General features: G+C 39.7%; 2 protein-coding genes across 2 annotated transcripts; one reads left to right on the top strand and one right to left on the bottom strand.

Annotated features, from left to right (window-relative positions):
* Positions 1 to 5,465: 5,465 nt before the first annotated feature.
* On the top strand, positions 5,466 to 31,844 carry LOC117473013 (neuropeptide FF receptor 2-like). The gene is given in 5 exon segments (XM_034118481.1): positions 5,466 to 5,684; positions 12,336 to 12,670; positions 22,008 to 22,036; positions 22,038 to 22,114; positions 30,998 to 31,844. Coding segments are annotated over 4 exon segments (1,281 nt in total). The 5' UTR covers positions 5,466 to 5,684; positions 12,336 to 12,342.
* A 31,975-nt stretch (positions 31,845 to 63,819) lies between these two features.
* adamts3 (ADAM metallopeptidase with thrombospondin type 1 motif, 3) lies at positions 63,820 to 246,256 on the bottom strand. The gene is made up of 22 exons (XM_034117646.1): positions 246,190 to 246,256; positions 245,812 to 245,833; positions 236,978 to 237,399; positions 214,998 to 215,157; positions 182,932 to 183,119; positions 156,250 to 156,333; positions 154,491 to 154,647; positions 126,967 to 127,072; positions 121,959 to 122,102; positions 118,718 to 118,850; positions 113,006 to 113,119; positions 110,434 to 110,579; positions 108,308 to 108,483; positions 105,542 to 105,675; positions 104,096 to 104,219; positions 100,970 to 101,050; positions 94,480 to 94,643; positions 89,799 to 89,955; positions 89,322 to 89,454; positions 73,328 to 73,535; positions 68,993 to 69,110; positions 63,820 to 65,660 (listed from the first exon to the last, which is right to left on the bottom strand). Exons 1-22 carry the CDS (start codon positions 246,247 to 246,249, stop codon positions 65,182 to 65,184), a joined length of 3,510 nt encoding a protein of 1,169 aa, XP_033973537.1. The 5' UTR covers positions 246,250 to 246,256; the 3' UTR covers positions 63,820 to 65,181.
* Positions 246,257 to 288,358: the final 42,102 nt, after the last annotated feature.

The following is a 288,358-nucleotide window of genomic DNA, read 5'->3' as shown; positions in this document are numbered from 1 at the left end:
TGGTGCCTTGCCTCTGTTGCATTCACTGAACACGGGAAATTACAATCCTGCCGTCCTCTCTAGTGTCATGATGAGGTTCAGGTAAAGCACGGTTAATGTATTATGATTGACTCAATAATATAATACATGACTTTGAGAGTAGGCAATCTAGGCATATTAACAAAATTAATTAAACATACTTATGGTCGACGGTGTACTGAGATAAAAAACGGTATACTGAGAAATTATTATTATTCTTTTTTTTTTTCATTTTTTGCTAGGGGGCCCTTAGTGGCTGCGGGGCCCTAAGCGGCCGCTTATGTCGTTTAATGGGTCGGGCCGGCTCTGACCAACATCAAATCAGTACATCATTAAGTCCAATTGGAGCCAGACATTTCCTCCTGGTGTTTCTGAGATATTGCATAAAAAAAAAAACATTATGCCTGTCACTGATGCAAAGGCATAAAAAGATGGAAGGCGATAGAAAATAGTGCATGGGTGGGTATGACAGAAAGGAAATAAATCATGATGGGAAAAGCAGGGAAAGGACAATGAATAGATATGAAAGATTAAAGTTGACAATGTTGAGGTAGATGAAGTTAAGCGTGAAGTTGGATCTGAACCAAACCTAAAGTTGTCTTTTTTTTGATGGGCCTAATTCTGCTTTATTCTTCACACCATCTTCATTAAACTAGACGAAAGAAGTGTGAGAACAAATAAAGGTGCGCTCACATTTGTATTCAAATTCAAAGAAAAGTTTGAAATCTCAGTCTTTGAATAACCTGCAGGCACATCACATCCTTTCTTCAAAATCAAACAACACAAGACAGTCTATTGTAAGTGCGTCATCTTTTCAACAATCACAGCTGCATAATGACCAAGCTAAAAAATAGCCATAACTTTAGATGTTTCCTTTACTTGCGAAACGTAAACCGGAGTTCTTGTATAATCGTTTTATAACTATGCACTTGACTTGACTCCTCCAGGTAAAGGTGCCATTCACAGTTCAGAGAACACGTTTAATAACTTGTTTTGTCCTGCTCCCTGTGCAATACTGTGGCACTGGAATTCGTTTTCAGACTCTATTCAGGTGTGAAAAAACAAAAATCGAATAAAGACAGGCCACAGATCCCCTTCTACACTTGAGACTCAGAGGTCCACACAAGGTTTTCTTCAAGACGTCAACTGATCAGAGGAGATACATATGAGTCACCTAAAACCGTTTGATGATGTACTTCCAAGTTTTTCCAAAGTTTAAACTGTCATAAAAGTATAACCTTCACAAAACTCTTATCATTTCGACATGGTTCTAGACACTCATGCTTTTAGTGTGGTTGCATCATATTTCCCATTTAAAGAAATTCCCGCCTTCACAACAACGTTGAGTCCAATTATTATTTTCAGATCTCTGTTACTCTGACAGTGCTTATTAGTTTTTGTTGCTGTTCCCTCTGGTGTTCCCTCCATTATGGAGTGGTGCAGTGATGAGTCCAGGACCCGGAAAAGACTTAACATTACACCACTTATGGTTCCCTTGACATAAAATCAACATCTTTGAACTTGTTTTTGGTTAGAAGCCTGAAATAAGGTATGCGGTTGACACAAGCTGAAGAGATTTTGTTTCACAACATAAAATAAGTCAATACCCCACTCTAGATGTCACAAGCTTCTATGTGTGATAAAAACGTTCTAGCAAATGACTAACTAAAACTACAGAACGTCATCTTCCTGACAGGAGTCCAGCTTTAGCTTAGTGGTGGTGTTGCGCAGCCAAGCAACCATGATGTTGTTTGTTTAGAGTTACGTTATCTTCCTATTTCTGCCAATTGCAAAAATACATCATCACTGCAACACTCTATTGTAAATTATAATAATCGATAATATCTGTTATATATAGCAGTTACAACAATTGTGTGCAAACGCTGGCCTCTCATAACAAGAATAACTATTCTTTTGAAATCATATCTTTCGCCAAAAGTTAAGTGATTGGTCCAACGAAAAAAGTTTTTATTTAACCAACTAATAAAAGACATATCTTCACAGGTTAAATCTGACAGAAGATTATTTACAAAAGATTGATGAAAATTCCCTTTCGGTGGGTAACAGAAATAATGGTACATATAATTAGGAAGAGTACTAAGGAGTAAACCTAAAGGGTTATTGATTTAAAGGTTCAAGGTTCTTTGATAATAAACAAGTTGTTTATTGTTTATTGTTTATGTTTTTTATATGTTTTTTACCTGTACGTATTCTACAGTTTGCAGTGGTTGATAATGAAAAATGTTTTCACCAAGTTTTCAAATCAACTCCAGAAACACTGAAAATCATTTGATAGAAAAACAAGTTGCTTGTCTCACATCAACAGAATACACAAATTATGTACTGACAGTAAGAATAATGTATTGTAAAAATCAATGGTTGATTTAGCTTTCTCGTGTCTCATATACATGTAAAGATAACACACATGTTTTTCATTTCATAAAACTTTTTCAACATGTTTTGATTGATCACGATTCATAAACAGTTTAAACTAAACAATATAAATAATAATATATACAAATATATACAAAGAGGCTCTATTATGCTTTTTGTGGTTCTCCATTTCCTGTAGTGTGTTATATAGGTTTTGTGCATGTAAATGATCTACAAAGACTACAATCCCAAAGTTCCCTCCAGAGGGAGTTTCTCTCCCAGACCCCCTGCATGCACCTCGTGTTTCAGGAAAAAGACATAGACGTTTTTTATTTATTAACTCCTTTTCGTTTTCTTCCTTTCTGATCCTTGCCACAGGCTGATTTGCTCCCAGCATGCTGCTGGCAAGCTAAGACCTACTATTAAGAACCCCCATTAATAATGCACTCAGCTGTACCCAAGTTAAACATAATGTGTTCAACATTTAATTCAGCTAAACCTCAGCAGAGTTATATTGAAGGATACGGTGTAACTGCAGAAGTAGTGTTCATTTTGGGTGCTGCTGAGGCCATATGTTAATCCAACCTCTCATCTGCCAGTTCAAAGCTGCAGTCCATGACAAAATGTCAAGGGCTTGGACCTCGGAGCTCAGTCATGGATTCTTTTGAAAAATTAAATACAACGATATAAACACTCCTCAAATGAAAGCACACAGTGTTCTTAAAGAGCCTGGGGCCATACGTGTTGAAAAAAGGAGCAAAGTCTATTAAACCCATCTATCATCGTTTACTGCATGTGGAGCAAAACTGAACTGAATGGAGTTTATTTTCCAACCAAACAAACCAAACTATCTTTTAGTTGGCAAAACCTGACGTGAACGTGGATTGATGCCATGTCATTAATATCAGAATTAGGAGGATTTTTTCAATCTTTAGTATCCTCTGACATTTCCCTCTAGCACGATTATCAGGTAAAATGTTTAATATATCGAACACTTTATTTATGAACAAACACAAGACAAATGTAAGCAGCAAGCAGCAATGAGCAGATTCTCGCACATCGACAACCTTTTGGGGTTCTGGCGGGGCACTGGCTGATGCTGCAGTGCATTGACGTCACCGTTGGATACCAGGCGGACAGCAAACACTATGTCTTGCAGGAGTGTTAAGCACTACAAATATCATATTGCAAATCTTGCACCACTTTCTGTGTCCACTATGCCACTTGAGAACACATGCTTAACAAACATCATGTTGCTCTATATCATGTGTGGTCCACTGGATGTAATTATCATGTAAATCAGATGATGTTCGACACATATGGCTGGTGTCATTCAGTTCTCGGGTAACAACTACATAACACAATAACCATATGAGTTAACTACTTTGTTAGTGTTGTTCATGGACTCTCATCAGCCATAAGAAACGTGTAGTATTTTGAACAATCTACACTTGAGTTACAACAACCTCTTGTTTTAAGGCAAAAGGTCCTTTTACACCACCAAATTTCATTGCCACGTACAAATCTTGATAAGAACCACATTAAGGCCCTCAAAACTCAATTTATTTCAGAGAATCATAATTCCTACAGTTTCTGGTAGGCCTCTGACGGGGCTATAGGACCCTAAAAGCTGTTTAACAAGATAGTTCCAAATATTAAAAAATAGTTTAATATATAGTTCCATATATTAAAAAAAACCTTAAAATAATTTTATGGGCCACATTATTAATGTAGAAGATTAACAAATTAAACTTTAATGAGAATAAGTTATTTAAGAAAATAAAGTACACAATATATCCGGATGTTCTTCCTTCCTTTTTCTTTTGTTCATATCATTTGTAAGTATGGTTTTTTCACCATCGATCCAATTTATTAATTTGATTTATTCACAGATTTTTTGTAAACATTTTTGTATTAAATCTTTCAGTGTTTACACAATCAGCATCTGAATCCTGTAAACCACCAGGATGCTCTTATTATTACAATTTCCATCAGCTTCAGAACCTCTACTTTGTGACTATGCTCGTAGATTTAAATCTGACATCAGGTGTCCTTTTCAAGTTTTCTTTTTGAAATGTTAATTAAAGTTATTTTCATTGAGCCATTTCATAAATCTAGGGTCTGGGGAGCCATATAAAACCCCTCTATGAGACAGCAACCAGAAAGATGAAGCCAAAAGCAGTAAAAGCAGAGTGAGGTTATCTTCAAATTAGAAGTTCACTGCAACACGCTGCTGCCTGCATGTGGCCAATTATCATCGGAACTTTTACACCCTTCAAACTTCCCAGCTACTGCCCACTTCTCTCTGTTCAGCTTCATTCGAAAGTGTTAAGTCCTCTGCTGCGTTTTAACCAGGACGAGCAGTAAATAAAATGACAGCTGCAGCAGATAAAACTTTGTGTTGAAGAGGAAGAAGACTAGTCACTTAATGCATCACTTAAAATTCAGATAGACTGATCGAGATCATCATGATGTTCAGTTAAGAATGTTTTATCAAAAACAATGGGGAAATGCATTCAATGCATGACAAATCAAATCAATGTTACATGAACATTTGTGCGTTTCACTTGCATTAGGTTACATTTCATATTAATGTTTTTTTTTCGTTCAGTAGCTCAATACTATAGAGAAAGAATATTGTCACACAGGTTTGACCCTCACATGTACATTTGATAATGTAATAATGTCTCTCTGTGTGTGTGTGTGTGTGTGTGTGTGTGTGTGTGTGTGTGTGTGTGTGTGTGTGTGTGTGTGTGTGTGTGTGTGTGTGTGTGTTTCTGGTGTTATAGTCAGTAAAATGCAGCAGCAGTGCTCCAGTGGCCCTGCCCCTCTCACAATCATCACATTAGACTATTTTGATGGCAGACTCTTGACATTTTAGGAGACAGATGGAAGTGATCAGGGTGTGTGTGTTTGTGTGAGTGGGGGGGGGGGGGGTAGTATCATTCAACCATTAGTCTGTTCATCTAGCTCTCATCCCACCCCTTTCACTCCCGACGTCACGGCATCTAAATCGGACGTCTCCGGCTGAAAATCCTCCACTCGCGCTCTGAGCGGCTGGCTGAGCGCATCCTGTAACACATCCATGAAGCGCTTCGCAGCGACGCACGCGACACCGAACTCATACTGAACACAGCGGGAAGCGGAGCTTGAATCTATCTTTTTTCAAATGCTCTGTCTGCGTGTTTCTTTCCCTTTCATCCACGTATGTTTCATTCAGAGGGAAGTAGACATCTTTTACTTTTCTTTTCCTCGGAGTGCGCAGCCTGTCTCCAGATTTGAAACCAACCAAGGTAAGACGAGTTAGTTCAACAGTATTTTGTGTTAAAACTGTGGATATTTGTAGTTGAAGATTCCATTTTTGTTCCTAAAGTTTGAACGGTACTCATTGTACAATCGTCGTGAAGTGATTGTTATAGGTTATCGAGGTGCACGGCTTTCAGGTCACATACAGTAGCGTCCTGTTCTCCATCCTGACAGTTTTCTCCGCTTCGGTGCACAGATCATTTGGACACAGGAACCTCTTTGTCCAGAAGTGGTCAGTCGTGTGAGTTATCTTTTGCGCACAGTCAGCTTCTCATGTTTGCATCCTTTGCAAATTTACACGCAAAGTTGACAGCAGAGGAGAACTAACAGGAACAACAGCCCTGGGTACCGTTATTTTCCCAAGGGCGCATGAGAAGTGCAGCGACTGTTAGACGCGCAATGTTGGCACATAGTGTGGTCCTGTCTGCCGGAGCAGGTTGATGTGAAGAGGGCATAGCTGCAGCACATGTCGGTCACTGGGGGCTGGAGGCTAAGAGTTGAGGCCGTGATGAACAGGAATATTGTCACCTTGTGGTGTGTTTTTTTTTATCGTGTGACTTGACCTGTTTAGACATTGCAATGTATATTTTATACATTTATCCTGTAAACGTCAACTGGCATTTGACCATTTTCATTGTGAGAGATGCAGGTTGTTCAACTGGAAACTGAGGAGAGGCTCGCTGAAAACACGCGCACACCACATTTTGTCCATGCATGCTGCAAGGGAAGGAGATTGTCTGAGATATTAAATAAAACGACACTGTAACAAAGAAAATATTTATTCAAAGTGGAAAAATATGGGTTTGTAGACCTTATTCTAGCAGTTTCCTGCAGTCTAGATGTTCCCCTGATATGTTAATTGAGGTTTATTTAAATCAATTATTGATAGGTCAAATACATAATTGGTAATGAAAAATATCGATTGTTGCATCCCTAGGTTATTCTTGGTTTGTGTCCCTTTAAAGTCTATCGTGCTTATACATCTCGTAAGAGAAAAACTGCACATCCAAAAAAGGTAAAATGTCATATTTGTGATATTTTGCAGAACATGTTTTCGGTGGACCGTTGTGAACCAGCACTGTTTGCAATTTTAGATAGCTGGGTCAACTTCAGTGCAATCATTGTTCAGCAAGTATCTCCCCAGATAGTATTTGGATATTAAACACTATTTCTAAACACATTTTGCCTCAGTGGTTATGATGCCATTTAACATGTTCAGTTTACATGGCTCTTCCACTATTTCATTCCAGATTTTTGCTACAAATCAAGATTATCATCGAAATCTTGATAATTCTGCTGAAGATTAAACATTTCCATTTAGATTAACTAGCATCTGTCCCCTGAGAATGTAATTTCCCTCATGCCTCTCACCACCTTCAGACCTTTATTACTAATGACTTCCATTCAAACCTCAAAATGACTCAAGTTAGCTGCAGGGGCAAAAACGCTATACGACCACAATTACTATCCGGCTAAACAAATAATACAAACACACTGAGCGAAACAACAACATCCATCAGGGGAGGGTGATGCCCTTCTCTTGTTATTAATGGATACTAAGAAAGAAGTCATTACTCATCCATTTACAGATTGCATAATCAAAATGTGCCAGACTGTGCGTTACACACGTACAGGACGTTAAATCAATGTTTAGTGAGACGGAAAGCAGTGGTGGAAAGTAATTAAGTATTTTATTTTCTGCTAGTTTTACTTGTACTCCACTATAATTACAAGGGAAATATTCTACTAAAAACTACATTTATTTGACAGTTGAAGTTACTAGCTTCTTTTTCACATAAATAACATGTGTTTTTACGATATATATATCGTATGTGTGTATATATATACACACACTAATTTACCCCAGGGGCGGTTCTAGGGGGGGGGGGGGCAACAGGGGCCAAAAAGTATTCAATATATGTTCTACATTGACACATTTTAACATAACAAAACCTTACATTTATTTGTTTGTGATAAAAACAGGTTATGTAATATTCTATAATAATATAACACTTTCAAAAGAGCCATTCGGCTTAATGAGTAATTATTCTTAAGTAAACGATAGAGTTGCCTAATGCATACAAATACACAACAAGAGTTTATAGAGACAAAGATAGAGATTTTAAATTTGATGTAAGGACAGATGTTCATTTCTGATGTGAACATGTCATCTGGAACTATCCGTCACACCAGGTTCATTGCAGGGCTCAGGTATCAAGATTTGGGAAAAAGGTAATGGGAAGTAGGTGAAATGTGATTAAACCGCACAATTTCTCACTCATCACGTACTGAACAAATTGAATACTGAGCGCTCCACATCCTCGAGGTAGTCACACATTTACTCTCTGAAATAAGAAAAAAAATCTCATGCATCATATTGGAAAAATGGTAGTCTCTGCTGGAAACCAACACAGCATAACATCTTTTTTTGAGTGTTTTTCTATAAAGGCATTCAGTTACATACAAACCTTTTGTCATTCTCATGAATACTAAAAACATATTTTTCAGGGTCTTTGGAGATTTTAGCCTTAGGCATATATATGTCCATTTTATAGGTTCTCTCTTGCTGCTTGATGCTTACACATTCAAAGTCTCCTTAAAAAAGCAAGGAGAAAATCATTGACACAGAAAAACACCACAAATTCGTGTCCACAGGATGCAGCAAGCTTATTTTGTAGTCTCAAAGAAAACAACCTGTGATCAAATTTCTCAGTAATAGTTGTTGTCCTAAAAACCTTCCTTTCAGCGTGCTTACTTCCTTTCAGCGTGCTTACTTACTTGTATACAAAGTGTGTCTCAGATACACAACCTCACACACGCCCGCATCTGACATTCCATAATAAGCCATTTAATAAGGCGGGTGAGCACATTTTAGAGCTCTGAAAATCTTCACTGCCTTTAATTAGCCCCGGCCTTTGTCCATTGATTCTTCATAGTTCAGCTCCTCCACACAAAAGGAAGCAGCAGTAAGCTTAAAGAACGATTTTCCTACTGTGAGATGTATTGCCGTGGGTGATTAAATTGTCAGAAAAAGTGACAGAGCAATAAAATAATTAGTCTACCCAGAAGGTCAGCATGACAGGTAACACACAAACTTTGTTCCATCTAGCTTCTGCTATTGTCCTCAATCATCCCCATAATTCAATGGAGATCACACACATTTATAATCAGACATAATGAGCAGGATTCATAATCACAACAGTTACACTTACGCTGATGCAGATCAACTTCACAACATCCCCTAATTCCACTTCAAAAACACTTGTACACCACAGACACAGCTGTTAGGGACGGAGATGGTGTTTGCATTTCTGGACCCATTTTGTTCTCCACTTGCAAACAACAGCCATTTACTTTTTTCTGGTATGTGTCACTTTCGAATGGTGCTAGAAGGGAGTCAGACAGCAGATGGTGTTTACAAGGACTACTGACAATACTGTCAAAAAATAAATGGTCATGTAAACAGCCTTTTGGGATTCCTGAAGAAGATTTCATGTTGATTAATTTTACTGTAGTCGCCCTTTGTTGATTTACAGTAAGTGAGAGATGGTAATGGTTGATTTTTCCACACATGTGACAACTGCAGACTAATGCAAGTGATCAAAAAGCAACCCAATGAATTCAAACTCACAGGAGAATGTAGGAGGTCTGTCTTAAGGCACTTAAATGGTTCTGAATCATAGTATTTTATGAGGAATATGAATATTTAATAATCTAAAAAAGAAGTAAGAAAATACCTGATTTAAGATGAATGTGTGAAATAAGTTAAACCAAAAATTGGACGAGAATCCAATGATTCCCAATTATTACAATAAACCATAGAAAACAGAACAACCTTCACAAGTATTGTTAATAAATAGCCTAAAAGATTATTCAATGATACAAAAAAACCTTTTCAACTAATGGTTTTACCAAAAAATATGTTTCATCGATTTATTGTCAACCAAGTCTTTTTTTCGAGGGAAGATGCCAAAGATTCTCTTTTCAATTTATCAAAATGTCTCAATTGTAATGAGTTGGTACTTTTTCATATTACATTTTCAAAGACTCAATATCTTGTTGTCACCTTATGCTTTGGACATTTTGTAACTCAGGCAACAAATAAAAAAAAACAAGGCAGATCAATATATTATAAAAATCATAGTTTCAGCCCTTTATTTGAACATTCATTAAAACTCAATCCAAAAACAGAATAAGGCACTGGTTCCTGAAGAGAGAGAAAACAGATGCAAATGCGTCACTGCCTTCTTGTTTGAGGATCTGTCATTGACTTTGATATTGCTCTCTCTGAGTTCACAGTAATCTCTCGAGACCAAACAACCTCACTCTGCTGTTAACTCTGCTCTCTTCACCTGCAAGTAGCTAAAGCCCCTACTCTGAGGGCTGTCTAACATCATTTTGGGGAGTTTAGAAAACCAAAAACCAAATTAGAAGTAGATGAGGACAGCTGAGGGTAAGTAGGCCCGTCATATGTCCCGTCACGTCCCCTTCTCCTTATAAAGCAGCCAGTGCAGTCGGATTAGCTGAATAGCCCTTTTTTATGTGCTCTACCAATTGGCTTTGCCTTACATTAATTAAGATTAACATGTCAGATTGTCAGGGAGTTTATTGGGTACTTGATAACTTTACTTTTGGCATTATCTTGTCAATGTGCTGAGGTGTACGATATTTTTTTCATTATGAAACACGAAAGAGCTGATGTGCCTGGTTTCCATACAAGCGCTGGTGATATGATGAATTATGCACACTCTACATATTAATGGAAACGATGGGACTATGTCATATAAGTGCAACTAAAATTAGCTGCACTACTCAATATTTTAGAGATTTTAATTGTAATATTAGCAATGGATCAAATGACTACACGCAACGTCATCTTTGGACTCTGCAGTTTGCCTCAGCAGAGCAAGGGTAGTCCCAACCAAAGCTGCAGGAAAGCGACTATTTGAGTTGAAATCCATCAGGTGGTCAATGTTATTAGTAATGGGGCTGCTCTAGCTGTGTGAAAGATGCACTTACACATTTACCAAATGAAACGTACAAAAGGTGATTCAAGGCCTTGCTCACTTCTGAGTTTGTACATCCTCCCTTCCTAGATGGATGCAAAAAGCATTAAACCAAACGAGACATCTTTATCTCGGAGGCGTTGTTTTAAAGTAACATTAATTAAATATGTTTGTCAAAGCTGCTTCGGCCGTTCATTGAATTGTTTTACCGCTGTTTGTTATGATCTGTCACATTAGCATAACAGCGTTTATGACAACTTATATGTTTACTTATAATTCAATTCACAAAGTAGCATAGATGTGGCAAGAATTTACGGATGCCATATTTTTTTTAATTTATTATTTTAATGACACATATGCACGCACACACACTTTAATCACACACATTATTTAATATATTCTTTAAGGTAAAGCACTACAACAAAATACTATACAATTAAAAGACATATTTAAAGTGGACCTATCATGCTATATTTGAATAATATATTGTAGGGCCATACCTATATAAGGTATATTTATACGTTTTCTTTTTCAAAATACCAAACAGATCATGCATTTTAGCCATGCCTCATTTCGCTCTATTTTGCTCTCCTCCACCCCTGTCTTTGCATGCGCTGCAGCTGACCACGCCCCCCTGCAAAGGAGGGGGCCGAGTTACGAGCGTTGTGTTACCATGCTGTTACCATGCCACGGCAACCTCTCATTCCCCTGATAGGTGGAGAGTTGGCCATATAGGCGGAGCTCCTCCGTCCTGACGTCAGAGAAATTTTCAAATCTGGATCAGTCTGTATCAGATCCGTTGCAGCCCCGTCTTTAGAGATTTGGGTATGGAAGAAAATAGAGAGGGTTGTGTTTTCTGACACTTGGTGAGTTCCCTGGAACACCGGGGACACATATTCATGTATAAAAGACGTACAAAAGTGCATTTTGCATGATAGGTCCCCTTTAAATTGATGAGTGATTTATAATATACATTGCTATCTTTATGACAACATGAAGAAGAGCAAATGAGTGCTGAGTGCAAAGCAATGTTCCTATTAATATTTTAACTGCACTTTAGCAGCCATTTGCACTTGTAAACATCATGTCAAGAAAATCTGTTGAATTGGGTGTAGCAGCATTCAACAGCTTTAGTAATATCCAGTTGGAATGTTACGGAATTGGGTCAGAATAGCGCTGACAGTAAAGGTAAGTGTTTGATCCCACATTTAAATAAATATACATCTTGAATGCAGGTGCCAAAAACACTTAGATCCCTCGATCATATCTGCTCCTGGGAGCCTTCTTGCTCCTCTCTCCTTGAGATAGATTTTAAGAATTGGGACGTCCTTGATAATAGTGATGAGATTATAAAGCAGAACAAAAGCCGGAGGAGCTAGGAGGCACATCATTGAGAAATCAAAAATCCCATATGTGAGTGACTCTGATGCCTCAAGTGTTGAAAAGAAACTAAAACGTTTACATATACATATTTATGCACAGAAGCATGATTACAGAAAAATGTATTGGTGTTCCATTTTATGGTTTTGTCTTTTTCTTCATTCTTTAAAGCTGACTTAAATACTCTAATAGTCTTCAATATGGCCTCAGAAAATAAAGTGATTGACCATAAAGCCATCCCTCATTTCTTAGGTTTAAAATGAACAAAGGACTTGAGGACAACTTGACTCAACTCTATGACAACTGGACATTTTACAACTCCTCGGTGGAGTCCTTCATACCGAGGAACAACGTCACCTATGTTAGATTTTACCTGCACCAGCCGTCCACCGCATCCATCTTCATCGTGTCCTACCTGCTGATCTTCCTCGTGTGCATGGTGGGAAATGGAGTGGTGTGCTTCATTGTGCTGAGGAGCAAAAACATGCGGACTGTCACCAACTTGTTCATCTTGAACCTTGCTGTGAGCGACCTCCTGGTTGGGATTTTCTGCATGCCCACAACACTTCTTGACAACATAATTACAGGTGAGCAGAACCCTAATTTGAAGCTTTCACTGTGTTGTTGTTTTTGACGTGTTTAACTTTTCTCAAAGCAAGGAATATTAGCCAAGCTGGCTGTTTCATTGTCAGTTGGCCGTTTCTACACAGATTGAAATGTGCTAACAAATAAAGGTAGGGAGGCTGTGAAATTGGAACAAGCATTCATGGTCTTCGAAGGAAAAATCGATCGCCTGAATGTTTGTCTCATTACAACAACAGGTCCAATTTTCCACTTGTCGAATACTTAATCCCATGACAGACTTAAAAAATAAGTGCCATTAACTATGTTTAAGACATTCATGGTACCATGAAGGATGCATAAATTAAGTATTAATCTTCCCTCGTCAAATACTTTCGCTTCATAACAAGATAAACTTACAAGCTAATTGCCTAATTACTGTCAGTCTCAGTTGAAGCGTAATGCAAAGACGTACGCTAACATTATAGAAAATCCTATCCACAAACATCTGTAATTAGCAGATATTTTGTGCTCTAATTACGTTCAGGACCAGAACTCACCCACACTCGCAAATAAAGGATTTATCAGCTCCAATATCTTGCAATCTGAGCATTAGTGTATGCATGTAAACACTGTAACCATGGCTGTGTATCGCTACTGATTTCAGGAAACAATATTTCAGTAGTAATTGCTTGGATATGAAAGAGATTCTGAGTGAACTCATGCTGTAAAGTTTGCAGAGAACCATGTGAGCTAGTGCATAAATACAAATATATATGTTTACATTGAGAGTTGAGCACCAAGCAGTTGGAAATGTACTTCAATAAAATAGCATACTAGTGTTACATGACGAATCACAGAGCTGCTAGCTTTGTTAATCCTTTGATTACCTTGTTCCCTAATCCCCAACTACTGATGGTATTTGTCCTCTTCAGGACTGCTTTGTGATCAGTTGAGACTTAAATTATTATGGAGTACCATTTCCACTACTAAAAGACATACTTGCTGGCCATCCCACGCAACATGAACCTTGAGACGTTGGTAGAATGATCTATTGTTTGCCTGCAGTTATCAGAAGTGAGGAAGGCTCAGAGGAGTTGAAATTGTGATCGCCGCATGCATAAATAAGAGCAGGGCTTTTTACACGTTGCGATGATTGGAGTTGACAGTTGGCTCTCAACAATACAAATCTCACAGTAGCGTTTCTCAAGGCGAGAGAGATAGTTGCTGAGAGTAGGCTACTGTCTACAGAAACAGCACTTACTTCAACTTTTCTGTTCAATAAAAACAAGGCAATAATGATTTAGGATGAACCAAGTCCGCCCTCAACTGACTAAAATGAAGCCATCATTTTTTTCAGCTTCAATCTCCAGTGCAGTCAGCTGGAAAATACTCACAAAATAAAGCCTGCGACCATGTCTCTTTTGTTATGTAAGAATGTCAATTGAATGACAAATGAATTAGCTGCGATTACAGTGAGTGTACATCCACTAAATGGCATCATTAGTCAACATTTTGCATATTGGGTGCCAAGCCTAAACAGGTATTACTACAACATATTTTACACCTATTGCCTTTTAAAAAGAGAAGCATTAAAAACAGCAGTGTAATCAGTCTGAATCTGGAACAGACCCTGGACATGGAGTTAGCTGAAATCCATCTGGCACAGTGCTTTGTGTAATTTAATCCCTCCAACAATTAAATAATTTAGAATTAAATCCCACAAATATTATGACTAGCTTACAGCTATCAAAAATAAATAAAAGATTTGCATCAGATTTCCATATTAAAAAGGATGTAATGGTTTATTAAATTAAAAAATCTCTCCGGAAGTAAACAAGAAGAAATCTTTTTTTTTAAATAACCAGCAAACAGGTCTGTCTGATGTCTTTTGAGGCTTGGAATCAGTATACTTCAGCAGTGTAAAAATCTAAATATCTTAAGTAAACCTACAGTAGAGTAGTGTCAAGTTTTTTCACATCTGACTATTTTAAGTAATTAGCGAGCTCTGAAATCTGTACCTACTGTTCACAAAATAAAATGTACTTTAATAGAAAAGAACATCAATCATGCATACTAATGAAACGGAGTAGAGTTACTTATTATACACATGCCCTAACATTTGGGGTGACATCAAATTGTATTTCGCATTCAGTGTACATTAAAGGTGGGGTAGGTAAGTTTGAGAAACCAGCTCGAGATCGCTAGAATTTGAAAATACACAACCGGAGAAAATCTGCCACTTCCTTACAGAGCCCCTCCTCCAACACACACGAACGCGCACATGACCAATGAGGGCACGAGATAAGTTTGTGCCCCGATGGAAGGCTGACAGGCAGGTAGGCCATCCAGTTATTTTAGCCGGGCCGGCTAAAATGATTGGTCGTACTTTTTACAGTATTACGGCTTCCACAGATGACATTTTTTAATGGATTTTTTGTCAAAGCACTTAAGATATTCATTGCTATCGGGATGTTAAGAGCATTCCATGGAATATAACAAAAAGTGTATTTCGAGCCGGTTTCTCAAACTTACCTACCCCACCTTTAAGTACATTATTTGAAAATTCAAATGTTCTCAAATGTTCTTGATGCAAACACATACAAAATACTACAGCTTTCACCATTTTAAAGCCAATATATGTGCTACAGAAAGCCTATGGGGTCTGCTCTAGGAAGGTCGTGGGGCCATTTAAAACCAAAGAGCTCCTTCCTTTAGGCGTATGTATATGTCAAGTTTATTTTCAAAATGTAGCCTTTTTGTGAACAAAGTTGACATTGTTATAAAGTTCGCTGAGTATTTAGCATGAGTCATCCCTTGTAGAGCATTATAATTGTAATGTGATGTGCCTTTTAGATTCAGCCTGACAGTAAAGGATGGATGCAGCGAGGCCAGCGAAACATTAGGCTTGGTCAAGGGTGCGAGCATGGAAATGTTGTTGATCTTTGTCCTGATATGCCGATTGAATCTACATAATACAAGACTAAAGTCAATGTTGTTGGTTTTCTATTGTGTCAAAATCATGATTTTAACTTTCAATCAACACAGCTATACATCTGTTTACCAAATGTTGACATGTGTTGATTTCTTTTAGTAGCATGACGCATGCCTAAGCAAAAACACAGTAAGTGCAGCTCCTGACCAGTGAATGAGGTGGGATGCAGAACAACACTACAGACATGCACACAGTTGTCAAAGTCAGCCAAAAACAAGGAGGTTTTTTTTTATTCCTTCCAAGAAAATGAAACTTTGACGTTTTTGAATATCTATCTTTGCACAAAGTTTTCAGACTGCGTCCTGAATGTGGAACTAGCATCAGCTAAGAAAATCTTTCTGATTGCATCTTTTTCTATTGGATTGTCCTTACTGGCTGCAGGCAACAACTGGGGAAGAAACTTTGTCAGTCGCCATGTTTCTGTTTATTCTGCATTTAGGAACCGCTGATATGTGAAGTTGTAAGGAGCTGTTTTTTGTAATACCTACTTATTTCACTATTTAAACCCAAATAGGTTTGGCAGCTGGATGAAGATAACCAGAACGTTTTTTAACTGTCTTACGCCAGCCTACGTGCCGGGTTGTAACAACCTGCTGCTGGCTATATTTCCAGTAAGTCTCAAAGTGCAAATGCAGGAGGAAAGCCTGCGATAGGCGTCTAGAAAGCATTATTGCTCAACTCCCTGTTAACATTTGAATGAATATCCACCTGGGATTCAAGTGTCCTGTGCCTTCAACACAGGAAACGACACCCTGCTTCCTATAAATAAAACATTAAACATCATGTTTTTCCTTCAAAAACACAATCTTTCCATCAAACAACTTGAGTTTTTTAACGGGATGTTAAGGAGAATAAATTGGTGCTTGTGAAAGGCTCAGCTGTAAAAAATGCTGTGGTTTGTTATGTCCCAAATCAAACCACAGCATGTAATCTGTTTATAGTCTAACAGGCCACATCCTGTCAGTGCAGAAACTGATCAGAAAGGCATCGATCTGGAGAGAACTGAAGCAGAGGGATTTCATGAAAGCACTGTAAGCTTCATCAGGGAGACATTTTTTACTATTTGATTTATTGCTGATTTTGAATGATTGAGTTGAATATATTTTAGTAGAAGGGTTAATGGCTGCCAAACAAAAGGGCAAAATTGTTTACAATAATGGAAAGTTTTTCAATGATGCTGGGCATTGTAGTTGCACTTTAGTACTCTACACTCCATCAAATTACAAAAAATGCAATGAAAGTGCACTTAAGAGGTAATCCAACAGTTAAGTAAGCACTGCTCACTTCAAATGATGGTAACTCAAAGTTGATTCACTGTTGGGAGGCAATTGGACAAAAGCTTCTACAAAATGAATGTAATCATTTCTTATTGTAATGCACGTGACAATAATAGCAAAGAGTAAACCAGAAACTTTTCAATAAATCCGCTCCATGGTCAAATGTGGATGTGTAGCTTAATTGAACATTACATTTACAAAATGATTTATTTGTAGTTTAAAGGTTTTCATATTCATTTGCCGAAGATCCTCTTATCCCACCTTAAATCGCAGTTTTTTGCGTGCACGCATTTAAAAAAAAAAAAGTAAAACGTTTCGCATTCACACAGAGAATAAAGATATGAAATGTCCAGTAGTCAAACTTTTGCAATAACATATTGTGCATATTCATACATAATGGTTTTTTCGATGAGTGAGAAAATGTGCACTTTAGAACTTTAGACTTTAGAACTAGCAGCTTCTATTGTGTGTATACATATTTACAAAGTAACAATAAGAGCTGTACCGATTTGCTATTAAATGCAGTCCTTTGAAAGGTAATTTGTTCACCCAAGTATGTCATGTGACATATAGTAGAGATATGACAGGAGGGGGAGGGGAAAGCAACAGTAATCATTCCAGTTGACTGGCATTTGCAAACTTGTCCTACAGCTGATCATCCGACCAAACTGAGCTTCAAGGAAAGAAGGGTCTCCTTCAGGGAGTTGAGCAAGATATAAAGGAAAATATGTAGTTTTAAAAAAAATAAGCAACGTTGCTATCTTGAAATGGAGTTCCTGCCAGAAGCACAGCAGTCAGGGAAGCACTTCTCAAATGTAGCAGAGGGGGAATAACAGAAAAAGTGATGCCTGCTAAAAAGAAAGGGGATGGCAAGTCAGGCTCTGCAGAAAGGCACAGACTTGGTATCACACAATGTAAATTGAACTCAGTGGGCTGTGCTATAAAGCACTGTGTCAATCAGTGTGGGAAGAGCTCTTGAAGTCTACCAGCATTCCCACCAGGAAGCTTTGTGGTGACAGCCTGATGCATTTCAGCGCTAGGGAGTGGACATTCAGACAGCCAATGACATTTGCCCGGGTTATGAATCACAGTCTGACAGGACAGTGTTGCCGAGTGTACGGCTCAAAAGTGCACACCAGTCAGAACGACAAGCGTCAAAATAGAAGAAAAGGAAAGACTTAAATATCCTCTGGGTGACATGTTTATCAAGGACGTGACGTGTTTGGCCGCGTATTGGCTCAAAATAGAAAAATAAGTGATGTCAGAGAAGATTTAAAAGTTCTCTGAATGGCATGTCTTTCAGGGATGTGACACATTGGTTCCTCCTTCTATGTTTACGGCCTATGTTGTTGATGAAGATGAGAGATCAGAATAATTATGTGTGGCCTTTTGTCTCTGTCTGTCTGGCTGCAGTGATCTGAGCCTCTTGCTGGACCTCAGACTGGACACCCAACAATCTGCTTTTGTCTCTCAAAGAAAGCATTTATCTTGAGCAACATTAGGATATTTAATGTGCTTAATGCTCTAATGGATCTGAATCACTGCTTAGTGATCTCTTGCAATTTGGGAACCCCATGAAAGAAGCATCACAAGGAAGACATGAAAGGGACACTGTTTATGATATGATGGTTAATGGGCCTGCATGATCACACTTGCATCACTTCTGCAGCTTAGTAGACAACATGTGACTTTTTATTATAGTTAATGTATTAGCTAAATTCATTGAAAGGACATCAAAGTAATCACTGTGAAATTAATTGTTTTCTGTCAATGTTTTACTATTATACATATACTGTATACATGACGATTCTAGCTTTTTTAATAGTTTTTCTAGCTTAAGACATCTTCATGGGCTTTGCAAATTCTAAAGCTAGAAAAACTATTCAGAAAAAAATCAAACATTAGTACATCATTGTTTTTCACTTGACAGTTAGGGGATACAAAAAATGGCAATCTGGAAAATAGACAAATGTACTTTTACCTGTAAGTATTAAAACAAGTTCACATTTGATGTGTACATAAATAGTACAGGTGAATTGTTTTTAGAAAAGGTTTTGAAACAATTTAAATTCAACTTACTTAAAACAACCAAGAATCATAAGTGCTATGTTTGTAACAGTTATCGTGTTAGTGGGCGGTTGCAGAGAGATTAGTGTTTTCTCCCGAGAAGACATTTTTGGAAAGAATTATGGCTCAGCTGTAAGTGAAGGTTTCTCATTTGACTATTTGCAGTATGTTCCCCACAACAACAAAAAAGAAGGTAAATATAAGTAAAAGATACAGGAGAATTGTGATCTTGTTGTGATAATAAATACATTGTGTATATTTATCATCTCTAATTAACTGGGCATGCTTTGAAAGGTCAGCAATGATTAGGGTAAATGTCCAAATATTTTCTATATGAATGCAGAGCCCGGACGTGTAAAATCGAGGCAATGGAAACAAGTGGTAAAAACAACTGTCAGCGTCATAACTTTACGTTTTTCCTTGTACGATGTGAGGGTCTAAGGACAGAGGGTGTCGTTTTTCTCATACTGATATTCTGAACAAACTGTGCTGTTGTATTTGCTGTAAAGTGTCTTTACTGTAGGGTATTTTATTATATGTCCAGCACTTTGGCTCGACCAAAAATCGTTTAAAAATGTGCTATATAAATAAAACTTGATTTGATTTGATTTGATCTGTCACAAAGCAATTCTTCCACAGATCATGTGATGGTAACCTTGCACAGATGGATTATCAATTTAAAACAGTTTTTAAAAAACCACGTTTATCTTCTCAAGGGGATTAACACTAGAACTGCCAACATTCCATTACTCCTAGAACCGCAGAGGGGGGTAATTTTTTACCCCCTATCGCAATAGCTTCTGCACTCGCAGAGATGTGATTTTTGTGTTTGTTGGTTTTCATAATTTCCTTGTATACTCAGTAAGACCAAAAAACTATCAAAATCTCAGTTAATGTGGTACACTTTTGCATTGCTTCAGTTTATAATCAAAACAAATTGAAATGTCATTAAGTGCTCCTCTTTCTCTCTCTCCCTCTGACAGCCCTCTGACATGTATCAGTCTCATGCAGCTCGCTGATACAGTTATAAGGGACCAGACAGAAAAAATAAACATATTTATAACTAGTTTAGCTTGATCCAGTGGTAGATAAAATAGCTAAATGTGATAGATCTAACTTGAAACGTGGGTTTTGCTCCGCTCACCGGTCAGGTCACGGCAATTTATATTAACAGATTAACACATATTTCAAAACACAAGGGGGACAAATTATCCATTTGGCGGTTCAAGTGTTAAACGTTTTGTTCAAATCTTACCAGTGCAAGTTCCTTAAAGATCTCCTATCATGATATTTTTAGGCATATATTAGTTGTCCATGTGTTTTGCTCAAAATACCAAACAGATCGTGCATTTTAGACATCCCTCATATCCCTCTATTTCAGCCCTTTTAGAGAAACGCAGATTTTGTGTCCTTAGCTTGAAAAAAGAAAAAAAGAGGAGGCGGAGCTAATGCCTGATCAGAATTCTACCGTGATTAAATGCCATATCATGTTCCAAACCACATCAAGGATTATTTCTGAAACAGTATGGAGCTCAAATGCTTTTCCTATTGCGGGTTTCCCACAAGGTGAGTTCCTTTTTTTACACATACTCCAGTACAGGTTAGCTCTGAGTGTTAGCGATGCTTGCTAATGTAAACAAAGACCACATTACGGCCAAAACACATCGTGCATTGTTTCTGATAGCACTGTTTCTCATAGGGCCGTGGGTGTAAAGCCAGCCCATATTTCCAATATTACGTCATATCGGACGCAAATCTGGATCAGCTCCGTTGTGAGAGATTTGGGTACGGAGGAAAAGAGAGAGGGTTTTGTTTTCTGACACGTTGTGAGTCTCCTTACCCACCGGGGACATTATTTATGTATAAAGGACATTAAAAAGTGCATTTTGCGTGATAGGAGACCTTTACATGATTATAATGACCTGTTTACTGACTAGGGATGTCAGAAATCCATAAATGCATTATTTTGTAGCAATACCAGTGAAATTCCACGTTTCGATAACAAATTGTTAACACAGAATTTGTTTTAAAGAAAAATATAAATCCTGTGCTTTAACATCCCACATCCCTTTTTCTTTACCCGTTGCATACTTTTTTTCATAAAAAAATGTTTTACAAGTGTCATGGCCTGGCTCTTAGCCATAACAAATGCGTGGAGAAGGACGAGTATATATAGGAAAAAGGTATTTCATATATATATTATAAAGCTCAATGTGGCCGAAGCCAAACAAAAAAGACAAGCAAAGAAAGAATAGGCAATGTGGCTGCTCTCCCAAATCCGGTCCCTCTGCAGGGGAGAGATCAAGAAGCTGGCTCCGGCCTCTTAAACTCCGTTGCCATCGGCAGGTGTGTCCTCAATCAGTGCAAGCAGAGGTGATCCTCCGGTGCCATCCGTCAGGTGTCCTCAATCAGTGCAAGCAGAGGAAGAATGTTAAAGCGCCATACACACCACAGGACCTTAAAGCAGGGGTCGTCACACAAGACAACATTGAATACATCATGGTCATGCTATAATTAACCATTGCCTAAAGTTCTTATCACTGAATAGAAACCTGAACACAACAAAGTGCAACTCTTTTGAACCTCGCTCCACAGGCTGCTACAAGTACCATTATCAATAATCCTTCGGCACCTGTCGACCACCAAACCCCTACCCCTAAAAAAAGGGATACTTCAGAAATGATGTATTGCTCTTCATAAATCTGTGGGACTCACAAGAGACAGATTCAATGATCAAAGATGGAGCAGCAATGTCCTAACCCTCAGTATTAGTGAAGCTCTGAACACATTTGGAAGTCTCTGTTACTTTTGAGTCAGCCACAATAAGGACACAAACACTGTCAGCATCTCAGGCCCTGATAAAGTAGGCTAAACACGTTTTAGACTTTTCCCCCCTCAGACAGCTTAATTATATATTGTTGCAAAAGCCTCCAACTACTCTAATGTTCTTATGTGAATGTGCTCGAGGCAGTCTGAATTTGTTGCACTGATGTTTTGTTGCAAACGTGTTATTCTTGCCAACAGGATGGCCTTTCGGAAGCCTGGTCTGCAAGAATGAGCGGCATGATCCAGGGGATCTCCGTGTCAGCATCCGTCTTCACTCTGGTTGCTATTGCTGTAGACAGGGTACAGTGGCTGTATTTCACTTTACTGCTACATGTAATATGACAGTACATTTCCTCTACCCAGCATCTTTTCACACTTGAATTGCCCAAGTGCTTTATGTGCAAAAGTAAACGGATTACAGCAGCAACCCACTCCGAGAACACGAACCTTCACAAAGGCGTCACAACCCGATTCATTTTCTGACTAAGTATTCTAATCTCAATTTTCAGTGACTGCCTTTCTGGAGCTTTCTGTATTTATCTTTTTTTGTGATAGGAAGATAGGTAAAAATGCTCCAGAATTGTTTTTTTATTTGATTTGGCTGAGAGGAAGCTAACAGCCTTTATCAATTTTTTTGGGTGTTAAATCCAAAATGAGTCCTAACATTTCTTCTTGGTAAAGTGAAGTGACAGTTTGATGGCATCATATTTGTGAAAAAAAATTCCCATTTTGGAACAATGTTTAAAAAGAAAATCTTCATTGGTGAACCTTGAGTTCAGAATATTTAAAAACGGATATGTGTTCCCCAAGGTTCCGGCTCACCTTAGATACATATATGTTTAAACCTTCAATTCACAAATAAAGATATATTTTAAGTGAGTTTAAAACAAAATCAGCACCACATCGTCTTTTTTGTCCCTTTACATCATTTTCCATCCCCTTATAAAGACAGCCCAATGAGGATGTTTGTACAGCCTTCTCATCTTTATGTGCTTGTCCTCTTTTCAACCATTGTGCTGAATTGCCTAATTGCTGTTCATGCAGATGACACCAGCTGGCTCTAAATCTTGCTTAATCACTTTTTAAACCATTGGAGGAGGCTGCAGTATAGGGAAATGTAAACCCCTCACATCCGGTGGTGTTTATATTGGCATCCAAGCTGTAAAATTGGCAGAGCTGTATTATTTGTATCGCCCAGTACTCAAACATTAAGCACTGTCAGCTGTCACCAATTGCAATTACCTGAGGGTGGTCTGTGGCCTCTAGAAAGGAAAATGATTTGAAATGCTTTGACACAAAAGGTCAAAGTCACCGTCCATCAGGCAGAAGATTAGAGTTAGATTTGAATGGATGAGTGGATAAAGGGCATTTTGTCTGCCCTATTGGCCGTTGTATTAATGCACGGAAAAGCCAGATCCTAACAACTGAATCTATTCATATGTGAGCTTATTGCTATCATACCATCATACCTAACAGAATCCCCTTTTCCTCTTAATCTTTAACATCAACACCATGTATTGAAATTGATATCAGCCCAGATGTCTCATGCATGCGTGTGCTCTTAAACTACAAATCAAAAGATCCTTTCACAGTGAGAGCTCCAAGCAATAAACCTTCTCTCTAACATGGTAGTCATCAGTTCTGTCTACTGTCAGTTTCTAATCTAGTCTGAGAACAGACGCATGCAGCTGCCAATAATTACACCATGCTTCACGCAATATCTGATGATGTCAACTTTTTGAAAGCTTCCTGTCCTCTTTCCTCCGAACATGGATGTGTAATATAGAAATGGATACAGCATTGGAGGCGGGATCAATTGATTCCCAATAAAGACACTCAGCTAGAGCTCTCTTAATGGCTAAGAAGTTTAAAGATGAATACATGTTGTATTTAGGCCCCGTCCACACGGAGACGAAATGAAAACGAACCTTAGGTCGTTTTCAAAAAGTCTTCCGTCCACACGGAAACGGCTCAAGAAATGTGTCCGTCCATGTTATGACCGGCTCGTAGGCCACAACGGAAAGAGAGAGAGAGACGTTCAGGGGTTTCCAAAAAACCACGGCACATTTATTGTGGCAACACCAAAAACAGGGTGGGCGAGGGGAAAGGATTCCGGCGAGGGTCTCCCCACAGGAGTCTTGGAGAGAGTGGCGAAGGCCCCCGTGACTCCGGGCAGCTGGGCTTAAGTAGAACCTGGCTCCGGCCAGGTGTCCCCAGTTATGCTGATTGTCTCCTCAGCTCCACCCCCATCAAAGGACCTGCAACACTAACGCACACCACTAACAGGCCACAGGCTCTGGGGCCGTCACAGCCCCCCCCATAAAGTCAGGGTCCCCCATACGGAAACCCTAGGCACCTAAATTAAACATTCTTATGCCACCTACACATAAACGATCATATTCATACAGACAAACATCGATGAGACAGTTAATTAATGTACTTATTGCAGCAGCCTGCATATATTTGGCACCCCTGCTGGTCTAAGAGTGAAACAAACTCATTCAGTTATTGTTCAGTTAAAATTCATTCAATTATGTCTGCCACCTTATATATCTGAAGAACCAGCACCTTACCGTGGTAGAGAGGTTGTGTGCCCTGTTGAACCTGGGGGCTGTGTTGTCTGGAACCTTGTGTTCCTGGTAGGGGTCTCCCATGGCAAATTGGTCTCAGACAAGGGCCAGACTGAGATTGGTTCAAAAGACCTCATGAAAGACGACACACGAAGTGAGGATACCCGTCCCCGGTCCAGCCAGGAAGGACCTCCGAAGCCCGGTCCCCTTCTGGAGCCAGGCCCAGAAGGAGGACTCGTCGGCGAGCGTCTGGTGGCCGGGCTTGCCACGGAGCCCGGCCGGGCACAGCCTGAAAAGGCAACGTGGGCAACACCTCTGCTTCTCCGTCCCGCGGGCCCACCACCTACGGGAAACAGCGATGGGGTCGGGTGCGCTGCCAGAAGGGTGGCAGTGAAAGCAGAGGGTCTCTCGGACCAGACCGGGCGACAGAAGCTGGCTTTGGGGACGTGGAACGTACCTCTCTGGGGGGGAAGGAGCCGGAGCTTGTGCGGGAGGTGGAGCGTTACCAGTTGGATCTGGTTGGGCTCACCTCTACGCACAGCATCGGCTCTGGAACCTTACTTCTGGATAGGGGTTGGACTCTATTCTTCTCCGGAGTTGCCCAAGGTGTGAGGCCCGGGCGGGTGTGGGGATACTCACAAGCGCCCTGGTTGGGTTGCCTTCATTGTTGGAGTTTTACTCCCAGTGGACGAGAGGGTCGGCCTCCCCCTACGGCCTGACGGGTTATAGGGGGGAAAACTCTGACTGTGTGTGTTGCTTTATGCCCTAACAGGCAGTTCAGAGTAGTACGGCCTTCTTGGAGACCCTGAAAGAGTCCCTGTTATGGGGCTTCCTGAAGGGGACTAATCTTATATCTGTGCTGGGAGACTATTCACGCACATGTGGGCCAATGATGGAGACACTTGGAGGGCGTGATTGGGAGGAACGGCCCCCCTGATCTGAACCGGAGTGGTGGTTTGTTTACTGGACTTCTGGCTAGTCATGGATTGGCCATAACAAACACCATGTTCGAACATAAGGATGCTCATAAGTGTACTGGTACCCAGAGCACCCTAGGCAGAAGGTCCATGATCGATTTCGTTATCGTATCATCGGACCTGAGGCCGTATGTTTTGGGACACCTCGGGTAAAGAGAGGGGGGAGTTTGTCAACTGATCACCATCTGGTGGTGAGTTGGGTCGAGTGGCGGGGGAAGCCTCTGGACAGACCTGGTAAGCCCAAACGTGTAGTTCGGGTGAACTGGAACGTCTGGAGGAGGCCCAAGTTCAGGAGGCCTTCAACTCACACCTCCGGCGGAGCTTTTCGGGCATTCCTGTGCAGGTTGGGGACATTGAACCAGAGTGGGCGGGTGTTTCAAAGCCTCTATTGCTGAAGCCGCTGAGGGGAGCTGTGGTCTCAAGGTCTTAGGTGCCTCAAGGGGCGGTAACCCTCAAACCTCCTGGTGGACACCGGTGGTCAGGGAAGCCGTCCGACTGAAGAAGGAGGCCTTCAGGGATTTGTTATCCCGGAGGACTCCCGAGGCCGTGGCCGAGGCAAAGCAGCGGGTGTGGGAGAAGTTCGGAGAAGACATGGAAAAGGACTTTCGGGCGGCACCAAAGTTGTTCTGGAAAACTGTCCGACACCTCAGGAGGGGGAAGCAGGGAACCATCTACATGTAATGTGTACAGTAAGGATGGGACGTTGTTGACCTCAACTGATGGAGTCATAGGGCGTTGGAAGGAACACTTTGAGGAACTCCTGAACCCGACAACTCCACCCTCTATGGTAGAGGCAGAGCTGGAGTATGATGGGGGGATCAACACCAATCTTCCCGGGGGGAGGTCACTGAGGTCGTCAACAACTCCACAGTGGCAAAGCCCCGGGGGTGGATGAGATCCGCACAGAAATGCTGAAGGCTCTGGGTGTTGAGGGACTGTCATGGTTGACACGTCTCATCAACGTTGCGTGGAATTCGGAAAACAGTACCGAAGGAGTGGCAGACCCTCTGATCCCCCTTTTCAAAAAGGGGGATCAGAGGGTGTGTGCCAATTACAGAGGCATCACACTACTCAGCCTCCCCGGGAAAGTTTACTCTAAGGTACTCGAAAGGAGGGTCAGGCCGATTGTTGAACCTCAGATTGAGGAGGAACAATGCGGATTCCGTCCTGGTCGTGGAATCAGCTTTTTACTCTCGCAAGGATCCTGGAGGGGGCCTTATCCGGTCTACATGTGTTTTGTAGACTTGGAGAAGGTGTATGACCGGGTTCCCAGGGAGTTACTGTGGGAGGTGCTGCAGGAGTTAGGGGGTCTCTACTCAGGGCCATCCAATCTCTGTACTCCCAAAGCGAGAGCTGTGTCCGGGTCCTCGGCAGTAAGTCAGACCAATTTCCGGTGAGGGTTGGCCTCCGCCAATCCTGTTTGTAATATAATAATAATAATAATAATAATAATAATAATAAATGGAATTTATAAAGCGCCTTTCACGGGACCCAAGGTCGCTGTACATGGTGGACAGACAAAACAAAACAGACAATGAGGAGTGAACAAAACAAGAAAATAAATAAATAAAGGAAGCCAGGGGACCAGGAAAGGACTAGGGTCCGAAGGCCATAGTGAACAGGTGCGTTTTTAGTGAGGATTTGAAGATGTCCAGTGAGGCAGCGTTCCGGATCTCGGGAGGAAGTGCATTCCAGAGGGTGGGGGCCGCAACACTGAACACCCTGTCACCCACAGTACGAAGGCGAGAGCGGGGGATGGAGAGCAGGCCCGTGTCTGAGGACCGCAGACTCCGAGAGGGGGTGTAGGGATGTAGGAGGTCTGTTAAGTACTGGGGGGGCGAGGGTATGGAGGGACTTGTACGTGAGGAGGAGTGTTTTATAGTGAATCCGGGACTTGACCGGCAGCCAGTGAAGGTGGATGAGGGTGGGGGGGATATGTTGCCATGGCTTAGTGCGGGTGAGAAGCCTGGCGGCAGAGTTCTGGACATATTGGAGCCTGGCCAGGTTTTTGCTGGGAACCCCGGACAGGACTCCATTGCAGTAGTCCAGACGGGATGTGATGAAGGCGTGTATGAGTGTTTCTGCCACAGAGTCAGAGAGTGAGGGGCGGAGTCTGGCAATGTTTTTGAGATGGTAGAAGGCGGATTTGGTCATGGATTTGATATGCGCCTGGAAAGAGAGAGTGGAGTCCAGGATGACTCCCAGGTTGCGGACTTCAGTGGACGGGGAGATGGAGCAGTCGTCAATGGTGAGAAGCAGGTCACCAACCTTCTGGAGCTGCACCTTGGGAGCCACAATGATGAGCTCAGTTTTGTTGCTGTTTATTTTTAGCAGGTTTGATGACATCCAGTTTTTGATGTCCTGGAGGCAGTTGACAAGGGAAAGAGGTGGGAGCTGTGTGGACGGTTTGGTGCAGAAATAGAGCTGTGTGTCATCGGCATACGAGTGAAAGCTGAGACCATGTTGGCGGATGATTTGACCAAGTGGGAGCATGTAGATGGTGAATAGGAGGGGTCCCAGCACAGAGCCTTGAGGTACACCTTGGTTAACTGGGGCCGGAGGGGAGCTGCAGTCACTGATGGTAACAAAGTGAGTCCTGTTAGAGAGGTAGGACTCGAACCAGGCAAGAGCTGTGTGACTGAGGCCAAGGTAGTGTGACAGGCGGCTGAGGAGGATGCTATGGGATATTGTGTCAAAGGCAGCGGTGTGGTTCTAATGGCTTCATCGGTCTGCGACCTTCAGCACTCACTGGATCGGTTCGCAACCAAGTGTGAAGAGGCTGGGATGAGGATCAGCACCTCCAAATCTGAGGCCATGGTTCTCAGCAGGACACCGATGGACTGTCCACTCCAAGTAGGGAATGAGTCCTTACCCCAAGTGAAGGAGTTCAAGTATCTCTGGGTCTTGTTCACGAGTGAGGGAACAATGGAGCATGAGATGGGCCGGAGAATCGGAGCAGCGGGAGCGGTACTGCAGTCACTTTACCGCACCGTTGTGACGAAAAGAGAGCTGTCTACCGGTCAGTCAATGGAGAGAGAAAGATTATCTTTCGATCCCGTTTGAATTGTGCCACGAATTACACATATGATGTTTGTCAATTTAAAAGATAATTTTACAAGTCAAAAAAATAAAAATGTGTCGTAAAACTGTGAAGTAACATCTTTTTTGTGTGAAACCGCTCAATGAACTACATCCCCCGTCTCGCACCACACACCAAGACGGCCGTCACGTTGGCACATTTCACTTCTTTCTTTCAGAATCAGGCGAAAAGTATTAAAAGAGGTGAAAATCACTACAAGTCTGGGCATGTTGAGAGCTGTACATACACAAAAGGGGAGTTAGTCGGTTCCGTAAGAGCCAGCATGCGGGACCGGGATTCTGGGATTTGAAGTCTTTCAAGTTGCGTATTTTTCATAGTCTTATATTTCAACAGTTTTACGACAAATTGTGACTTTTTCGACATGGAAATTATTATTTAAGATTAACAAACATCATATGTGTAATTAGTGGCACAATTCAAACGGGATCGAAAGATAATCTTTCTCTCTCCATTGACTTCAATACAAACTTTTTCCGAAATAAGGTCCCATGAGTCCCACCGGAAGGGGAGGGACTTCGCCTCTCTATTGAGTTAAAATATCAATAGTGTGGCTTTCCAAGTTAACATCAATTGATATGACTGCGATTAAATCAGCATATACTTCTGCCAGGGGATGCCAACCCTCAAAATCTCCTGCCACCCTCTTGCCACCCCATGAATATTTTTCTAGATCCGCCCCTGGGTGAGTGTAATAAGGAGGCAAAGTTCAGTGTGTTGCCGGGAGCATATAAGGCTTTATCCACGATGTTGAAAATGTAACAAAAAAAAACTAGTTAAAAATAACTACATGCCGTTCTTAAGTACAGAAGTCACGAGGAAATCATAAATCAATAATGAATTCTGGTTTCAGACGAAAAATAACACCAATTTCTTGAAGGAAAGTCTGTTGTAAAATACAATTTTAATTTGGTGGGACACATCCAAATTAGAGTGCATTCTTTTTTGTAAGTATAGCTACAAAAAATTGCCTCATTTTCCAACGTATCTGGTAAGTATCTTCTCTCAGATGTCTCAGAAAAGGGCTTGTGGGAAAAAACCCTAAAGAGGTTTTCAGCAAAGCACTAAAAAAATGTGGAAGATTGGCCATAGGTTCACGGATGTAGTTAGTCATACCTCTATTCAGCTCTTCAAAGTGCCAGAAATAAAGAAAGATGGGTCTGACAAAAAAAAGGGCAAAGAGCGTATTAGCTACACAGAGCGGTTCCATCTCACAGAGGAGTACGGAGTCAACAGACTCTCACTTGATTGTGGCTTTCAACCTCAGACTTACATTGCTGCTGGCAGGGATGTCACATACTGCAGGGACACACTGCTGACACTTCAGAAGGAAACATACAGACAGCACACCGTATGAGCTGCTCATTTATACCAAATTGAACAGTAGACCTCTGTTCTAATTTAAATATAATTTTAGGTTAATCAGAGCTTAAATTCCTCAAAAATATATAGAAAGCAGTTAAAAGAAAGAAGGAAAAATGGTCCTTAAAAATCTCAAAGGTTCTCTGAGATATTCATCACCATTTAGTAAAAACAGCATGGTGTGCTTTTGTGCTCTTTCAAAAAGCACCACTTCACCCTTTTGCACAGTTTGCTGCAGATATTATTTACCTTTTAATAACATTCAACACAACCAATATAAAGTAGTCATGGATCACAATGGCGATAATAAGAGAGGCTTGGATAATTATGCCCAAATTGTTTTGAAATGAGTCTAAAGTAAATATTGCGCTTTGCAGCGATGAAAAGGGGAATCAAGCAGAAACAGTCACGTCAATGTTCTCTATTGAAACCTGACCCCAGAGTTATCGCAAATACAAATGAATTTTGTCTATGTATGTGCTTTCACCTTGTTGATCTTTTTATTTATTTAAATATTGTATGTCTCAGCTAATTATTCTAAATATACACGTGGTAAGCAACAGTCATAATTTTAGGAGGTGAAAGACAACTCAAAACAAAAATATGATATATATATATATATCCCATATCTGTGTACTCTATGTGTTTCTATGAACAAAGTGTATTTTTTAAGATTAGAAGGGCACAGTTGACGAAACATGCTGCTGTATTCCCAGGAAAATGAAAACACCGTATTTGTACAAATACAATTCCATTTAGTATCAAGGATTTTTGCAAAAAATATAAATATTACATCAAATTACACAAATCAGGAAACCGATCTCTGATGCAATATTGACAGGACTCATGAGGTTTGGCTCAAACGTTGACAGTTTAACAGTGTTTCTGCATTTTTATTGTTATATGCATTGAACTATGGAGATATAGTTAGTCAAGTGTTGTCTGTTTACTCAATAATATGGAAAGGGTTGCTTCATAAAAAAAGGTGAATAACCACTGCTTTATACATATGACCTAGAGGTTTTGGATAACATCCCTTTGAATACTTATCATTTTTGAAGTAAATGTTCTTTGCTGTCACTCAACATTTGTGGAAAACATATTTTTATAAACAGGTTAAATGTCTACTTGAATCTTCCTGATCCCGTCCTTTTTTCCCTTATTTTCTTTTTGCAGATTCAGATGCATTGTCTACCCATTCAAGCAAAAGCTGACTATATCCACAGCCTCCTTGATAATAGTCATTATCTGGGTTCTGGCCATATCCATCATGTGTCCATCTGGGGTGATGCTACAAGTTACCAAGGAGCACACCATTCGGATTTTACTGGGTTATGACAACAAAACAAGCCCGTTTTATTGGTGCAGAGAGAACTGGCCAAACCAGGAGATGAGGAAGGTTTACACCACGGTTCTGTTTGCAAACATCTATCTAGCTCCACTTTCCCTCATAGTGATCATGTACTCCCGGATTGGCATCACACTTTTCAAAACTTCAGTTCCGACAGCAGGAAAGCCGGGTCATGAAAACCGGCGCACTGTTTCAAAGAAAAAGCAAAGGGTGATTAAAATGCTTCTAATAGTTGCTTTGCTTTTCACCCTTTCCTGGTTACCTCTGTGGACCCTCATGATGTTGAGCGACTACGCCAGCCTGACTGAGCAGCAGTACAGAATCATCAACATTTACATTTACCCCTTTGCCCACTGGCTAGCCTTCTTCAACAGCAGCGTCAATCCCATCATTTATGGTTTCTTCAACGAGAATTTCCGCAGAGGATTTCAAGCTGTGTTCAAATTCAGCCTGTGCACGGCGGACGGACAGCGGAGGAACACCTACTCACACAGGCTGCAGGGAAACTCTGTGCTCCCAGCTAACAACGCACAGACGTCCCTGGAGCCTATTTCTCTCAACAGTCTAGATAAGAACACTTCCAGGCGACTCAATCATGTCACTGAACAGGACTTGGTAATGGAGGACCTGGAGAAGGCTTCTTGCAGCAGCGGGGGGGTGACTGCAGTTTCCATTTGATAAAACGTTATCAAAGGTGTTCACATTTCTGAAAATGACCTGTATCATTGAAACATTATTCATCCAGAACCGCTTAGTAGTAGTTTGTCCAAGGCAATGAAGATACTTATCCTTGAAATGACATATAAAGCATTCATTTATTATTTGGTTTGTCTTGAAGCGGGCTACCTCACAGTGTTTGCTTCTGGGATAAATATGTCTCCAAAACAGACACCTAAATAACCAATCAAAAAAAATAGAACACTAATTTTGTTGAACACAGTTCCTTATCACCTGGAAGCCACACGACGTATGTTGCACATATTGTGCCATGTAAAAAATGGACGCAGGTTGTGCTGTATGTTGGAATTGTTATTTTCAAAAAGGGGGACAAATCTTGTTGGATAGTGCATCCTTTTTCAATTTGGATTGGTAATAAGTGCATTGATAACAGGCTACAGTTCTGCTCCATGACATGCAAAACAAAAAACCTGTATACATGTATAAAAATGCATTAAACGTGTATGTACTATGATGTATGCAGAGCAGATTTCAAAAGTCAAGTCACTTCAACAAAAATAATTCAACGTTTTTATAAGATGCACACTGGATGAATTTGTTTACTATTCACTGTTATTGATCATGAAAACCTGAGTGGTACTGTGGTCTGTAAACCTGCTTTTCAAGCTTTTGAACAAGGCTTAGAAATCAAGGGCTAAAACATGAACTCAAGCACTTGCACACGGTGACAGAAGTTGAAGTAACAATCTTCAGACTATTCAGACTAAAACAGGGCATACACTAATACTTAATTAGTGTAAAGCTTTTCTCCTGGAATTGCTAAACTGCAAATATATTATCGACTTTTGCATTTTACATGGCTATTTTGTATACATTTGTAACAGTCTGCTTTGCCAGCTGCTCTCTTCTACAGCCTGTGGTTTTAATCATTTGTCTTTTCAGTCTTTCTGAAACATGTCCCTGTGTTTCCTATCCGTAATATGGGATAAAAATGGCATCTGGCTAGTAAATGTGAACATCTTGCCATTTTAACCAGGATTGCTCATTAGCATTTACCAACTACAGGCTGCAACTTTGACAGCATGCCGTTGGCTAACACACATTATACTGAGAACAAGTAATCATACGTTCATATAATTACTGTAATGTTGGACACCTCTGTCAGCCTCTCATGTCAGTGGCAATGTTGTTTCTCAAAATTCCACCTACATATCTCAGAAACCAATGAGAAAGAAAATGTCTTTCAATTACGTTTTTTCTTTCAATTAACTTCATTTCACTGAAGGGTTTTTTCCTTTGATAACAACATTTGTAATTTAAGTGATTTATTTGAGTTTACTCATCTCATCCACCATGTTTCTGTTGATTGTGTTTTTAGACAGGTAAAACAGCCATCAATATTTGGTACGATAGTCTTTTTTGAATCACTGAGAAAGGAAGGTTTACAGGGTTTGGAGATAATCCAGCAGATATCATTTCAAACCAATAGCACACAATGGAAATGTATATTCTGACAGAAACTGCGAATTGTCACACCATTTAACAATGGAGATTGTTGTTAATATACAAAACATATAATATAAATTCATAATTCTGACTATATGTGAGCCATCTGTTTCAATTTCAATTTGTATTCTGAAATCTGCTCTGTAAACATGTACATTGGGTTTTATAATGCTGAATATAGTATTGATTATTCATGAATATCTCATGAGCCTCTTATGAATGTGCCATGTAAATCTCAGATAAAGTGTTTGCTGTTATTTTATTTTGTATCTCTCTGTCTTGTACAGTAAATGGGAAAAACGGTGGGCCTGCATTGGCCCCCAAATATGTATCGTCTGCTGTAAGTATATGTTACTAAGTCTAAAGCTGAAATTACAAGTGATATCTGTCTGTGTGAACTGGCTATAGTATTCTTGCAGGGTAGTGTACTGAACAACCTTTGTCTCCAGGCTGTTTTACATTATTTACATTTCTACAGTTGTTGGCGTCAGTAAAATGTTCTCAAAAAGGGGCCCATTTTGAAAAAATTGTGTAGGAAAGACATAACAATTGTAAAGTAAAACCAACCTTAAGGGACATGGTAAACTTCGGTGGTCATTGGATGTCCTTAGCTCTTCAATCTGTACGATGGTAGTGTAGTAGTGATCCTGCCCTGTTCATAAGAATCTTAACAGCTCGGTTCGATCAACCTCTCTCAGCTTGTTGTAGCAACACCTTGTATGAGAAAACGAAAAAAAGATCTGCACTAAAGGTTAATTCAAGGAAACATAATATTGATTGTTCAGAGTGAGGCCGTGTTTAGCCAAACAGCTAAGAAAAAGCTAAGGACAAAGGGGAGTTTTAGTGGAAACCTGCTTTCTGAGGAGGAAGTAGTCTGAGAGTAAAAACTCAGACAACAAAGACACACCGATTGTGGTGGAGACTGGGCACTTTAAAATACATTTTGTCTGATTCTCCTAATTTAGTCGCCTTCCTCTAATCAGTTTTCATCACTGCAAATTGTGCAACTACCAACCGAGTCGCAAATCAGTGCTTAATCAGAGAGAAGTTCCCAAAAGCATTGACATTAGCAGTGTGACAATGATGCCACATTTGACTGGCACCAAGTTGTTAAATTATTTTCTACTGTAAAATCTAATAGCTCTTTTGTGACAGTGTGCTATACAATATATATTTTTTACAAGTCGATAAAATAATTCAATTTGAAGGTTGTAATGCAGAGTTGAAACTAAGACCCTTCAAATCTATTTTCTCAGGCCAAATGTCTTCAGTATCTGGCTGCGCTCCATTTAAAATGTCGACTGGAAATGTGTCACATGTGGAGCATCTGTTGTTAAGCCACGTTTTCTAGACATCTTCATTTTGCACCACAGTTATATAGCGGCTCATTTAGGTGCGTAAATGCTGTACTTAGTCATGACAAGCTTTAGTAGTTTCCATATTTTTCCGTCATTACTTATTTTATATTTCAAAACAGCCAATTGCACAGCAAAGCTGCTGACATTAACTTGTAGTTGTTTAAATGTGGTGATTATAAAGTTATAATTTGTTTTCTAAGTGCAGCTCAGCAGCTTTGTATTGTTTGCAGAACAATACGGTATTTATGAGACGCCATCAATGTTTAATCTCGCTGTACTATCTGACAACAGCGACGATAAAAGATGTACACTCTTACTAAATAAAAACCAGAGAACTAAATAGTATAGTACATGTGTGAAGATGTCATCTACTAGTGAAATGCATCATTAATAATTCATTTCTAGTAACCTGCCAGTAATACAGTCATCTCTATACGTTCACGAGGGAATTTCACGCTTCACAGATGGCAGCTGTGATGAAGCCAGATGTTGTGTACATTGGCTGGTAGTCTGCTTGTGTGAGGCGTGAAAGGCGGGTACAAGTGATGCCTTAGCCAGCATTTTAAAATATATTTGACACTTGTCATAAGCAGAAACCTTCAATCTTGAAGATAATCATCCCGTTCATTGAACAGCAATAGGAAACCTGGGGAAAGCTTTTTACCACCTGATGGCTGCAAGTTATGAATTGTTAGACTAAATTAGTCTCAATCAATGTTAATTTGTGAAGAATAAAAAAATAGGACTTGCCATGTTCATCTATGACGTCAATAAATTGTTTTAATTGGCAGAAAAAAGGAGACCGTATATTTTAGAATGTAATTCCCATATCAGGTATAATGCGGCAGATTACAACTAGGAGGATTAGATTAATTTACTCTAATTAAAGTTAACAATTAAAAAAACAGGGCTCGGGAGACAAAATGATTGAAATGTCCAATATAACCTGACGAAAAAATGTTTTATTGGCTAAACTAGTTCAAATGTAAGATAAAACCAAAATGCCCAGACTTTAAGTCAACCAAAACAAGATGGACAGGGTAAAGTTGACGATACATTATAAAATAAAAAATGACATTTTACAAAGGCTGATTAAAATAATAGCTGACGAAATGAACACAAATCTCAATGCGTTCAAAAAAAATCCTACAGGGATCAGGAAACAAACTGCCATTTCTTCAAGGGACCTCTTATGGCACCAGACATGGCTGCTAAGAGTTTCCTAACACCAGTCAGCCTCCGTACTGAACTCGCACCCATGTTCTTCATGCTCATAACTCATTCTGCCGCGGTTTTGTTACTGTCTTCAGCAGTCAGACCTCCAGTGAGAGCCCAGTTGAAAGGTTTCATGCCTCCCTTTTGGGTATGGCTTTGTGATGCGTTAACACATGCAATGGTGACCCTGATCTGACCCTCCTTTTGAACAGCCAGTACAGCCATACACCGCTGCTCACCTGGGGCAGAGTGCTATTATTTATTATACATTCTGACTTCCTCTGATATTCTGCCGTACCGACCATCTGGAAACCTGGTTCATAAATCCAGATTTGAATTAGATGCCATTTTTGGCTACTAAAGAGTGCATTTGTGTGTGTTAACTGTACGCTACAATGGATTGTGGGCGAAATGCCATGGTAAAGTGTAATTGCATTTAATTTAATTTTTCAGAATCTATTCAATGTAGTGTGATTTAGCTTCTTGAAATGTAATTAAGATTTAGAAATACCAGCTCAGAAGTTGTACCACTAACCTGAAATCCATCCTCATTCACAAGCCTCACAGTCACAGCTTAAAAACATCAGGAAGCCATGTTAGTTTGTTCCCATTTTAGCTCACAGTTCCCAAAATATACCTTTTATAATAATGTTGGTTATGATTGGGAATCATTGCCAACACTACTGTATCCCCGAGTTTTGGTACAGATGTTTTAACTAAATAAGCAGGAACTGCTCCATGCAGTTAACTTTGCCTATATATAAAGTCTTACGTTTCATATTTACAGTAAATCCGGAAAATATACAGAAAATAACTACTCATTGTATTGAAATGAGCTTTCCACTTTCTACACAAACGCCAACTTCTAACACCTGATTCAAAAAAAGAAAAAATGTCATAAAAATGAAAGGAAAAAAAAAAAATGTTGTATTTGTTTTCTAACAGCTGTGTTTCTGGCTTTTAAGCAGCAACCTTCAGAGGTAGGCTATTTACAATACTTTTGAATACCTCCAGACTCTTGATGGAGTTCAAAGCATTGCTTGTTGGGAATCATTCTGGCACAAACAAGATGTTGAGTATTGAATGTAATGAGTTTGTACTTTTTGGTGCCTGTGGTGAAAAAAAAAAACGTCTCTCTGCTTCAAAGTATGGACTTATTATTGTGATCTTCTTTTTGGGGGATCTAGAGCCTCATGTAAATATCTTGTGCACTAGCACGTGTGTTTCTTTGTGTGTCTGCACCGACATGTTCTCAAAATAATGCTAGAAAAACAATGTTAAAGATGTATTTGTTAGGACACTATTGCTGATTGCTGTTTTTATAGGAAGCGATAAAGAAGATTTGTATAGAAAGTAAGAAAGTAAGTGGTGTCCTATTAATATAATTGTGAAGGGCTATTCATCACATTATAAATAACTTCTGTGATTGTCAGGAACAAATATAACTGCAATTGTCGAGGTTCTGAATATCAAATTACAATTTTTGTATATAAAGAGATTGAGGATTTAATGAATAGAAGATTTAACTGATGTGCCTCTGGTAAAAATAAACTCCTACAATGAAATCCAATTGCAAACTGGCAATGTGACAACATTTACATACATGGATAATAAATATTATATTTGCCTGACAGTAATGAAGGCGGGTACGCCTGAGGCATTACAGTGAATGTGGAATGAGTAAAAAATGTTATTCCCTGATTACATTTCTGTAGGTTAATGTTATGCACATAGCAAGCAAACTGCTTGACAACATGCCTTAACGTTGTTAGATACTGGAGAGACTATTTATCATGAAGCAGGTGTTTAAAGGCTCATCATAGACCTGAACACTACACAACGATTTCTTATTGCATTACTGCGACGTTAACAATAAAGTGTTTGAGAAACAGGCTCCATTCAAAGGAATGAGGGCTGTTTTTTCCATACAGGTCTCACATAGGTGTGAACTTTGCCTTACAGTGGTTGCTAACTTAAACCTCATACGTCAAGGAAAACTAACTTCAGCGACAAAGAAAGAGCATTTGAGTTCAAGTACGAGAGGTTAATACATTTGGAATGATTTGTAGAGGGTGCATTAAGTAAGCAACGCATATTAAGTTGTTCTGATTCATATGAAAACAACATACAGGGTGGAGATGAAGAACATTCACTCCACCAGGCCTGGTATGTCCATGTGTCAGAATAGCTCAGTGTATTATCACTCTTACAACATAGCCAGAGACCAAAGAAAAAGGTAGGTAACCTGCTTTATTTCAAGTGCGTTAATAGTTGGTTTGATGTTCATTTCACCAGTGAGATTTACGATATATATTTGCAGTTTAATTTGTTTTGCACACTGATAACACCAGTGGCTTATCTGTGATCCAGTATCATGAAACGACTTAAAATGACACAACTATCGATAATGAGAATTTACTGTTATGGTAACAACTTTTGTGAATCAGGCGAAACCTAATTAACATTTCATTAATCTAGTATGTATAATTCAACAGGCAGCCGACAAAAACTGAAGCATCAAAAGAAAAATATATTCAGAATAAGGTCAATACTCATTTATTATCATGTAAATGTCAGTGTATAATTCACCCGAGTCATTTGCCTACCAGAATAGAATAAAACAAGAGTCATTCAAGCTAAATCCTCTTCAACACCCAGCAGGGACAAAACTATGGAAATCTGGGATTTATTAATACATAGCCACAACAAATATATAAAGCCATTTGTATGGTAACCAGCTTTACATTCAAATTCCTCTTCTTAAAATGATCTTTTGACCATTTACAAAACTCAATTTGAGGATTCATTTTAAAACTCTTTTATTTACTTTTAAAGCCCTCAATGGCCTGGCCTCGCCCTACCTCTCTGAGCTGTTACACAGCTACACGCCCACTCGCACTCTCAGGTCAGCTGATCAATTGCTCCTGAGGGTGCCAAAAACAAAGTCAAATCCCGTCTTAAAACCCACCTCTTCTCCTTAGCATTCGTAAACAAGTAGATTGTTGCTTTTGTTTGCTTTCAGTGGTCTATTGTTTTTACTATATGGCTGTTTTTATTTTTATTTTGTAATTGTTACGTTTATTCTGGTTTGTTTTGTGTTCATACCTTTTATGTGATTTTATACTTATTTTTGTGTTTTGTGAGCTGAGCTGTGTGATTTGATATGTTATGTATCTCTCTGTACAGCACTTTGGTCTGGTGGTTTTAAAGTGCTTTATAAATAAAGTTGGATTGGATTGGATTGGAAAAGCTAAAACCCACATATTTTTGACAGTGTTAGTAATAAATGTATAAATGACAATGATAGGGACAATTGACATAATCATTGTCAATGTGCTGAATTCCCCCTCAAACGGTAACTGATCCATCTTATAATTCATACTTGATGTTTTATTTATTTCCAACAAATACAGGGTTCCCCTTAACATTGAATTATTTTGTCTATGAGAAACGATTATCTCCAGTGGAACAAAGAGTAATTGTGTTGTAAAAGTTGTTCCTTATAATGTTTGCAATTTGTACTTTAGTTGTATCCTGTTGTGCAGTGAGAGTTCGTATATCTTTTGTGTGCTCGAACAATCACAGCAAGATATTTGGATGACGTTCTCCAGAGCCATGAACAAAATAATGTCTGATATTGTCCTATAAAGTTGCGTACCAAGAGTCTGTATTTTGAGCGATTTCTGACACAATCTTTTTACTCTTTTTAAGTTCTTTGCTGCCTTGTTGTCAATAGCTGAAATGCTTGCTTGTTTGCTTTTTGTTTTCTACATACGCTCAGTAACCAGAAAAACAAACCCCTGTTAAGTGCGACCTTGGTTTGAACCACTTTTCCACACGATATTATGTGGTAAGACATGATGGGATGAAAGAGGTATTGTCTCTTTCCTCACATGATGATGGCTGAATGTCAAACATGCTTTAACCCTCAGTGTCCCATTAATGCCACTCTGATCTCGTCTACTATGTTTTTTAATGTGTGTGTTCTAAAGGCCAATCATGCAATATTCCCATAAAGGCAATACAAGTTTGAGTCACTCCTTCCTTTGGGGAAACATAATATCCATGATCAGATGAAGCTGGGCTGTTTCTGAACAGAAAATTAATGAATGGTCCTCTTCAGGGACAGAGTGTCTATTTCTCTGGTCACTGAGTATATGCCAACTTTTGTTGTTGTTTTGATAACATGTAGAGAATATTGAATCAATGGAAATAATAATTGTGGTTGTGTTTACGCTTGAAACTAAATTGTCAATCTAATTTCTGTCTTGCCTTTGTACCAAGAGATATTTCAATGTGCCCACACTGTGCGAGGGTCTTTAATGTCCAAATGGTCATTAATAAAGATATTTGTCTTAACTCACAACAATAAAGTACTAAAATCTCTCTTCTGCACATTATTTGATTCAGTGAAAACAGAAGAATAATCCTAAAAAGCTGTGCAACACATTGCGGTTTATAGTATTAAGTCTGATTCATTGGGAAAGAAAAGCCTTCAGTGCATGCAGTGAGTGCATGCATATGCAATATGCACATTTGGAGCGTGCAGTCTTCCACAACTGCTGTGCCCTAATACGAAGGGACGATCGTTCCAGTTAGCTAGCGAACAGGGTACTCATAGTGCAGTATCTGGTTCTTATGGGACGTTTTGCCATACTTTGCATTGGGACATACTCAAAACAACATATATAAGTCAGAAGTATGAGAGTTGAGACACGATATTGGCCCAAATCTTCAGGTAGGACTGTCTGTTAAACCTGATGTAATTGTATTGAATTCTAATGAAATACGTTTATTTTCACATAATCTGATGAATCATTACTTAGCTTTAAGGTTAAAAAGGAAGACCGTTAATGTAAAAAACAAAAGGTGTATCCTAAACAGAATAAAAGTTTAAATTGGTCAGTAAATAATCATACCATGTTTATCACCATTGCTAAGGTTTTCAAATGAAATGTAACCTTATGTTTGTCATGAGATGAAGCTGGTACAGTACTGCTGTTAAACTGCTTCCTCTGTTAGTAGGACTTTACAAATAGAGAATAATATTATGTTGCAATTGACATGCTCACCTGCAGTTTATACAGGCAACATGTCAAGCGTTGACACGGAGATTATAGCTAATCACCACCTAACAAATAACAGAATAGGTTTGAAATATTGTGCGTAAAGTGTGCAAAAAGCAAGTCAAGATGAATCATATAAAAAGGAAGAGAGGAGGAAGGAGAGGTTGAGAACACTTCTCTAGAAAAGAGGCTTAACTGTAGAGGAATTCAAAAAGAGTACGGCAGCTGCTGCATAATGGTGAGCAAATGCAAAATACAGCCGGTGCACACAGAAATGTAAAGACTGTGAAAAAACAAGTCACGTGAGCTAAATGATCATGTGAGTCATGTTCTGATTAATTTCCTACTCCTATAGTATAATTATTTTGTACATTTCCAAATCCTTATCCGAAATGGTTTCCAATCACAATGGAATGTTAGCACATGGATATAATCTGTGAATAAATGGAAGAAGCCATTTCTATTTCATAATTTCAAATGAAAACCAATGCCGTTTTCAAAGCATTTCTTCCATTTCTCTGCTGCCTAAAGGAGGATTTAGCAAAAGCATTAAGCTCAATTGGAACCAACGGTTTAGTTTTAGTATAATGCCATTAAAGTCATATTGTCATATGGATTCAATAAACCTAATAATGTGACAATGTTCAAGACTAGATTAAAAAAAGGAAAGGAGGAATAGTCCTAAATTGTGAAATAATCTAAATGTATATCCTGGCAGCCAAAGATAACACCAACACATCAATTTCTCTAACAGGATTACAGTAGGTACCTTACAAATTACTTCCTTTGATAAAAAATAAATAAATGTTCATATCACTTTATTATTTACACTTACTTTAACATCACCTCACCCAGATTGTTCAAAACATTAATTATAATGTGAATAAAGCTTTTCTCTATGGGAAGTCAAGATAATACGGTCACTTGTTTTGTGGACTGAGTCAACTACTGTAGGACCTTAAATTGTATAACTGATATCAGAATGAGAGAAGATGTTTGTAATTTTTTTCAGGTTCTCTTAAATAAATGTCATGACAGAGCAAAGACGTAAAATCATTCATACCAGCCACGCGAGCTGATGATCAGCTGGTCTCCCAAGTGACGTTATGTCACATCCACAGCCCTGAGGCTCCACTTTGAGACCAAAGCTACACTTACATCAGCATGCTAACATGTTCACAATGCATGCAATTGCTAATTAGAGCTAAACAAAAAATATTATGCGCAAATGCGGCGCAATTATGCGCGCCACAGTTTCCCACGCTGTAAGGCTCCGGCGCTAACAGTACACGACGACCCCCCCCCCCCCCTGCTTGGGGCAACAAGTTGGCCAGGGGCAGCCCTGGGGACTAGTTCTGCAGGTATTTACCATGGATGTATTAGCAAAGCTTGTTATGGCGATGACAATCAGTCATTTGTGCTGACATGTGTGCACCAAATGATAAAAGTCATTCTTCCAACAGTTTCACCCAAAAAACTAAAAGCAGCCGACTTAATGGGGAGTCATTCGGGTAAATTATCTCAAAAATATGAATGCATACAAGGCAATTCATACTATTGCTGTTCAGATATTATGTTGACAATGAAGTGAAGGGCCAAGAACCAAGATTCAGAGAGACACGGCACTAGCATGGTAAGAAACAGCAAACATTTTCGGGTATGAGCCGTTAAAATGCGAGAATGTGTAGCTTTTTTTCTGTTTGATAACAACAGCCATGTTATACTCAAAAGGCAGACAATACTGGGTCACACACAGTCCACACATCCCTTTACACGGACCATGTCATTTATGTCCTGTCTAATACCCCAAGAGGAATTATAAAAAACATTGTGTGTATAAATAAGTGGGTAGCAAAGGATTATATAACATCCCTATGAATCAAGTATCTACATTGTTTTTTGTGTATACTGTATATACTTGTACAGTACAAGTGGGACTGTACAATAATAATGTAATGTTCTGTGATTTCTTTTTTTTTACCCACCTCCGTCTGAACTCTTATTCACATAATCAGCTGATGAAATAAAAAGAAATTAGATCAAATGTGGCTTAAAATGCATATTTGTGAGCAATATAAAGATGTAACCTTGCGCTCTGATCATTTGTAAATAAGATATTTTTTAAGGTTAACAAATAAATTCCTAAAAAATGTATTGAAAAATTAATTGAAAATTAAGAACATATTTTACTGTTGCCCTTTTAGTCACATGCAAACACAACACAAATCAACAGCATTGAGCCATGATGGCCAACAGGGACTTTAGTCTGCCCTTCCCTCATGTGAAATCTCTTTCTGTCTCTGGGTTGAAGCTTTGTTGAATCATCACACTCAAATTACCATAAAAGTCTGACTGAAATAACATCATTCTGCATAGGTGGTTTTAAAATCCCATGATGCAGAGGATCCAGCGGTGTGGCCTTTGACCACATGGTGCCTCAGTGATAAAAACAGCTGTCATTTGTCAGGAGAACAAGGACAGAATCGGATGTTTTTTTATGTGAAGCATGTTTTCTGCCTGCATAGGTTTATTCTGGATGCTCAATTTCCTTCCATATTCCAAAGAGATAAAAGGTAAGGACTGAAATCTTTGAATCATCCAAACCTCCAAGGGTAAGTATGGCCAAGAGGTCAACTGTGACAGAATGGTTCATTTTCCAGAGCCTGCTTCTTGCTAAACGCCGGCTGGAATAGGTTTCAGCCTCCAGTGACCCTGAACATGAAAAGATGATAAATAGAGACTCAGGAGGTAGAGCTTCATCACAGGGTTAGAAAGGTACAAAAAAAGACGCTATATAAAAAAGGCAATCCATTAACTATTTACTCAAGTGGCCTCAGGAATCTGTGTTTGCTCATAATGAAAATGAAAACATGCCAATGATTTGGTGGTATCAGGTGGTAAACTATCTTATTTTGCCATCCAACAGCTGAGGATTATGGGCATTTAATTTAAACTTGGGTAAATCAAAGGGGCTATGTGGAAAATTAATTGAACAGTTGTTAAAACATTTCACAGAAAACTATGGATGTTTATATTATGGCGGCACAAGAAGAACAAGTCAGGATTCATCCTCTGGAAACAATGAATGTGTAAAAAATGTGTGGCAATCCACTATCTGTGAAAAATATTTTTTTTCTAGTGGTGGACTATCACTGTTGTCTCTAGAGTACAGAGTACAGATGTATTTTTTTTGGATAAGATGAAACAGAAATGGTTGCTTTCCTATTTATTTATTTAGATGTTTATGAAAGACTACAGGGCTATTTTGTGTAACGACACTGGTGATTAATACAGCTGATGAGTGCTGCCCTATGCGGTTAATTAAGACTTGGATAAACAAAGCAATGCAGCAGAGAAGCATTCATCCAATTGGCAGTTCGTTAGGCTGACCTTGAGGAGGCTGTGCAACCAAATGGAAATGAAAAACTGTGGGGGAAATTCTCTTTGTTGGCTCATCATCAACATATCCCACTTTTTAAGGGATATGTTTGCATGAGACCACTCTGTCTAAGACACCGCTGTCAACAGCATTTAACCACATTCCATTAGAGTCAGCTATACCCTCGGTGCTACATAAACCAAACCACAGTGCAGTAGTGGAAAGAAAGCTGCTGCCATGAGTAAACCAGCCTCCCCGGGGGAAAAGTGCCAGGACAGATGGAGGAGCAGCAAACCGAACTGGATGTAGAGATTAGCCCAGCCATCCTTGCTGATAATTTACTGAGATGCCATAACAAATGGATAAAGTACAGCTTTAACATGCACTGAAAGAAAGAAATCATTGTTTGACTCAAAAAGAGCATTTTGGAAACATTAAAAAAACAACTTTTCATAAATCTAAATAAAGCCCCACTTTTTAACCCTAATTCTTACAATTGGCTGCAAGAAAAGGTCCAATCTGTGTTCCAACATATGTAGTGTCTGTAATTTGGTGCATTTGCATAAATACAAGAGCTCAGTTACAACTCATCTTTACCTTGCTGTCGGACAACCCTTTCCAAGGGGAAATTGAAACTAATCAAAACTAACTAACGTAACACAATTACACAAACAAACTAACCCATTTAGGCAGCAGTGTCACGAGTTTTGCAAGCCATAATTACTGTTTTTGTCAATGAAGTCTGGTGGATAAGTCGAAAGCAAAGTAAAGCATTTTGCTGCTGCCCCTCTCCACAGCAGTTCATTTATTGGCTTTCGTGCTAGTCCTCTCATCTGATTCTCCAAACAGGAGGCATGCTGCCGTCGACTCTAGGTAATACACCAATTATAGATAAGTACCTCATACAACCCCACTTAAAAACATACAAACTATCCATTTAAGCAGAATCATCTGGATGTCTAAATACAAGTTACAAATTACCCTTCATCATCATATCAAAGTATTTAAATAAGTCAAAAATGATTATGAAAATAATGGTTGGTTTTGATGATTTTTCTGTTATCAGTGTTCACATAAAATAAATAATGACTTAAGCCAGTGATAAAGAGAGTTAGTCTGAGTTACAGTACAACCGCCATGCTACTGTAAGTCTTTGTTCCTAAGGGGATGAATTCAGCAACACATTTAGCTTCAGTTGCCGTGTAATTATCTCCTCCAACATGTCCCTCAACAATTAACTGTTACAACATTTTCTTCAGGCTAAGATTAGAGGCTCACTTTCAGTCATGGGAGGACACACATTAGTTGGCTTAGATTACATACTGTAGATATCAAGTCACAGTGAACTGGCAGTAAGAGGTGACATCACCGTCCCAGCAGGCATACAGTATACATAAACATCATACAGTAATTATGACCAATATCCTCACTTACAAACCCCAGTGTGAATTAATAATGAACTTTCCATTCATATACTGTATAATGAATGTAGTTGTTCAAGAGGCTGGTTGCTTAAATATCACAGGAAGTTTGTTCCCTATTCCCCTATTTGGGCAAAAAACATTGGGGCCAAGGGAGAACTATGTGAGAAATAACATTTTAGAACTTGAGAAAGAACAAAGAAAGTCCAGTTCTCAAAAATGTCTTCTGCAAATATGCCAAATATTCCTGACCCTCACTGTTGTCCTTTTCAAAAGATGAGCCACCTACTTTTTGCCTGAAGTTGCCATAAGCACAATGGAGTTCTCTCCACTGTGAATTGTTAATAATCTACATTATGATCTATTAACCTTTACGAGGATTTAGAGCCACCTTGACCTGTTCTCTGTTACGGTTTTGTATTTATGTTTTCATTTTCCACCTTTTGTTTTGAAATGTTTTCCTCCTTGTGTCTTCTCTGTTCCTTCTTCCTGTGTTTGCCTTCCTGTCGTTAGTTTCCCTGGTGTGTCTGATTGTCTGATTGTGTTCACCTGTTGCCCTTGTGTTTCTGCCTCCCTTACCCCAGCTGTGTCTTGTCTTGTGATTACCCCTCTCTGTATTTAGTCTTGTCTTCCCCTGTGTGCCTGGTCGGTTCATTGTTGGTTTTTCCTGTCTCCCTCCATGTCAGTCACGGTCAGTTTTTGTGCTACCTATGTGTTTCATGCCATGTTTTTGTTCAGCTTTTAAAATAAAGCTCGCTTTTTGTTTATAGACCTTTTTCCTTTTTGAAGTCTGCATTTGGGTCCTACCTTTGCCCAACCCTAACATTCTCAGATTGTGTTTTTTAGAGTCCATGACTGCCTCAAGTTCAACGGACTGTGAAGATGTTCAAATGTTCTGCAAAACTGTGTGCTATGACAGCTCTATTCTGTCCTGATGTTTAACAATTTTAGTTAAAACCAACGCAATATTGAAATTTCACACAGCTCTATACATTTTCCATTATCTTAAGACATCTCATCAGCTGTATAGAAGAAGATTTTTGTAATGCTCTGCAGGGCTCTATATGTGCAACTTTTCCCATACTGCATCTCATAAAAAAATAAAATACATTTTCTTGTTTGACAACCTGGGTAATATATGTCATGTTAGAGGAAACACTGCCTTAGATAACGTAATAAACAGTAAATGCTCATTAATTTTACAACAGCTAAGCAACGAGACAATGATTAAGTTGGATAATCGTGCAAAAAAATGGCAGCGAAACATAATGGGCTGTAATGTGCCCAGATGTTTGCATCACCATAAACACAGCGAATGAGATTTACAGCAAATGATTAGATATTAGGAAACTGAGTCAGAAAAAAGGTCTATGTGTGCAGTGATGGATGACATCCAGATGCCCCAAGATATCATTTAACCTTTTTCCTTCAAGCTATTGCAATATTAAAAAGTATTTGTCATATTTCCGAGATCTGCAGGAGCAGGGCCCTTTGTTGCACAGTACATTAATAATGTGAACGTTAACACCTTTTCCACCAGAGCAAATATTAATAAAAACTCAGACACACAGGGAATTACATTGCTGGCTAATCTACATAGATATTGTGAAATCTTTGCTGGGGCGGGGGGGTTATTCTTGTTGGCTAATGTGACCTTTACTTTACATCTCCTGGTAGACTTTTAGAATAAATGAGAGGTTTTGTGGGAAGAGGGTGGGGAAATACCAACAGACAAACAATCAGCTTCATTGGACGACAGCTTAAAACTAGTCACTCGTCGCAAAGCGCGCTAATTCACGGCCCCATTATGTTTTTTCTTCCATTTATCTCACAACTTAGAACAGACAATACCACGCACAGCGTTTACTGTTTTGTATATTACTATTTTTGTATCCAGCAAGAAGGAGTTCTCCATGTGAAGACTTAACACATCAAATAAAACACAAAATAATCAGAGTAAACCCAACACAACTCAATATACCCAAACTAAGTTAGGACAATAATAAACAACAGATCAGAGGTCATTCCAAAAGCATTCCTAAGGCTCTCCAGAACCACTGCTAGACAATTGTAATGAACATTATGCATTTTATAGCATGAACTGATGTTATCCTGTACTAATGATGCAAAGTAAAACAAAGAGAAGCCATATCTCACAGGTCAACACACTCTCACTCCCTAAACGTCAAGGAGCGACGCTTGGTCAGGGTCCTTTGGCGTGCAGTTGGGACGCGCCAAGGCTCCTTCAGTTTCATAAACGGACGCAAAGAGCTTTCAGAATCCCCAGCTATCGTTTAGGACTACACCATGTGCTCTGTTTGACAAACCCCGTGATTAGTTCTCAAGCTTGATATTTGTTTCTCCGAATCGAAAGGGAAAAATACAAAAGCATTGCACACAATTTAAACCAATCAATGTTGTGTAATTAACAAGGATAATCTGGTGTTTTTGAGTTGATGAGTAGTGCAGATATCACTGTCAAATCAATCGACAGTAAGGGGAATACTTACTTCCGGGTGTACAATTCTCCGTTATCCAATGGGAATGGACGCTCACATTGCCTTTAACAAACGCCGACACAAACGAATGCCGTGCTTCCATGAGCGTCAAATCCCGCCCTGGACGTTTATGGAGTGAGAGTGTGTTGGAAAAACAGGCTTAGGGCTTAACAGGTTAAGGGGCCCTATTATGCTCTTTTTCAGGCTCATATACTGACCATTTACATACACCAAAACCTATATAACACACTACAGAAACCTGTTTGCAACAGCAGATAAACAAAAAAAATAAGCAGAAGGTGAAGACGCTTTATACTACTCTGAATATTCTGCTCTTAATGCTTTTAGTGACAAATGTACATTCATACAATCAATTTAAATACAAAAAGCAAGCACTAATTAATTGAAGTGCTTACATTATTCCTTGAGGGATTTAATAGAAGGAAAGTGGTGCATCGTATGAAGTGCAAGTGTAATGTAACATCATGTATCACTGTAAGAATCTGGGTGTGACCTAAATAACAACCTGTCCTTCACTGCAAACATCACTGCTACAACCCTCTGCTGCAGATACACTCTTTAAAACATCAGGAGGATACGTCCCCTCCTGACCCAGAAAGCGACGCAACTTCTGGTCCAGGCTCTCGTCCTCTCACGCCTAGACTACTGCAACTCCCTCCTGGCTGGTCTACCTGCATGTGCCATCCCACCTCTGCAGCTCATCCAGAATGCAGCGGCTAGTCTGGTCTTCAACCTTCCAAAATGTTCCCACGCCGCTCCTCCGCTCCCTTCACTGGCTTCCAGTAACTGCTAGAATCCACTTCAAGACACTGGTACTTGCATACCATGCTGCGAATGGATCTGGCCCTTCCTACATCCAGGACATGGTTAAACTGTACACCCCAGCACGTGCACTCCGCTCTGCATCGGCCAAACGGCTCGCTGCACCCGCACTGCGAGGGGGACCCAAGTCCCCATCAGCAAAAACACATCGGTTTGCTATCCTGGCTCCAACATGGTGGAATGAGCTCCCCATTGAAATCAGGACAGCAGAAAGCTTACACATCTTCCGGAGCAGACTGAAAACTCATCTCTTTCGACTCCACTTCGAGCAATACAATGACTAACAAAGCACTTATATACTAACTAAGCACTAACAAAGCACTAAAGGCCTGGCTTATCTCAAGTAGTTGAGTAGCACTTGAAATGTTTTGGCTCTATGAAACCTGATGTAATTATATGATTCTGTTTTCTTCAAGTTTGTATCTACTTGGTCGAATGCACTTATTGTAAGTCGCTTTGGATAAAAGCGTCAGCTAAATGCAAGGTAATGTAATGTAACAGGACCTACAATAACCACACTTGTGTTAGCCCTGGGTCCGAACACCCTGTATGTAATGTAAATGTGTAGGGGGGGGGGGGGCTGTCATTGAAAATGTGTTCTGATATGTAATTCACAGAAAATGAGCCAAGGCCATTGAGTGTGGGTTTGAAAAAACAATTTATCATATCATTTTTCTTTAGCTAAATAATGAAAACGGGTCCCACAGACCCGAATACCATACAAGGGTGAATGAGTACAATTTCTGTGGATTTTGATATTGATCATTTTGTTATCACATCTTCGGTTTCATCATGTATGTTCACATTAGATCAATGGACCTCTAACTACAGACAAGATGCAGTTAAGGGTTTGGCAGGGTTGTGTATGATAACTGTGAGAGTGGTTCGTAACAAATTTCAGTTATATGTTTTTCTGCATGCCTCTGATTATTGTGTAGCATGTAATAGGCAAGGCTTTGGTTTTTTATCGCCATATCCTGCTTGACCACATCAAAGCCCAAAATACATTACAAATGCAACCTTAATCCGACTAATTTGACTCATTACATGTGAAACCTCGGGAATTCCTGCTATTTGATCAATTTGTCGGCAGTGCTAATGCATAATGGATTCATGGCCATTCAATTAAGAGCAATATTTGGAAATGTTATTGGATTATATTGTGTATTTTGTTCATGCCAGAACTCTTTTTTGAAGTCGGCAACTCTTGTCTTTATTTGTAACGTAAAAACATGCATGAAACATTTTCTCATAAAAGTGCTAGAAGGCCTTGCATCTGAAAAGATTCACTAGCCAACTCCATCACGCCCCCCCCCCCCCCCCCCCCCCCTTTAAAAAACAAACTCTGGCGCCTCTGATAGCACTGCTTCCCCGGAATAACTCCTACTGGAAGAGCATAATAACACACTTAGATACAGTGGCACGGCGCATCACAGCTCAGCTAATAAGGCAGATTAAAGAGAAGCGTTGCTGCGGGGAACAGTGAGGGGAGCAGTGAGGCTGAATTAATAAACTGCATGGAAAAGCACCAGCTCTAGTGGTGTGGAGTCATGCACACAGAGTTCACAACAATACTGATACTCCATTATAGATTGAGTCATTCATGTGAAGTTTACATCCACACGTCACTATTCAGCTGCGATGAAGCACGGATGGCAGTGAGAAAAGTGCAGAGTGAAAGATCACAGCACTGGTTGTTAACACATCAAGGGGAATATAAGGTTAAGTTAATAGTATAATATAAAAATATAATAATTGAAATGTATCCTAATTTGTTGTCTGTTGTACCTTATCATGCCCCATTTTTAACCTGGATAGAAATACATTATTTGCCTATTTTTTCCATTTATTTGACATTTGACAATGCAGAGGCAGACTGGAAAAGAAGGGAAGAAAGAGATGTGTTGGCCTGCCCCAAAGATCCTCTTCTGAAACCAGAACAGTACTGTGGCATAAGCTGTAAACAAAACCTGGTGAAGACAGGCTTAAATGACAATGAGTTGCAAGCAAAACAAGAAAGATAAAAAAATATGTGCTACATACTGTAACCAGAAAAACCCACACATATGATTATAAAATCCTGTTCCTGTGTAACATTTCCAAAGGCGGATTTCATTCTGAAAAAAAACCATTGGGAAGTGCAACATAAATCCTCCCAGTACCCAATGATACAACTGTGCTCCATCGTGAGTGAACACAGCTCTACAGTAAACCTTTACTACTAGAGCTGACGCCAACCTCGCAGAGGAGCTAAACCACTTCTTTGCCCGCTTTGAGGCCAGCAGACCCCCCCACTTTTCTACTCTGCCTCTGTCCCTGCAAACTACCAGCTCCATACCACCTCCCACTCTCCAAGAACATCAGGTGAAGCAGACGCTGAGGTCTGTGAATCCTGGAAAAGCCGCAGGACCCGATGGAGTACTCGGCAAAGTACTCAAAACTTGTGCTGACCAGCTCTCAGGGGTCCTGACCAGGATATTCAACCTGTCCCTGTCACAAGCTTGCATCCCATCCTGTCTGAAAACGGCTACCATCATTCCTGTCCCTAAAAAGACACCAGTCACAGAGCTCAACGACTACAGGCCCATAGCCCTAACATCGGCGGTGATGAAATGTTTCGAAAGACTGATAGCCGACTACATCAAAGCCAGCCTGCCACCCTCCCTCGACCCTCATCAGTTTGCCTATAGAGCCAACAGATCCACGGATGATGCCATCGCCACGGTCCTTCACACAGCTGTGAGCCACCTAGAAGGCCCAGGCAACTATATAAGGATGCTGTTTGTCGATTTTAGCTCAGCTTTTAACACCATCATACCTGACATACTAGTGGAAAAACTGTCAAGCCTAGGTTTCCCCTCCATCGTATGCGCCTGGCTTAATAATTTCCTAACAGACCGTCCTCAGACAGTGAAAATAGGCCCTTATCGCTCCTCCACCCGCACCCTCAGCACTGGCTCCCCGCAGGGCTGCGTGCTGAGCCCGCTACTCTACACGATCTACACACACGACTGCTCTCCCACCCACCCCTCCAACTCCATTATAACATTTGCAGATGACACCACGGTGGTCGGCCAAATATACAAGGGAGCCGACGAGTCGGCATAGAGAGACGAGATCCTGAAGCTGTCTGCGTGGTGTTCAGCTAACAACCTATATCTGAACACAAGCAAAACAAAATAAATCATCATAGACTTCAGAAAGCACCGTCCAGAACACGCCCCCCTTCACCTCAACAGAGAGAGAGTGGAGAGGGTCTCCACCTTTAAGTTCCTGGGGTTCACATTTCGGAGAGCCTCAGCTGGACAGCACACACCACTGCAGCAGTTAAGAAGGCCCAGCAGCGACTACACTTCCTGAGGGTGCTTCGGAGAAACCGACTGAACAAGAAGCTGCTGGTGTCCTTCTACCGGGCGACCATCGAGAGCGTGCTGTCATACTCCATTTCTGGGTGGTATGCAGGATGCTCAGCTGCGGACAAGAAAGCCCTGCAGAGAGTGATCAGGATGGCAGAGAAAACCATCGGCTGCCCCCTGCCCTCTCTGGAACACATCTCCACCTCCCGCTGCCGCAACAGAGCTAACAAAATAATAAAGGACAGCTCTCACCCAGGTCACAGACTGTTCTCTCTCCTGCCTTCTGGGAGAAGATACAGGAGCTTCGACTCACGGACAAACAGACTCAAAAACAGTTTCTACCCCTGGGCCGTCAGGCTGCTTAACCACCACACATAATGCAATAACCATAACCAGTCTCACACATACACACACTTTTAATGCACTTTTTATACTATTTTTATATCAATATTTTTAACTATTTATTCCCCCGTATGATGTCCTATGGCCTGTTTTTTAGTGTTCTTTATGTGTTTGTATTTTTTGCACACCAGGACAGAGTTGCACTCTGAATCTCGTTGTACTCTGTGTACAATGACAATAAACGGCTTTAACTTTAACATGAGGATTTATCAGTCTGAGTTACACAAGGCAAGAGCAAGTCATCCAAGGTTTATCGGTTTTCATACAGAATGCCCTTTTGTGTCACTTTTCCTCCACTTCCGCTCAGCATGGAAACACTGTCTGGGGGAAACTAAAAGAGGGAATTTCATACAAAAAAGTTATTTTACATTTGGAAGTTACCCTCTGACACAAGAAGATAATGCTTGGAAGGTTTTCTTCGCACAGAGAGAAGATTCTGTCCCCAATATCCTTGAATAAGCGACCCTTAAAGTTCACATGGACACATCTTTTTAAGACATCCTTTTTCATTTGAGTCACATTAAGTGAAACACCGCAACAACACGCCTGAGTGGAAACCAAAGTGCAGCCTACAAGCCTTTTGATTTTGTTAAGTGAAACACTTTGTTTTGATGATGAAAATCCATATCCATGTGCTTGGAAGGTTAAGCTTGTAATGAGAAACTGTAATTCATCTTCATGGGCCCATAACTGCTTCTATATCAGTAACTGATTCCCCACATTGATCTCCCTAAATACACATTTGTTACCTGCCACAGAAGAAAATGAATGGTCGGTTATTTTACAATGTTGATGCACGAGGATATAAAAAAAATAAAAGGAACACATTTGCGTTTGCAGCTGCACCTTACAGTATTTACATTGCATAATGGTCCACCGAGGCTACTCTCTCTGTGGAGAAATGGATATCTGCCACTTGCATGAAGAATTTCTCCCTAATTCCCTTTGCTCATGTCAGAAATGGTTGCAAAATGGTGAACGGATGACATGTTAACCACTGGATCCACTCCAATGTGTTTTTTGTTATCATGTCGGGAGCCCAAGTGAAATAAAGTGTATGAGCTGAATTGGTCTGTGTGCTTTTTATATTTTTGTTCAAAGTTCATCTGAGTTTAGAGGGCATGTCATCCAGTGGAAAAGGCCATCCCATAAAGGAGAGCTTATGAGGGAAGATTTAAGTGCAAGACATTGGGATTGGGAACAAGAATTCATGCCCAGATTCTGAATCTCTAAATTGGTTTAAGAAGATTTGTAAAGGGGACGAGTTATGTTTATTCTTAACATTCATATTTCATACATATTTTTTATTCTGTTTTTTACTAGAACATGGTTACATGATTTAATAGCCCTCTTCCCAAAAAGCCCAGTCTGCTCTGATTTAAGAAAAAAACTCTTCTCAAGCTATACGTGGAGAAGTTCAGATCCGGGGTGATGTATTGTATATAATATGATGTAACATTGAAAGGTCAATCAATCAATTAATCAACCAATCAAAATACTTTATTTATCCTAAAGTAAAATTAGGTTTGGTGAAAGTTGCATCATGTTCGAATATAAAATAAATACATGTTCATATACTGTAAACACAAGTTGAAGTAAAATATGCAACAAAAGTCATGGCCACAGTGTACGCAGGAACGAGGCTGGACGTCCCACACAGCCCAGGGACCATCATGATGAAGACTCAGGCTCATGATGAAGACATTGTGCAGCTCTCGATGCAATCCTTGTGGGCCCAAACTGTCCAGAAGCCATCGAAGGAAACGCTGGATATCCTGGTGCAGCTATGTTTCTGTAAAACATATTTAACTACACTCCAGATATTCGGTCTGACAGCTAGCTAACGGCGTTAGCCAGGAGTTAACATCAAATAAGAAAAGTTCAAAATTGAGCTTAAAGTTCAAAATAGTACATATGTAGCAACTCCAGAAATAACCAAGCACTGAAAAGGCGAGTTTTTCATGAAATGTCCTCTTTAAATGAAATGAAAAGAGTTTTATTACGCCATCATTGGTCATACATAAAGAGACATTATTGTTTTAGGAGATTGGGTCTCTCTCCCTCTACTGATTGAGTACCACTTGCAGAGCAAACAGGAGCTGCCAGTTTGTTCAGCTAACAAAAGGACAAACAGTAATCAGTCAAATCACAGTTTCTAACCAAACCCTCATGTTCAGCCAGGAGTTCATCAAAAGATCTTGCATGAGTTATCTCTTGGAAACCTTTGGGCGAGCTCCCCCCACATTTGCAGGCACTGACAAAATCATAGACACAGACTGTCATGCAAATGTTCACAGAGGCTGAGCCCACTTGGCCTCCTGCCAATGGGGTGGATTGCTGCTATGGCTGTTCACGCTGCAAAATCAGTCAATACGAAAACATTCATCCGTTCCCGGACTGGATGAATGCAGTTACCACAGCAACAATGAAGTCACTGTACATTTTTTTTTCTGTGAGGTGACGCAGCTCTTGCTGGTTTTTCAGGTGTATGATGTGAATCCCCAAACTCCTTTGACGAAATCCTTTCATTTTCAGAGCAGTATGGAAATGCTGTTCATGCTTTTTAAATTGTTCAACACATTAGCAGACGAACATGTTCCCAACCCAACTTAATTTGTATTTGTTAGATGTGAGGCTGAAATGAAAACAATTATATAAATGTCATGCATTACTTATTGGTAGATCATCTTAATGTACCTTGCAGTGTAGAATTATACAGAAAATGTGTACTTCAGGGTACTTTGCATTAAAAATAACGGCATTTGAAGGCCCAGACAACTTTTGTTTTCTCAAGCAGCCTTATAACACTTCTATATATTCTGTAGCCTAGTGAGACTGTATATTGATATATGTCTTTTCTATTGTATACATAGGTGCTTATTTTGTATTCTTACTCCACTTACTTGCCACTATTTTCTCGTGTAATGCTTTGACACTGCTGCTGGAACAAAAATGATTTCCCAATTTCTTGTTGGTTCTGGCTTTTTGGTTGAGATCAGTAAGAAGAAGGCCTGTCATTTTGTCGCTGTCAATCAAATCAGATCTAGTTTCTGAGGTTCTAAAGGGGACCTACGATGCTCATTTTCAGGCTTCATATCTGTATTTTGTGCCTCTACTATGACATGCTTAAATGTTCAAAAGGTCTTTATTTTTCTCATACTGCCTGTGCTGCAGCACTTTTTTTCACCCTCTGTTTGAAAACAGAGCCCAGTCTGCTCTGATTGGCTGGCCGGCTCTGTTGTGTTTGGTCAACGGCTTAGAGATATCAACTTAGGCTATCAGTTACAATTATTCAGCGCGCTAGCCAATAGAAGCGCGAGTGTTACATAGTTATATTTCTCTGTTAGGCATTTCCAGCAGGGGGGTTGTTGGGGTGGGGGTGAGGATGAGGAAGTAGCTCCCTTTGGTGGGAACTTTGGTATTTTAGCCTTTGCAGGCCGTTTATATTACACCATTTGATGTAAAGATTTTTTTTATTCTTTATTTTTTTTATTCATGAGGACATATACTTTAGATTTTACACTTTTAATAAGAGTTTAAACGTCAAAGTAAAATATTAAATATGGAAAGATGGATTACATGGCTAAAGATTATGTGGATGAAATATTAATGTTGGTTTAATATGTGAAAAACACCTCTCTCATGATCTTGACTGTGGTAGTTTAAACCGATGGTGAATGCAGCTGACATGCGAATGTGACAGCCAATGAGAAGAGGCGATCTAAAAGCTCCTATGATGTCAAACATTGGGCACAGGCTTCTGACTTTCTTTTTTACAGTAGGCTTACGTGACGTTTTTGCCACATTGCCAAAAGCAGCCACCCAAGTGCAAAGTAGTTTATAGTGTGTCAGCTCGGAGGATAAGCCCTCATCAGTCATGCAGGATCCTGGCTCAGTGTCAGACGCCTGGGCTCTGAATGCCACGGGAAAAAACCCCACAATGAAGCAAGTCGTACCTTGGTTTGCTGGTTACACATGCAATAACACAAGGACACAATAAGAAAAGGTTGAACAAGGCACTTCTTGAATTGGTTTCTTTAGCCCCCCTTGGACTAATTAGCTTCTTTGAGGCTATAATAAAAGTCGACATCGTGTTCTCACTTATAATCTGCCTCCCCCCGCCCCCATGCTGACCTGTCTTTCCTGAATTTGTCACACAGCATGGTGGCAAACAGTTGCATTCGCCACTGTGTCATCCTCCTTTCTTTTGCTCTATGTTTGTCTCATCCCATTTCTCAAGAGAGCGCAGAGGCTTACATGCTCTGATGCCTCCAGATGTGGCATTCTTCTGGGATTTCATTATTATTGAAGGGAGAAGTACCATTGATGTTTTCAGCCGTAGTACTTTAGTGATTTTGTTATTTTGTTTTTTACAGAAGGCCATTTTAATCTGAAAGGGTTTGTTAATACGTCCTATTTAACCCTAATCCTTTTTAACATGTAAACATTGAATTGCCGAGATCTAATGGTTATTACTCAATGTGAAAAAAGTTAATAATTTTATGCTATTTTGGGGGTTTCCCTTTCCTGTAGTGTGTTATATAGGTTTTTGAGAATGTAAATCAATCAATCAATGTTTATTTATACAGCCCAATATCACAAATGTTACATTTGTCTCAGTGGACTTCACAGTTTGTACAGAATATCAGTATGACAATGCGACACCCTCTGTCCTTAGACCCTCACATCGTACAAGGAAAAACTTAAAAAAAAAAAAAGAAAAAAGATGCCTGAATCACCTCGTTTGGAGTCCTTTGTTTACTTATGTAAGATAACGACGTCACTATGTAACACTTGCGATGCTATTGGATAGCGCTCAAACACATTGTATGTGATAGGCTAAGGGGCGGGACATCTCCAAGCGGTTGACAAATCACATCAGAGCAGACTGGGCTCTGGTTTCAGACAGAGGGTGAAAAGAGGTGCTGCAGCACAGGCAGTATGAGAAAAATAAAGAGCTTTTTGAACATTAAAGCATGGAGACATGTCCCAGTAGAGCCATAAAACACAGTTATGAAACCTGAACCCCTTTAAACAATTTCACAATTGTCCTACATTAACATTTTAACTATAGTAAAAGTGTAATTTCCACATGAATTGAAATGTCATATGAAAAACTAACAAACTAAATCTCGACTTTTCATCCACACTTAAAGGTAGGGTAGGTCATTTTGGAGAAACCAGCTCGAGATTGCTAGAATTTGAAAATACACAACCGGAAAAAATCTGCCACTTCCTTACAGAGCCCCTCCTCCAACACACACGAATGCGCACAGACCAATGAGGGCACGAGATAAGTTTGTGCACAGATGGAAGGCTGACAGGCAGGTAGGCCATCCAGTTATTTTAGCCGGGCCGGCTAAAATTATTGGTCGTGCTTTTTACAGTATTACGGCTTCCACAGATGATATTTTTTTATGGATTTTTTGTCAAAGCACTTAAGATATTCATCGCTATCGGGATGTTAAGAGCATTCCATGGAATATAACAACAAGTGCATCTCGAGCCGGTTTCTCAAACTTACCTACCCCACCTTTAATAAATGCGAATAATGGCTGGCCGTGGTTACACTGATGCCTCAAGCAGGGTACTTCTTTTAGTATATTATTATTGGCTATTGAATGAGCAGGGCATGGAGTGATACTTTTAGAATGGTTACCGTTACAATTACTAATTATCAGTAACTAATCTAAGTATCATAGTATAACAGTAATGTAACCTTATTATTTTCAGTTTCTTTTGGATAACCTCAATATCAAATGCAATGCAAATATATACAAAAGAAAATAAATATGAATAAGATCCAGTTGTATATTGTAGGACAACCAAACAATGAAGAAACCAATTTTGTTGGTGTCCTCCTTTTACAAGAAACAGAATGCGCTCCAATTTAGTTTCAAACTGTATTTGGATTAAGAACACCCACATCATTTTTAACAAATCAGGTGACCACCTACTGAAATGTCAAAAAAAAATAAATAACCTGGAGCAACAAAGCTAACCATTGATGTGTTGGGATTTATTGTTGTTGTGATTTGCCAAAATATGGAGAAGTTTGATCAACAGACAAATCCACTGAATGACTATTTTATAAGAAAACAATATAATCAATGTCATAAATAACGAAAGGATATTACAGTCATTTTCAATTGCTAAAACACACGTTTTTTTTAAAACACTAAACATAATTCACAAAACCACACACCCAAAGTCCAAACACCTCATATACTGCAGAATGAAGCACTGCACTCAAAACTACATAAACACTTACCAAAACTGTTGGTAAACTGTTGAAAGAAAGGCAGGTAATTATTGCAATTATGTGTAATAATCCATTGTTCAATATCATGCGTGTGATGAAAGGCACAGAATCTGTGATTTTATTCATTTGTTTGCACTCAAACTATCATTAAATAATATCCTGCACAGAAACAGAGAGCAGTGTAGTGTTATTTATACTTAATGACTAGATTTTTTAATTCATTTCCCCAGAAATCCGGGCCCAACTGTTTATAGTCCAACAGGAAATTAGGTTTAAGTTTGCAACCAAGTGCTATAATGCTGTAAGTGAGGATGTCATTCATTTAGCATTTTCAGACAAAACAGTGTGTTATAGAGTCTGTCACAATAAATTAATCGGATATCTCTAAGGACTACTGATAAACATATATATATTTTTTTATGTTTGGTCCGCACAACATTTATTTAACGTTAAACTCATGTTTTAAGTCACATTTTTTTGACAATTGTACATCGTCAGGGAGTTTTTCCTATTTATTTGAACCTGATGAAGGATTGTAGTGATTGGACGTCTGTATCTTAAATTATGAAAGAAGCTTTAAAATGTAGCCCTTATCTCCTAGCCCCTCCATCCTGTCCTACTTAAACAAGACAGATTTTTGACGTGAAACTGCTTTATTCAGTGTTTTTAACAGTTTAACTCACAGTAACCCTAACCAGGAGAATCTGACAGAAATGGTGTTGAAGACATCCTCCCCCATGATCCCACACTACTTCACAACGCCACCAAATTATAAATTGTGATTGTTTGGATAAAAAGATCCCTAGTGGCAGAAGATTACATACATTCATTGATATACTTGTAATTTTAAATGATAATAAATTATTGTGATTTACAAGATTAATTTCTTAAAAACTTCAGTACTGGTCCTCACTGATGCAGAAATGGTGGTGATTTCACAGCAAGCAATCAGAGAAGTTAATCATGTATTTTATTGCTATGTGCTCCCCAATACAACAAACAGCATCAGTAGTGTACACTTCAATCTACACAAATACAGAGAAAAGCAAATAGAGCAGAGAGTGACTGACAGTCATGACAATCGTAGGCTAATACTTCAATGCACAGGTAGCACAGGGGCTATCGTTACAGTACATGGAGAATCCTATGCAGTAACTGTCTGAGGCTCAGGGATTGTCAATGTAAAATCTACAACTATTTATCATTACAAGCTCTGCATAACATTAGCAGCAATGTTGTATAGGCAGCAATCGAAAGAACAAGGGGGCAAAATGTCAAATGGTTAGACAATACTGACAACTACAAACAGCATACAAAAGACTTTACTGGTTACTGGTACTACACTATTAATGTTTTATTGGTTCAAATAAAGCATTTGTCTGGTCAGTACATGTTGCTGTGATGTAACAGCTCTGTTAACAACTTCAACAAAACAGCTGTGAAAAGACAGCTTTCTGACAACAAGTAAAACATCTCAAAATTGAGCATGTATATTTACATCTAATTGTTTGCAAAAAACAATGTAATTTCTATTCTATCATGTTTAAAAAAAAAGTTGAAATCCATTGAAATCCATGAAAATGCGGATGAAAAATTGTCATTAGAAGTGATTCAATGGTTTATCTGCTGCAGCTTATTGACCAGCCGGCACTGCACATATTGTAAAAACAAAGCAGAGCCCTTTTACTTTCAATAAATACTTACGTACTGAATGCTATATACATGTACTATACATTGGCACACAGGAGTGAGTGTGAATAGTTGTTCATTTGCTGAAAACACAACTGTGTCTTTGCTATTGCAGTCAGATGCATTGTGGTTGTAAAGAAATCCTTTTTTTTTTTTTTTTTAAATAAATAGCTTCTTCTCTCCTGAACCATTTTTCACCATAAAAAAGCCATTCTGTAAATAAGTTGGGGGAGGGGGGAGGGGGGGGCCATGTTCCACATACAGCAAACATTTTTTTAGCATATTGTGCTTACAATGAGGCTTTGTTCATGCAAACACAACATGTGAAATAAACCTTGTTTTGACTAATTGGTTGTGACGATCTTAAAGCTCCATTAAGCACGTTTTTTTATATTCAATTATATAAAAATTGATCAAATGATTGTGTCATGTGTGTAAAGAGATGAAACAGCTGAGAATGAAGACCTGCAGACCCCACGGTTTATAGAATGATAGTTCTTTAACAACTCCCCCAGATAAAAAAAATATGTGTTTGTTAGCACCAAACGTGAACAATCGGTCAAGAAGCAGATTTCACTTGGGAGTTGGTCGAGACCAAAACAGAGCAAGTACTGAAGAGTGAGTTTTGGATTTGAATTCATCAGAGGCCTGTACTACGAAGCTGGTTCAACCTAACCTGGATATGTTTGAGTTAGCCGGTTGGCCCAATCCAAAACATACGCGCTCTCGCTAAACTGTACTACGACGCTGGTTATCAAGTGGATCGCTCAAGCCAGCCGTGTCCTATCTAGTTAGGTGCGCGTGCAAGGTGAATACAGCTGGTAAAAGAAAAAGCGTTTGAATGCGTACATTAACAGGTTTATGAAATCACTGCCCAGTCTAAGACACGAGTGGATCTGACTTTAATTAGAAGAATTTGACTCGAGTGTTTCATCAACTTAATGTGTTGCTTAAAATAATACTTCTGCATACAGTATGTGACACTGTGAGTGTTGCACGGCCAGATACGGCTCAAGAAGCTGACTCAAATAAGGAAATATATGATACATTATGATGTGATATGATATGAATGATAATGGGACACATCGACGTCTGCACTCACAGTGCCGCGGACTGTACTTAATGTTACTCTGATCCGGTTACTTATGTTGTGGCAGATATTTAAGTAAGCTTTCTTAACGCTAATATTATAATAGTCAGATTGCTCTGAAGATGGGAGGGGATATTCTATTAATTTTCACGTTCACACAGTCAGTTGATTTTGGCCGGCCGTCTTTCCTGCAACGGCAGTTTTTCTGTATTTCCTCTATCCTGTAATATGAATTGATCGCTTTAAACTCCGCACACGGAGCTCTGATTGGTCAGCAGGCGGTGCTTTCACTGAGTTGATCTCTTAGCCTGCCACCTAACCTCCTCCCGAGGAGGTTAGCCGCTCAGCATAAGTTACCATGGAAATCTAGCCTGCTAAAAAGAGAACCAGCGTCGTAGGACCGGAAAGCCCGAGATTTCCCTGAAGTTAGCCGGCTAAGCGAAAATCCAGCTTCGTAGTACAGGCCTCAGGTGAACAAAGATGTTTCAATGTGTTGCTAATCAAGCTAACTCTGCTGGATGTGTAAATATGCTAACTGGTAGTTTGTTTGGGGGGCTTTATGCCCCCTAGTGGTCAAAACACGCTTAATGTAGCTTTAAGGGAATACAAAATCAACAGTTTATGTCACTGGATAAAATAATCCAAAAAAAGCCAAAACCAATTATCAAGTCAAGTTGTGTGTTTGCTTTTCCATTGTCCCATCTTCTCAGTTGCATGGTGTTGTTTTTTTTGCCTCCATTTTCAATCTGTTCTGGCTGAACAAGACACTGCTGTATTGAACATACATTATTGAGAACACGTGTTAAATATGTTCCCTTCTTTGATATGTCTGAGCACAAACTTTCACAAGGAGGGCAAAACAGAGAGTCGAAAAGGGTCTATGGCTAGCAGTAAACAAACTTCTAATTTAGAGAAAAGGTAAAATCCGGGATGGATTGAAACATTTGATATTCTGAGAAATGTAGTTATTTGCTTTCTCACCAAAAAGAAGAGGAGAAGTTCATACCACACTTGTGTCTGCACAGTTAAGATGAACTGGCAGCCAGAAGATGATTAGCTTAGTCTAGCCTAGCAAAGACGAGAAACAAATAGAAAACAGCCTGGCTCAATGTTAACCAAAATCCTTTTCTTTTGTTTTCTACACTTTATCTGATTAATTAAAGGGGACCTATCATGCAAAATGCACTTTTGTACGTCTTTTATACATGAATATGTGTCCCCGGTGTTCCAGGAAACTCACCAAGTGTCAGAAAACACAACCCTCTCTATTTTCCTCCATACCCAAATCTCTAAAAAAGGGGCTGCAACGGATCTGATAAAAACTGATCCAGATTTGAACACTGTCCTGACGTCAGGACAGTGGCGCTACGGCTATTGGGCCAACTCCACCAATCAGGAGGAGACAGCCACGGCCATTGCCGTTCGAAAGCGCTGGAGACGCTGTAGTACATATGCCAGGCCTGTAGATGGTGCTGTTCTCACTGAATCTGCCCTTGCTAAAACAGGGATAAAAAATGTCAAATTGAGCGAAATGAGGCATGGCTAAAATGCATTATCTGTTTGGTATTTTGAAAAAAAAATATGCCTTATATAGGTATGGTCCTACACTATATTATTCAAATATAGCATGATAGGTCCACTTTAAGCAAAGATAGGACATGTCAGAATTGAGCTTTAGAAGTTTTGAAGCAGAACTAGCTGTTTCCCCATGCTTCCATTGGTTACGCTAAGCTAAGATAAGCTAAAATAAGCTAAGCTAAGCTAAGAGTTTTGTTGAACTATTGTCATAGAAACATTCCCCCCAGAGAACTTGGCATTCACATACAGGGTCAAATAGTTGTTTATGTCCTTGTAACACTGTTGCTGTAACATAAATGCTTTTATAATTGATTAAAATGTTTTTTGAAAGTGTTCTCAGCTTCTTAAAATAATACTGATATTTTCATACACAGTATTTACAGCATCCTTTATAAATACCCATTTCAATAGAAACTGTAGAGCCCCATTTAACTGACATTGCTGGATCTATATAAAAAAAAATCTATACAACTTCAACCATTTCCACTGGTTGTGCCACTTTGCATTTGTGGCCATATAAAGACTAGTGTTTAATTTTATAAAATGCAGTGACTTCTCACATACTAGGACATGTGGGTTCTCCGTAAGTCAAGCTTCACACTTACATTTTTTGGCAAGAAATTGGTAGTTTGTAACGTTCAAGTACATTTTCAGCTGCATCAGAATTACCGTTTTACATCTCTGTTTCCATCAACTACAACTTTCAATTACATTACATTACATGTCATTTGTTAGATTAATTAATAGCAAATAAAACCTCCCATCCAAGGTGAGAGATCAGAGATTTGAAATGGTGGCGTTTCATTAGTCGAAACTTGCTGTAATGCAATGTTAATCAAACGAAAAGCATCTGGGGTAAACTTTACGAATAACAAAATGGTGAATGTAACAATTTGCACTCGAGCCGTGTTGTTTTTTTTTGTAACAAGTGCAACATGTATTTCTGTTTTATTCCTGTACTGAGTTGTCTTTCTGCAGTGTGCATACATCTTCACAAATTGAATCAGCTGTAATTATTGCACCTGTTGACATTTTCTCTCTCGCTGTCTGCTGAAGATTTTCTGGAGGCTGCGAGGCTCTGCAGACACAGCCTCCATTTCTCTTAAATGACCAGAGAAAAGAGCAACCAGAGGGGGAATATGGACACCTTTGTCCATACCTTTCACCTGACTTTAAATAAAAGCTTCAATACTCAGATGGGTAAAAGGGTTCAATTGGAATTAAACCACAATTTCTTTGTTATATATACTGTTAGTCTGGAGTAAATTAAATGAATAATAATATATCCTTTGGCTATTTTGTATCCCTGAAATTATTCACTATTAACTACCAACACTTTGTTTCCTTAATCTTTTCACATGGGATGAAATTTCCCTTGCGGCCCCTTTAATTTGAATTAATTGTATTATTTACTCCTCTCAATTAAATGAATGAAATCAAAGAAACTCAATTTAAGTAATAATATACTCTGGGAGCTACCTGGAAGATTATACATTAAAAGTCAATACGAGGGGCATAGAGGAATGGAAATTCTTAACAACAAAGTGAACCAGCACTTTTTCTTTCTTTCTCTGCGTTTCTCTCTGTGGTGTTTTTGGCGTGAGAAGACTCAGGTTGAAGCTGGATAATCTGCAGTACATTATTGAAAGTCCTGACGGGAAAGGGGCGTTTCTTTCATCTCTCCACTTCAGAATACGCTGTAGGCCACCCGCTATCTGTCACGCTGCCCGACCTTTGACCCTGTGTGGAATCAGCCAGGGGAGATGGTGCCATAGCGGGCAGCTTCCTGCCAGTGAGAGCCATGTGTGGTGGTACCCGCCGTGCTGTGGTAGCGATCTTCGACAGGGTTTTCTTAAGTGGGGCAGGGGTGATGGCGTGTTTCACAGCATTGACTGAGGCGCTGGATCCCTTGCCTGGTCCTTGTTTTCCTCGCCGAGTGCCGTTGGCCGCTGCAGAGGCCGTTAATGTCTCCAGCAGCTGGGAGGCTGAGCCGAAGCGGACATGATCCTCCATCTCAGCCGCTTCCGGGAACAGAGCTCCACCGCGTCTGGTGCACGAGTCGCAGCACAGTTTGTTGTAGCCTGGAATAGAGCAGTAGCGTGCTAGGACCTCCATTTGGCAGAAGATGGATTTGTCTCCATTACATGGCTCATCTGAAGGAAGCAAAAAGCAAACAGTGTGGGCACAGAGCACTTCACACAGCCCCGAGAAGCTGTGAGAGATGGCCATGGAAAGAGATCAAACAGGCTGAGAGTAAGTGGGTGCATTACAGGTCACTTATTCATTGTTTTCAACTATCAGAGTCTGACAGATAAGTGTTAATGCCATGACACAACCGTAGAACATTTCATCAACAGTATGATGCTCATTCTAATGAAGTCTGATTCACAGCAGCTGCCTCTCAGATACACACCACCAAGGGCGGACTGGGACTAAAAATCAGCCCGGGAAACTTGACCGACCCGGTATTCCCAATGGCCAGTCCGCCCCTGCACACCACCATACATTAGTCATCAGAATGAGGGTGTGCTCCATTTCAGGTTCAATGTTGGGTGACAAACAGGTGTATTTTTAAGCTTGACATTTTTTTAGGGTTTCGATATGTTCACAGTATTCATACAGCACCAATACCTACTTTATTATATAAAAGGCATACAAATCTTGCTTTCACATATTATGTTACATTGTTTGTTCTTCTAACTGTTGTATCATCTTTTTTTATTTAATTTTGTATTTTAGTAAAGCTTTTTTGACCTTTGCACTGATTAAGGGGTTACACTTAATTAAGCATACAACAAATAAATACCTGATGCTGTTACTTATATGCTTATTGGTTTTGTAAGATATTTCCAGAATCCTCAAAGACTTTTCTAACGGTCTGAATAAAATGAAGACATTTTATCACCTGTAATGATGGCTTATTATCCGCAATCAACTGGTAGGGGATTACTAAAATCATTTATTCTTGTTTGATTTTAAGGGTAATTCAAATGTAAAGCTGACTGAGTTAGAGGCACAAATCGGACACTGCTGTATGAATGCAAAACACAAAAGAAGTAGAGGAGATATTTACCGCATCAAATATTCAATGAAATTAAAAACATTGCCGAAAGAGCTCAGAGAATATCTTGGAGAGCACTTTGAAAAATCAAAAGACTTCATTATTCCCTCAAGGGAGCGTCTGAGGTAAACTTTTTTGCAGACATAAAAACACAAAGATACTCTTACTTTCATTTTGCTGCAAAGGTTTAATACGCAGTGGATGATATTTTGCTTTTTTGTTAGAAAACTGTAAACTATGAAAATGTTTTTAGTGAGCATATTGAAACATCTTCCTGACCTTTTCTCACTCAATCTTCTTTTTAGCTGTCCCCCATTTCATTATATACCTTTATATTTGTGTGGGCATACAAATACTATAGGATACTAAGTAAGGGAGAGGGGGTTTTATCAAAAAATAATCTGAACACAGCACGTTTGAAGGAGCCTGTGTTATTTGTATCTTCATCCCGGTTTACCTTTATCTCTGCTGAAAATCCACTAGGCAATGGATGTTTACAGGAAAGAGTTTTAAAAAGTGATTTTCATAGGTTTGAAAATACGGACATACTCGACTATCGACGAAAGATGCTCTTTTTCAAAAATAAATGCCAGTAAAGGTTGTAGAATAATGATAAAGCAAGACTATGTTATTTTTACTAAACAGTAACCCAAGTTGCACTTAAAGCAAAATGCCATATTTAATTCCATTTTGGGATTCCTGTGTGTGTTTACTCCCTCTATTGTGCTGGACTCCAACATCAACAATTTACCAAGCCGACATAAATGTCCTCACCAGAAGTTGGAAGGAACTAAGTACATTTACTCAAGTACTGTACTTTTACTCCACTACATTTATTTAATCCCTTTAGTTACTTAACAGATTTGGATTAATGATGTGAAATATAATGAACCCTTAATTAAGACTTTAGTCAAACCTGGAGTTAATTCACAAGCTACAGTATACAAAGTCATTAAAACTAGATGCACCTTTACCAGCTTTGAGAACACTTTAATGACCAATAATTATAATAAAAACATATCATTTATATTATTCTGAAATGGGCCAATCTGCATAATGAGTAGTTTACATTTTTTATTTTTTGTGTCTAAGTGTGTTGTGTTTGTGTGGCTAGATGGACATTTGTGTTTGACTGTGTAGGCCCCTAGGACGAATAGCCAATGTTCATGCTAGTGCTATCGGGGATCCTAATATAGAAAAAGACCATTTCAGTCCACTCACTACAAGTATGTACTGTAATAATGACTATTCTGCAAACCAGGCTGTTTTTAAATTGAAGTGTTATGTTCCTTTCTTCCAGGCAGCAGTTTTTCTATTCATATCTAATAGAAATATTTGACTCTTTAAACCTGCTAGAGTTGAGAAATTCAGCAGTTTTGTTATGGCGCATTTCCACCATGGCGCCACTTTTTCACCTCTTTTCTGGCCCGACAAAATTGTGGTTCTATCGGGGCCAACAAACAGGGCTGAGTCGGGCTGAGTATGCTAAACTAGAGAGAGAATCGCTGGCAAGGAGGCTACAACTACAACAAGATGAACATATTTGACCGTGATTTAATTGTAATACACGTTTCAAAATGATGCTGAAGTAACAACATACTGATACCGGTTAGTAAAAACCATGAATTAATGCTTTGTCAAGTCTGCAGACAGACGGCAGGTGAAAAACCTTTTAAAATGCGTGTTGTCTAATGGAGATTGGCTAAGCTAACTCAATATATGCTCCGACCGTCCACACTCACAACAACGGCCTATACAGACATAAATAAAGCAGCGACTGTATTCACCATGACACAGGCAGTCTGTGGTTTGTACTTGTTTAACTTTTGTCGCGTTTCTGAACATATATAAGGAGCTGTGAGCTCTGAGTGCTAACAGCTAACGGCTGTGTTGTTTTTCTGGGGTTCTCATTGAAGATGACGTCACGGCTCCGCCTACACTGCGTTACTATAGTAACTACCCCAGTTCCTAAACTGTAATGGAAGCGCAGCATGAAGTGAGCCGGCCCTGTTAAGGCCCAACGCGGCCAAGCAGTACCGAGCGTGGCCGAGGCCGACCGTGTGGTGGAAATGCGCCATTAGTGTTGTGGGGTGAAGGGCAGACATTTTCAAAACTGTATTTACCACCCGACAATAATGGCACATTAAAATAAATAAATACACACTTAACGTTCATTGACATGAATTGCATTACTTGTTATCGGGTACCAACGGCTGCCTGGAAGGTTGTGACAAAAAATAGCTTTAGGAAGGAAATGACATGTAGATTATTTTTGAGGACTTTTGAGGACTTGCTGGAAGGATTTGTTATTTAAGAACGCAAAAGGTGCAGAAATGTTGAACCATAACATTGAAATAGTGTTGTGGGGGTTTGTCTTGAGTAGGTATTTGTTTTCCTTTAGTTTTTTATGAAAAACATGCTTACCGTGGCAGGGTCCTGGTCTGCAAGTTCTCACATTTTCAGGTCTTTCTCCGTTACATTGATCTCCGATCCGGCAAGAGACCAGACGCCTCTCCAACCCCTCCCCACAGGTCACAGAGCACTGTGGAAGATGGCAAACACACTCAGAGACATTGCAGCAAAAGGACTCCACTTTTGTAGTTGAGGCAGAAGTAAATGTTAGGATAACTGGCTGGGTAACAAGCCCACTCGAAGTTCAATATCCACCTAGAGTACAAACTATATGTGCCGCTGCCCAGCTGAGCCGGCAGAAAATATCAGCATGGACACATTTCCTCTATCCCCCTTTTCAATCTGGTTTTCACAGGTGAATCTGCAGGAAATACAATCTATCACGGTTTCTGTGTCTGGATGGTTTTTCCGAACTTGGCTGAAGAGTTTGTGTAAGAAGCAAGGGGAAGCTCAACTTTACTTTGATTATTTTCCTCTACATTTGACGAAAGATCAAATTGGATTAGAGCCTCTAATTTGTATTGCATTTTTGAGGGATGCACTAATGTCATATTTCTCAGCTTATTCTAATATTTAGAGTTACAATTGCTGTTTTGTCGTTGTTTTTTCTCCTTTGTTGCCAGGAATAAAAATAGTTTAAAAAATATATTAAACTTAGCCATCAATTACACTATCTTTGAATGTGCACCAGCTCTTCAAAAATACTTTTTACAACATTTCTTACAACTCTGCTGTACTATTATCCACTCTGAGGAGATTAGAAGTTCCAACAGACAGTGTTGCGTTGATTTCCTTTGTCCATCATAATCCATTATTACTCATTTTTGGATGATGATAAATACAAAAAGGATTAGCATAAAGTTGGTGACTGCTAATGTTTAAATCAGCTGAAAGATGATCAGGATTCAGGATCATGAGGGATTTGTATCCAACATAAATTATTTTAACATACTTAGTCATGATTTTTGGAGAATAGCAAAAATCCTGTCTTGTAAAACTTGAGCTGCCATACATTTTAGGAGACAGCGTAATGACCAATGAGACATGCCCATTAGTTATCATTATGCCTTAGTGCCACTTCAAGTTGATCTCAAGCAGGCTACACTTACAAGGATTTGTCTTCCAACAATAGAAAAACACTCAAAAAATGTCTTAAAGGAGAGGTGTCATGCTTTTCTGGTTATTACCCGTCCCCTTGTGTGTTATGAAGGTTTTTATGCATGTAAACAGTGTGCAGAGTCAAAACCCTCAAAGTACACCCTGTAGCGAGTAAAACTCTAACACAGAAAATACCTCCCCAAAACGCCTCGTTGGAGATACGTCATTGTCCATTTGATTCTTCCGGGTACGGCATGATGTCAACCCGTACCTGGAACGAAATGGACCAATCCGTGGAGCTGTTACGTTACGTCCGCGGAGCCGTTACGTTAAGCCCCCGCTGATTGGTCCAAATTGACCAATCCACGGACTTCCTCACACACACATCTGTGTGCAGGGAGCAGGCAGCTCAGCTGATTTCTCCTTCCTGGCTGCAGGCTGATAACAGACAGTTGGGATCGCGGCAAAATTCTCTCTGCAGACCCATTCTCACAGCGTTTATCAACCTTTTTCTTACTCAATATCAAGCCACACTTATTGTTTTTACTTCGGATGTGAGTTTGTGTGTGCTCAGGATGAGTTTGGCTGTGTTTCGCTGTGTATCTAAACAAGGAAACAACACCTCCACGGAGCTCAGCGCGATTCACAACGTCCCGACCAATCAGAGCACACTGTGCTCACAGGGAGGGTGGGGGCTGGAGCTATTGGAGCTACAACGAGCCGTTAAAGGCAGAGAGTGAAATTCAGTGAATACACGTAGTTTACAGAGATGCTGTATGAGAAACCAATGTGAGTTTGGAAAAATGCACAGTATAAATCTATTCTAGTATACCTCAACAATGGAATTATGATCAGTGGAAATGGCCATGACACGTCTCCTTTAACAAATATAAATTGTATTTGTAGGAAGTGATGTGTCAACACGCTGTACAAACTAGTTTATTACAAGCACTTTGTGAACTTAATAAGATAACAATATGTTTTTTACTTAATCAAAAAAAGTCACTATCAATCTCCAAAATGAGGAGACAGAATTGTTATATATGCTATTACAAGTATTGTAATATTCACTCATATATCATATATTCATAAGCAGTTTTATAATTTGGGTGACTTGGCAACATTGCCAGAAAATATGCAAACATTTCTTACTGCTGCAGCTTCGCATTAAATGCATTTAACCGGTTAAAGTTGATGTTTTAGGATCTAATCATAGAAATGTAAGGTTTGTCAGTAAGCTTGAAAATGTTTCCCCGCATATTTTAAAACAATAATAGTTTGTCTTGCTACTCGCAGTTTTTGCTGTTGCTATCAGTAATTAGTTGCCAATCAAACATTGAAACGTTAAGAATTACCACTTTAAATAAAGCAGGCATTTAGTACTGTGTAAACCATCAACTGAATCTTAGATCGTTGGAAAGATGAAAGCTTTAGTTTTTTATTAGTAATGTGGCTGTTTTTAGACTGATTTCCTGCTGTGGTCACCAACTGTGGGTGAATCTAAATGTCAGGGACACAATTAGTCTGTTTATTCCTCACAGCTGTAGCCCAAATGAGTCTTTGTGATTATTGACTGATTTCACAAGCATCTAATTGTAACTCATAGATAAATAAAAATACAATTAAACATAATTATAATAATTATATTTACAATACTGCTAGCTCAGTGCATACAGTAATTACATGCATGCATATAAAGAGCTCTCTCCCAATATGGGGACAAACCATGATTTTAAAAAAGAAAAAAAGATCTGAACCCACACAAATCCGCTGCTAGCATGGCATGTTTCCAGATGAGACATTGCTTTAAATTAAATATCATACGCATCATGCTTCATTTTTTAACTTTAGAATGACCTGCCATTATCAGTCAAGCTGCTACTGCATCAACACAAATACACACACAAATGTATTAGTCATTAAAAACAAAATCAATCCGACAGATTGATGATAAATTAGGTAGTAGCTAAATTATACAAGCCCAGACGACAGAATAACAGCGCTCAGCTTCCAGAGATGTGAACGGCTGCCCAAATCAAGCCCTATGCTATAAAGTCATAAGACATTTTCTCCTTTAAAGCTCACCACAATATATTATAGGGCCATATCGATCCAAAACATGTCTCTGAAGTGTTTTGCTCAAAATACCAAACAGATCACCCATTGTAGCCATGCCTCACACGCCTCTATTTCAGCCGTGTTACAAAAGTGCTGATTCTGGGTCAGTAGCTACGGGGCCACGCCCCCCTTTGGAGCGCACATGCAGCAGAGCTGCAGACAGAATCAGATTCCCAGCTAAATGCTGCTGTGATTAAACACCATATCATCTTCCAAACCACATCAAGGATTATTTCTGTAAAAGTATGGAGCTCAAACTCTTTTTCTCTCGCGGGTGAGTACCTTTTTATATCCTGCTTCTTTACACATACTCTCTCCAGTACAGGTTGGGTCTGAGTGTTAGCGATGCTTGCTAATGTAAACACAGACCATATTACTTCCAAAACGTTGCGCATTGTTTCTGCCAGCCCACATTTCCGATATTACGTCATATTGGCAGCAAATCTGGATCAACTCTGTTGTACCCCCGTTTTTAGAGATTTGGGTACGGAGGAAAAGAGAGAGGGTTTTCTTTTCTGACACTTTGTGAGTCTCCTTACACACCGGGGACACATTTATGTATTAAAGACATTAAAAAGTGCCTTTTGCATAATCGGGGACCTTTAAAATAATCATATGTGTGTGAGAAAATACAACCACATCACACCCGTTCTTCATTCCCTCCACTGGCTTCCTGTCTCATTCAGGATCGAATACAAGATCGCACTACTGACCCATCAATGCATCCACTGGAACGCTCCTCCATACCTGAAGGAACTTCTCACATCTCAAACCTCCACACGCAACCTCCGCTCCACAACTAACCATCGGCTTCGCCCCCCCGAGGACCAAACTCCGCACAATGGGGGATCGGGCTTTCTGTGCAGCTGCTCCTCGCCTGTGGAATTCCCTCCCAGACCACCTGAGGACTCCACAGACCACCTGAGGACTCCACAGACCACTGACGCCTTCAAGAAAGGCTTAAAAACCTTTCTTTTAAAAAAAGCTTTTGATTAAACTTTTGTTTATTTTGTTTGTTTTTATTATGCCTCCTGTAGCACCTTGGGATTGCTGTGAGCAATGAAAGGTGCTTTATAAATCGAATTTATTATTATTATTATTATTATTATTATTATTATATGGATACTGCACCTCTGACCAGGCTCCGGTCCTCCACTGGGCCGGACAGGAGACCCTGTTGCAGGGCCTCCGGCTCTCCGGCTTCTCCCCGCTGCAGTACTTGCTGTGGACGGAGCGGTTGGTGCCCTCGTGGAGGAACTGCACACATCGGACCGTCCGGATCTGGAAGCCCAGGCTGCCGCAGGTTTTGGTGCAATGCTCCCATTCCTCTGAGATCCATCTGGATGAATCAAAAAGAGGAGTATACTGAAGTTATACAACAGGTTTCGCTGGTTATAACGTTACCAAAAGGTACGCATTTAGTTAGAAAACAGCAGCAAAATAAATACTCAAATGTAACCGATTAAAGACTGCAAAAAAAAGTCCGTCATTTATAATCCCACTTCAATACTCTGTTAAATGAAAATATCACAAGTTCTCAGTTCTGCGAATGGTGTATCTTTAAACATGACATTATATAACTGCTTTTTATAGAACGGACAAGTCAAATCAAGCAATCTGATTGGTTCTTAGCCGTGAAATAATGAGCGTATACCACGGGTAGAATTGTAGTTACTTTTCACAACAAGTCAGTATCCCTCCGCGTCTGAGAAAAGCTACAACCGTTACAACTGTTACATTACTTCCGTTACGAAACTAACTAACTAACAAAGCTTAAGATGGAAACATGTAAGGGATAATGTGCAGCAAGGACTTATTGACCGCTGTTAAAGGACGCTCACATCTGCAGAAAGAAGTCCGGTCGATTTAACTGTAGCGGAGAAGTAACGGGGCAGAAACCCTCCTTTTTACGCAATGGTCCAGACATAGACATCAAACGGCAAAACATATTCAGTTGCCAGTTACTTTGGCATTAAGACAGGGATATCTAGATACTTTCCAAGGTTTGACAAAATGAATTGTGCTACTTTTAAAGCAAGCAACGATGTTTTCAAATCTGTAATCAAAAAGGTCCGCAAAAACGCTATCGACCAATCAGATTGCTTGATTTGACTTGTCCGTTTTATAAATATATTTACATTTCGTCCGTTACGAAACAAACTTACAAAGCTTAAGATGGAAACATTTAAGGTTAACTTCGACCTCCGGGGTGGCCTTACTATGGAGGAGTGGATTGAGGAGTGCCTATCTCCAGAAAGAAAAGCACCTAAACGACGACATGCAGAGCTACGTGAAGAGCAGGTAGACCAACTGGAAAAGTATCACCATTCAAAAGCTTTCTGATGCGGGTCTTGAAACAAAGCAGAGAAATTATGACCGTTAGTGGCCACAGGTGCGAAAGCTCTCTCCAGAGCTACTGGAAGCCGAATCTCGGGGACCGGAGAAAGTGGAGCAATATTCTCGCCACGCCAAGCAACAGCCTAGAACAACCTCAGCCTATAACCACGTAAGCCATTCTACTGATGCTGGACAGTTTTTCAGTGGGTGCACAATAAACGGCAACATACACATTAATGTAAATAAATAGCCAAATAATGGATCAACGCTCTCTGTCTAATATGTTCGATAGCTGTTAGTGTTGTTGCATAGCAACCACCTCACACTATGTTTCGTGCAGAAGGCAACGGAGGGACTGTTTATTTTGAACATCATTATTTACTAATAAAAACTATTTAAATTAGAGTGTGTATTTTTCTTTCATATTGCCACACTTGGTAACCGTTTTATAAAAGCAATAGCTCACTTCAGGCTGTGGTATATGCTCATTATATCACAGCTAAGGGGCGTGGTTCGGCCCGACGCGAAGCTATTGCTTGAATATACAGTGAGTCAATGGCTCTCGATCGAGGGGTCGGATATGTTAATTTAAGTGTGTTGGAAGGGGATGTACGGGTGAGGAAATAATAAGATTCTGCATCACAACTCTGCACACATATTTACATATGTTTATGTATGTCTATATTTGGAACTTTAATCTTTGCATTTCTGTCACTAATTGTAATTCATAGACATCTGAGAGGTGATAAGGACAGACTTTAGTGTCTTTCATTTCAAATGTTATAAGCCAAAAAAGAGTGATCATTGGTTATTGAAAACATCACGCTGTTGGTTTTACGGGTGACCTTTATACTGCTGATAAACTAGTAAACACAAGTTAAATTAAAAGTGTAAAACTACAAGACTTTTACAGTTTTTCTCGATTGCTAACACACATTTTTTTTTTAATTGCTCAGTTTCTCAGAACACTAAACACAATTCACAAAACCACACACCCAAAGTGCAAAACACCTAATTTCTCCTGCTAAATTAAGAACTGCACTCAAAACTACATAAACACTTTACTACATAAACCAAATGCGAACTTTTGCACACTTCATTCATAATACCACCCAATTTGACCACCCAACTACACACTGCTGAGCATAATCTAAAGCAGTGGTTCTCAACTGGTGGGTCGCGGACCCGTTTCGAGTGGGTAGCAGACAGAGATGGGGTCGTTACTCAAAAAAAGTAATATATTACATATTACTTATTACTTTAAAAAAAAGTAATATATTACTTTACTTCGTTACTCTCTACATAAAGTAGAGACGCGTTACTTTACTCGTTACTTTACTCGTTACTTTACTCGTTACTTTACTCGCAGGGCCGCCCCTCCCTACAGGCAGATCACGCAGACTGCGGAGGGTGCTTCATTTTGCGGAGGGAGCCTCATCTGAAGCGCAAATGCGGCCACCTACAGTGTCGTTACTTTACTCGACATCCTCACTCTGGATTCGGAGGTCCTCCTTAGCTATTAGCTTCACGTTAGCATGTTGTCTTTGCAGGTGCTTGTTGAGGTTTGACGTTGTGTTTGCAGCAGTGGATAAAAGCTTCTGGCCTGGACACATGCAGTTTGCACCTCACCGTCACATTCCTGTCCTTTCTTCGGACGAACTCAAAATAATGGGCAGACCTCCACCCCTCGAAAGTTATCGCTGTTGACTCAGCCATGTTTATGCACTGCATGTGGACGCGCAAGTCGCGCAAATGTTACGTAAATATAAACCTGCGGCGGAAATCCCTCTTGTCTGTCAAAGGGAGAATCTAGTAATTCTGTATGTTAGTAGGCTAACTGTAGTGTGTGATTACTGATTTTATAAAAGTAACAAAGTAACGCGTGTCGGGCAATGTTAGTAACTGTGGTGTGATTACTGAATTATAAAAGTAACGCATTACATTACTCCGTTACCGACAAAAGTAATATTATTACAGTAACGTGTTACACCCAACTCTGGTCGCAGATGTGTGAGTGAAGAATTCTTTTTTGAAAAAAAAGAATTTCTTTTTTTTTTTTTTTGGGAAAAAAGTCAAACTTTTATTTTGAAAGCCCGATTTTCTAACGCTGTGCATGCAGGCGTTGGACTGGAAGTACCGGAGACCATAAACGGTTTTGAAAACTTCACGTAGTGATCATCTTCTCAATAAAACATCTTTGCTGATGTTTTTTCGAGTCTTCTGGCCAATCAGAATCAAGATTGTTGCCGGAAGTCCCCACGGAGAATAACTTTGCGGTAGAACTATTCTTTATACATCCATGGGTACAACTTCAGATACAAATGAACACATAATGAAATATGACCCCCGGTTTGATGATTGACAGGTCACAGAACAATGGGAGCTCTCTACCCTTACCCACAATTTAAAGTAATTCACACAGACTATCTCCTCTTTACTCTTCTCTCTGTGAGGAGCAGCAAGTTCAGCTGTCAGAACTAAGTGACAAACAAACAATGGCATAACATATTATTAATATGTCGGGTAGTAATAGATTTATTTATTTTCTTCTCAGAGTGTACCAGAATGCGTAGTTTATATGTTGTTCTAAAAATCTCCTGGGAGAGAATCCCCCCAGACCCCCTTCTGGGGTTGGGTTTTCAGCATGTGTGCCTTTTTATGTTATACAGTTCAGCTTTGATTCCATCATCTCATTAAACCTTTTTTAAAAGCATACTTCAGTTCTGTGAAGGGATATAAGGGATATATGCACTGTACTTCACTTTAGTCATGTATTTCGAAAAGCGTATATATTACAGCACGATTTTTTGTTGAATAGATTTGAGTGGTTCAAAATTTCGGGTTGCGATTTATTGACAAAGGACAAAGTGGGTCCTGAGGCCTGACCAGTTGAGAACCACTGATCTAAAGCACTTGGTTGATAATATTTCATTTCATTAGAGAGTATTCTTCTTTGTCCACGTCCTCTCCCTCCAGCTCTACCTCTACCTCTCATTCTTCCTCCTCTCACTCTCACCCCACCTCTTCCTCCTCCTCTCACTCTCACCCCACCTCTTCCTCCTCCTCTTGCTTCCATGTTGGCTTCCATTGTTGCTGTAAGAAAGTACTCACCTGTGGTCTTTTTATAGTGCTAACATCCTGATTGATGAGCCAACAATTATGCTATCAGGTGTTTGGTCAGCTGGAACGTGTTTCTTGATCATTGGTCCATGTGTGAGGCATTTTGAATATCAGTGTTTTAAACCAGCTAACACGTGACTTTATGTCAGATTCCTGTGTCTTACGTGGAGAAACGTGTGCAGTGGTTTGCAAAAAGTGCCATGTTGATTTGCAAATTGTGTGAAAAGCTGAAAACGTGTTTAGAGTTTTGGAGATTTGAGCCGATGTTTTGCTCTTTGAGTGGCAGTTAAAATAATTGTGCTTTATGTATAATTTTAGTGTGTTAGCAATCGAGAAAAACTGTAAGGTTGGAAACAGCAGTTTGTAGCTGTCAAATAAAGGCAGAGGAAAAACAATGACAAATTCCCTCTGAACTGTATTGGAATGGAAGTAAAAATAAAGTCATAAAATGTCTTCCCCATATCCAAACATTTTACTTTTTTACACAACTTTAACTTAGCAAATGTTACATATTTCTCTAGCTAACAAACAAATAATAGTTGATCATTCGCAAATGTGGGAGCACTTGCTGCAAATGAGTTATAAATGTTACCCTGTAAACTGAATTTGTTGAAGACGGTTGCCATTTCCCACTCTTTAGAATCTTTCATAATGTACCGAAAATGTTAAAGACAAGACCAGAAACAAGAATCGTGGCTTCTAACTCTGTATTTTCTAAATACAATTTTGCGGCTTTTAATCTTTTACATTCAAAATCTACATATAAGCATCTTACATGAAAGAAGAATACTAACAGAGACATCCGGAAGCATCTCTGTGTGCTTATTTGCTGAGTGTACGTGTTATGAACTGCAGGGATCAATCAGGCATCTGAACGTTGAAATGCTTCATTAAGGCTAAATGAGCCCTGAACACAGTTACAATCAGCAATGGTAACAAGAGCTTAGTTAATCAATTTGAGTGAAATACATCTTCCATACAAAGGACTAAAAAGAGCCTCTGCTTTGGTCTCTGCAGTCCTCAAAATCAAGCGATTTCCACTCAGTGCTGCATAGCGTTTAAACATCTTAGATAAATACACTCTGTCCACCAGCCTGCAATACTTCATCTAACATCAAATGACTTGTGATGCTGCCCATGACAGTTATATAATTATTGTTGTTAACTTGTACACTTTACTGCTGTCAGTGTGATGTGGTCATATTGATCGACTTTCCACTATGTTTCACTGCGCTTTTCTCAGATTTCCCAGCAGCATGTTATTATATATATATATATAAGTTATATAAGAGTTCTGTGACAATAACAACTGTACCATCCAATCAATAATGAAAAACCCCAATGACAGATGGAGACCTATTGTTGCATGGAGTGCAGCAGGACCCACGACTTTAGTGCAGACATTTATGGTTCCCAGTCGATGGATCCTACTCACTTTAGTGATCCCTTGGCTTTTCCCCCACCATGAGGTTGAAATTTGTGGTTATGAGTGACATTTTTCAGCATCCATTGATGGATTGCTATGATATTTGTTCCAGAAAATCATGTCCCCCTCAGGTTCAAGTTATTGTGAGCTGTAATGAATTTATGACAATTTTCTAAAATGTCAGACTTTATGGCAGTCAAAAGTCAGTTGTTGGTTCCTACACCTTGAAGGCCAGCACACATGTTTATTTGTGCCAGTTGGGTCAAACTGGACATATTTACATGCTTTAGGGTCTTTATTTTACTATATTCTAAATAAAATTGAACGGCAAACAACATGCTTGTTTTCAATGGTTAAGCCAAACAATCTCTTAAGCATTAAAGAGGACAGATGATGCTCCTTTAAGGTTCATATTTGTATTTTGTGCCTCTTCTGTGACATGTTTACATGCTTTAATGTTCAAAAAGTTCAAAAAATTTATTTTTCTTATAATGTCTGTGTTGCAGAACCTCTTTTCACCCTGGACACAATGGAGACGTTATTGTTGTGATCATTTTCTTGACTATGAATCGTGTGGTCTCTTACAGTAAATGGCCATCACCACTTCCCAGAACCCAAGTTGATGTCACAAATGTCTATTTTTATTCCAAACCACAAAGCTATTCAACAGAATTTTTGAATAAAAACAGCACATTCTTACACTATTGAACTAGTTATTGCAGATGTAGCGATCATTAGAATTTGTTGTTGTGTTGTAACATAAACCTGCCTTTAAATCAATACACACTGATCTACCTTTTTGACAAGATTGAGTAGAAGCACCTTACAACTCCCCCTTTAGTGTGAGCAATCTCAGTGAAACAACCAGAGCCTTTAAGGTTGACCCCAGACTTATCTCACTTTCCCAGTATACTCGCGGTGTTGCTGTGTAATGACAGGCAGATTGATTAAAGTGTAAATCTGTAAAGCCCTCTCACTAACCGCAAGTTAATCTTTTCCACCACACTTCTGACCTCCTTCCTTCTATTTGAGCGCCTAATACTGATTTGGGTCCTGTAAACACCGGGGCATACCCCATGCAATCAGCTACCTGGATCAGCCTCATGCAGCTTTTATATATTATCTATAGGGCCCTTCTTCTTTCTTTTTTTTAAAGGAACAAAGAGCAGAATAGACAAATAAAACATGTTTAGACTTATAAGTTAAAGCTCAAGGGCTTTTTGCTTTCAATTTCAAAGGTTCATTGAAGATATACAAGATACACCTATACACATACACTCAGAAGTACTCTTGGGCTTAATCCTTTCTTTCGGGTGAACCTTCAATTGAATGGTTTCAAAAAGCTTTTCAAAAGACTTGTGAGAAATAACTTGGGGTAAATAAGCGATACAATCCCTTATTTATAGGCATGCAATCACATACAGGCTGTTGAGATGGCGAATTACGCGGGTCTTCTGAAAGGAGGGAAAAACTGGCAAAATACTAAGTGATGCGATTCAGGCTCCTTTGCAAGGGAGCGCTGTATCCAGTAAATTCTGGAGCAGTTGCAAATAGCTTTGAAAACACCATGCATTGTGATTGGGAAATTAATTTCAGGGGTGAAATGTTGACTAAACATCAAGCTTGAATGCTCTGAATGCAGAGACTCTTTCCAAACTTCTCAGATAAGTTGGAAATCTGCTGACGCCTCTTCCATAAAATCCAGATGTAGTGCATCTAGCCGTACAAATATTGGTTTATTTGTGAAGGAATTTCAGAAGCAGCCACTTTATTTTTGTTTCTTCTAGAGAATTCTTCATAAGTTTTTTATTTGTAGTTTTTGTTTGCTTTGAGTGCCATGAATGGCAATGCATTGTCTCACGTTGGAGGCACAAATCCCTGCAATAGATACAACAAACTCGATAGATCGGGGGAACATATAGTTCATTTTGTGATATGGGGGAAATTACCCCTTTAAAGAAAATAACGTTTTCCGAGAGTGGAACAAACACAGTCAGATATACAGTTTTTTTTTTTAACAAGACAGCAATTTATTCAGATTGTCTGAATTTACATATTTAGAGGCCAAACTGAAAGTAAGTGCTTCTGAAATATCGATAACAATCCCCATTTTACAGAAACCTGTGTGCATGCACAACTAGGGTGATTGTTGTGGGTCAAAGTGGAACCAACTGAGTCTACAAACTGTGTTGGAGGTTTACATTGGACCACTTGGATAATCATTTAACAGTTTATCAATGCGTTCTGTGAAGTTTGGCTTAGCTGAGGGGTTTGTTCATCTGATCTGATTGAGTTTCTTATTCTTCAGACTTATTTTTGGAAATATTGCCTTTGATTTGTTGAAAGGTTCTGTGAAATTGGATTTGCTGTTTTAAAAAAAAATGGTGATATGATTTGACATCTGCTGTGTGTGCACACTCATTTAACTATTAGAGGCTGCAGTAATTTATAAGTAGAAGAATAATATAAAGAGTTATTCTCCTATGGGATGCTGACATACATGTCAGCATTTTGCATTCAGCTCTGCTCACAAAGGATGTGAGCTAGGAGTGTGTTGTCAGGAAATCCTTTGAACTTTGAAGTACACAGAGGATTATACATGTTTGTACTCCAGTTAGTGATTCATCGAATTACACTGACAAGCAATTAATGTATTACACAGTAATTAAATAATTTCTTCCCACAGGGATTGAACAGTTACGCTGTGTCCAAGTATATCAAGTTTACATTCTACCTCGCTGCCTTTGTGCAGAGTCTCAGAACAGGAGAGAGCAGTTTGTCAGATGAAATAAATGAGACAAATGCATTTATTTCCACAACTCTTCTTTACATTCAGCCGCAGCCCCAATTTTTTCTCCATTGTTACGACCGAGGGAAAGGTGAGTGAGGCGCAGCGGCTGCTAACCAGAAAGCCGGTCAGAGACAGTGAGATGGAACAGTGTTGTTGTGGGTAGATAAAATCATGAATGGACAACCACAGTTCTTACAATAAATCCTAAATGAACACGTCTTTCTGTAAAATATGCTATAGAATCCACGGTTCATTCTCTGGAAACCAATGTGACACATTTGCCAATCCATCCACTCCATGTTGATATATTTCACAGAAGAACCAAAAAGGATTTATATGCCACTGAGGTCAGTAGAATTGAACCTCTAAGGGTCATGAAAATCAGCACAGCATTGGCAATCCAACATAATAGTTGTTGGGATATTTCAGTCTGGATCAAACAGACCAGTGTTGTCCTCAGAGCCCTGAAGCTAACACTGCTAACAGGCTAAAAGTCTCATGAACACTTTGAAGTGGACAAAGTTCAGATAAGATCCACAAGACATGGTTGTTTTGATATAAAGTGTGTCCTACAGCCTCAAAAGAGAGGTTGAAACACAAAGTGTTCAGTCTCTGAGATTGCTTTCTTTTGTGGTTCAAATGGAGTCCATCCAGAAGAGAAGTCAATCCATACTAAGAGCAATACATGACACAGAATGAGTGAATAATTTTCTTCAGTGTCAGAAAACAGCAGGATTTGAGCTCTCGGCTCTCTATTTCGTTTGGTTTAATATTCGACAGAACAGCGAGGTCTTCAGCCTCACGTTGCGTAATCTCACAGTTTGAGATTTGGATGGAGACTTCCGGCTTCAGCTTTTTAAAGTGTCTTGGGGTTTTACAGCCTTGACCACTAACCAGCTTATGCATCCGTTTCTTTTACCTGCTGGCCTTTTCTGTCAGGGCCCTGCATTTCGACTCCTCGGATTTTGTTATTTTACTTTCACACCCCTGCTAGAGTTCCGAGCGTATAGCTGCTACACACAGTGTGTTTTCACCCAGAGAAGCAGCTTTTCCCTCCCGTTATCTCATCTCTAAACCAACTGTCACTGCTTTTAAAACGAGACTGCTATGATGGATCTCTCTGGACACACCTCATTGCTCTCCTGACAAGTCCAACTGGAGGGATGTATTGATAAAAGAGTAGACCTGTCCTGGTTCTTGGTGCAGCAGATTTAGGGCAACAAATTGTAAAATCATCCCTGCGTTTAGGATTAATCGGCTTTGGCTCAGTCTCTGTGGGTTTGAACCTGGGGAATGTGAACTACTGAATAATTGACTTCATTAAGTGAAGACCTTTTCACACCGCATTACATTCCTGGAGTGTGAAGTTCAGCTATATATTTTCCTATCATATGTGTTGAAAATCCTCAAAGCACTTCACATGGATTTCTATTTTCATCTTTTTTTAAAACACTTAATTCAGTTTTAAATTATATTTTCGAAATGTAATCATAATTAAAGGTCCATTGTTCATTTCAAGATTAAAAGCTTCTCCACTTCTTGATACCAATGTCTACTTAATCATTCTAATTAAGAAGGTTAGACCTTTATAATATACATTAAACAAATTGAAATGTGGACACATCCTCTAATTTTGTTGAACTACAAGGAACTAACAATGAACCATGTTATTAAAACACAAAGAATCCCAAGATGTGTTTTCTTTCTATGGTTTCTCATGTAATTTGGGCTGGTTTTCTCTCAAAAACCCACGTTGCCATTGAACTTTGGGATTGTAGCCTTTGCAGACCAATTACATGCACATAGCCTACATAACACACTACAGGAAAGGGAAAACCCAAAAAAGGGTCCCCAGAGACCAAATTACAAAAGATGAGTCATGTTATGCCACCTTTAAATCTATCAATGCGCCAACCATCGTCGAGACCTAACAGATATATACAGACCAATCTGGATATCATCCATATTATATAATGAGAAAACAGCTTGAGAGATCGCATGATGTAGTATTATTAGATGTGCCAAGAGCAAGGACTGTCTTAGGTAAGACAGCTTTTATGTGCGCAGCTCCACTTGCTTGGAACAATCTTCAGCAAGAATTGAAACTGAGCAATCTCATTCCTCTGCATGTTTTTAAAGCTAGGCTAAATGAAATGCTCGTTGATACTATGGGTACTTGTAAATGTCTATAACTATGTAAATGTATCCTGTAAATATAATGTATGATGTCCTTTATTGTTTTATGTTTCATGTGGAACCTATATGCTGCAGGTCTCCCTTGAAAAAGAGATCTATGATCTCAATGGGACCATCTGGTTAAATAAAGGTTTGAAATGAAATGAAATGAGAGGCTTGTGATTATAACATGGTTTATCAGTCAAAGATGAAAAATGCAATTTAATTGCATTATGGGTTCTCAACCCAGTCTACTTGGATAACGCCCCTCAAACATTAGTAAAGTGACACGCTGCCATTTATTGTCAACGTTACCTCCAGATAACACCATGGTGCCTGCCTCCTCATGAGTCCTGACTCTGGAGAGAGAGGTTCAACTTTATGCAAATGTCCTTTCATGTAACAGGAGCGACAAGTCTGAGACAGCAATCCCGCTCTCTCTTACCTCATTCACACCAACGCAACTCCGGTTCAAGCTCCGTGCTAGAGCTTTTCAGGTTCAGAACCGGTTCTTCGGTTTAGCTCCGGCTCTTTTCCCAGAGTCCGACTGGTGCTGCGTCATTGCGTCATTGTTTGCGTCATGACGTAACCGTTTGCGTGCCTGCTTCATAAAGCCAAACCGCGCGGAAACCCCTCACAGCTCACACCGACAACAACAACAATGGCCGATTGTGTTGAAGCGCTACTCGTTTTGGTTTTGCTCTGTCGAAACGAAATGGAAGAAATGGGACGACTTTACTACCAACTTTACAGTCGTTACATACTACATTCAAAACTGCTTTACAATCGTAATCATCAACTTCAACGACGATTCCGATCCCCCCTGCCCCCGTCTCGACGTAAGCGTGACGTATGCGGTGCTTTTGCTCTAGCGGGACCATTTTTTGGTGCTTGAAACAAACCGGATTCCGGAGCTAAGAGGCTGCTCCGCTGCGGTGTGAACAGGAAAACCTGGTGCTTTTCAAGCTCCAGCTCCGAACCGGCCCTGAAACACCGTTGGTGTGAATGAGGTATTTGATTCCTCTGGAGAAGCCCAGCTCTTAGCAGCTAAGCTCTAACTTCACTATGTAGTAACACTTCAAATAAAAAGAGGGAAAACATCATCATGGCTGTAAGTTGGTTTCCTATTTGATATAATTGAATTACCTGCTTAGCAGAGTTCTACTTTGAGGATGTATGTGTGAACAGAGTGTAAAAGTGTTATTCTACTCATTCTACCTAATCCTTCTAACTAGCCTCACACCTTTATGGAAGTGTAATACTGAAACGCTTTATAGGGGCCCTGTTATGCTTTTATGTTTTCCCTTTCCTGTAGTGTATTATATAGGGTTTTGTTAATGTTAATGGTCTGCAAAGGCTAAAACCCAAAGTCCGTCCAACACTGCCCCTGCCTCAAACACCCCCATTGGACTCCTTCGTTTTCTTCGGTAACTTATGGCGCGTTTCCACTACAGCGCGGAGCACGGTTTAAGAGGGCTGTGACGTTTTGGTTGCGTTTCCACTAGGGGTGTTGAAAATAATCGTTTCTACGATGCATTGCGATGCGGACGTGGACGATTCGGTATCGATGCAGTGACGGAAGATAACCGATTATAGCGTATTAACGTTGCTTCCTGATTTTCCGGCCGCGGCTTTACTATGTTTTTTTTTCGGTCACTTTAATATCAAATCGGTCGGTGACGCAGAGATCAGGGAACAGACGTGACAGCGGCACAGCAACACCAAACACGGAGCAGTCTGCTTTATCCACCAACACAAGAACACCAGTCCAGAACCAACAGCAGAAGGACCCGCTCTGAATCACTCCGTGTCGCTGCGGCTCAGAGACACAGGGATTTATGTTTTTCAAAAATAATCGCGTTACAATCATATCAGGTTTTTGGTGGATTTAATTAAGTCTTGGATTGCAGAGTATGAATGTCCTCTAGCAATTTTCAGACGATATTATTATATACGTGTGTAAAGTTTGTGAAGGCAGCAGGAAAAAAGCTTCCGCGATCACCGTCTCCTCTCCGTTCCTCCAAACCCCGCCCCCTCCCTGAAAATAATGAGTGACAGGCTGATAGTGACCCGATAGAAACTTTATTATTCACTTAATCACTGATTGAGATATAATGAAGCTAACTTAATCTCATACATTCATGGGATTTATGTAACAGTAAGACAGAGAATGTAAGTGTGCACCCACATGCACTATTTTTGTTTGTATATGCTATTGTAAATACTCCTGTTGTCTGCTGTGTTCAGACTCAAGTCCTGTGTGTGATGCCACATTCAGGACATTCAGTGTCCTTTTTTTAACAGAAGACCGTTGCTAGAAGCTGCAGCTAGACTGCAGAAGCATTAGTTTTTTGTTTTTGAGGATGGAACAACTTCACACACAGATATAGGGAGGCTAGACCCAGGGGCGTCGCCTGGACCTGAAAACATTCGGGGCTTAGCCCACAGTGGCGGCGGCACTACAGTGGCATTTTTTACTGCAACACTCCCCACAAGCACACACACAGTACACCCGCGACTGTTACAATGAAGGCTCGATAATCAGCTCACGGCATAGGCAGGGGTAAAGTGGTATTTTTTATGAGTGGGTGGCTCACCTCCTCTAGGGGGGTCCGGGGGATGCTCCCCCGGGAAGATTTTTTTTTAAATATTGAAGTTAAATGCATCAATCTGGTGCACTTTGAGAGCAAAATGAAGAGATCTATGGATACCTCTCTCAACACCCATATGAAGCAGAACTGTAAACAGATGTACTTTTTCTTAATGGATATTTTACTAATCACTCCCCTTTTAAACTCTATTCTTGTTTTACTGCCATATAGTATTTCATAACTGTTTTTCCTTTATTCTCTTTTTTATAATAATAATCTTTTGAATAATTTGTGACCAAACCGTTTGAGACCCACTGAGATAACTTAGACTAAAGTTAAATCTAAACACTCAGAGAGTCCTTTAGCTCACCTGAGTCTCTCAGTCTGAGAGGAGAGGACTCTCCTCCAGCAGCTTCTTGTGGAACAAACAGCTCCTTATGTCCGTTAGTGCAGCTAGCTAACCAGATGCTCACAACACGGTCCATGCTGACACCGGACCCTCCCTCCCTCTCTCTCTCTCTATCACACAATGCGCTATTGCCACACACACACAGAGCCGAGCTTGAATGAAACAAGCACACGTTTATTTCCATGCAACTCTCTGATTGGTCTGGTGTCATGCCTCTGTTGCATTCACTGAACACGGGAAATTACAGTGCTGCCGTCCTCTCTTGTGTCATGATGAGGTTCACGTAAAGCACGGTTAATGTATTATATTATTGAGGGAGAATTGTCCGGGGCTACAGAAAAAACATTCGGGGCTACAGCCCCGGATGCCCAGGCCAGGCGACGCCACTGGCTAGACCTATACAATTAATTTATTTTGGTTTATAAATTAATGTCAAGACATTTATGTTATTGATTTCTGAAGCACTTTCTAAATAATAAAAAGAGAGTTCATATGTATTTACTGCATGTATGCATTGATGAAAAATAAGCCATGTGCAGTAATATAGAAAATTGAGGATGCAGCGCATTGGTATGAATCGTGATGCATCGGGATATCGAATTGAATCGAATCGTTAACAGGATAATCGTAATCGAATCGAATCGTGAGACCAGTGAAGATGCACAGCCCTAGTTTCCACTTGGCCTAGTACCGGCCGGCGGGTCCTAATTCACAGTTTTTCTGGCCTCATAAAATCGTGGGTCTAGGGCCAGAGACAACGAGGCTGAGTCGGGCTGAGTATGCTAAACTAGAGAGAGCATCGCTGGCAAGGAGGCTACAACTACAACAAGATGGACATATTTGACCGTGATTTAATTGTAATACACGTTTCAAAATGATGCCGAAGTAACAACATACTGATACCGGTTAGTAAAAACCATGAATTAATGCTTTGACAAGTCTGCAGACAGACGGCAGGCGAAAAACCTTTTAAAATGCGTGTTTTCTAAATGGAGATTGGCTAACGCAGTATATGCTCCGACCGTCCACACTCACAACAACGGCCTATACAGACATAAATAAAGCAGCGACTGTATTCGCCATGACACAGGCAGTCTGTGGTTTGTACTTGTTTAACTTTTGTCTAGTTTCTGAACAGATATGAGGAGCTGTGAGCTCTGAGTGCTAACAGCTAACGGCTGTGTTGTTTTTCTGGGGTTCTCATTGAAGATGACGTCACGGCTCCGCCTACACTGCGTTACTATAGATACTACCCCAGTTCCTAAACTGTAATGGAAATGCGGCCTAGCCATACCGAGCGAGGCCGAGCGAGGCCGTGTAGTGGAAACGCGCCAATAGTGACATCACTAAGTAAAACTCACCCTTCTCGCCTTGCGCTCCAAAACATTGTACGCGATATGCTAAGGGAGGGACATCTCTAAGCAGTTGACCATTCACAACAGAGCTGACCCGCTAACCAATCAGAGCAGACTGGGCTCTGGTTTCAGACAGAGGGTGAAAAGAGGTGCTGCAGCAGAGGCAGTATGAGAACAATAAAGAACTTTTTGAACATTAAAGCATGGAAACATGTAGCAATAGAAGCACAACATACAATATCATCTTTAAAAATATGAAAACTAATTGGAATCAAAATACTAATCTTTACGAGTGGTGAAGAGCTTTCATTTCAAGACTGTACGCAAGAGTGTATTGCAAAAAGACTAAGAGTCTAAAGCAGGTGTGTTTCAGGGGAAAATGTCTATGAATTGGGTAGTCAATGGTTTGATGCCCAGGCCCTGCATTCAACTTGTCAAAGTGTTTCTCCTTTGCTCCTCCTTTACAGTCATTTTCATATAAGTTCTCATCTATATAATGTAGTAATTTGTTTGAGCCAAAACACACATTCTTACCTTATTGAGGATAGATGATTTAACTGTATACTACTTAACTATTTAGGTGTCACCTACATTAATAGATCTATAAAGAGCAAAGAAATCCAGGACAAAAAATTGAGCAAAGTGCTTTGACAAGCTGAAAATAAAACCCAAAACATGGAAGTTAAATCACAAATGAAACATCGTTCATCTTGAAAAAACCAAAGAGATATGTTCTCTCCATTCCCACACTACACATTATAGTTTTAGAGGCTTGTTCAAATTCAACTCATGCTGACAGAAGCTACTTGAACATTGTTATCTTAATAGACTACAGCTAAGTCCCACTTTGAATCTAATCAGCAATTTCCCAAATGCCTCAGTATCTTTTCCTATGAGGGAAGCAGAGGCAGCGGTACTCACTGAGGCTGGGTGCAGTCCTGAAGATTACACATTCTGCGGATCGGTTTCGGCTTCTTGCTGGCGTCGCAGTACCCCCGATGGACCATTTTGGTGTCTCCTTTCTTTCGACATCCATACTTGGTGTACTGAAACCCTGTGAAAGAAGTGAGGACCATTTTGTTTTTTAGTAGGAAAGCGTTCTGTTTGTCCATGGAAAAAGGTATTTCATTTAGTTATTAACCGGAACTTTAAACAACAAACCACCACCAAAGAAGCTCCTTTAATAAAAACAAAAAGTAATATGAAAAAAAAAACATGTTAAATAGCTTCAGCTTAAGAGAATAGGAACCAAAGTAGAGAACATAAATGACACAATCAAATGCTGCCTAATTACAGCAAGAGCAGTGAGCCCATTCATCAGATAATCACATTTATAAAAGAAGGAACCAATTTATTCCTCTCAGGTCCTTTTTAATTTGGTGGTAATTTTTCCTTTACCTCCGGCACAAGGCTTGGAACACGGAGACCAGCTCTTCAGAGCCCACTCAAACGTCTCCTCCTGGATCACGTTGTTGTTGTTGATGGGCACCGAATCTTCATGGATGATGTACTTGTACATTAAAGTAGACCGTGTTTCATTATCTTTGGGTATAATCTGCAAACAATGGAAAGAACGAAAATCAAACAAAACACATGACCAAGGGAGCATCGTGCTGCAGCGTATTTGCATGAAACTACTCTAAGTGTAAATGTGTGCAAATTATTTGATTGGATTTCAGGAAACGAGAGTAATTGAAGAAGCCGTTTCCATAATTTCGTAAACACAAGGTGTAATCGGTTGAAGACTGGAATTATCGGACAATAGGGGAGTCTGTGCTTGAGATAAGACTGAAGCCACTAGGGCATCCACTACGGAAACATATTCTCTCTGATCTGTTTTTCTCTGGATCCGATGTGTTTTACAGAGTTTCTGGAGACTGGAACACAAGGGAGTTCATTTCCAAATGGAAACTTTTGGCAGTATGATATACCCTGCACGAGTATAGAGGCAAAGAACCTCCTTTAAAACTTACTTCAATAACAAAACCTTCAATGTATGCTGGACAGACATACTTTTTATATCGAATAATCCAATAATTCATGGTGAACTTTGTGAGCTTTTGCCAGGATGTGAGATCAAAGTGAGCATGGAAAATAACCGAGCAGACTCACAGTTCAGATGATACCACATTTAGTCATTCCCTTTCTTTTTTTAAGACAAAATGAATGACAAAGGGATGATAATTGTTGTTATTAGAGTTGCGATATGGCCAATAAACTACATAATGAAGATCATAAGATAGCAGTGTTATTTGAACCCGCTCTCAGATTTTCAGTTCTTTGATCGTAACTTTGTGTATTCTTGCGTCACTGTTTGTTCGTATTTCTTTTTCTATACCACAAGATTGTAAATTAAGATTTTAAGGATTAGGTGGTAGAGTTCCAACCATGACCCCTTTGTTCTTGGCACATGTGGGCTCATGATACAAATTGCATATTCAATGTTTTTTCATTTTTACCAACCGAAACATCAATGTGTAACTCCTTCTCCTGTGTCTTTTCCTAAAAGAGGCCCTATTATGCTTTAGATAGATAGATAGATAGATAGATAGATAGATAGATAGATAGATAGATAGATCGTACTTTATTGATCCCACATTGGGAAATTGTTGTTGTTACAGCAGCATAAAAGGCATTTTACAATAAAACAAAACTACAAAATATACAAGAATAGAAAGAAAAATAAAATAAAATAAAATATAAAATATACATGTTGAAATAGAAAATATACATGCAGATATTATATATATATATTCAAAATATATGACATTATGGAATATGGAGTATAAATATTGAACAGATTATAGAGTAAAATGTACAAGGTGGTTTTATTCCAAGAGAAGCTATGGAGCAGAGAGTTCTCTTCCAGCCAGAGGTGATTTGTTGTACAGTGTTATTGCAGTGGGCAGGAATGTTTTCCAGTATCTGTCCTTGTGACAGGGGAGCTGCAGCAGTCTGTTGGAGAAGGAGCTCCGTTGACTGTCCAGCTGCAGGTGGAGAGGATGGGTTAGGTTATCCATGATGGACAACAGCCTGTTCAGTGTCCTCCTCTCCACCACAGCTTCAAAGGGGTCCAGCTTGAGGCCGATGACTGACCCAGCTTTCCTGATCAGTTTATTGATCCTGCTGGTGTCACCGTCTCTGATGCTGCCCCCCCAGCAGACCGCAGCAAAGAAGAGTGCACTAGCCACCACAGACTGATAGAAGATCTCCAGCATCTTACTGCATACGTTGAAGGATCTCAGCTTCCTCAGAAAATAGAGTCGGCTCATCCCCTTCTTGTACACAGCGTCAGTGTTGATCCTCCAGTTCAGCCCATTGTCTAAGTGCACTCCCAGGTACTTGTAGACCTCCACAACTGCCACATCCTCTCCTAGAATTCACAGGGGCAGAGGAGGAGATGTCCTCTTCCTCCTGAAATCAATGACCATCTCTCTGGTCTTGGCCACATTCAGAAGCAGATGATTTCCACCAGTCCACTCAACAAAATAAATATTTACCTTTATGGGGTTTTCCCTTTCCTGTAGTGTGTTATATAGATTTGTGTGCATGTAAATGGTCTGCAAAGGCTAAAATCCCAGGCAGTATGAGAAAAATAAACATTAAAGTTTGAACATTAAAGCATGTAAACATGTCACAGTAGGGGAACAAAATACAAATATGAACCTGAAAATGAGCATATGTCCTGTTTAAAGTGAATAACTCAAATATTTAATGTTGAACAAACTGTTTCTATAACAAAATAATCTATCTATCTATCTATCTATCTATCTATTCCATCATTTTCACCCTACAAATTAAAAACACATCAGTTGCACGGTCTATAAAACAGCCGTCATTACAAGACTTTGAAACTAGACATACATTTAGTAAATATTGATAGGATAATAACAGATGTATGAGATAAGGAGGGAGAATTTAGCAGGAAAGGGAATCTGGGCTGTTCAAAGGCTGTGCCTCTGTGTTGATATAATCATAAAGTAGATCTTTTTGATAGCATTTATATGGAGTTTGCAGCAGATTAATTTCACATAAAACTATTTACTCTGAGTTACATCACTCACTAGAAAAAACACAAAAGCTACATTTTTCCTAAGCATTTAATGGCTTGTCATTATCTGTGAAAGCAGACATTTAATTGCTTGTGTGTAATGGGACATTACCAGTTGGGACGACTCACTAAATACCAATGCTGTGCTTCATCATTTATGAATGAGGAATCATGAATGCATTACACATGAATATAACGTTGCATCCAATTTGTGAAACTGATCTGTTTTGACCTGCAACAATGTATTTATATACTCCACTTACTGCCAAATTAAATATGAATAATTATCTGAATGATTTACCCTCCTTTCTAAGATTGCTTCTAAGAAAAATATGCTGTTAGTGAGAAAACTGTAAATTAACTTCTGTAAAATGGCCTGTTCTCCTCAGTGTTCCAATACATATGTCTGCAATCATTGTTTGTAATCATGTGTTATAATATGGAGCGCACATAAAAGGTAATTTATTTAATCCTGCTACATGTGAGTCGTAGGAAAGTAGAGTCGGTATCCCTGGGGGAAAAAACAATAATGTGTAATGAGAAGGAAACACAAGGTGAGATTACGAGGGTGAGTGTGTGTGAGCACTACACATCTCTAATCAAATGTAAACTATAATAAAGACGTTAATCAATAATGGCACCTAAAGCCCTGAGGAATAGAAATGAGAGATCACTAAACAGAAACAAGACAAAAACACATTTCTAATCCCATCAAAGCTCCTTTTGTCAGCTACATATCAATTCATTTCTTCTGGAGCGAAACAGACAGAACACTTGAAACCTTTGAAGTCTGTCAAGACACTCCTTGCATCATCATATTGCAATGGCTTCCAGAAATTATTTTATAATTCTTTTACTAAGTTCTTAATGGTTTGGCACCCTCATATATCACTTATATCATTCTCTGTTTCCTTATGTCCCTGGTCGAGCCCTAAGGTCTCCTCAGCTGCTTTTGAACATTTCCTAAAGTCACCCAAAATAAAATGGGCGAAGCAGCTTTATGTACGCACTTACACGGTCAAATTCAGTGGACAGCTGAAACATATATTTTTATTTTAGCTTTTTATTAGCAATACCCCCCTTTTGATTGGTCCTTTAATTATTCTTATAATAGTTTTTTTTATAATGTTTTATTTAGTTATTTATTTTATAGTTTTTATATTTCTTTGTATTTATTCATTTTGTCTAATGTCCTCCTTTGTTTTACTGAGAAGGTTATGCTTTGTTTTTGGGTTGTGTTTTTACGCTGCCTACAGTGAGTTTCTTTCTGTTTTAATTTGTGATGTGTGCCATGTAGTTAAAGCACTTTGAGCTGTACGAGAAATGGTACACAAATAAAGCATGATTATTATTATTATTAGTTTGATCTATTTGTTAAAGTGCTCATTATCCTTTAGATGTGTATTGTGTAATATCCTTATTCAGACCTGACATGTTCGTTAAACAAAGAGTACCTTCGATAACAACGATAGGGTAAGAATTAAAGGCATAAAGAACGTTTGTTTTCTGTTTCTTCAAATGCTGCAACACTTTTCATGTACTGAGCCAAAAGTGACTTACTGCTCCAATTATGCAAATGCTATTACATTTTAATCCTGCTTAACCTTGGCTGTTGAAAGAGTGGAGCAACTTAATATAGAAAAACAATGTTGCTTAACCAACTCATTTAGTCAACCAACAGCACTTTTACAGCAAGTATTTTAAAAGTCCATTAATTCAACATTTTATTCAAAATGGGCATTCAGGGTTTCAGCTGCTGAGAATTAAGTTTTCTCTGTTTAATGATTGGAATATGAGGGTTTTTTTGGACTAAGACTCTTGGTTTGACCAAAATAAGGCTTCGAATGGTGTCAACTCAAACACTAGGAAATAGTTGTAAGCAAGAAAAAAATCATCAAGCTGAATAATTTCAATATTCTTCTTTCAAGATTCTTGAAAGTCTCCTCTCTTTCACAGGGCTCATTTTCAAGCAAAGAGGATCTTAGAAAATGGAAGTACAAGCAGTAATAGAGAAGGAGTTGTAATTACCAGAACCACCACAGGGTCGTGAAGAGGTCCGTCAGTGTGCAGAGTCTCCACCTCGTCCTCAATGATGTAGTGCCACTCCACGCCCAAGTCAATGAAGCTTCTGGACTTTACTTCCTCTCCTTTCCCGTTGAGGATGTAATGCCCCGTTGCCTGGTTCTTGATTGCTGCAATCATTCGTTTGGTTATGACCCAGTGACAAAGAAACCTGGCACTTGCTTGGAATGATTATGGCTGAAAGTTATAATGGGTTATTCATGCAGTACATTTATGGAGAACAAGCGCCTGAACTTCTTATATAATACAACTTCTACGACCTGAGGCTGAAATGAGGATTGGCATGTTACCTAACTGCTTTAAATATATCTGATGTAAATCAGTTGCAATTAAAAGATGTCAAAACAACCCGAATTGTGTCTGCTAAAGATCCTTCCCTCCTGCTCCAGTGCAGATTATAACAGATTAGTCCATCGAGTGAATAAAACAACAACAATGCTTCAACTTCTCTTCAACTTTCACATAAATGCAGAGTTGACAGCAGGAAATAAGAAGCCACTAGTTCTTGAAATAAAGCAAGTAAGAAATATCTTCAAATTGATCCATCAGCACATGTCATTTCAAAGTGAATGACAGTGACAGGAAAGATGGATGCGATAGAGAAACTACAGAAAAGGAATAATTGTAATGCTGCAGCTAAATATTTCATTAAGAGTTAGATGTTCACCCTAGATGAAATCTTAATAAACACATTTCATTTTGTCACTTTTTTCTTCTATTCTGCTCCAGCAACCACATCTCACGGAGTTCACAGTCGATGTATGGGGACAAAACATTGGATTTCCTAATTATATATAGAAAGTCAACTTTAGGGTGACTGTATCTGCGAGGGAGTGCGGTCGTCTTTCAACAAGAGGATTGCGGGTTCGATCCCAGCCGTTGCAGTCAATAATGTCTATGTAACCTTGCGCAATATATTTCACCCTGAGTTGCTACCGCCTACGGCTGTGTAACAAAATGAGTTAAGTGCTCTTTACAAGAACGTTAATGGTGAGTGATGAGGAAGAATCAAATATGAAGCAGTGCCCTGGACAGCTCCCTCAATCAGCCTTGTTTGACACATTTGAATTGGTACATTTAAAAAATGTACATAACACAATTTACTCAATAATCTGTGTCGAGTTTTCTTTTGTAAGTTTGACATGTTGAGTATCCTCCATATGAAATAATGAAAAGTATGCCTTCACTGTGCTGAAAGAAAGGGGCCTATTCAGGGTGTACTGCAGGGGGACTTACGTGTTTGTTACTGTACTGATGTAGTTACTGCTTTACGCATGTCACATACGTGGTAGTTAACCCCCGCCCTGACCTCCTACCTATGCAGTCATTGTCACTCTTTTTATTACTGTACCTTAATTCCTCCTTTGATCCCTTTCATTATCTTTGTATTTGCTGTGAATGACCTGTGGGTGTGTTTCCAAGGATCCTCACTCGCCTGCCTTTGTTCCTGCTTGTCTCCTTCCTACCTGCCATCCTCCAACCTCACACCACGCCCCTTTCTTCCCTGCTGCCACTAGATTCCCATTCCCCCTCATCCCCTGATCCAGATCCCCCTCTAGAATGATAGTACCGGTAATACTTTCTTACCACCACGACCCATTTAACAGACGACTCTGCTTTGTGATGACAGAGGCCATTTCCTCTGGCACAGTCCAGCTCTCTCCTGAAGCACACAGCCAATATTGCTTCTACAGGAGCAGCTGACCGCTCTCTGGGCCTTTCAGCTTCATGATAACAAAGGAGAATGCTCCATCAAAGGCCATTAAAGCTAGCGCCAGAAAGTGTGTGAACTGTTATTGTTATACTTTTTAAGGATTATAGATTAAGGGAGTTTGTGTGTTAAGTGGAGGGGTTCCAAATCTGTGGGCCTTACAGCAGCTGATGAAGTGATGGTAACAATGTAGGAAGTGAATCATGTTGTTATTGGGCAACAAAATTGCATATCAACGTACTGCTTACTTAATAGTTACTCTAGACTCTATGAAAACCTAAAAAAAGTAGAATATTAAAAGTGTTTAGAATGGCCCAAAATCTCATACGACTGATGGCATCCTTTGGGTCCACAAAATCCGTGTGGGAGACAAACTCCCTCTGGAGGGAACTTTGGTATTATAGCTTTTTTAGACCACTTACATGCACAACATCCTATATAACACACTACAGGAAAAGGGAAAACCCAAAAAGCATAATAGGGACTCTTTAACATACAAGTGTTTTGGTTACAGTCAGAAGATGGAAATTGTAATTGTAATTAGAAATTGACTAATTAATGGTTGGAAGAATACCACCAGTCAAAAAGTTAAAATCTACCTCAGAGACCTGTATTCTCTCTCAGACATGCTGTAGCTGAGGCTCATGAATTCACTAATGAGATAACTATTGCTATTATACTGCAATCCAATACACATCAACCTCTTGACACCACTATTGGAGTGAATGAGGCTGGAGGTTTTTTTAATAGAACTAAATAAGGTGGGGTTTAAAAGCTTCTATTAACACTAGATTGCAATTTAAAGCGGAAATAGACCCAATTTAGTTTTTAAGTTATTACTTTGAAGTAAATGTTTCTGGCACAATGTAATTACCTATTTGCCACACTTTCACTAAGCAATTTGTATGCCTAGCAGTGGTTGTGTTGGTAGCAGCAAAATATGGATTACTTCGAACAGCATTGGGAATGAATTAGTAAATAATGTATCTGTATATATTACTAGCTTTCTCACTAATCGTCTGAATAAGTCGCTAAGTAGAATGATCCGAGGAGATGGCAGCACCAACACTAATACCACTTGGAACTACAAGGGGAAAGTTGTCCTCATTGCTACTTAAAGGATGAGGTTCAAACTTGGTTTGTACAGAATTTAAGCTTCTATGCGTATTTGAAAAACACAAATTAGCAACAGCGTTTCAGTTGTAACAGCTGAGCAGTTTTTGAAAGTAGTTTGCTTCCTCTCAGTTGCTTAAAGAGGCCCTATTATGCAAATGTATACAATTAATAATTGTATTTTGTGCATCTACCGTCACATGTTTATATGCAATGTTCAAAAACTGCTTTAGTTTTTAGAGAGCCCAGAGCCAAGTCTGCTCTGATTGGAAAGCTGGCCAGCTTGTGATTGGTCAACCGCTTAGAGATGTCCCTCCCCTTAGCTTATCCCGTTCAATATGTTGGAGCGCTAGTAGCGCTAGCCAATGGAAGCGCAAGTGTTAGGTAATGATGTCACTTTGTTACGGAAGTAAACAAAGGACTACAATCAAGGTGTTTCAGGCAGGGGGGGGGGGGGATTTGGGATTTAAGGATTTGCACACTATTTACAAATAAAACTAAAAAGTTGTGACTGTCTTAAAACCATCCTTCTCATTATATAGAAACAACAATCAGTGTCTTTCCAGTACCAGGCCATCCTAACAATACTTGCTTGATTGTCAGTGATCTGATCTGATTGGTCATTAAGCTGGCAAAGATAGCTCTGCCTGTCAAAGCTTTTCAAGGAACCCACTGACACACGCGAGGAACATTACGGGCATGACCAATTACTCTAAGCTACTGACTCATTCATTTTCATCCTTATCAGGGGGGGCCAAGACCTTGACTACGGCTTTGAGACGCCTCATACTGAACTCAGAGTTTTAAGAAATAGAAGGTGACTGTCAATATATCTTGGTGTTGGTTCAGCAGACATAGTGAACACTGGCTCCTCTAACGTCTTTATATCAGATAGTAATACCAAAGCAGGAAATAAAAAAAGATGAACTTGATGGCTGGAGACGGACAAACTCAACTCAATATCACTTCAATGCATGCAGAACAAAAAGTGACTGTTTGGCTATTTTCTACTGAGACAAGGCTCACTTTTCTTTAAGTCCGCTGAAGCAAATGTCTGATACGTTGGCTATATAAATAAGACTGGCTTGACTTGAATGACATTTAAACTCAGCGAGGGGAAACATTTCTCCCTTCGAAGAATGACTAATGTGACAAGCTCCTTTTATAAAGGACACGATTCACAGTTTTTTGTCCTCTGCAGGGACACGATCTTCCAATCATAGCTTAGCAACTGTCACTAGGCAGCATGACAGTCGAGCTTTGAAAGTCACCGAAAGTTGAACGGCCATTATTAGGTGTCACGATTCTTGGGAGATAAGACAGAATTCCCTGTGGAGGAATGTAACTAAAGTTTATTCTACTCAACGGTAACTACTGTATAGGGTATTTTTCAACCAGAGCTATCACAATATCTTACCAGCATCAACACTTGTACCTACCCTCAACGATTGATACTTTGATTCAGAAGACAGTGGTTTGGTCAGGTAAGGTTTACCTACAACAACTACTTAATTAGGGTTAGGACAATAATGTTGTTTAAGTTGAAATGGTGACTATGATAAGATATAAATAATAACTACTTAGTTTAGCTGCTCTTTTGATGATAGGTAAAGAGCAGCTAAATACATGTTTTACTTATTAGACCCTTATACCCAAAGCGACTTACATACGCTCAATTCGGTGGACAGTCCCCACAGGAACAATTTCGGATAAAGTGTCTTGCCCAGGGACAATGCAACATGCTGACTGCTGTGGGGGTCCAGGTGGAATTGAACCAGTGTCAGCGCACTAATCCACTGAGCCTCCTGTGGCTCAGATAGCTAAACTATCACTACGGCTAGCAATCTAATTTGCTAGCGTGTTTGATGACCCTTACTGGTTGTACGAGCTATTACAATGTTATCTGTTCCATCACACTGGCTATTGACTTAACAACAGTATAAAACATTTCAATAGAAAAATGGTATGATAAATACATTCAGGCTGATTTTATTATTAGAAAAAAAATAATGTTCATTTATATTTTCCCTGCATCAATTGTTGTAAAGGATTATTTTTTCAGGGTATCATTACATGTGGTTTTCAAAATCTTCATTGGGAGATATGTTTTTATGACAATTCATCCTAGATATAATGTATTATTTTGGAGCAGTAGGTTTTTCTTGAGTCTCTAGTTTTAGTTTTGGTATCATTATCTCTGAGCTGCACTTGACAGCGTTCTTTTACAAGAACAGTTGTCTTTTTCACCTTTTTTAGTTTGACCTTTGTTTCCGCTTCAATTTGACAAGTTAACAAGGCTACAGAAAAATAGCCCTTCAATGCTATCGTCTGTCTCTGTTGGTCACTTGAGCCGGTCCAAATCAAGAGTATGGATGAGAGCAGCGCTCCGTCACTGCCTGGCGAAATGGCGGCCACACCCACTTTCCAGTAAAAACAACGGTCAGCAATATCATGCCTAAAAGCTGCTGTGAAAAATATATATCAGTGCCTGCAGTCCTCCACGGAGAGAAGGAAAAGCACAATCAATGGGACACGGTCAGTCAATATATGTACGCCTGTGGCATACACTTCATCACGGCTGAACTATGATGCCAATGAGTTTAAAGTCAATTGTCAGAGTCAGAACATTACATCAGTTGTAATGTTAAAAGTCAAAGTAGTAAATATACATAACACTGATTAGCTGTCCACTGGCACTGACCGGACATCAATCCCCTATTGATTTATATTAAACTATAAACCTATGGTGATCATCTCCAAAGACATTATGTAAAGTTGTCTTTTTGACCATTGTAATTGGGCTCTTTGCAGATTAGACTTTGGACGGTATTCGTAATGTTTTAATGTAATTGGCGAACTCTTCAGAATTGGTATTTTCTGCCAGTCAAATGACAGCAAATGTTTTCACTGAAAAAGGGGCGATGACTTACAGTAGAGGGAAAGTAACCGGATTGGCTGCTCTCATCTATAGTTTTGTTGAAACGTGTATCCACCCTGGACTTTGTGGCTCGATAATAAAGCTGTGGCCTTATTCCTCCTCTGCTCTCAAAGTTCAGTTACAGTATAACTCCTTTAGACACTGCAGGGTTTATAACTTCAACATGAACAGAGGTCAAAATAATGCATTTAACATAGCCGTTTCTACAAAACACATAGATCACAGTTCCTCTCCTCTGAGTCTGTTCAAAAGATCCCAGGCACAATCCTGCAGCTTTAATATGAATATTAAGATATTCCACTCTGACTAATGCCATGTTTCTATTGGCGTGGTCATGAACAAAGCGAATGTACTAGATTATAAATGTGAATTCCCCTTAACATAGTAGAGAAAATAGTAATGCTTAAACAAAACTGCAGTGCCATTCTTCTGGCAGTGAGAGAACCCACTTATCTATTGATCTCTCTATAATATATAATAAATTATGAATGAGCAATACGAAGACTGATTCTCTCTGCCTGAGAGGTGACATGGAATAAATTATGCAAAGCCTCACATCTATTATTCTACATTATGTGTTCCCATTAGTCTTCCTGGAAAACAAGAAGAGGATGTTGACATGTCCTCTCTGATTTCATACAGTACATGTGTTGGTGTTAGGAAGGCACACTTACCAAGAATTTGAGGGGAGGCCTCATGTTCTTGGATCATCACATGTCTAGCTCCAGGAGGAATGAGAAACATCTTAAGGTAACCTTTGCCAAGTTTGTAGCGGCAGCAGAAGCAGATGAGGGAGGGTTAGGAAAGAAAAGACACACACAGGTAAGTTAAGCAGATACAGAGAAAATATTTGTTTGCAGTGGTGGACATCACGCATGTTTCAGAAGTGTTGCTCGACAGAGAAGAAAATGGTAAAATGTCTCCTTCAATAGAAGCCTACAGGTATTTGTTTTTATTGAAACAGGCTGTTCATTCACATCTATCTTTTGCGTCATCAAAGGACTCTTAGCAATGTCAACATATTATTTTGTTACTATTACATAACTCAAGATATCCCTTAAAAAAACTCTCCATTCCTTTATTTTGAATATACGCAGACAGGATGGGAATGCCTCAAGCCATGTTTCAATAAAGCGTGAAGAACAGGGTATTTTCGGACTACAGGGCAGCAAAGTGGCCTTCTGTCAGGGATGTCCACCGCCTGCAAACCTACCATGACTCACCGAGTACATTTCTAGAGTCTTCCGTCTCATTTAAATACACATTTCGGGCTCCTTTGGGCAAAGAGAAGGCTCCTCTGGTCTTCCCTTCAAAATGAAATGAATCAGTTAGTGAGTCTCGCAGTGTTTCCTCCCGTATCCAATTTGATCATTTCTCTGCAACATCACCTACAGTGGAGGCACATTTAATTAGCATAGCAGGGAGCAGAGCATTTCACATCGGATGAGGCGGCAACCTATTTTTTTTCCCTGGCAGACTAACACTTGACAATCACCAGGACTGAATTGCCGTGCTGTAATTACTCGCCCTTGGATTTGACAATGGACGCCTCCTGACGCAGACGATGATGATTATGAATGCGCTGGCACACTGTCGCAGTGTTCACACGGGGTCACAACAGGTGGCAGACCAGGGGAAGCTGCTCACTCTGCTGTGTGTTTGAGAAAATAAATGGCAATGTACCTTTCGGAAAATGGCAAAAGATGCCCTCTTCGCTGAGAGAACATTTTGTAATAGCAGCCAATTTCAGAAACCTCAAGCCACTCAATAGAAATAACAATTTGATCACATGGCTTTTTGTGGACTGATTGGAAAAACTGCACACAAGCGAGCTTTCTAAAAAAGACCACTTTGGATGTGAGGGGTTGAATGGAGCATCAGCATGCCAGTTGAGGCTCAATCAATCAACGTTTAAATAGCCAACAACATCCCAGATTACCTCCAAAAGTCTGTCAGTTTGTTTGATGACTTTTTTTGTCTGCACAAAGACCTCTAAAGTTAGTTTGTTAGGCTGTTGAAGCAATTTACATTAAGTGATAATACATACAAAAACAACATCTCTGGATAATGAACCTGTCACAGTTCCCACAGTCAGACCTAAACAGACGCTTGATTAGTAACAAGGAACAGAAGAAACAGCAGATTACATCACTCTTGTCTCTAAGTCACTACAGTGTTAGGCATCCATCTGCTCTACAAGCTGCACAGTAAATGCTATAGGACAGCAGTAATGGAGTATTCAGTAACACTGGATACTTGCATATTGTGTTTTCCAACAAAGGGCTTTCTTTTTGGGCTCTCTTGCTTAAGTGTTTCCCTGTTAAAAAAGGTGAGGGGTTAAAAGAGAGAGTGATGTGAAGAAACAAATTATGAAATGGATTGATAACAGTTTCAACAATTCTGAAACGGTTTAATAATGAAGCCGTCACGTCAAATCCCTCACAACGTCAATTTTCATTTGATTGACTTTATGACATCACGTCACATGGATAATGGTGTAATGGTAATATAGTGATGACAGATGAGGCTGGCATCAGAGGTGGTTACTAGAAGGCATCATGAAAACGTTAAATTAAATGCACGTGTCGTTTGTTATTTTCTCATGCTGGAGGTTAATGTGAAAACACATTTTTCACAAAGAAAATGAATCACTTACTCACACTCATTCAGCTTAACAACGCAAAGTAAGTTTTGTTACAGACAAAACACCCATGTGTGAGTGTGTGTGTGTGTGTGTGTGTGTGTGTGTGTGTGTGTGTGTGTGTGTGTGTGTGTGTGTGTGTGTGTGTGTGTGTGTGTGTGTGTGTGCGCGCCCTGTATGGCTGCAGAGGGGAGATAACCTAAAGGAAGCAGCCTCAATTGAAGAAGTTTGTACGAAGAGAAGGCACACTGTCTGAACTAACAAACTCAATAATAAGAAGAGAAACTAATATGTGAAATGAATAAAAAGGGGCATAATTATTTTTCTGCTAATTAATAAGGTTCTTAATCCAAAACAAAAACAAATGTGACAGCTGACAGATACTGTGGCTTTTCCCGCTCCCTGTAGATTTATTTATTAGCTTTGAATGCAATATTCTGCACATTAACAAAGATAAATGACATAGCGATCTGTAGAGTGTGGACGCCATAGTGTCGTGCAGTGATTACATATTTGTGTAGGCCGACCCGGAAGTTAGCGCCACAAGGGCTCATTTGACAAAAAGGAATGGTCTTTTTCCTTTTGTTTTTGGAGTATTGCAGGAAGCAAGATCTATGGCAAACACACGTTTATAATACTTACACATTTTGTTCAGCAGGATAGTCCGCGCATTTCAACACCTTTATGGTGTATAGCGTAAATGCAATCGGCAGTAGTAAAAAGCTAATGTTTGGCTTGAAACAAACAACATCACGATTCCATGGCTGTGCATCACTACCGCTAAGCTAAAGCCGGCTAATGTTTGGTGTGATGACGTTTAGTATTTAGTACTTTAGTACTCAATCAGCCACTTTTTTGCAAACGCCATTTTTAAAAGACATGGAAGATTTGAACACTCACCAGTGTGGTATTTACTTAAGGATTTTATGTCTTAGAACAAAAAGTGGAAATCTCCTAAGCTTGTGTTAACCACAGATCTTATTTCACATGTTGAAAAAAACATTGATTTTGAGACTTTTTCAGAAATCATACTGGGATTAGGTTTCACATGTTAAAAGGAGTAAAACAAGAGTGCCACTGAAAAAAGATTACTAAAGTGCAGCATGGACAAAGCTGCACTCCACTCACAGGCATGTGTACTGGTTTCATGTTTTCTTACCAGGTTTCTTTGGTGTTCGGGTGAAGGATCCTTTCACGGTGCGGCAGTGGGAGTTGTCCCCACCACAAACACCACATTTGTCTTCAACTTTGGTGGAGCCAATCTCTCTGTCGCAGCCGACATTCTGCAGACCACGAACATAACCAGACAGATGAGTTGAGATTCGTTTTGGACTTGTTAAATATACAAAGTGGTTTTACAACAAGGCTTCGTAATGAGATTATCAGTGCTAAATGGAGACGGAGTTGTGTAAATCTGATTGTGTTTTGAATACATATGTTATACAGATCCAGCAGAGCATTCCAAAGCATACTCTTTTTGGTGGAAAGTACTTTGAACATTTACTCAAGTACTATACTTAATAACCATTTTAAAGAACTACTTATGTATTTCTATATTATGCTACTTCATACTGTACTTATAATTAAATACATTACTGCGGAAGATTTGCTTTTACCTCGACACATGTATCTGATAGCTTTATAAACTTTGCATGGTCTGATTATTAATAAAATAAAATAATAAAATAAATGTTGATGCATTAATAAAGATTAAGCTAACCAGCAATATATAAAGTAATTGAGGCAACAGCAGATGGACATTTACCATCAGCAATTTTAAAGTGATAGAAACACAAATTGCATCAATTATTTTACAATTATAAAATAACAAAAATAATTTAAAAAGTGTTATTATGCATAATGAGGACTTTTCCTTTTTACACTCTTGGTATATAATTTCGTACTTTTCTTATATACAATTGTATTGCAACACCTGTACGTGTACACGGTTGTATTGTTACTTTAACTAAATGTAATATATTTGTATACTTACTCACAACTCTTTCTCCATGAGATGCAAGGCAGACACAGGGGCAAGGCAGGGCCCTATTATGCTTGTTTTTCAGGTTCATATTGTTTTTTTTGTGCCTCTACTGTGACTTGTTTACAAGCTTCAGTGTTCCTCTGGGGGGAACTTGGTATTAAAGCCTTTGCAGACCATTTACATCCATCACATATATGAGACAACAGGAAAGAGAAAATCCCCAAAAGCACAATAGGGCCCCTCTAAATGTTTCACTGCTCCTACAAAGTGCATCTAATTTTCTCCAAATGTGTTATTAAACACAGTTTTACCAAGCAAATAATTTGTAAGCATTTGTGGTTTTATGACTATTAGTTGCCAAATTCTTGTTGCTGTGACATACGTATTTCCGTGACCAAGACTTGTATCTTCGTATGTACTTATGTGTACATTGACATTCTGCTTTGATTAATTTCAGTAAGGAGGGAAATGTCAGATTTTAGACTCCTGGTTCTACGCAGCATGTGCAAAGTTAAACCTGTTACTGATCGGTTTTCCAACATCACACTTTGTCTACATTTTTATAGATTTAAAATACAACTTTTACAACGTCAACATCATGTAGTTTAACCACATGCTTACCACACATTCTCCCCGTACGCAGATGCTGTAGGCGTCTTTGTAAGAGCATCGTGTCCCATCATGCACCAGCAGCTTCATGTAGGCCACGTCTGATGTCTCCTTTGACTGGCAGTACAGGTGGCATCTCTTGTTAGCTACAGGAAAACACATTATAAAAATGTTGTGGAAAGCAAAATCCAACTTAGAGAAAGATTGATATTTTGAAAGACTTTCAAAGATGAATGTGTTGTATTTACATAATGTCTAAACACTTAAAAACATAAAATATGCACAATTAGATCCAGACTTTCAAAGGGTAAAAGGGAAAAATGAATCTCATTAAATATACATCTCTTTATGTTGGATAGTTTAATAGCTTGTTTTTCAATTGGCTGGATTGACCTACATTCTTTATTATTTTGCCGAAGAACTGACACAATGTCCCACTGCTTTTGCTGCGGAGATTACATCTATCTTGCAATTTACACCCACCAACATGTCAATTCTGACAGGCATCGACAGGCATCCTCTCAGAGCAATAATGGCCAATTCGAAGTGGCATATTATATGCAAAACTTCCTCTACAGTATGTAACCTTTACACAGCGAGATATGCGCTCCAACTTGGCTAGAGTAAAAAAACATCTTCAAAGGTTGTGATGATTAATCACAGGCATTGCTCTCTCAGTTGCTGAACTTCTAAAACACAATGGGAGTTTCACAAAAAGAAAAACAAACCGCTATAAATAAATCAACTCCTGAGCTCCGTGCCTTCACAACTTCATACCATTCATCCGTTTGCATCTCATATATTTATCCATTATTACAATAAGCAATATTTAATTTCACTGTACAGCATTTAATCTTCTTTTTCTATCTTAATCTATTTTACTTGCATATAGTTTACTTCTCCTGCATTAATTGAACATAAGTCTTGAAACATTCTCTTGCAATATTTTATTTCTACTCTGATTTTGTTTTATGTCGTATATATGTTTATGTTGCATTGAAGGAGGAGCCTCTGACTTAAGTGTTTTCATTGCATATCTACACTGTAGCTGTGGATATGACAATAAAGCCCTTTCAACCTTTGAACACAATAGGAGTTTTGTAAATCCATCACCACTGAAACTCTCTCTACCCTGACCAACTGCCTGATTGAAACAAAATCCTGGATGCAATGCTACTACCTCAAACTCAACTATAAGACATTTGGCATGCTCATCATTGGTCCCAAATCCCTCAACAAAACCAATAATAACTTCTGCTTCACCATTGAGGACTCCATTCTTTCTCCCTCCATACACATCCGCAACCCTGGAGTCATTTTCGACAGCAACCCGACTTTTGAAAACCATATCAACCACATCACCAAAACCGCCTTAAAAATATAGACCAACAAAACGAACCTAATTAAACTAAAGTATATTCAGAACTCAACTGACCATCCCCTCAAACCCGCTCCCATGACCACATCACCACTCATCTGCAGAAACTCCACCATTTGTCCTCATTTTAAAACATTAATCAAAACTCACCTCTTCAGAGCTGCTTTTAATGTGCAATTCATTTTGTGTATCTTATGACTTAGGTCTTATATTTATAATTTATTTATGAATTTGAATATGTATCTGTAAGGATATCCTGTCTTTGAGTCTTTTTAAAAGCACTGGGGTGGTGCTTTTAAAAGAAACTCTTTATATAGGTTTGCACACAAACCTATATAAGACACTACAGGAAAAAAAAAGCCCAAAGCATTATAGGGCCCCTTTTCCAAATTGTATCAGGTGTTTATGTACTTTTATTGAATTTAGATTCTGAGTTGTAGTGAAGAGCAGGAGCAGAAGACACCAAGTGTTATCCTTATCCATTGGATTTTTGCTATAATGGTGATATTGAACAATGTTAGACATACAAGAAAATAAAAGCCCTTTTTCCTTCATTACGTCTCCATTTTCTCTGGATTGGTAATATAAATAGATTCCTATTCCTAACCTTTTTACCTTTCAAAGTAGACAAAAGAAATGCATATACTGTTAGCTATATGGTTCAAAAACTATCCCCGATTCATTTATGCTTTATTATTAAAGTAAATTACCCTTAGGGCAAAGGCCAGAATAACCTCACTCTACACTAATTAATATAATCTTGTACAAAAGGCCTTTTTTATTTATTTTTTTTTTATTTCTATTGAACGTAATAACTGGGTCTAAATGTAAAAATACTCTCAACTATGCAGGATAGCTCGTTAGCTTCCATAGAACAACGTGCTCCCACTTTACATTCTGGCAGCCTTCATAGGGTTTTCTTACTTCTTTTCCACATGACTGACTGGGGGAACACAAAACAATTGAAGTGCAGGAGGTTGGAAACTGCTCCATGGAGTGAAGCCAGAAAAAGCTAATTCTGATAAAGAAATTAAAAAAAGATGAACGTTTTATATCTGCACTATAAACACCCATCATCTTTACAAAAAGGGGCGATTTTGAGCGTGGATGGCTTTAAACGCTGCATGCTGGCATAGTTATAGGAAGATGAACAAATGTAAAACAATAGAAGAAAGAAAATACAAAAAAACTGTTAAAAAAGTTCAGAAAAGGGTCTGTTTGATAATGTCCCTTAAACGGCTGGGAAATGTTTCGAATGTACAATATGTTTCTTTCAGTTCTTGCTGTCAGAATGCAGATGCCCTTTCCTTGTAGACTTTCTTTGTTCTTTCTTGGCCTAGAAAAACCTTGAGAAGTCTCGCGTTAAAACAAAATTATCTTTTGAAATGTTTCTGGCTTACTGTCAGGATGTTCGTAGGGCAGCCAATGGTGTTTGGCATTTTGGAATTCAAAGTGGGAGTTGCGGAGCTGGCACTGCTGAGCTCTGAAATCCTCGAAGTGCTTTGGGCAGTCGTCAGAGTTGCAGAGCTGATACTCGAAGTTCACTCCTGGGCAGTCCTGGCCGCCGTTGGAGGGCCTGCAGGGGGGGAATAGTAAGCAGTACTTTGAGACCACAATGTGACAACAAATCCTGCTTAACCCTAAAATGGACAATCACATATAGATATTATGAAAAATGTATTGATTGCTTTGTTCTACATTACACTCATATTACGATGTTACGTCACCCATATATTGTATTGATATATTAATACATAGACACAACCTGTCAAATGACTGTTTCCCACACAATATAGAAATCATTTTATGGTTAATGTGTGATGAGAAAACATGCATAAAAGATTGGCGTTACGTTTAACATTGCACCTGTAATGCTCTGTCAGAGTTTCCTATTTTATTTTGAATGGGGTTTTGCACCCCGTGTGTGTTTTTACTTCATGCCTGTTTTCCCGCCTGTTTGATTACAAGCTCAATTTCACCTGCTGCCTTTTTCTAGAAGTTGCTTACATTGTTTATTTGAACCCCAGTGTTATTTGTATATGTCATTAATAATGATTGACTGCCAAGCCTACAAAGAACAATTAAATCTGACAATAAAAGTTTGTCTTTCTAAAGCTGTTAAGCAATTACAACAGAATAGTGTGCACATTACACTTTAAAGACTTAAGGGTTGATCAGTGAACAGGAGCAATTTCTCGTTGAGTTAATGAGTAGTGTCTAGCTTTAGGTCTCCTTCATGAAGGTGTGATTTATTATATGCCCATACTGTACGTAGTTGTAACAGTAGTGTTAATCACTCTGCAAGAAAGTCAATAATTCTATTTTCAAAAATGTCAAACGATTCCTTTAATATAAGGAGACTAATGGGGCATTTCCACCATGGCGCGGAGCGCGGTTTAAGCGTGCCGTGTCGTGCCGGGCCCGTTTTTGGTTGCGCTTCCACTAGGCCTAGTTCCGGCCCGGGGGTACTTTTTCACCTCTTTTCTGGCCCGACAAAATCGTGGTTCTATCGGGGCCAACAAACAGGGCTGAGTCGGGCTGAGTTTGCTAAACTAGAGAGAGAATCGCTGGCAAGGAGGCTACAACTACAACAAGATGAACATATTTGACCGTGATTTAATTGTAATACACGTTTCAAAATGATGCCGAAGTAACAACATACTGATACCGGTTAGTAAAAACCATGAATTAATGCTTTGGCAAGTTTGCAGACAGACGGCAGGCGAAAAACCTTTTAAAATGCGTGTTTTCTAGATGGAGATTGGCTAAGCTAACTCAATATATGCTCCGACCGTCCACACTCACAACAACGGCCTATACAGACATAAATAAAGCAGCGACTGTATTCGCCATGACACAGGCAGTCTGTGGTTTGTACTTGTTTAACTTTTGTCTAGTTTCTGAGCCGATATGAGGAGCTGTGAGCTCTGAGTGCTAACAGCTAACGGCTGTGTTGTTTTTCTGGGGTTCTCATTGAAGATGACGTCACGGCTCCGCCTACACTGCGTTACTATAGTAACTACCCCAGTTCCTAAACTGTAATGGAAGCGCAGCATGAAGTGAGCCGGCCCTAACAAGGCCCAACGCGGCCTAGCAGTACCGAGCGAGGCCGAGGCCGACCGTGTGGTGGAAATGCGCCATAAAACTCCTTGGTTATCGTAGCCACGAGTCAAGTTAAAGAAACTGTCATGGTGAGAATAAAACACAGGGGACTAGTATTACTAGATGTGATGTGGACTTTAAAACCAACATTGGGCCCGATTTCTCTTCCTTTGACATTTTGCATTTTACATAAAAATCAACTAGAGAGAATATGCGTAGTTTGAGGTGTTTGACGAATCAATGCTGTCTTTTTTCTGGTTAGGATAGCCTGAATAATACCCATACTCCCTGTAGCTCAGTAGGCAGGGTACATTTAAGGTTACAAAAAAGGACATCTACCCACTTCAATTATCCAACAATACCTGCCAGCTAGGATCAACCTCCTCCTTTAGGTCAACATTTTGTAATAATGCCTGTCACTCACGCTGGGCTGGTGCACTGACGCGTCCGGAAGCGAACTCCAGTACCACAAGAGCGGGAGCAGGAGCCATACTTGCTCCAGGAGCCCCAGGCGCCATCTTGCTTGATCTGATTAGGATTCTTCCACATGCAGTGACCTTTGTAGCACCACTACAGAGGATGACAGGAGACAGGGAAACATAAAAGACTCAAATAACATCTATTTAGAGCAGAATTGATGCAAAATAATGTATTTTGTGACATCTTTGTAATTGCTAGAGGATTGATGTGTCATGGGAATATATAATAGGTAATGAGGTGGGTGCTGATAGGTTAAGGTATGAGTGTTTATCAAATAAATCAATACAAATAATAAAGGAAACACTCATTACAGAGCATGAGCAACATATATAACCATTTAATGAATGATGGTTAGTTCAATAGATAAATATAACATTTTGTGAAAAAAAGACATGACCAATAACACAAATAGTAGTGTTACAAATAATAACAAATACTAGGTACTTGCTACATCAACAAGTATAATGCTAAAGCAAACCACAATATGCAACATTTGTGTAATTGATAGGGGATTGGTGTGTTATGGGATATGGTGTCAAGTTGTGAGTGCTGTTACCTTTAGGCATGACTGTATATCCATTTAATCATTCATGAGAATGTCACAACAATTACATAATACTAAAATAAATAACCCTAAAAGTAAAAATGGTGAAATGTATTGAAAGGGGAAAATTAAAACTAAATTAAAAAAGGACCAATCACGAAAAAGTCCCCAATCATTATTAAGATAATAATAATAATGAGAATAAATAGTAGATACTTGCTACATTAACAAGTATAAAGTGCTGAATCACAGGAAAGTAATTGCATTATGTTAAAAGGATAGGGATTGTGTATTATGGAATAAGTGTTACATGATGATAGCTGCTAGTGTAGGGTTAGAGTGTTTTTGGCACAAAGACATACGTCTGTTTTAAGCTGGGATTCGTTCACAGGCTGATTTAATGGGGTAATGAAAGCTGCCAGTGTGTTGCTTAGTGCTGATGTGAAATTATTTGTATTACAAAAAGGTCTACCATTATGCGATGGCTATTGTGTTTCTTGTTTTTTAGTGTTGTCTGTGGATTTGGATGGGTGTCTAGATGACGGGAAGGTCCCCGAGCAGTCACTGACACAGAGGGTCAGAAAGGGGGACGCTGCGGCTCGTTATCAGGGATATCCTGTCAGGGGCTTGTTTCCAAAAGTAATGTGTTAGTTTGCAGAGCCAGCTGAAGTGGAAGTCATGTCTGATGTGTTCATTGAGCATCGTGAGCATGTATCCCAATTAAAAAAAAAGAAACATTTTGTCTTGGGTAATGTGAGTTTTGTGAATCCATTTGTAGCTGCATGTTAGCATCCTCTTGCTAATTGTGAGTTTGAGAGAACTGAAAGAGAAACCCTGCAGCAATGTTACATCATCTGGTGAAAAAGGTTCCCAAAAGAGTGGTAGCCCATTGTTTTCAACAATCATATGTCATTGTTAGGCTGATGCTGTGGTTTTGCAACTGACATGCATTGTTTATTACTTACTTTTGGAAAAACTGCTGTATGATCGCGGCTATTGTGTAATCATGATCTAATCCATCAAAGATTCTTCCTCCCTCACCGCATTCAAAACATCACTCAAAACCCACCTGTTCAACACTGCATTCAACCACTGACCACCCCCCCCCCCTATTTTCTGTTTTGTTTATCTCTTTTTGTATTTTTCTTTGTTTTTTCTTTTTTATTATTTGTATTCTCTGTCAAAGCGTCTTTGAGTTTCTAGAAAAGAGCTATACAAGTATAATGTATTATTATTATTATTATTATTATTATTATTATTATTATTATTATTATTATTAATAAAATAGTCCTGCAGATAGCTATAACAATCTTGTGGAAAAGCGGAAACAAGCACCAAAATTCATCCCTTTGGGGTCATTTCTTTTAAAAACACATTAGCCACTTTAATTTCCAAAATGGCCGCCATTTCCAGCCGAGGAAACAGTATTTTACCACAGAATTTATAACCACTGGATCTATTTTGGTGATTTTGGTATTGAGTTATTTGTTTAAGACTATGGGGAATATATAATACAATTAAAAAAGTTCTTCAGAGTTTTTTTGTATCATTTTAAACACAAAATGTAAAAATGTATATCTAAAACACTGGATTATTTCAAAAAACATATATTTTAACGATTTTCAAACTCCAACAGGAACTAAATTCTGCAAAATATCAGTAAATTGGTTAAAAGTCAAATTCAGTGCACAATCTGTGCTTTATTTAAATGCTCTGAGCAATCAAATCTAACACATCTTATCAGTAGTGTCCTTGTTTCCACATTATGACATAAAGCTCATGAATACAAAGGAGATAGGAAAACAACATTTCACCTTGGGATGGGACTGTTCAAAAAGTATTTGAATTCACCATTGACATTAGGCGTGCGTTCTCTGATTGCCATTCTAGTCTTTTCTCTACGTCCAGACACCTTTTTCTCGGTTTTCCAAACCAGTGGCCATGTAGTACTGCATATAATAGACATACTTACTTTTCCAGGAGCACACTCCGTCCCATCGAGAGGCGGACCCTTCTTGGTTTTGCAGAAGTACGGGTTGTCTGGATGACTGCACCACAGCTGTTTACATGGGTCAAATGTACGGAACTGAAACGCAGAGAAGAGGAAAATTGTGTGTGAGGTCAAGTGAGCTGAACATTTACGTGTAACCGGCATGAATCTGACGCACATAGAATGGAAAAAGAGCTGCAATCCTAAACTGGTTGTATATTACATTTGTGATCTGTTTTTGGTGCAGATTATGATAGGAAATTGCAACATCATGACTTATTATGTTTTTTTACAATCAGGTTGGAGGACCTCATGATCCATCTGTCAAAGAAGAAAACGTTTTGTTCTTGGCTCAAGACAAATTGTACTCTTTTGGTGCATTTTGAGCTAGGTTTTTTTTTGTTTTTGTTTTCTAGCTCCTAGCTCAAAATTATTTCTTGATACCATACTGCAGGGGTCGGCAACCCCTGGCACACTAGGAATAACTGGAATAAGTGTGCAAAACATTTAAATTGTATTTTCGGATCCTGAACGAGACCGCCGCCAGAGCGCGTCTCCCCGTTACCTGCAGAAGGAAGCCATGCACGCAACGCAGCCCCGGTCTCTTTAACTCCAGGCGACTTTCTGCCGCTTTCCTCCGTGGTGCAGTGCTGATCGTTTCACCACAGAGGAAAGCACTTCACAAATTGCAGTACCCATAAGGAGCTGTACAAATGCCGCAGTTTTTAGTTGAAAGCCCAGTGGCGATCTGCTCATCTCTCATAGAAATAATATGCTACAAAGGGGCGGACTGGCCATCTGTGTGTTCTGGAGAATCACAGAACGGACGATCGTCCTTATTATTATGCCGTTTAAACCAATTATTTAAATTTGTTTGTTAAATTCGGCATCATGTAAGTTGCGCTGACAGGTCCACACACTGCTTCCCCGCAGCGAGGCTCCCGTCGCCCTCCTGTTGACAGTTCACGAGCATCGAGCTCCCCCCGTTGATAATTCACGATCGTCGGCACACTGATAATTCTTATTTTTTTTAATGGCACTTCTTATCAAAAAGGTTGCCGACCCCTGCCATACTGTATCTGCTCATAGCAACTTCTATATGGTATAGTTTCAAGTAGGAATGGTAAATATGTTATGGAGTCTGGTGGAAATGTGGCACCTCAGCTGTTTACATGGGTCAAATGTACGAAACTGAAACACAGTGAAGTGAATGAGACTTAACTGGTACTGTTGATGTAAAACAAAGCATGTAACACATGGCAACCCAAAGGCGGAAATGTTTTGTGTTAATATGGCGGATGATGATTTGTATACATACAGTATAAAACATAAACCAGGATGGCATAAAGTATAAAAGATATGAGGTGTTAAGTATCGCAGTCACACTCCTCTATATCGGACGGACAGCTGCCACCCAAGAGTTACAAGCTCCACTATCAGGCACTCAGCTGAGAGGAGTTGGGATGTTTTTCGTCCCTTCAAGGTTGTATTTTTTTAAAGGAAGAATAGAACGGACAGGACTCATTGAGAGAACTCGAAAATTAGCTTTTTAGCTGCCCTGAGCATCCTTCTGACAAAAGGCTTCGTGAACAACACAAGCCCTAAAATGATTTCATCGACCCGTTCCCATCAACAGGCCGAGAGGGATCCGTTGGATCGCTCAGTCTCTCTCCTCTTCTGACATCCTTCTCTCTCATGAAGCTCCTCTTATCTGCATGGGATTCAAGCCAGAGATCAGATTACTACTGGCATTTTTATGAGATTACTTTTATTCATATATTCCATAGGTTTAAGATACTCATATATATTTTTTTTTAAATGTGCGCTACGAGTGAGAATTGCTGAAAAATGGTAAAGCAATTAGAGGTTCTCCTCTCTTACGGTATTGATATGCATATTTTCCTTTATGTGTGTCATTATATTTCCCCAATTGTCACTTTCCTGTTCAACCTTCAATCGCTGCGGCAAATCTCATATTAACACTGCAAAAATGTTTCATTTGAAAGCTAATAATAAGATATTAGATAACTATCTCAGTCCAATACATTGTGTATAATGAACACCATTTGTTTGCGCTCATTGGGTGAATTGTACTTCGTTCTTAAAGGCAAGTCACGTCCATAGAAACACCCACACTAATTTCTAAGCCTCTTCACCAGTAGTGGCGTGCTGGCACTTTTTGCGTTCAATCTATCATAACCTTGTGCCTCCATTCTCCATTTTCTTTGCTTTCTGCTTTGCGGAACTGCAGATCCAGCTACCTAGTCCTCTTCTGTCGCACAAATGGGGCGGCAGCAGCTGTGTCTGTAGGGACTTGGCTTGGGAACTTAATGGTGGCTGGTTCAAGTCCCAATCGGACCAAAAAAACACGGAGTCTGGACTGGTATCTGGAGAGATGCCGCCTCAAACCCCAAACTGCTTCCTGGTGCTGGAAAGCCTGGCAACCTCTTTGCTCTGGCACCTCTCTATAAAATGCATGTGTTTGTGGATATCTGTATTTCTATGTGTGTATGTGTACCGTGAATTCAACAGAGTGAAAAACTTAAATTCCCTCACGGATTGATAAAGGTTAATTTAATATATACTATCAAATGGCGAAAAGGCTGCCCTCCTAAGCTAGTGCTTATAATACAGTGCTTATAATACATTTTAGGCAAAAGTTATTTGTTTTGATTCCAGATTTGGATACAAAATGTCGACCTCATGTCTTTTTTTCAATAAGGTAAGAGGACCTTATGATGCATGCGGCAAATAAGAAAAAAGTGTTGTGTCTCGTCAAATGTGTTAGTTATGTTTATGCATTTTGTCTGTCATTTCCTGCTTTATTTTGTACTTACCTCTTGTCTTCAATTTCAGGCCCTGTTTCTTCCTCCCCTTGTGTGTTTTTCCCGCCATCATCAGTGTCTGCCCCGCCCCTGATTGTTTCCACCTGTTCCCACTCACCTCATGGTTAAATAGTCCTGTCTTCCCCTGTCCTGTGTCAGTTCGTCTTGTTTGTTTCCCCGAATGGTCGTGCCAAGCCTCAGCTCAGAAATAATCACTTTTCTCTCATGTCAGGTTTTGTTATTTTGTTTATTTTGTAGGCTTAAGTTTTTATTAAGTCGCTTAGTTTGTTCCTCCTTGTGAGCGCTTTTTGTTATTTCCACTACCTACTCTGTTAAGAGGGATTACCTGACCTGTGACAATAAATATACTTTTTGTTACATTCAAGACTTTGTCTCTGGGCCGTGCATTTGGGTTCATCAGTTTGTGTCGAGGTCCTGACAGAAAGTTTGTTATTGGCCCGAGACAAATTGCATGTTTGATATTTTTTTGCGCTCATTTTAGAAAACCCGGGATGATTGTAATAAAAATGATTTCTTGGTACCATATCTGCTCATGGAAAATGCTATATGGTATACTTTCCAGTATTAGTTTTTATAGGTTCAGATGCATTCAGATAACATATAAAGGGCCAATAGGTGTTAATTTCACGATGATTGGGGTCACAGATTTACATCCACTTCATTTGCCCGTCTCATTTACAGTAATATGACTTAATAGAAATAAATCTAACACTCACACATTATAATCCCGTAACAATTACTACGATTCTGTCTGCAGATACCATGTCTTCTTTTCCAATCTTGTTACATTTCTCAGGTTAATGTATCTTTGTTTGCAGAGGCACACAAGACAATTAGCAGTAATTAATGTATTTTGTTCTAAACAAAGAAAAACGATTTAGATTGTGATACAAAAAGTATCGCCTTGGCTCTGATGAACAAGTGATATACAGAGGCTACTATTACTCCGATTGCAGCTCTGTCCCTCTTGTTCTGTTTACACAAAGTGCAATTGTGGGAAGCTGCCCGCTCCAACAGCTTGTGTGTGTCGTTCACTTCAGGCTAACTAGGGAGGCCAACAGCAGTTGTTCAAAAATTGCAGATGTCATATTTGGACACAGCAAAAAATACATTTGATAACAGCTTTTGTTTGTAGAAAAACACCCGAACAAATGTTGTGATGCTGTTTAATTTGTGGTAGATTGGTGATCAGATTTGGTGCTTGACATCTCTGTAAAATGTCAGAACATTCTTTAATTATAGCTTCCATACTGAAAATGTGCTCCCTTAGTATTTTATTCAGACCTGTTTTGGGTTTTGATATATTTTTCTTCGTTTAAATGTTTTTTGAGTCTTTCAGCAACACTTGTTCCAGAAGTGGATGCAAACAAGATAACTATACTTCTTTGGCAAATCCTTCACATATTTACAATACGAGAAGATGGATATGGCGTTGTTGACTCAGATTATTTTAGTTGAAACATTTGAAATGTCCTGGTTGCCAGCTTTAAACAAATGCATGCATCTTTTGGTATAGACTGCTCCGTTTTTCATTTTTCTTTAAATGTATTTTGAGCCTCAACATTTTGCTAGAACCCAGTCCCCAGAATTTCCCAAAACCCAACACCCCAAAGAGTGTAGATTTAGTGCTTGAAGGCCCACACCGTAGCTAAGAGCTGTATCTCCTACTTTAAAAACGTCTTATCTCCAGCGGATGAGTCTATCACTAACAAGGTCAGAGCTGATTAGGTTAATAACTGCAGATTACCTTCTCGGATGAGTTCTGGGAAGAAGCCCTCAGCTTGCTGTCAACTTTGATTCAGTGTCTGCGACTTCTTAAAGTAAATCAATGTTTAACTTGCCAAATCTTCTATATGTACCATACTATTTTAATGTAATTGAACAGGAATGTGGGGTGGGATTTATCTATTGGGCTTGTTGGAGATCTAAGTATACTGTTATAGTAATCTCTTGCGGCACTAAAACATTTGATTAGAAGATCTCCAGCGAATGACTGACTGATTTAATGGAGTATTACAGTAAGCAGGAATCTTTATTTCAAGGTAATATTCTGCATAAACCTTTTTTCCAGCATACTCTAGATGGATGGACGTATATTACTGACTAAAATTAGTCAGAACCCCCAAGTTCTCCGCCCATTCCTCACAATACACACAACCTCCAAAAACAGACAACCTGATAAAATCTACTCCATCATAGAATCCATTACAATCCGATGCTGTGATTTTAGATGTTTTTTTAGATTCTATCTGTAGAGTGTACTCTCTCGTAATAAAATAAATCCTTGTACCATTAATTTGCATTTTTAACAAATATTTTGATAAAATAAAAGCTTTAGAACTTCCTCCAAAATTAAAAAGGTTAATGATTAAATATTAATTCTCCAGTTTTTTGCAGGTTTACATACATTTGTTGTTTTTCAATCTATGTCAGATCAAGGTTCTAATTAGCTTTTTTACCCGTGACTTTGATAGAAACGTGATATTAATATCAAGCTTGTGTAGATCAAGGTGATTTGATGAATAAAAGATGCATTGACTGCAGAATAAAGTAACAGAATATAAATTACCTCACCATCTGCAGATATTAAGCAGGTGCGACTGTAAGCAGATGTCTGTTTGAAGTGCTCCCTAATCTAGCATCTGATTTTGCTTGGAGGAATCTGCTGATATTTGAAAATCAGTTTATCTGAAGACTGCAATCATCATCGGCATCAGTCTGACCTGCTTTTCTCATCTAACATTTGTATCATTTTGGAGAGTAAATTAGGCCCTCTTACAGACAAGGTTTTGGGGTCTGAGTACACACTGTTCAGTCCTCCAAATGGTAACCTGAGTGCAGTACTCACCGAGGTGCAGATCTTATAGCCCACTCCAAAGTCAAATCGACACTGCTCATCCATCGAGTAGTTGATGCCGGGAAGTTCAGGGAGTTGCGGCCAGTCGTGTTTGAATGGGTCATCTAGGAGACAGTCGTACGTGCTGTCGGGAAAGAAGAGGTGACACCGAAGTCAAGCACTGAAGAGAACATTTTTTAAGACATTAAATCATTTTTCTAGATGGATTAGTCTACTGGGGCCTTGAAATACTTTAATCACAGGACCAAATAGACATATATAAGAGTCAAACCTTTCTCACTAACTGATTACTCCAGTTTAAAATGTGCTGCTGTGAATTCAAACTGTTCCTTTGATACATTTGGCATAACATTCTACAGCATTAAATCCATCAGTGTAATATCACACTCCAAGTAGAGCTGCAGCTAGTTGTGGGTAATGTGGCAAAAATCAAATACAGTGTTATGATCTATTTCATGTAAGTAACAGTTTCTCATGTAACAGTCATTGACTTGTTAATTGTATTCTTCTATTGCAAGATTGGTGACATACAATTTGTGTTAAACTTGAAAGAGTCAAAAATTCTTTAAAAATAGACTTGTTAAGGGTTTTTAAGGCTAACAGGTACAAAACAATTCTAGCCTGACTACATACAAATCATAGTCATGTGTTTTTAAAAGACTTGAAAGTATTCTAACAAATAAAAAGACTTGGCTAGCTGCAATTAAACGCCTGCAGCTAGTCCAGAATGCAGCTGCACGTCTTCTGACTGGCCATAAAAAGCGTGACCACATCACCCCAATTCTGGCCTCACTACACTGGCTTCCAATTCGGTTCCAAATTTATTTTAAACTCCTTTTATTTGTTTTCAAAGCCCTTAATGGGCTGGCTCCGGCCTATATAGCTGACCTCCTCCATCGCTACACCCCAGCCAGAGCTTTAAGGTCTGCTGACCAGCTGCTGCTGGTAGTGCCCAAGACCAGGCTCAAAACCCGAGGGCACCGAGCCTTCACAGCAGCTGGCCCCAGGCTCTGGAACACTCTGCCCCTCCATGTGAGGTCGGCCCAGACCCTAGGGGTTTTTAAATCCTCACTAAAGATTCACTTCTTCTCCCTGGCCTTCTAGTCAGAGCGGAGCATGACACCTGACTATTCCCTGTGTTTTTGTTTTTTATATTTCTGTTGTAAATTATTGTCTTTTATTGTGATTGTAGTAATGTGTTTTTATTACATGTACAGCACTTTGGCTCGACCAAAAATCGCTTTTAAATGTGCTATATAAATAAAACTTGATTTGATTTATTTGATTTGATTTACTGCAAGTTTTGCTAATTTTACATTTTAAAAAGCTGACAAAATACTTTGCAAGTTTCTGTTAAAAAAATATATTATTTAAATAATTTAGCTGATTGTGTAGACAGACTGAATGAAATGTAACTCTTTGTTTCCACATAATTACATTCATGGAAACAACACAGTCCATTCATACTCACAACTTTATAGCATATATCCTACATTTTAAACAAGATTATTGTTTTATATTCAACTCCAAACTTACTGCACAGATGTTTTCACATTAAAATCCTCCCAGAGACTCAAACTTCTGCAGATTTGTTTTGAAATCAAAGCCTACATGATGGCTTTGATTGTAAAACACTGGCAGGAGGTGTTTCTTTGACAGTAATGCAAAGTTGGCAGACTAAAACTCAGATCAGCTCAGTGTTTAATACGACAGGACTGCTGATATACCAATAAAGTAAGTGCTGCAGAAATGGATGTTATCTGAAATGTACAATGTGGGCCATTGTTGTAAAGGTAGTTGCATCCCCATTAAGGCTTTTTACCAATTGATTGAAAGTCAGCCATTATCGAATACTTTATTTGAAAATTCACTGTATGTTCCTTGCGCTAAGTGAAAAGCAAAGCATCCTACAATTTAGCATTTTGTTGTTCTGCGGCTTCTAATTACTGTTTGTTCGAACATACAATGCTTTAAAGACTGTGTGCAAATATTCGAACTGAATGCTACACACAGTTTTCACAGAGCATTTATCATTTCTTCTTTCAATGACAGTTTTGCACCTGTATTTCAGTTTGAGGACACATTGTGTTGCACATGGCCAGGTGGTGAACAGTACCTCAGCTGCAGTAAATGCCATCATGGCCGCCTTTTGTTAAACTGACAAATCGTATGTTCCTTTTTATAAGTGATAAATGAGCACCTCGCACATGTTTGCACAGCTGTCTACCCAAGCTTTCTCTTTCCATCTCAGAACCAAAGCTGTATCATCCAATATTATCACACAGCATTAACACTTTTAATACCGTTTATGGATTTATTGCTGCAATGGATCCAATTAAAATAGCCGGAAGCTGCTCTAAAAAAACTGTGTGCTGATTGATTTCACAATGTCATTTTCGTCTCTCACTTCGCTGTCAATAGTTGAGCATTTCACTGTTAGGAATTGATTTTTGTGCAGCTGAGTGAAAAACTCAAGGTCCCTGTCACTGTTTGGCGATTGCATGATACTTTTGGATAATGGAAAATATTGCAAATAATGGTTTCAAACAGTGTATCAAACAGTTTAAGTGCTTTTGGAAGACAGCTGCAGGTTAATGGTGTTAATGTAGGTACACTTAAGTGTGTTCCCAAGACATTATAAATATAGGTTGCTTAAGGTTATTATTAAAGAGAATTTCCCAAAAATTGCTCCACAAATTGTAGTACTTCTATTTGATAGGCATATGTTATGGCGCAGATAGTGGCACCATGTTACCAATTACAGTATGGGGCACTTTAGAATTTGGCTTCTGAGCTGTAAAATGTTGGTTCCAAACGTTTTCTTAACAAATGATCTAATCACTTTTTCTTTTTAAGAAATGTGTTTTGTTTTTTCTTATGCCAGAATGTTTCAATACTGTTGTTTTCAAAGAAATTCAGATGTGGCTTATTAAAAATCAGCTAAATATATCAGCATTTTTTCTTAACAAATGGCTGAAGCAACACAATACATTAATGATCATGATTGGACATTCACTTTGCTTATATTCATTCCAATACAAATTATGGCAACCATTTAGCATGACATATTTTCATGCTTTTTTTTAAAGCAGATGCAGATGAAAAAGATTTTCTGGCGGTCAAACATGTTTCTTTTTTAGCCCTGATAGAGGTTTGAGTTCTCGGAGTGCTTTCCAGATAATAGATACATTAGTGATCAATCTGTGGATGTAAACTGCCAACATGGACTCACTGGATGTATCTTTTCAGCTCCTGTCCGCTGCACATGGACCAGTGGTATCGATGGAAGGCTGCCTGCACCAGAGGAGCCATCACGCTTCCCATCGACGTTTCGTCTCCGCAGCGGTTGCCTTGGCCATCGTGCTCCATGCCCAGCCTATTCCCAAAGAGAGAGACGAGGAAATACTTACAAAACTGCAGATTATCAAGATTGACAAATGCCCAAGGAGTTTTAAGTAAATACGCTGATTTAACACCTTTGACATATTGGGGGACCGAAGTGGAAAACAACCTAAATTACTCAAATAATTTATCGTTATAAACAGATAACTTCTACATTTTTTAGACACTTTTTTTTCTGCAGCAGGTGGATGTTTGAAAACTTGTCACGATGTAGCCTGAGGGCTTTTGACATCGTGGAAGGTAGAAATGTGCTCCCTTTAGGAATGATACAAATGTGTAGAAGTGCACATTTGTATCATTCAAATATTACGTACCTAAATCCCTTCATAATAATCTGAAGGCCACATGTTACATACAAGACACAAATAATGCATGTTATCATGTCACTTCACTTAAGCCAGTGGAATTTGTTTTCAGTATTGGATTAAAAACACTTAGTACATAGCATTAGTAATACGTCACCCATAAAGTATCACATAAATATTTCCAAATTATCTCTGACTTTGTTTTACCAGGCAATAGAAAATTGGCATTCAGACATCTATTCGCAAAATAACTTTTTCTGCAAAACTACATTTTAAAATGTAAATAATGCATTGCAACACTTGACCTCGGTACTGTTTATACAATGCAGGCCAAGGGGTTCTCTTCTTCACTCTAAATCTTTTACAAACACAGACTCACCGTAAGTCCTATTGAATTAACCTTGGGGGTTTAGTTGAACCCATCGAGTATTCCTTTGGAAATTCTGTGCATATATATGAGAGTAAACTGAAGAGACTGGAAATGCAATGAGAAACAGTGACAAATGTCTGCAGCCACAGTTGTACCGGTTTCACGATCACAAGTTGTCGTTTGTGATTGGCAGCCAATCTCAAGAAGATGGTTGAATTAATATATTCAAAATGTTTGACGAGCTATCAAACTTAACTGCCGACATTGCAGGAGTGGCTTCCAGTAACTGCTAGAATCCACTTCAAGACACTGGTACTTGCGTACCATGCTGTGAATGGATCTGGCCCTTCCTACATCCAGGACATGGTTAAACTGTACACCCCAGCACGTGCACTCCGCTCTGCATCAGCCAAACGGCTCGATGCACCCGCACTGCGAGAGGGACCCAAGTTCCCATCAGCAAAAACACGTCGGTTTGCTATCCTTGCTCCAAAATGAGGCATTCACAGGGCATTCAAAGGCCAGATGAGATATAATCCCTCCAGTCTGGGTCTATCTCTGGTAGTTGGACAAGCCCAGAGAGGAACAAAGTCAAAGATGATTTTTTAATGCACTCTCACTCATACTGAATGTGTCAATCAGGCCGATCTCCAATTATAAAATAGCATTTATTTTTTCATAACAGAAGTCCTGAACGTTTTATGGTTAAAATCGAACTATCTACCAGCATGTTACCAGCCACATCTCCATGAGAACTGAGCAAACATCATCCGTTGACTACGACCATGATGTCTGAGAAATGTTATAGAATGATTTTGTTTGTGGACATTCATTTGGGATTGATTGAGGAAGTTGCATTGCATTCAAGACAGTATCATCTGCTTTGCAGTGGAAGTGAAGGCCAGGGCAGCGCATGATTTGAAGGGGAAGAAGCAAGAAGATCAAGAGGAGAGGACCAAGCACTGAACCCTGGGGGACACCTTGGGACAGTGTGTCAGTGTGTGAGGAAAGCTAGGAGAAAGCAGTGCCGGTCAGAAGGATGGTGGTGGTTGATGGTGTCAAAAGCTGCAGTGAGGTCAAGGAGGATGAGGATGCTGAGGTGTAGAGGAAGAGGTCATTGGTAACTTTGAGGAGGGCTGATTCAGTGCTGTGTTGTGAGCGAATACTGGTTTGTAATAGGTTGTTGGAGTTGAGGAGGGTTTTCAGATGGGTGGAGACTACACATTCCAGTATTTGAGACAGAAAGGGCAAATTGGAAATGTGGCAGGATTACTCATGATGTCCGGGTTGAGTCCAACTTTTTTGAAGATGGGGGGGACAGCAGCCAGTTTGAGTGAGTGGGGGTAATGATCTAGAGTTGAAGGAGGAGTTGATGATGTGAGTGATGATTAGCTGAGAGATTGCTGGGAGACAGTTCTCGACAAGCTGTACGAGGATAATATCCAGGTTTTCATTATTTTTATAATTTTTGAGGGCTCCATGGGGGACACAGGGGAGAACTGAGATATAGGGTCTGAGTACTAGATAGAAGGAGAGCATGGGCGGAGTAGGAAAGGTCAATAATGAACTTTCATCTTCAAAATGTTGTTATAAAACAGTACAAAACTGAGGTAAATAACTTAATAATAAATACATTCCTACAAATGTCTCAATGTTCTGCTTTGCTTTGATGAAAAAAGAGCTTCATATAAACTTTATAATTCAAAACTCAGTGAAGAAATGATGATGCAAACCGTTTTTTTATGTATAAGTTATGATGCACAGAGTATTGATATCTGCAGCAGAAGGGTTTAAGAGAAACAACATTTTGCTGTTTTTCAAAAATAATTGGATCCAGTGGACTTGTTGTTACGTGGATTTACAAGGTCATAAATGTAACTGTTATTAGTATTAATAAACTGACATTAAACAGCCATAAAGGAAAAAGGTTCATAAAGAAGACAGATGGTAGGTAGTCCATTTAGTTTGGTGAGTCATACTGCAGGCAGCCCCAGTGGGTTTTGTCAATCATTATGTATCATTTTCTATGGTTGTGTTCTTTCATACAAATTGTTTACATTTTTTACAAATAGTCTCTGTTGTCACCCAACCTACACATCATCACGTAGCATGGATGACCAACAAGAGAAAGCTGGAGAAAAAAAGTTTGGATAGAAACGGGTGGGCCCATTGTGCACTGCTGTACATCCTGTGCTGTCCTTGCTGTGAATGAGAGGTCATGTTCTGCCAACAGATAGTGAGCATCAATAAACACTTTGGTAGATGTCAGTAGATGAGGCGTCAATACTGTATGTTCCAGTGTCACCAACACAAACTCCTATTCAGTTATTTTTACACACATGCATAAAAGGATGCAGAGCTTCAGCAGATTTGATATCAGCTCTAGAAAATGTTCTTTTTGCTTGTGATGCAAATGTTTTGCCAGTAAGAATAAGAACTATGAATACAAAAAGAGCTTTCAAATAGCTTTCACTATTGACAACAAATCCACACATCTGCTGATCAAGGCCAAAGATGTTTTTGAGGCAAAAGAAACGGCCAGAGTTCAAATGTTTCAATAATTGAATTACCCCTGACAACAGCTGTGTGTCTGTACTGTCGAGCTCCTGGTTTCTAATTGTTTTCATATATTTGTCCCCTCAGGAGAGGTGTATTGATCCCTGTAGATTAAACCCTCGGTTCACTTGGCCCCAGGGTCAGATGCAGAGCAACAACCGCAACGAGGGATTCTGTGTTTCAGTAGGGGACATTTCAGCAGGACGGATCTTTGCCGTCATAGCTTGTTGAGTCTGTCCCACAGCTGCTTATCGTTTCTCACTCTGACGTCTTGCTTCCCATTTTTTAAAGTCATTTACATTTCAACAAGATCAGACAATAAAGTAACAATTCCAAAACCTGCTGTTCATCGGATTAATCTGAACATATAGAGGAATGTACAGAGCTGTCCAGCCGTTCTATAAATTGTGAGCTATAACCCCTTAAAGTCCAACTGTTTTAATGTTCATTTATACCTTTTTGAAGTTAATAATAATGTCAACATGATTTTTTAAATATATTCTAAATGTTTTTTTATTAAAAGAAAGTAAAAAGGTCTTTATATAGGATGGAAAAATCTGAAATTATGTTTTGAGTCATAGCCAACTGGAGGGAAATGTAATTGAACAAATGAATGAACGTTGAATGTAGCATTTGTATGTTGTAAACATAATACTCAACTAAAAGATTGATAACACAAAGAGAGACTATGAATTAAATGCAGAGCACTACAGTAGCAAACACTAAGTGATTACAGCCTGTATTAAGCTCTCTTAATACATCCACATTCATCAGTTATTTCCAGTATTCTTTCTGTCTCTCTGCCTTTTTGTGCCACATAAATAGGCAAGGGAAATGAGATCTTCACATCCTGAAAGACTTTCCTTTCAGCAGGAATCCTAGTTGTTGCCTAGTGACATGTCTGCAAATACAGTCATCATTTTGATCAGTGTGTTGTGGTGAGTATTTCTGGAGTACTATCATTTGCAGTCTTCAAATATGTTTCCAGTTGTGTTTGACAAATGTGTGTGTGTGAGTCAGATATAGTAGTGTTGCTTTGATGTAGACTTCAACAGTGAAGTTTTTTTGAGGTAGTGTGGGTTACATTGTTTCCCCTAGGATGGAGTCATAGCAGTTTTTTTGTGTGTGCGAAGTGCGCCCCACCAATATGTTTCTATGTGTCTGCCAGCACAAGAAAGGCTCTTGAGGCCTAGTACATACAGTGGCAATGTCTCATTTTACACTGGGGTTATGTACAAGATGTATTCTAGGGTGGGTAAAGGAAAAAGGGGACAAACTGTTTCAGAGTGCATGTATTTTTTGGACATGTGCTCAATAAACAAACATTTAAATTCGATAAAGGCATGTTCACTGTCAGGGTGCTGAGGTCCAGTCTGCTTACTATAAAGGCCAACACAGAGATCACACACAATCAGAGATCCCATGGAAACTGAGCCCCGCGGAGACATTCACACTTGTCTTATGAGGCTGTGTTATTCAGCAGAGGGAGAATAGCTTCCCTTCCCTTCCGTCACAACACAGCGTACCCTAGGGAAGAGTAATGGAGTATAGAGGTGCTCAGAAAACCCCTACATGGACAGAGAATAAATAACATAACAAGAACTTACACATGTCCGGTCTCGTGAGCCACAACAAAGGCCGAGGAGAAGCCGTCTTCATGGTTGAGGGTGCAGCTCCGGACTGGGTGGCACATGCCTGTGACTGGAGCATAACCTGAAAGACATCGGGAGGAAGGATGGAGGTTATTATAAGAATGTATTGAATGAGAAAAATCTGATTGTGGTTATTTCAATGAGAATACTTTCCAAAATGTATAAAAATAGTCCTTAGGTTTGTAGTATGGGGTTCTGGAAAGTGAAGCCAATGCGGATGTGTTTTAAACTTGCATTCTATCTTTTAGCCGGGGATCAAATTGTATAGAAGTATATGAAACAAATATTTTACTTGAGTTATTACTTCATTAAAACATTTATATTAAGTATACAGTCTCAAATGTTAGGTTCAAGTTTTCTTCAGAACAGCATGATTCATTTTGTAAGTCATGTTCCCACAAATAAATGATAGAGCAGCGTATTCTTAAGAGCGTCAACATTTTGTGATTGACAGGCTGCTACCAGTATGCTTTCCTGGATGGTTGGGATTTGTGTTTTGTTTTTTACTTCAAACTAAATATTAGAACTTAAACCTTACCAAACTATTCAGTACATCAAAGATATTTGATTTGGGTTGGTAACATTTGTATTTTCTGGTTTAAACTTCCCGAGTCTGTGAAAAAACGCCAAACTTGCGGCTTTGTGCTGTTGGCCATAAACGATGACTGTGTTTACCTCTTTTAGGCAGCTCACACTGTATTTCTCAGATTTGATTTAAAAACTTGGATAAGAGAAGAATTTTACTATTTTACAATGTTCAGGAAAAGTTATTTACAACTTTAAAGGTCCCATGTCATGCTTTTCCGGTTATTACCCGTCCCCTTGTGTCATGTAGCTTTTTATGCATGTAAACGGTCTGCAGAGTCACAAACCCTCAAAGTACACCCTGTAGCGAGTAAAACTCTAACACAGAAAATACCTGTCTATGCTGCCCCAAAACGCCTCGTTGGAGATTTTTCTTTTTCCATTTTTGTCTTCCTGGGTATGGTGACGTGACCATACCCAAATGGACCCATTGGTCCAAATGGACCAATCCGTGGAGCTCCTCACACACACTCTCTCAGCTGCGAAACTATGACGCGCTGGGGGGGGGGGGGGGGGTGCTAGTGGAGCCTCGCAGCGGCAAAACTGTGGCGCGCTTACACTATAGGTTTGGGGGTGCGGGTGCTAGTGGAGTCTCGCAGATGGGGGTGCTGCAGCCCCCTTCCCGCGTCCATTTGCGATGCCTCGCTGTCTCGCAGACCCCACGCAGCAACCAGGAAATGAACCCAGCTCACACTGTCCGCTCCTCACAGCAGCGAGCCGCGCAACGTCCCGCCAACACGGCACCCAGACCCCACGCAGCATTCTCATCTGTTTGTCATTACTGGTGTCATTTTCTGGTTGCAAACGCCATTGTAACACATAATCACTGATGTTCCACTGAAACGGTGGTGGACTCATCAGAACAGAGTGGGCGAGCTGACCAATCAGAGCACACTGGGCTCACAGGGAGGGGGGGGGGGGGGGGGGGGGGGCAGGAGCTCCAACAAGCCGTTTAGGACAGAGAGTGAATACACATACTTTACAGAGCTGCTGTATGAGAAACCAATGTGAGTTTGGAAAATTGCACAATGTAAATCTATTCTAGTAGACCTCAACAATGGAATTATGATCAGTAGAAATGGCCATGACATGGGACCTTTAATACAATTTAGCAACCCAGATATTTAACAAACCCACGTCCTTTATTCGGGGTGAAGGAAAATAAACTAGGTTGTTGAAATGGATGGTTGGATGTACAGTACAACACACAGGTTGTTATGTCCTAGGTAATTGTATTGGTCACTCATAAAAAATGTCAACACTTGAATTTAACTTGACTTCTTAAAATTCAACGAAGAAAGTTCTCTTTCCTTGACCTCAACAAAGTTGCCCTAAATAAATAAATTAATCTTTCAGCATGCAAGAGCAGATACTGGGAAAAATAATTATCCGTTTCATGTAGTCTCCTTGTTTTGTTGACTGAAAAAGGAGCTGTTTTACGTTTCATACAATATGCATTATGTAGTGCAAATAAGATGTAAATTAAAATAACTCTTAGAAGACAAACATAACCTTTCCTGATATCCAGTAATGCAGATAGCTTCTGTTTTATCTCTGGAGGTTCTGAGACTTCTGCTGTTGTCCAAATATTTTTCAGGCAAACATAGTTTTGTTGGGGTGACCTAAACTTTATAAAACAACGTGACAGCCGCTTCTATCTCCATAGGATAGGAAAATGACTTCCAAATAAATATTCTCTTACGACTGTTGATTCCGCCGTATAACTAAGACGATGATTTTAAAATATAAATGTCGTTGCTGGGTTTTTTAAACGTTATGTTTCGAAATACATTGAGCCCTACAGAACAACTTTCATTCACCTCTACTGGAGCAAATAAAAACTGACACTACTTGCAAGTCCAAACAGTACTCTGCCATCTAAAGTAAGACAGATGTGAGTGTATTTCTGTCCATGCATGTTACTGTGTGTGCAGACGTGTGTCTCATGATAGATGTCTTGATGAACTCTGCAGCAAAACAGGAAACAGATATCACAAACAAAGCAGGGGGGGGGGGGGGTGGGGGGGGGCAGAGATTCAGCATGGAAGGAGGGAAGGAAACGTTTTACATTTGCCAGCTTCGTGATTATTAATTAAAACTGAAATTCACAATTTACTGTAGGTCTCAGACTATTTCCTGCTAGCTTTATGCATGCTGTGGCGTCAGTCGCCAAATTGCTATTGACAGACAATATGGAGGCTTCGGTTGGCAGAATAGACAAGCTCAAGTGTGCCACAAATAGAATAAAAACGCACTTATCGGTGCTCTCTTTGTGCTGTTGTTTCCCCACTTTACTGACAGTTACAAACGTACTGGAGCAGCAACATAATGAATACAGACACTATCCAAATACAAACCAGGAAAAGATAGTCAGTTGGGAGTATGGCTTTTTGCACAGCACTGGTGCAATACATTTGGCACAGTGCCACTAATAATGGCCTGTTTGAATTGATCTAAATCATCAATTTTTCTGGTTTGTTTGTAGAAATTTGGATTATTCAAGAGTGATTTTCTGCAAAAAATCAATAACATGGCCATTTTATTAATGTATTACACCTAAAATGATTTCCTATTGAAGAAAATGCCTATTAAGAGTCAATGACCTTAAATCAGTTCACCACCAGGCTAGTCCATAATAACAGATTACATGTCACGGGATTACATAATCAGGATACAAAAAACAGTAGCTGTATTCCCTTACAGTAACTGAAAAAAAAAATGTAATCAGATTACTGTTACATTTCTAAAAATTGGGAATTACTAGCAGCATTACAATGTTACAATACATGAAAATGAAGAACCTATATGTTCTTAAAGTAGTTTCACTGTTGGTGAATATACTACCCAAATATGCCTATTGAAAGGCATGTTTTTCATATTTTTTAAATTGCTGAGCTGAGGACATATTTTTGATTCTAAATATCTGAGGGACTCTTAGTTTCTTCTTTTTTTAAGTTTACATGGTTGTGTTGTCTTACCTAATACACCAAAGCATTGCTATTTATTTTCTCTCTGCATCTTTTGCTTTGCATTTGATATTAAGGTAATCCAAAGTAAATGAAAGTAATCAAGTTACATTATTTGTATATTATAATACTCAGATTTGGTTATAAATTACTCTTTTTTATAAAGGTAACCAGTAATTGTAACAAAAGTTTAAAAACTTGGGATGAAACTAAATAAATTGCAAACTATATTATACTGTAGGAAAAGCAATCATCTATAAAATCAGTCAATTTTGTAAAAACTATGAAAGAGAAAGAACTTAAGCCCCGGCCACACGAGGACGATATCGGTCGTATCTGCTACAGTTCACTCGGTTCGGCCACACAAGGCCGACATGGAAACACAGAAAACAATAACGGGTCCCAAGGTGGGTAGATCTGCAAACTAAACGCTCTGGGGGGGCGAACGGCTCCGTGTTTACGCCTATATGATCATTTCCTGATAACGTTGAAGCAATAGCCCCGTCTCTCCCCACCTCTCCTGCTCAGAGATCAGCTGCTGGGCTGTCAGAAGAGGGGGGGAGGAAAAGAGAGGCTCCGTCTTTTATTATTATATTATTATATAGAGTCGTTATTCATTTGTTTTAAAGCTCAATACATAACAAAGAAGACCTTTGACTGGCACTTTTCTAATTTTGTCCGGAAGATTTAAACTTTAACGGACATGTTGACCGGCAAAAAAAAATCTAACTGAAACTCTGCCGCACGGTCCCCTCGTCCCTTGGAAGAGGCGGAGAGGTGGGTGTTTGTCATCTGCTGGTGGATTACCGGAGAGATCTACAGCAGGAGCAAACGCTTGCCTCGGGGAGGGAGAAAAAGAGCCAGAGCGTCCACAGCGGAGAATAAACAGAAGGGCAACCATGGCAACCATGCGCGGGAAGTCTTCTTCACTGCTTTTGTGGCAGGACTACAGCGCCACTTACAGGCCTGGCATATGTACTACAGCGTCTCCAGCGCTTTCGAGCGGTCTCGAGTGAACGGACACGTTTCTGGTGCCTGTTGCGTGTGGACGGAAGACTTTTTTGATAACGATTGCGGTCCGTTTGCGTTATCGTCCTCGTGTGGCCGGGGCTTTAGTGCCAGCACTTAGTGCTAGCACCCCATGGAACTAAGTACAGATCGCGTTCACACCAGAATAAGTTCCCTGAGGGAAGATTACGCAAATGAAGCCGCTGATGTCACTTCTTCTTCTTCTGCTTTGGGTTTACTGGCAGGCCGCAAACCACTTCACGGCGTATACTGCCACCCGAAGTTCCCGGCTGGAAGTCCCCGGAGTTGGGGACTGGCTTCAGTAGAAGCTGCTGGGACTCCCAGCAGCTTCTACTGAAGCCTTCCGAGTAAATCGCCAGAACGCCGACACCTCCTCATCACTCCACCGCTCCCATGTTTTTTGTTGTGTTGCCATAAGTAATTCTCTCTCCGTTGGTGCGTGGGGCTAATGCTAATGCCAATAATGCAAATGCCAGCAAATACAATGGCGGCTTCACAAAACTTTTCAGAGTTTTACGGGGCGTGGCTTGCAATTCGCCCAGCCAATCAAAATGTGTACTTTTTTCTCCCCAGGATAGTACCACCTCTCTAGCAGGCACTAAAAATGGGGGTAAAAGTTCTCGGAACTAAGTACTCTTTTTGGTGAGAACGCAACATTCCAGGCACTATCGGAACTAAACGGGAAAAGTACTCTGGTGTGAACGCGCCTATTGATCACTGTTCTGGGAGTCTGTAGTCTAAATTAAACTTCCTAAAACCATTTACCCTCTAATCAACCCTCTGTGGGTTTACCAAAAACGAAATTAAAAACAGGATACAAAATGTTGGAAATTCAGATTTGTAAGAATAGAAGGAAGTAGTGGAAGACACCGAGAGAATGAGAATGAGGTTTATTAATAGTGTTGATGGTGATTTAAAAAAAGAAGTATGGGTGAGAGAATGATGGTATTCAGAGAAACAGAGTGGAGACACAGACTGAAGGAGGACAGATGTAAAAAAAAAAAGTCAAGCCACGACAAAACACAAGCCAACAAAATGTGTCAAATATAGGAGATGACATGTTTAAATGCATATTTTAGGGAAAATAATGAAGTAAAAATGGGTTTTTATTATCGGGCCATGTTTCCTTATCCGGTCCTCAGTGTTACCGCAAAGGGTCACAAAATAAATGTTGTTGTTGTTTACAAAAATGTGAATGTCCCAAAAAATGTACAACTACTGTAGTCTGAATCCAACATATTATTACAGAGATTAATTGGCTTGTTTAAAAAAAGGGTCCCTGCTCTGTCTGAAACAAATATAGTTGAGACAATGATGATAGCCAGATAAAAGAGTGACGCCAGATTAAAGGCTGACAGAAGTCCATCCTTTTGAAAAGCCATAAGGGTTGTAGAAAGACAGATGATATTGGAAGTTAAGAAAACTGTGCAATTTTGAGGCGTAAATACACTTTTTGCCACCTTTTCGCCTTAAAGCAGAGTAAATACAGAGGCTTTAAATTGGAAAACAAACACCTTGCATACCTGCAGCATGAAGAGAAAGCTTATCCCACACAAACCATTTATTGTCTATGCCCTTTTTTTTTAATCTATCCCTGGTTGTAATTAAATATAAATATACGTTTCTCCCTGTTCTTTTTTAATGTTTTGTCAGAAGTATAAGAGAACTATATGATCTCAGTTAGGAGAAAAGCACATTTAAAAATAGCCACAGGCTAGCCATAGGATACAGAGATTTGATGAGTTAGACACTATGATATACTGATAGTGAGCATGTAGCCAACATTATCAGATTTTGTAGCTACATGTTTAGCTAAGCGCTGATTTTCCCAAGGCAACTATCCCAGTACATATATAAAAATACATGTATTGTAAAATGTGTGGATGATAACTTTGTTATGTCGCCGTTATGTCATTTACATTTATAGAAATATAATAAGAGTATATCAGACATTGTTTTAACTCGGGGGGAGGGGGGGAAAGCAACCCAGATGCAAATCAGAACATTTCAAAATAAAGCACTGCTCTATGGCTGCTGAAGTTGACCCCAAATTGACACATCATCTGAAAGGGAATGTATTTTGTGATAAATTAATACATTTCTCAAAATGAAGCTTCTCCAGTGGTTTACATATCAGCATATTATGGTAGTTGTTGGACATTTCCTACTTACATTATCTTAAGCCACAGTTGAATTATTTCGTTGTGATTATCTATTCAAAGTCTTTTCACTGACCTCAATCTTTTTAGGATAAGACATTTGATCATCTCATGCTAGGGGAGTTTTATATTCATCCAAGCAAGTGTAGAAAATAATAATGAGTAGACCCTCGAAGCCTTAACATTTGAAATGACTTGGGACTTTGAAACTCTACACAAAGGGCTGGGCAATATGTCTGTTGAACATCATTGCAAATTGAACTGTTTCTAGTGAAATTAAAGAAATTAAATCTAACTATACATTGACCATGTTTACTGTACATGCAAATACAGAGTAGTTAGGTTAGCCATATAATTAGATTTACGTGGGTTTAATTGGATTTTCTGAGAATTTTGATTTAATGTGTGCTTATTATCATCAATTTAGATGACGCAATTGTGTATCCGGATGTCTTGATGTATGATTTTATCACAATATGATTCCGTTGAAACATAAATTATCACAACAAATTGTTGCCGAGCCCAATCCATACTAGGTTGTTCATCATGTAGTTGTGCTTTCTAAAGGAATATCATTTTGTGAAGTTTTTGAAAGTATTTCTGACATAATAATAAGATTTGAGCCGGACAAAGACTAAAACATTTTTGTTTTTTTCAATAGGACGTCTCCATTGTGTGATAAGAAAGAAGCGAAAGTGGTAATTACCTGCATAATGTGTGTAAGTACTGTAGAGCTACTGCAGGTTTAGGAAATGTAGGTGCACCACCATGACAAAGGATCCGCAGTAAAGCAAGGGGAAAAGCTGTTGTTTGTTATTCTGTTTGATGGATTAGATTTGCTATTTATGAACGGTAGAACTGGTATTTCCATCCCACCTTTACCATCAACCTTTCCATCAAACTCTTATTATCTGCTCACTGTCCATGGGGTGATGTTTGGTCAATTGTTTGTTTATTCCAGCCTGGGGAAATTGTTCAATTTCAAAACATGTCACACTCAAACAGAGAGGCTTAATGACAGCTTGCTTACAGGATGGCTCTGCACTTATAAACAGAGAAGATGTTTTTCCCCCAGACAGCATGGAATTAATTTAGCCCTTGTCGAGTGGAGTCCTACGAAAAGCCATGAAGACAATCATGTCTTTATGTCCTGAATAACCGAGGCTGCTCGGTGTGGGAATTGTCATATTTGATTGATTTTCAACAGAGGCAGCCGCTCTTGGCTTACGCCTCCCAATAAAGCCCAGCTTGTAGGTGATGAAACACGGTAGCTAAAGTATATATCATTAAATCCCCCTTCATCAAACTGCAAAACAAATGGTTGGAAAATAGGCATTAAAACAAATCAATTCAGCAATCTATTCTTTTATCCACTATATTTATATATTTGTAGTATTTTTTTACGTGAATACAAAAATATGTATTGTTAATACAGGTCGAGCCCTCATAAATGGGGCGAAGCCTGCAAACTAGTTCAGGCAGTGATCTCGAGCACCAATGATACATTAACACGTGACGCCCTTGTCTCTCTTACAACCAACCAAACACATTCTGCTAAACTTGCTGCTCTATTTAAGCTGCCAGATCTGCCTGCCTTTACCTCGCTAATGCTACTGCTGCCCCCCCCGCCCCACCACCACCACCCCAGCATCCACCTGTAAGCTCGGGGGGATATATATCTAATCATCACTCAATATTATATGTAAATCTATGGAGTCATGAGGCACGAGCCGAGATGCCAAACTCAAACTATATGCTGCTTCTAATAAACATATCAAAGAAACCGGTGAGCTGGATGACTGAATTATTATTAACATTAGTTTGGGCAATTTAACCCATCTCCATTGCAGGTTCTCATTATCAAATGATACATCTGGATCATGCTTCTGGCTTTTTTTGGCAGGACCTGGATCCTCCTTTTTTATTGATATTCACATTATCACATTATATGTAAGTGTATTTCAAGTGTACTATGTATTAATTTATTGAGCTGTACTTAAATCAGGTTTTAAAATGGTTTGACTGATAGAGATCATGCAATGTTATTATTTGTTTATTGATTGTTATGAACCTGCCTGAGGACCACAGATGGAAATTAGCTATTAGCTATAATCTGGCATATTGCATCTCTTCTCTTTGCGGAGATGAATGTTTTTGTATGCATGGTCCTTCTATAAATAAATACAAAAAATACAAACATCATTTTGTCTGTGTTCCAATTTTATTAAGATGTTTGTTCAGTAACAAACTGTAACATCTAAAGTCTGTTTGTCCTTGGAGAAGCATCGTTCCTCTGATTGAATTCATTCCGCGTTAACTGTGGGGTTTTCTTTGGGGAGAACTCTGCAATGGTCTAACAACAGCTGGTTTTGTGTTCTTCAAAGACTGTAACGCCTCCAATATCACACATGTATAATTTGTGATATTGGGCTATATAAATGAAATCTGAAGGCTCTTTGAATATTCTACATAGGTTAGCATCTTTGCCGATTGGATGTGCATTGCACATTTCATCTGAATGCAAGGAGAAGCCCCATAAGGCACGACAGGTGAAAACAGGTGATGTTCTCTATATACAATTCAGAATTGTGAGGCACTAGACACACAGATTGCAGGCATCAACAAACAACACACTGTGATGTGAGTGCCGGCAACAATCAATCGTTGAGAGGCTTTAATCCCGTAGGTAAAATGTTTTAATGCAGCTTTGAACTCAGTTCAATTACAGAGCTATCCTGCAGGGAACAGCACAATATATCATATTGTCTGCTGGCTTCCTTAGCGTGCAGGAGTCACCTGCTGATCTTTCCATCTATTACTATTGCTCCAGTTGTCAATGTGAAATTGATGGATTGGTTGCTGCACGTAAAAAAATGAGCACACACTGACCTTTTTCTATCTGTGCCACTCCTAGTGGGGAGAGAAAATAAATCACGGATGCCTTATGATATTTTTCTTAACAAAGGCGTTGGTGAAGTGAGAATGAACAAAGATAAAAGGTTTGGTCCATGGTATATGGAAAGTACTATACACTATGCAGGCATACATTGATTATGTATTACGCAGGCAGCTTCACCGTGTGTCTCTGAAGCGGTGACAGCTACTATGCACTTTTTATGCTCTGATATCACGTCCACTCTGGGTCCAAGAAAGGGTTTTTTGAGAGTGCTTTACAAAGGACACTGTAATCTTTATATCACATTAGGTCATCATCATAAAGGGTAGGTCTGGGTGGTATTGATAAACACTTTTATGACACACTCCAGTTTAAAAGGAAAAAGGAAATGTATCCTTAGCATAATTTATACTGTTTATTCTGGCAACAGTCCATAAACCCAATTTCCCAGAGGATAAATGAAGTATTCTGATGCTGGTTTTTACAGTCTGTGTTTTGTTCATCCAGTGGAGCTTGAAATGATCAATGGTGCTTTCATATCATCCCGGCTGGATTACTGTAACTCCATTTTCACGTGTCTCAGCAAGTCATCTCTGAAATGTCTACAAATGGTCCAGATTGCTGCTGCAAGGCTGTTAACCAGGTCCATCAGGATGACTCACATTACACCCATTCTAAGATCATTACATTGGCTCCCCATCCGTTTTAGAACTCACTTTGACATTCTTGTTATTACCTATAAAGCCCTGCATGGAAACGCACCGTAGTACATACAGTGTGTGACCTTCGCCAGTAGGTCACTTAGGTCTTCAGACCAGGGCCTACAAACAAGGTAGAAGATGGCTGAGGTATTTTCGTGGACTGACGATGAGGTAGGACTTCTGCTACATGTCACACTAGACTACAAAACTACCAAAATACAGGAGAATGTTGACTGGGAGTCCTGCAAGCCAAAATATAGCGAGATAGGGGACTTATTTCAGGCGCAGTATCCGAGGATCCCGACAGAGAAGGATTTCCCTCACGTCAAGAACTCCATTACACAGGGCCAGCTTACCACGAAGCTAAAGCAAATTCGTAGTACAGGCAGGCGGTGGACCTTGGGCGTCGGAGTGGCCAAGGACGTGTTATGTACATGTTCTTCGAGCTGTGTGAAGAGATCTGGGGTGGCTCGCCTGCTACGCGCCCCCATAGCTCCGGCATCGAGACGGGGGACTTGCTCGACTTGGAAGAGTCGTCGCCCGGACCAAGTTCTTCCCCGAGTTTGGAGCGTTCCAACGATTCGCCAGAGTCGAGTGAATCCAACGGAAGTCTGCCAACTGCTGCGGTTGTAAGGCATCGCAGGGATCTGCTCCAGGTATGTTCATGATTTCAAGCTTAACGGACTTGCTATATACTATGATGCAGTACCTTCCACAGAAAAACTGAACCTGTTTAAGCTTTGTAAAATTAGAAAGTATTGAGAGCTGTTGTATTTGTAAAATGTATTGAGAGCTATTTCACAACATGCCTTTGGTCTTATGTTATCTGGTGGCTATGGTCCTATTGTGTAAGAATAAAAACATTCTCTGGTTTATTCTAGGCACAGCTGAACGGCCACAGAAGTGACCGCATGAAGAGAAAACTTCCAGCTGACCATGCAGTGCAGGAAGACCTCAAAATAAAAAAGAGGATGTTGGACCTAATGGAGCAAACATCCAGCCACAACGCAGCCAGCATGGATCGGATGAATACCACCATGGACAACATTAACAGCACTATTCAGGGTGGCCTTTCCCTGATCAGGGAATTAATGCATGCACCCCCCCACAGTAGCAGCGGTGGATATGGACACTTCCAGGACCCCCCATTCATGCCTAGAAGGCCACACCCGGCTACACTGGCCTACACAGAGCAAACCCCTCTACACAGAGCAAACCCCTCTACACAGAGCAAACCCCTCTACACAGAGCAAACCCGTCTACACAGAGCAAACCCCTCTACACCCGTCTACACAGAGCAAACCCCTCTACACAGAGCAAACCCCTCTACACAGAGCAAACCCCTCTACACAGAGCAAACCCCTCTACACAGAGCAAACCCCTCTACACAGAGCAAACCCGTCTACACAGAGCAAACCCCTCTACACAGAGCAAACCCCTCTACACAGAGCAAACCCCTCTACACCCGTCTACACAGAGCAAACCCCTCTACACCCGTCTCCACAGAGCAAACCCCTCTACACAGAGCAAACCCCTCTACACAGAGCAAACCCCTCTCGACCACACACGCAAACAATGACCCCTGACACCCCACAGCAAACTTCTTCTTTTTCATTCAGGCAGTCACTGTTTCAGGAGGACTGATAAAGCAGTGGGCTTCAGTTTTTTTTTTTTTGCACTTTATGTTCAAAGGAAGTCTGGAAACATTTTTATTTTTAACTCCACACTTTGAACATTGGAGAATCACATTTGGTAAGATTATTTTGTAGCTAGCAAAGGTGTTTTATTTATTTTTACTGTGTACACCTTGTAGCTCTTACAACAAATAATGTTCTTAATAAAAACCTTGCAAAAAAATAACAGTCTTGTCTTTCATGTAAGGGTCAATGTACTCCGCAAGCACTCTCCTCACTCTCTTTCCCTCCCCCTCATTACAGTCAGTGAGATATCCATTGCACTGTGTGGGAGGATGTAAGTCCTTTTCACCTTGCCTCACAACAATTGTGGAGGACAAAGCAGGAGTAAATTACATGGGGCAGGTCATCCATGTTTATGTCCATAGGCCTTCTAAGTGCAGCAAATCTGGCCTTGAGGCGACCACAAGCACACTCAATGACAATCACATCTACACAAAGATAGCCCAAAGTACTGTTCCTGAACTGTGGAGCCACCGGATGCATATTCCTTCATCAGGTACGGCAGCAGCGGGTAGGCAGGATCACCAAGAAGATAAATTGGTATGGCCTCCTCTTCGTCCACAATCTGTTTTCTCAGAGCAGGGATCTTTCCAGTTTTCAAGTACATGTTTAGCTTTGAATTAGCAAAGACCTGTGCATCATGCACACTCCCAGGCCACTTTACCACGACATCCATGAATCGGTACTTGTAATCACAGACAGCCTGTACATTCAGGGAATATTTGCCTTTCCTGTTGATGTAGTTAGTGAAGTCGGGAGATGGCTGCTTGATTTCGATGTGGGTTCCGTCCACTGCTCCTAAACATTGTGGCATGCGATGTGCACGATGGAACCCCTCAACCAGATCCGCGGTCTCGGGCTCAGTAAAAGGCAGCTTGATGTATTTTGGACCCAGGTGGATGGAGATCGCTCTGCATGTCTCCCTAATAATGAGGGACAAAGCCGGGCGGGAAACTCCGAAGGCGTTAGCAGTCTTCCGTAGCCTTCCCTCGTCGCTCAGGTAATAAAGTACTAACGCAACCCTTCTCAATGGATCAATTGGTGCCCTCATGTTCGTTGTTTTCTTTTCTTTTCGACAGAGGCTTTGGATATGCGGAAGTTCTCCCTCCATTCATCATCCACGACAACGCCATTGACAAAATTGTCCCACCAACTGCTAGTTCTGCCCGGTCTTACCCAAAACTTTCTCCTGGTCGCCCTTCTGGTTGTTCTCCGCGGTGGATTTAGCAACATGTAGTTCATGTTGTTCTCCATGTCCACTTGTTGCTTGTGGTTTTCGTAGAAGCACCGTAGATGTTGCACTAACATCTGTATCATGGTCAGTAGCGTCTGGAGCACAGCAGCAACCCTGTGATCCGCCATTGTTGTTGTTGTTGGCGAAACGCGGGGGGGGGGGCAGGAGAGGTGGGGAGAGGCGGGGCTATCGTTATTTTTTCAGAAAATGATCCTATAGAGGCATACAGACGGAGCCGTTAGACCCCCCCAGAGCGTTCCGTATGCAGATCTATCCACCTTGGGACACGTTATCGTTTGCGGGGTCCGTTTCTATCGTTTTGTTATGGCCTCGTGTAAATGAAAGGGCTATACAAGAGAAACTATGCAGATACAACCTGTTTCGTCCTCGTGTAAATGGGGTCTTAATCACGACAACAGAAAGGCTTGAAGTGAGAGGAGGTTTGTCATGGAATAGTTTCTAAGGCGTCACAAAACAATGGCACTCTGGTAGCTTGTAAAGCTACTGTATTTTTTCATTGTCATGAGGTGGTAAACACAAATTAGGATTGCTAGCATCTATGATTCAGAATTGATAAAATAACTGTATTTATTTACCTCTTAACCTGTTCCACTCTGAGCCTGTTTTTCAGGTCTCAGGCTCGAAAATGACATTCCCAGAACAAATGACCATATCTTCCCTTCTAAAAGGGTTAAATTAATAATCTTTTTTCTCAAAGTAATGATAAACCTGTGAGTTGGATGTAGAAGTGTCAGAATCAATATAAATGTTTTTTATTTTAAAGAAAATTCAGATTTTACATAGTAAAAAACTGTAAATTATAGTGTCCGTCCAAAAATTATTTTTTACAGATAGTGAAAACTACCCTTGGATGATGGGTTAGTAGACTAAAAGCTTTAGGAATCCAAAGTACAACATATAATAAGTACCCTGTATCAAGATTGATGCAAAACAAGTGAAATTTGACCTTTTTAGAGAGATTTAGCCAAAAACTGGGCCATCTGGGGTCATTTGGGTGGATTTGACCTATCTCTGGCCCCCCTTGCTCAATTTGGTTGGTTGACATACCCTTGTGACCGTTAGAGCCAATAGAATCGAAGGAGGAGACTCACATACACACACATTGTAAAGAAAAAATGTGGCCGCTTCGCGTGTGGAAAACGAAACCACACTGGAGGAATGTCTCCTTCTGGAGTTTGGAAACTAAAACGCAGTTGTATTGCTTATGGATTATCAGAAATAATTTCAAAGAAGGCACAGACACATAGGATGAACCTATGGATTAACTGCAGCATCGTTTTTTTATCGTTTTAATGCCATTGAAGACCACTTTTGACCAAGGTAAGCCATATTTACATGTTTAGCTTCTTAGCTCCACATGTGATGATGTACGCTTTCGTTGATAGCGTCGCGAATGTTTATCACTGAGTGTTGAGGTGGGCACCGGTAGATTCAGTGTCTCCAGGACACCAAAAAAGAGTGTTTGGTTGTGCATCTAGGATAAGTAATAAGGGAGTTATGAGTAAGTTTAAGTGCCTTTGTAGGTCCCGTTTTTTCGATCGAGGCTAATTCAGAGGCTGAGTGCTAGCATTGTGGGGTTTTTTTGAAAAAAAAAATTAAAAAGATCAGTTAGCTGAGTTTCTTCCCGTTACATGGATATAACACATTCATAGTTTTATTCAATATTAAGATTCCTTAGACGTTGTTTCCTGCAAATGACGCGTTTATCCGCCCGGTACCGGGGGGAAGGTGTGAAACAGGTTAAGCACGGCGGTCCCCCCATTGGACCCCTCCCACCGTTTTTTTTTTCGAGATAATGTCTCAGGGCTTCTTAACATTTATGAAACTATTAATTTGTAGCACCAGATTAATGGGAAGAATCTCAGCTAACTGAAGATATGAACCATTTTTACCAAAACAAAACACAAGTCTCATAAGAAGCGTCTAAATGACCCCTGAGCGAAAAAATTCTAACGCACTGCGGCACATAATTCAAGATAAAGATACCCTTATTACTTATCGTAGCTGCACATACAATATAGCCGATTAAAGCTGAGACTCCACTGATTATTTAGGTATAGTATCATCACTGAGCGATCCGAACTTGCGACAGGGGAAGCAAACACAGACATCACAACACGTACCTTTACGGAGCTTTTACGGCAGATCGTCTCATCGTAGCTGTCAATTAGGTCAAAAGACGTGTTCAATGGCATTAAAACGAAAAAAAAAAATGCTACAACTGTTGATCCATAGGTTGATAATGTACCTGTGCCTTTGAAAAAATTATTTATAATCCATAATTCAATTTTTTATGTAAAAATTGGAGCGGAAAAGTTAGCTGCTAATGGTAGCCACCAGAGTGTATGCAACTTCCGGTTTTAGTAACGCGTCACTCTCACTCCTTATTTGTTAACGTTTTGGTGTGTATATAACTTTCCCTCGATTCCATTGGCTCTAGCGGTTATAAAGAGATTTCATTCATCAAAATCGAGCAAGGGGGGCCAGAGATAGGTCAAATCCACCCAAATGACCCCAGAAGTGTTTGTTTTGGCTAAATCTCTCTAAAAAGGTCAAATGTCACTTGTTTTGCATCAATCTTGATACAGGGTACTTATCATATGTTGTACTTTGGATTCCTAAAGCTTTTAGTCTACTAACCCATCATCCAAGGGTAGTTTTCACTATAAGTAAAAAATAATTTTTGGACGGACAATATAATTTACAGTTTTTTACTATGTAAAATCTGAATTTTCTTTAAAATAAAAAACATCTATATTGATTCTGACTTTTCTACATCCAACTCACAGGTTTATCATTACTTTGAGAAAAAATATTATTAATTTAACCCTTTTAGAAGGGAAGATATGGTCATTTGTTCTGGGAATGTCATTTTCGAGCCTGAGACCTGAAAAACAGGCTCAGGGCTTAAGAGGTTAAAGGTCCCCTATTATAATGTTTTTCATCAATATATTATAGGTCTCAGACATATACAAAACATGTCTCTGAAGTGTTTGGCTCCAAATACCAAACAGATAATTGTAGCATCCCATAATCCCCTCTGCTTCAGGCCTGTTTCGAAAGTGCTGATTCTCTGTCTGTTGTTTTAGATCTGGGGTCTCCAACACGTCAATCACAAGCTACCGGTAGCTCGCGGGAAGCTTTTCAGTAGCTCGCAGCTCGCGGTTCACAGACTGTGTAGAAAAAACCCGACGACAATAAATGCACCTGAATCAGTCCGTGTCGCTGCGGCTCAGACACACATGGATTTATGTTTTAAAAAATACTCGCGTTAGCACCATGTCAGGTTTTTGGTAGATGTAATTAAGTCTTGGATTGCAGAGTATGAATGTCCTCTTGCTATTTTCAGTTGATAAATACTTGTGTCAAGTTTGTGAAGGCAGGAGGAAAGCTTCAGCGATCACCGTCTCTCTGTTCCTCCAAACCCCGCCCCCTCCCTGAAAATAATGAGTGAGAGTAACCTGATAGAAACGTTATTATTCACTTAAATCACTGATTGAGATATGATGAAGCTAACTTAATCTCATACATTCATGGGATTTATGTAACAGTAAGACAGAGAATGTAAGTGTGCACCCACAAGCAGTATTTTTGTTTTTATATGCTGTTGTAAATACTCCTGTTGTCTGCTGTGTTCAGACTCAAGTCATGTTTGTGATGTCACATTCAGGACATTCAGTGTCCTTTTTTTAACAGAAGACCTAAGCTGCAGCTAGACTGCAGACGCATTAGTTTTTTGTTTTTGAGGATGGAACAATTTCACACACAGATATAGGAAGGCTAGACCTATACAATTGATTTATTATGGTTTATAATTTAATGTCAAGACGAAGAAGAAGAAAAAGATGGCTGAACTGTTCAGTGTCAATCCTGTGGAGATGGAGATGGAGGTTATAAATCTCCAAAATCATGTTCAGCTTTAAGTCTCAGCAAAACTCACAACATTTCTGGAGCCTCGTAGACCCTGAAAACTATAAGAACATTCACCAAGCAGCACTGAAAATGTCTGCTTTATTTGGCTCTACATACCTTTGTGAAGCAGATTTTTCTGACATGAATGTCATGAAATCTAAATACAGAACAAGACTCCGCTTACTTTTTTATGCTGATTTTCCTATTTTTCTTTTCGGAAAACTTCGAGCAGCGGCTCCTGGACATTAACTTATCACTGGGACAGTTATTCTTCATAAATAGATGGAGGGTTTCAGCCATATTTCAATATTTTTACGACGACCTCAGTCTTATAGTAGCGTGGCCTAGCAACAGCTAAAGCCTGGTACTGCATGCTATTTAGCTTAAGCTAGTTAGCAGCAAAATGCCTCCGTTCTCTACAGATGACTTCCACAAACTTCTACAGAAGATGGCCGTGTTGGAAATGAAAATGCAACGGTTGGAAGCTAACGTGGAAGTGAATGGACTAGGTTGGAATGACATCACTTTACCAGTGTTGCAAAAGAATGGACAAAGGCATGATAACTCACAGCTAGTTAGCAGCTACAAGGATTCCAAGGAACAGGAGGGCTGTGTACCGGGTAATAAATCTACAAGTGGTAGTCCTCCCTGGAACTCTCTGGGTGCAAAGCCTAAGAGTAAATCATTTCCATGGGATTTGGGAGGATGAATAACAGGCAGAGCCCAGCGCTCTGAAATCTGTGATGCGACCGGCTGGCCTGCATTGTTATCACCCAGGAAGAGCACCTCTTCAACCCCTATTCATACTAGGAAACAGCCGTGGACAGCTGCTAAAGGGAGAACTACAAACAATCCTCCTAAACCACCAACTGTGCCAATCCAGAACAGATACGCTCCGCTGACCCAGAACCGGAGATCTCTTTCTGATGACCTGGATAACCTGTCCTCTTCACACAGCAGGGTAAGGACCAATAGCTACTCCAAAAGTAAAAGGCTAGAGGGAAAGCTAACGACTGGGCCTGAAACTCTGATTGTGGGTGATTCTGCTGTAAGAGATGTAAAAAGTCTGTGTAGTAAGAACAACACCAAAGTACTCTGTTTTCCTAAGGATATGGTCTCTGACTTGGCTGAGAAGATCTCGTATATTGGGGCTGAACATCCGACTGTGAAAAATGTGTTACTGCACATTGGAACAAATGATCTTGTGAAACAACAGTCAGAAGTGCTGAAAGAATACTTTAAATGTCTTGTTGGAAACTGTCAGCTCTCTAAATGCGGAGGTGTTCATCAGTGGCCCTCTACCGCCAGTCAGAAGAGGAGTGGAGAGATTCAGCAGATTGTTTGCACTGAACACGTGGCTTTCAACTGCCTGTACTGACCATTCTGTCAATTTTATTGACAATTTTAACTTTTTCTGGGACCGCAGACATCTTCTTTTTAAGGCAGATGGAGTTTGCCTGAACAAGTCAGGAGTGAAATTGTTTATCTCTAACATATTCAACTGCCTGCATCATCAATCTGTTCCCTCTGCCAAGGACAGGCAACAAGAGGAATCAAAACAAGAGAAAGACACAACACATCGTGCAGAAAACCTTGAAGAAGTATCACTGCACCCGTCTGAGGAATGTTTTGATTATGGGAGACCTATGACAGAAATGGAGGAGTCTCCACCGCCCTTCACCCCCCCTATCACCTTTGAGGATACTCTTCCTTCGTCCCCCATCTCTCTCTACTCTCCGTTGACCCTTTCACCCTCGCCCACCCTCCTGGAGTTCGACCACATGAAGGAGATACAGAGGGTTGGCACCAAGTCCTTCCTGGAGATCAATGACCGCATGAAGGCGATATGCAGGATTGGCAGCATGTCCTTTACCCCCGCCCCTCAACGACGCCCACCACAATCACAGAAGCAGAGACGCGCACCATCTCCCCCGTCTTCATCACCGTGCCTACGTCAACCACTTCCCCCCCTTCAAGACAGCATCTGCGGTCTCCGAAGCCTGATAAGAATGTGTGTGTACAAAACGCAGCAAACTCTAACTGATATGTGCTGGGTCCAGGCTCAAGGGCGTATGGCACTCTCAACTCTTTCCAGGACAAGCCGGGGTCCTGCCTGCCGGTAGCTTTGCCGATATCTGTGTTGATAGGTAATAGATTGAGCGGTGAATCAGCTTAGAAACAGGAAGCGCTCAAACGTTTGTGTGAGTTTATCAAATTCAGCCACAGCTTGTCACAAAAAATCTGACTGATAGTGTATTTAACAAACTTAAACTAGCTTTATTAAATGTCAGGTCTTTGGCAGGAAAAACGTTTTTAATCAATGATTGCATCACCGAGCACAATCTGGATGTTATGTTTTTAACGGAAACTTGGATTGAACAAAATAACAGTGCAGCAGTTCTTATCGAATCAACACCTCCCAACTTCAGTTTTATAAGTCAGGAAAGAATGCATAAGAAAGGAGGTGGAGTTGCTATTTTCTTCAATGATTCCATTCAATGCAGGAAGACATCTTATGGGAACTTTGCTTCTTTTGAATATGTGGCCCTTCAGCTGAAATGCTCCTCTCGAGCTCTGTTCCTAAATATCTATAGACCACCCAAATACTGTGCAAGCTTTTTTGATGACTTTACTGAACTGCTGTCTATAGCAGGCATGGGCAAACTAAGGCACACGGGCCATATATACGGCCCTTTGGTCTTTTTAATCCGGCCCGCAGAATATTGATACAAAATTGTCCAAATGATAGTAAAGACCGCATTCATTTTGCCTTTTTCCTGCAATACCCAGTATTTCAGTTGATCCCACTAGATGGCACACTCTATACACAATTTACCTTTTCTGGAGTCGGCAAGATCTAAGAACCAAATACGTCATGCTTACATTGGAGGAGGTCGAGATTAACCTGAGCAATAACAGTTCATGGCGAGTAGAGCGAAATACAAGTTATTGTGATTCTTTTTATTTTACCTTACTTTAATGACCATCCGTTCACTGTTATTGACCATTGTGAAGAGCAGGCAGACGTTTTCCTGTTGTTTTGTATTATTGCAGCTATCAGATGGAATCAATACATGGGCTACATGTGGCCATCACAAGTAAAATTATAATGAAAACTACGTCGGTAAAATATGCGTGTAGAAAACGGCTTATGCCACAATATGATAGCAACAAGTAGTCAAGATAGTTTGATTAGCTTCGGTTGCTGTGCTAACATCACCTGTAGAATGCCAGAGAAACTTTCATAACAGCGTCAATTCAGACTGAAACACATTCACTGATGGGGATGGGGGATATTTATCAGCTGCTTGTGTGACAGTCAGACAGTGAATACTTTACAGCGGCCGATGCCACGAGTTAACAGTAGAATAAACTCAGGTGGACGAGCAGCGCTCGGTAAATGCTGCTGAAACACATTAATAAACAATGCACCACGGCACTCTGGAGAAAAGTATAAGGTTGGAGAAGTCGTTCTTTAATTTAATCTGGCTTCGTATGGTTAAAAACTATCCGACGCAGTCCTCTATTGATGTTGTTGTGAGCGGTGTTGCGGAGAAAATCAGCGACGTAAAACGCCGTGTGGGTCATAAGAAGGCTCGTAAATGGTTACGTCATGACGCAAACGATGATGCAATGACGCAATAATTCACCTTTGAATCTAATTCACCTTTGAACCTGCATTTGTAACAATGAGTGGGCCAAAGAAAAGAAAAGTCGACATTGAGTGCAGAGTGTTTAATGAGGAGTGGACAGCTAAATATTTGTTCACCGATCTGCTACTGGCCCGGCCCGTCTGACACATTTTAAAACTCATAGTGGCCCCCGAGCAAAAAAGTTTGCCCACCCCTGGTCTATAGTGTGTATTGACTTTGACCATCAAGTCATTGTTGGTGATTTTAACATCCATGTTGACAACCCCCAGGACAGAGGGGCTAAAGAACTGTTTTGTGTTCTTGATAACTATGGACTGACTCAGCATGTGACGGAGCCCACGCACAATAAGGGGCACACTCTGGGCTTAATTATCTCAAAGGGTCTGAATATCTCTAAGGTTGTGGTGACTGATGTTGCACTCTCTGATCATTCCTGTGTTTTCTTTGAGAGTTCTATTTCTGTTCTAAAATGTTCAAAAAAGCCCCTTTCACACCGGCGCTTTTCCAGCTCCTGCTGGGAGCTAGAGCCTGAAAAGCGCCGGTTTTTCCTGTTCACACCGCAGCGGCGGCGCGTCATAGCTCCGGAATGCGGTTCACTTCCAGCTCCAAAAAGTTGTCGGTCCAGAGGCAAGAGCTTTGGAGCTATGACGCGGCGTCGCTTACGTCGAGGCGTGCAGGAAACCTTACTTTGACCATCCGTTCGCTGTTATTGATCATTGTGGAGAGCAGGCAGACGTTTTGTTTGTTATTATAGCAGCTATCGGATGGAATTAATACATGGGCTGTACAGGTTGTCATGTCCGACTATCACAAGTAGAATCATAATGAAAAATACGCCGGTAAAATGTGCCTGGAGAAAACGGCTTAGCAAGTAGTCAGTTTAGCTTCGGTTGCTATGCTAACATCACCTATGTTATACCAGAGAAACTTTCATAACAGCGTTGTGATGCCAAACAGCGTCAATTCAGACTGACACACATTCACTTAAGGGGAACTGGGGATATGTATCAGCTGCTTGTGTGACAGTCAGACAGTGAATACTTTAGAGCCGTGTGAGCTAACGGGAGAATAAACTCCCGTTGAAGAGCAGCCAGCACTGTAGCGGTCGGTAAATGCCGCTGAAACACATTAATAAACAATGAACCACGGCACTCTGGAGAAAAGTATAAGGTTGGAGAAGTCGTTATTTAATTTAATCTGGCTTCGTATGATTAAAAGCAACACGATCGTCGACCCGACGCAGTCCCCGGCCCGTTGTTGTTGTGGGAGAAAATCTCTCGGCAGCTCTGGGCGGTGTGAACAGAGCGGGAGCTGAAAAGGGAAACCGGAGCTGAACCAGAAAAGCTCTCGCTAGGAGCTAGAAAGGGAAAAGCGCTGGTGTGAAAGCCGCAAGAGAGGTAACCACAAAGCGATATTTAACTGAAAATACTAGGGAAATGTTTACTCAGAATTTTTCTTCCACACTTGCCCCTGCTAACATCTCAGTAAATGAGCTAGTAGATTATTTTAATTCAAAAATTCAAAATGTTATAGATGCCATTGCTCCAACTAAGATAAAGGAAGTGACTGGCAAGAACATATCTCCATGGAGAAAGGCCATGACCGTGAAAACAGAAAAAAAGAGAGTGTCGAAAAGCTGAACGCAGGTGGCGAAAAACAAATCTCCAGGTTCATTTTGAAATCTATAAAGAGAGACTTGGCTTTTATAATTTGGAATTGAAAATTGCACGACAGTCTTTCTTCTCTGACATAATTGCCAAAAACAACGCACATGCCTTGTTTGCTACCGTTGACAGACTAACACTGACAAGTGTCAGCAGCCTCTGAATTTCTATCCACCAGGGCCTGCAATGAATTTTCCTCCTTCTTCACTGACAAAATTCTGAAAATTAGACAAGCAGTCAGTGCCTCTGTATCAGGTACAGCAAATGTTTTGTCCCTGTGTCCACCGAATATCAATTCAAACACCATGACACAATTCTATCAGATTAATGATAAAAACCTAGAGGACATTATTCAACTTCTGAAATCCTCCTCCTGCTGCCTTGATATTATTCCAACAGGATTTTTCAAACATGTTTTTCATTGCATGGCCTCAGATCTACTTCATATAGTAAACACATCTCTTCACTCAGGTGTTTTTCCACAGGCCCTAAAAACGGCAGTCATTAAACCGCTCTTAAAAAAGAATAATCTAGATGCTTCAGTAATGAACAATTACAGGCCCATATCAAACCTGCCATTTCTAGGTAAAATCATTGAAAAAGTAGTTTTTTTATTACTTGCATTTAAATAACTGTTTGGATGTGTTCCAGTCAGGCTTTCGTCCAAACCACAGCACTGAGACTGCTCTTGCAAAGGTCTTCAATGACATCCACTTAAACACAGACAGTGGCAGAACCTCAGTGTTAGTATTATTAGATCTCAGTGCTGCGTTTGACACTGTTGACCACAACATATTACTAGACCGACTGGAAAACTGGGTGGGACTTTCGGCAACAGTTCTAAATTGGTTTGAATCCTACTTAAAGGACAGAAAAAACTTTGTTTCTATAGGTAAATACACATCTGAGTTGACAAATATGACATGTGGGGTACCTCAAGGCTCCATCTTGGGGCCTCTTCTCTTTAACATCTACATGCTACCACTGGCTCAGATAATGAAAAACTACAAAATAAGTTACCATAGCAATGCGGATGACACCCAAATTAACATAACCATTTCACCAGGAGACTATGCTCCAATTCAAACACTGAGTAAGTGTATTGAACGAATAAATGACTGGATGTGTCAGAACTTTCTCCAATTAAACAAAGATAAAACTGAGGTAATAGTTGTTGGAGCCAAGGCAGAATGTATAAAAGTTAACGCTGAGCTTCAGTCTGCAATGTTCAAAACAACAGATAAAGCCAGAAATCTAGGTGTAGTCATGGACTCTGACCTGAGTTTCAACAGTCACATTGAAACAGTTACTAAATCAGCCTACTATCACCTAAAGAACATATCTAGGATTAAAAGACTAATGTCACAGCAGGATTTGGAAAAACTTGTCCATGCTGTTATCTTCAGTAGACTCGACTACAGTAATGGTGTCTTCACAGGTCTCACGAACATATCCATTAGAAAGCTGCAGCTGATTCAGAACACCGCTGCTCGAGTCCTTACCAACACTAAGAAAGTGGATCACATCACTCCTGTTCTGAAGTCTTTACACTGGCTTCCTGTGTGTCAAAGAATTGATTTCAAAATACTGCTGCTGGTTTATAAAGCATTGAATGGTTTAGGCCCAAAATACATTTCTGACCTCCTGCTAAATTATGAACCATCCAGAACTCTCAGGTCTTCTGGGACTGGTCAGCTTTCTGTCCCCAGAGTCAGAACTAAATATGGTAAAGCAGCGTTCAGTTATTATGCTCCAAATATCTGGAACAAACTCCCAGAAACCTGCAGGTCCGCTGCAACTCTTACTACTTTTAAATCTAGGCTGAAGACTTTTCTTTTTGCCGCTGCTTTTAATTGAGATATGCATATCTTAAACTGCACTGTAACTTTTATTATCTTTGCTTTTTATCTTTACTTTTAAATTAGTGTTTTTAAATGTCATTTTATATCATTGCTTTTAAAGGTAGGGTAGGTAAGTTTGAGAAACCGGCTCGAGATCGCTAGAATTTGAAAATACACAACCGGAGAAAATCTGCCACTTCCTTATAGAGCCCCTCCTCCAACACACACGAACGCGCACATGACCAATGAGGGCACGAGATAAGTTTGTGCACAGATGGAAGGCTGACAGGCAGGTAGGCCAACCAGTTATTTTAGCCGGGCCGGCTAAAATGATTGGTCGTGCTGTTTACAGTACTACGGCTTCCACAGATGACATTTTTTTATGGATTTTTTGTCAAAGCACTTAATATATTCATTGCTATCGGGACGTTAAGAGCATTCCATGGAATATAACAAAAAGTGTATCTCGAGCCGGTTTCTCAAACTTACCTACCCCACCTTTAAATGAGTGTTTCTAGATATCATTTTATAATATGTTTCTTAATGCTCTTAATGTCTTTCATTTTTGTAAAGCACTTTGAATTGCCTTGTGTTGAAAGGTGCTATATAAATAAACTTGCCTTGCCTTGATGAACATTTAAATGACTCAATTAGAGTGAACCTGAGTGGGTACACTCCAGCATACACCTCTATGGTGGACTCCATGCAGTGCCAGTCATCTCACTGACTGTAAAAAAGAGTGTATGCACTTATTTTACACATGTGCCATAAGATGCTTGTAAGGTGGTGATTAAGGTGATGTATTTACTATGTGGGCCATAATAAGAAGTGAACAAATTGTCTTTTTCTCTTGGACATTTATGTGAATTTTCAGTGATGTATTTACTATGTTGGCCATAATAATATGTGAGAAATTGTTGTTTTCTTGGACCTTGATGTGAAGTTAAAATTGTTGATAAGCTTTGGGTATTGCAATTTCACACGTGTACAAAAGTAGCTTAATTCAACTGATGAGTGCTATGTGAATAAATGTAAGCGATGTGATGCAAGTAGCTCTTGGCCAAAACATTTCAAAGTAGCTCTCAGATGAAGAAAGGTTGGAGACCCCTGCTTTAGATGAAAATAAGGTACCACTCCCCATGCCCATCTGAGAGATATTTGGTTAAAAATACCACAATGGTGCTCTAGGAGGAGATTCAGGTGATAAGGTGGGGGGGTTACCTTGGTTGGTTATTGGATAATGGTTACACAAGTGGCCAAAATCTGATCAGCTCATATTCAGACAGGTTTTTATATAAATGGATCATGACAAAAAGTGAGCAAATCCCTTTTTCTTACATTTCCAGAATCTCTTTACACAGAGGGGACACATGTTTATGTATAAAATACATGAAAAAGTGTATTTTGCATAATAGGTGACCTTTAAATATTTGTATTAGTGTAGCATGAATGAATATCACAGTTTTTCTTGGATTTGCTTTTACGTGTTTACATCAGTCGATATGACTTTTAACGTTATATAAGAAAACAACTACATAATCTCAAACACACACACACTTTTGCTTCCATAATGTAATTTTCCAGACCGCTTTGGATAGCAGATAGTGGTGTGTGCCTTACTTTAGTGGCACTGTAGGTCTATCTGCTTCAAAAGAAAAAAAAACATGGTACTAATCTACCAGGTCATCCCTAAATAAAGAGGCTGCAGGTAGAGCGTGACACTGTATAACATATCCCTGTGCACTCTAGCCTCAGCTGCATCACAGCGACTGTTGATATCCATTTTATGCCTTGTCAAGCTGGAGGCACGTAACCACATGTTTTTTTTTGGGCCAAAACCCAATTAAAAATGAGTTCGGTCGCATGTTCCTTTATTATTTTGTGTACACTACCACTTCAAATGTACGTCTACTTTGTAAAGTGAGGGTCATGAACTCACAGGTAACTTTTATATATATTAAAACGCTTTAATGACCTGTCATCTCAAAGGTTTAGAGACTCTGGCAGCTGCTAGTGACGTCAACATTTAAAAGCATTTGCAAACCAACACCTGATATGATAGTTACTAAGAAGGTGGGACTGATACAAGTAATGAGTGGATCGGTTATTTGTGTACCAGCTACCAGAGATACGGATCACATAAAACAGATTCAAATAAAGTGATTTTGAGTTGGTTTTAGTTTATTTCAGTTTAATGAGTGAGATCAAAATACAAAATATTGCAAAAATATATTAAAATACTTATTTTTATTTCTGCAATGAGTACTTTTACTCTTAATTATTTGAGTACATTTTCCTCATCAGACTCAAACAGTTTTACTTAAGTACAATACTCAATGCAGTACTTTTACTTGCAGTTGAATGGAATTAGTACTTTGACTCAAGTAAATGATCTGAATACCTTTTCCACCACTGCCAAAAACAAAGCATACATAGTTTGCTTCCAATTGGAGAAAAAAATGCAACCAGTGTTCATAGGGGCAGTGCAAGTGACTTAATTCCAGTTTAATGGGCCTTTAATGGTATTGATTGGGACAGTTAGTTGCCCTCACTGTTTCTGTTTGGCTGCTGTTAAAGGAATATAAAGGTGGTGGTGGGGGGATGTCAATATCTAGCAGACAGTTGAAATTGCCACCAGCCTTACCATTGTGATTCGCAAGTATTTAAAATATGTTTAAGCACCAAATCAACGATGCTGCGGCTGGTTGGTCATACCATTTGCACTTGATACTGAGAAATTGGCTTTCTGATTGTGCAATGCTTTTTCAGACGAGAGCCCGGACCTTTTTATTTGAGTCAGTGGGGCATGTCAACTGCATTTAAAATGTAATCAGACTGAATCTGATCTTGAACTTTCATCAAAATGGTTTGTTAAAATTGAAAAAAGACTTTAGCAAAAATAATGTATACCTTTTAAAATCAGTCTGTATCCCTTAAAATGAAATCGAAGGGCAGTATAAGTGTGACTCATGTCAGAATAAACCACAGAACACATTTTACAGGTTGATGTTGTGTGTGTGTGTATTTCATGGGTAACCTTCTGTAGCTGTGTTTAAATTGGTAACAGTGTACAGGGCAAAATGGCTTATTTGAATGTTACTGTGTCATCCAGGCTCCTTACCCTGCATCCCCGTGGGGCCGAAGCCTTGGCGAGTGAGGAAAATTGCGTGGTCGTGGTGCTCAGCATGATCAAGGTCACTTTTCTGCTGCACAAAGGCCCAGCGGCACACATTCTCCAGGCTCCGCGATGGGTTTCCTCTTTCAATGAGGCTGATGGACTGACAGGAAAGAGCGAGAAAGAGATTGAAATGCTTACCGATGAACCTTGTAACCGTGTAAATGAACATGTTAGTATTCTGGCAGCAGCACAAAACTGTATAGATTGGTAATCCGATCGGGAAAGCATAGCATTCAGTGTAAACATATTTTAGATGTGGGCTCTGGGGTGATAATGAAAGTGGAAAGCAAAAGGTAATTTGCTCTCATCCGCCATATGGTAAAAAGGCCAGTTGATCATAAATAATGTATTTTTAGAGTATGTGTAAAAGAAAGCCCGCAGTATTCTTCACTATTTATAATCTATGCTACAATAATAATGGCTTTGGATGTGTCACTAGAAATAATCACCTCTCTGAGGCAATTATACAAAATAGATAACAGAGCGAGAACAAAAAGCATCCATGCTCACAAAACTATGAAACATTTGTTTGTAATTTGTATCACTGTGATGTTGCACAGGACAGCAGATTATTAATAGCAGACCAGAGACTTTAGAGCACTAAATAATTGAGAATAGATAACAAAAAATAGACAATTCATGGCTTTTGCCAAAGTTTTGTTTTTGTTTTTGTTCTCCTGGGATGAAACGTTAGCCTTTAATCCCACTGAGGCACTGTGTGCTTTTCTTTTGCTTACTGTTTGCTCTAACAGCCAGAGATGATGGGTTGATGCTTCACCTCTGGCTCAAAGCTTTTGTTTCCTCGCAGAAAACACAACACATTGTTGTGGACAGAGAGTGGAGAGGTAGGATGGGGCATTTTGCTGACCTGTAGCAACAACTTCTACAAATGAATCATAAATAATGTATATGTTAAGGGCTTCTGGAACTTGTTGGCCGACGTTTAGGGTGATTTGTGCAAACAAAGAATCCATATCTATATGTTTATTCTCAAGTTAATCGACAACAAAGGGATCATTTTTGCTAATTGACTATGCCTCTGTATTTATTAGTTCTGTAGCAGACAAGAGACATGTGTGTATCTGTCCTTTACCATGCTGTAAACCAAGAGTCCAATGGAGGCGTTTGCATGGGGGAGAGCGTGTGGGAGAGAAACTCCCTCTTGAGGGAACTTTGGGATTTTAGCATTTACACACCCTTTATATGCACAAAAACATATATATCACACTGCAGGGAAGGTAAAAACCAAACAAGCATAATTTCTCTTTAAGAAAACACCTGGGTGTATTGAAGTCATTGTGTTTTATGCAGTACTGCACTTAAACTACAATACTTTTGAGGCCTATTAATCTAAGAAAGGATAGATGGAACTACTACACTCAAACTAATTTGAAGTGTGGTGGCTCTGTGCTGCATAGTGAGAGCAGAATACCTTTGGCTATACAAATAAAAAATATTGTGATGACAGTTTCTTTTTTAAAACAATCACTGGGTGGAATGAAAAAAAAAACTCAGTAGTTGCAGCCCTGTTATGAAGACTGAGACTACAGCTTCTGTGTGATGTGATCAAACTCAATGCAGTGAGGAGGAACATGTTTTGTCTCTGAGCTACAGTAAAACTTCTCTCGCATACAAATCATATTGCCCTCACCATGCTTTACATTCTTGGTGCAAATCAACATAAACGGAGTGTGAGCCTCACCTTGGCGTACCCCAGCATGATCATCCTCACCAGCACCACGTTGATGTGGACTCCCAGCGACTCGTCGTGGTAAATCTCATTCACCTGAGAAGTAGGGGGGGAAAACATAATCATCGAGAAGCTAATATCTCACACAAATAGCATCACCTTAACGGCATTTGCGTCATTGGCCCTGAACACCTCATATAAGCCCAATATGGGCTTCTACTTTCCACTCAGCGGGGGAGAGAAACACACCATTCTTCATGAATCACACCATGAATGAATGTATCACAAACTTAAAGTGGACCTATCATGCTATATTTGAATAATATATTGTAGGGCCATACCTATATAAGGTATATTTATACGTTTTCTTTTTCAAAATACCAAACAGATCATGCATTTTAGCCATGCCTCATTTCGCTCTATTTTGCTCTCCTCCACCCTGTCTATGCATGCGCTGCAGCTGACCACGCCCCCCTGCAAAGGAGGGGGCCGAGTTACGAGCGTCGTGTTACCATGCTGTTACCATGCCACGGCAACCTCTCATTCCCCTGATAGGTCAGCTCCTCCGTCCTGACGTCAGAGAAATGTTCAAATCTGGATCAGTCTGTATCAGATCCATTGCAGCCCCGTTTTTAGAGATTTGGGTATGGAGGAAAATAGAGAGGGTTGTGTTTTCTGACACTTGGTGAGTTCCCTGGAACACCGGGGACACATATTCATGTATAAAAGACGTACAAAAGTGCATTTTGCATGATAGGTCCCCTTTAAGCAATCACTATTGTACAGCCTTTTTTAAAGAGCTGGCGAATGCAGCGAGGAGGAAGGTCCTGTCCTTTTGTGCTTGCTCCTCACAACATATGATTGCCATACCAGTAAAAGGAGAAAAGACTCAAATTAATACCAAAAAAAATTGCCATTTATACAGTTTATAATTTACTCGCAGAGTTTTACCTTGAATACTTCGTTTTTGTATTGCATTCCTCCAGGGTGAAGGGAGAAAAACGTAACAATAGCGATCAAAACATTAACAAACTCTGACACAGCTCATGCAGTTTAATCATTTAGGTATTACGTTTTGATAGTTTTTGATTAAACCCTACTATTTACAACTCCACTAAGGTCTCATGCTTCCTTCGACCTCCATTTGCTTTTACCCATTTCATGGTTCTCCTTTCGACATAGAGAAATGCTGGAAAAATTACATTTTCTTTAAGAATTCAATGTAACACGAGGTATAGTATTCATTCACATAGCATCTACACAAAAAGAAAGATTGGAGTTGGACTGCATAAATCATCGTCTCCACAGCCCCTGTGCATTCTGGGAGAGGATGTGGCGGTTGTGGGGGACTACAAGGACCTGGGAGTGTACTTAGACAACGGACTGAACCGGAGGATCAACACTAACGCTGTGAACAAGAAGGGGATGAGCAGACACTATTTTCTGAGGAAGCTGAGATCCTTCAACATGTGCAGCAAGATGTTGGAAATCTCTGCACTCTTCTTTGTTGTGGTCTGCTTGGGGGGGGGCAGCATCAGAGCCAGTGACACCAGAACACTAAAAAAACTCATTAGGAACGATATCTAATTTAATATGCCCTTCAATAGTGTTTTATTTGTCAGATAGTCTACATATTTGTTCTCACTCTTCTGTTTTATCTTCTATTTGAGATATAATGTTTATATTAATATATATTTATATTGTATAATTGTTTTTTTTCTACTCTTTCTTATTTCTTATTATATGCAATACTTTGTTTTACATGCTGCTGCAACCAAAACATGTCCCAATTTGGGATCAATAAAGTATATATGTATCTTAAATGTTAACAACAAAGGATGATGTTTTATGGGGATGTCTTTTTCCATATGTGAGAGTAGGACTGAATCATATATAATGTGCCTTGTAAACGACATAAAACAATAGGATTAAAGGAACAGAAAGAAGCAGGTTTAGTATTCAGACTGCTATAGCTCCCTATAGACTCAGAAGTAAAGACAACATGGTGAGTGAGAGCAAAGGCTTCTCCACTGACTGAAGTTTATCTTGATCTTAAATCTGAGGGACAAGGCAACGTGCGCTTTTTAGACATTCGTTATGCTGTATATATTACTCGTACTTTATTATCTTCCACTGTCATGTGTTCTGTTAATCAGCCAGTGGGATCAAATGTCCCCCTCAGTGACAGGCGTCACTCACTGTATCCTTTGGTCTCTCAATGATATTAAATACACTGATGGATTTTCTGTTTAAATTACTTCCCCTCCATGTCTCCTAATTTATTTTTGCTTTTCAATTACACATGTATGAGCTTCACGCCTGACAATATCCACACGTCTTATGATTAAACATCAATGATGGGAATACTATTTGATTGATTGCACAACATTACATTTTTTTTTTTCACTGGCATCAGGAGATACATTGCAATTAGTGTAATGTTATCAAGTGTACACCAGAATGATTTTTCAACATTTCAGTTTTTTCCGTGTGCAGCTGAAAGAATATTATCAGTTTCTTCAAAGTTTTTAGGGATTAAACATATCATAAATATGTTCATTATAAGTGATTATAGATTGGAAGCAGAAAGAAAGAAGCAGGTTTAGTATTCAGACTGCTATAGCTCCCTATAGACTCAGAAGTAAAGACAACATGGTGAGTGAGAGCAAAGGCTTCTCCACTGACTGAAGTTTATCTTGATCTTAAATCTGAGGGACAAGGCAACGTGCGCTTTTAGACATTCGTTATGCTGTATATATTACTCGTACTTTATTATCTTCCACTGTCATGTGTTCTGTTAATCAGCCAGTGGGATCAAATGTCCCCCTCAGTGACAGGCGTCACTCACTGTATCCTTTGGTCTCTCAATGATATTAAATACACTGATGGATTTTCTGTTTAAATTACTTCCCCTCCATGTCTCCTAATTTATTTTTGCTTTTCAATTACACATGTATGAGCTTCACACCTGACAATATCCACACGTCTTATGATTAAACATCAATGATGGGAATACTATTTGATTGATTGCACAACATTACATTTTTTTTTTTTCACTGGCATCAGGAGATACATTGCAATTAGTGTAATGTTATCAAGTGTACACCAGAATGATTTTTCAACATTTCAGTTTTTTCCGTGTGCAGCTGAAAGAATATTATCAGTTTCTTCAAAGTTTTTAGGGATTAAACATATCATAAATATGTTCATTATAAGTGATTATAGATTGGACAACAGTTTTATATGTTGTATCAGGAAATGTAACTTTTGATCAATTGTGATTAATTAGTTAATAAGAAGAGTGTCAAGTTTAGTTACAAAGACTTAAACAGAGTGTGTATTTGCTTTCTTTCCAAGTTAAAAAAGCTTGATATGGCATGTAACTCCTTAGTTGGGGAGCTGTAATGATCTTTTTTACAGCAATAATACGAGATATTGTGACAATTGTGAAATGCAAATTATTCCTTTAATAAAGCAGCACATTGACACCATTCTTAGTGTATTTACAGAAACACAATCATTACAAGCCAAAACATTTTATAGCCTGGATTGCAGTGGATTTTATTAGAAGATCTTTGCTGAAACCTTATATGACATTTGATTGTTATGCCTTTGTCAAATGGCAACTGGAAACAAGACCATTATGAATTGTATTGATGATTAGATGTATAGATTGATGACGCATCTTCTCCTTCTTCTACTGCACAAAGGTGACATCTAAATATCCTGCATAAAGAAGCTACCAGATTGACATCATGTGCAGAGGGTTGTTGCCAATGTGGCCAAGCTGCTACGTTAGCCTCACAGCAGCTGTTTGGCCAGAAAGACACAACAACTGACCATAATATTTAAATAAATACATAATTGATTAAATTGTCACATGCTCTATTTTGTTTTGTTTTATATTGTTTTGCTCAAAATACCAACAGAGCACCCATTGTAGCCATGCCTCATACCCCTCTATTTCAGCCGTGTAACAAAAGTGACATGTTCTTTCTTCAGTGTTTAACGCTAGAACAGTGCCATTATATGTATTATATATATAACAACTTTACTCTAAACTGACTTTGAACATGTATCAGTGGGATAACAACTGTCTAGAATGATAGAAACCATATTTTGCTTGATCGCACAGTTTTTGGAAGAGGGCGGGGTCTATGATCGACACTGCAGCCAGCCAACAGGAGCAATGGAGATGTTTTGGCGTCACTTTTGACAATACCGACAAATAGTCAAATTACTGTGCAGACAATCCAAATGACAATAATGATAAAAATAATGAAAGCTTTAATGAAGACAATGAATCGGGCAGGATGTCAAGCAGCTTCTAGATGTCGCTAAATAGAACCTGAGCCACACAACCTCCTCTCAACATGCAGTCTGAGTGAGGACAGGCGGCACAAACACTCCGTAAGAATAAAGCGACAGGCAGCCTCACATGGCTTTCATTTTCTTTGGGCCAGTGATTTGTCACTGAGTTTATCTGCCTCATTACACATTTATTCCAGCAACGTATAATCACGTTCTCAATTGTCCTCAGAGTCCTGTTCTCGCCTTATCGACTTCTTTGGATGCAACGCAGCTGGAGGAGCAGGGTGACATACTCCAGGTCTAGAAGATTCTGCTCACTGTTTTAGTCTGTATAAAGCAACCAGCAGGCTCAGTGTGACCCCAACTACAGAGGGGTTATTTGTTTCGGGAAAAAACACAATAAATGCTGCTGATCCTGAACTCACATCCACTCGAGAGTACCGTTATGAGCTAAACCACAAGCTAAAATTACACTGTGTGTTCTCCCACACGCTGATCTGCCCGCTTCCAAAAGGTCGGTCAAAAGGGCGCTCTCGACATCACACCAACCTCCCAACAGCTACAACCAAACATTAACACGATACGACTCACTTCCTCTCCCTCCTCCCTCTCCGTTCACCCGGCTCACAGACACTGTTATGAGTGTTACATTTCTCAGTGCATCTCTTTAGAGGAAAGCTGCAGACTGGTAGGTTAACTCATCAATACCACTGACTTGATTTATTTTTCAGATGAAATGTCGATCGCAAATCTTTCTATGTTGTGTATAGTGTTTCATAACGACAGTTCTTTTATGTTGTCCTCTTAGGTGCTGTCTTCAGGATGGAAGCTTTTTTCCCCCTAGGGCTGTCAAAATAATGCATGAATGTGAGTGGATTCACTTGTTATTAAGACATTGATGCAATACTGCATGCAAGCAGAATTTGCCCTTACATAGTGCCTTCTATGGTGTATCATATGGCACATAATGAAGAATAAATTAATTGAAATGGTTCGATTAGAATCCATAGCTACATTGACAGCATGGAGGTTTGTCTCCTGCTGTCTTTTTTGTGACGCACAGCAGTAAAATATAAAATATTAGTGGCAGTGAATGTGTGTCTGTCGTACTGTATGAAGGCCGTCAGTGTCGATCCCAAACAGGCATCAGTTAGACCACCAATCCCAACGTTACAAGAGAGAACTGAGATTATTTATGAGAAAAAGGGTGAACCCTGAAATAGCTAAACTGATCAAAGCTAACAGCTAAATAATAATACATGTTCCTTCCTTGTTTAAATCTGGTGCCTGTATTATTCCCACTAAATCTCTTACTGTATCTCCAGTTTGGTAGACTTAATTTTCCTAATAAATTACATTCAGTTTAAGAAAATTGATCATAGCCTTCCTCTCCAACGTGTTTCCCTAAATCTAAATACGTAGGAACCACCATTTACATGCTTTTCGTATATTGGGGTTTAAAGCTGTTATTCATGGTGAGGTGGTTCTTCCAACTTTTATGGCAACAGTTTGGGACCCAACATGAAATTGTCCGTGTGCACAAATCCACGCCCAAGAAGAAAATCGTTTTTCCACTTGGTGTGGAAGAACTTGGCTAGGCCAGCACAGAGCTCTGACCTTAACCCAATCCAACACCTCTGGGATGGACTTTGACGTCAGGTGTGAGCCAGATCTTATCAACCAACATTGTCTGGGTTTGACATCACTGGTGCAGTTGCAGCTGAATGGGATATAAATACCTGCAGCCATGCCATGCCAACATCTGATGGAAAGTATAACCCCAGGAGGGGAGTCTGATGTAGCAGCAGATTAATGCCTGTGGTTTCTGAATGGTATTATCAAGAATGTCATGTGGGTGTGAAGTTCAGGAGTCCATAAACTCGTGCCAAAATGTACCTCAGTGCTATGTTTACCTGCTGTGATAAGTATTATGTTTAGGTGGATCTGCTAGAATCAACATAACACTGGGGAACTCCGAACTGCAGAACATTTGAGTAAATGGATTGATTTTGGAGCACATCATTTACTGTGAGAATTTCCTAACAGATTTTATTTTTTTAAGAATCGTACAACCCTTATAGGCTTTTTTTTGATGAATTCAATATTTGTCTTGTTCCTGACGCTTGGCCTTTGATCTATTAACCGCATAGTTTTTAAATGCTAGACACCGCTTTTCAGAAGTTTATTTTTTCAGTTATTGTATCTAAATGTTTTTAGAGAAATTGATCAAATTCTGAGGTATAGGCAAACGTTATAATAAAAAAAAGAGAGTCTTACACCCATTACAATCAAGAAGGCCTTGCGACCCCCAGTAAAGCTCTGGCGACCCCTAGTGAGGGTCACGACCCCAATGTTGGAAACAAGTGGTGACAGTAATGAAATCCAAAACAACTGTACAATATATTCAACCTTTTTGAGCATGTCATGTTTAGTGTATGATTCAACTAAATGATGGTGATCAATAGGCATGTAGTCAGTTACTATAGAGAACTAATTATTTGAACAATACATTTTAATGCAGTATATTGCAATGTAATACATATTTAAAATTCAACACTGATTGTAACTTTCTACAAAGCAGTCAAATGAAATTTCATAGGGAATGAACTGGAAACTCGGTGTACAGTAAGGGGGAGAATGTGGCTCAGTGGAATAGTGCGCTGAACTTGGTGCGCTGAACTTTGAATCAGGGGATAGCAAGTTCAAGTACCACTGCAGTCAGCATGTCGTTGTGTCCCTGGGCAAGACACTTCACCGCAAATTGCTCCTGTGGGGATTGTCCACAGTATTGAATGTATGTGAGTCGCTTTGGATAAAAAGTAACATGTAATGTAATGTAAGCTTAGATGTGAACATGGTTGCAGTACTTAATGTCACCAACAGAGGTCCATAGATGTCATGCATTACTGTATGTTCCATTAGTATAAGAGGACTCATTAGTGAAACTCCAAAATGTGGAATCACTGCTTCAGATTTTATTGAAAGGTTGTTTGGTTTCTCCTATTACTTTATTGGTATTTGGTGTCCAGGGCTGCTGGGCCTTCTTAATGGTTGTTTTGTGTTTTTCTGTCTTTTTCTTTTTGTGTTTGAATGTTTTGTATGTCTGTTTTACATTAATGGTTGAATCTAGCAATCTTTACAATCATGAATCACATTTATGCGTAACAAGTGACAGGAACATTATTTGTTATTATTTCCAGACTGGATGAATGAAAGGGTATACAAATCATTCATTTGAATATCAGGAGTCTATTGCCCAAAATTAATTTACTTCGGACATGGGTTGTCCTACATAAACCTAAAATCATCACACTCTCTGAAACTTGGCTTAATAGTAACATTTCCGATAGTGAACTACAAATCACAAATGATTTGCTTTACAGATCTGATAGATGCAGCAGGGGTGGAGGTGTGGCTATTTATGTTTCCTCTGACCTTGTGACTGAGCTAATTGCTACTTCTATAGAGCCTCTACATTTTTTAATGCATTTTTCTTAAAATCATTTTTTATGAAAATAAATGTTTAACTATTGGTAGCATCTATAGGCCACCTTCTTCACCTGCAGAGTCTTTTAACCACATCATCGACACTATCAACTCCATTTCCTGCGGAAATGAAATAATCTTGCTTGGTGATTTCAACAAAAATTGGTTGGATAAATCATCTGATAGAGAGAAAAAACTTTTCAGTAGTCTAAACGTTAAACAGCTAATTAATGAGCCAACTCGTATCACTCTTAGAACCCAATCTCTGCTTGACTGGATACTGGTGTCACACCCTGACAGAATCTTAAAAGCTGGTGTCATGTCGGATTGCTTCAGCGATCATTCAATTGTTTATTGCATATGGAAAATCGAATTAATTAAACTGCCTCCAAAACTAGTCAAAATCAGACAATATAAAAAATGGAATGTTGATTTATTTATTAATGATGTTGTTGCCCTTAATTGGGACAGATTTCAACTAATACCTTTTGTACAAGATGCTTGGGATTTTCTGCATAAAGAGTTCACTGATGTCATGAACAAACATGCACCTGTGAGAACGGTTAAGGTCAAAGGTCAACATCTCCTTTGGATCAATTCTGAACTCATCAGTCTCTTTAGGGAAAGGGACTGATGGTCGATATATCGTCATTCAAGAACTATAGCCGATTGGGAAGTATACAGGCATCTTCGAAATCTGAGTAAAACCAAAACCCGAATTGCTAAATCCAACAACTATAAAGAATCTCTCACTTCGGACTTTAAGAATCTCAAGCAATTTTGGACTAAAATTAAATCTATTTTAAATAAATCAGGTAAACATTCTATTAATAAAATAAGAACTGCTGATACAATAATTCATGACCCATTATCCATTGCCCAAACATTTAATCAGCATTTCGCTAATGTATGTTCCACACTACTATCTGACTCCTATTTGTCGACTGGTATTTCTAATAGTAATTCATACAACAACAGTTATTTTTCTATTAAGAAGATTCTACCACACGAAGTTCATAATGCTATCACAGAATTAAAAGTGGATGGCAGTGCAGGACTCGATGGTATAGAAAACAGGTTCATAAAATGAACGTCCCATATTCTCATGTACCCACTTGCTGATTTGTTCAACCTGTCTTTGTCCACCTGTGAGTTGCCGACTATTTGGAAATATGCACGCGTCACTCCACTCCATAAAGGTGGTGATTTACTTGATACAAATAATTATAGACCAATCTCTATAATCTGTTCTATTTCCAAAGTTCTGGAGAAAATCATTTATAATCAACTGTCACATTATCTCAATACTTATAATATTTTATCTCCGGTTCAATCTGGCTTCAGGCCTAATCACTCCACAACAACTGGGCTACTTACATTTTCGAATGACTTGTACTCTGCTGCAGATGATGGTGAACTCACAGGCACAATTTTGATTGACTTGACAAAAGCCTTTGATTTCGTTGATCGATATCTGCTCTTGGATAAACTTCACGGCATTGGCCTTTCTAATAATACAGTGTTATGGTTTAACTCGTACCTTCACAATAGAAAGCAATGTGTGGTTGTTATTGGAAAACAGTCTGACCTGTTGATCCAACAAAAGGGTGTAACCCAAGGATCAACTCTGGGCCCACTTCTGTTTTCTATTTACATAAATGAGTTATCTTATTGTCTCATTAATTATCGTTTTTCACAAATTCAGATCTCTCTTCAATCGGATTTTAATATCTTACCATCACACAATGAACTACTGCTCAACAAAACACAATCTTATACTATGGTCTTTGGTACCAGGCAGAAGCTCAAATCTAAACCTAATGTAGTAATAAAATGTAAGGATGGCACTTCTCTGCATAAAGTTGATAGCTTTAAATATCTTGGTATATGGCTAGACTCTGAACTTTCATTTAAACTACATATAAATCATGTAATACAAAAAGTCAATTACGGAATCGGTGTCTTACACTGCTCTCGCAATTGTTTTACGCTCAGTGTCCGTAAGAGAATTGCCTCTCAATGTATTCTTCAGATTATGGACTATTGTGATGTTGTCTACCAAAATGCACATAAATCAGATCTTGCTCCACTCAACATAGCCTACAATAGACTATGCAGATTTGTTCTTGGTTGTCCTTTTCGTACACATCACTGCACAATGTATAACCAACTTAAACGGCCTTCATTAAATGTAAGAAGACACACGCATTGGCTTCAGCTGCTATTTGTAAAATGTGTATCTTTGTACATGGGAAAAACACTGAAATTATCTCATCCTATCTCTCAAATGCATTGGACAAAGTTCAACACTGGCTGAACAACATTTGCTTACAGTTAAATGCAAAAAAAACAGTATGCATGATGTTCAGTAAACGACCAGTCAAAATCGAAGGATCCAATGTGTTTTTAAACGGAGCAGAATTAGAACTAGTCCCCCACATCAAGTATCTTGGAGTCATTTAGCGCGTACACACCGGAGTACTTTTCCCACAATAGTTCATCAGAACTACGATATATTTGCGTTCACACCAAAAAGCCCCAGGAACTAAATTAGTTCATTAGAACCATTTTTACCCCGTTTTCAGTCCCTGCTAGAGAGCAGGGACTTTCGTGGGAGAAAAAAGTTCACACGTCTGATTGGCTGTGCGGAATGCAAACCACGCCCCGTTTAACTCTGAATTTCTTTTTGGAGCGGCCATCGTATTTGCTGTCATTATTAGCCCAGCGCACCAACGAGAGTACTTTTGTGAAAGCAGTTATCATGGCAACAATAAGAATACGAAAATCATCGGAGCGGTGGAGTGATGAGGATGTGTCGGCACGTCTGGCGATTTACTCGGAGGATGGGATCCAGCAGATTCTACTGAAGGCAGTTTCCAACTGCAAAATGTATCAGCGTTGTTCGGTAAAGTTAGCCGACATGGGAATCTTCCACAGCGCACACTCATGCCGGGACAAAATAAAGAAACTAAAGCAGGACTACAAACAAATAAAAGACCATAATAACAAGAGTGGTAACGGTCGGAAGACCAGCAAGTGGTACGATCGTTTGGATGCTCTGCTCGGCCACAGACCCTCATTCTCCGGCACAGCAAAGACCATCGATTCTGGCACGATGGGGTGGGAGGATGAAATGGCGGTTGAATTGCCCAAGGACGACGACGAATTAGATAAAATATACTACATGCACTGCACTGTTTTAATCTGCACAATACTGGTCACATATGTACTTTTATTGGCTCGGTAGATCGAGCTAGCCATGCTAGGCTGAATTGGCTAACAGCTAGCTAGCTATTCTCGGCCGCTATGTGATTTGCTTCACTAACTCATGGCACTAATCGAAGGTAAAATATACTACATGCACTTTACTGTTTTAATCTGCACAATACTGGTCTCAGATGTACTTTTATTTGCTCGGTAGATTGAGTTAGCAATGCTAGGTTGAATTGGGTAACACTGTTAGCAGGCCGGAAACCGAGCTAGCTAATAATATCTAGCTAGCTAGTTCGCTAGCTATTCTTGGCCGCTATAAAAACGTTTTGACTTGTAAATAAGTGTGCCATGTTCTGTAATTTGCTTCCCTAACTCATGGCACTAATCGTGTGTTTCAGGCAACGAGCTGTTTCCCATTGAATTGGAAATCAGTGAGCTTTCCCCTCCGGAAATCCACGGTAGCGCCTCCTCATCTCCCTTTCCAACAACCAAACGCAAAGGTACATATAAACACGACGCTGAAGTTGGCTTCCGATTCAGAGCTTCCGATTCGGCAGTTAAGGGCAAAGTTAAGGGAAATTTAATTTACAGCGCTGAGCGAACAATCCTCCGTGTTTGAACCTCTTAAATCGCTGCATAGTCGATTTATTTGGACTGGATTATCCCAGAGAGTCTAAAGATTCTTTATAACACAGTTTGAGATTTGTGAAACCTTAATTCTACTTGTGAAAATACAAAAAAGGAAGATTTTGCTGCTTTTTTTACATCTAGACCACATTAGACCAGGTCCCGATCTAAAACCACTATACCTAGACTCATCAAATCTGGACTGGATTATCCCAGAGGGTTTAAACATTCTTTATAACACAGTTTTAGATTTGTGAAACCTTAATTCTATTTGTGAAAATTAAAAAAAGGGAGATTTCAGTGCTTTTTTCGCATCTAGACCACATAAGACCAGGTCCTGATCTAAAAATCTAAAAATGTTTGGTTTTTGTGACCAGTTGGACTCATTAAGGCCATTGTTTCCCTTCATAAGTGCAACTACGGAAGTGGATTGGAGTCTTTCAGAGCCTGTCACAGTGTAAAGCTATATGTACATTAGTAATCATAGTTTTTCTATGTCAAAAAAAGTATAAACAGCATGCAACAATATCAAAACTTGCTAAACATGCTCACTTTATTATATTTGTGTTGCAAAGGTCATGCCACAGTCTGATAAGCATAACTTGTTTAAGAATTCAAAATGCAGCCCCCACTTCAATCCATAAAGCATTCCAAATATATATATCATGTGCAGTGCTCATTAGTAGCCGTCATCCCATGCAGTTTAAATATACTGGGACCACAGCAAGGCAGCGTTACACTGGTGAGTACATGTGAAAGGATTTCAGGAGCCTTTTGCTTCATTTACATTATTTTAGTGGTTTGAGTAAGAGTACTTTTTAGAAATTCTAACAATGTATTTTTGAAAATGTATGAAACTAAAAAAAGTCTCCAAACCTGTTAAATAACAAACTAACTTTCTACAAATAAATTCAAGATGTTTTTTAAGATAGACTACATACATGTTCTGAAGCCACTGTGGCCTCAGGATGCTTCCGACACAACATTCAATAGCTTTAGCCAACGAGCTGCTGGGTCAGGTGAGGCTGCAGCAGCTCTGTGCCCTGATGTGAGCTACATCATCTGTCTTTTGGAGTATGTGGTGTTCTAAGGCTCTGTGCCTGTTAGCCTAGCTCCTGCTGGGTGCTTCCTGGACACCATCATGGTGATGGATGACCGGCGTGCCATGGCCAGCAAGGACAATGAGGACCGGCATGCCATGGCCAACAAGGAGATGCACGACGAACGGCTGCTGCATGCACACAAGGCCCAGGAATCGCAGGACCAGCTACTCATGGTGATGGCGCGCCATGCTGACTCGCCGGCACGCCAGGTGGAGGTGTCGGCGCTCCAGGTGGAGCAACAAAATACCTTTCAGGCTGGGCTTCTGGGAGTGCTAAGCGAGCTGGTTAAATCCAACAGGCCTGCAATTATAACGAAAAGAAAAACTTGTCGTCGTTAATAAACTATACAATGACTTGTTGGGAGGCGTGTGGCGCAGTGGATGAGTGCGTTGGTGTTCGGATCAGGGGAGCACAGGTTCAAACCCCACTGCAGTCAGCATGTCGTTGTGTCCCTGGGCAAGACACTTCACCCCAAATTGCCTACATCTGGGACAGTCAATTTTGTATTATTATAATATATATATATGCCACTGTTAATAATACTGACACATAACTTTGCACTAAGGTGTGTCTGCTCCTGAGTCTATCCCTACATCTGGGACAGTCAATTTTGTATTATTATAATATATATATATATATGCCACTGTTATTAATACTGACACATAACTTTACACTAAGGTGTGTCTGCTGCTGAGTCTATCCCTACATCTGGGACAGTCAATTTTGTATTATTATAATATATATATGCCACTGTTATTAATACTGACGCATAACTTTGCACTAAGGTGTGTCTGCTGCTGAGCCTACCTATTATTGTTATTATATATATATATATATATATTGCCACTGTTATTATATTGTTTTGATACGACTGACACTTATTGATCTGCTGCTGATAAATAAAAGAGAACCTACATGGCGATTAAACAGATAATGTATCTTGCTTATTTCTCCTCTGACACTTTATCTTTACAGTGACCTGTGTAGCATCCTATACATCACATGTAAGTGATTATTCTGATACCATCATGTTTTCATCGGTTATAAACTGGCGAAGCTTTATTTATTGTGTCCCACCCCAAATATGTCTGGGAAGGAAGCATTTAAAGATTGAAATTGCCAGACTCTTGGTGGACAAGGTACGTTTTTTTTTTGTTGCATTATATACACTATAGCTGTGTTTAAGATTGCAGTGGGCAACCTGGGCGACAACACACAGTGAAGATGATCTGCTGCACGGCACTAGCATCATGACTGTCTTTGTTTAAACCAGCTGCAGTGCAGCGGTACACAGACTAACCTGTGTGTGTGTAACGTAGTTCTTCAGGTGTGTATGCTTAACATGTATGTATTTATCACAGTGAAGATGCTGTTCTTTGGGCGTGATAACGCTCATCATCCTCAGCTGTCCTACGGCGAAACATGTCCATAGCGTGTGCTTTTCGTCGTCCATTCCATTGTTAAGGCTTCTTAACCGCCTTCGCCTCCGAGTCAGCATTGCTATTGCATTTGAATGGTCGATCTGCATTTGTGGCTGAGTTATTGGCTTAAATAACTCAGTTACGAAGCTGTATAACACAAGCACCAAAACCACAACTTCAGTCAACTCCATACCGTGTCTGAGGTCGGAAGGTAAACAGAAGCATACAGCGGAAGCGGAAGTTTTTTTCTTCTTCTTCTCTCGGTTTTTTGGCGGATTGCAACTTTAAGGTGCATACCGCCACCTACTGTACTTGCCGTGAAGTTGTTTGCGGCCTGCCAGTAAACCCAAAGCAGAAGAAGAAGAAGTGACGTCAGCGGCTTCATTTGCCTAATACACCCCCAGGAACTCATTTTGGTTTGAACGCGATCTGCTTTAGTTCATCAGAACTAAAAGAGTTCTGATGAACTAAAGTTCTCATGAACTACTGTGGGAAAAGTACTTGGTGTGAACGCACCTATAATGGACTCGAACTTGACTTTTAAGAAACATATTAAGAAAGTGTCCAATACCATTAAATTCAACTTGCAAAATGTTAAACAAATCAGACCCTTCTTAACTGTCAATGCTGCAAAGTCATACCTCCACTGTATGATTCTATCCCACATTGAATACTGTTTTACAAACTGGTCGTTTGCTTGTGCCACACACCTGAAACCCATAGAACAGCTGTATAAGAGAGCTATCAAGGTGTTTGACAGAAAGCCAAATTCATACCACCACTGTACCTTGAAAAACACAATTTCTTAAGTTTTGACAATTTTAAGTCTTTTAAAAGTATGTGTTTTTTTTATAAATGTTGACATGGACTGGAATGGACTTCATGTTCAAAGCCCCAACAGACTGAAATACGTTACCTGCTGCTATTAGATCTCATCATTGGGTATGTTTAAACATGCATTATCATCTCACTTTCAACTGGTCTGCACTTGTTATTGATGAAACTGATATTGATGAAACTGATCTGCTCGACTGTCTCTCAAATTGTAATGATTGTAATGATTGTATGTATTACTTGAATTTTACTTAACAGACTGTACGTGTTTTGTCTTGTTTGTCATGTTTAGCTTTTTGTCTTTTTGTTTATGTATGTCTGTAAGTTGTTGCTATTGTCGGGACCCCCTTGAAAACGAGATGGTGCATCTCAAGGGGTTTATCCCAATAAATAAAATGTCTATATATATATATAAATTGATGCCACAAGGAAAAGCTATTAATTTCCCAGGTGGTATGTGTATACCAACTGAATCGGATCCAGCAGCAGCTAGCACGTCTTCACTCATGTCTCCTGGGACAGACCAACAAATAGAAATGGTGTGACACCTTCAAGGCACAAATCCCACATAGGTCAAGATAGTTTTTTCATAAAAATGAAGAGAAATATAGCCATAAAACGACAAAAAAAGAAGTCTACCGAACTGAAATAATACAAAGATATGTTTTCAAATGTTTGATAAATGTCACACCACTAAGTAGACATCATTTAGGAACATCACAAACTGAATGAAACATGCATAATAAAAACATTGATTGCACAGCAGCAATTTCTGAGCATCCATGCATGTTATGAGACAGTGAAAAAAACAGTCCGCTGGAAGCTCTGATTTTATAAAGATATGCAATGATACTTTTTATGATATGCAAATACAATCACACTCAGTACATGCACACAGGCTTCCATTATATGTCACAATCATTTATGATTCTCTGGGGGACGGTGATGAAAGGAGAAACCAAACAGAATGCAAGCGCTGGAAAAGGACAAGTTAGAATATGAGAGGAGACAAGGATTGAATCATATTGAAGACGAGAGGATGGGAAAAAGGGAAAACAGTAAGTATGGTTGAGAGGAGGGGAGGTTCAAGACAAATACAAATGAGATAGAAGGAAGGAAGGGATAGAAAGACAGAAGAAGATAAGACAGGACCAAAGAACAGTGAAGGAAAAAGAGAAGCGAAAAGGAATAGAGACAAAAGCGTGGAGGAAAAGAGGATTAAGGGAAGGAAAGAGAAGTTTGAGTCAAAAGTGAAAAATAAAGATAAAAGAAGAAGAGGGGTGAAGGGAGGGTAAAAAGAAGGAAGGGAAAGGGGGTGAGGAGAGGAGAGGAGAGGAGAGGAGAGGAGAGGAGAGATCATACAGTAATCACAGGGTCGATGGTTAGAAACTGAACAGAACAACACCTTGCTGGTAAAAGCTGTGGATAATGGCTGCCCATGTGAACAACACAGGGATATTTGGGGTAGGAGACGAGGAGAATATTAAAGGTCCCATGTCATGCTTTTCCGGTTATTACCCGTCCCCTTGTGTGTTATGTAGCTTTGTATGCATGTAAACGGTCTGCAGAGTCACAAACCCTCAAAGTACACCCTGTAGCGAGTAAAACTCTAATGGCGCGTCTCCACTACAGCGCGGAGCACGGTTTAAGAGGGCTGTGACGTCAGCGGCCCGTTTTTGGTTGCGTTTCCACTTGGCCTAGTACCGGCCGGCGGGTCCTAATTCACAGTTTTTCTGGCCTCATAAAATCGTGGTTCTAGGGCCAGAGACAACGAGGCTGAGTCGGGCTGAGTATGCTAAACTAGAGAGAGGATCGCTGGCAAGGGGGCTACAACTACAACAAGATGGACATATTTGACCGTGATTTAATTGTAATACACGTTTCAAAATGATGCCGAAGTAACAACATACTGATACCGGTTAGTAAAAACCATGAATTAATGCTTTGACAAGTCTGCAGACAGACGGCAGGCGAAAAACCTTTTAAAATGCGTGTTTTCTAAATAGAGATTGGCTAAACTAACGCAGTATATGCTCCGACCGTCCACACTCACAACAACGGCCTATACAGACATAAATAAACCAGCGACTGTATTCACCATGACACAGGCAGTCTGTGGTTTGTACTTGTTTAACTTTTGTCTAGTTTCTGAACATATATGAGGAGCTGTGAGCTCTGAGTGCTAACAGCTAACGGCTGTGTTGTTTTTCTGGGATTCTCATTGAAGATGACGTCACGGCTCCGCCTACACTGCGTTACTATAGATACTACCCCAGTTCCTAAACTGTAATGGAAATGCGCCATAAAGTGAGCCAGTCCTAACGAGGCCTAGCCATACCGAGCGAGGCAGAGCGAGGCCGTGTAGTGGAAATGCGCCATAACACAGAAAAGACCTGTCTATGCTGCCCCAGAACGCCTCGCTGGAGATTTGTCTTTTTCCATTGTTTTCTTCCTTAGTATAGTGACGTGACCATACCCAGGTCCAAATGGACCAATCCGTGGAGCTCCTCACACACACTCACACACCTTATCTTTTCTCAGCCTCGGCTCCGTGGATCTCCACTCACAGTTCGCCACACACTCACGTGTGTGTGCTCAGGCTGAGTCTCGCTGTCTCGCAGACCCCACGCAGCAACCAGGAAACGACACCAGTAATCCAGCTCACACTGCCTGCTCCTCGAGCCCCACAGGGCGGAGCAGCGAGCCGCGCAACGTCCCGCCAACACGGCACCCAGACCCCACGCAGCATTCTCATCTGTTTGTCATTATTGGTGTCATTTTCTGGTTGCTAACAAACGCCATTGTAACACATAAACGCTGATGTTCTGCTGTAACGGTGGTGGACTCATCAGAACAGAGTGGGCAAGCTGACCAATCAGAGCACAGTGTGCTCATAGGGAGGGTGGGTCAGGAGCTCCAACAAGCCGTTTAGGACAGAGAGTGAATACACATACTATACAGAGATGCTGTATGAGAAACCAATGTGATCTTGGAAAATTGGACAATGTAAATCTATTCTAGTAGACCTCAACAATGGAATTATGATCAGTAGAAATGGCCATGACATGGGATCTTTAACCTGTTAAGCCCTGAGCCTGTTTTTCAGGTCTCAGGCTCGAAAATGACATTCCCAGAACAAATGACCATATCTTCCCTTCTAAAAGGGTTAAATGAATAATCTTTTTTCTCAAAGTAATGATAAACCTGTGAGTTGGATGTAGAAAAGTCAGAATCAATATAGATGTTTTTTATTTTAAAGAAAGTTCAGATTTTACATAGTAAAAAACTGTAAATTATAGTGTCCGTCCAAAAATTCTTTTTTACTTATAGTGAAAACCACCCTTGGATGATGGTAAGGTAGACTAAAAGCTTTAGGAATCCAAAGTACAACATATAATAAGTACCCTGTATCAAGATTGATGCAAAACAAGTGACATTTGACCTTTTTAGAAAGATTTAGCAAAAAGAAACCACTTCTGGGGTCATTTGGGTGGATTTTCCATATCTCTGGCCTCCCTTGCTCGATTTTGATGGTTGATGGCTCTTTCTGACCGTTAGAGCCAATAGAATCGAAGGGGGAGTCCCCCACACACACACGTTGTGAAGAGAAAAGGTGGGGGCTTCGCGCATGTAATTTTGCATCAGAGTGGACCTATCTCTAGCTTTGACATCTGGAAACGGAAAATCAGTTTTAATGCTTATGGATTATCAGAAATCATTTCAAAGGGACACAGACACATTAGATTAACCTATGGATTAACTTCAGCAGCGTTTTTATCGTTTTAATGCCATTGAAGACCACTTTGGAGAGACTACAGGAATCCAACACTGTCAATCATATTAATCACTGGTGAGGCCAAGCTGCCTCCAGTCACCGCCAGCCTGGACCTCTGCTCGGAAAACACCATAAATAACCTCATAATGTGGACGCCAGGCCATAACAGACACACTCTCGCTCTCATTATGGATATACTGTTTAGGCTATAAATACATATATATATATATATATACTAGAGTGGAGAGGGAATGTAGCCAATGATTAATTTGGGAGTGTGTTGCGGATCACATCTTTATAAAGATAGTGACAGCAGGGAGATGACAGGAAATGAAGAGAGACAGATGGGGAATGAACATCCTCAGTTTGAAGCAAACCGGAGACATTGAGGTTCATGCCTCGGGAGGTGGTAGTATCACACAGTATTGCCAATGTAAAAGGGATATTCATCTCTAAACATGATCGTATCTATTTTCGCTATTTTGGCAATGTACAGTAGGGTAACATATCTTCAGAATGAGCAAAAAATAGATGTGTTTATTGGCCCTGAATAGGAATGAAAGTGAGGTATAGGCCTACGTGTTTTCAGAGGAGCTTCCTGTGCCTGAAGCTTTCAGAGTTAACAGACAATCTGTTGTTTTGAGTTGTGAGTGAACTGTAATTCTGAGCAACCTGAAACTGAGCGATTAATTATGCTTTGGGGTTGTTCAATCTCGTTTCATTAATTTAAAGTTATGATTATTTATAATAATTTTTTGGCCCACCAGTCACTTTATGACTGGACCCCGGGTATGATTCCTCCTCATGTCCTGATACCCAGTACATGGACTTTCATCTTTACCAAGAGAGCTAAAAGGTTTTTTGATCATTTGTGATCTGACATACCATAAACAGACAAACTGAGTATTACATTACATTAAATAAATGCCTTTGAAGAGACCGCACGCTGACATTAACTTTAACATCTTTACCATTGACTATCTACAGTTTAAAAATTATCGGTTAAGGGCTGGTCTGTGTGGACACCTCAGAATAGCGAGCTGTGGCAGTTTTGCATCCAGTTAACAGCAATATATTTACTACGAGTACTTTCAGGAGTATATTATATTTGTACTGCTCCAAACAGATATCAGATGTTGTCTAAAAATGAAGTATCAAATTCAGTTTCTAATCATTTTTTCCATCACAGACAGACTGTCTAACCCCAGCCCAGAAACACATGATGGGACTGTGATCGGCTGCCATCGACAAACAGAAGACTAAAATCCTTTAAGTGGGTCCAGTGTGTAGCGGTTGAAGCAGAGAGCCTCGATCAGCAGAGCCAGTAGGGGTCCAGCATTGTGATTCAAAAATGAATTTCAGCTTCCAACTAAACTGCATTCCCAAAACTCAATATACAATTATAATGTTTGATAAATACAACCCCCTATTCTCAGAAGAGCAGAATACAGACAAAAGGTATAACACTGCAACACAGAGTGTAAACAACATTATGAAATCAATGGTTCTTTGAGATATGCATTTGAAAAGAATAAGCATTTGCAGTGCTGGCTGAAAAGGATGGAGAAAACATTTCTGGGACGACGCCTTCACATGGAAGACAGCCAGGACTAAGAAAGCAGGGATGAAGCTGCAACGCACTCGCTATCGCCCCGATAAGACGGCAGAAAAATCCAGCTCACTGCTGGCTCATATATCTCCTCCTGAAGCCTTCTTTGATCCAAAATCATAACCTGCTTTTCAACAATTAGCCTCCTTTGTTTGATTTGACGGCTCGCTGCTTTTATGTTCCATATCTAATTCCTCTACCCCGCTACATGTCATCAGGGTTAGAAATAAACGTTATCAGAAAATGTGTGTATGAGTGGCAAACAACCCTCTTAAACTCATCCCCGGTCCCTGGGGGAGGCTTTGATCATCAGCAGACGTGTTGCTGAGGAACCACCGTCGTTCCTCTCTCCGCAGAAAGAATGAAGACAATGGGGAAATACGTCTCATTAAAAAGCCTTGCCGTGCAGCCGGGATTTGGCCAATTTCTTTCCCCACTAGAGGCTTTTCTGTGACAGTGAACATTTCTTATCTGCCATCTGATGCAAGTCCCTGTCACAGAGATGGAAGGAAGAAGCATGGGATTTAATGGCCCACCACTTTGTCAATCACTTCTACCGAGGGGGGCCGTATCTGCAAACTGGTGCGCTCAACAAATTCCACACACATGCATTGGCATCCCACAACAGCTGTGTGTTGTCTGTGATCACCCCAGATCTGTCGATACAGCGCTGAGAAGCAGCAGAGGATTGCGAGAGAGGGGCCGTTGTTAGATCCGAAGCCTCACATAATTTCAGATAATGACCAGTTACAATCAGTGTGTGATTGTTATGGCAGAACAGAGAGCAGGGTAACCTCCTCGGTATTGTTGCTGCCTTGGAGACAGAACAGAGTGCTTACTCATGATGACTCAGCTCTCAGGTGACGTGGGGAAAAATACAACTGAAAAGTTGTGTTGCTGTTTTTGGAAGTTGTGGAAAACTTTTATACAATGCGATATTAAAAACTAATTTTTGGACAAGTTCTTCCAAATCCATCATCATCTCCACCCAGACCAAACCTGCCTCACTAGAGTAGAATCTGGGATGCAATGCAACTTACGCAACTTACGGACATTCCCAAATCAAAAGCCCTGGGTAAACGGTGAGGTGCGCGGCAAACTGAAAGCGCGCACTCTCGCGCACACAGCGGGAGATTTGGAGGAGTACAGGAAGTCTAGGTATGATCTCCGGAGAGCAATTAAAAATGCAAAGAGACAGTACAAAGACAAGGTGGAATCTGACTTCAAAGGCTGTAACACTAGGAATATGTGGGCGGGACTAAGGACAATGACTGACTACAAAGGAGCAGCGGGGGGTGCTGCGGGAGTGTCTGCGTGCGCATCTCTCCCAGATGAGCTAAACAGTTTTTTTTGCACGCTTTGAGAGCAGCCAGGCTGTGGAGGTACAGAGGGACCAGGAGCTACACTGCCCTTTTGTTTTAAATAGGGCAGATGTGTGTAAATCCTTTAAAAGGGTTAACCCACACAAGGCTCCTGGACCTGATGGCATCCCTGGCCGTGTTCTCAGGGTGTGTGCAGTTCAGCTGGCAGAGGTGTTCACAGACATCTTCAACAGGTCCCTGCTGCAGTCTGTAGTCCCCACATGTTTTAAACACTCCACCATCATTCCTGTCCCCAAAAAGACAATCATCACCTGCCCCAACGACTACCGCCCAGTAGCACTCACCTCCATCATAATGAAGTGCTTTGAGCGGTTAGTCAAATTATTCATCACCTCCTCCCTCCCTGAATCTCTGGACCCCCTGCAGTTTGCCTACAGAGCAAACAGGTCCACAGACGACGCCATAGCCCTCACCCTCCACACTGCCCTCTCACACCTGGACCCGAAGAACAGGAACACATATGTGAGAATGCTGTTCATTGACTACAGTTCAGCATTCAACACCATTGTGCCCTCCAAGCTGGCCATCAAGCTCAGAGACCTCGGGCTCAACAGCGCCCTCTGTGACTGGATCCTGAACTTCCTGACGGGCAGACCCCAGGCAGTGCGGGTGGGAAATATCACATCCTCCACCCTGATTCTCAACACCGGTGCCCCTCAAGGCTGCGTGCTCAGCCTCCATCTCAACATCAGCAAAACAAAGGAGCTGATTGTGGACTACAGGAAGCAGCAGGGAGAGGGACACGCCCCCATCGCCATCAATGGGACTACGGTGGAGAGAGTCAAAAGCTTCAGGTTCCTTGGGGTCCACATCACTGAGGACCTGACATGGTCTCTTCACACCACCACCATCACCAAGAAAGCTCGACAGCGGCTCTTCTTCCTCCGCAGGTTGAGGAGGTTCAAAATGGATTCCAGGATACTCTGCAACTTCTACAGGTGCACGATAGAGAGTATCCTGACTGGCAGCATGACGGCCTGGTACGGCAGCTGCACCGACCTCGATCGTAAGGCTTTACAGAGGGTGGTGAAAACTGCACAGCACATCACCAGGACGGAGCTGCCATCCATGGAGGACCTTTACTCCCAGCGGCTCAGGAAGAAATCACTACGGATTATCAAAGACCCCCATCACCCCAGCCACAAACTGTTCTTTCTGTTGCCGTCTGGCAGACGTTACCGCAGCATCCTGGCAAGGACAAGAAGATTCGGAGACAGTTTCTTCCCGCGGGCAGTGAGACTGTTAAAAAATTGAACTGTTGAAACAACATCAAACATTCAACTGCTACTCAGTAGTATGTATCTAATACCTAATATATATATATATCATTCCAATAACTTGTATATAGACTCATACTGCACTATTCCACATCATAACTTTATTTCATTTTTATAACTATTATTATTTTTGTATTGCTCATGCTCTTATTGTTATTATGTTATGTTATTATGTTGCATTGTTGGAGAAGCCTGTGACATAAGATTTTCAACTGCATAATTACTCTGTAGCTATGTCAGATTGACAATAAAGAACCTTGAACCTTGAACTTCCTCAAAGTAAACCATGAGATCATCTGACATGCTCATCATCGGTCCAAAATCTCTCACCAAAACCAATAACAACTTCTACTTCACCATCAATAACTCCACTCCTTCTCCCTCCCCACTTGTACACAACCTTGGAATCATCACAAATCGACTACTGCAACAGCATCCTCTACGGTACACCATCTTCTCAATAAACTACAGTACATCCAAGGCCACCCATCTGCTCGCCCACACCGGCTCTTGTAAACACATCACCCCTATCCTCCAGAACCTCCACTAGCTCCCTGTCGGTCAAAACAATCATTACAAAACCCCTGATGCCACTTGGTAGAAGAACTACTTTATTCCTCAAAGAATGACGTTCAATATTCACATTACGGTACTGAGAGAAAAATCTGGCTCCAGAGAATCAGGTTGTTGGAGTTGGCTCCAGTTTTGGATATGTGTCCCACTCCCTTCAGAAGAACACAGGGACAGACTCCATGTTCTGTTGATTTATTTAGACATTTATAAGTACATACTAAGTATTTTACTTTAGTACTATTTTGACATATTTGTTATTAACTTGGGTATTTCCAATTACTTTTTCTACTCAGTACCTTTAGGCAAAACATCATATTTTTGACTCCTACTTACTCTGTAGAAAACACATATATTCTGATATGGTATAATGCAGTATTGTACTTCAAATCTACACAGTATTACGTGTCTTTTTTTTTCTTATCTCAATTGCTTCACATTGACCGACTACAACACTAAAATGCTGCTTTATGTATATAAACAGGATAATATAATAAACATAATATTATAATACTATGAAAAGGTCCATTCTGCAACAAGTACTAACTTTAGAATTTGAGATGTAAAGTACATTTAGCTGATAACACTGTACTTAAAGGTCTCCTATTATACAGTTTTTCATCAATATATTATAGGTCTCAGAGATATACAAAACATGTCTCTGAAGTGTTTGGCTCGAAATACCAAACAGATAATTGTAGCATCCCATAATCCCCTCTGTTTCAGCCCTGTTTCAAAAGTGCTGATTCTGTGTCTGTTACTTTAGATGAAAATAAGGAGCCACTCCCCACGCCCCTCTGAGAGATATTTGGTAAAAAATAGCACGGTGCTCTAGGAGGATATTCAGGTGATAAGGGGGGGGAGTTACCTTGGTTGGTTATTGGCTAATGCCCAAAACATCGTTATGACATCATAAAGTGGCCAAAATCTGATCAGCTCATTTTCAGACAGGTTTTTATATAAATGGATCAGGACAAAAAGAGAGAGAATCCTTTTTCCTGAAACTTTCAGAATCTCTTAACACAGAGGGGACACATGGTTATGTATAAAGACATGAAAAAGTGGATTTTGCATAATAGGTGACCTTACTTGAATTACTTCCAACACAATGATACTATCAAAACAAATTATATGAATACAACAAAACAACACAATACAATTAACTTTACACATTTAAGTCAATACTCATCAACTCAAGTTACTCAAGTAAATGACTGTTATTTCAAAAAGTATCAACAACCAACTTCCTGCTGTCATTCTGCTCCCTATGAGGCTGACAAGATTAAGACATTCCTTGCAGAGATGTTTTGTGCAGAGTATATATCTGCAAATCTTTCCACAGAAATATAAACACCTGGCAAAGCTCTCAAAACCTCCTCGGTGGTATTTTTTCACACAGAAGGTGTGTCCCGAACAACCACATTTGACCACATATGGTATATGACATAAACCAAGCTCTACGACTAGCCACTCCATTCGCTGAGCCCAAAATGTGGCCAAAAAAGATTTAAAGTAAGGATTGTTTTTAGTCTTGCAGATAACTAAACATGACTATTACTGGCCGGTTAAGAGGAGTGTTGAGTCATCAGTCAATCAATATTAATAAAACAAGTATTTTCCAGAAAAAAGTTATTAAACTGTCATCAAATTAAGTTTTTCTGAAATGTTGAATTGCCCCAACCACTTTAGGTCCATGCTGATACTGTATAAGTTTGCCCACAATATATTACACACACACGGCAACTAAATAATTTGAAATAAAATGGAAGGAGTCTCTGTATACGTGTAGGTATATATTCAAACATGATCCTCACTACCCATTGGAGTGACCAACTTCACCGTAGGTAGGTATATCTCCGAGTACCTTAAAGGTGGGGTAGGTCATTTTGGAGAAACCAGCTCGAGTGCGCTAGAATTTGAAAATACACAGCCGGAAAAAATCTGCCACTTCCTTACAGAGCCCCTCCTCCAACACACACGAACGCGCACATGACCAATGAGGGCACGAGATAAGTTTGTGCACAGATGGAAGGCTGACAGGCAGGTAGGCCATCCAGTTATTTTAGCCGGGCCGGCTAAAATGATTGGTCGTGCTTTTTACAGTATTACGGCTTCCACAGATGACATTTTTTTATGGATTTTTTGTCAAAGCACTTAAGATATTCATTGCTATCGGGATGTTAAGAGCATTCCATGGAATATAACAAAAAGTGTATCTCGAGCCGGTTTCTCAAACTTACCTACCCCACCTTTAAAGAAGTTCAGTGTCGAGTGTGTAGTTGTTTGAGTAAGTGGTTCTTACAGGCAACCTCGAGGCCAAGCAATCAGCTAATCGGGCACTCCATGGATGTGGAAAATCAAGTTATGATGATGGGAGTATGTGCTGCTTTGCTGGGGTAATTTCATTAAGGCTGCATTTTTTGTATTCTCACAAAATGCCCGTTCAACGAAGATATGAGATACAGGTTAAAACTCCTCAAAGCCAGTGCATTTATCTTGGAATATGAGGCGTAATCCTCAGGAACACATTTGCCTTTTCTTAAAAACACTGATTTAAGAAAGAGGAGAAAGATAGTGGAACCATACAGGAACTGCAGAGAGGCTTTTGGCTCTCTATATCTGGATCTGCACAGTGTTTATTCTTTTAAACTTCTTACGTTATATCACTACATGCAGTCAACATGCCTTATGAATTTCAAATGTCTGTGTTTCGTACATGTATAACTTTCCTCCAGTTTCTGAACAGATATGAGGAGCTGTGAGCTCTGTGTGCTCACAGCTAACGGCTGATGTTTTGGTTTTCTGATTCAACGTCAGTGGCGGCAGGCTGAGATCCTCTCCGCTGATTGGCTTTCGCGAGAACACGTCACGCGATTTGCGTGTATCCGCATCTTTGCATTGGCTTTACATGTAATCGTGCCGCCCTCAAAAATCGCATCGAGTCCAGTGTGAACGCACTAGTGTAAAACTGTTGAAAAGAAAATCTAGTACCAAGTATTGCCTGTTTATCCGGCACGTAGACAAATTGCATTACACTGCAACAAAAAAAACAAATCTAGTGACAAAAACAAAAGAAAGATGCTTACGATATTCATGAGAGTGAGGAGGTAATTTTGCACGTGCTCCTTGCCGTGAAACCGTACCACCGAGTCGTCAACTCCCAGCAGGATTTCGATGTTGTAGTCGTCCTCCCCGGCATCTCGGCGGCGGCGGATGGTCTCGTTGACCTGCCGGGCGACAGAGTCCAGAGTCCCAGGTACATCCAGTTCTGGTTCTGGTCAGGGAACAAGAGAGGGTAGGGAGTGTTAATGCAAGAATAAGCAGAACAAACGATGTGAAATCACCTAACCAACAGAACCAAACAGTTGAAATGGGGCTTTTATTTTGAAATGCTTAATGACAATCAGATATACTTTGTTGATCCCACATAAGTAAATAGGGTTAATAGGGAGTTGCTCCCACTGTATAATAATAATATATATAAAGACAAATAAATTACATGACAATAAGTAAGTAAGTTTGTAGTAGTATACTAGATATGTTGAGATAACGTTTGTTAAAATTCACAAAATAGTATAATTATTCATGGTTGAGTTATTTAAATACGTTCGTCATGTAGCTGCAAGTCTTCTTTAGAATAAAAGAAAAAATGCTTTCGAATTAAAAAGGTGCATTGGTGTTAGAGGTGAAAATCTGCTGCTTTCCTGGTTCTATTATATTTGACGACTGCAAACAAATCCCTCAACATCTCTCCAAATATTTGTTTTACATCTTCTCAAATGATTTGTAACATCTCCGTTTCATATGATGTAAAAGGTACAATACACATACAAATATTTAAATATTTAGTTTCAGTTTTTCACTGTGCACACAAATCAATGGTTTTAAAGAAATTAAATGGAGAACTTGAATGAACTTGCACAGTACTGTGCCACACTAACAACTAATGTTTCTGCGATGACTCATTCTGTACAAGCACTGATGGCTGTTAGAGCAGCATTGATCAGGTAAACACTCAGGAGTGTTGAGCTCATGAGGCTATGGGCTTCAGTTTACACAGATAACAGCTCTGTGACAGTTTGGTAAAATCGCTGCTGATCATTGCCATTTAAACCGTGATTCATTGCCAGTAATTAACACACATTTCTAGTTCCTTAAAGGCATTTTTACAAGTCCCAGATAATTCGCTGTAGCTACATAACATTAAAATAAGATTTGAATTCAAAGTGTATCTCTCCTCTGGATTTGAAAATGTAGTGAATTATCAGATTTGACAGCTCTGCACTTACTGGCGCTGATTCCGACATACAAAAAATGCTAATTTCTTTTTTTTTAATGGAAGGGCAAGCCCCTCTTAATACTGCTTAGCCTTAAAGTCAGAAGATGAGGCTATCCCTGTCAAAGCTCCAACTGCTGATATGAAATCCTTCATCTGGCCCCTTCGGTAATCCTGAGGAGAGTACAGGACTCTGAGCAGTGATAAGGTGGCAGCGGATATCCCTTACTTTACACTTTCCTTTACAGTAAGACACACTGCAGATTCAATTTTCCCCTGCATTGAGGCAAAAGTGCTGAATCTTTCGGGCATTAGCAGCTCGGTTGCTTGTAAATGCAGCCAGAAAAGCTGGTGGGGAACATCTTGGCTCGTGGATGAATCATCAGAGAGTGTTTTACTTTACTGTGATTACGCCTTCTGTTTGTTTTGGTTGGTCTCAACCGCGTTTTTTTTTGTTGTTAGTTTTGTATTTGGTTCATTTAAATCTTGTTTGAGACTGAACCTTGAGTGCACTCAGGGTTCTTTTAAACAGAGCTTTACAAATGTTTTCTGAGACATTCTCTCTCATTACAACTTCACTCAAGCTAAACATTTGCCACTCAATCATAAAAAACACAGTTGAACAAACTCTGAAAATCTCCATTGAAAGAAAAACTGCAATATGATTATTTTGTGAATTTTTCCATCAGCTAAGTGGAGAGCTCAATTTTCTGTGTTGGCTTAAAGGACACCTATCATGCTATATTTAAATGATATATTGTAGGGCCATACCTATATAAGGTATATTTATACGTTTCTGTTTTCAAAATACCAAACAGATCATGCATTTTAGCCATGCCTCATTTCGCTCTATGTGCTGTTTGCTGTCTACGGGGCTGATTTTGTGAGCTGCAGCTGACCACGCCCCCCTGCAGGAGAGGGGAGCCATGCTCTGATCAAGTCAAGAGGGGGAGAAAAAAAAATCTCCGTCCTCCGTGTTTTGTTTATTTATACAGTCTATGGTTTTATTATATTATTATAGGCCTATAGAGTCGTTATTCATTTGTTTTAAAGCTCAATAAATAACAAAGAAGACCTTTGACCGGCACTTTTCTAATTTTGTCCGGAAGATTTAAACTTTAATGGACATCTTGACCGGCGAAAGAAACTGAAACTGAAACTCTGCCGCCCGTTCCCCTCGTTCCTTGGAAGAGGCGGAGAGGTGGGTGTTTGTCATCTGCTGGTGGACTAACCGGAGAGAATTACAGTGCTTGCCTCGACGGGGAGGGATTGCATTGCAGCGGAGAATAAACAGAAGGGTAACCATGGTAACTATGGGCGGGAAGTCTTCTTCGCTGCTTTTGTGGCAGACTACAGCGCCACTTACAGGCCTGGCATATGTACTACAGCGTCTCCAGCGCTTTCGAATGGCAATGGCCGTGGCTGTCTCCTCCTGATTGGTGGAGTTGGCCCAATAGCCGTAGCGCCACTGTCCTGACGTCAGGACAGTGTTCAAATCTGGATCAGTTTTTATCAGATCCGTTGCAGCCCCTTTTTTAGAGATTTGGGTATGGAGGAAAATAGAGAGGGTTGTGTTTTCTGACACTTGGTGAGTTCCCTGGAACACCGGGGACACATATTCATGTATAAAAGACGTACAAAAGTGCATTTTGCATGATAGGTCCCCTTTAATTTTTGTAATTACATTTTACAAGTACTTGCGGTGAATATGTAATGTGTTTCACTTTAAATTATTGTTAACTGCGGATAAAAAACAAAAATCCAACAGAAAATCAGAACACAATGTCACTTTGATGTGAGTGCAGGCTTTCAGCCCTTTGTACAAACACAATCAGAACTCCATGGGAGCAATATGAAGTAATAACGATAGTTAGTAGATCTACAGATTGAGAGCTTAAATGTACACACTGATATGATTTGATGACCCCAGAGGTTTCTTTCATTTTCCCCTATTAACTGTGGGGTTTCTTTGGGAGTGTTTTCTTGTCCGATGTGAGGGTCTAAGGACAAAGGGTGGCGTATTTGCATTCATATTCTGTATAAACTGTAAAGCTCCCTGACACAAATGTAAAATGTGTGATATTGGGCTTCATGAATACACTTTGATTTATTTGTTTTCTATTGCATATCTTGGTGCAAATTCTTCTCATAATATGTATACATTATATCAGAGTTCATTATATAGCAGACTCAGTGACTGTGTGTGTGTGAAGAGCCCTCTGGTGTCCTTTTGCATTTGTTTACAGCCAGCACATATTCAATCTGATCCTCAAACTGAACAGCAACTGAAGGCCAAGGGGGTTAATCTTTCATTCGGTAATGTCCATAAAACTCCGCCTGTAGTCTGCCAGCAAGACATTACAGGCATGGAACAAAAACGAAAATGGGTTCATAGGTTCAAGCAGCCCATTTACAAACACACCAGATTGTGTAAACAAAGGTCACATGGACTCACAAGAAGCTTGTTTATTATTAACCCTAACCCTCAGCACTGGAATTAACCTTCTCTGGTCTTCAAGCCCGAATCCTCTATTATCATTAAATAATTACGTATTGCTATTGTCCAACAGCACTCTTGGAAGAAAATAATTCTTCAGACTAGAGATTATAGTAGAGTTTACTGGGGTTCTCTCCAGGTCAAATTAATAGACCTCTTTTCCAGAACTTATTAAGTGAAGGACTGAACTATGAAAGGTGAGGCACGGCCCCGTCATGTTCTCTGAAGTTCCCTTGAATAAATAAATGATTAACTCTAAAATAAATTTCACACTTTCTATATTTAATCCACATTGGGTGAAGATACTTCGCTGGCAAACACTTGGCAATGTCAAGCCATAAATAAAAGTGCAGGCCATTTCTCATTTTTCCAGGGATGCTTAGGGCCGCAGACAGGGCCATTGATTGAGTGGAGAGGGAGCTAAAATAAATAGGAAGAAATGGCTGCCACCTCAGCTGTGGCCCGGCTCCTACAGTGTTGGGATTGTGGAGTGCATTCCTCCTCTCCGCCGCTCCCGTCATGACACAGGCATTCTTGTGCAGAGGGCCAGCACCCCCCTCCCCCTCCTGAGTAAACAGGCTTTCTGAGGTCCCTACATCAAAAGCACAGGACTTCCCCTCAGCAGCGCTCCTTAAGACCGCTAGTGTGCTTCAGTCAGCGGACAAGCCCCCCCTCCCTCTCCAGTCCACCCGGGGCCCATGACCCAGTCCCAGGGGAGCCCCACCATGCAGCAGCAGCCCAGGAGATGGGAGAGGCCCCCGTCTATCGCCTGCCCACACGTGGCACAGAGCAGCAAGGTGGCAGCGAGGCCAGCCAGAGCCGCCACAGGCTAAATATGGCACAGAGGTAAACGACAGGCAACTCGCCATCAGCCCGGAGTGGAAATCTACTGTGTCTGCCGGGAGGCTAGGATACCCACACCCCTGAGAGACACATTAAAGGTCCCCTACTATACTGTTTTTCATCAATATATTAGTTAGTTCTCAGTTATACACAAAACATGTCTCTGAAGTGTTTGGCTGAAATACCAAACAGATCATTGTAGCATCCCATAATCCCCTCTGTTTCAGCCATGTTTCAAAAGTGCTGATTCTCTGTCTGTTACTTTAGATGAAAATAAGGAGCCACTCCCCACGCCCCTCTGAGAGATATTTGGTAAAAAATAGCACGGTGCTCTAGGAGGATATTCAGGTGATAAGGGGGGGAGTTACCTTGGTTGGTTATTGGCTAATGCCCAAAACATCGTTATGACATCATAAAGTGGCCAAAATCTGATCAGCTCATTTTCAGACAGGTTTTTATATAAATGGATCAGGACAAAAAGTGAGCGAATCCTTTTTCCTGACACGTTCAGATTATCTTTACACAGAGGGAACACATGTTTATGTATAAAAGACATGAAAAAGTGGATTTTGCATAATAAGTGACCTTTAATGCTGTAATTAACCTGGTTGGGAAAACATAAGGAGAATTTTGTTCAGACTCAAATGCATAAAAATAGTGCTCAAAGCTTCTCCTCTGAGAAAGTCGGTCTGTATATTTGTTATCACAATGGTAAAACATCCAACAGGAAAAAGGATCTTTATTTATGGGAAAAATGCCCAACATTATCTGGGGTATTTGCATTAAAATATGGACCTGTAATCCTTTTATCTGTTTCTGTTTTGTTTGGGGCTGCAGGATTAGCCTATATACTGTTCACTGTGTGTGAAATGATACAGAAATGCACACTTGGTGGATAGGAAATTGCATGAATTATACTCTGTGAGCTGAATGTAATTTGTCTCATGTGGCACAACTAACATCATGGGACAAACGGGTAAAGGGAGGGGGCGGGATATCTTTCTGCAGATGTTTTGTTAGAGAAAGGATGTAAATATAATACCAGAAAATGATTTATAATTATTTGAATGGGACTTGATAATAAAATGATGCTGTTTAATCCAGATGAGCTCTTAGAGAAGGAATACATTCATCCATAGAGACCCTGATGTCTGCCATGAACTCGAGAACACATTTAGACTCAAACTGCCAGCCTGTCCTCCTACAAAAAACGACCATATAGGTCGATTGTTCAGCAGCTTAATACGACCCAGAGTCACGTTTTAAAGTGTAGCACCTCTAGTGGTCGTGTAAGAAACAACATGCTCCCGTTGATTGCAAACGCTCCAGAGGGTTGTTTATTCACAAAGAATCCTCTCTGGAAAATCCTAAATTGTGCAATAGTTTGGCCATTTAAATGCTTTTTGATTAGATTTCTAGCGAGAAGTGTATATTACTTTTTTAATCTACGTCCAGTGGATGTGTAGGATCTATAGTTTTGATAGATATTACGAAGATGATTTGAGGTCTCGCCAGGAGAGCGTGTATAGCGGCAGCTTCCATGTAAAGTTAGCGTCAACCCTCACAGGGTGAAAACAGTTTTTCCGGTCTCGAAGTTTTCATAATAAAACCAGAAGTATTCCCCACACTGTCAAATGATTACACAGTTATATCTGCAATACTCATCCACTAAAAAACATCAGTTTATCCTTCTTAATTACACAATATTGATTGGTTTAAATTGTGTACAATGTTTTTGTGTTTTTAACCTTCGATTCGGAGAAACAAATAGTTTTTTCGGAGTTTAGACACTACAGAGTTTCCGAAGACACTACACTACCCAGAATCCCCAGCTATCGTTTGGGACTACAACATCCGCCTTGCTTCACAAACCCCGTGATTAGTCCTCAAGCTCTGTGATTGGATGTTGGAGTGGCAGTGCGACAAGGTTACGCCGAGCGTCAAACAGCTCTTTGAAATGGAATGGAACCACGGCAGACTATCCAAAACTGGACTCGAACGGGTCCAGCCCAGCCCCCGAAACCCCCAGAACTACACATGTGCTGGCTATTGTGTGTTTCGCAACATGTCCTATGGCACGTCTCTCCTGGGAATTGTAGTTTTAAAAGACGTTTTCGTATTTCCCACAATTAGAAGTTGCCAGTATTAAACTGTGTACACCCTGGAGGTTTAGGGGATGGGAAACACATTGGTGTTATCAAATTTAAAACATATACTTAATAAATTGGTGAAAATTGCTTGTGCATTAATATGCTGCCCATATTAATGCTGACAGCTAAGGTGAGAAGAGCTTTATTTAACAGCTGGTATTATGTCTGTGACCCCTCCTGTTGTTAATTGATAAGCCTGAAACATGCACTTGTCAAGGTTCAGAGGCACATTTTGCAAATATGGCAGTAGCCATCGATCATCTTAAGATAAGATAAGATATACTTTATTGATCCCAAGTTGGGAAATGTTTTTGTTACAGCAGCATGTACTACTTTGTTCTACTCCACTACAATTCAGAGGTTAACCTGGTATTTTTACCCATTTATTTTAGTTACTTTGCAGATTCTGATTAATGATGTGAAATATAAACAACCCTTAAATCAGACTTTAGTTACACCTGAGTCAAATTCAGGGAAGGTGATTGTCAAGTGCCAAAATAAACTATGCAATATATTAGACGTTAAGTACTTTGTCAGACTTCATATTTATCTGTGGATAACCCCAACGTTTTTTTCTTATTCAAAAGAAGACCTTAACTTAAAGTATTCTTTAATGTTTAAATAAAGCCTTATTAGTGTGTCTGTTTTGCACATCCTCCTATTAATATCTTTGGACGTCCTGCACTAAACTGTTTTATTGTAGAGATCACTACAGTATCTTCTTGATATTTTCTATTCTATATTTCTATCATTGACCTTCTACTTTCCCCCTATTTTGTATGTAGGCTACTCTTAATATTTAAATGTTTTCATCAAATAAAACGTATTCAACAACAAAATTCAATAACATGCTTTAACCACTAGGCGGTGCGGGTTAAAAAAACAGTGGTCTAGTAGTTAATAAAACATAATAATATCAAACATAATATGACTATTAACTGTATTGTGAAATTAAAACAGAACGGTAAAGGAAAACACAGTTTCAGTCTCTCGATTTGAAGCTTATGCATTGTACCATGAACCTGTATAGACCTGTAACAGTCAACTGCATGAGGAGTTGGAAAGGTAGTTCAGTAAATCAGTAATATCTTTAAAAACTACAAGTCCCTTTCTATCAGCTGTGCACCGTTATGGCGTAAATACAGCCTATCTACCAATTGGATCAAATATAAAAGTCAGCCGAATTAGTGTTGATACTGCAAGGAGACGTATTGTGTGAAAACAAATGGAAGATGTTGTTTAATTGCTGATATATTTATGATCCATGTCACGTATTCAGTTTCGGCGGCAGTTCTTCCAGTTTGTCCAGAAGTCTTCTCATCAGGGCTCTATAAATAAAGAACTACGGCAGATATGTAATATTTAATGCAGCCGAATCGTGTATTACAATGCCGTTATGTGATGACCTCCAAAGAGAAAAGCAAGAACACTCGGAATAAAATATTATTTTATTTAAAGAAAATGTTTTCCGATTTCATATCGCATAAACACCATATCCCGACGTGCATTGCGGCTAAAACATCCAGGATTATGGGTGTAGTTCGATGTTTTAGCCTATCAAAACCTCTGAAAAAAGAAATGTGTCTCTCAGAATCGAAAGAGAAAAACCTATGGGAAAAACACAAAAGCATTGTACACAATTTAAACCAATTAATGTCGTATAATTAACAAGAATAAACTGATGTTTTTTAGTGGATGAGTACTGCAGATATCACTGTTAAATCATTTGATCATTGGTTTTATTATGAAAACGTTAAGACCGGAAATACTGTTTTCAACCCGTAACTTTACATGGAAGCTGCCGCATATACACGTTCTCCTGGCGAAACCTCAAATCATCTTCGTAATATCTATCAAACTATAGATCCTACACATCGACTGGACGTGGATTCTAAAAGTACAATATACACTTCACGCTAGAAATCTAATCAAAAAGCATTTTAAGGGCCAAACTATCCTACAATTTAGGATTTTACAGAGAGGGTTATTTGTGAATAAACGACCCTCTGTAACGTTTGCAATCAACTGGAGTACTAGAGGTCGAACACTTTAAAACGTGATTATAGGTTGTAATAAGTGCTTGAACAAACGACATATTTGGTCGTAATAAGGGCTTGAACAAGCGACCGATTTGGTCGTATGAGTTGGAGGACTTGTTGCAAACTGCTCTTGCACATACAGCAGGAGAGTTTTTTTCCTATCCATTTAGATATGCTGCAATATACACACAGGTGCCAGCCACACAGCTCAATTTTCACACTGGCTTCCCATGTGAGCCGATAACTGAAAACAAAATTAGAGTGTGATCTAACCGACTGTGAAAAAGGCAGGATCAAGGCCGCCAGAAGAGCGGGTTAGAGCACCGCTCGACCTCGACTGTGGTCTCAAAGGGGCTCAGTGAATGAAACAGGACAACAAAAACATCTGATGACATTTCAGGTGTCTCGGGCCACAACAGGAAACAATTCATTTCAAAGCACACAAACCAATCAGTCTTCAAGGTCAGGGGAAAGCAATCAAGCGGCATGATAAATGAGGTGAAAGGTTGATGGGTCAACAGGTTCCTGCATCCAATTGTCACACATGCTGTATTGTAATATAATACAATACAATTGAAAAACAGCTTCGTCCACCAGGCTGTCAGGAGGCTGAACCCTCTCCCCCCCCTCCCACCTCTCCACCCTGCCCCCACTGGACCGGGACTTTAACACCCCCCCCCCCACACACACAGACACAAAAAATCCAGCACCAGTCACTTTTACGCTGCTATGGACATTTTTGCACTCTCATTTGCACTATGTACATCATCTTTCTTTATATATATCCTGCTTACTTGAAGTAAACGGTTATTTTGTGGTTTTTGTAATTATTGAGTGTTCTTGTATTTTAATATGTGTTTTTGTACACCTCGGGACTGTGGGAAACAGTATTTCGATCTTTGTGTGTGTACAAACATATTTTGAGATTGACAATAAAGTTAACTTTGACTTGACTTTGAACAGAACCAAGGAACAAGGTATATTGCTAGACAGGAGAATCTCTATAAACACAATCTATAGGCAATGAGACACTTTGGTATCGGAAGCGTTTCTGTCTGTATTGACTAATCACGCTTGAGCTGGCTTCGCTAGAATTGTGGTTAACTGAAATGCAATCTCGAACAATCTGACAAGGATTTCGCTTTTTATTGGCATAAAGTTAAAGGGTTACCTGTAAAAAAATCGGCTGTGCAAGTCATTTTTCAATTTAACTCTAGGTATGCATCCCACCTTGCTAATCAGACTGTTAACAAGCAGTGTATCAAAACAGTATTGGCAGGTTATCCGCTCAACACCAGTACCTCAGAAATATATTACTGAGTGATGAGGAAAGGAGTTAAACAGTTTCTTTAGAATAATGGGGGGAGTAATGTTTTTTGCACTTGTAATTTAGCCTCCTCCAATATTTATACTGTATAATATGCCAAGTAAACTGTCATTACAAACAACCATACAACTAGAATAACTGCCTCATAGTTGTATTCCTCCGCCAACAATTCAAGTTGCAGTTTGAATCCAATGTCAATACATTGTCATGTCATCCTATCAAACATTTGTGTGAATTTGTCATAAGTAGCAAATATATTGTTGATTTAGAGCCGATAAACCTGTTATGCTATTTATGCCACAAATCTTTCATGTTTGACATTTATATCTTCCAGTCTCCTCCTTTGTTATTTACTTGCTGGTTTATGGGGAATAAGACTGCAAATTCTACAACAACATTGATTAGAAAGCAACATTTATATGCTTTCTAGCTTTATCATTATGGCAATGAAGTGGTTCCAGTGCCAAGGAGTTTTGAAGCTGCAGCTGATTTAGGGCTGGCAATTTACTTCTTGTCGTGTAAGGGCATTTTTTACTTCCGAGGGCACATAAAACCTGGGATAATTACACTGGATTTTATGACTGAGGCAATATTGTTTAAGCCTTTTCTTCCCTCAGACTCAGTAGAGTTGATCGCAGCAGCAACAGCAGCCTAATTACCAGCAGTACACCGCAACAGTAGAAAAGATGCTGGCCAAAGCATTTCCCAGCGGTGGAGAGGCCACGCAGGTTTTTGGTCCTGTGTGCAGTGTGATGTGGATTTTAAAAAGCTGCATTTTTGTCTATGCACATTCTCCGTGGCCCACCCTAAGCTTGTAAAACATTATTAACAGGCTCATGGGGAGTTTTAGGAATACAATTTAAGCCAACACTCTTGCTCCCAGTGGGCCTTATATTAAAGCATTACTAAAGTCTTGGCTGCTTTTTACTAAAAAATAAACCTCAAGAGGCCTTCCTTGCAAAAGTAACATATCCTTTGAATTTGAAATAGTGCACCTTGTCACCGCATATTGAATGGAAATAACTGATGGTGTGTTTAAAAGGATGATATTTGTATATAAAGAACCAATACGTTTACACAACATCTTATTTGTCGTAATTGTACTATTTTTTCTACCAAAAGTACCATAAATACCACAGGCATGTTGGTTATTAGCTGCCAGTTACGGAGGTGCTATTGGCTCGCATATGGTGGTCAAACTCAATTCAGATACAATAGGTATTTGGCAAATGTAAAATAATGTAATCATGACGTGTTCAAATGTAATCTTGGATGTGAATAAAAAGTGCTTGTTAAATATGACCTGTGGCTATAAAAAAACAATTAGCTCACATTGTAGAAAATATCAAGACATTTGTTGTGTGTCGCCATTTCGCCTTAAAATATTGAGGTGTGATATTTGGTGTTTTCCGTTCAGCCTACGCGTATTACTTATATATATGTGGGAAAAGCCACAGAGGATGTTTGTATCACAATGACTTTATTTATTTTGGACTGTGTAACAATGTTGAACTGTATCACCCACCATTTAATCTATTAAATAAAACCTGAACTGCCTTAATCAATTAAGGCACAGTTTTGTCAAACGTTTTTGATGTCTTTTATACATAAATATGTGTCCCCGGTGTGTAAAGAGTTTTGTTCAAATATAGCATAATAGGTGAGCTTTAAGTTCTACCAAGAAACTCATTTAGATGAATACATGGCCAGTCCTGAGGCTGTGGATATGTCACAACCTTTTATACATAGGGCCAGATATGCTAACATAACTGACACAATACAGACAGGAACATCCTTATGTCAAACTTGAAACACAAAGGACCAGGCTCAGATTACGGATATTGAAGGTGGAGAGAACATTTTTTATGTATTTAGCAATGAAACATATGATATTGTTGTGCCTCAGTTCTAAGTTCATTTCAGTCCAGAGTTCTGCATCACACTGTATGTTTATCTGAGACTCCAACATCAATAAACCTGTACCAAAGCTGGAATTCTGGGGGAGTATAACACAAATTAGACTTCATTAAAAGAAATATACTCCCTCAGTTAATGTGAAATGAAATGTTTGTCACCAAATCAAATCAAATCAAATCAAATCAGGTTTTATTTATATAGCACATTTAAAAGCGATTTTTGGTCGAGCCAAAGTGCTGTACATGTAATAAAAACACATTACTACAATCACAATAAACGACAATAAATTACAACAGATATATATAAAAAATAAAATAAAAAAAAAACACAAGGAAAAGTCAGGAGTCGTGCTCCGCTCTAACTAGAAAGCCAGAGAGAAGAAGTGTGTTTTTAGTGTATATTTAAAAACCCCTAGGGTCTGGGCCGACCTCACATGGAGGGGCAGAGTGTTCCAGAGCCTAGGGCCAGCTGCTGCGAAGGCTCGGTGCCCTCGGGTTTTAAGCCTGGTCTTGGGCACTACCAGCAGCAGCTGGTCAGCAGACCTTAAAGCTCTGGCTGGGGTGTAGCGCTGGAGGAGTTCAGCTATATAGGCCGGAGCCAGCCCATTTAGTGCTTTAAAAACAAATAAAAGGATTTTAAAATCAATTCTGAACCGAACTGGAAGCCAGTGTAGTGAGGCCAGAATTGGGGTGATGTGGTCACGCTTTTTGTAGCCAGTCAGCAAACGTGCAGCTGCGTTTTGGACTAGCTGCAGGCGTTTAATTGAGGCCTGGTCCATACCCACATACAGAGCGTCAAAGCCATCACCATGAACTGCTCTTTTATCCTGCTGTAAATACAGGACTTAGCACCAAGGTGGTATCTGAACATGTACCTGCTTTGAAATGAGTTATTTTGGAAGCCTGTGAGCTGATAAAAAACCTCATGGAGGCTGCTGGTGACAGCGCAGAGACAGCGCACCAACAATAACGGTTTATTTTGGAGGAAAAACATGACATTTCAGTTTGCTGTGGGTTTTCTCTTTACTGAACTGAAATGTATTATATCTCCTGTGGATATACTTATTTTCAATTAAAATACTATTTTTGGTGCAAACCCTAATGAACACGACAGCAGCTCTGCAACTAATGTTGTCATGTATTTAGTGATGCAAAGGTCTTTTATATAATACTTGCTCAGAAAATTATGTAGATTTCTGTTGCTTAGCCTTTTATGTTTTCCTCAAAGGCTCGAGGAGAAGTGATATGGAAAGGGCAATGATTACTGTGAGTTAGACTATAAACAGGCACTAAGGTTTACACAGTTTCCCCATCAGGACCAATAAGCATCACTTCAGTAAGGTCTGCATACGGAATAAATGTTCATCACATTAGGCTGGGTATGGATTATCTGTTCAAACCATTTCCCTACACATAATAATTACAAGCAGACACATCTGATCAATGTGACGAGATTGAAAAGCTGTCAGTCAATAGCTGATAGGGAGCACTGGCTTTTTCTCTTTCATTTATAATTGTTTGACCTTTGACATTTTACGGAGCCGACAATCAAACCAATATCTCTCCTCATGGCTTAACCTAACCAAATAATCAATTGAAGGCAACAAATACTAATCAATGTCAATCTTAGGTTGAGTAGGGCAGGTGATGCCCGCGTCAGACTTGCAAAACTATACCAAAAAACAACACATATAGATTGTAAAGCTGAATTATACGTAGGCTTAGGCAACAAAACTACAACTTTCCTATGTTGAAGCGGCAAAAGCAGATGGTAAGGTTAAAACAAATATTTTGATTAAGATGTAATTAATATTTGTTAAATGAAAGTGAAACCTAACATTGAGAACACAAAGACAACCAACCGTTGGTAGATGAGACACAACACTAGTCATTTTTTGTGTCCCATCCATCGCCTTCAAAATCCAGCCTTATGGAGTTTCACACTCTTTACACTAAGTCCCATAACTTTAGGCTCTTCTTCCTGTCAATGACTACGGTTGACTGGTTAAGTCCCAGAAGAACTCAATATAATCAAGATAGCAACAAGCAGGCCCCTTTTGTCAGCTTTGGACATTGTCTTCAAAGACTTCCTCTTCAGTCATGTTGTCTTTTTTTCAGACTTTAGCAGTTAATTGTTGGGAACAATGCTGTTAGGAACTAGAACTATCCCTTAATAATTATAATGTAAAGAATTAGAAGATAAAGAAAAACAATTACTTATACTATTATCTGATTTCAGTTCTGTCAGTTTGTAGGTTAGGATTCAAAGAATTGCAGTGTGCTTTTGATAAAATAACTTTAATTAAACTTGTTTTGCCTTTCCCGGATTTTAGACTTCCTTTGAGGCTTGCGCTGACAGACTTCGCTTTGACTTGCCTTAAAACACTTAAAATACAATAAGCAGAAAAGAAAAAGCTCTTCTCTTTCTTGACAGAACAAGGAGACAAAGTGTCTTGAAGTTGTTTATATAGACAGGCTGTAAATGTGTGCCTTTTTTTCGCCCAGGAGTACCTGAGGAGGGATTCCTGTTTTTGTGAGCAGTCTTTTCAACTTTAAGGACCCCTTGAGGTCCAGTGGATGTGAAACGTATCGAGCAATGTGTTTGAGTTTGGAGGACAGACTCAAAAGAGCTTTTTGCATCAGAATTAAATAAACCCAACATACAAATTGCTTTAACATCTTTCTTAATGTATGGGTAACAAATAAGAGTTGTGCTTTTATAAACATAAGCGTGGCATCTTCTCATCTTGCTTTTTTAGTAAGAATTCAACTACCTCACACTATTCCTTTAAATGGAATCTGCAAGTGTTTATAACATAAAAAGTCTCTCTGTTGCATTGGTGCTTATCTGTTGTTGTGCCGCCGAGTCACAGACTATCAGACTAGTGTGGAGTGTGTTTGTGTGCGAGTTAAGAGAGGCAGAGAGAGAGAGTGTCGAGGCAGACAACGGCAGGCCTTGTTGGGGTCGGTCAGTTACAACATGCAGCCAAACTTAGGCTTCATTCATGGTGGGGTGCGAACTGCCTTTTTGGAAGAAATGCTCACTGTATTTCCTTTCAGGGAGTTCAATATATTTTGGTGACCTGCATCCGGTTTTTTTTCTCTCTTTCTTTCAAAGAACAAACACCCCAATGTCATCGTTGAAAGGTCAAGTGACAAACTGTTTCCACTCTCTCCCTGCCCAACACAACTGATAAAATACATGAATGTGAGGAGAGGAATTCCAGAAAAAGGACTGAACGGTTTCAAGCAATGCAACGTGGTGAATGGAGCCTATTTTTAACTTTGCCATGGATATTTGTGGTTCTGTTTGTTTGATTTATTATGGCAAAAATATCTTGAAAAGTACTAAGCAAACTACAATAAACTTTGTGAGTATTAATTATTGGACTACTCTTATAATTGTAGTTAAATGGCATTATTGATTTTAAAGGCATTTTGCAGTGTGTAATGTTATATTTCAATACATTTAATTGGGATCAAAAACATAACTTCTAAGGTGGAAATCAAATACAAAAGAGCTTAACGTCTAGCCAGACCACTCCAAAGAGCCATATTGTCATTGGAAATATTTTTCTATTTTCTTGAAAGAGTAAAAGAGACGGCTTTTGAAGCTTCTTCTGAATACAGCTTTATTCCATAAAGAGAAACAGGCTGACATGTATTTATATTGAACTCAAGGACGCACGTCTGATTTCAAAGGTGTGATACTATTTTATGTTTGAACATATAATGAAACTGGTTATACAGTAGTGTATTCCATAATATGATCGTTTTCTAGAGACCTAGTTACTTTCTTTCAGCGTTGTTCATTTACACATAACTGTATAACATAGAGGCACTGGCAGAAAAGGTGTCGGCTGAAGACTGTGTTAAGTGATTGAAAGATCTGAAAAAATTGCAAATTGACCTTCTGATGGAATCATTTTTTCAAAAACACTCTTACGGAAGATCAATGAATCCATCAAAAGATCAATTTAGTGACCATAATATGAACAACCTTTCATATACCATGTAATTACAACCATAAATCATATTTTTGGATAATCATTATTCTACATTAAAGACTGCATGATTAAGGTTCTTTATAAATTAAACCATGGAAAGGTAGAATAGCTATACTGAGACAATGAAGGTGCACACATAATACATAACTAAGGACAGCACAAACTCAACAATTCAGGGATAGATAAACCCCAACAAATGGACTCATAAACAACTAGAAAATAAGTGTTTGAGACAAAAAACACCCTTAAACAACTCTTACAATAGCATTACATCTGAAAAAGAGTTCTGGGTATTTCTTTGATGTGCATGGTGTAATTTCCAGACATGTGGGCAGTGTTGTTGCAGCTCTTAGACTCTTACACAATGCAAAGACATTCCGTTTAAGCGATATGAGTAAAAGGGTTGCAATACTAGGAAATGCCATAAAATATTTATTATTTTTGTGTCACACAAACAGCTGCAATCGAGGCAATGTGGATAAGATCTTCCCAATATGAAGGGTTATCACACAAATAGGGAAGGGTAGTCATATCAGATGGAGATAAATTAAAGAATGAACCGTTACATTATAGAAATGTCCTGATTACACCAAAGACATTCAGCACTTTTTTCTATCCCTTGACACTACAATGCGTTTTAAGCCTTGAGAGACGGCGGAACACAAAATGCTGTTGTGCTTTTTCAGGCATCACACAGAGACACACTCACACACACATTCACACGGGAGCATTCAAACTCACCTCTGACATTGGCTAAATTACTTGTGGTTGCAACACATTACAGGAACCATCCTCACTAAGCAAACACCTGATAACATTTACAGTTTTCAAATCACTAAAGGTAAATTGCTTTCACTGCCACCAAAAACACCTCACATCCAACTAATTCGAAACACCCGTCTCACATGCCCACAATATAAATCAGATGAGGCTTCACCTTTTTTTTTTTTTTTTTTTTAATTCTTTAAGCTCCACCTTGTTTAAGCCCTGAGCCTGTTTTTCAGGCCTCAGGCTCGAAAATGACATTCCCAGAACAAATGACTATATCTTTACTTCTAAAAGGGGTAAATTAATAATCTTTTTTCTCAAACAATGACAAACCTGTGAGTTGGATACAGAAAAGTCAGAATCAATATAGATGTTTTAATTTTAAAGTAAATTCAGATTGAACATAGTAAACAAATTTAAATTATAGTTTTCGTCCAAAAAAAAACCATTACTTATAGTGAAAACCACCCTTGAATGATGGGATAGTAGACTAAAAGCTTTAGGAATCCAAACTATAACATATAATAAGTACCCTGTATCAAGATTGATGCAAAACAAGTGACATTTGACCTTTTTAGAGAGGTTTAGAAGAAAAAACCCACTTCTGGGGTCATTTGGGTGGATTTGCCGTTTCTCTGGAACCCATTGGTCGATTTTGGTGATTGACACCTCTTTTTAACCGTTAGAGCCAATAGAATTGAGGGGAAGTTCCTAAATCCATCTAAACATTACCATTGAGGATTGAGAGTTATAGAGAGGTGAAGTCCCGCCCATCTACTTCCGCCCCATGGGACGTTATTTCGGAAAAATTCTGTATTGAAGTCAATGGAGAGAGAAAACGTATCTTTCGATCCCGTTTGAATTGTGCCATGAATTACACATATGATGTTTGTCAATTAAAGTTTGTCGTAAAACTGTTGAAATATAACACTATGAAAAATACGCAACTAGAAAGACTACAAATCCCAGAGTCACGTAAATGATGTCATAATTGTTTTCCTCCACTAAATATAATAGATAGCTAAGATAACTTTAACAATATGCCTGTGTGCTTAGTACCAGGCTGTAATCATAACAGCAATGGGTCTTACTCGTTCTTTCGCTTCCCGTCTGATGAAAGGACCAGGAGTGGCTGATCAAGTTAGCTACCTAGCTAGTAGAAAGCACGTTAGTTAGCATTACAGCTGGCTTAGCCTTGTCGTTTTTTATTAGCCTTAACATGAAGTAACATTAAGTTAACCAAAATGTTAAACAGTAGAGTAATAGTCATATTTAGTGAACCCTTTGAAGAGTACTGCCACACCGGTGTGATCATTCTATAATACACCTTTAAGCCCGGATGCCCCCGAGGGAGACATGCTAACGCTACATTAGCATCGGCGATCTTTTATTACTTCATGCTATCTGCACAAATGGTTAACATTGAACATTAAAAAGTTCAGGGAGAATCGAAGGAAGGCAGGCAGGCAGGCAGCTTTGCATGACATTCTTCTGGATGTGTTTCATTGTGGTGATAGTGAGGGTAGTCAATCCCTTGTTTGGCAAGACAGTAGTGACGGCCATCTTGGTGACGTGTGTTGTTGTTCGAGACCAGAGATGTAGTTCATTGAGCGGTTTCACACACTTCACAGTTTTACGGCAAAACATTTTTTTTTTTACTTGCAAAATTATCTTTTCAATTGACAAACATCATATGTGTAATTCGTGGCTCAATTCAAACAGGATCGAAAGATAACATTTCTCTCGCCATTGACTTCAATACATAATTTTTCCGAAATAAGGTCCCATGGAGGTCCACCGGAAAGGGAGGGACTTCGCCTCTCTATGCGCACGCAGTTTGCCCCAAAACCGGAAGCTCCGTCACACTCTATATGAAAAATACGATTATTGCCATAAATATGATGAAGGATTATCAGTAATCATTTCAAAGTGACACAGAGACATTGGATTAACCTTCAGCAGCGTTTTTATGCGTTGTAATGCCATTGAACACAACTTTTGATCAGAAAATATCAAAGGTAAGACGTATTTGCCGTTTTGGCTACGTAAAGCTAAGTTGTGTGTTGTCTGGTTTCGCCTTCACTGCCGCGAGTTTTGGTCGTGGAGTGATGATACTTATACCATTGGAATCTGTGGAATCTCAGCTTTCCTATGATATATAGTTTGTGCAGAACCGATGAAGTATAACATATTTCTACCGTGAGTTATGTGCTAAGTGCGTTAGCACTCTTTCGCTTAGTGCTCATTCAGAGGCTCGGCGTTAGACTTGTGTTAAGTTTCGGTAAAAATGGTTCATATCTTCAGTTAGCTGAGTTTCTTCCCGTTAAGTGGGTATGACACATTCATAGTTTGTTAAATGTTAAGAAGCCCTCACACGCTGTTTCTTGCAAGATGGTGCGGGAGCCCCCGCCCCCAAAATAAACTAATTTTGCAGACCCTGGCCTATCCCTCCGTAGTCTTTCAAGTAGGAGAATAAATGCCAGCGTTCTCCTCCGGTTTACAGGCACTGTGTAAATTATATATATAGAATAATTATGATGATGAATGCATTTTTTTACCACTAAAATACAGCAACACATCTTTGATTCATGTCGTTTATAACTGGAATATTAAAATTATTATTAACTTTGTCTGTACAAAGTAGCCTGTCCAGGAAATATGCCCAAATCAAACAAAACTGCGAGCCGGCACGCAAGACGCTCAGCTTCTGAAACGCCCCCTACAAAATAGTAGAGAAACATGCATTCTTGTATTCAGGAGGGGACATTTACAAAGGATTTCTCAAAAAGTACACAGTAAAAGTACTTCATAGTATTTGTGGGAGTAGTTTCAGTAGTACTGAGTCCAACAGTGTCAATCTCACAAAGAACTAATGGCAAAAAAAAAGATTTCCCTCATCAAACTAAGCCGAAGTGGCTTGATTTTGTTCTCAGGAGGGGACATTGACAGAGGATTTCAACAACAACAAAAAAAACTTCATTGTATTGTGGTAATAGGTGTAAGATTACTGAGTCCAGCAGTATCAATATCATTAAGAACTAATGGTAAAATTGTCTTTTTATCACTCATCAAAGATAGCAGATTATGTACTCAGGAGGGGACTTTGACAGAGGATTACTCACAAAATACACAGTAAAAGTACTTCATTTTATCTTTGGTAGCAGTCAAACTAGTACAGAGTCCAACAGTGTCAGTTTTATTAAGAACTTGCGGTAAAAAATATTTGTAAAACAAAATGAAGAGCAGCTGATTTGAAAAACAAACTCGAGAGACGGCTGAGTTGACCGCAGTGCAGAATCGCTGTATAGTTTAAATCTCCTAACAATGTTGTCCATTTTAGACATAGGCTTATTATATTTACAGCCCTTAATAACATCAATTTTCTGGGCTCAATGTGTGTCTTGGCAGTTTTCGTTGTGATCGCTAAATTCACCTTGTTTATAATATTATCACCGTTCCAAGCAAACGAGTGCTTTTGTTTTGAAATCAGTTCTGCGAGTTTCGCGCCCCTCGCTCCAATGACCATTAGACAATTTAGTAAGGTAAAAAGCAAAAACGCCTCGCAGACGCTATTCCGTTTACTTTTTTAATAAAGAAAAACAAATCGTCCGAAGATACACGGATTCATCTCCCTCCATCATGTTGATTTGAATCCGAAGTTCTGAACATGAGCCCGCCCCGCTCGACCTTCTGAGCCAATCACAGCGCGATAATGACCTGCCTTCCGTTTCAACCATACTCCTTCCGTTTCCACTATACTTTCTCTCACACATACATGCATTCTTCTCTTGCATACATATATTGTCTTCAGACATGCATATATTATTTATAATATTAAATGTAAACATTTAATGAATGTGCACGAGAGCAAAATGTATAAATATGAGCGTTAAAATATATGAATATGAGAGCAAAATGTATGAATGTGGGAGTGTAAATATATACGTGTGTGAGTGAAAATGTATGTATGTAAAAGGAGAATGTATGTGTGTAAGAGTGAAAATATATGTATGTAAAAGGAGAATGTACTGTATGTGTGTAAGAGTGAAAATATATGTATGTAAAAGGAGAATGTATGTGCGTGACCAGTATGAATTACGGCCTGCATGGCCCCTCATACATAAGGTCCTCCGTCTGCTTCACCTAGAGACAGATGGTCTAACAGCATCCATCTTTCATTAACATCAGTTGTTGGATGCAGACCTCTGGGAGCTTTTGTGGAGTTTTCTCTTCTGGAAATCAAAGGACTCCTGAGCCTCGAAGAGGAGAAATTACTTTGCTGATCCCCTCATTACAGAGTACAGTATCTACATTCGAAGTGAAGCTGGAAAAAACAGGGGAGGGGGTGCCAGGCGCTCTGAGGTTCAACCTTCACACAAAAGCATGAATAAAGAACTGATTGCACAGGCAACTTGCAAATACTTTTTTCATACAGTCCAGGTTTGCTGAGCACACATGCTCACATTTAGCAGCACCCTTCTATACAATATAGGACCCCAAGCATCTACAGTCATTAATTTCCTTCAGCCCACACTCACCACAATTGAAGAGGAACAATAGATGAGGTCATCACCTGACTCAACCTCAAACTCTGTTCTTTGAAAGCAGCCGAAATGTCTTTCTACATACGTCTTATTACCCTGCCTCCGGACTAGCTTTTATATGTGGGTCTAAAAGGGTAAATTAGAAAGGTTTTACATTTATTTGGCACCAAACTGCACTGAGATTAGCTCAGCTTCAGCCAACCCGGTGAGTTTTCTTCCTACAGCAGTAAGCTGCTTGGCAGCGGTGAAAACATCTCACTCTCCTGTTGATAAATACCCTCACTGAGTCTTCGGTTAATCACTCGCCTCCCTATGCTAGATCATATTTTCTGGCAGATTCTAACAGGATTATACAGTTCAAACTATTGTCTTTTTGGTTTTTGTCTTTTCCTCCTTTGAATGTTTAGTATTCCTGCCTGCTCACCGAATCCCACCACACTCAGCCAGCCCCCTCTCTGCCTAACGCATCTATGTGACGAACATAAATCACCAATTTCATTTTTCCGTATAGATCACTTCCTCACTCATTGAGAATCTTTTTTTTTCTTTCTCTCTCAGGGCTGGAGCCCTTTCACTGGTCCCTAACTCTATTTTCACTACCATGTGAAAATAAAACCTAATATCCAAGTGTTGCGGAGGGTGAATCCCTCACCTGGGCGTCAGGCCAGATAACAGGAGATCAGATCGCAGGGCACACTGAGGAGTCCAGACACTTGCTTTCACTGTAATCCCCTTTTCCCTGGAATCACACACACACACATCTGTCAGCATGATTAACTGTGTGTGTGTGTGTGTGTGTGTGTGTGTGTGTGTGTGTGTGTGTGTGTGTGTGTGTGTGTGTGTGTGTGTGTGTGTGTGTGGGGCGAGAGATAGATTGAAAAATATCACATCACCAAGATTGTGAGGGGAACAGTCCGTGGGCTGCATGTTCGCAAAATATATGGGTTTTGGGCTGTGCTAAAAGTGACTACATTATTTCAAATATTTTATATAAAAACAGCTACAATTATTATTCGATAATCATAAAGTTGACTGACAGAAATATGATAAAGGAATCATTTGTCATATATGGAAAAACAGAAAATAGTTTTGTACTCTTGGGGATTGCTATTGACACATTTTCAGCACCTTTAAGAATGAGCTTCTATTAAAGCTATAATAAACCAATCAAAACTATGTAATTATGAATTGTGAATGAAAACAAGTTTTAGCAGTTCAGGGTTCTCAAAAGTACTACTTTATAATCCATAAACCCTTGTTGTGTTTTTTAGATGTTTTATTTTCTCTGACTTTGTTGTTATTATATGCTGCTAAATAAGTAATACAACATTGCAGCAAAGAAACACCGGATGCAAGTTTTCACACCACGGAGAAACAGATTATTCTGGCAGTATCAAAAAACTGTAAAATATTCAGGTTGTCAGAAATGCAGTTTCAGTAAGGCTTTAATGTTAAAGGGGACCTATCATGCAAAATGCACTTTTTGATGTATTTTATATATAAATATGTGTACCTGGTGTGTCGGGGAACTCACGCAGCGTCAGAAAATAAAACCCTTTCTCGTTTCCTCCGTACCCACATCTTTTAAAAACGGGGGTACAACGAGCTGATCCAGATTTGCTGCTGATATGACGTAATTTCGGATGGTGGACCCACAGAGAGTTGCTATCAGAAACCATGCCTGACGTGTTTTGGACGTAATATGGTATTTGTTTACATTAGCAAGCAACGCTAACACTCAGAGCTAACCTGTACTGGAGAGCGCATGTGATTAAAAAGCAGGAAATAAAAAAAGGAACTCACCTTGTGGTAAACCCGCAAGAGAAAAAGCATTTGAGCACCATACTGTTTCAGAAATAATCCTTGATGTGGTTTAGAACAGGATGGCGTTTTATCACAGCAGAATTGAACTTTATCTCTGGTAGAATTCTGATCAGGCATTTTTTTTTCAAGCTAAGGACCCAAAATCCACAGGGCTGGAATAGAGGGATATAAGGGATGTCTAAAATGCATGATCTGTTTGTATTTTGAGAAAAACACATCATAGACAGGTTTTTATATATTTTTATATATCTGAGAACCATAACATATGCCTAAAACTAGCATGATAGGTGCACTTTAAAGTATTAAATATCTTCAAATCGGAACAGCAACTCAGAATCAGACATCTACATCTTATTTTAACGCTCTGAGCTATAAAATACATCAGACATTCTTTGTATGGTCCATGGCATGTCACATACTTGTAATGGTCTTACTGTATAATGATTTGCTTAAGGGATAAAATAATCTTAAAAAGGACCTGGATTTATTAGTGCTTTTATTACGAGACAGAAACACTGGTATTATTCTCAGCCTTTTGAGTGTGTGAGTCATCGCGGCATAATATGCTCATTGAGAAACCTAATGTATCAGGAATTACCACAATGGATGTGTTGAGTACTCTTCTCATATTATGTTGTGTTTAGTCTGTCTATTAACACGCTTTTTTCAGATTAAGTTACAAGAGTTCACACATTTTTTGTTCAGATCAAATGAAGGCTGAGTTCAAGAATAGGTGGTGCAGTTGAGATCAAATTGTAGGTTGAAAGCGGTCCAAGCAAGGGAGGTGGAGCGGCTATAGGGTCCCACGCTTAACACCCCCATACTACGCCCCCGGGCTGTTTTGGCATCATGAAACATAACAGGCGTGTGGTTAAGATCAAAATAAAGGCTGAGTTTGAATATAGGTGTGGTCCGAGAAATGGCACAGGGAGTTGGGGGTAGGAAGTGGAGAAGGGGCCATCGGGATTATGATCACAAACCCATATAGGTGTCTAGATATTTATTATTGTCAGTGTTTGTCAGGATAAAAGAGTAAGCACTTACAAATTAGCCTTGTCTTTCTTCGAACATCCAATAACATTGATTGATCTGTTAGAACCAGCTTTATAGAACACACTAAGGTTTGTGGAAATCAGGAGAGCTTCCCAGGAGAAACTATAGGACAGGCCAAAGAAACCTGGAACGCTGGACCCTGGAGACTTCTTTATTTCCATCAGAGCAGAACCTGATGGGGCAACACTGGCCAGATAGACGTGTCAATTTATCACTAACAGTACAAAATCTCATCACTTTGCGATGCCAGGCACGATTTCTATTTCTCACAGCTCTGAGCTGTCAGAGTATTCACACAGAGAGGAAGAGAAAGTGTTCACAGGATGGGGATGTTTGATTTTTTTTTCAGGACGGATACAAGACCAAGGTTTGATCAGAATGTTTCTGTTATCTCGGAATCAAAAAGTCTGCAATGTGGTTTTGTTTTTAAATTGATCAACACCACCTAAATCCCTCTGGTCGTGCTAACAATCTAAAGGCGTGGAGGTTGTGATCATTTTCATCCATCTGCTCGAGAATGATCACGTTTGGAAGTTTTATTCAACAATAAAATAAAAAACAATAAAAAATAACCCTAACCCTAAACCCATTTACCGTGTGGTTTAAACGTAAAATATGTCAAGTATAAATGTAAAGATAACACCATTTTATTGAATATCAGTGAGAAAAAAACCAAAAAAACAGGTTGGACAAAACTCATTATTAAACTTTTGTTTAAATGTGTCAATACTGTTGATAGTACTAAGGCTCAGTGCAACAACTAAAAATATAACATTCTTATATTTCTGATATTGTGATAATCATTGTGTGGAAAAACTAAGTTAGACAAAAACTTTCTTTACTTATTTCATATTTTCAATAGGTTGGAACCGATACAAAATAATGTCAATTCATTTACAATTATATCATTACGTGTCATTTTTTTGACTTCTAGAAAAATACCAGCAGATAAACAGCTGTGAGACGTTTTAATGGTACATTTCAAACATGGATAACATTACAATGTGTAAGCCTCTTTTTCAGATGAAAACCCCTTTATGAAATCAACTGTTCATCCAGTAGAGCTCTGTAAAGAAACAATGTGCTGGATGATTATTAGCACCTTTCCATGTGTAATCCTCTCACTCGTGTTTGCTTTGTTTGGCATCACATATCACAGACATTTGTTTTAAAGGAAAACAGAAAATGCGAACGGCTGTTTTGCTAGCAGGAGTGTCAGCAGAATCCGGTTTCTACGAACTGAATTGTTAAAACTGAGAAATTAAGTGAAACTTGGAGAATTATTTATTCAGAATCTTGTTCCACAAACAGCGGGATTGTCTTCTGTTATAGGTGAGGCTACAACTGACACATTTCCCACAGCCAAGGTGACCTCAACACAAGTTATGAAAACTACCTATCCATCAGAAGAAAGTGAAAGTCGGCCTTAATCAAAAACCAATGCTAAAAAATAAACTATGTTCTCTAAAGTATGTGGAATTCAACCGATTGTAGTTATGAGGGTCCTTTACTGTTTAAACATCACAATGCACCAGAGTACAAAACCTAGTCCATGAACAAATTATGTTCCCAGTTTGATGTTGAAGAACTTACTAAGTTTGAAAAATAAATACTGACCTTGGTAACAGCAGTTCAGATTGTTTTATCAACTTCAGCCAAAAAAATTGGTTCCCAACTTTGAAGCTAATATGATGAGAAAGACCTCATGGCAACCCAAAAACAAGATCATGTGATTCAATTCAACACTCCAGTGCAACAACTGATGGACCTTGTGATGAGCTTACTTTAGTCAACTTTGAGTAATGATTTAAAAAAGGGTATTACCAGCTTGAAACCCATCAGGTACATGTGCATGTCAGAAATATCTAGAGGAATGTGCACGCTAACATGTTTTGACTTTGTTTGTTGGATGGCCCTCAATGTCTACGCTTGACCCTGTAACAGAGTGATACGAATTTGATGAAGATAGAGTTGTTTTAACAATGGCAACATGTCTGCATGAAGACATCCTTTTCACCCAACATCATTGTTGATCCTCATTACAGCTGTTGTATTTGAGGAAACCCATGCAGCCAGCTTCAGAAAGTTGATGGTCGGGCAATCACGTGTGTTTCAATGCGATACATGATTTACTTCTTCGTTGAATTTACTCTTGGCCTTAGAAACATATATGTGACAACATATTCTAAACTCAAGGTTCCCTTAGATTTTTCTCTGGGACAACCGGTAGAAGAAAACTTTGGAGATATATATTATGTTATCGAAACAGTTATAGTGAACAATACATTGGTGAATACACCAAAGAGACTGCAAGAGCACAAATCATCAGACCAGTCACAACATGAACTGGGAACAGATTATAGTCATCGACCAGGAGTCAGAGTCCTGCAGAAGAAAGTTTAAGGAGCCATTCAATCCAATGCTTGAGATCATCCTTAAACAGAGACAGATTATCTCCAATTACCCCTGAAATCAACTTGTATGATGTGGCGTTCTGCGTTGTAACAATCAGGTTAGTTTGAGAGTACTCACAGATCACACACTTGTTGTTAGTGTGTACATGAGTTTGGCCATCTAGTATCTTTCTGAGTACAGGTGAGTAAGGTTACTTAAGTAAGGTTACTCTGAAAAACTTATTTTCGCCCCTGGGAAGCCAATTATCTCTGAAGTGCACTTTCCTCAGCATCTTTGTTTCCCAAACACCAGCTGCTGTTAATCTAGCTCTCTGGCCTCAACAAGAAATAAGAAGTGCTGAAACAAACAAAGCGTCTTAACCACACACACAACAGAGATCAGGAGGATTGTAATCACCATTCTCCTGTGAAACCTTTAAAAAGTTGATATCGACCTTCCTGCAGGAAAGAGAAGCGCAAGTTCACAGAAACTTCTCAACATCACTGACATTAAAGGCAACAATTATAAAGGCTGTATACCACTGACTGCCATGTCTACAGCACATGATCAATCATGAAGGTAAGGTCTGTAGAAATGTGTTGATCAAACCCTTTCACATGTGAAAGTCATTGAAGTGTTCAAAGGGAACAATGGGATTTGAGGGACACAGCTGACCACAGAGCAGCTCCTTAAAGGCAAAGTGAGCCTTGCTCAGAGGTCTGACAGCTGAACTTGTTAAGGGTGGAATTGCTCCTCCTGTGCCACGACCCACAGGGATTCTGAGTAATCAATCTAAATTATTTACACACAGGACATGACATGAGACTAGATGGGTTCAAGGTATGATATCAAATCAACAGCAGAGGATCGCAGCAGAGAAACAGGGGAGGCTGCGCTGATGGCTTTGCCGCACAGTGCAAATCATCTTACACAGCACTTACCAGGATCAATGTAACCCTTTATTAGAGAGAGCCTGAGAGAGAGAGAGAGAGAGAGAGAGAGAGAGAGAGAGAGAGAGAGAGAGAGAGAGAGGGGGAGGAGAAGCTGCAAGTGTTTTAAACGTTTTTCGGGCTACTAAGCCATTGACACAGTGCTAACTGGGCTAACTAAGTTGCTAGCGTTTCCATATATTTTTATGCCAGCTACAATGAATGACCGAACGTAGCAGACTACCCGTATAAGATTGCAATTGTAAACATGTTCTTGCTAGCCTAACATGAACCACTAGATGTTGTTCATAGTAGGTTGGCATATTACACTGAACAACTAGCAAACGTAGGTTAGCATATTAATCTAGCTGGCAAGCTGACAAACCTAAAACAACTAAGTTTCTCTAATATTTTGTGATTTGCATTTGATTTCGTCAGGAACTCCTGGCGTATCCGGCGGACAACACATGACGGGATGACCACTCTGATGCCTCGTCCTAAAAAGCCCCAGCACCAGCTTACAAAGCTGCGATAGGCAAGATGCCGAAAATGCCTATAAGGGGAGGAATGGATGATATACAGTGTATATATGTATATTTACACATGTTCATTTTGTACATTTCTAAAAATAAAGTTGGATGGAAATACTTAGTAGCCTTTCTTCCCTGAATTATTTGCTCCTATAACATATCATTGTTGATGTTCCGCTTAGAACCGAAAAAAGCACTGTGTTAGACATGGGCGGAGCCTCTCTGGTGGTTGACTAATCAGAACAGAGTGGCCGAGCTGACCAATCGGAGCACACTGGGCTCACAGGGAGGGGGGGGCAGGAGCTCCAACTCCGCAACTCAGCACCTAAAGTCTGGTGAATAAACAAACTCCATAGTCAGCCGACTGTACATAAAGGTAATTTGTTTGCCCTGTTTTTGCTTAAATTGTGTTGTTGTTCCGGTCTTCGTTGCTGCATTAGCTGGTGTGAGCCGTCCTGGCACAGCCATTGAGAATGTGCCCTCTGTTGGTGGAGTAAGAAGAAACACTTTCCCTCTTTAACATCTACCTCTGTGTTCAGGCCTCCACAAAACCTGCTCAAAGTGTGTTTTCCATAGCTGGCAACATTATAAGTAAGGAGAGATCTTGGCTTCTCCAAGGGAAAGTTAACATGCCATTTTTTGAAGATCAATTGACTATGTTTTCAGGCTTGGCCAAATAATATAGTAGAGATCCAAAATATTTGTTCTCTGTAAATGTTGTTTTCAAGTTATTATCTATTGATTTTTCGCTTCTAAAAAAACGCAAAAACTATGGTTATGCAGTTTTTTTTAACAGCAAAATAACTGGTATTGAATATTTTCACTACAAACAGCAGGGAGTCTGTCTTTATCTACAAGGAGGGAAGGCGGGGAGGAGAACGATGAAACACATTCATTGTGTACCTCAATGTGAGGATGTGACCATGGGTTCAGGCTAATTGGCCCCTGCCTGTCAAGTAGGACACTCGGAAGCCTCTTTATGTTGAGCCTTCTTGATTGCAGCAAAATCATTTCTATGCATTTACATACATTACCACCCTCCGTGACCACTGCAATCAGTGCAGATTCACGGAGAATCTTATTTTCCATAAATGATTAAAAAGCATTTCAGAGCACACAACTGTCACATGCTACTTGTTTATTTATTATTATTTATTTTAATAATTCCTGTTAGATATTTCTTATGTTGGTCAGATTAAGAGCTTGCACCCATGTGACATAATCATAATCAATCAAAAGAAGGCAACGTGAAATGTCTTTATTCTTTTATGAAATATTTTCTTATGAAGGAATGCTTGGTATGAATGGAACCCCCAAGTGGCCAATAGCCAATAAATAAAAAAATACATTATGAAATGAATCAGCGTGTGAATACATTTGGTTAAAGAATTAAAGTGACAAACCTATGCTGGGGAAATCCAGGACATTAAAAACTGAATATCTCTAGGGTTTATAAGGAAATTCAAGAAATGTAGTCAGGCACGACTTATAGAAGGAGGTCAGAGCTAGTCCCACATCACCTGGTTTATTTAAGCTCCATTTGAAACGAATTACCATCAAATGGGGAGGTGGGGGGGGGAGAATATTCACCGTCCCCTTCAGGGAGTTTAACTCATCATTCTAGAAGCAGTTTAGACCACCATCGGGAAATTATAGCGCAGGCAGTAGACATGGGAGTGTTGAGGGTGAGGGGAGGTGAGGGGGAAACGTGACTCACACAGACAGGTCTCACATATCTTAAGAATGATATATAACATTATGTATTCAATAATGAACAACCCAGCAGGAGCCCTGACATTTGCTGTTCAAATTCTGAGAGCAATTTTGAGGCATGAATTTTAGCAACCAAAAATAAAAATGATATTGATATCGACATGTCTCCTTAATGCATGATACAAATAGCGTATGATAACAAATACTGCAGGAATGGACCCCAAAAAACCTTTCGGGAAAACTGTCAGGTAAATATATATTCCTACAGTATAGCAATTTTCACAGCTCACAAACAAATAAGTATTACGATTTTAGATTATATATCAATTTATAATCCCGATCATTCAAATTCAATTGGAAAGAAAAGCAATAATGTGAATCATTTTAATATCATGATTCTATTCATTATCTCACACTGATAGATTTGATGTATTGTGGACAACAGATACAAATGTGCATCCAGCTAACTGTAGAGACTTTAAATTGTGTGCTGGCCCTGCGACAATATCAATAAAATATAAAATTACTATATTTCCATTTGCATACCTCCTTTTAGCACAGGGATGAAACAGAACAGAAAGGGTGACTCATGGGAGCTTTATTGTTTGTTGATCCTAAACACAAAGCAATTCACAGGAAGATGCATTTCCTGAGCACATCGCAAGTTTCCATCAGCAGCAACAGTGACATTTGTTTGCTATAAATAGAGGGCGAACAGGGTCAGCTGTTTATAATACCAGTAATAACAATAGCAGCAGGAAACTATACCATATCATATTTTCAAAGTTTTGCTTTTAAATGCATCTCACAGTCTTTAGTCTCAGGGACCATGAGATATGGTTGGAAGCTTCAAGAAAGCTTATCATTTATTCTACAAGTTGACAGTTTTTCTCATACAGATCCCACAACCCTTTTCGCAAGACAGGTCAAAAATGATCTTTCATCATCTGTTGAAAGTGACTATAGCTACATTTTGTTTTGTTTTGCCTCAAGCAACCAGTAGCTGGTGACATATTCACCTCACTGACACCATTTTAGTGGACACACAATCTGCTTTAGGGTAGTGGTCATTTTTTATTTGATAGCAAGATAAATAAAGGCTTAAAGAAAAGCCTTTTTTGGCCTGTTGTTAGCACAGGGAGATGATGTCCCCATTACCAATCTCATATCAAGCCATACAAATGTTTTTTATCAAACTTCCAGGTAGTATTTCACACTTTCTCATAATATTCAAGAAGATACAATGACAAAGCAATAAAAAGCCCAGTTTTCCATTTGATTGCTGTAAGGGCACGAACACAGGTCATTGTAACAATTAATCTCAGTGTATAAACATGCTTTGTAAAGTTAGAAGTTTGCAGTAGGTAGTTGTTCATGCAGCAGAAACTGGCTCGAGAGAGTACAGTCCAGGAAGTTGTTATTTTTCCTATGGGGGTGGAAGAAGAGGAGCGCTTGTTGTTTTCCTGTGTGCAGCCTGTAAACGTGTTGGCACTCCTTTCCTGTCAAATGTGTGGCTTTATATGCCCTACAGGCATTTCTTTAGTGTATATAGGTTTGGCAATATCACTACATTGACCTACATTACCGTGTGTTGTGGGTTAGGGTGAGCTGGGCACCAGGACCTTGAGCGATTCTTGATATGTTGTTTTTTATTAAATTGTTTGCTGTCAAGTTATTTTTATTTCCTCTGTGAATAGTTTGATAAAGTCAGACTATATATTTTCCCATGTGGTCGTGATGTTTAAGCCTGCCACCAGAGAACCCTTTATACCTGTTCACTTCATCAGCAAGATTAGATAAGCCCATAATAAGCAGATGTGGGAGAAGTACTCATATCGTGTACTTAAGTAAAAGTAGTAGTACCAGCGTGTACGAATACTCTGTTACAAGTTAAAGTCCTGCATTCAAAATGTTAGTCAAGTAAAAGTAGAAAAGTAAAGTACTCATTATGCAAATTAGTCAATTTCAGAATAATATATATTATGTTCTGATTATAATTATTGATGCATTAAAGTGTTATCAAAGCTGATGCAGCTAGTTTTAATGATTTTGAATTAACTTCAGGTGTAACTAAAGTCCTATGTAAGTGTTGTTTATATTTCACATCATCAATCCAAATCTGTGAAGTAACTAAAGGCATTAAATAAATGTATTGGAGTAAAAGTACACGATTTAACTCTTAATTATAGTGGAGAAGAAGTACAAAGTAGCACTTAAGTACAGTACTTGAGTACATCTACTTAGTTGCTTTACACCACTGATAATAAGTACTGTCCTAGAAATCGTAACAGTCCTAGAAGTAAGACCCCAGTATCAGTAAAACACCGTGGTTGTGGTCCTACCTTTTATCTGGTAGTCCTCAGAGATGTCTGAGGAGGGGGCCTGCAGCAGAGCCGACCTGCGGTAGACCACGTGGACCCGGCCCTGGTCCTCCAGCTCCTGAGTGCCTCTTTCGAGCGGCTCGATGAAATACTCGTCTGAGTCGGTGCGGATCATCCCAGCCTGCAACAGAAGGCCAGGCCAGTTAATGAGAGTGAGAAGCCATGCTGCTCTACAGCGAGAGGAAAGAGTATGAAGTATGCTATAGTACTCTGATACAGCCAAATGAGGCTGAAGAGTTCCTGAAGTCTTACAATAATTTGCCATGAGGACCAGCAATTATGCTTATATTGTAGGTAGGGTCACCAATCAAAATAAGTTTTGCTAAGAGCTGTGAAGGTGTTTCGAATAATTTTCTATATGTAATTTTTGTAGCAATGGTCTCTTGAATCTAATTAGAGATCTGCTTTATCCTTTAAAATGTTATGTACTCCATTTATTTGTTTTAACCAAGCATAATTAGTTTGGGCCTGAAGGAACTATAGTGTTTTAAACCAGCACTCTTTTATAATGGTAAAGTGATCAGGGGACGACTCAACTGAAAAAATACAGATTTCATAGAAGTCTATGAGAAAATGACCCTACTTCTAATTTGATGTATTACCTCAGTAGACTCAGTAAATGTCAAGTCTTGTTCAATACAGCAGGATATTTATTTTGTAAATTACGGCTGCATTTTGAGTAAAATATACGATAAAGAAGGGCAAACTTTATGGTAGGACAACTTTATGATTGACATGTGGCTGCCACAGTGTTGTCCAGGTTTCTGCGTTGTAACATTTGAATCGCCTAAAAATGTATAGGTCATCACTTTTCTTAGCTCGATCCACTTCTTTTAATTCTGGTTCCAAAAAAAACGTAATGGTATTGGCCAAACTTGGAGCTTAATACCGGTAGCCCACAAACCAATGGGTGACGTCATACTGCGTCAACTTTTTTTAAACACTCTATGATCTTGACTGGTGCGTTCACAGACAGATGATAAGGTAGACAGTATAACAGACAGTAGGATAACCGACACAATAATATCCTACCAAACAAAGTCCTAGTATCGATATACAAACATATCCACAAAATAGATGACAATGAACAGACAGATTTTGTAATTAATGCAGGAAAGAATGTTTCTAAGTACTGATTGCCTGCTCAAATGTATTTGGTTCTGTCTGTGTGACAATCGTTTCACGTTGTTTTGATTCATTTCCTGCAACTTACAAACTCTTTCCAATTATCAGCTGGTTCCCCGACAGCTGCAGGTGGTGATCAAAACATCATTAGGGACACATTGGAACAAAATTGCTTTGTGATCACTACCTGCCAACCTTAGATTTCCTGCAATAATCCGCCTGTCATGTCTGTAGTTTAGGGCGGATATATCCAAGGCTCACTCTGTCAGGCTAGCATTATGATATACAAACAAACTGAATGAGCAGCTCATCAAAACCAAGTGATGTGCTGAAGCAGGTGTCAGAGGCATGAAAGGCTGAGTTAAGTCACAATAACCCATACAGGTTAGCATGATAACTGAGCCAGCACTGTGCTTTGCTTACCATTCATTTTCTGTACTCATTTCCTTTCCCCTACACAAATGTGCCCTAGCAGCTGTTAAAAAAAGCTAGTGCTAATAAAGCCTTAGCCATGTGTGATGTTTCAATTCTATGTGAGAATATACATGTAAAATGCAAATATGTACGATGTTCAACACAGAGCCAGCGGCATCAGGTGAGAAAGGATGAAGACTAATTCATTAAAGTTGTACAGCAACCTTGATCCTTTATACAGCAAGTTGCCTCGGGAAGTACAAACTGCTGCTCCTGTGCACCTGTGCGCAGACAGAGCCACCTCTCACAGCTCCAGAGGATTTCTTTTTCCAGCTTTCGGTCACAGGGTCGGTCGGTCCGGTCTCCTCTGCTGCACCTCGCAGACTTTACCTCGCTATGGCCCCTCCGCTAACACTCTGCTGGACTCACATATGGCGCACTGCAACCAACATGCTCACTGAACTCCAACTCCCATAGTCCCGAACCTACCCAAAACTCCCCCATCTCTCCTCCTATTCACACGCAATACTGGCTGAACTCCAATTAACTTCTTACCCAAGTTTGCATTTGAACTTGAGCACATCAACAGAATATTCATGTCCTGAGGTGTGGAGCACATAGATAAACAGCCTGCGTGTACAATTAAATTAAAAGCTTTGGCATCCTGATGACCTCTTCACTTTGAAACAGTAGGGGAATTAGATCTCCCAAAAGTTTTGTTTACTGACATGTTATAACCTCATATTGTGGCCATTATGTTATGATTTGTTTCAGTTTAAGAGGACCAGGTTCATGTCTGTCCAAACATCCATGATACTCGACCAAAGCATTCTAACCAGGTTATGATGCCAATATACATCCTATCAAAACTGTAAAGTTTGAGGTATCGTCTGTCACTTAGCATCATTCCTCTTTGTGGATGTTGACATAAGAAACAAAAGCCTAAAATAAATTATATGTTGAAAAAATAGGGGAAAAAGATATCTCTTCCTGCAAAAAATGATATCAAAATGTATTCATTAACAATCAAACCTCTGCTTTAACATTAGATGATAGAATGAGTGACTCGGTAACATTGTTTCAAAAGCAACTCGTTGACATTACAGCTCTGTAAACCAACAGAGCTGTTATCAAGCAGAGCAGCTCAGAGTAGATTCTTGTCACTTTAGCTAGTAAAGCCCACCTTAAGTGAGCCTGAGCTGTTGTTAGCTTCAAGGTTAACCTCCTTCAATTTTCGGGTGGCAAGCACTCCACCGAGCTTGGCTTTGTGAGTTAGAATATCCAAAAAGCATGCTATTACTCATACTGCAAAATCAGGGTTTCCCACACTTATAGACTTTACTCGCCCAGGTATATTAACGGCCGGCAAAGTGTATTTCGATGAACTAGTGCACAATGATCCCTCGCTCTACGCCTCCTGTACCTGTTCGCTCTGCTATCGCGTGAAGGGTCTGCTAACAAGTGACCACCAGAAAGGTTAATGTTGTTGCACGTCACAAAGCCAGCGCCTTCCTTCATGTCAAAACAAAAGTGTGATATATTTGGTTCATATTTATCTGGAAATGAAAGCTCTGATTACAGCTAGAAGTTATCAGAAAATGACAGGATGTGATAACAACAGAATAAGTGAGCTGCGGTTATCATTGACACGTCTTTTTTTCCAAAAAGAACAGTATCTCCTGAAATTGGTACAGAGCTGCCATAAAAAGCCTTTGTCAGGTGATATAAATTCATGACAGAAAAGGTTTGTACTGAATGCCATTTTTCATTTTATTTCACACCTTCTTTTGACATTTTCCATTGAAGCTTCAAATGTCTGTCGGCCATATTTGATCAAGTTGAAATCCTCCATGTGAATAAAGTGATTCCTAGGGTTGCATGAGTTAATATTTTATTTATTGAATTTCTTTAATAAAGATAACTCAACAGGGCGTGCCTCCTTTGGGGTGTGGTTATATAAAAACATGTTGGCAGTTTTAGATACGAGTTTATCTATTTTACCTTGAAACTTTGACTTTTCACAATGCTCTGGAATTATTTGAAATGTCAGATAGAACAATGCACTGGAAAATAATTCTACAAATACTTTAACAAAAGTAACAATATAAGTGTAGCCTAACCCTTATCTGGAAATGAACAGAAATATTGGGTTTAAATGAATAGACAAATAAAAAAACTAGAAAAAAAAACTAGAAAAACAGCTGTGCAGCATTTGAATATTGATTCAGGATTAGAATATCAGCATTGTAAATTAAGCTTCGAGGCAATAACGCAATAGACAATATAAACCACTAAACTAAATATTGAAAAGGTGAATGTGAGGGAAATGGTCAATTCCACATTTGCCTTGTTAGCTTAACATATTTGCAGCAGGAGTATCCTACATGGCTTATTGTTTGCATTTATCTTACACATGCAGGCATTGCTCTCAGATAAGGATTATAAACATTCTGTACGTCAGCATCTGTTGTCAGGCTTTAACGCAGTTTGCCTGTACCAATTACCAGTTCCTCACATGCACCCGTATTTGGCGACAAGGTCTGAGGATTACCCTGCCTGAATTTATTCCTGGCATTACACCCATCACCACAGCGTCTTTTCCTTTATTTACTCACAGCACATCACCCACCTTGGTTCACTGGCAGCTAAACAAAGTCACCTCTAGACTAGCATGTTAACACCAAAGGAATATTTCAAATAAAACTGGAATTAATTCAAAATATCATATTTACTTTTTCTCGATCAAGATCCGAAACTTCGTCGAGGTGGCGTTTCAATTTCAGATCAGTTAAGATGAAGCATTTCTTTTAGAATAAAACGAGAGGCAGACCAGAGGTCAGATTGGAGCCTCTGCTCCCAGACACATCATAAATTATAGTGGAGAGCTATTAAAAGCGCAGATTCTGAGGCTGTGTAAACAAACGGACAGATGGATAATTGGATAAAAGTTGGGATTCCGTCCAGTGGCGCTGTTTAAATCTTCATATTTTATGAACCATGTGAAAGGCTGTAAATGCCACCTTCTTGTTAACACATGGCAGAGGCGAACAGTGTGAGGAGTCCAATTTAAAGGCATGCTTGAATGTTCGTAATGACACGGCAAGCTGACATTTAAAGTGGATCAAAAGCTTTTCTGAAGAATGACACAAGAGGAGACAGTTAAGACGATGTCAAACATCTTTGAGTATAAAACAGCAAGCAACACTTTGCAACTCATGGGTTGAAAGCTGAGAAATATGTAATGAATTCAGCCAATGCTGTTTGATTCCAATTTTGTTTTACTATTTATCCAAGCTTTTCTAAGAGGGAAAAAGTACTGAGAAAGAGAAAAGCTCAATATGTGGATATCTAGCAAAAACATGCTCACTGTGTAAAAGCAGAAATCCTCCCCTGTGTATATGAACAAGGCGTTTCAGTAATCTGCATCGCCCCCAAAGGAAGTGGTGAGCTCTCACCACTTTGAATGATTTAAACATAAGCAATTGGATACAGCCTTCCTGAAATTAATTGTTCATCTATCCTTGAGGCGCACAGCATTACAAAAAAGGCAATAATCTCAAATATACTGGGAAAAAACAAACGTCATCCTAATGCAAATGTTATCTTCTTCCATGAGCTAACACTGCTTAGAAATTCACATGAGCTCAAGGTATTAAACAGTGGTGATATTCCCTTCAGGTGCCCACTGTGAAACCAGAGGATTCATTGCTTTATTCTGCAATTCATGTTAGGAGATGGTCCTCATGCTGTGTTTCACCATGTATTAAGAGACTTAGTTTTAAATACAAAATGTCTTGTTAAATCATCCCTCGTTCAAATAAAAAACAGGTATTGAGTATGTCTCAATTACCTTACATTTTCTCTCAAAAAAATCCACATTACAGGGATCCTCTCTGTTTTTCCATCTCTCCCGACGTACTTAAGTTTGGAGAAAAGACTCCAACATCCTCACATGTCTAAGAGTCTGAGACTATTTGGAAGGATTTTCAGTGTAAGCCTTAGGGCATTAAACATAATGATACGCCTACTTCAATTAGAATGCAAGCACATCCCACAATAAGAAAAAAATAACTGGATACAAAATGATGTTATTGAGGTGCACACACACATATACACACACACAAATCCTCTCTGACAAGCAAGAAAATAAACTGAAACCAGTGTGTCACAGCGAATTATCAACATCGGACAACCATAGCAAGCAATGATACACTTCACACGTATTATGTTGCGGTTTTTTATGTATTATGAAATGCAAGATATTTTTAGCCCAGCCCTGCTTATATAACAATGATGTGTGCGTAGCTTATTGTTGCTCTATAAACTGAGAGCTTTGGTTCCAATACTGATGTCACAGTAACCCTACCATGATTCTAATATTTAGTTTACATCAGGATGATACTGTTGCATGCAAGTTCTGGAAGAAGTATTCAAGCCAGCGTATGTCCTGCCACTACTAAAAGGAGGGGACCTTATTAAACAATTATAGACCCATCTCCAAATTGTCAGTTCTGGCCAAGGTTCTTGAAAGCCTAGTGAGTGAGCAGGTAAAGGTGTTTTTATGTAACAATGACATCCTATGTAAACATCAGTCAGGCTTCAGAAAGCAACATAGCACCATCACTGCCACAATGAAAGTGGTGAATGATATTACGAGTATTTTAGACAATAAGCATAGTTGTGCAGCTCTATTTGTTGACCTATCCAAAGCTTTTGATACCATCGATCATCGCATCTTAAAGCAGAGGCTACTCAGTATTGGCTTATCCTGCCATGCAGTGGGGTGGTTTGTGAACTACCTCTCTGAAAGGTCCCAATGTGTTCACTTTGATGGGCTCACTTCTGAATGGTTAAACATCACTAATGGTGTACCACAAGGTTCAGTTTTAGGTCCGCTATTATTCTCTATCTATATTAACAGTTTAAGTGAAAATGTCGATGGAGCAACCTTACATTTTTATGCGGACGATACCGTGATGTATTGTGCAGGTCCCTCGATTAACCAGGCTGTTGTTAAATTACAGGCTGTTTTTAACATTATTCAGACTCAGCTCTCTGAGCTTAAGCTTCTTTTAAATGTGGATAAAACTAAGGTAATGCTCTTTTCTAAAGCTAAAAATACACCAGAGACTGCTTTGGATATTGTTACTACGCAAGGAATACAACTTGAAGTGGTTGCCTGTTATAAATACCTTGGTATCTGGCTTGATGATTGTCTCACTTCTAAATTTCATGTAAATAACCTGCTTAAAAAACTGAGGGTGAAGCTAGGTTTCTTTTACAGAAAAAAGTCCTGTTTCTCGCTTAAGGCCAGGAAAAGGCTAGTCACTGTGACCTTTTTACCTGTGCTGGACTATGGTGATTTGTTATATATGAATGCACCTACCAATTACCTGAGCAAGTTAGATGCTGCGTATCACAGTGCACTGAGATTTTTGACAAATTGTAAAGCACTTACTCATCACTGTACCCTGTATGCAAGGGCTGGTTTTGCCATCACTTACTGTACGGAGGCTCAGTCACTGGTACATGTTCATTTACAAAGCCATGTTGGATAAACTACCTTCTTATATCTGCTCCCTGATCTCTCGGCAAATTGAAAGTAGTTATTGCCTGAGATCGCATGCTGTGGTTTTATTAAATGTGCCAAGTGCTGGGACTGTCTTAGGGAAGAAAGCTTTTAGATGTGCAGCTTCTCTAACTTGGAACAGTCTGCAAAAAGAATGGAAAATTACCAATCTGGTACCACTACATGTTTTTAAAGCTTGGTTGGATGCTACACAATCAGATGCTGTTGGTACCTGTACATGTGGATAGATATGTAAATTGTAATCCCTGTAATTTTTGCTGAATGATGTCCTTTTGTTGTTCTGTTGTTTATGTTTTTATGTTTTCATGTGGAACCTACTGCTGCAGGTCTCCCTTGAAAAAGAGATCAATGATCTCAATGGGATTTCACCTGGATAAATAAAGGTTTTGAATTGAATTGAATTGAAGCCTGCTAGCGTTGGGGACAAAATCTCACTTTAATGCAGGTAAAAATATTAGCATTAAAAAGCACTTAAAAGAAAATAACTCATATTTTGTTTGGAATTGTAATCAACGCCTTCAACATAATGTAAAGTGTTTAAGCAACTGACATTGTCGTAACATTTGACCACTGCTGTACAAAGACAAGAAGACGGTATTAACCACAATACTAAAATAAATCAACAAGAAATGTAAGTCGTAAATGTCCAATCTATAGGCTCCTATGCTGCTTGTAAAAATGACCATAAAGCAGGAATATACTGTACAAGAAAGTTATGCAAAAATGTCTCTTAAAATACGAAATGTAAAGCAACATTACATATTTACTTCAGGCAATTGCATTTACGCCTCGAAAATCATTGAAATGGGGTCGCTATGGGGATATTATCCTGCTGAACAAAACCTGTAATTACCATAAACATTGTTTGACACAGATCTTGTGGGAAAAATGGTTTGCCATTGTTTACTATCAAGAGAGTCCAAGTATACTCTACAGAGTTGCCACATAACATTTGAACATTAATAAGCCCTTTGGCCAGAGGACAATTACATGCATTTTGCAAATAATAAGATGTAAATAATAGAGGAAACTGAAACTCTGCACACTATGCACAGTGAATGTCTCTAATGCTCACAGAACCACCCTTATAATGAAAATGCATATGAATGGGCGACTGCTGGATGAATAATTGAAGAATATACCTTGGTGGTTATTTTGACCTGGGGTAACAAAATGTAATTACGTGTAAATAAAGGAACTGTGCAGAGTGACTGTTTCAGGCGACTGGTTAGCGCTGTTCTCTCCCAGAGAAAAGACTCACAGACACTGAACAATTCATCTAGATTAAATATGATGAACATCCTCCCACCAGCAAGTTTTCAGGGGAACTGAAAATTAGAAAATCAAATAATGCACAAGAACAGGGAGGCTGTGGCTCAGTGGATAGTGTGCTGGACTTTGAATCAGGGGGTAGCAAGTTCGAGTCCCACTGCAGTCAGCATGTCGCTGTGTCCCTGGGCAAGACACTTCACCCCAAATTGCTCCTGTGGGGATTGTCCACAGTACTGAATGTATGTAAGTCGCTTTGGATAAAAGCGTCTAACAAATGACATGTAATGTAATAATGTAATGTAAAAAAATTACTCCAGAAAATGCAGTTTTAAGTTTCCGATTTCACTTTAGAGTTCTGTTTTAAACTACACCATTAAACAGTCAAGAGATTCCTGGTACCTGGTAACCAATAAGTAACCATTTTAACCAGGATATGAGATTGGAATATGAAAACATAATTGTTTTAACAAAAGCCATACAATAATTTGACTAAACAATGAACAATGAACAATGGTAATATGTGTGTTTGCCTGGTTTGCCAACAGCCATTGCCACTGAGCTGACCAAAGGTTGTACTACAGTTTGTGATCACTGTCAGAACCAAAACCATTTTAGAAACAACACACTGAAATTACCTTAATGTACTCAATTGAAGATATAATTGTAAAAAATATATATCTAGTGTTCAAACAATGGTCACCAGGTGATCAATACAAAAAGGAAAAACTGTAGAAACGAGGGAAACACACATATTATGTTTTCTAAAAATATTCAGATATATAAAAACACTGAGTGCATACAACTGGTGTTTTGCAGATACATTGGTAAATGGACTGCTCTTACAGTCCATTGCACTTTTCTACCCTCAAAGATAAAGCATTGCATTCACACATCCATAATGCTGCTGGGTACCTCTAAACAAGCATTAATGGATTCTCTCTCCCTGTTGGGCCACAAACGCCCCGTAATGATGGGCCTAAGTATACATGGCTTTGTTTTAAAGGTCACAAATTGACACCACCAATGTTTGCAACAAAGTAGCTGATTGGATAATAAAAACAAAGTGATTGAACCCACGAAGATAAGGTCATATTGCTACAAGGCTATACAAATCTCATGTATTGCATGTTTTACAAAGATAGTATTACAAAAAGTGTAACAAAAAACCAAGGGATTCTCTGCATAACCTCAAACCAGTCGTCCTGACAGAAGATTTCATTTAATTTGCCCAATATCAGCAAGGTCAACTTCAGGTGAACTGACTGATTATTTAAACAGACGTGTAAATTCACGCATTACGTCACCCTCATCTAAACTAATAAAAAAATGTATAAACAGGAATCTCTTTCACAAACAAAAAACATCAGGAAAGTACATCTTCTGCTGGAAGTGATGTTTCAAGGAGGGAAAGTGCCAGATAAAATACCTGGTGGATGAAATTAAATTATATAGTGCAACAACTTCAAAAACCCACTTTCACATCGTGCAAGACCTTCACAAATGTCTCTCTGCCGTCTCAAGTTTGGCTCTCCAGCAGGAGGGTTTCTGATGGCACATTATTTGCCGACAAGTATTCTGGGATATAGAATATCAGAGGAGACAATGGCAGGTGTCTGACAGAGGCTCAGATAGTTGGTACCTGAACACAACCCCTCAAAAAAAGGGATCAAGAGTCCTGTGTTCCATCAGTTTAATATCCCCAACATCAGCCTTGGCCAAGCAGACAGCACTCGTCTGCCAAGAAAAACATATGGGATTCAGCTGAAGGGCTCCAGTTTTTCAAAAACAGTCTCTTTCAGTCTAAACTTCTTAAGGAGGTCGGTATGAACGTGCTTTCGTTTAAAAAAAAAAAAAAAAAAAAAGAGTTGAGGTACTGCAACGTTGAAAAAAGCTCTGAATTCAGCCAGGACACTGCCACCTTTCACCCTCGGTGTTGTTCAAAGGTGTGTTTGCTTTCAAAAATGTGAGCAAACCTTCGTCATCGTTACCTGCCATTTTCATCCCCAGCCTTTAAAGGAACTTTAAGGGGAAAACATACACAAGTTAATTTCTTGTGATTTGCAGGGGAGTCAAGTAGAAAACTGTTTCTGAGAATGCTTTACAATAACAAACTGAAATTTGCAGAAATAACTCAGAAGTGTACATTGAATTTGCGAGGCTGGATTTGAAGTTCATCCTCAGATGTATTTAGGCAGATGTTGTTGCCTTCCGAAGTGTCTAACACAAAAAGTTCTACATTTTTAAAGAAAGAAAAAGAGAGAGTTTTAGGGCAGAGGAAGGTGAAACAGTATAGGCTCTGACTTTTTGTGCGTCCCCAACAAACAGAGCAAACATTTACTGACGGCTTTGAGGAGGCGGTGAAGCGTCCACACTTGAAAACTTTAAATAAAACCTTGCACCGGTGAAAGGCTCCCAATGTCGGTCTGTAGCGAGGGCAGAGAATGTGGGCTCCTCTTAAGTTTATATAGGTCATGATTAAAAATGTCTAAACACATAAATATCAATAAAAGCGCCCGGGCAGTACACACTGAACTGAAGCCTCGGCTGCTCGGGAGAAAACTTGGAAGAAATAGCTTGGCTTTGCATATCTTGGTGTGCCTCCCCTCCTGCACCTCAAACCATATACCCAAACAGATCTGGGGTCAGGCCTCTGCAACAAGCCTTGGCTGAGTCAACAGGGAACATTAAGAACTATTAGTGAATACAACTCTTGTGCCGGCCTACAGTTCACTGCAAAGAGGAACTGGCTCACTTTCTTTTTCTAATCAAATAGGATATTTTCTTTGCTTTTTCTTTTTTTCTTTTTTTCTCCAAGGCAGCTCCCAATATGTCAGGAGCTGTGCACGTACAGAATGCTCTTTAAATGTCTCCAAGGCAAAAAGCGTGGGCCACTCAACACACGTAGCTTTTAGCAAAACATAGCATTTCTTATTTGCTCATTTTGTCACTCTCCATGAGGCTCACATTGTAAACGTTTCCTCCGAGGCAAAATCTTGCCGTAGGAGTTTAAGGTGGAGGCGTTAAAACTTCCCAGAGGGGCTGATGGCAAAGTGTCGGGTGAGTGTCCTCTTTTTTTTTTTTAAGGGCAGGATTATGCTCTGAAAATATATTTCAACGGATGCATTACCCATCAGGCCTGCAGTCTGTTTACACTCGCACACAACCACAGACACAGAAAAGTGCCTCACCCTTTTGGCTGGCAGAGCTGATTATGCAACATGACACACATTAAGAGGTGGCCAAGTTCTGCAGAGCCGCTGGCGAGGTAAAGGTTAACATCAACAGTCAGACATGCAGGAAGTGTATGTGGTTTTCAGGTCAGCTCTGCCTCTGTCTGTCTGTATCTGTCAGTCGATTGCTCTGTCTGCCAAGGACTGCTTAAAAGAAAAAGAAAATTCTCCTTCATGCAACACAGAGCAAGAGGAGGTTTTTGTTCCAGCTGTCCTGCTTCATGGAAACAAATGAGAGAGGCTGAAGCAGTATTTCATGGTTGCTTTAAGGCATTTATACAGTAGGCAGCTCACAGATTGTTTGTCCTGGTACTTTGCGGTACATCATGCAGCAGCTGAAAGAGCGCAAAGTTCAGTACACAGAGCAGATGATCCATAATCATGAAACATTCAAACAAAAGTGTCAGCTCTGAGCCACATAGATGTATGGCGTTAATTCAAAAGGATTCCCATATGAGCGCTTCAATCACAATGTATCACTGATGCAACGATAAGAAGGGGGGATGTCATTTTGATGCCCCTGATCTCGACTCTTGTGATAATTACTGCATATTTGTCCTACATAACAGCTATAGCTGCAGCTGTTCACCAACAAATACAGCATTCCTATTGCCAGTTATTTAAAACCTAAAGCATCAAATTAAACTGTTGCTTTATAGAGTGCCACAGTGATCGATCATAAATCTATCGATTCGATTTATGATTCGAAAATTATAAAAGTAGGATAGACATGTGGAGATTATCCGACTGAACAAAACGTCTCTTAAATGTGTGTCAACCACAGACCTTATTTCCAGCTATTTTCCAAAATCCTATGGAGAAATCGTATTGTCGAAGGAACCCATGCGCAGCTTACTTCCGGGTTTTAGGACGCGTCACTGTGGCACTCTATTGCTATTTCTTAGTTTGTTCCCACACTCACAGAGCTGTGCACTAGAGAAGTATTCATTAAGGTAGGTATGAGCTTTTATATCATGATCAAACTATGTGCATTTTAAATAAAGTAAGAAACTGTTTATATGTATTAGAGCATCATCCTTGACATTGTGTGACAAAATAATCTTAACTCAAAGGTCCATTTAGTAGATTCTCTCATGGTTGACTCTCATGTTACTCAAAACCACAAACATCAATCTCATGATGGCGCCGAAGGAAATAAGGAACGTCTTGGGCAACGTGAATGTCTTCCTAAATTTCATACCAATCAATCAGATAGTTGAAATATTTAAGTCTAGACCAAAGTGGTAGACCGCCATCTCCATCCATACAGCTCGCCTGGCTTGAACCACGACTTAAACGGAATATAATGCACATCGTAATGCGCTTTAAACCCCGAGACACACCATCAGTGAAATGAGTTCCGCAGGGCAAGTGTCTAATATTAACATCGCAGAGAGTAAATACTGTTGTCGGGCGTGGGCTCCATCCAAGCAGACATATTAAGAGTCATCTAAAACCATTATTCAGCACCATGCCTGCATCAATGTGCGGACTAAATTCAAGCTCACTGTTTGCTTAACATATTTCAATATTTTTCTTTGAAGGCTGAAAGAAACATTTAAATAAAATGCTTTAACAGACCTTTGGGCCCCAATATTGTTAATATTATTCATCAAAGCGTGACTTGTCCCAAAAAGATTATTCATTTGTACTCCTCCAGCCTTTTCCTAGCTGGATCAAAAACAGACACACAGATTATGTCCTGACTCCAAAAATACAAAAATACAAAAGACATGGGAAGCTTACCCTTTCCTTTTTTGCCTTGCAGGCCTCTACAATAAAACATCTGCAGTATGTGAACCTTCAAGGAAACCCTGTGAGCACATGAGTGTACACAAGAGGAGGCCAGATTTGAGTCAAGTAAGAAGAGGAGGAGGATGGGAATGATAAAGGAGACACCACTTCTCGAGGTCAGTTACATTCCACATTGCTTTAAGAGAAGTTTTTGTAGGTTTAAATCCACGTCCAAAAATAAAGAAAAAAACCTCCTCAGCTTTGTCGCTCCTGCTGACTGTTAACGATGGACATACTGTACTCGTAAAACTACGTATTTTCACAATAAAATCCTCCATAACAGACCAGGTGTGCTTTAAAGATCAAACGCTGTCATTATATCTTGCAAACAGAAGCAACTGCTTTCATAGAACCCATATTTCAAGAACAGTGAAAAAGTTGAAAAGACAGTCCTTGTTTTTGAAGATGTTACCAGCTTGTATGTCACACAGTAAATATCAAAGAGTGTCACAGAGAGTTTCAACCACACAAGGCAGGGTGTTTCTCAGGGAAGGAGTCGTTTCACAAAGCAGACAGAGTGCTGCTGCTGCTGCTGCTGCAAAATCACTGACATCAAGACTTTCAGCTACCAACGAAGCGCCATCATCCCTGCATTCCAGGCAGAGATCATTCAAAGGCATTCGAAAGAACAAGTATGCGAGCGCATCTGGCATCATCCAGAAAGTATGTTTTAATGAATATTTTAGCAAAGCCTTCAGAACACTGCCTTTTTATTAAAAATTTTTTTTCCCAGACTTTCAGAAGAGTTGCATAAATAGGAACCTGTAATTATAGAACAACAGATACAAGATTCTTTAGAACAAGTCAGTGTTTAAAAAAAGTCAGATAACAATATTTCAGATGGTGATATTGTTTAAAACAAACGCTCAAAACATAAACAACAATTTAATCATTGGATTTTTTTAGTTCTTAAGGAAGATATATACAGAGAAGGGTCTGAAAAATGTGTCATTATTCTCTAGCCTAGTAGATAAATTATGTAATTTATTACTATATATTGGCTTTTCTGTACCTTTACCAGCATTATATCTGCAATTAACTTGTATCAGTGGATATATGGCTAATTTATGAGTCTAGCTCTATCAATATTCGTTGATTGTTGTCATTTAAATGAAAACACCCCTGCGGTAAGAACTGTGCAAGTTCATCACCCTGCATTTAAAATCTGCCATGATCAGACTGTTAAAGCTAACTGTCAGTCCATCAGTGTGCCAATTAATTCACTGCCCCACAGAGAGCCCTACTGTACAGACAAACAGTTGGATCGTGATCACAAGTTGAATGTTACCCAATGAGGCTCTGAAGACCAAAATCTCATAGATTAAGTGAGAACAAATCACGGACAGTTTGTGTGATGACAAAAATAGAAGCCCATTTGATTTTAAATTGAAAAAGTTGAGTTGTAACCCGCCTCTATTTAAACATTTACAAGCACTGTCTGTGTTTTAAGAACTTCATCACAAAATAGCCATATGGTTAAAGGGTTTGAAATGTGCTTCCGTCAAAGTGCCTTTTTTTCCCTTCATTAAGCATTTCTAAGTGTGAAAAAAGATAATGAATTTAATTAAAATAAAACCTCAGTAAGACCCCTTAATACTTAACTCTGCTAATGAGATGAAAATGATTCTGGTTTTGTAACAAAACCATGAATCACTGGAGGGAACATGAGACATAAATGGGCTAATGGGTGACAGACTTAGCTTTGCAGCATATTTGAATGAGGCCTCTGCTGTGGCCCTGACGGATCTGTTCTGCTCAGCACATGAGATAAAAAAAGGCAGAAAACAGAGTTCCGCGGTGATGTGTTTCATACACTTCTACCTAGAAACCCCTCTCCCTGGTTTCTCTGACATGCATGAATGTTGATGGCTGACTCCCACACAGGGCAGCAACCCTCACCCCCTCCTCACCACCACACTCTGCTACTGCTGCTGAAGCAAAGGAGGTATATGCCTCATAAGCATTTAGCAGTCAAGCTGCCTGCCTGCTGCAGTAAAGACTTCCAGACAGCAGCCTGGCTATAATTAAGAAACAGTAAAACACACACCTAGCGAGGGCTAAGGCTACCACTTGAGATCAAAGACCACTGGCCCTCAACGACAGGCTTTTTCATCAGCAACCACTGGTTTGGCAAGCGTTTGATCTCCTGTTATGCAGCCCTACACATTTTGCATTTAGGCTGCAAAGTAACAATGTGAGGAGAAAATATAATCATGAATAGATATCTTTCCTGCTGTGAAAGAACAATGAGCATGGCACTTGACATTGCACACAGTAAATTAGGTCTCTGATGTTGGCAGCTCAAGTTTCCAGAAAGAGTTAAGAGGAAAACTTGTGAATAGATGCACAAATGAGCTATTGAGAGTAAGAAAAAATAGTAGGTACAATGTTCCAATATAATCCTTTGAGTTTTCAATCATGTTCATACATGAAGGGAAAAGGTGGATTTCTCTCCGATTTCACTTCAGTTTTTATTTAAATCAATCCTAAATGAGGTGTTTCCTAGGAGTAACCTGTGATCCCCAAATGTTCCGTGGGGCGCAAAAGCAACGTGCTAATCCCAGTATTCAGCTCTATTAAAGCAGCGGTGGGCATTGAGAGCTATAATCCCCCACTGATCGATTAAAAAAAAAAAAAACGAATCAACATACGGCGAGGTCGACCAACACCATAAGGAAGATTTTAGTTCCAGGTTTTTCTAATGTTAAACGTGATTGAAGCGACCCATTACACACATTACAGAACAGCTTTCGGTTTACGTTAGCTAGCCAAAATGTTGGTTTTTAACTCGAATGAACAACACTGACTAAAGCAGTGTTTCTCCTGTAGCTGTACATTTGCCATGCCAACAAGAAGCCCAAGGACCAAACGTATATATATATCTATATATATATATTTAAATGCCAAATGTAAGCCACATATCTATTCCAGTGCACTGCTGTCAGTCAATGAATGAGCCAAGTGTCTGTGGTTAATTGAAAAGTCTTTAATACCGATCCAGTCTGAGCTTATAACAGCAGGACAGTGGAGGGTATGTTTTCTTAATTTATACGGTCTGTTTACCAGAATTAGATTAGAAACAAAATTAGATCAAAACAGATTAGACCACATGCCGAAACTCATCAAGCTCCGCAACAGGTTGTTCACTTCTCAACGTGGCGCGAGTGTCAGTGGTGGGCGGGGCGAGAGGCCACAAAGGGTAGATTTGCTTACAGACACTTTGTATTTACTTTTTTTACGTGAGCAAAACCATGTTAATCATGGCAGAATATTTGTACAAATGTTAAAACATGTCTAGAAGGACACTTTAGTATTTTACTGCAAAAAGCAAGCTTCCAGGATTAGATTTTTGCATTATTGATTGGAAAGAAAAGACATTGTTTGCAAACAGCAGCAGTCTTTTTTAAAGCAGCCTTTGAGTGGAAAATCCCCAACCTCTTTGTTTTGTTTTCTTGGATATTGGCTGGTGTATTTTTTGATGTATTTGAACTTTGGGAATAGTGTTGTTGAGCTGTGGTATTGATTGGAATGAAGTGTTTAGAGTAAATGCTGTTGACAAAGTACAATGAATACATTCCATATCAGCCATCCACTGCACAAAGCAGCAGACTTTTGAGGGCTGTTGGCGTCTCCAAAGTGACATCCTGCCGCGACAGTATTTACAAAGCAGAACTCACATCCTGTGTGGCCCCCTCTCAGCCCCGAATCTCCTGCGAGGTTCAACTATAAATGTCTTGGAGGGACTGAATCTGCCCACCAAGTGATGAACTGCTTCCTTCTGCTGCAATCAAAGGAAATGGCAAAATCCTGCAGTGCCGAGCTGAGGATTAAAGGTCAGACTGACATTATCTTATAGGGAGAATGTATTAGGACTTCGCACAGAGGCGCTGCAGTTGTTCAGTTCAAAAGGACGTACTTTTTTCGACTGCTGTTTTAAGTTCTGTTAGATCTCAGTGAATGGCTCTGATATTCAAATGCTGTGTGATAAAACACTGTACACATTACAACAGAGGGTCACCAATGGGAAACAGAATGTTTGCTTTAACACAACAAAGGCATCTCAATGAATAAATGAGAATACAACAAAAACACAGTAACAAATTGTCTCATGAGTGCCCGGGCAAACTCAAGTGCCTTTTCTCTACTTCAAAAATACTCAGATAAAATAATGGACAATTCAGAAAACCCTTAAAGGGAGTTAAGAGCCTAGTAAGGAGAAAACAGAAACAAACTCTGAGAATAACTGTGACTGACAGAGAGACAGAACATCATCATGGCCCTTTTGCACAACTGCACATTTGTTTTGAGGACTGACCCATACAGATTGATTCATTATTTGCAAATGGAAATGTATCCATCAAAAAAGAAAGTTCTTTGTTTGATTTTGACCATCGTGATTTTGACCATCGTGCTATTGTATTTATACATTTAAACATTGAAGGGGCTGAATAAACTTGCATTATGACACGTTATACATTAAAGGGCCCTATTATGCTCATTTTCAGGTTCGTAATTGTATTTTGTGTTTCTACTTTCTACTGTGTGGAGGGAACTTTGGGATTTTAGCCTTTGCAGATGTACATGCACAAACTTATATAACACACTACAGTGAAAGGGAAAACACCAAAATAACTAATAGGGCCCCTTTCATTTGATGACTAATATCAGGTAAGTTTTGTGATGATACTGTCTCTCTCACTTTTAACAAGTAATTCAATATATTTATATTTCTCAAAGGTAGAGCTGAGGCCACTGTGAGTCATACAGCAAGGTATGACTCAGTATATATGTAGATATACTCAATTTTATGCCAATTAACTTTTAAATAAAACATTTCCTTTACATGTAATTGCTTGGTTACCTGTAAGATGTGAGCAGTTAGACTATTTTCAGATAAATGAGAGGAAGTGAGAAATATCTATTATATTCCTGCATCATTATGTAAATGTTATTCAAAATAATCAATAATGTGAACAATACTGCTTTTCCCCTCCAGCTAAAAACATTGGGTGTTATTGTGAACTCGGAGGAGCAGACTTTTTAAAACATATTTTTCCACTTTTTAACTATTTCTCAAGACATAGCCATGAATTTAGTTAGTACTTTTTGATCATGTCTTTTCTTGCGACATGATCGGAAGCAAGGAAAGGGAAGAGTCTGTTACAAGTTTTAAATATAATTGAATTACTCTTTCCAACGGATGACATCTATCTATATCCCTGCCTCACTCAAAAACGGTTTCCAAACTATTACATTTTTTTATTTCTGGTGGGTTTCTAGAAGTGTTTCAGATCCAGTTTTTATATTAAGTTTTAGATTGTGGCTCCAGAAAAGTGTCAGTTTATTATTTCATGGTCTAATATTGCCACCAGAGTGGATTTGAAATAATTTTAGCTCCCTTTAAAAATAACTTATTAAAATTAGCAACATCTTTAGGAACTTTAAACAGTCAATTTAATATTAAATACAGGCTTTTAAGGCCCCATTTACATGGGAACACAAACGCAAACGAAATGCAAACAAACCGAATTCGATATCAAAAAAGTCTTCACACGGATACGGCTCGATAAACATGTCCCTTCACACGAGACCGCTCGACCCGCTGGAGACGCTGTAGTACATATGCTGGGCCTGTAAGTGGTGCTGTACTTCAGCCACAAAATACACCAAAAGCAGCGAAGAAGACCCCCGAGCATGGTTGCCATGGTTGCCGGGTTGCCCTTCTGTTTATTCTCCGCGGTGGATTTAGCAACATGTAGTTCATGTAAGTAAGTAAGTAAGTAAGTAAAACTTTATTTATATAGCACCCTTCTCAACACGAATGTACAAAGTGCTTTACAGTACAGTACACAATTCACAGTACAACTAAAATGTAGAATAAAAGGCATAAAAAGGCATAAAACAACAGCAGGTAATACATAGGATAAAACATACGATAAAACACCAATAAAAGACAGCTACTAACTCACCTCCTCCGATGCCCCAAAGGCCTGACGGAAGAGGTGGGTCTTTAACTGCCCCTTAAAAATCTCTACTGAGGCAGAGGCTCTTAGTGTCTGGGGGAGTTTGTTCCAAAGCCTTGGGGCCACCACCTCAAAGGCACGATCCCCCTTAGTTTTTAGCCTGGTTCGGGGCACCCTTAGGAGGCCTTGCTCAGAGGACCTCAGGGCCCGGGTTGTGCTATGAGGGAGGATCAGGTCGTTAATGTAGGCTGGGGCTTGGCCATGGACAGCTCTATATGTAGTTCTCCATGTCCACTTGTTGCTGATGGTTGTGGTAGAGGAGCTGTAGATTTTGCACTAACATCTGTAGCATGGTCAGTAGCAGTAGCTACTGACAGTAGCTAATGACCATGCTACAGCAGTGAGCAGCAGAGGTGGGGAGAGCGGGGCTATGCCTTCATCGTTATCAGGAAATGATCGTATAGGACGTACACACGGAGCCATTTGCCCCCCCGGAGCGTTCCGCCCGCAGATCTATCCACTTGGGACCTGTTATCGTTTTAGGGGTCCGTTTCCGCGGTTCCGTTACAGCCTTGTGTGAACGAACGGGCTATACGAAAGAGAAAAGTAGCGGATACAACCCGTTTCGTTCCCGTGTAAACAGCACCTAAGTTGCATTTACTGTAGCTCTTATTAGCTGGGAATGCTGTGTTTATTTACTCATGATTGATTTGCCTTGTATGTGTGAAAAGCACTTCACAAGGGCACTTGGGGTTTTTGAATAAATTAACATCAGTATTATAGCTGCTGAGTTAAAGTGTTTAGCCTTCATCTGGGAAAGTACTGCGTCTTGTTTTTTCTGACATCAAATGATGGTAGTTTCAAGTTTCATACAAAACAAAACATGTCAGCTTACTTCCAGCGACTCAACCTGTTTAAATGTTCCAAGAAGTCAGACAGAAACGTCCTCCCACCACTCAGTTTCACACACTCGCTATAGTTTGTAGCTAGCCAGAAACACTTTTCTAAACCTCACACTCCCACAACCGCCAGTAAGAATCTCCGTCTACATGTAATACCTTGTTGCGAGTGATGTAATGTGAGAGAATAAAGTGAATCCCTGCAGTGCACCTTTGGCCATCTGCTGAGCACACACACCCACCCACCCACCCGCACGCACGCACGCACGCACGCACGCACGCCAATAACATGTCAAGCTGCTGGTGGCAGCAGAGAAAAAGATCAATAGGATTCGATGTCTTGGAGCCGATAACGTCTGTGCAAAATGTTAAGACAATCCATATGGTAGATGATCAAATATTCCACTGGATTAGGGATACATTTGTCCTGCTGCAGGCACTTTGTGAAGAGTTACGGAGAACATCGCCTAAAATAAAAGTTATACTTTAAGCGTCTGTGAGTAAGCAAAGGTTCACTAAGTTCTGTGACATACAGTAAAAGAGGCATATTGTGTTTGGGTGACACATAAATTCACCAAAATGGACGGGATCTTTTCACTTCATAGCCAATTCTGACTTTTCCTCCTGAATGTGCTACATATCGCTGGAACTAACTGCATGTTTGCTGCAGCTCTCACTTATTTGAAATAAAGAAAACAGAAAACACAATTCTGCCACTGCCTGTGATTAAATCAAATAACTTTTCATATCTTGTGCTGCACTGTAACTTTTTTCCTTGTGTTTTATATCGCTCTTATTCCATTGTAGCTTGTTTTAATGTTTTGTTATTCTCTTGGCTGTTTTAATGTAATTCAAGAGCCCCTATTATGCTTTTTAGAGTTGTTCCTTTTCTGTAGTGTGTTATATAGGTTTTTGTGCATGAATAAAACCTGAAAATGTGTATAATAGGGCCCCTTTAATTGTCATGCACTATTGCCCAATGCTTTTAAACGTTTTTTTGTAAAACACATACAAAAATGCCCTGCCTTGAATTTGTTTGTGGTAAACAAACGCATTGTAGTAAAGAAGAAATTCAAAAGATTAACAATAAAAAGATAAAATAACACCAGCATTATCTTTAAATGGATTGTGATTGCCTATCAGGATGTGTGAGTTACAGCCCTCTTTGTGATGCTTTCAGCAGAAGACTTCATTTGAAAGTGTTTGGAGCTAACTGAGTGTCTTCTATGAATGCAGACATGTTGTGTTGGCCAGTCTCAGAGATTTGGGCCCAGGTCATTCCTCAATTACTGTTCAAGTGTTTTATGAGGGGTAATGGGGAGGATAGGACTGCAAGCTTTTGTGGCGCACAAAGGGTACCCATGTTTTATGCTGGGAAAAGGTTGGGGGAGAATCCGTTGGGTTTGGGGGTGCAATGGGTGGCCACTCACCCGTTACAAACATCTGTACAAAAAGCTATTCCGTTGGCCCGGCTAAAGAATATCTCAGAGAACAGTGTGCTGTAAAAACGCCGAGTGCTGACGTAAAGAAAGGAGTTATGGACATCTAAAATCCATTCGAGTAGAGTTAAAAAGGTCACAACACTTTTGTACTGAAAAGACAGGGTTTGAGGGGGGTGGAGGAGTGAGAAGCTTTACAGCCCAGGAAGACTTACCAGACCGTCACAGTTGTTAATGGCAACCGAGGCCCCGGGTACATCTGTAATGTCACCGATGAAGGTGCAGTCCGTCTTCAGCAGCTCACGGTGCAGTATCCTCTCCGCCCCGCCGCCGGCTTTAGTCTGGTTGGCACCATAGGCGACGCTGGCGTTCCCGAAGTCGTGGATCTCATCGTGCCACTCCACCATGGCGCCCGGTGCCACCAGCCTGTTGTTGGGGCGCAGACGGAGGTGGAACTCCTTCCCGAAGGCGGATATGTTGAAGAAAAGCTTCTGTTCAGCTTCAGCAGCAGAAAACACCTCCCTCTTGACGCGCTGCTTGTGAGTGGCAGAGAGCAGGTGTGACAGGTAGTGTCCGTGAGAGTCGGTGCTGAACGGAGTGACAAGGCCGTATTCCTTCAGCCGGATCCTCAGCTGGTCTGCAAAACACAATGAGACCTTTATTATGTCAAGGCAGCAGAGACAGACTAGTGCAAGTTGTTATTATAATTAGTTGGTAGAAGTAATATGTCTCTTAGACAGGGGCTCTTCTTGTGACCTTTTTTGACTGGATTTAGGAACAAATGCAACAAATATATTATATTTTTTCTAAATTAACACAAAACAAAACTAAAAACTAGGAAAAATATACATTTTAAGTCTATTGTCGGAAGTTATATTGCTTTCTTTGTCTGACCAATGTTTCAAAACCCAATGATATACAGTGTAAAGTCATATTAAACAGTAAATCATATTTGGGAAGTTGACGGTATGGAATATTTAGTATTATAGATCAAATTTGAAAACGTTTTAAAGTGCAATATTAAACATCAATTATTGAACGAGGCTTCAGGCAAGTATTAATATTACTACTATCATTTAAATAATAAGGGAGGCGTGTGGTGCAGTGGGTTGTGCGTTGTGTCCCTGGGCAAGACACTTCACCCCAAATTGCTCCTGTGGGGATTGTCCACAGTATTGAGTATGTAAGTCGCTTTGGATAAAAGCGTCTAACAAGTAACATGTAATGTAATTAAAAAAGAGGAAGTTTACATTTGCAAAGACATTACAAAGCAAATGAAATATCATATCTGAACTAGTTTGCTCCTCTTTCTTAAACACGTTAGCCCTAGCTCACTCATGTACACACTACAAGGTATTTGACCTAGACTTTAAGATGGCATGTTTTTGATCAGCTGTTGTCGCGCTGGCATGTCAGGCCAAAGCATTGGTCTTTGAAATGTATGAGGAGGCTGGATTTTCTTATGCCATCATTGATCCATACATGGCCTTGAGCTGCATCAAAAGTGGTTATAATTTCATCAATAAAATTGCCAATGTCTCTTTTAAGCCATAATGATCTCAGCATAGAAAAAAACATCATTCCACAAGACTTTGATAATATGTAGCTGCATTTAACAAAAATATGAATTTGATATGCTGGATTCTTTCAATATCATCTTGGCAAATTGCTGCATTCACCCTCAGGCTCTTGTTTACTGGCTAATATGCGGTCAACTCAATTGTACAAGGAAATCTGTGGGTTTCGCAAGCACTCTCAGTTTAAAGGAAATTTCCACCCAGACTTGGCTAGCAAATGTGTGCAATAGCAGACACATTAAAAAATCTTTGGTCAGTTTTGGTTGGTAAAAAATGTAACATGAATATTGAAACCTTGTAATTATCTTGTAGATTTTGACTAAGACATTCAAACAGGTGTCAATGGTGAAATTACACGTCTGAGGAAACGCCATACCTTACTAATCATAGTGTGCACGCTGTGTAAAGAAAAATGTAATTGATGAGCTTTTGAGAGAAAGCATGGAGATATCAAAGAGCAAATTAGATCACAAAATGATGCAGATTAAGCTGAGAGGGAGGAAGTTTTATCGCGGATTGTGTGAGGTTTGTAATATCTCCACGACCAAAGCAAACTGCAGGCCCGTGCCTGGTTTTGAAAATGCAAAAACATCAAAAGCCTTCTTTTTCAGGGGTAAATACCTCACAGTTACATCACACTAAGTTTGCCGGCTGAGTTAGCCGTTTGATACTTATATGCAAACAACTTGTCCAACACGTGTAGAGCTGATGTACGTTTAGACAGTGTATTACTACATCCAACCCAGTTCACTATTTGAAGGAAAGCTGGCGTGAGAAATTGTTAAGATTGAAAAAACGTTATAGAGCCATGGGTCAAAGAGAAGCCAAGAATCAGCTCTGTTTATTTGAGATAATTTGTAGGGTGGGGTATCAATGCTTAAACCTAAGGAGGCCCAGGGCTAATATTAAAAGCCATTCCTTCTCTTTTTTTAGACCTTCACCTACATAATGGAGTTTTTTAAAAGACCCTAAAACTTTGGATTCAAATTATGTCAGAGGTCACAAAGACATGTTTTGTTGTCATTTATTTAAGTTATAATCCTTGAGCTCATTTACTAAATATAACCCCACTATTTGAAACAGCAATTGAATGCATTTACATGTAGTTATTATGTCTCTATTAACCTGTTTTTGGGGGTAGTAATGGAAAGCGCTAAAGCAACGATGCAATCCAGCGCAACTTTGTTAAAAAGTATTGCGTACGGTGGCCGAAAGGCAGTGGCGGACTGGCCATCGGGACGTTTTGGGACGAAGCCCGATGGGCCGGATAAGTCACTAGCAGCCCCCCCCCCCCCGTTGACAATTTACTAGCGGGACCGAAGTGGGCCGGTCGGATAAGCCACGAAGTGGGCCGGTCGAGATGCCCGGGCTGATTTTTAGTCCCAATCCGCCCCTCCGAAGACACGATACAACAGCCCAACTCACTGCCATTGCAAATTAAAAATACAAATGTGCCAGAACACATGCAAATTAAAACATGTGGATGACACATACACATTAATGAAATTGATGAGACATGTGGAAGTTGTGAAAATACTAATAGTATCTACCAAAGTATTTGCATGGATATAAGCCCCGCCCCCTCTCCAGCGCGTCTTGTTTGAATGACAGGAGTAAACACAGCTGACAGCCGCGGTGAAACCTGAAACTTGAGCGATTAGAGCAATGCGAATATTCGGGGCTTATATCCATGTAAATACTATGGTAGACTACAACAAAATGAAAATGTTTTACCGATTTAATTGTAATACACGTTTCAAAATGATGCCGAAGTAACAACACAACACCAGTTAGTAAAAACCATGAATTAATGCTGTGACAAGTGTGCAGACAAGACGGCAGGCGAAAAACCTTTTAAAATGCATGTTTTCTGAATGGAGATCGGATCGATCAGGATAAACTAACCTGTAGCTGCTCCGTCCAAACTCACAAAAACGGCATACAGACATAAATAAAGCAGCGACTGTATTCACCATGACATAGACAGTCTGTGGTTTGTTCATGTTTAACTTTTGTCCAGTTTCTGAACAGATATGAAGAGCTGTGAGCTCTGTGTGCTAACAGCTAATATAACGGCTGATGTTTCGGGACATGTTGCGCTGTCGGGTGCTGACCAATCACGAAGCGTAATTTCTTGTCTGGCAGCAAAAACAACCAATCACAGCAGTGCTTCTCTGGCTGGCTCTGTCCAATCACAAACAATAACGGAGCGTCCACACAGCAGCGTTAAAAAAATCTTGGAGGTGGGCGTATCTGAAGCTTGGTGATTTTTTGCGAGCAACGCGACCAACAACCAATCACATGAATCTCCCGCCCCCGACATACAAAGCAAAAAAGCCCGAAGTAAACTGGATATAAACTCCCCAAACAGGCGAAAACCTACCACTGTCTCTGCCACCTCCCTCCATGCCTGGCTCCTCCGGTTTATATCCCGGTAGGTAAATAGGAACTGGTCATAAAGCACCGGGTGATTCCCTACCGCTATAATTAATTTCTCTTCCATTTTTTGGAATATGAGGAAATGACCTGCGGTATGTCTCTCCCAGCATACACGCGGTTTGATTGGCTAGCGCTTGAACTGTCAGATTTGCATAAACGGGATTTGATTGGCTGACGCTTCCACCTCAGCTTCAAAAGTTGAACATTGCTCAACTTTTGAATCCTGAGATGCCTGGAAATCTCCGCTCTGCTTCCCACAATGCAGTTCGGCGAAAAGTGAGGCAAAGTGACGTAACCCAGAAGCGTTGGAAGATTTTTTTAACGCTGCTGTGTGGATGGGCCGCAAGTGTTCTCCCTAAAGGAATACCCTTTCCGTATAAGTTGAAATGCTGTGGTGTTTTCTGAAATGCTGTGGTGTTTTCTGAAATGCTGTAGCGTTTTCTGAAATGCTGTAGCGTTTTCTGAAATGCTGTAGCGTTTTCTGAAATGCTGTGGTGTTTTCTGAAATGCTGTTTTGACTTGCACTTCAGGGCCACCGTATCTTAGAGATGATTTTAATACACATTTTATTTGCACCAATGATTTTAGACTTTACTCCCTTCGTTAGTTACATTACATAATACATTTTGAATCAGTCAACTCAGATGTTTGGTTCCACATTGGACACAAGCAGTGATCTCAATGGCAAAAGGCATCTGTTGATCTGACCCATCTGTCCTGCTTGTCCACCTGCCATACACCGACCATTCTTAACAATCGTATGGTGAGTTTACACATAGGAGTAATTTAAAAGCCTGATAAATGTATGCTAAAGTCTAAGCAATCCTGCATAAATTGATAGTATTTCTTCCACCTAGAAATTGTAAATAATTTAGATTTAAGGCATTGCTCATTAGTCTGACTAAACAAATACATTCAGCACAATAAATCCATTATTAAATGGATTTCATTCAGGGCTTCTTCAGGAATCACAGCCATTATCAGCCACTTAAGGGCATTGTCTATCCCTGTATGTGATCTGGGTCCCTTTGGTGTGTCTTTTTGTATTATAATTATCATCTTTTGTGTTCGTTTTTTTTGTCAAATGTGGACTTAATAGTCTAAAATAAAATGAATCACTTGTTTAAATGTATTATTTTTGGTTCGGTAAAGGCTCATTTCTGGTCCTTATCATACCAACGTTTTATAAACTGTTGTTGCAGAGTCAGTTTCCAGACAAAGAGCAAAAGTAAAGGCGACGTCCCTTACTGCAAGTACAGCCCCTGGGGGTTTGTGTTCTGCTACTGTGAGAGGATAATATTGATCTATCTTCTTCTGCTATATTGGATATGCTGTGGCCTTCACCGCCACCACATCTCAACTCACTAGGATCATTTGTAGAGAAGTGTTACTCAACTCCCATCAACCTTCACCAAAACACGAAATGAGAAAACTTTTTGAAAGAATGTTGTTGATGCCTACAGTAGAGTTAAAACAAAACTGCAGTCAAGGAGATTTGAGATTTGTCACAAATCTGCGTGGCCACCTGTACCGTACATCTCGGAGACCTGACACATCAAGCTGCCCTCAAAGACCTAAGCTAGCTGATAAACTGGTTTCTGAATCGCCTCAATTTGAAAACCTGTGAACGACAGAAACCCACCACTTTTACGCTGCCATGAACATGATTACACCGGCTCGCCATACGCCTGAGGTTTTCAATGTGTCCCCTGAAAAGCAATTGTGTTCATGGCTGTTTAGAATGGCCACATGTGAAGGCCAGGAAAAAAGCCTCCAGTCATAGATGAGTATAAGACATGATGAATTGTGAGCACTAGAAGTGATGGCAGTAGTTGTGTGGAAGACAACAAAAAACCCTGCTTTCTCTCACACCTCTGCATGCCTTTAAAGCCCAGTGAGGCGATTTGTGACTGGACTATATCAATACATTTGACTTAAGTTGATCACCTGGCTACTCTCTACAAAAAAGGCTGTGATTTCATTTGAGATTGTATGTTTCAGGAAGTTGCAACGATTGAGTGAACTACCACGGTGGAATATTTGACAATATTCCACCATCAGACAAGCTTTTGGGTTGAAGCATACTGACGCCTTAGGAGCCCTTACACATCTAGCCTCGGCCAACGGACAGCTGACCACCGGGTTGGAGGAAATAGCTGTGCTTTCTGTACGTTAGAGGGGAAGACTAGTCTGTGTTATCCAGCTTTTTAAAAACAGTGTAAACTATGCACTATTTCATACCAAGCCAATGTCTATACATAAAATGGGCATGATTGATGGATCGTCTGACGGTGCCAATTTCAGATGCTGTAAGACGATCTGATAAAACATTGTGTCAAGAATATAATGAAAGAAAATGCAATTCAAAAAATAAAGTTAATTTAAACTTAACTCATGCTAAACTTGTTTTCTTTACTTATCCTAATCTTTTTTCTGTGAATGTTGCCTGTACGGGTTAAAAATCAGACACAACAAACTATTTTAAGGTGCTTGTTTCGGGCCGCCGTGTTGCTCAGTGTCTAGAGATGGTGGGCCATGAACTGCTCAGTCCCTGCTGCGGACACAGGTTTTAATTAAGCACGCGACCCCTTTTCGGTGGCATACCCTGTATCTCCCCCCTTTTAGCACTGTAAATCCCAATTAAGGCTTATATATCCAAAAAAAAGACGCTTGTTTTAAGTTGTTCAAGGTCTATGCTCATGAGATGTCATAATTTGCATCATTGACGCAGCTTCCTGTTCTCTTTGGATCGCGTCCATTTGGTAGCCTTTGTTTTGCAAAGCTCTCACAAAACTCTCAAAATAAGGTTAGCTGTTGATCTCAAATGGTTAAAGTTAGGGTTAGAGTTAGAGTTGAGTTTCAATACCTGCTTCCAGCTGACATTAATACAAAATTAGCAGTGTCAGTTATTGGGTTATTAGACCCATAATAATTAGAAAGTGTACACATCAAGGTACATCATATCGGTACTATAACTGAAATGAAGAGGACATGCTTTGAAATACATTTGTTTAAAAAATGTGGGTGGTCAAGGTGACGTAACAGCAGGTTAGTTTATGTTGTCTTACATTATACCGATGATGATGTAAAAAAACATCTTATTGCTATTTCCTTTTTTGTTTTGTATTAAGTTGCATCACATTTGATATTGAGGTAATCAGAAAGTAACGGAAAGTGTTCAGATGACATTACTTTTATATTTTGATACTCAGATTACATTACTGATTAGTAGTTAGTATTTGTAATGGTTTACATTTGTTAAGTAACCCTCCCAATCCTGCATAACAGGTACAGAGATAGAGTATAATAAAGTAACTGATGAGACATTTGAACTGCAACCAGACCCAATGTTGTCAGAAAGGAATTTTCCTCACAACTTTAAATGGTAAAAATGTGTGTTTACATCAGAACTGGCATTGGCCAACAAATTATAATGGCAAAGATACTATTGTCCATCATTATTCAATCCCTAGTATGTTGTTCTGCCAAAATATGACAATCAAATCCTCCTCAACTCTTCAGATTAGTGTGTACAGTATAACCGTTAATAATCTGGTCATGACAATAATTCGGATTTCTACCCAAGAGAAAACATGTTGAATGTGACAAGTTCTCATAAATATCACTTGGGAGTAGTCCTTGCATTAAGCTTGAACTTGTAAAAGAAGGGAAAGACGGAGGTGGAACATTTAAGAGAAACCACACTAATGGCGTATTTCCACTGCAGGGCCTCGCACGGTTTAGTACGGTATAGTTAGGCCTTGGTAGGCCAGGCTCACTTTATGCTGCGTATCCATTACAGTTTAGTAGCTGGGGCAGTCTATAGTAACGCAGTGTAGGCGGAGCCTTGACGTCATCTTCAATGCGAACCCCAGAAAATCAACATCAGCCGTTAGCTGTTAGCACTCAGAGCTCACAGCTCCTCATATCTGTTCAGAAACTAGACAAAAGTTAAACAAGTACAAACCACAGACTGTCTGTGTCATGGCGAGTACAGTCGCCGGTTTATTTATGTCTGTATAGGCCGTTGTTGTGAGTGTGGACGGTCGGAGCATATACTGCGTTAGCTTAGCCGATCTCCATTCAGAAAACACGCATTTTAAAAGGTTTTTTGCCTGCCGTCTGTCTGCAGACTTGTCAAAGCATTAATTCATGGGTTTTACTAACCGGTATCAGTATGTTGTTACTTCGGCATCATTTTGAAACGTGTATTACAATTAAATCACGGTAAAATATGTTCATGTTGTTGTAGTTGTAGCCCCCTTGCCAGCGATTCTCTCACTAGTTTAGCATATTCAGCCCGGTTGTTGGCCCGGAAAGAACCTGGATTTTGGAGGGCCAGAAAAACTGTGAAACAGTACCCGTTAGCCGGAACTACCTCTAGTGGAAACGCAAAAAAAACGGGCCGGGTTTGGCACGGCACGCTTAAACCGTGCTACGTGCTGCAGTGGAAATGCGCCATAAGTGGGTGAAATAACTGCTTTACAAGGCTGATAATAGGCTCAGGAAGAGAGTATAAGCAAAACTTCACCACAGGCCCAACTGGCAGCTGTCATCTTGCTGTGTGAGGGCCCTAGAGGTGCTCAGAAGATAACGGTGGGTGTAAAAGGATCCTACGAGGACGCTGTTGCAGCTCACTTGTTTCTTAACCTCAGAATTGATAACAGATGTGCAGGATTTAGAAGTGGAATTTTCTTTCCTGTATAACAAAGCCCTTGAAGCAGTTTGCTCTTGTAACGTAAGTGTGTGTGTGTGTGTGTGTGTGTGTGTGTGTGTGTGTGTGTGTGTGTGTGTGTGTGTGTGTGTGTGTGTGTGTGTGTGTGTGTGTGTGTGTGTGTGGGGGGGGGAACGGTGGGGTGGTAGCAGAGGGTATATGGGGAGGAGTGGGGGGGAGTGTATTACAGAGCTCCTCACACACACAAACTCCCCTCCCACTTTGATCTCACTGCACCAAGGTTGTGCTCCCGAGTTCACTTTCTCACAACTTCCCTGTAATAATTAAAAACGATGAAGAGAAAATAAACACAACTCACCCTCTTTATCTACTTCACCAGCCTGTAAGAGGGGAGAAAAGAGAAGCTCGTTAAAATGCGGGGAAAGCAAGAAGGAAATCTGACAGTGTGAGATGTCCCAGTTTACTGTACGCTGCTTGTTAAAAAAAACGAAATAACAAAAATGCCTCTATTTTACTCTTATGTAACTCATGCGTGTGCATTGTCAACATGTATTTCACAGAGGAAGCAGTCTGCGTATTCGCAAAGCCAAAACGTGAAAGTTTTAAGACTTTAAAAATAATAACCTGTCGCCGTGTCAGCCCCGCTTCTGCGTTGGGTTCACGGGACAACAAGCGACACATTTCAGCAACAGTTGGCAGGAAAACGAGGCGACAGTGAAGCGGCACGGACACTTACCTTGTCAGCTGAAGTCAATACAAATCCTACAAGTAGCAACGCTAGTGATAGGACAGCCATCACGAGTCTTTAAATGATTCAAAGAAAGAATAAAAAAAAACTTTATCCCAACGTCAAATTTAAAATAAGGACAAACAAAATCTCTCTACGCAAGCGGCTCATTCAAGAGTTATCAAAGTGGATATGCAGCCTCTGTTTTAAGTCTCAGAAGAATAACATGTAAACGTTTCATTAAAGCAGGAGTGAGGCAAGTTGCGACACTTTGTCAGTCAGTGGTTTTTTTTTTCTGTTTGACCGAAAGTTTCTAGAAAGTTTTTTTGGTGGAAGTTAGTAGGACATCCCCTCTGCCGCTGGCCGGACAGAGCTGCAGTGTGAAGCTCTTGCAACCTGGCACTTGGCTCCCCTGGCTAATAAACGGCAAAGACCAACCCTGCGTGACGTCACTTCATCCCAAACACATGGAGGGACAGAGGAGGAGGAGAAGGGGGAGGAAGAAGAGCACCCTCTCGCTAACCTAATCCCACAGGGCAGAAGAGTCTGGATATTAGTGCCAGAGATGTTAAGCTACTAAGTACATTTACTCAAGTACTGTAGGCTACTTAAGTTCAATTTTGAGGGACCTATACTTTACTTGAGTATTTAAATGTGTTGCTACTCTGTACTTCTTCTCCAATACATTTCAGAGGTACATGTGTATTTGTACTCCTCAACATGAATTGTATACCTTTAGTTACTTTGCAGATTTTGATTAATTATGTGAAATATATTCAACAACACTTAAATCAGACTTTAGTTACACCTGGAGTAAATACACAAACTACCCTGCAGTATACAAAGTCATTAAAACGAGCTGCACCTTTACCAGCTACACATGAATGCATCAATAATTATAATCAAAATATATCATATAAATGATTCTGAAATGGACCAATTTGCATAATGATTATTATTAATGTTGGTACTTTAAGTATAGTTTGTTTCCAATACTTTTGTAGTTCTACTTAAGTAAGGTTTTGAATGCAGGACATTTACTTTTAACAAAGTATTCCTGCTCTTTGGGACTTCTACTTTTACTCAAGTACACAATCTGAGTACTTCTTCCACCTTTGATTAATGCTAAATATGTTTTAACTAGACGATAGCCCAAATGTAACATTAGAAAAAGAGGTGGAGAGTAACAAAATACATTAACTTAAAGGTGGGGTAGGTAAGTTTGAGAAACCGGCTCGAGATACACTTTTTGTTATATTCCATGGAATGCTCTTAACATCCCGATAGCAATGAATATCTTAAGTGCTTTGACAAAAAATCCATAAAAAAATGTCATCTGTGGAAGCCGTAGTACTGTAAAAAGCACGACCAATCATTTTAGCCGGCCCGGCTAAAATAACTGGATGGCCTACCTGCCTGTCAGCCTTCCATCTGTGCACAAACTTATCTCGTGCCCTCATTGGTCATGTGCGCGTTCGTGTGTGTTGGAGGAGGGGCTCTATAAGGAAGTGGCATATTTTCTCCGGTTGTGTATTTTCAAATTCGAGCGATCTCGAGCCGGTTTCTCAAACTTACCTACCCCACCTTTAAGTTACTTACTGCTCCTAGTACTAGACTCCTGGTACTAGGATGGGTTAAATGCAGAGGCCAAATTTCACTGTGTGTGCTGTGTGCTCTGCATGTGTGATCCTTAAAAGAGGGTTTCATCCCTCCCAATTCTATTCTAAGTATACACAGAGGGAAATATTTTACTTATAACTCCAATACATTTATCTGGTCATTTTAGTTACGTTGCATGTCGAATCTATAAGATAAAATAAAATAAATGAATTATCATCAAACAATATAGATCCAAATCCCTTGATCCCCAGGAGGAATCTCACAAACAGTAGATGAAGATTTTAAAATTATCTCTATGCTTGAAAACCAATTTTAATCAACTTTATTACAGTGTGTTATAATCCATCTTTAATTTGTTTGAATGGAAGTTTACACATAAGTTAACTTTAACTAACACTATCTAAAACTCTCCATACTAAAGTATAAATCTACATACAGTAGGATACTGTAAAAGAAAATAAACTTATTGCAAACACATTTAATTAATAAATAAATAAAACATTAGATAAGATGCCAAGTACAGTTACATTTTTAAACACCCTGTGTGCGTTACATTGTGTTGGTGTACCAAAACAAAAATGTAATATTGAATATAACACGTGCAATTTTGTATCGCATGTGATGTGTTTTACTGTAAAAAATCTGGACTACCTGATAATAATTGATTCTATGTAAACGTTGAGAACAAAAATAATGGATTACACTTTCTCTTCACGTCATTTTTATTATGAAATAGTAAAGAGAATACAGCTTGACATTATTGAAGAGAAAAGATATTGATTGCAAGATAGAATCCAAAACTAGCACTCCCACCAATACTTGAGTAGCCTTTAAATGGGGGGGGGGGGATAAAATGTGGAGAGTGATTTTACTCTCCAGATCTTACTACATTTTGAAGATTACTCCTGCTATATACGATTAGATCAAATGCATTTTTTTTCATCTTCAACATTTTCATCTGATGTTGTTTCCAAGGCATGAAGAGGTGAAAAGACCAGAACAACATAGACATATGTTTGTGTAACAGATCATTTCATTTGTATTTCTTTAATCATTTTGTGAAGTATGGTTGAGGTAATGACCATATAACCAGTATGTGTTAATACTGAAAGTACGGGCAATCATAATTACAATGCCCTTCCTCATCTGAACACATGGTGGGACAGGAGAACAAGGAGAGCCTACCTCAAAACCCAAACTGAAAAGGAAAGCATGAGAAAATACAGGCAATAATAAAGTGATATGACATGCAAATTAATCTCTATTAAAATCAGACGAAAAGGACCTTCAATCTTGGAAGACATTGCTGTTTCTGTTTGTCAGAAGTTGATTGTATTTCCTTTTTTTTTCTTTTTTACTGCAGAGACATTTTTCGTGCATCTGTCAACATTAAAATATTCCAAAAACTGAATACATTTTAGATTTACCATTTGAGGGCAGTGAGTTCCTCTCTCAGCTGACTGAAAAACTCCAAGGGGCGAAGTTTCATGTAGAATCAGAAGAGGTTAAGATTTAAATGAACTCCCTCACTACTGACTGCACATCATCCACTTTTTCTCCATGTCATGACTTAAGAGTGATTCAGCAGCGTGATTTATTTTATTCCAGGCTATCTTAGAAATCTATGAAACTTTGGGATTCATTAGCATATAAATCTTCTTTGAATGTTGACTCAAGCAAGTACATCAGCCGGTCCATCAATGGTTCAAATCCAACCTTTAATGAATAGCATTGATGTTCATAAATATTAATAGCTTCGTAGAACGTTGACGTGTGCTGTTAAGACTGCCTACCTGCAAACTGGGCTTCAGATGGCAGCCGGTGAAGAGTGTTCCCGGTTGGATTCAAGTCCTTAATTTTGTAAAAGAAGAACAAAATCACAACAATACAACTAAGGGTTAGTGCCCCTCAAAAGGTTCAGTTGAGGGGTTTTGAGATGATAATTGGGAGAGGAAAAAGGGAAAGACAAATCTACTCTTAAAATCTGCATCATTGTTTTCCCTAAATTCCCCTAATTTTACCATTTTGGGGTTCAGACAATTATTTACATAAAACCATATGAAAAGCTCAGTTAAAAATATGTAAATACAACTGAATTGCAATTGAACATTTTACATTATATAAACATATGTTCTTACTTTACAATCATCATTATGTTGTATATCTCCAAAATAGCGTTCGTGGCAACACATTATTGTCTTGTACAACCTTATTTAACTTTTGTATATATTCTAGATGTAGTAGAGTAAAGAGTACAATAATTATTTAAAATAAGCAGTATAAAGAAACAAAAAATGTAAAGTAAATGACCTAAAAAGTGTTCTTGAGTACATTACTTGAGTAAATGTAAATATTATCTTTCCATCTCTACTTTTTTGATGTTTCCTTTAGCAAAATGACTATTACTTTCAGTTGAAACTTGATTCTGTAAACTTTTCTTAGGGGTATTAGCCAAGTATTTGCTTCCATTTCTTTGGACAGAGTTGACCTCACAAATAAATTTGTTGATTTCTTAACATTAAAATAAATATTTAGTAGTACTTCAAAGACTTTTCAGTCAACTTTGGTGAGAGGAGCTGTTTTGTTCAAGGCCTGTCTGTCATGCTCAAAGGCACCAGCATAGACAAGGGGAAACATCAAAGAAGATCAAACTAGTCAGACTGACTTCCCAAATGATGATCAGGGTCCATTTTCTTCATCCAAGTAAAAGAGCCAGACAAAACAAGAATCATAATGATATGGATTTGTATCTTAGTCAGACCTCTTTATACATCAATCATTAAGAGTGAGAACATTTATCAAATACAGAATGGATGTCAGATAACCATACTTTAATTCACTTATAATGTACAAGGCTTTGTTGAATAGTTTAATCTGATTGGTGAATGTCAACCTCAAACAGACTGTTATTTCTCACTGCTGCTGAGGATGCTCTGATAAAGGAACCATGTGCAGTCATATCAGAAAGAAGTCTAGTCAATTTAGCAAAGTCAGCAGTACATCAGTAAACATAATGGTATATGGATTCATGATTGCTGAACTTTCCTCAAATTGTAAAATAACAAGGAGTTAAGGGGTTAAGAGACACAGAGAGCTGGATGACAAACAAATCACCCAAAGAAGACAAACAGGAAGTAAACAAAATACACGGTAGGGGCTCTGGCAGTGTTTCAAGACTGGTACATGAAAAACTAATTTTAACAAAACAGTGGCCTGTGCTACGAAGCAGGATTTGCGGTTAGCGAGGTAACTTCAGGGTTAACTCTGGGTTTCCGGTCCTACGACGCTGGTTCACTTCTTACTGGGGTAGATCTCGGGGTAGATCTCCATGGTAACTTATGCTGAACACCTAACCTGCTCCGGAGCAAATGTGATTAAAGTCAGATCCACTCGTGTTTTAGACGGGGCAGTGATATCATAAAACTGTATGCATTCAAACACTAGTAGTAGTTCTTTTGTTTTCTTTGTACCCGCTGTTTTGTATTCACCTTGCAGGTGAAACTACATTATGTTGCTTTTATCCTGGATTAAGTGTTTAAGTCATGGATGTTTAAAGTTTAACTTCTTCATATTTGTCTAACATGATATTTTACTTTTCATTAAGCGTGCTGCGCTGTCAGTACACTTCTCCATGTTTGTGATTGGTCAAATATTGCTAACCCCGTCCCTCTCACGTGAACGCGCTCTCGGCCAGACAGAGAAACCCTGGGTTGATTTACCGAGTTGATAACCAGCGTCGTAGGACCGCTTTGCGAGATCTCGTTTGTTAGGGTTAGTTAAGTCAGATAACTCAAACATATCCAGGGTATGTTGAACTGGCTTCGTCGTACAGGCCACTGGAAAGTTACGAGTCAGAAAATGTTGATCAGCGCTGCGGTCAATATTAAGTTAGGGCAAACCCAAGAACATATCTCTTTGTAAGCCTTTTGATTCAAAAGCTACCTTGATTTTTGAATTCACAGCGTTAACCACATGTTGAAGTATGTAGGTCTAACCTGATCTTTAGGGTACCAGGTGAATTAAAAATGGCACCACTGTCTCCTTACCAAGCATTTGTATGTGACGAGTTGGAGAATTGTAGAAACCCAATGGGCCAACAGCTCCATGTGTCCTGAGAGGCCTCACAGGAAGCTAAGATTTATCAAGGCCTTGTAGACATCCACATTTCTTTACCTAGAGCTAGAGTAACTGTAGACTTGAGACTTGGACTTCAGTGTGACTTAAGGCTCATACACTCAGGTCATAATTTAGTTGTACGTCAGGTTTTGCTTCTCTAGAAACCCTGACCACCTCAGATCTAAGCCGATTTCTCTCATAACTTGGAAACCGACTTAACTTACATGTATGACTTCACATTCAAGTAAACCATGACCTGTAACCCCCCAAAAAAAAGAAAAAAAGTTTAAATATTTCGTCATTAAAGGTCCCATGTCATGGCCATTTCTACTGATCATAATTCCATTGTTGAGGTATACTAGAATAGATTTATATTGTGCAATTTTCCAAACTCACATTGGTTTCTCATACAGCATCTCTGTATAGCATGTGTATTCACTCTCTGTCCTAAACAGCTTGTTGGATCTCCTGCCCCCTACCTCCCTGTGAGCCCAGTGTGCTCTTATTGGTCAGCTCGCCCAGTCTGTTCTGATGAGTCCACCACCGTTACAGCGGAACATCAGTGATTATGTGTTACAATGGCGTTAGCAACCAGAAAATGACACCAGCAATGACAAACAGATAAGAATGCTGCGTGGGGTCTGGGTGCCGCGTTGGCGGGACGTTGCGGGGCTCGCTGCTGGAGCGGACAGTGTGAGCTGGCTTGCTGGTGTTGTTTCCTGGTTGCTGCGTGGGGTCTGCGGGACGGCGGGACACGTCAAGGCCCGGTCTGAGCACACACACAGACCCGGGTGTGTGTGTGTGTGCTCCAGCCGAGCTCGGGCCGGGCCTCGCCGTGTCCCGCTGTCTCAGGCTGAGTCCAGGCTGAGAAATCCGCGGAGCTGCAGCTGAGAAAAATAAGGCTGGCTGAGTGTGTGTGTGTGTGTGAGGAGCTCCGTGGATTGGTACATTTGGACCAATTGGTCTATTTGGATCGTCGTTACGTCACTTGGTTCCCGGAAGAAAAAAAAAGAAAAATGAAATCTCCAACGAGGCGTTCTGGGGCAGCATTGACACGTCTTTTCTGTATTAGAGTTTTACTCGCTACAGGGTGTACTTTGAGGGTTTGTGACTCTGCAGACCGTTTACATAAAAAGCTTCATAACACACAAGGGGACGGGTAATAACCGGAAAAGCATGACATGGATCCTTTAAGTTTAAAAGACGTTTTTTAATTGGTGAAATACCTGCACCTTGACTTTCAGTTTGCCTAGGAATAATTGTTGCTTGAGTTTTATATGCCAGGGTGGATTCAGGACTACTCAAATGTCAAAATGTAAAGTATGTCTCCTTAAGAAACAATTTACATTGAAATATAAAGAAGTCAAACACTGTTCATATCAACATAGCCATCTATAAAACAGCGTATTTTTAGCTAGCTCTTTGAACCCTGACGTCTAGAGACATGTTTAATTGACAAGCCAAAGAATCAGCTACCTTCTTTAGACAAACCACAACAAGAGAATGGGACAAATTCATTTCCAAGTTAGAAGTTCCCCCCTATGGTTTGCAGCGAGAGAATGAACTGTCAGATTGATGGAGCCTCGAGACGCTGTGTGAGTCTGCATCCCATATGGAGGACACATGATCATATATCACTGCTTTTATTGGGCACAACGAAAGGGCCGTTAGAGGTCTGTGTCAAGACATTCTGTTCATTTTCCTCTCTCTGTCTGAGTGAAGTGTGTTGACAAGAAGCCGCCTCTTCATTCTGCTGCAGGACTCATTCAATTACCTGATAACGTGAAGGGAAAAATAACAAGCCTTTCCATCGTTGTTGTTTGTGATTGAGTCGGTTATTCACTGGCTTCCAGCCCCGCACTCAGCTGGACTTTAGGTGAGGTGCCTGCAGATAAGGAAACCTAATTAACTTGCACATCTGCACGCCTCATGGCATTGCCGCCGTGGGAGAGGAACTGACAGTCAAGCGGGGAAAGGTGAGAGAAACTAGGTGACGGGGTTGGGCAGAGGCAAGACGAGGGGGAATTCAATTAGGGGTTATGAGATGTAGACTTAGAAGTAATGGATACAAAAAAGGGAATAAGCATGATCAGCTAGGAAGAGAAGGGTTTTTTTTGTCAGGGTTTGTTAGTGTATCAACATCCTGTTCATCCTTGACCAACCGCAGAGACACAGACCCTTGGACTTCCTTCATCTGGCCTCAGAGCCCAACATCTGGTCTTCCTTGCAGCCGCAGATCCAGACAAATAAGTTGCTGTTACAATTGGCGGCGAATCACATGAGGCTTATTGAAAACAGGCCTCTGCGGCAACATTTGGATTTCTAAAGAGATAGTGTGATACAAGATTTCACTCCAGAAGTCACAGGGGAAGATTTTGTTATTATTTGTCCTGTTGGTTTTTGGGGAGAAGTGTATCACCTGAGAGAACAGAGGTTTTCTGCTCACACAGGTGTGGTAACAACTATGTCTATCACTCAAGCAAAACATACACTGTGGGACAAATTACTCCTGTATTGTTTCGCTTGGACAAAAATGTACCAGTCATTACTTTTAAAATAGGCCCAAAACAACAGCAGTGCCCCTCCCCCTCTATTTCCTGTTTGTAATGCTTTTCCAATAAAACTGTCTTCCTACTCTCATGAAATTCTTCTTTTGTCACTTCTGTTCTGCAGTGGACTTCACTGCAGTAAGTACATCTAATCAGGTAGTTAAGTACTATTTATATTTCCTGCCATTTGATACTTCCACTTTGCTATATTGCAGAGACAACCACTGTACTTTTAAATGGGCCCCATTATGCACATTTTCAGGTTCATATTTGTATTTTGTGACTCTACTGTGACATGTTGACATGCTTAAATGTAGATTTAGAGATGTGTCGGAAATGTCCTGCCCCTCACGTACAATATGTTTGAGCGCTAGCCTGTAGAAGCTTGAGTGTTGTGTAGTGATAGTGTTATTGAAGTAAACAAAGGAGTCCAATCGAGGTGTTTCAGACAGGGGGAGAGAGTGTGGGAGAGAAACTCCCTCTGGAGGAAACTATGTTATTTTAGCCTTTGCAGACCATTAATAAGTCACTGGTACATGTTCATCTACAAAGCCATGTTAGGTAAACCGCCATCTTTCATCTGCTCTCTGATCACACGACGAATTGAAAGTAGCTATTGCCTGAGATCTCATGCTGTGGTTTTGTTAAATGTGCCAAGTTCTAGGACTGACTTAGGGACGAAAGCTTTTAGGTGCGCAGCTCCACTAACTTGGAACAGTCTGCAAAAATAATGGAAACTGAGCAATTTGGTTCCACTACATGTTTTTAAAGCTCGGATAGATGCTATGTAATCTGATACTGTTGGTACCTGTAAATGTCGTTAGGTATGTCAATTGTAAATCCCTGTATCTATGTTGTATGATGTCCTTTTTGTTTTTCTGTTGTTTTCTGTTTTTATGTCTTCATGTGGAACCTACTTGCAGCAGGTCTCCCTTGAAAAAGAGATCGATGATATCAATGGGATTCACCTGCTTAAATAAAGGTTTGAAAACAACAAAAGGGAAAACCCCAAAATCATAATAGTGTACCCTTTAAACTCCCTACATTCATTTGACAGATTCAGGTGAGATGATATTTTATTTTAACTTGACATGCTTTGAGCACAGTTTGCTGATAACACTTATGTTAAGTAGGATTTTGAATGTAGAATGAATTTTCCTTGGGATGGTTAGGGAAATACCAAACTCATCACCATATATGTAAATGTCAATAGACATAGTATATGCATATTTATATGCATCCATATTCCAAAACGTGCTTTGTGAGGACACAGTTACTAAGACGTCTGATGTAAAAGTTCTAATCAGTCCAAGTCAACGTTGGCTCATTCCAAATTTGAAGAATTTCTCTCAAGGCTTATGTGAGAATAGGACATACCAAAAACTGGATGCCTCTGGCCACAACTATTCCCGGTTCGCAAGCATTAAATTACTATTAAGAATAAACCTGATTTAAGGTTATTCCTAGCACATTTTGCACTTCAGGTATAATTAAAGTAAAATGAAACATGCTACATGCTCCAGGCCAGAGACTCAAATGTAATCAAATTGTTCCTCACAAGTAATACTTTTCTTATTTCATAAAATACATCTGTACATCTGGAAATGTCCTAAAAAGCCAATTGGTCTTCGTCTGTATTGCTCTTGTAGAAGCAGCTTAGATGATTCTGCCAGATACTTAAAAGAAAAGCAAACAAGAACAAGAACAATTACATTTGTGGTGAGAACCCATTGTTTCTAAAGTCTTTAATTGTAGCCTGTGCGTGCCTTGGGTCTGGGCAACTAGTACTCAGTCAAAGAAAATGAATGCATAACTCTAAAATGTGAGCGTAATTTGTATAATTTGGCCGAGTGAGGGTAATCCCACAGAGAGGACAGAGACATCAGCGGACCCCAGACGGAGGGGAACAGCTAACCTAATTACAAGATGTAGGTATGTGCTTTGAAAGGTGGTTTCTCTAAAACGACAACTATCAACGCTTTTGAACAAAGCTGACCCCTGCTTGCATTATAAAAGGGGGCAAGCTGGGCCATTTCAGAGAAGGCATCTGGATTGTTTTCTTTTCTCTCTCTCACGCTTTGTCCTGAGACACAAAACCGCCCCGACACAATGACTGGTGACGTCTGACGACAAAGTTATGCCAGAGTCACAATGTGCATCTAGGTGGTGAGGCGAGCAGATGCCCCCATGGGGTCAGCGCTGGTTTTTGTCCCCCAGTGTCACCACAACAGAGGGAAGGTAGGGCAATAAAATGCCTCAGTGCTAAAAGAAGACATTCCAGCAGAGGGAGGGGGAGTGTTGGGATCTGACATAATTTAAAACATGGCTGTCATATTCTGAATGGGATCCCCCGCTCCCACCCCTTCTGAGTGGAAACCATTTTTTTTTTTTGGATGTTTTTGTGTTCCGCGGCTCTTGCGTAAGCATGAGCGCTGCTAAATCGGCTTGTTTGGGAACAAGAGGAAAACAATTAAACTGAGGGCACATGGGTGGCTGTAGTGTGTTAAAATATGCATATGAATGGAGGGGGAAGTGATTAGAGACAACATGTGCACGAAACAAAAACACTGTTATCATAGTGTTCATAATAAAGAGATTTTATCTTCACAGTCAACAGCCTAAAACACTACCAACACCGACTTAGAAAAGATCATACATTTTATTTGTCTTGACCTTTATTTGACCAGACCTGGATGGATAAAAATCATTACACTCTTCATCATTTAAAATCAGATATTCAATAAGCTTGTTGTCGTTCAGTTAGAGAGCTGTTGATCACTTTAGGTTTGTGGTGCTTGGTTTCAGAAAGCTTTCAAAGGTCAGCAGAAATGGCTAGAAAATCAATTGGTTAGATATTTTCGTTAACATGGCAACAATCACATTTTGCCAAAAGTCACATGTTTTGGCCATGGCTACGGCTGTTTTCTTATATATGCTTCTTTATGTTATCAAACTGCCGCATTTATTTTTCTTTGTATCTCCATTTTGTCTAGTTATGAATATTTGTTATTATTGCAATGGAGATCTATTTGTTCCGTTACAGTTGTTATGAGCTGGTTTCAGCTTGTCACTGTTTCACGATTATTTTGAAATTTGCGCACACAATTCAACAACTCAAACTGCTAAATCCGAACTTGAGATATGATGAAAAGCTGCAGAACAGCTGCTCAATTGACCTTTTTGAAGGATTATTTTCTCAACTTTATTTTCCCCAGGTGGGACATTGGTTGAGCAGTCAGGCAACATGTACAGACTAAACACAGGATACTAAAAAGAACAGAAAGTACTTATAACTTATTTAAAATATATCTTTTATTTCCTGCTTTTTACTAAAGCTTTTTTTTTATTAAGTTTTTAAAGTCTGAGTCAGTGTCTCAGCAGTTGATTCTTGAAGTTATATTGAATTGTTTTTCCCATTAAATGAAGCAGTGAATCACTCAGCACAGGGGAATGCAACCACTGGTGTCCTGCATTCCTCGGTCCCCACCATCTCTCTGCTGTTTCTACGGAAACAGACCCAGCAGAGCCTCTGACAGTCTGTGAATTTCAACGACCCCTCAGCAGCAGAGGATTTCATGCAACCACAGGCAGCCCCCACAAAGACTGGCTGACAGGCAACATCCTCAGATGTGTCTGCATTTAGCTTATCATTAACTCTAAAATGATTATTGTTGCTTGGTGGGGGGATTTTTTCTTCCTTTAAAGATATGTTATTAAAATGAAAAGAGACCCTATTACGCCTTTCTCCGCTTCGCTGCACTGCGTTTTTGTGCATGTAAATGGTCTGCAAAGGCTAAAATCCTAAAGTTCTCTCCAGGGTGAGTTTTTCTCCCCGACACTCCCCACCTTGCCTGAAACACCTTGACTGGAGTCCTTTGATACTTCCGTAACATAGTGACATCACTATGTAACACTCACGCTTCTATAGGCTAGCGCTCAAGCACATTGTATGTGAAGGGTAGGACATTTCCGAAAATCTTTATTTAAGCATGTAAACATGTCACAGTAGAGGCACAAAATACAAATATTATCCTTAAAATGAGCATTATGGGGCCCCAAAGTCAAGTAGTTGTCTCTGCAATATAGCAAATATTTACCTTTGTAACATAGAGACATCTCTATTTTACAGTCACGCTCCTATGGCTAGCGGTCCAACACATTGTAAGTGATAGGCTTAAAGGCGGGCCATCTTTAAGGGGTTGACTAATCACAACAGAGCCGGCCAGCTAACCAATCAGAGCAGACTGGGCTCTGGTTTCAGACAGAGGGTGAAAAGAGGTGCTGCAGCACAGGCAGCATCTACTGATTTATAATTATTTGATATATCATTTCAATAATCTTTATTAAGAGGGACTTTAATGTTGAGGTGCAGCTCATTTTGAACTTTTTTATACAGCACCAGAACTATTGGATCGTTTTCATGATAGACATTTCTGCTGATTATTATCTCCATTAAAAAAAACATTATTTAAAATTTAAATAATGTTTTTTTTAATTAGTGAAATCATTTAAATTTTAAATGATTTCACTAATTAAAAAGAAGCAAATATTTATATCTGAAAAGCTATAATAAATTAAATCAATTATATAGTTGCCAAATGAACCTCTGTCAGTCAGCCGATCACTCAATGTTGATAAAGTCATCTCTAATTGTTATTTAATTTATAGCAAAACATTATTATTTGAGTTATTATTATCTTAATCCATAAAAAACAACAAAGCTGTCAAATGAATCTAGTAGAGGAAATAGAACAATATGTTTAGAAGTAAAAGTGCCTTGAAAACTAAATAAAGTTAAGTAAAATGTTTAATGTATATTCAAATTAAAGTACTTCAGTATTTAACACAATAACATTCCACCAAGAAGGAAAGTATACAAAACATGTGTCAAACTGAACATCCATGGCACTGCCAATTCAACTTCACAAACACATTATCGTCTTCAAATGAAAACCAAAAATACTTGTTATTGTTATATCTCTCACAGGCTCCGCCCTCTACTGGACTCTATGGGTACTACCTTATCATGCAAGCATTCACCTACTGAGACTTCTATAGACGTAGCCGGCCCCGGGGCAGGCCTACCTGAATGCGCGCGCATCTCACCGTATAAAAGGAGGCCTCGCCTCCTGACTGTCATCCCTTTCTCTTCAGCGAGCGGAAGTGATACACTGAGCATAAGAGAATAAGAGAAAGAGAAAGAAAGCATGGACTCACCACTCCTTGAGCACCGGACCTGCCCGACATGCCCTGATCCGCACCGCCTGTGCTTCCTGTGCCTGGGGCCGGACCACGCCGAAGACGGCCTAGGCCAGTCGCCGGCCTGTAACGCCTGCCAGATGATCCCTCGGCTGAGCCGCCAACATCGTGGCGATCATTTCCAGGTGAAGTTCGGCCCGCAGGTGGAAGTGGAAGATCAGGACCTCGAGGTGGTGGAGATGGATGAACTGGAGGACGAGGTGCCATTCGAGTTCACCCTCCCGAGGTGCCGGGTGGGCGCGTTCGGAAAGAAACCTCTGCCCCCGCTGCCACGGGACCGAGACACCTTGGAGTATTTGGACAAAATATTCAGGCTCGGAGCACAGATGGCAGCTGCGGCCAATAATCTCGGCGTGCTGGGTGTCTCCCTGATTTCCTGATGTCATGCAGACTCTGGGTCTCATGGCGGCTGCTCACATGGTGGTCCCGCTCGGGTTACTGCATATGCGCCGCCTGCAGAGGTGGTTCTCCAGCCTGCGTTTAGATCCCAAGAGGCACAAATGACGTCTGGTGACCATCCCCCCCTCAGTGGACAGCAACCTCCGGTTCTGGGGGTCCCCGGATCACCTCCGGAGGGGGTCTCCACTGGGACGGGTGACCTCCTACATCACAGTGTTCACGGACGCGTCCAGAACAGGATGGGGAGGGACCTGCCTGAAGAGGGCTATAGGTGGGCGCTGGTCTCTAACAGAAACACGGCACAGCAACCTCCTAGAGCTACGGGCAGTAGTGTTGGTCCTCCAGCATTTCAAGCCCCTAATTCAGGGGAGACATGTACTGGTCAGGAGCGACAACAGCACCACAGTGGCATACATCAACAGGCAGGGCGGAGTCCGCTCCGCCGCCTTGTTGACCACAGCGGAGAAACTGTGGTTATGGGCTTCAGAGGTGGTGTTATCTCTGAGAGCCCTCCACATCCCGGGACTGGAGAACAGGGGGGCCGACCTCATGTTGAGGGGCGGGCCCCTGCCAGGCGAGTGGGTGCTTCACCCGGAGGTGGTGAAGCAGGTCTAGGCCCAGTTCGGGAGAGCAGAGGTGGACCTGTTCGCCAGCCGGCACAACAGCCACTGTGCCCTGTGGTTCTCCATGGCTCTGAGCGACGACCCGCCCTTGGGGGTGGACGCGTTCGCACACGAGCCGTGGCCAAGAAAGCGGCTCTACGCCTTTCCACCGCTGCGTCTCATTCTCCCGCTCCTGGGGAGAGTGAGGCGAGAACGTCTGTCTCAGAGATGACACAGATGAAGGTGGGCCAGCCCTGGGCAATTCCCCAGTTCTGGGGGGCGATGTCTCAAGAGGCAGGTGCAATCGGGGCGTTACCCACTCTGGGCCGTCCTCTTCAGGCTTGGCTCCTGAGAGGGACAGGCTGAGACAGGGTGGATTGTCTGACAGCGTTATTCAGTCTATCCAGGCAGCTAGAGCGGGATCCACCACAGCCTGTTACAGGCCAAGGTGGCTGGGATTCCAGCGATGAGGAGCGGAGAATAGAGCCCCTATCTTGTGAGTTGGGTTATATTTGATTCTACTTACAGTTACTGGTGGACAGAGGGCTTGCTCATTCCACAGTGAAAGTGTATGCAGCAGCCATCTCGTCCTGCCATGAGGGATTTGACGGCAGGTCAGCCTTTTCTCAGCCACTGATGTCGCGGTTTTTACAGGGGATCAGGAGGCTGCGCCCAGTAGTGCACGCCTCCGCCCCACAGTGGGACCTGCCGCTGGTGCTCGAGGCTTTGGTCACAGAACCATTTGAGCCTCTGGAGCTCTCCTCCCTGAAAGCACTGTCGTGGAAGACAGCATTGCTACTTGCCTTAACGTCAGCAAAGAGAGTGTCCGAGTTAACCGCTCTGTCGGTGCACCCGAGTTGCTTGTTGATCCGGGGTGACCAGAGCGGGGCGACACTCAGACCGAACCCCTCCTTTGTGCCCAAGAGCCTAAGGAGTGCGTTCAGGTCGAGGGCTATTCAGTTAGGGGGCTTTAGTCTTCCACCCCGTAGTCGGGCCAGGGAAGCTAAACTGCACCTCCTCTGCCCGGTGCGTACGCTAGCATGTTATGTGGAGCTCACGGCTGTCCTTAGATGCACTGAACAGCTGTTTGTGTGCTTCGGGGGCGGGGTGACCGTGAAAGCTCTGTCCAAGTAACGTGAGATGCGCGCGCATTCAGGTAGGCCTGCCCCGGGGCCGGCTACGTATATAGAAGTCTCAGTAGGTGAATGCTTGCATGATAAGGTAGTACCCATAGAGTCCAGTAGAGGGCTCCGCCTAAGCTTATATAACAAGGGTTACCATACGTAACCCCTCGTTTCATTCTATCATCATGTATCTACACTGCTTCAGCTCTGGTCATCTCCTCCATTTCCTTTGTGCTTTACATTGTTTGACAGCAGTGTTATTCAACCGCACAAAAAAGCACGTGTTTTTTTATTTGTATTTCATACTGACTCATTTGATTCAAGCATGAATGCACATTTGTATGATATTCATATGCAAACATTTCACAACTATAGGAGGCCAGTTTCTCTGACAGGATTTATAGATCAAAGTGGCACATGGTTTGGAATAATCCAACATGTTTGCAAAGGACGATAAGAGTACTGATCAGTTTCGGTTTCATTCTGTAGGTATTCTGTTATTTTCTCTGGTTCCACTGCAAGTCTGTTTTTATGATATTTTATGATGCGCTCCAGTTTTTAAGAGCAGCCTCAGGCCACTGCCATGTGCATATTCATAGTCTCACTAATGAGGGATTACGCAGGTGGTTGAAATTCACCCCGTTTTTGCATGACTATTTAGGTAAAACAGCCTAAATATGCTGGAATACTATGTTTTTTCTTAAATTGTGGAAATAATTCATATTTCATTGTGGGGAGGCTTATTGTGTAAAGCTTTAAAGAAAGCAGTGTAATTGTTTAGTGTAATCTTCCTCTAAATGCTGATTTTTTCTTTTTTCTAAATGTTTCTATTTCTATTGAGGGATGAAAAAAAGGTTTATTCATTGAAAAACAATAGATTTTTTTAGTGCTGTCAATGGATTAAAACCTTTTTTTATTACATACAATACAGCCTGACATTTTCAGACATCAAGCTCAAGCATCAACAGAGATTCATGGTAAACGTCCGTGTGGAATTACAGGAAGAGGTTTGGGTCAAGCTTGGTAATGTGATTATATTTGTTCATTATTTTTTAATGCATTAAGGTTCCCAAATAACGCATAGACGTATTAACGTTAACTGCCCTTATATTGTTATATATATATACTTCTTTTACATTTCTGTAAAAATTAATGAACTGAAATATTTACTGAGATCAATAAAATACTATATATTTTCAATGCTTTTAAAATAATTAATTAAACATATTGTAATATTGCATCCTTAACATCTGCAGCACCACTGCTAGCATTTGCGAATCTTTTTTTTCTGTTAGGTATTTTGAATCACTGCCTATAGCAGCATTTTTATTTGACTCTGATGGTATCTACTATCACGCAGGCCTTTTAATCACACATTGCACGAACAATAAATGCTGACTTACTGATGAAATATTGATTTTATAAAGAAAACTGCAAGTTACATTATACATAAATCAATTGATAAACAAAAAAGTTACTGCAGATCCAGCAGGGGTGTATTTCATCTGCTGTAACGTTCATGGAGTAATAGTATATATTGTTGTTGAAAAAAAGTAAATTGTTAGTGGACAGATGATTAAATTGTATTTCTTCTTATGTTACTAAATTGAATTTGCCTGAAAAAACACTACATGATTGGCAAGATACCTATTTCAGCCATTTTTGATAAATAGAATCCAGGAATGAGTCCTAAAACCAAGATATGAGTTAACATTTTCCAGTTCCGATTCATTTGCCTTAAAGTCAATGGTTTGGTGAGCTGGTTTTTGGTTGGATGAATACAATTAAATCTGTGAAGTCAACAATCGCTGAAGAGATCTTTATGTTTTGTGCTATGACATAAAACACGTCAGTAAATCCCACTGGTGAATGTCTGAGGCAGATGCTAACAAGTTGCTAACAACACAAGTCCGCCATAGTTTAGCAGTGCTAATGCGCAGCCATGGACCGTGAAGTAGTTAGTGTTAGTTGTAAAATGTTAGCCATGTTCTTCTTCCGATTGCATTTACGCTTCAAAAATCATAAAAGTAGTGTAAATATGTGGAGACTATCCTGCTTAAAAAAAGTGTAAGGACCGTAAATGTTCTTTTGCCAAAGATTTTTATTGCAATATATCAAAATGCAATGGAAAATTGTCATTGTTTTTTGTCGAGGGAGCCATTGCATTGCTAACTTCTGGGCAGTGAGGTACACAAATATGTCCTCACTGCACCACTATTGTTTGGCAAGTGGGTGTCAGTGTATGGGTTTTTTCTCACTTTAGTTGACTATATGTGAAAAATAATTCCATACATTCTTGCATGTGTTAACTTATTCATCATGTCCTGTTTCTCTCTTGTCAGAACACGGTTCCTGTTTTTGTTTTTTTAAATACACACATCCATGGCCTACCTCCTGCTGTCTATCATTGGCTTTTGTTTATGAGCACAGTCATCTCTTATTTCCTCTAATGTGCCACACAAACGGCTGAAACAATGGTGAACGCTTCAGTCTCTGCTTTCATGGCCCTTACTTGAATGAAGGATGCAGCAATAAACTGTGCCAAAACTTTGAAGGAGGGGAATTAGTGGGCCCCATACGGAGTTAGAACTGGGTCATGTTGCCTTGTCAGATTGTTTTACACGTCACCTTGTAAACAGAAGATGAAAAAGACTACCACCCAGGCATTAGTCATCTCCTTAAGCTGCTGTGTTGTGCATTTCACTGCTACTGTTTAACACGTGTACAGATGAGGTTGACAAGGCAGGAAGTCTTGGGTGTGTTTTCATACCACTATATAAATGTTCCTAATGCACACGTGGACGTTTTGTGGTCAATGAATGGGAACAATCAGGCCGTTATTAATGAAATGCCAAGATGTCCATAAGCAGTTCCAAATTAAAGTCAGCAAGTACCCATCTAGGCAAACTAACACTTTGTGTAGAAAGCCATACAGAACAACCATTAAATCACACAGCTTATCCATATTAGGTGCAAAACTATGGTCTTAACCAACTCTCTCAAGTCTTAACTGTCATCAACAATTCAAATCAAAGGTTCAGAAATATTGTATTAGAAGACTACTCTAACTAACCAAAAATGGGTATACCTAGTTGCTGTTTTGTTTTTTGATTTATTGATCATTGTGCTTTTGGTTTAACTTTAAAAAATGATATGGATCTATGATAACAATAATAATAATAATAATAATAACTATTATCATCACTATCCTAATTATCATAGTTTATACAAAAATAGGATGAGAAATTAAACTGTCTTGTTATCTGAACATGGGCTTGTAGGAATTTATTTGTTACCTTATTATTTTCTTTTCACCCTGGATATGGGTGTATGTGTGTACATATGTATGTATGTGTATGTATATATACAATTTGGTTTATGTGTGCGTATTTAATTACTGATTTATCTTTTTTTCTTTATCCTGCAACTGGATGACTAACAGGAGGGGCATATAAGCTATGCTTTCTGCCCTCCCGTTTTTACTCATTTTATTTGTTTGTCGGATGCATAAATTGTCTGTACTTATATCGAAATAGTAGAATAAAAAATAAATTAATAAAAAAAAAGGTTCATAGGTAGGTTCATATTTAATTTAAATGATTTATTGTTTATTCTAATTAGGGTCAGAACATAGTGGCAAATCATGTGGAAAGATATGCATGTTACAATCATTTGAGAACCTGCTATTATTGGGTTAGGGTTAGGGGGTTGAAAAAAAAAGAGGCTGGGGTACTAAATCACATGATATGTTTAGTTAAGTCTGTAGAATAGGATTTGTGGGATATCAGAAAGTGATATCTCTGGACCTCCCAAATACCTCACTCAAAAAAGTATTTTTACATATGGTCAGCCCCTAACAAATATTGTATTTCCTGCAATGTGAATGTTGCACTAGTAGTTCATATTGTGATGTCAATTAATTGTGCTGCTCTATATTCTTTACTATAACTCTCAAAGACACCCTTGATTGAAGACATCTAATGATGCTGAAGGAGCAAAGATACAGTCTGTTATGAACATCAGAGATTGAACATACGCTGATGATGTTGGGAGTGAGGCCGCTCTGTCTCTAGGTCGGTGTATTTCTGGGATGCCGCAGCGACAGGAAACAGTTTGATGAGATCTCCTTTCATGTCATCCCATTGAGAGGGCAGTGCGACATCTTCAGCTATGAAAAATAAAACTGGTTAAGCTTTATAGAATGATACACTTTTGCAAAACCTTTATTATATTTTTAAAGTTGTTATTAATATCACTGCGTAGAGGAGGGCTGTCACTGTGTATGCAAAATTTAAAAAAAAATCAAAATAGAGAAAAGCTAATGGGACATTTCTGAGGTTTTTCCTTCCACATATACATTTCTTAACGTTTTTTTTCCTGTAATGCCAACAGATAAGACGTAAACCTCAGCAGAGGAATAGAAGCCATGGTGACAACGGGACATATAAGCTGTTAAAATAAACAAATAAACAAATAAAAAGTAAATGACGTCACAGAGATGTTGAATACATCATGACTCACGGGTGACAGATCTGCCTCCATAGTTGTCTTCAGTGTTTCATGTGTTGTTCATTATCTGTTTGCATATAGTATCACATTATATATATAGTGTGGCCTTGGACGTCCTTACATGTCCCTGCAGAGGGAAACGTCCCACACAAATAACCTTGGAGCAAAAACAGCCTGCCTACCTACCTTTCCAAACTGCATATTTACCAAAATCAAGGAACATTTGCCCAGGGCAGTGTGATTCGACCAATGTTCATGCATACTTTAATGATGGACATAAAACCAGGATATTATTCATTCCTCAGTGCAAATGTGAAACAAGGCTCCTGCTTTAGGAGTGTAGTTTGAGTAAAGGCCACAGCTTTAATACGTAATCACACCATGTAATCACAAAGGGCAGAGAATGCATGGTGTGAGCGAAAAGGCAATAAGTAGGTTGACTATAGTCTGCTTCTTTTATTTTAGAGTAGGTTTCTTGGTAAACTTAATATAAGTATAGACACTGCCAGTGGTTGGGCACATATTCTTACTGATTTAATTAGTTAATAATTTAAATTAGTTAATCATTTAAATAAGCCCTCTGCAGAAATAGGGTCAAATGATTTTACTGTGAAAGGTCTTGGTCTACGATTAGCATTTAATGATGAGGAGTTATACAAATATTTTATTAACCACCTGCCACTGGTGGCAATTATCCGACCTAGCTGGAGCTCAGGATGACTAGTCAGGTCAGAAATGGAAGCGTAAAAATAGAGCAGAATATGGGCAGAGGGTTGCTTCGGTAAGTGAGGGCACTATAGGACTGGCTCAATTGGAGAATAGCCGACATTAGCCGAATAAAGAGAAAAAGACAGGATTTATGTTTTTTTGTTAGAAGTCTGGTAAGTTCTTGGTGCGTTTAACTGCCAATATGGTGATTAATTGGGCTAAAACACTAACCTATTGCGCCATTCAAGTGCCAGTGTCCATGTAGCGCCTTTCTCTGAGCTCCAGCGCCTTTTTTTAATTGTGTTTGAAGCTGCATGATACATGATATACTGTTCGCCCAACGTGAGGTTGGGTACAGAGCTTTGCGGTGAAAAAGCTTTGTGTCTGAACGCTTTGAGCCGAAAGGTTTTCTGAACTCTCCAGAAAAGCATCGGGGCGTTTCTGTAGAAATTAGAGGAGAAGTTTGTTTTTGGTTTTGTCTATCAGACGGCCACTATCATACAAACTGACTCAAAATCTCGATGTTTGAGCAGATCAGTCAGGCATACACCGCCTGTTCCTGCCGGTCCAATGGGACAATGCTAGTTTGTTAATTAAACAAGAGCAGTTACAGGAGCGGCTAAGTCACCCAACAGTTATATATATACAGGTTTAACCAAGCTTATAACTGAACTGATCCAAACTCCCTTACAAATACTAGTTGCATTCAAGTTCATGACTACTGTATACCTAAAATGGGCATGATAAAAGCCTCTTCATCATATTCTGCAGATGGTAAGTGGTTGTGGGAAAAAAAATGACTTTCATCTGAAGGTAAATAAAGTCCCTCTTTTTTCCTAGAATGTGTATTTCCTGTTATCCTTCAGGCTTCCACACATCCTTTCTAGATCATTAAATATTGTTTACCAACTCAGGTAATTGACAAGTCAAGCTACTGTGAAACGTGCATGTCATTTCACTTTGAATATTCACCCTAAATCAGTAATTCACGTGCATGCAGATGTGCCAACACAACAGGAGCACACTTCCAAAGCTGTAAACAGGGACTTCTTCAGCAAAATAAAACAGGAAACACGCACACTAACAAGCCACTAATTCATGTGATGAAACACAATCAGGAGTTAGTAAAAAAAGAAGAAAAAGAGCAGGTCCACTCCAGTGTCATACTTTGGAAATGTTGCAAAGGAGCAATAACATACATGAAACTATTACGTTTTACTAAATGCGGTTAATGGTGTTCAACGGCTTGGACAACAGTGATTGGACTCTTTGAGATTCCCAGACAAACAGACGGATGGAGGAACAGATTGAGGCTGAGCGATCGCTCCGCTCCTGCAAGATAAATAGAAAGCCCTAACAGCTCGGCTTCAGAGCACAGTTTAGATGAACAATTAATAATTGAAATGCTTCTTATTTACTTCTTTCAGCTTTTAAAATATTTTTCTCTGTTTTGTACCAACGTGAATGTAATATCTTTCAGTTTTGGACTATGAAGCGATTCTCCGCATATATAAAGTTTTGAGGATGATGATTTTCGTGTGTGGGTTTCCAAAGCAAAACACAACAGCAAATAAGTAAGGAAAGATTCAAACATAATTGGATTTCTTTTTTTTCTAACCTCAGCATGTCCTCATAAATGTCAAGTTGTTATATTAAAAGTTGTAAAGTGAAAAGTTAAATTGTCTTTCTCTGGCACAGTACAAATAAGCCCTCTGCAGAAATAGCGTCAAATGATTTTACTGTGAAAGGTCTTGGTCTACGATTAGCATTTAATGATGAGGAGTTATACAAATATGTTATTAACCATCTCCCACTGGTGGCAATTATCCGACCTAGATGGAGCTCAGGATGACTAATCAGGTCAGAAATGGAAGCCTAAAAATAGAGCAGAATATGGGCAGAGGGTTGCTTCGGTAAGTGAGGGCACTATAGGACTGGCTCAATTGGAGAATGGCCGACATTAGCCGAATAAAGAGAAAAAGACAGGATTTATGTTTTTTTGTTAGAAGTCTGGTAAGTTCTTGGTGCGTTTAACTGCCAATATGGTGATTAATTGGGCTAAAACACTAACCTATTGCGCAAGTGCCAGTGTCCATGTAGCGCCTTTCTCTGAGCTCCAGCGCCTTTTTTAAATTGTGTTTAAAGCTTCATGATACATGATTTGCTGTTCGCCCAACGTGAGGTTGACTGACAATGCTAGTTTGTTAACTAGAAAATGCATTTCCTGCAGAAAATGCGTGCGAATGCTGTAAACTGTGAACATTTGTGGCTGAATTTAGCTGAAAATGCAGAAAAAGCTGAATATGTTATTAGCTGAATGGTAGCTGCTTTTAGCTACAAAAACCAAGTAAGTGTGTTGCTGAACTTAGCGGAGAAATGCAGAAAAGTGAAATGATTTGAATCAAATTGTTACAGCTCAAATGCATTGCAATGACTTTGTTGAAAACTTGAAAGTGAAATGTTAAACTGGAAGAGTAGGAAAAATAGTGAAGAAGCTTAATATTTAAAAGAAAAGGTTTTTAAAAAGGTATAAACAACAACATGTATAGCCTCAATGTCCTGAAATAGCTGAATAAGTTAATAGTTGAATGGTTTCTGCAGCTGAAAGTAGGCTGAAGGAGTTAAATATCAGATGTAAGTAGTATGAAGTCTCCATCAGACAGAAAATAATAGGCTGAGACAGTCTGTTAAAGTCCAGTGTGTTTGTCAGTGTTCGTTTCTGTACTGAGCACCTAATCATAACAAATAATCATAACACCTGTGTGAGCCCAGAGATCAAAGGTTTCAATCTGCCCAGCAACACCATGGCAACCAACTGCAGCACTGAGTGCTATTAAGAATGCAATGAGGATCATATCTGACCATTTTGCCACCTGTTCAAAAACTATGGCTCCTATCAAAAAATGAACAGACCGTGAGCATAAGGGAACCCCAATGAACTGATATATGTTGTTTTTTGGGGTTTTGTGTGGTAAATGTGAAGATGAGAGCAGTTTGTCTAAAGTGTACTTCTCTCTGTTCTGAAGAAAGATCCGGATTTTTTTTACATAGGAGTCTAATGGGAGCTAAGTGGACATTTTGTCTCTTCATGCCCTCAAGAGGCATTTTGTTTAATTTTTTTTCTTAATATTTTTTATTTTCCAACCTATAGTAGGAGAGGTTTTCCTACGTTTTTCAGGAAAAATTATGTCTGAGGAGTGTAGGGTTTGGGAATTATGGTAGTTTGGGCGAATTTCAAGCTGTCCTCCACTCTGTTTTGAGATCAAAGCACTCTAAGCCTTAACGAGCTGCTCAATCCACACTGATGTTAACACCTGAAGAAAGCCTCTTTACCAAGCTCCAAACTAAGTTAAATATCTAAAAAAGTGTAAAAGATATCAAAAATGTGAATAATAGCTGAAGGTCTTGTGATCATTTTAAAGTTGAAATGAAGTCTCTAGCTGAAAGTATGTGGAAGGAGAAGCATTTGGCGTAAGGTCTAGTTAAAAGAGGATTTGAAGAGTCGTCCCATTGACTTCAATGTTAAAAAAAGAGTTTAAAAAGTTGAATATTTCAGAAAGTATAACATATTTTTTTAAAGTTGAAGGTTTCCCATCGATTCCTGAAAAGGCTGAATAGTTTAATATTTGAATGGTTTCTGTAGCTGAAAGTAGGCTGAAGTTATGGCGAGCCAAAATATTGGCTGAAATAAGAATAAAGACTTGAAGAACTATAGTGGAATGCTGCAAACAGCATAATTATGAAGAAGCATATATAATATGAAGAATGAAAGAATGCTGCAAACAGCATAATTATGAAGAAGCATATATAATGAAGAGATGCGCCGGTGAAGATGGCCGCATTGTCTTTGTGCTCCTCTCCAACTTTGCCCATTTTCGTATTTTGTACATATTTCTTTTACTTTTGCCGTTTTACTTTTAACATGGTTCGCAACATGCTAGCCGACCGCACCTACTCTGCCATACAATATAGCAGAGAGGAACTTTTCCAATTGCGAAACTTCGTGGACAATATTAACCCTCCGACAGACAATGGAGATTCACCATGGCTACCTGTTGCTGTTCTACCTGAGAGACGCAAGAAGAAGACAAAGCGGGGATGCCGGGCCGGGTTGCTGGTCAAACTGAGAAAACGTGAGAATCGGCCCCCTCTTCCGAGTATTCTTCTGGCTAATGTTCAATCCATTGAAAATAAGCTAGATGAACTCAGAAGCCGGATTGCTTTTCAACGGGACATTAAGAACTGTAACGTGTTAATTCTCACTGAGACTTGGCTCAACCCCGCTATCCCGGACTCCGCTATTGTCCCTGACGGATTCTCTATTTTTCGTCAGGACCGGACTGCAAACTCGGGGAAAAGTAAGGGAGGCGGTGTGTGTGTTATGACTAACAACAACTGGTGCTCAGATGTGAAGATTATTTCATCGGACTGTTCCGCACAGCTAGAGCACCTCATGATCTCATGTCGGGCCTTCCATCTGCCGAGGGAATTCACATCTGTTGTGATAACAGCAGTGTATATCCCGCCGCAGCCACTCGCCGACAACAACACGGCACTCGATCAGCTGTTTGGGTTTATTGATAAAACCGAGACTTCACGGCCAGATGCGGCGTTCGTTGTGGCCGGAGATTTCAACACCGCCAACATGAAGAAGGTTTTGCCAAAATATTACCAACACATCAACTTCCCGACGCGCGGGGGAAACATACTGGACCATGTTTATTCCCCTTTCCGGAATGGATATAAGGCTCTCCCTCGCCCTCCCTTCGGCAAATCAGACCATATCTCACTACTGTTGTTGCCTGCTTACAAGCAGAAACTTAAAAGGGACAGACCGATAACAAGGACAGTACAACGATGGAGCGAGGAGTCAGATTCAGCACTGCAGGATTGCTTTGCATCTACGGATTGGAGTGTGTTTGAGGACAATAACATCAACACACACACGGACACTGTCATCTGCTACATTGGGAAATGCATCGATGACGTGGTACCGAAGGTTTCTGTACGGACATTCCCAAATCAAAAGCCCTGGGTAAACGGTGAGGTGCGCGGCAAACTGAAAGCGCGCACTCTCGCGCACACAGCGGGAGATTTGGAGGAGTACAGGAAGTCTAGGTATGATCTCCGGAGAGCAATAAAAAATGCAAAGAGACAGTACAAAGAGAAGGTGGAATCTGACTTCAAAGGCTGTAACACTAGGAATATGTGGGCGGGACTAAGGACAATGACTGACTACAAAGGAGCAGCGGGGGGTGCTGCGGGAGTGTCTGCGTGCGCATCTCTCCCAGATGAGCTAAACAGTTTTTTTGCACGCTTTGAGAGCAGCCAGGCTGTGGAGGTACAGAGGGACCAGGAGCTACACTGCCCTTTTGTTTTAAATAGGGCAGATGTGTGTAAATCCTTTAAAAGGGTTAACCCACACAAGGCTCCTGGACCTGATGGCATCCCTGGCCGTGTTCTCAGGGTGTGTGCAGTTCAGCTGGCAGAGGTGTTCACAGACATCTTCAACAGGTCCCTGCTGCAGTCTGTAGTCCCCACATGTCTTAAACACTCCACCATCATTCCTGTCCCCAAAAAGACAATCATCACCTGCCCCAACGACTACCGCCCAGTAGCACTCACCTCCATCATAATGAAGTGCTTTGAGCGGTTAGTCAAATTATTCATCACCTCCTCCCTCCCTGAATCTCTGGACCCCCTGCAGTTTGCCTACAGAGCAAACAGGTCCACAGACGACGCCATAGCCCTCACCCTCCACACTGCCCTCTCACACCTGGACCCGAAGAACAGGAACACATATGTGAGAATGCTGTTCATTGACTACAGTTCAGCATTCAACACCATTGTGCCCTCCAAGCTGGCCATCAAGCTCAGAGACCTCGGGCTCAACAGCGCCCTCTGCGACTGGATCCTGAACTTCCTGACGGGCAGACCCCAGGCAGTGCGGGTGGGAAACATCACATCCTCCACCCTGATTCTTAACACCGGTGCCCCTCAAGGCTGCGTGCTCAGCCCTCTCCTCTACCCACGACTGCGTGGCCACACACAGCTCCAACACCATCGTGAAGTTTGCTGATGACACGACCGTCATCGGCCAGATCACAGACGATGACGAGACGGCATACAGAGAGGAGGTCGAAAACCTGACATCTTGGTGCCAGGAGAACAACCTCCATCTCAACATCAGCAAAACAAAGGAGCTGATTGTGGATTACAGGAAGCAGCAGGGAGAGGGACACGCCCCCATCGCCATCAATGGGACTACGGTGGAGAGAGTCAAAAGCTTCAGGTTCCTTGGGGTCCACATCACTGAGGACCTGACATGGTCTCTTCACACCACCACCATCACCAAGAAAGCTCGACAGCGGCTCTTCTTCCTCCGCAGGCTGAGGAGGTTCAAAATGGATTCCAGGATACTCTGCAACTTCTACAGGTGCACGATAGAGAGTATCCTCACTGGCAGCATGACGGCCTGGTACGGCAGCTGCACCGACCTCGATCGTAAGGCTTTACAGAGGGTGGTGAAAACTGCACAGCACATCACCAGGACGGAGCTGCCATCCATGGAGGACCTTTACTCCCAGCGGCTCAGGAAGAAATCACTACGGATTATCAAAGACCCCCATCACCCCAGCCACAAACTGTTCTTTCTGTTGCCGTCTGGCAGACGTTACCGCAGCATCCGGGCAAGGACAAGAAGATTCGGAGACAGTTTCTTCCCGCGGGCAGTGAGACTGTTAAACAATTGAACTGTTGAAACAACATCAAACATTCAACTGCTACTCAGTAGTATGTATCTAATACCTAATATATATATATCATTCCAATAACTTGTATATAGACTCATACTGCACTATTCCACATCATAACTTTATTTCATTTTTATAACTATTACTATTTTTGTATTGCTCTTGCTCTTATTGTTATTATGTTATGTTATTATGTTGCATTGTTGGAGAAGCCTGTGACATAAGATTTTCAACTGCATAATTACTCTGTAGCTATGTCAGATTGACAATAAAGAACCTTGAACCTTGAACCTTGATTTTTCATGAAAAACTTAGGAAAACCTCTCCTAGGTTGGAAAATAAAACAAAATTAAGAATTTTTTTTAACTAAAATGCCTCTTGAGGTCATGAAGAGACAAAAAGTCCACCTAGCTCCCATTAGACTCCTATATAAAACAAATCTGGATCTTTCTTCAGAACAGAGAGAAGTACACTTTAGACAAACTGCTCTCATCTTCACATTTACCACACAAAACCCCAAAAAACAACATATATCAGTTCATTGGGGTTCCCTGATGCTCACGGTCTGTTCATTTTTTGATAGGAGCCATAGTTTTTGAACAGGTGGCAAAATTGTCAGATATGATCCTCAATGCATTCCTAATGGCACTCGGTGCTGGAGTTGGTTGCCATGGTGTTGCTGGGCAGATTGGGGCCACAAACCTGAGTGACATCATCTAATCAGAGCAGACATGCCCACAGACAGACAGACAGACAGACAGACAGACAGACAGACAGACAGACAGACAGACAGACAGACACACACACACAGAGAGACAGACAGACAGACAGACAGACAGACACACACAGACAGACAGACAGACGTAAAAAGGTGTTTTGATAACGTTGTCCCCATGGGTGTTTGTAAACATTCCTTCACTACTACTTACATTTAATATCTTTATTTAACTCCTTCAGCCTACTTTCAGCTACATAAACCATTCAAATATCAAACGATTCAGCCTTTTCAGCACATGATGGGAAACTTTCAACTTTTTCAAAATATGTTATACTTTTTAAAATATTCAGCTTTTTAAAGTCTTTTTTTAACATGGAAGTCATTGCAATGCATTTGACCTGTAACAATTTGATTCAAATCATTTCACTTTTCTGCATTTCTCCGCTAAGTTCAGCAACACACTTACTTGGTTTTTGTAGCTAAAAGCAGCTACCATTCAGCTAATAAAATATTCAGCTTTTTCTGCATTTTCAGCTAAATTCAGCCACAAATGTTCACAGTTTACAGCATTCGGACGCATTTTCTGCAGGAAATGCATTTTCTAGTTGCATTCAAGTTCATGACTACTGTATACCTAAAATGGGCATGATAAAAGCCTCTTCATCATATTCTGCAGATGGTAAGTGGTTGTGGGGGAAAAAATGACTTTCATCTGAAGGTAAATAAAGTCCCTCTTTTTTCCTAGAATGTGTATTTCCTGTTATCCTTCAGGCTTCCACACATCCTTTCTAGATCATTAAATATTGTTTACCAACTCAGGTAATTGACAAGTCAAGCTACTGTGAAGCGTGCATGTCATTTAACTTTGAATATTCACCCTAAATCAGTAATTGACGTGCATGCAGATGTGCCAACACAACAGGAGCACACTTCCAAAGCTGTAAACAGGGACTTTTTCAGCAAAATAAAACAGGAAACACGCACACTAACAAGCCACTAATTCATGTGATGAAACACAATCAGGAGTTAGTAAAAAAAGAAGAAAAAGAGCAGGTCCACTCCAGTGTCATACTTTGGAAATGTTGCAAAGGAGCAATAACATACATGAAACTATTACATTTTACTAAATGCGGTTAATGGTGTTCAACGGCTTGGACAACAGTGATTGGACTCTTTGAGATTCCCAGACAAACAGACGGATGGGGGAACAGATATGAGGCTGAGAGATCGCTCCGCTCCTGCAAGATAAATAGAAAGCCCTAATAGCTCGGCTTCAGAGCACAGTTTAGATGAACAATTAATAATTGAATTGCTTATTATTTACTTCTTTCAGCTTTTTTAATCTTTTTCTCTGTTTTGTACCAACGTGAATGTAATATCTTTCAGTTTTGGACTATGAAGCGATTCTCCGCATATATAAAGTTTTGAGGATGATGATTTTCGTGTGTGGGTTTCCAAAGCAAAACACAACAGCAAATAAGTAAGGAAAGATTCAAACATAATTTCTAACCTCAGCATATCCTCATAAATGTCAAGTTGTTATATTAAAAGTTGTAAAGTGAAAAGTTGAATTGTCTTTCTCTGGCACAGTACAAATAATTATAATCTGGCTACACTGACATTGCCAACGTTTTTTACTTTTGCTCATTTCAATAAAGATTAGGACTAAATAAATTATTAGATTCATTGCTTTGTTGATTTATGTGTAAAATGTAGCTTCTCTACAAAGAAACAAGCAAAAGGACCATGTTTAAATCTTGTGTTTATCAGATACATGCTCATACGTTTCTTGGATATAAGACTGCGTTAAAACATGACTAAACGTTTAAGTATGTCCACTGCAATGTAGTTGCTTACAGCTGCTGGTAGGATTGATTTGTCCCTGAGTTCATTAAATACACTACAGAAACTCGAAATCTTGCCAAGTATATTTGTCTAATATCTAGTCAGAATATTTATTTACACCTGAGATAAGACGTAATAACTTCAGAAGTAACACTGCAGTGAGATATCGGGTCTTGTTTTTAGACAATGCATCATCTTGTTAAATCAAATAATCTTATTTTGAGTTGTATCTCAGATTAAACACATATTTTTGTACACATTTATTATCACCAACTAACATCAGAAAACTTTTTAGCATTTATATATACACAACATTTCCTGATTCTGGTCAAATATATTTCAAAATGTGTTCTCCCAGCTAATTACAAGATCTGATTCATCTAAATATCCCTTCTTATTTCAAGAAATCTTACCAAGCAAATGTCCACTTGTTCTATTGGCAGATCTTTGTACTTATTTCAAGTAAAAAACACCTTGTTTTCATTATTCTTTTAACTTGTTATGGAGCAGCATGTTTTCCAGTGTATGTTAATATGTGTTTCTCCAAACGCCGACGAGGTGCTGTAACCTAAAACAATGTAGATCTTAAAACAATAGGTAGCTAGAAAGCTGAAAAGATCTCATACTTAAGCTACCATAAGCCAGCATGTATTTTTAGACATGAAAAGGGACTGCCCAGTGGAATATTAATCCTTCCTGTGAGTCCCTGTTTGGACTACACATAAAACCTGATCCCCCAACAGGGGATGAAGCTCACTAATTATAAGTAATATCATGGATAAGCTTCCCGTGAATCATCCTCACATAACACCCATCTCTATCTCACTGGGCCTGCAGCGCAAAAACCATCTGCCGTGACTAACAGCTACACCTCTTGTGTTCAACTTTTTAATTGGACTTTTTGTCAACGTGTAAATATAAACTAATAGTGTCATCAGCAAGTCCCTGAGGTTAAATTCTCACATCTTCAAGTCGTTCAGGGTTTGATTTGGCACAAGGGGGTATGTACATGTGTGAGTGTGTTCTAGGAAGAGGATGAAGAAACAAATCCTGTGAAGCCAGAATCGTACACATGATGCCAGCAGACATTCTTCTACTTGCGATAATCATAGTAACACCGACAGGGAATTATGCATTTGCATGTGAGAGGATACTCAGAGGATCACAGCTTGGTGTCAGTGCTCTCTCTACATCTCAAACATCTCACCACAGACTGGGCAGAGACTCCCGCTGCCCTCAGCCCCTTCTGCTGATGTTGGCACAGGGCAGCAGTCGCCAAACGGACTTCACAGGAAAGTCCAATATTTAAACTCTTCACTCTGCTGGCTGAGAGCGGGGCAGACTACCAGACAGAAGAAATACAGACACTAGACTGTCAATGTTGTACAACTGTGGGAAACAAGACTTAAAAAGTACTAAAACAACAGTAATTCTTTCCACTGTATTTGGCATCACACCTCTGGAAGAATATCTACATCAAATACTTTTCATATTGCCTTTACAACATAGCATAAAGTAGAGGGATGAAAGGAAATAAAGGTTGGAAGGGGGTGATATGAAAACACATCTTACTAAAAAAAAACAACACAAACAAAAATGTAATATTTCAAAAAATACATTTTCAATAAGGTTAAAAAAAGTATGCGAAAAACGGAATAATATACAAAATAACGTTACGTTTTTTAAAATAAAAGCAGTCATATTTTCAGAATAAAAGCAGTCATACTATCAAAATACATTTGTTATAATTTCAGATTAAAGTTGTAATATTTTCAGAATAAAGCTGCACAATACATTTCAAGAAAATAGGCCTCGTTATATTTTGAGAACCCAGTTTTAATCAATATTTCGAGAAGTAATTATACTATTTAGAGAGTAAAGTCTAAAGACTTATTCAAATTAAGTTGTGTGAGTGCTTTATATATTTTAGTTGGAAAATAGTTCTTAAACTTAACATTGGGAACAGACATCTGTTTATTGTCATTCTGTTGACAGTCTGGTGAATTTATAACCATGAGCAAATCAAATATTCTGCACAAAAACAAAAAGTGTTGAATTTACATAATGCAGGTAATTCAGTTAAGCCGTTTACATTTATCTATTAATATTTCAGATTTAAGAGTATATCTGGCTGCTCACTGTTTGAAAGACAGACCTTTAAATCACTGCAGCCATCTGAAGGCAGCAGGACACAAACAGTACAATGACACATTTAACACATGAAGCTCCACTGTATTTACCTTCATTCAATTGTGTGCAAACAACACCAGACTGCTACAAAACAAACACACACCAGACTCGTCAGATATTACCGGATGAAAATACAAAATCACATAAAAAGATTCAAGAGGAATAAAGCTGCGGTGTCACATTGAATGTAACCAAACAATTCACACAAACGTTATTTTAATTTACTATTTACTTCCATCTTTGCATTAAACCTTTTTAAATCCACCTTACACAGTCTGTATCTGGCTGCAGATCTGTGGTTCTGTCAACATTATGATTTTCTGGAACAGCTGCCTACATTTGCCCAGCTGTTTCAGAGCAAGGACACCAGCGATGTGACTGTCTAAGAGTGTATATATATTCATCACCAAACCCGCTGATCTATATTTCACTTGATCCAGCTCGTTTGCACTTGGCTGTCACGGTTCAGGGAGCAAGCAGCAGGGGAAAGACCCAAAAGCCAATAAACAAGTGAGGACGCAGCAGGAAGAACTCAATGATTTATTGGACAATGGCTTACCGGCTTGGAAGACTAGTAGGTAGCAGGCAACAAGTAAATGAATGAAGGAATCCAACCAGGAAGAAAAAACACTAGGGAAAAGGCTTCCACGCTTCACACCGTGGTTCAAAGACAAACTGGCTCAGACTGAAAAAAAACACTAAATTGTGTTGAGAAGGCGAGGATATGGAGAACAAGGTGAAACCAATCATGGAAAACACAGAAAGGCAAGAAGGGAAGTGGTCTGAAACAAGAATGTTGAGGCACTCAACATGATTGAATGACATGAAACAAAGAAAACATGACCTAAGACCAGGAAAGAACCAAGGGAAGCCAAAGGGGAAGTGCCATTTGAAAAATTGCCACAAGGGGGAGACTCCACTGGTTACAAACATTAAGTCAGTCATAGTATATAGAAGACTATGAGAAAATATCCCTACTATTCAGTTGATTTATTACTCCAGTAAACATATTCTCAATCAAAGAAGTTTTAAGTTTACTTTTTGAGGCACATTTTGTAAAATATGGTGCCATTAAGAGTAAAATAAGGAATACCTTGGGATTCGGTCTCTACCACACAGTGTGATCGCTTTGATGCTATCACAGTGTTTTTTCAGTTACATTTTTGTGCCTCAAACATTTGTTGGAGCTTGCAAACGTACTTTGGCCTACACTTACAAAATTAGGAAAACACCCAGATGGCGACAGCAAAAATGCATCACCTTCAAACGTTAGTTCATGAGCCAATGGCTGACCTTACTGTGGTGTTCTATGTAGCTATGAGCAGAACTGCTGCATAAAGGGCCATTGATATTCTAAGTGATCGTAAAATGATAAAAGTACAAATCTGTAAAGTTCTGAAAGAACAGGCTCTTTCTTTAATCTTTTTTAGAAAAAGTCAGAATACTTTTAGAATAAAATCGTAATAAGTTTAAAAATATATATATAATGTATATACTGGATGCAAGAATGCAATTAGCCCATATCTGTCCAAAGGTATACATCTCTATCAATTGTCTCATCTAACTAAAGTGTTTTAACCAAAGTGCATGTTAAATCTTCCTTATCTTCTTAGATGTAGGTCCTATTTTTTTCTTTTTTAAGGAAAGCTAGAGAATAACAAAAAAGATGATCTACACTGTATTGTCGCCAATTAGTCTGTCCAACAAAACCCAGTGGATCATTTCACTGTATGAACAACACTGCATGTTCAGAAGCTACAAAGACTTTGGGTTAACTCGCCCTGATTTGTCTGATGAAGAGCTGTGGAGCGTTTTTGTTTAACTGTATCCCTCTTAAGCTCCGCTGATTGAGGCTCAAGAAGTGTTGTTTGAGAAATTGCCCAAACAAAATGAAATGCCTTTTGATTTGCATGCTTAAATTCATTATTACCTTTGATTCAACATCAAGAGCATTTTTTCATGAGACAGCTGTTACACAACAGTGTCAGACTAATCCCTGCTTGGAGCTGCTTCCCACTGACAATCCATGTTGATCACATAATGATCATCTGTCCTCAATAACGCTAAAGGGAGAGGATGCTCCCCAAGGTATCGCCAGCTCTCTGCTTCTGGGGCGAATTTCTGACTCATGTTGTCTTGTAAATGGAAATTAACCTGATTTTGGATACAGCTTGAAAAGAAACGTACACACACACACAGTAGAGTTTCCAATACTTTGAAGGACATTACATGACTAACAAATCATAACGGCTTCTTGCCTTAACCTGTTAAGCCCTGAGCCTGTTTTTCAGGTCTCAGGCTCGAAAATGACATTCCCAGAACAAATGACCATATCTTCCCTTCTAAAAGGGTTAAATTAATAATCTTTTTTCTCAAAGTAATGATAAACCTGTGAGTTAGATGTAGAAAAGTCAGAATCAATATAGATGTTTTTTATTTTAAAGAAAATTCAGATTTGACATAGTAAAAAACTGTAAATTATAGTGTCCGTCCAAAAATTATTTTTTACTTATAGTGAAAACTACCCTTGGATGATGGTAAGGTAGACTAAAAGCTTTAGGAATCCAAAGTACAACATATAATAAGTACCCTGTATCAAGATTGATGCAACACAAGTGACATTTGACCTTTTTAGAGAGATTTAGAAAAAAGAAACCACTTCTGGGGTCATTTGGGTGGATTTTCCATATCTCTGGCCCCCCTTGCTCGATTTTGATGGTTGACATCTCTTTCTGACCGTTAGAGCCAATAGAATCGAAGGGGGAGTCCCCCACACACACTCATTGTGAAGAGAAAAGGTGGGGGCTTCGCGCATGCAGTTTTGCATTGGAGTGAAGCTACATTCTAGCTCTGACACCTAGAAACGGAATAGCATGGATTATCCGTTTTATTGGTCATGGATTATCAGAAATCATTTCAAAGGGACACAGACACATTAGATTAACCTATGGATTAACTTCATATATATTGTACTTTTATAATCCAGGTCCAGTGGATGTGTAGGATCTATAGTTTGATAGATATTACGAAGATTATTTGAGGTCTCGCCAGGAGAACGTGTATGTCTTTCCCCCTATGTAAAATTAGCGTCAACCCTCACCGGGTGAAAAGAGTATTTCCGGTCTCGAAGTTTTCATAATAAAACCGTATTCCCCTCACTGTCAAATGATTTCACAGTGATATCTGCCGTACTCATCCACTAAAACACATCAGTTTATCCTTGTTAATTACAAAACATTAATTGGTTTAAATTGTGTACACTGCTTTAGTGTTTTTTCCATAGATTTTTCCCTTTCGATTCTGAGAGACACATTTCTTTATTCAGAGGTTTTGATAGGCTAAAACATCGAACTACCCAGAATCCTCAGCTATCGTTGAAGCACGGTGATCCGAAGTTTTAACCGCAATGCACGTTGGGATATGGTGTTTATGCGATGTGAAATCCGAAAACATTTTTTTTTTTAAATAATAATAATACTTTATTCCGAGTGTGCTTGCTTTTTTCTTTGAAAGTCATCACATAACGGCATTGTAATACACGGTTCGGCTGCATTAAATATTACACATCTGCCGTAGTCCTCTATTTATAGAGCCCTGATGAGAAGACCTTTGGACAAACTGGAAGAAATGCCGCCGAAACTGAATATGTGACGTGGATCATAAATATATCAGCAATTAAACATCTTCAATTTCTCTTCACACAATACGTCTCCTTGCAGTATCAACAGTAATTTGGCTGACTTTTATATTTGATCCAATTGGTAGATAGGTTATATTTACACCATAAAGGTGCACAGCTTATACCAAAGGACTTGTAGTTTTTAAAGATATTACTGATTTTCTTTGAATTAAGGAATGTAAATACTGAGTTGAGAGAATAGTCAGGGGTTTTGGTTGATGGGAGACACATCTATGGAATCAGAATTTCAATAGCTTAGCACATTTTAAAACTACAATTCCCAGTAGAGACGTGCCATAGAACATGTTGCGAAACACAATTAGCCAGTTTAGTTCTGGGGGGTGGGGGATGGGGCTGGACCCGTTCAAATCCAGTTTTGGATAGTCTGCCGTGGTTTGATTCCATTTCAAAGAGTTGTTTGAAGCTCGGCGTAACCTTGGCGCACTGCCACTCCAACATCCAATCACAGAGCTTGAGGACTAATCACGGGGTTTGTCAAGCAAAGCGGATGTTGTAGTCCCAAACGATAGTTTAGGATTATGGGTAGTGTAGTGTCTTCGGCCATCCTAAACTCCCAAAAAACTATTTGTTTCTCCGAATCGAAGGTTAAAAACACAAAAGCATTGAACACAATTGAAACCAATCAATGTTGTGTAATTAACAAGGATAATCTGATGTTTTTTAGTGGATGAGTACGGCAGATATCACTGTAAAATAATTTGACAGTGAGGGGAATACTTCCGGTTTTATTATGAAAACTTCGAGACCGGAAATACTGTTTTCACCCCGTGAGGGTTGACCAAGCCCCCAGGAAGTGTGCCGGACTCTGAGGAAAATATTCGTTGTGTCCAAACGGCGGTACTGCAACTTCCGTATCAGTCCGTGATGTCCCTGGGCCCAGAAATACTTTTTCCCATTGACTAACATTGGGAAAGAGTGGTCTGTAAATCGTTGGATAATTTTTTTTTAACCAAATAAACTACCCAGTATGAACATTTGGGTACCACTTTACAATAAGACTACCCTTATAAAGGATTCATAAAGGGTTTATAATTAGGTTATGAATTAGGTTGTAAACACTTTATTAATCATTAAGAACCATTTATAAACCAGTTCTAACATAGTTTTCTATACAGTACATAAACACAGGCGCACTATTTTGGCAAGATGACTAAGCCTTATATTGGCTGCTTAGCGAGAATCAACTCAGTGGCAACAGATACCAAGGATGCTGGCTGATGAAGAAGGCGAAGTAAGCTTGGTAGCCAATATAAGGCTTAACAGTACAGATAAATGTGGGCTCACTATTTGGCAAGCAACTGGTCACAGTTGCCCTGTTTATCTCATGTCTTATAAAAGCTTATTAATGATTTATAAAGTGTTCACAACCTAATTAATAAATGAATTACAAACTATTCGTAAACCCTTTTTAAGGGTAGTCTTATTGTAAAGTGGTACCAACATTTGTATAGCCCTTATCAAAAACATTACGTCCTCAAATTGTAAAATGTGCTAATAACGTTATTCTGAGAGTTATTTTCCTTGGCATTTTGAACGCGCATCTGAGAGTGGGAGCTCGGGGGGCGGGGCTTAAGGGGCAACTCAACTGCACATGCTCTATGAGCGCACATACGGGTACTTCTGCTCTGACAGCCAGGCATGACGGCTAATCTGTGACGTTTGGCTCTCTCAAAAGTTGGGCCATTTTGTCCTCATGCCCCAATGAGCAGCTCTCATAGGAAAGAACGAGACCCCGCCTCCGACACTGTATCCAGTTCTTATTATACATCCATGGGGTTGACGCCAACTTTACATGCACGCTGCCGTCAATAGAAATGAATAGGGGAAAGACGTAGTATATACACATTCTCCTGGCGAGACCTCAAATCATCTTCGTAATATCTATCAAACTATAGATCCTACACATCCACTGGACCTGGATTCTAATTAAGCAATAGCTCACGACAGGCCATATACCACGGTATATGGCCATTATATCACAGTTAAGGGGCGTGGTTCGGCCCGACGCGAAGCATGTTAGATCATACCTTGATCTAACATGCCAGAGGCAGTTCACCTTTTATAATTTTCGAATCATAAATCTATTCGCCAGAAGCAAAATGCTAACATTATGCTATAAACGAACTACAGCAGGGTCGCACGACTTCAACGTCACGCCAACTTAAGATCGATATTCAAAAACAGACACGTACACTCTTCAAAAATCACCAGTGGGGTCACTGCTGATGTATTTAATGTAATGTCGTAGAACAAAACGTGATCCGTCTCTTAAAAATCAGACCTTATTTTGAGCTATTTTCCAAAAACTAGTTCAAAAGACCCATTGACTCTGAGACGAGGGAACCGGAAGTGGTAAAATGCTAACTCACTTCCGGGTTTTAGGACTCGTTCCTGCACCACTCTATACCAAACCACTTTAACAGAAAGGAACAGGGATGGCCTCCAACACTGTGCCCATTACTGCTTATACAGAACTAATTTATGGATTAATATTCAACAAATGTGACACATTGACCATGTGAACAGCCAATAATACTATGCAGACTGATCCCAGGATTAATGTCCCCTGCCACCGCCTCCGCTCAAACCCTCTAACAATGTTTTGATCACACAATCCTGTGTTGCATATTGCGTGTACAAGTTTAGAAGCCAATGTTTGATTTTCTTTAATCCTGAAGTGGAAAAAACAGAACATTTCCTCTCTAAGTTTCCTGTAGATTTCAGTTCCTATACCTTTGATTAGTGAATAATGAGCCTGATTTTGTTTTCGCTGGAACTGCAGATGCTGTCTAGAGGTCATTATTCAAATCATTTTATCTCATCAAAACAAGTCACAAAAATGAAACTATGACAGCGGCTCTGCCATCATGTCAAACTCAGAGTGACTGTTTCAGATCAGGATGCGTCTCTGACTTGATTAGATGTTTTCTACAGGGACGCCTCACATGCCATTGTTTCAACAAATGCTTTAGCAAAATAAAAAATGACTTACACCAGTAGAGAATTTAAATAAATATATAAAGTTCCTGCACCTGAAAAGAACACACATTTATTTAACTGGAGTGTTTCTGTCAAGATAGTATCCAATATTGTTTGTTTGAAGCACTATTCTTAAGATATAGGCATTTCACAGGACCTAGATACATCATGCATATTCTTATTTCAAGGTTCAAGGCTTTTATTAGTCAAACGTGCATAGCTACAGTGTAGTTATGACGATGAAAATCTGTGCCTGTGTCTCCCATTGTCTCTAAATGTAGCACCTTAAAGATCCCATGTCATGGCCATTTCTACTGATCATAATTCCATTGTTGAGGTCTACTAAAATAGATTTATACTGTGCAATTTTCCAAACTCACATTGGTTTCTCATACAGCATCTCTGTAAAGTATGTGTATTCACCGGTATTCACTCTCTGTCCTAAACGGCTTGTTGGAGCTCCTGCCCCCCCCTCCCTGTGAGCCCAGTGTGCTCTGATTGGTCGCGACGTTGAGGCTCGTTGCTGCTCGCAGCTGCTGCTCGCTGCTGCAAGGAGCAGACAGGCTTCCGTGTCTGCAATACAGCGAGAACAAGCTAAACTCATCCTGAGCACACACAAACACTCACAGCTGAAGTAAAAACAATAAGTGTGGCTTGATATTGATTAAGAAAAAGGTTTATAACGCTGTGAGCATGGGTCTGCGGAGAGCATTTCTCCGCGATCCCAACGGAGTAGCCCGAAAAACGTTTACCCATTTAAACAGTCGTGGTAGATACCTTGTTTGTTTTAAACATCATAAATACACAAACAACAATGAATACTTACAGGTTGTGTACCCGAATCTCCCGCTGGTCCAAACAAAGTAGGAACAGCATCGTTCTTCAGTGCCCTACGCTGTACATATCCATCATGAATCGCTGAAAGGTTTGGGAAGCTTTGTTTCGTGAAATGCTGGCAGAGGGCGTGGCCTCTGGGTATCCCCACGTCAGAGTACGCAGGAAGTAAACAATGGAAAATTAGAAATCTCCAACGAGGCGTTTTGGGGAGGTCTTTTCTGTGTTAGAGTTTTACTCGCTACAGGGTGTACTTTGAGGGTTTTTGACTCTGCAGACCGTTTACATGCATACAAACCTTCATAACACACAAGGGGACGGGCCGAGTAATAACCTGAAAAGCATGACATGGGACCTTTAAGTAGATTAGCACATTTGAGGAACTTGCAGTACTTGTTTCATGCACGATTCGAGGTTGTACTTACATGGATTGGGTAAAGGTGTCAATGTAAATGTAACTCACAAAGTGGCTTGGAGAATACAACTTTTTCCATAATGTTGATATGAACAATGCATAATTCCATCCTAACACAGACAGAAACAGATATGTTGTTGGATGAACAGATACAGATAAGGACATCTCTGTACATCTTGAGCCTTTAGCGAAAGAGCAAAATATTTCTCGCTTGTTGTGACCAAAAATGGAGCTTAATAGACAACGAGTTCTGGACCTAAACTAAATCACGTGGACACAAATCAAACTCTAAATAGCTTGTTTCATGTTAATTCACTAACACACACTCTACTCTATATTAAATAACCACATGGCCTTTGTTTTGTCTATTGGGTAATACTGAGTATTTTATCATTACGTTAAGAACTTGTTAACCTGTTTAGATAAAGAGTTTAGCAAATGAAATACAAATCAAAAAGAGCCGATAAATGCATTTTAATGTTAAGGAGGCAGATTTGAAGGCTTTTAATATTTTTAAGATACACCTCTTGGTCTCAATGAACCGCATGTAAGGTAAGGCTTCACTGATTATGATATCATTGGTTATATACATAAGAGGTAAGCTGTTGTACTGGTTTTAGGCCTGCTTTGTGTTAGGGACATATTATTGTACATATTTGACTATCTCTGGCATCTAGGGATTTGCATGGCTTCTCCACAGAAACATTTTTCAATTGTTTGATGATCAGTTTTTTCTTTCCTGTTCTTCGTACAAAAGAGATATTGTTCCTGCATGAGGGGCCCCAAACAAGACATTTCTGTTAACTGTATGCTACCTGTTTAGAATGAAGAAGAAAAAAGGTGCCTTCTACATACAGCAGATAGCCCAAACTCTAAATATGCCTGTAACGAGGACTGGCCATGTTGCAAATATTGAAGAGATGGTCCTTGTCTGACTTTTTGTAGCCAAACCCCATCCAAATAACAGAAGAACATTTCTATTAATCCTCCATTTGCTGTAACATTATATTGAGATTACCGGTGTGTTCTTATGAACTCTACCTCCTCCTGCATCTAGACCGCCATCAACTGCTCATTGTATTGTATGAGAGCGAGGGAAACACAATGTGAGCAAAAATGATTTTTGAAAGCTAATTGAGAGTAGGCTTGCAGAGATGGGTTATATAATAGTGCGGGTGATAATGCCTCTTGAAAATCTGAAGAGTCTATTATTAAAGATGAAAAGTGGCTAACATGAATGAGATATTTCTTTCCGACAGTCTTTGAAAGTGACATTCATTGCCAAAAATAAGAAAAAAATACTGTTCGCACACTTTGTAGAAAAGAAAAATAGAATTTCCTTAGCCATGTGCCCTTCAAAGCAATGAGTCCTACAGTCCATTTAAATTCATGTCTGTGTCAGTGCTATGAGTTTGGAGAAAATGTATCCCTCTTCTCATATCAAAGTATTAATTTTTTCCGGCATAATGCATTTGAAGATGTCGTATCAGCTAAATTAAACGTAATGTGAAAACAATTACAGTACCTGAATGACTCTTTAAGGACCTGCATTGTCAACAAGAATGAATTTCCTTTCCCCTAACTTGACATAAACATAACTGTGATATTGTAGCTATCAAACTTACTTTCCCAGCAGTAAAAACAATAACAATATTCAATTTACGAGTTAAATTCTGCTTGCTTCAGCATTGGATCATCCTTTGGGAATACTTTACTCTATTTTCAGAAACCACACTGAACAAAGAGTTCAAGAGCATTTGATCCTCGCGTACACTCCGTATACATTATGTAGGATACAGTATGTATAATATAATGTAGAGTATACCCCTGCATTTCAATTAGATAAAGGACCTCTGCAT

This window comes from Trematomus bernacchii, unplaced genomic scaffold (assembly GCF_902827165.1).
Source record: "Trematomus bernacchii unplaced genomic scaffold, fTreBer1.1, whole genome shotgun sequence".
NCBI classification, from domain to species: Eukaryota; Metazoa; Chordata; class Actinopteri; order Perciformes; family Nototheniidae; genus Trematomus; species Trematomus bernacchii.
Note: the sequence above shows the minus strand (reverse complement) of the source record. Positions and strands in the feature narration are given on the sequence as shown.

Coding starts and splice junctions, on each gene's coding strand:
- adamts3 (XM_034117646.1), bottom strand. CDS start 246,249: ATGGCTGTCCTATCACTAGCGTTGCTACTTGTAGGATTTGTATTGACT. Junction 118,851..121,958: donor GAGCTGAAAAGATACATCCA/GTGAGTCCATGT, acceptor CTTTCCCGACAG/CACGTACGACTGTCTCCTAG. Junction 104,220..105,541: donor GCGTACGGGGAGAATGTGTG/GTAAGCATGTGG, acceptor CGTGGTCTGCAG/AATGTCGGCTGCGACAGAGA.